This window comes from Lithobates pipiens, unplaced genomic scaffold (genome assembly GCF_037356315.1).
Source record: "Lithobates pipiens isolate NorthernLeopardFrog02 unplaced genomic scaffold, aLitPip1_a1.2 Scaffold_19, whole genome shotgun sequence".
Classification (NCBI taxonomy): domain Eukaryota; kingdom Metazoa; phylum Chordata; class Amphibia; order Anura; family Ranidae; genus Lithobates; species Lithobates pipiens.
Window position 1 is genome coordinate 594297677 of NW_027507764.1, and position 265370 is coordinate 594563046.

General features: G+C 48.4%; 2 protein-coding genes and 2 pseudogenes across 9 annotated transcripts; all 4 read left to right on the forward strand.

Moving 5' to 3' along the window:
• The first annotated feature begins 3777 nt into the window (after positions 1–3777).
• Positions 3778–3896, forward strand: LOC143999898 (5S ribosomal RNA; annotated as a pseudogene).
• Positions 3897–17449: 13553 nt separating this feature from the next.
• LOC143999671 (5S ribosomal RNA) lies at positions 17450–17568 on the forward strand (annotated as a pseudogene).
• A 6352-nt stretch (positions 17569–23920) lies between these two features.
• On the forward strand, positions 23921–63257 carry LOC143997807 (uncharacterized). The gene is made up of 6 exons (XM_077493620.1): positions 23921–24086; positions 29844–29945; positions 33483–33545; positions 56515–56625; positions 58990–59052; positions 63089–63257. The coding sequence occupies exons 1-6, from the start codon at positions 24021–24023 to the stop codon at positions 63101–63103; spliced, it is 420 nt and encodes a 139-aa protein (XP_077349746.1). The 5' UTR covers positions 23921–24020; the 3' UTR covers positions 63104–63257.
• A 12492-nt stretch (positions 63258–75749) lies between these two features.
• Positions 75750–225496, forward strand: LOC143997805 (uncharacterized). 8 transcript variants are annotated; one of them, XM_077493612.1, is made up of 24 exons: positions 75750–75918; positions 100972–101034; positions 104853–104930; positions 105475–105537; positions 109040–109153; positions 109902–109946; positions 112344–112448; positions 113198–113254; positions 125171–125272; positions 126024–126068; positions 128438–128551; positions 129276–129332; positions 145499–145612; positions 146362–146421; positions 147516–147629; positions 154493–154558; positions 164470–164583; positions 165334–165393; positions 177962–178075; positions 178830–178895; positions 203817–203930; positions 204665–204715; positions 224240–224356; positions 225108–225496. In XM_077493612.1, exons 1-24 carry the CDS (start codon positions 75823–75825, stop codon positions 225147–225149), a joined length of 1971 nt encoding a protein of 656 aa, XP_077349738.1. In that variant the 5' UTR covers positions 75750–75822; the 3' UTR covers positions 225150–225496. The 8 variants fall into 8 exon arrangements, with proteins under 8 accessions (XP_077349738.1, XP_077349739.1, XP_077349743.1 ...); XM_077493613.1 differs by lacking the exon at positions 100972–101034; XM_077493617.1 differs by lacking the exons at positions 145499–145612; positions 146362–146421.
• Positions 225497–265370: the final 39874 nt, after the last annotated feature.

Sequence of the window (265370 nt, forward strand, 5' to 3'; positions counted from 1 at the left end):
GTAAAAAAATGATGACGCCGGATAACCCTCTTGCCCAACGGTTGGCGGCTGGCTTGTCAGAACTCATAGCCCGCCAACTACTGCCATATAAACTGGTGGACTCGGAGGCCTTTCGCAAATTTGTGGCCATTGGAACACCACAATGGAAGGTCCCAGGAAGGAAGTATTTCTCAGAGAAGGGCATCCCAGAGCTATATGGCCATGTTCAGCGGCAAGTGAATGTATCTCTGGCACACAGTGTCGGTGCCAAGATACATCTGACCACAGACACGTGGTCTAGCAAACACGGGCAGGGAAGGTATATCAGTTTTACTGCCCACTGGGTGAACCTTCTGACGGCCGTCAAGCATGTAACCCGTGGCACCCGTGTAGATTTGGTTTTACCGCCACGGATTGCATGCAGGCCTGACTCTTCTTCTCCTCCTCCTACTCCATCCTCCTCCCTCTCCTCCTCAGCTGCCTCCTCCTTTTCCGCTGCTAGCGTCTCTTCCACTGCACCGCCCAAGCTCCCCAGAACCTATTCCACATGCCAGGTGAGACGTTGCCATGCCGTGCTGCGTCTGTTGTGCCTGGAAGCAAAGAGCCACACTGGCCCGGCACTCCTTTCAGCTTTGCGTTCACAGGCAGATGAGTGGCTAACACCGCTCAATTTGACAGTTGGTAAAGTGGTGTGTGACAACGGTGCCAATCTGCTTAGCGCATTGAAACAGGGCAAAATCACGCACGTGCCGTGCATGGCACACGTCTTAAACTTGGTCGTGCAGCGATTCCTTGTCAAATACCCTGGGGTCCAGGACATCTTGCGGCAGGCAAGGAAAATCTCGGCCCATTTCAGAAGATCTTACACGGCCATGGCTCGCCTTGCTGACATTCAGCGGCGACACCATCTGCCGGTCAGACGTCTTATTTGCGATTGCCCGACGCGATGGAACTCAACCTTCTATATGCTTGATAGGCTGCTCCAGCAGAAACGTGCAGTTAACGTCTACCTGTATGAACTCTGCGAAAGAAACGGTTCTGGGGAGCTGGGTTTTTTTTCACCGCGCCAGTGGCTGCTCATGCGCGACACATGCAGACTTCTGCGGCCATTTGAGGAGATCACCAAACTGGTCAGTCGCAGCCATGGCGCCATCAGTGACATGGTACCTTATGCCTTCTTTCTGGAGCGTGCATTGCGTCGTGTCATTGATCAGGCTGTGGAGGAGCAGGAGCGGGAAGATGAGGAAGTCGCAATGCTGGATGAATTCCCAGGGGGGGCTACTCTATCTGAGACAAGTCAACAACAGGAGTCTGATGAGGAGTCAGAGGAGGATGGTGCCGGGGCGGATGAGCAGGAGCAAGAAGAGCATGCTTTAAACCTTTCTGGGATCCCTGTTGTGCGAGGATGGGGAGAGGAGAATGAAGAGGACGACATTATCCTGGATGATGAGCAGGAGCCAGGCCACCACACCGCTTCCACTTTAGTGCAAATGGGGGCCTTCATGCTCCAGTGTTTTAATAGGGACCCCCGTATAAAAAGCATGAGGGTCAAGGACCAGTACTGGGTGGCAACGTACTTAGACCCCCGGTACAAACACAAAATGGCGGAAATGTTACCGCCGTCGCAGAGGGCTGTCAGAATGCAGCACTTCCAGGCCTTGCTTCGAGAAATGCTGCATTCTGCTTTTGCGTGCGCTGGCAGAGGAGCAATTCCCACTCCCAGAGAAGGATTTGCGGGTACCAATCCAACAGCGCCTGCAAGAAGAGGCCGGTTTGAAGATGTGTTGGTGACTTCGGATATGAGGTCATTCTTTCAGCCGACCCATCGACAGGTGTCATCCGGATCCAGCATCAGGGAACGCCTAGACCGTCAGGTGTCCGACTACATTGGGTTAACGGCCGATGTGGACGCTCTGAGGAGTGATGAACCCCTAGACTACTGGGTGGGCAGGCTTGACCTCTGGCCAGAGCTTGCCCAATTTGCAATCGAACTGTTGGCTTGCCCCTCATCCAGTGTCCTGTCCGAAAGGACGTTCAGCGCAGCAGGGGGGATTGTGACCGATAAGCGTACTCGCCTAGCTCACCACAGTGTTAACTACCTCACATTTCTAAAAATGAATGAGGCATGGATCTCGGAGGAATTCAACACATGTGATCAGTAGACCATGTATATGTCTATAAACAATTTTTGGAATCAAGCACACAGACCTTCTTAATTCATTTGGCTCACTTCCCTGACCCAAAAAAGCACACCGTACTATATGCCCCTACCCTCCTCTTTGAAGAGGTTGAGCGGTGTCATATTTCTACTGGGGCTGCTTATTATGAGGGGTTCCCACCATCCCTGTGCTGTGCTGACTTCCTCCTGGGTGTTCTTATTATGAGGGGCTCCCACCATCCCTGTGCTGTGCTGACTTCCTCCTGGGGGTTCTTATTATGAGGGGATCACACCATCCCTGTGCTGTGCTGACTTCCTCCTGGGGCTGCTTACGGTGCTGCTGTCAGCGCTGTATGTCACGGAGCTGCTGTCAGCGCTGTATGTCACGGAGCTGCTGTCAGCGCTGTATGTCACGGAGCTGCTGTCAGCGCTGTATGTCACGGAGCTGCTGTCAGCGCTGTATGTCACGGAGCTGCTGTCAGCGCTGTATGTCACGGAGCTGCTGTCAGCGCTGTATGTCACGGAGCTGCTGTCAGCGCTGTATGTCACGGAGCTGCTGTCAGCGCTGTATGTCACGGAGCTGCTGTCAGCGCTGTATGTCACGGAGCTGCTGTCAGCGCTGTATGTCACGGTGCTGCTGTCAGCGCTGTATGTCACGGAGCTGCTGTCAGCGCTGTATGTCACGGAGCTGCTGTCAGTGCTGTATGTCACGGAGCTGCTGTCAGCGCTGTATGTCACGGAGCTGCTGTCAGCGCTGTATGTCACGGAGCTGCTGTCAGCGCTGTATGTCACGGTGCTGCTGTCAGCGCTGTATGTCACGGAGCTGCTGTCAGCGCTGTATGTCACGGAGCTGCTGTCAGCGCTGTATGTCACGGAGCTGCTGTCAGCGCTGTATGTCACGGAGCTGCTGTCAGCGCTGTATGTCACGGAGCTGCTGTCAGCGCTGTATGTCACGGTGCTGATGTCAGTGCTCTGTATTACGGTGCTGCTGTCAGTGCTCTGTATCTCCTGCACCCTCTTGTTTGCCTACCCTGGTCCCTGACCTTCCCTCTCCTCCATTGCCTTCATTAGCTCCATAGTCCTGAATTGTCAGAACAATTTCCCAAATAAAAAAAAAATGCTTGTAGTTATCGATCCCAAATTCACCTCATACATGTATTATGCTATTGTCCAGGTGGTGGGACTACGTGCTACCCCCTAATAATTACCCCGTGGCCGCAAATTCGACCTAAAGGTTTGCGAAATTCGCCTCCCATTGAAGTCAATGGAGCCCGCGGCGAACGGTCGTTTTCGCGAACGTTTGTGTCCGTTCGCGTTTCGCGTTCGCGAAACGTCCCGTCGGAAGTTCGTCCATCACTACTCCAGATGACTCACGTTTCCACTGCAATCTCTGCCACAATAAAGGTAATACAGGGGTCCCACGTAGTCTGGGGGTCCCGTGCAGCTCTGATGGTGGCCCCCTTACCCCCTGGACGTCCGCGCTCCCATGCTAATGGGGGGGGTGTGGTTGCGAGCGTGCACGGCGCTGTACTGCGCAGGCGCCAGGCGGCAATTTTAAAAAGCCCAGAGCGCCAAGGGGCTGTAAGTGGAGACACAGGAGCTGTGGGCAGTAAACATCCTAAGGGATTGGATCCAGGCAAACCTACAGCCACATCACCCTGAATGCGCCTGATCTCGTCTGATCTCAGATACTAAGCAGGGTCAGGTCTGGTTAGTACCTGGATGGGAGACCGCCTGGGAATACCAGATGCCGTAGGCATTACGCAAGAGTTACAAACCGAGAATTTGCTGAAAGGCAAAACCTTTCTTCCTCTTCCATGGAAGGTTATTACGACAGATGCCAGCCTGACAGGCTGGGGAGCAGTGTTGGAGGAGACGTGCTCGCAGGGGAATGGTCTGCGATCAAGAAGCTATTGCCCATAAATGTCTTGGAGATCCGGGCAGTTTATATGGCTCTCATAAAGTGGTCTTCCAGACTACGGGGTCTCCCTGTTCGGGTTCAGTCCGACAATACCACAGCAGTGGCTTATATCAATCACCAGGGTGGCATCAGGAGTCTGGTGGCCCAAAAAGAGGTGAATCGCATACTTGTCTGGGCAGAAAAGCATGTTCCGTGTCTTTCTGCAGTCTTCATTCCAGGAGTGGAAAATTGGCAGGTGGATTTTCTGAGCCGCCAGCAGTTGTGCCCAGGAAGATGGGCTCTGCACCCCGACGTGTTTCGGAACATATGTCACAGGTGGGGTACTCCGGACGTAGATCTGTTTGCATCCAGGTTCAACAGAAAACTGGACAAATTCCTGTCAAGAACAAGAGATGCACTTGCTCAGGGGTCAGATGCTCTGACAGTTCCCTGGGATCAGTACAATCTGATCTATGCCTTCCCCCCGAGCCCGCTTCTGTCGCGGTTCCTGGGAAGAGTCAAGAGGGAAACAAAATCGGTTCTTTTGGTAGCCCCGGCTTGGCTCAGGCAACCGTGGTACGCAGAGATCATGAAGTTGGCAGTAGGCAGGCCATGGACCCTCCCTCTCCGGCCAGATCTGCTCTCACAGGGTCCAATCTACCATCCTGCTTTACACAGTCTGAATTTGACGGTTTGGCTGCTGAGACCCACATTCTGAGAGACCGTGGCCTTTCGGGGCCAGTCCTTTCTACTCTGGTCAATGCCAGAAAGCCGGCCTCCAGGCTTATTTATTACAAAATCTGGAGGGCATATGTTTCCTGGTGTGAACTCAGGGGATGGCATCCTAGAAAGTATGTCATTAGCAGGATCTTGGCCTTCCTCCAGTCAGGCCTAGAAATGAATTTGGCCATAAGCACTATCAAGGTGCTGATTTCGGCCCTGTCAGTATTTTTTCAGAAGCCACTTGCATCGCATTCCTTTTATCCAGGGGGCCATGCGGATAAGACCGCCAGTCAAACCTCCGGTATGCCCATGGGATCTGAATTTGGTTCTCTCGGCTTTGCAGGGGCAACCATTTGAACCTTTGCATCTGGCTTTATTAGTTCTTTTGACTAAAAAATTGGTTTTCTTGGTAGCCATTTCCATGGCTAGAAGAGTGTCAGAGCTAGCAGCTCTCTCCAGCAAGGAGCCGTATCTAATTATTCATAAGGACCGGGTGGTCATGCGTCCCAACAGGTCCTTTCTACCTAAGGTGGTTTCGGGATTCCATTTGAACCAAGACGTAATCCTACCATACTTTTTTCCGGACCCACAGTCCGCAGAAGAAGAATCTTTGCACACTTTGGATGTGGTTAGGGCAATCAGTATATATCTTCAGGCAACTGCTCAGATAAGGAAAACTGATTGCTTATTTATTTTGCCGGAAGGCCCTAGGAAGGGCCAGGCGGTGTCAAAATCCACTCTCTCAAGGTGGATCAGACAAGTTATTTCTCAGGCCTATAGTGTAAAGGGGAAGATTCCTCCTTTTCCAGTGAAAGCGCACTCAACGAGGGCTGTAAGTGCTTCTTGGGCAGTGCATCACCAGGCCTCCCTGGCTCAGATCTGTAAGGCTGCAACTTGGTCATCAGTCCACACATTCACCAGATTCTATCAGGTAGATGTCAGAGGGCAGGAGGATATCGCCTTCGGGCGCAGTGTACTGCAGGCTGCAGTTTAGGTCCTCCGGTCCCTGGCGGTCTATAATTATGATCTGTGTCTCCCTCCCCTCAATCTGAGCATTGCTTTGGGACATCCCACTATGTAATGAGCTCCTGCGTCCCGTGATGTATGATCAAGAAAATAGGATTTTTTTATACAGCTTACCTGTAAAATCCTTTTCTTGAGAGTACATCACGGGACACAGGGCTCCCGCCCCTCTTGGGTTTTACATGGTTTCTTATTGCCTTGCTACAAAACTGAGGTGCCTCCCATATGGGAGGGGTTATATAGGGGAGGAATTCTCCTTAATTGAGGGTTAACTAGTGTCCAATCACCAGAGGTGCCTATATAACCCACTATGTAATGAAGCTCCTGTGTCCCGTGATGTACTCTCAAGAAAAGGATTTTACAGGTAAGCTGTATGTAAAAATCCTATTATCTAATTTGCTAAAAAAAAACTGAAAATTCTGTAAAAAAAAATAAAAGTCTTTGTTTCTGTTAAAATTTAGAAAATTTGCACTTTTTATTCATACATTTTGGCCAAAATTTATACTGCTACATATTTTTGGTAAAAAAATAACCCAAATCATGGATATTATTTGGTCTTCGTGAGTTAGAGAGTCCACAAGCTGTGGTGCCAATCACTGAAAATTACACTTGAAGTACGGACCGGCCTATCTCATTTATTGAGACCCTAACAAGCCAGAAAAGTACAAATACCCCCCACATGACCCCTTTTTGGAAAGTAGACATTCCAAGGTATTTGGAAAGAGGCACGGCACGGTGAGGTTTTTGAAGTTGTCCTTTTTTTTCCCACAATTCTTTGCAAAATCAAGTTATTTTCTTGTTTTTCTTTTTTTTTTCCACAAAATTGTCATATTATCAGGTTATTTCTCACACACAGCATATGCATACCACAAATTACACCCCAAAATACATTCTGCTACTCCTCCGGAGTATGGCGATACCACGTGTGAGACTTTTACACACTGTGGCCACACACAGAGGACCAACATACAGGGAGTGCCAGCAGGCATTCTAGAGGCATACATTTTATCTAATTACACTTTGAGGCACTGTAGTAGCATGGATGCAAAGTGATGTGGCATAGATGAGCCATGGATGTGGCTGGGTGGGTATGGCTGGGTATGGCTGAGTATGGATGGCAGAGTATGGCAGGGTATTGCAGGGTGTGGCTGGAATGGGCACTGAGCAGCACTGTGGGCACTATGCATCCAGCCCACAGTGCTGCTGCAAACGATCTCTCCCCCTCTCCCCTCACACTGTACAGATCGGTACAGAGAGGGGAGGGATGAACCGGACGTGACACCGGTCTGTTGCTGTGATCGTACCGTCGTTTGGCAGAGCAATCACGTGGTAAACAGCTGCCATCAGCGGCCATTTACCGTGATGTGCTGGGTCTTCCAGACCCGATGGTCATGGATGTTTCCAGGTGCGCACCCCAGGGGGTGCAGTGGAGCAAGATTCTGTGAGGACATCCATGGACGCCCTCTCAGAATAAGCCGCCCTCGCTGTAGTCGTCTTTTGGCTATGGCCCGGTCGGCATGTGGTTAATGGCCTCCCAGTCTTAGTCCGTAGGGTTCAATATTGGTTTTGCCCACCCGTTGCAGCTATCACAGCTTCAACTCTTCTGGGAAGGCCATCCACAAGGTTTAGGAGTGGGAATGGGAATCGGAATGTTTGACCGTTCTTCCAGAAGCGCATTTGTGAGGTCAGGCATTGACCTCACAACCTCTGGAAATGACGCTGAGCACGTGCGCTCAACTTCTTTGGTGGACCATGGCGAGGCCTGTTCTGAGGGGAACCTGTCCTGTTATACCGCTGTATGGTCTTGGCCACTGTGCTGCAGCTCAGTTTCGGGGTCTTGGCAATCTTCTTATAGCATAGACCATCTTTATGTAGAGCAACAATTCTTTATTTCAAATCCTCAGAGAGTTCTTTGCCATGTTCAACTTCCAGTGACCAGTATGAGAGAGTGAGAGCGATAACATCAAATTTAACACGCCTGCTCCCCAGTCACACCTGAGACCTTGTAACACTAATGAGTCATGAAGTAACTGATACATACAACCTATTATCATCAGTTATGTATTACTTTGTCTAGTCCCTATAGATTAGTTAGTCTATCTATACTCTGAGCGCATGCTATCGTTAATATCACAATACTATAACAATTAGCTATGAAACCAAATACACGGTCTAGGATCAATCAAATCTCATTTATTTCCCAAGGAAATAAGAAAGCTTGCATAAGGTATCAATAGAAGTTACAAGAATACATAGCATACAATCAGAATACAATATAAGCAGTATACTTATCAGACCCTCGTGACTGGACCTCCTGATGGAATGAGAGGCAGCTCCCATTGATGAACCCCTTTTTGATAAACACACCTCAGCCACACCACACCCCATTGCCCACCCTCCTTTGCCTGTGGACCAATCAGCGTCTCTGGGGCGTTTCCTCCCTCAGGCTAAATATCTCTGACAGTCCTGCCATAATTGGCCTCTGGGGGGCAGTGTTTGCCCATGAATTGTAACTGCTCCGACTGGGTTCACATCTTGTGATTCGATCGCGGACGCCCTTCCCGCTCATTAGTTATCTTTTTGTCCTTACAGACAGACCGGCACCGTCATTGTCCTAAATCTCTTTGAAGCTCCGTGCACACCAGGTGGGCTGAATAGAACTCATTCTGCTATGCAGATTCTGTTTGGTGTCACATTCCTCTATACCTTTAAACATGTGGGACTGCAAATATCAATATGGCTCAGTTCGGTTGTACAGACAGATGTGTACAACTTTATATGTATAACATTAATTCATGTTCGATTCCAACATACGCCGCTTTGCGCCTAAAAGGCGCATACCACCCTCCTTTAGACACGGCTCCTATTGAACAGTCCATAACTGTCTTAACGTGTGTGGTTCCCCAACATGTGCTTCCGAACCAGTACCTGTGGCACAGTCCTTAGCTTGTGTAACGTGTGGTTGCTTTCAACGAGCGCTCCAGAGACATCTCTCATGGAACAGTACACAATTGTCTTACTGCGCTGTGCTTTCAACATGTGCAGAAACAGGTCCTATGGAGCAGTCCATAATTGTTTTACCATGTGATGTTTCCCAACACGTGCCGCTTTGCCACTGAGTGACACATCTCCACCATTCTTCAGCGACAGCTTCCATGTCACCATTCTGTATCTTCGGTATCTTCAGGACGGCAGTACAGGCAAGGGGTGTCCATTCATTCACCATTCACCAGCATACGTTCAGAGCAATATTTCATCCAGCTCTCAACTACCGAGTTCCGATGAGGGCCTTTCTTGCCCATATTACTAGCCTACACTAAACATAGGTCACACTCTACCACAGAAATAAATCAACTTATTACCATAATATATACATACATATGTGTCCCCCTCCAATTATGCACCCCGCTCCCAACCTCCTATAATCTCTTACTGTAAATATGGGTCGAGATTCGGCACACTTGCTCATAGCGGGGTTGCAGGGCTCTGACTTGGCAGCAAAGTCTCTAACTTGTACACAGAGAGCCTACCGTCAAATCGTCCCTCAACTTGCATAGACAATGGGAGACCCTTCCAGATAAATATCGCTTAACTACACATATAAATTTACAACAATGAGCAAACCCACACAATTCCACCCCTGTGCCTGGATTTCAGAGATCATGCTCATGGTATACCATGCACCTCTACCTATGGTCAGGTTCAAGGAATCCTCTAGTTCCATGACTAACACTACATCGGTATTCTTTAGGACAAAGAAACAAACTCGCCTATGTCCTAAATAATACCTGGGTGCCTCCTTCTCAGCAATGATCTCTTCATCCAGAACACAGAGAGAAATAACTTCCCAACATTACTCGTTCATCCCCACGTATTGACCTGGCCCACAAAGGACATCATGGTCATGCTTCCGACAGAGGGAAATATCAACCTGCCTCCAGCTTCCATCATCTCTGATCACATGTGTGATGTAGCCTCAAATGCAACAAGATAGAATCCCCAGTCAGTAAGCCCATTGATGCCACCAAATATACAGACCGAGTCTGCACTTCTGTGTATGGGAACATACAGCATAACACCTTTCACAATCCAAATTAGTACAGCCCATACAGGCATTCGACCACTACTTTGGATTAGTGTAAGCAACGTGTTTTGGCAAAATCTTACTGAGCGGTGATGCTAACTCATCAGGCCACTGCCCCTCATACAGAGACGGTACAATCAGCTTGATGTTGGCTGATACTTCCACCTGCCACAGAGTGCGCGCCCGAGCCAATGACAGGTTTCTGTCCTCTCTACCAACCTCTCAACATGGTTGACAAAACCCGGAGCCACTCTAACCTGGGTGTTTCTGTGACTTCATTGAATGTTATCAAGGACGCCACCAATCTCTCTGGGTAACAAAGTCATGCTCCTTGTCTGAAGCTATGGCTGTGAGTTTGTTCCTCAGGAGGCCGATGTCCACTCCATTAACAACACCCATCCCAGCTATTGTTCCCCTCCAATATAGTGCTGAATACATCCCTCCTCTTTCGGGTTACTCCTCAGAAATAAGCATCCTGCATGGACTTCATCGCATCTCTGGGAGTAAGTCACTGGTACAATGACCGCACTTGATTCAGTGTATACTCAGCACATATAGGGTGATAGGTTTCTATCAACCACAGTGAGATGTTGCAGCGCCATGTGGTGAAGTCATACGGTACCCTGGTAGCCAGCGTTTGTTCCCTTTATTTTAACGGAGCATGCTCCTGTGTGTATTCACTGGCATTATCTGTGCAGGGTTCCAACCTCTCAGGTGAGACACCAACCAGGCGTATCTTCCCCATGTCTAGTTCTGGTGTCCCGCATGTCCAGTAACCGAAAGCTTCTCTCTAGGACCGCTAGGATTGAGACACCACCCCTATGAGGATGTTTTCACCCCATTGATGTGTCACCTGGCACCCTTTAGTCTGGCCAACAGCTACCTTATTATGCATAAGTGCCAGCCTGCATCCTGGGTACCTGCACCATATTAACTCCGTTACATCAATACATGTCATGTGTTAAAACCTTCCTTTTTTCAATTCCTCCTTCCAACAAAAAACACATATTTTACATTTTCATGTTCTGACGGATTGGATGTGTCATATTCCTTCCCCAACCTCCAACCCATTGCACATGTATTAATAACATGTTTGCATTCATCAGGAGAGACTTCAGCAAAATATTTCACAAGTTCTGTTGTTTCAGATACAACACTCGCACCACATTGTCCATAAGAAAAAACAAGCATTAATCTGAATCTTTCAGTTTTTTTTTTTTCCTCTCCTGATGTTTATCAGAACAAATTTGCGGTGTGGTGTGGCACAGACAAACTGCCAACCAGATGATCATCTGTCATCCATGTTCCAGAAGCCTCTCCAATTCTCGCTCCACCAGGATTCTGGAAGTGAATAACAAGAGCAGTATCAAATTCTTATCCACAATATCTGCTCGCTTACCATGTTTACTTATAGTTCCCTCCCTGGAACCCAGGACCTTGGCTTGGCTTCTGCAACTTTGACCAAACTATCCCAACAACCATGACCTCTTTAGGCTGAACCCACTGTAAAATGGATCCCCATGGTATGATCAAAAATGTTTAAAACTGAACGTCAATGTTGCTTCTCAAAAGCTTCAAATTTTACAAGCTACAAAGACAATGCATTTATCTGTATCTTTACGATGTATGCACTACCCCCTTTTCAGGTGACTGGTTCTAACTGAGGGCATTGTCAATTACTCCCCTTTCAGGTGGATTAAACCTACTACTTTTTCCACCTGAACAAAATAAAGATAAAATAGACGACTAAACCAATATCAAACAAAAAATTTTGAGAAAAAAAATAAATAAAAACAAAATTAAAAAATAAATTAAAAAAATCTGGCCATGATCACACAAATAACATGACAAGACAACCACCATACAACAATGACAAACACTCAATTTTTAGTTAACATCCATGGACTTTCCTCCTGAGAAGAGTGCTCATTCCAATTTGAAATACAATTAGTTAATGGGGAAAACAAAACAAAAACAAAACAAAGCATATGTATCTCATCACAACATTGCAGCTTCATTTGTAACTCTTTAGTACTATTTATTTTTCATTGTTTGCAAACAATTACTAACTAATGAGCTCATGGTACCATGTGATAATCGATTATGCCTTTACAATAACCTAACCCCCGTTCTGCTATATTTTTCCCACTGCTGTTCTCACTTTGACAGACCTGCAAACAAATGCAAATGTCAGTATCCAAACCAGTTTAACTTCTTCCCTGGTCTCTGGAAAAGGAACACACAGACAGTGATTACACACAATTCTTATGTTAATCAGCAGTATTGGATATTACTCAGGAAAAGTTTACAAAGACTGAAAATAAGAGAAGAGTAAAGAAACACAAAAAAACAATACTCATAACAGAAACATCTTTTAACCACACACAAAAAAAAAAAAAACACAATACCAATTCAGAGGTTTATCCCTGAAGATACAAAAAAAAAAATGTATATCTATATCAAGGTCCTCTATTATATTCTGAACCTGAAACTCATCAAACCTTTTTCATAGCCGGGAAACATTGACCAGAATATTCTTACCATGCCTGCAGCTCACTAAGTTCTGCTAACATTGTTCCCCCCAGTGCTATATTTGAATAACCATGCGTCTACCTCCATTTTGATTTTACGCAACTGTCCTACATATTGCTTTTCAGTTTGTAGAACCCCCATTTGGGTCTTACATGGGAAATGGGTTTGATTACTATGGGTTCCATGCTTTGGATGGCTACCCCACCTGGCTGAATAACACACATAATGCCTTGGGGTCGGGTATGATCTCCTTTTGATATCATTATTCGCCGCCCGACAATATTTTGTGATGTGACCCCCCCTTTTACACAAAAAACATTTTAGCTCTGGTTTCCCTGCATAGGCCCTTCTTTGAGCATATGGCGCTGGAAACCCACATTGCTGGATAATATTACTGCGATTGGAATGAACAGGCTTTACACTTTCATCGTCTGAGGAGTCATCAGAAGTTTCAACTCCTGAATCAATTTCAAGTGCAGTTATCCCACCTTTATTTGCCTCTTCCACATTGATTCCCATCACAGTAATATCATTTGCAGTGATAATAGCATACGGGTTTTCTTCATGTTTCACTTCTAGCTTTTCTGTACACTGAGCATGTGCGGAGGGCACCTCCACCATTGCACACTTGGAGGATAACTCCATTATGGCTGCTTGTGCCTTAAGCATTGTGATCACCTGCAAATTATCAGCCTCCCTTTGATTCAAAGAGGCAATGCAACTTTCTCTTAATTTGCACGTTTGTTCTAATTCATCTAATCTCTGTTGCAATACACATTTCTCAGTCACTAATTGTTCAATCCGATTGCGGGCATCTGCATCAGCCTTTCCAATCCCCATCAATATATCTCTTACCTGTTCCATCACTTTTTCTCTTTCAGCAAACCATTTTAATTCTTTTTGTTCCGCAATTTCTTTCATTCTCATTAACAATGCATAAGGCATTGGCCATTCTCTGTTTCCTGCCTTTTTTTGACTTATTACTTATGAGATTGTTATGTGTATTACATTGTCTCAAAAGTTCCCCAAATTGGTGTGTTAAATGACTCTCTTGAGTAAGTTGAAATCTAATATCACCATGCTTGCTAATGAAACCTTCAATGGCTTCCATTGATATGCTAATTAGCCTACCCACACTAAAGTTGCTCAACCAGTTGCTTAGACAATAGACACAGACGAACAAATAGACAACCCCCACAAAGACACAGATACAGCTGTTTAAAAGCTAGCTTTCACCTATAGTCCAAAACTAAAAAAAATAAATAAAAAAAAAACAGATACGAACCATTTAAATCTACAGTGACTTGTGGTTCTACAGCTTACAAGACACAAGGCACACTCTTAATCAATGCCTTGGTCTTCTATTGGACCAGAGCTATTTCACTCTCACGTGGGTAGAAATAAAAACCTATATTTGCCCCACTTTTTTTCTTTTTCCTCAAAGATGTATGGTAATTCCTGTCAATCTCTAACCAACACTTTGCATTAGCAATATACTAAACAAACAGATACCAAGCACACACAAAGACACAGATAAAACCAAACATAAAAAAAAAAAAAAACGCAAAAGGAAAAAAAAAACCCCAAAAAAAACAAAAAAACAAATACAAATCCGTTTAACCACGAATTTCTTCAGGAGAACACACTCTTAATCAATGCTCTCCTCTCCAATTGCGGGCCATAGGGAATTTCTATTGGGACAGAGAGCTTTTTCACACTTTTCCACTTTTCCCTCAAAATTGTATGGTTTATCCTGTCAATCTGCGGTTATATCACATAACCAGGGATGATCAGTCCCTATCTCGCCAGTGTGCCAATTTGCCCTCTGGTTACAGATCTGCAGCAAACACAACAATAACGTACATATATATATATATATATATATATATATATATCAGTCACAGTTCTCACCAGGTGTTACGCGTCCGTTTCTACCGGTGAAATATCTCACAGAATTTTTCCTGCTCATCCAAGCGTGGTTTCAGAATTCGCGAGCCAGCGCCAATCTTGTCCACACTAGAGATGATTTTCAGTTCTGGGTGTCTGAGGATCTGTGCTTACAGGGACTCAGAAACAAAAATACATTAGATTTTTGTGGATTCTGTGTAAAAATACGTTTTACACGCCTTTCTGGGGTGCCAAATGAAGTAACTGATACATACAACCTATTATCATCGGTTATGTATTACTTTGTCTAGTCCCTATAGATTAGTTAGTCTATCTATACTCTGAGCGCATGCTATCGTTAATATCACAATACTATAACAATTAGCTATGAAACCAAATACACGGTCTAGGATCAATCAAATCTCATTTATTTCCCAAGGAAATAAGAACGCTTGCATAAGGTATCAATAGAAGTTACAAGAATACATAGCATACAATCAGAATACAATATAAGCAGTATACTTATCAGACCCTCGTGACTGGACCTCCTGATGGAATGAGAGGCAGCTCCCATTGATGAACCCCTTTTTGATAAACACACCTCAGCTACACCACACCCCATTGCCCACCCGCCTTTGCCTGTGGACCAATCAGCGTCTCTGGGGCGTCTCCTCCCTCAGGCTAAATATCTCTGACAGTCCTGCCATAATTGGCCTCTGGGGGGCAGTGTTTGCCCATGAATTGTAACTGCTCCAACTGGGTTCACATCTTGTGATTCGATCTCGGACGCCCTTCCCGCTCATTAGTTATCTTTTTGTCCTTACAGACAGACCGGCGCCGTCATTGTCCTAAATCTGTTTGAAGCTCCGTGCACACCAGGTGGGCTGAATAGAACTCATTCTGCTATGCAGATTCTGTTTGGTGCCACATTCCTCTATATCTTTAAACATGTGGGACTGAAAATATCAATATGGCTGAGTTTGGTTGTACAGACAGATGTGTAGAACTTTATATGCATAACATTAATTCATGTTCGATTCCAACAAGTCACATGACACAGGGGAGGGAAAATGGCTAATTAGGCCCAATTTAGACATTTTCACTTAGGGGTGTACTGACTTTTGTTGCCAGCGGTTTAGACATTAATGGCTGTGTGTTGAGTTATTTTGAGGGGACAGGAAATTTACACTGTTATACAAGCTGTACACTCACTACTTTACATTGTAGACAAGTGTCATTTCTTCAGTGTTGTCACATGACAAGAGAGAAGAAAAGATTTACATTTAAATGGGACTGAGGGGTGTACTTACTTTTGTGAGATACTGTATATCTGACAATTGATCACACCTAGTGTATTGATGTCCAATCTCATTTCTTAGGACCCTAAAATGGCAGGACAGTACAAGTACCCCCCCCCCCCCCTCCAAATGACCCCTTTTAGTAAAATTGACTATTCAAGGTATTTAGTAAGAGGCATGGTGAACTTTTTGCAGTTGTTTTTTTTTCCCCATAGTTCTTTGGAAAATGAAGGAATTAAATAAAATGTGTATTTCTTTTTTTACAAACTTGTCATTTTAACGTTATTTAAAGTTATTTCTTACACACGACACACGTACAATTACACCCTCAAACACATCTTCTACCCCTCCCGAATAAGGGGACCCCAAATGTGTGAGGCATTTTGACAGCCTAGATGCATAGAGGGGTCCACAATCCCAGGAGTACCTTTAGGCTTTCAATGAGCATAAATTACGCATCTAATTTCCTGAATACCTGTCATGTTTTTTGGAGGCCCTGGAACACCGGGACGGTAAAAACGCACCCACAAAATGACTCCATTTTGGAAACAAACACGCCATGGTTTTTTTCTTTGAGGCATAATGAGTCTTTTGAACATGTTATTTTTTTGCCACAGGTTTTTGAAAACTGTGGGAAGAAAATGAAAACCTAATTTCTTACACGTAATTTACACAAAGTCGTGACTTTATAAGATATTTCTAACATACAGCATGTGCATTCCAAGAATTACACCTCAAAATACATTCTGCTACTCCTCCTGAGTATAGTACATGTGTGAGATTTTTTTCACAGCCTCGCCACATACAGAGGACCAAAATGCATGAGCACCTTAGGGCATAAATGACACTTCTTGATCATACATCACAGGACACAGGAGCTTCATTACATAGTGGGTTATATAGGCACCTCTGGTGATTGGACACTGGTTAACCCTAATTAAGGAGAATTCCTCCCCTATATAACCCCTCCCATATGGGAGGCACCTCAGTTTTTTCGCCAGTGTCTATGGTGGTTGGTCACGTAAATCATGTGTTATGAAGAAAGCTCTGTGCAGGTCCCTGCGGGGGCCTAAGGGCTACAAGAAACCAGATCCATATCTCGGGCCGATATTTTGACTCCCAAGATGGTATGGTACCCGGGCCTCGTCATCCGAAGAAATGAGGTTTTGCCTGTAAGTCCTCTCCTATTGGAAGACTGGGCTCTGGGAAAACCAGACTTGGTGTACTATTTACATAGTGGCACGAAAGTTTCTGGCAGAGTCTTTTACAAGGCGCAGGAAGGAGGTTCTTCTGAGAAGGAACCCCAAAAAATCCTGAAGGTTAGCACAACTCTGCCCGCCGTCATGGGTGAATCCTGGAATCTGTCTGTTTTCAGCAATTCCTGCGGCGAGGACAGGTAAGGGAAGTTAATCCTATATAAATGTATATTATGGATTTCTTCATTGAGTAGTTGTATGTCTTACCTGGTTTCCACCACTAGAGGGAGTAAGAGCAGCCTGATGCATACTTACATGCCTTTCCGATACACACGCTCAGTGAAGCCTGGTTCCTCCAGATGACTCACGTCTCCACTGCAATCTCTGCCACAATAAAGGTAATACAGGGGTCCCACGTAGTATGGGGGTCCCGCGCAGCTCCGATGGTGGTTCCCTTACCCCCTGGACGTCCGGTGGTCCTCGTGCACATGCGCTAAGCGCGCTCCCGTGCTAATGGAGGGGGGGCGGGAGTGTGGTTGCGAACGTGCACGACGCTGTACTGCGCAGGCGCCAGGCGGCAATTTTAAAAAGCCCAGAGCGCCAGGGGGCTGTAAGTGGAGACACAGGAGCTGTGGGCAGTAAGCATCCTAAGGGATTGGATCCAGGCAAACCTACGGCCACATCACCCTGAATGCGCCTGATCTCGTCTGATCTCAGATGCTAAGCAGGGTCAGGTCTGGTTAGTACCTGGATGGGAGACCGCCTAGGAATACCTGATGCCGTAGGCATTACGCAAGAGTCTCGTCTGGTGGTTACAAAACGAGAATTTGCTGAAAGGCAAAACCTTTCTTCCTCTTCCATGGAAGATTATTACGACAGATGCCAGCCTGACAGGCTGGGGAGCAGTGTTGGAGGAGGGGAAATGGTCTGCGATCGAGTGGCTATTGCCCATAAATGTCTTGGAGATCCGGGCAGTTAATAGGGCTCTCATAAAGTGGTCTTACAGACTACGGGGTCTCCCTGTTCGGGTTCAGTCCGACAATACCACAGCAGTGGCTTATATCAATCACCAGGGCGGTACCAGGAGGCTGGTTGCACAAAAAGAGGTGAATCGCATACTTGCCTGGGCAGAAAAGCATGTTCCGTGTCTTTCTGCAGTCTTCATTCCAGGAGTGGAAAATTGGCAGGCGGATTTTCTGCCCAGGAGAATGAGCTCTGCACCCCGACGTGTTTCGGAACATATGTCGCAGGTGGGGCACTCCAGACGTGGATCTGTTTGCGTCCAGTTTCAACAGAAAACTGGACAAATTTGTGTCAAGAACAAGAGATGCACTTGCTCAGGGGTCAGATGCTCTGACAGTTCCCTGGTATCAGTACAATCTGATTTATGTCCCCCCCCCGTGCCCGCTTCTGTCGCCGTTCCTGGGAAGAATCAAGAGGGAAACAAAGTCGGTTCTTTTGGTGGCCCCGGCTTGGCCCAGGCGACCGTGGTACGCAGAGATCATGAAGCTGGCAGTAGGCAGGCCGTGGATCCTCCCTCTTCGGCCAGATCTGCTCTCACAGGGTCCAATTTACCATCCTGCTTTACACAGTCTGAATTTGACGGTTTGGCTGCTGAGACCCACATTCTGAGAGACCGTGGCCTTTCGGGGCCAGTCCTTTCTACTCCGGTCAATGCCAGAAAGCCGGCCTCCAGGCTTATTTATTACAAAATCTGGAGGGCATATGTTTCCTGGTGTGAACTCAGGAAATGGCATCCTAGAAAGTATGTCATTAGCAGGATCTTGGCCTTTCTCCAGTCAGGCCTAGAAATGAATTTGGCCATAAGCACTATCAAGGTGCAGATTTCGGCCCTGTCAGTGTTTTTCCAGAAGCCGCTTGCATCGCATTCCCTGGTGCGGGCTTTTATCCAGGGGGCCATGCGGATAAGACTGCCAGTCAAACCTCCGGTATGCCCATGGGTTCTGAATTTGGTTCTCTCGGCTTTGCAGGGGCAACCATTTGAACCTTTGCATCTGGCTTCATTAGTTCTTTTGACTAAAAAATAGTTTTTCTTGGTAGCCATTTCCACGGCTAGAAGAGTATCAGAGCTAGCAGCTCTCTCCAGCAAAGAGCCGTATCTACCGTATTTATCGGCGTATAACACGCACCCCAAGTTTAGGAGGGAAGTTTAAGGAAAAAAACTTTTAGGAGGTAAGATTAAGGAAAAAACCTTACAATTTAAATGCCCATCAATGTAGCCTTCCACTGTCCCCCTGCAGCCCTACACTGTCCCCCTGCAGCCCCACACTGTCCCCCTGCAGCCCCACACTGTCCCCCTGCAGCCCCACACTGTCCCCCTGCAGCCCCACACTGTCCCCCTGCAGCCCTACACTGTCCCCCTGCAGCCCCACACTGTCCCCCTGCAGCCCCACACTGTCCCCCTGCAGCCCCACACTGTCCCCCTGCAGCCCCACACTGTCCCCTGCAGCCCCACACTGTCCCCCTGCAGCCCCACACTGTCCCCCTGCAGCCCTACACTGTCCCCCTGCAGCCCCACACTGTCCCCCTGCAGCCCCACACTGTCCCCCTGCAGCCCTACACTGTCCCCCTGCAGCCCCACACTGTCCCCCTGCAGCCCCACACTGTCCCCCTGCAGCCCTACACTGTCCCCCTGCAGCCCCACACTGTCCCCCTGCAGCCCCACACTGTCCCCCTGCAGCCCCACACTGTCCCCCTGCAGCCCCACACTGTCCCCCTGCAGCCCTACACTGTCCCCCTGCAGCCCCACACTGTCCCCCTGCAGCCCCACACTGTCCCCCTGCAGCCCCACACTGTCCCCTGCAGCCCCACACTGTCCCCCTGCAGCCCCACACTGTCCCCCTGCAGCCCTACACTGTCCCCCTGCAGCCCCACACTGTCCCCCTGCAGCCCCACACTGTCCCCCTGCAGCCCTACACTGTCCCCCTGCAGCCCCACACTGTCCCCCTGCAGCCCCACACTGTCCCCCTGCAGCCCCACACTGTCCCCCTGCAGCCCTACACTGTCCCCCTGCAGCCCCACACTGTCCCCCTGCAGCCCCACACTGTCCCCCTGCAACCCTACACTGTCCCCCTGCAGCCCTACACTGTCCCCCTGCAGCCCTACACTGTCCCCCTGCAGCCCTACACTGTTCCCCTGCAGCCCCACACTGTCCCCCTGCAGCCCCACACTGTCCCCCTGCAGCCCCCACACTGTCCCCCTGCAGCCCCACACTGTCCCCCTGCAGCCCTACACTGTTCTCCTGCAGCCCCACACTGTCCCCCTGCAGCCCCACACTGTCCCCCTGCAGCCCCACACTGTCCCCCTGCAGCCCTACACTGTTTTCCTGCAGCCTTTCCCAAAATTGCAGCATGGTTAGTTTTAAATTTACCGCCGCCGCCGAGATCTTCAGCTCCTTCCGCCGCCGCCGAGAGCTTCGGCTCCTCCCGCCGCTGCCGTCGAGATCTTCGGCTCCTCCCGCCGCCGACATAGACCGAGCCGAGGGTACTCGGCTACTCGGCTCTGCTTGCAGTAACGCCCCCGTCCCGCCCCCTTGTCCTGGCTCCTGTGATGGACACAACACCGGGCCAATGGCGGGACGTAAAGGCTAGGAGGCGGGACTGGGCGTGACTGAGAGCGGAGCCGAGTACACAGTACACTCGGCTCCGCTCTGTAAATGTCGGCGGCGCTCCACAGACAGCGCAGATCGGCAGATCGGCGGGGGGATCGGCGTATAACTCGCCGATAAATACGGTAATTATTCATAAGGACCGGGTGGTCATGCGTCCCAACAGGTCCTTTCCACCTAAGGTGGTTTCGGGATTCCATTTGAATCAGGATGTAATCCTACCATCCTTTTTTCCGGACCCTCAGTCCATAGAGGAAGAATCTTTGCACACTTTGGATGTGGTTAGAGCAATCAGTATTTATCTTCAAGCAACTACTCAGATAAGAAAAACTGACTGTTTATTTATTCTGCCGGAAGGCCCTAGAAGGGGTCAGGCAGCGTCAAAGTCCACTCTCTCAAGGTGGATCAGACAGGTTATTCTCAGGCCTATAGCTTAAAGGGGAAGAGTCCTCCTTTTCAGGTGAAAGCGCACTCTACTAGGGCTGTCAGTGCTTCTTGGGCAGTGCATCACCAGGCCTCCCTGGCTCAGATCTGTAAGGCTGCGACTTGGTCATCAGTCCATACATTCACCAGATTCTATCAGGTGGATGTCAGAGGGCAAGAGGATATCGCCTTCGGGCGCAGTGTACTGCAGGCTGCAGTTTAGGTCCTCCGGTCCCTGGCGGTCCATGTTTATGATCTGTGTCTCCCTCCCCTCAATCTGAGCATTGCTATGGGACATCCCACTATGTAATGAAGCTCCTGTGTCCCGTGATGTATGATCAAGAAAATTGGATTTTTATATACAGCTTACCTGTAAAATCCTTTTCTTGAGAGTACATCACGGGACACAGGGCTCTCGCCCCTCTTGGGTTTTACGTGGTTTCTTATTGCTTTGCTACAAAACTGAGGTGCCTCCCATATGGGAGGGGTTATATAGGGGAGGAATTCTCCTTAATTGGGGTTAACCAGTGTCCAATCACCAGAGGTGCCTATATAACCCACTATGTAATGAGCTCCTGTGTCCCGTGATGCACTCTCAAGAAAAGGATTTTACAGGTAAGCTGTATATAAAAATCCAATTATCTAATTTGCTGACTGCCTAACGCATTTTTGGAGGCCCCAGAGCACCATAACAGTGGAAGCACCCAAAATAATGACCACATTTCGGACAGTAAACCCCCCCAGAATATTTTCTATGAGGCATAAGGAGTCCTTTGAACATGTAATGTATTTGCCACATGTTTTTTGAAAAAATGTGGAAAGAAAATTAAAACCAATTTTTTTTTTTACACAAGTTTGGCAATTTTTTTAAAGAGCATAGAAAGATTGACACCCCAAAATATATTTTGCCATTCCTCGTGACTGAGTATGGCAATCCACGGGTTTGAACTCTGAATCCGAAACACAGTGAGAGCTCCCTGCTACTCTCCTCTGTCATGCTGAAGATTCACTTGTGTAAAAAAAAAAAAAAATTGGACATGCCTGGCTCTGGTGACACCATACTACTGTGATGGTGACACTGGGGCAGAGGTGGCTGGTTAAGACATTGAGGAGGCTGCACTGGTGTGGTAGATTAGGACACTGAGGAGGCTGCACTGGAGTGGTAGATTAGGGCACTGAGGAGGCTGCACTGGAGTGGTAGATTAGGGCACTAAGGAGGCTGCACTGGCGTTACTGATTAGGGCACTGAAGAGGCTGCACTGGAGTGGTAGATTAGGGCACTGAAGAGGCTGCACTGGAGTGGTAGATTAGGGCACTGAGGAGGCTGCACTGGAGTGGTAGATTAGGGCACTAAGGAGGCTGCACTGGCGTGGCTGATTAGGGCACTGAGGAGGCTGCACTGGCGTGGTAGATTAGGGCACTGAGAAGGCTGCACTGGAGGGGTTGATTAGGACACTGAGGAGGCTGCACTGGCGTGACTGATTAGGACACTGAGGAGGCTGCACTAGCGTGACTGATTAGGACACTGAGGAGGCTGCACTGGCATGACTGATTAGGACACTGAGGAGGCTGCACTGGCGTGGCTGATTGGGACACTGAGGAGACTGCACTGGCGTGGCTGATTAGGACACTGAGGAGGCTGCACTGGAGTGGTAGATTAGGGCACTGAGGAGGCGGAACTGGCGTGGCTGATTAGGACACTGAGGAGGCTGCACTGGAGTGGTTGATTAGGACACTGAGGAGGCTGCACTGGTGTGGCTGATAAGGGCACTGAGGTGGCCGCACTGGAGTGGTAGATTAGGACACTGAGGAGGCTGTACTGGAGTGGTAGATTAGGACACTGAGGAGGCTGCACTGGAGTGGTTGATTAGGACACTGAGGAGGCTGCACTGGAGTGGTAGATTAGGGCACTGAGGAGGCTGCACTGGTGTGGCTGATTAGGGCACTGAGGAGGCTGCACTGGAGTGGATAATTAGGGCACTGAGAAGGCTGCACTGGCATGGCTGATTGGGACACTGAGGAGGCTGCACTGGCGTGGCTGATTAGGGCACTGAGGAGGCTGCACTGGAGTGGCTGATTAGGGCACTGAGGAGGCTGCACTGGAGTGGCTGATTAGGACACTGAGGAGGCTGCACTGGCGTGGCTGATTAGGACACTGAGGAGGCTGCACTGGCGTGACTGATTAGGGCACTGAGGAGGCTGCACTGGAGTGGTAGATTAGGGCACTGAGGAGGCTGCACTGGCATGATTGACACACTCAAGGGAACATGAATGATGATCAAAGTATCAATGAAGTTTGTGACTTCCGTCCAAAAGGCCTGGATCCTGGGACAGGACCAGAACATATGGTTGAAGTCGGCATCCTCTCTACCAAACTTCCAGCAGTTGGAGGAGGAGTTTGGGTAAATCTCGGATAGTCTTTGGGGTGATAAATAATCCCCGTGAATCAATTTAAATTGTATCAATTGATCTCTGATGGAGATAGATTGTAGAAAAGGGAACTCCCAGGCCTCTTCTGACTCCAGATCGGGGATCTCGCTCTTCCACTTGGAGAACAAATCCTCCAGACCAAAGTGGACTGAGGGTATTAAAGCTTTGTAAACGGTAGAGGTGGGTTCAGTGCCGGGACAAGGTCATCCAGCGCCCAGGGCAAAGATGCCAAACTGTGCCCCCCTTTCCCTTAGGGTTAGGGTCAGGGTGCCCCCTACCCCTGCAATAAACCATTGCGCCAGGGGCAGCCGCCCCCTCCTTCCCGCCCCTTGTGCTCCCGGCCCTGGGTGGGTTTGACCAGAGGGATACCCCATTGTGCGGATTCTAGGTTGGGCAGAAGGAGAAACGCTGGCATAGATTCAAACTGGGCAACAAAGGTGTGGCGAATTTGGAGATATCTAAAGAACTGGCGATGAGTAACCCCAAATTTCTTCTTAAAGGAATCAACGGGAAGAAGGGAACCACCAGCACTGATATGTTGAAGATGAAGACATTGTGAAAGTGGAATAGGGAAGGATGTTGCCTCATCTGTAGGTTTGGATCCTGCAGCCGGCCAGTCCCAATAAGGAAGGAAGGGGGAGGGGGAAGGTGGTATATAAGAAGTGCTCTCAGCACTGAGAGGTATACGGAGGGTGGGGGTCACACATCGGACGTCTTTCTGTCTTGTTGCTGTAGTGAGGATCGGGGTGCGGTGCAGTGATGAGGACTCTGCTGATCTTGGGGGGTCTCGTGGTCTGCGTTCTGCTGGTGGACGGAGGAGGAGAGGTGAGTTCCCGAGGGGTGGGGGTGGGTGGGGGTGTACGGTGTGAGGGCTCCACACATCCAGGAACATTCCATCCACATCATAAGACTTTCTATAGACACAGCTGTACTACCAGATATGTCCATATATATCAATTCATAGTTATTAGAGAGTAACAATGTTCTGCAGATCTATAGTGAGGACAATGTATCTATATGTATCTGTCATGTTTATATGATAACAGTTACAATGTGATTGCCCCAAGCATTCTCACTGCCGTCGCTAACAATTGCTGTAATCTGTGTAATGTGTGTATTTCTTATGATCATCAGCTGAGGCATTTCAGGAAAATACTGCATTGTGGCCACTAGAGGGAGCTGATTTATGATGTTGTTTTCCAGCAGATCTTCCAGTGTGTGGTCATTGACTGACTCTTGTGGGTGTAAGCCGTCTTCTCCAGGAGTTTAAAGCTGATTCTTTTACCTGTCCACTGTTAAATTACAACCACACTAATGTAATAGACTGAGGTGTTATGTACACCCCCCTCCCCCCCCCCCTCCAGTACGGTGCAGTCAGTTCTAAACATCTGGTGAAAGAACTCAGACCGCAGCGGGTCACTCGCTCTCCATCTCCTCCATTCAGTAAACATCTTAATTTAATTGAAGGCAAAGCGTTCTGTGATTGGAGGAGGGGAGATCGTAATGTTCTTCCACCCCCTCCTCCAACCACAGAGCGCATTGCATTCACTAAAAATAATGCAAGATGCTTACTGAATGGAGGAGTTGGAGTGCGAGTGACCCGCCGCTGTGATCTGAGTATTCTCCCCAACCCTCGGCACCAGACTGGATGACCAGACGGATCCAGAACCTTTAGGTACTCGGTACCCCGGGGGGAATATTAACATGAAGTTGGGGGTAAGTTGTGATTGCCTTACAAATTGATTGTAAGGTTTCTTCCTCTGGCGGTATTTGATGAATGGAAGGTGGAAGGAAAACGATACAAATAAATATGTGAAAAGTGTGGGGGGAGGGGCATTTGTATAGCGCCCCCCGGAGTCAATACTTTGTAGAACCCCCTTTCTCTACAAGTCTTTTTGGGGGTGTCTCTACCAGCTTTGCACATCTAGAGAGGACATTTCTGCCCATTCTTCTTCTTTGTAAAATATCTCAAGCTCTGTCAGATTGGATGGAGAGCGTCTGTGATCAGCAATTTTCAAGTCTTGCCACAGATTCTCAATGGGATTTAGGTCTGGACTGTGACTGGGCCATTCTAACACATGAATATGCTTTGATGTAAACCATTCCATTGTAGCTCTGGCTGGAGGTTTCGGGTCGTTGTCCTGCTGGAAGGAGAAATAAAATCCCAATAAAATACATTTATGTTTTTGGTTCTAACCTGACAAAATGTGGGGAATTTCAAGGGGGTATGAATACTTTTTCAAGGCACTGTATGTGATTGCAGCAATTGTTACAGTTTTATTGTAGTATTTGTGAAGTAGTTTCATGGATTGGATAGTTTTTTACTCTTCTTTAGATAGAGGGGGATGGGAGCACCGGGCTGTTCACTGCCAGCTGCGCATCCAGGGCCGGATTAACATAGGGGCTATTGGAGCTGCAGCTCCAGGCCCATTTGCCCAAAAAAAAAAAAAAAAAAAAGATTGACTTCAAGGATTGTAGCTTGGCGATCAGGAGTCACCCACATTTGGGGGGTATGTAGCTAAAGGCCCACTCCAGCACTGGTTAAAATCTGGGGCTGCTATCATCTATGGTTCCGGAGATACGGGGCTCCTTGTACAGCCTGTCAGAAGCTACATACAGAGCGGCAGTATAAATACAAGCTGGAACTCTCTGCAGCAGACGGAGAGGATGACATCACAGTGCTGATAATAATTATTTGTATATTACTTATGATAATTAACCCCTCGCCACCCAGGCCCATTCTGAGACTTCTCTCCTACATGTAAAAATCATCATTTCTTTTATGCTGGAAAATGACTCAGAACCCTCAAACATTATATATTGTTTTAGCAGAGACCCTGTGGAATAAAATGGTGATCTTTGCAACTTTTTATGTTACACAATATTTGCGCAGCAATTTTTCAAAGTTTTTTTTTTGGAAAGAAACTGTTTCATTCATAAAAAAAAACACTAAAGGACTATTTTTTGTTGTGTACTAAGCGATGCTTTACATTTTTTACAGGTTACATGCTTAGAGTTACAGAGGAGGTCTAGTGCTAGAATTATTGCTCTCGCTCTAATGATCTTGGCGTATGTAACCTGTGTGTATCTGGCTCTGATACTAACCAGTGCCTACCCAGGGACTGACTAGTATCTCTCCCCAGCCTGTCCCCACACACCCTCTCACCTACTGACCTGTGAATGGGGCGATCACTCCCGCAGTGTTATTGTGTTCTGCCAGTCAATACAATGATTAGTGCTGCTAACTATAGCTGGCAGCACTGATTGTTTTGGGGAAAACCTGACAGGCTGGTTGTACTCAAGTCGGTTAATAGGTTGACTTATGTAAAACCAGCCAGCCCATACATAGATCGACAATGGCTGGTCTCTGCTTAATTGGTGTCATTTTTTTAATCCATGTCTGGCCTGCTTAGCCACTACGCAGTCCCTAATCATCCTTCCACAAACCTTTACATTTTTCCTTCCCAGATTACTTCATCCTCCTCTCCTATACATAGTGCCCACTGTCATACCCTCCACACTTCTCTCCTATACATAGTGCCCACTGTCATACCCTCCACACTTCTCTCCTATACATAGTGCCCACTGTCATACCCTCCACACTTCTCTCCTATACATAGTGCCCACTGTCATACTCTCCACACTTCTCTCCTATACATAGTGCCCACTGTCATACTCTCCACACTTCTCTCCTATACATAGTGCCCACTGTCATACCCTCCACACTTCTCTCCTATACATAGTGCCCACTGTCATACTCTCCACACTTCTCTCCTATACATAGTGCCCACTGTCATACCCTCCACACTTCTCTCCTATACATAGTGCCCACTGTCATACTCTCCACACTTCTCTCCTATACATAGTGCCCACTGTCATACTCTCCACACTCCTCTCCTGTACATAGTGCCCACTGTCATACCCTCCACACTTCTCTCCTATACATAGTGCCCACTGTCATACCCTCCACACTTCTCTCCTATACATAGTGCCCACTGTCATACTCTCCACACTTCTCTCCTATACATAGTGCCCACTGTCATACCCTCCACACTCCTCTCCTGTACATAGTGCCCACTGTCATACCCTCCACACTCCTCTCCTATGCATAGTGCCCACTGTCATACTCTCCACACTTCTCTCCTATACATAATGCCCACCGTCATTCTCTCCACACTCCTCTCCTGTACATACTACGCAATGTCATACCCTCCACACTCCTCTCCTATACATAGTGCCCACTGTCATACCCTCCACACTTCTCTCCTATACATAGTGCCCACTTTCATACCTCCAACACTTCTCTCCTATACATAGTGCCCACTGTCGTACCCTCCACACTCCTCTCCTGTACATACTACGCACTGTCATACCCTCCACACTCTTCTCTTATACATAGTGCCCAATGTCATACCCTCTACACTCCTCTGCTGTGCATACTGCCCACTGTCATACCCCTCACACTCCTCTCCTGTACATAGTGCCCACTGTTAGACCCTCCACATTCCTCTCCCTCACCTGCACATACTTCCCACTTTTATACCATCCATACTCCTCTCCTATGCCTCTTACCCACAAAAACTCTTCTTTAAAATGATACTGAATATCCTCAATGTTACCAGCTCTAGAAGGGGCACTTTTGTCAGTTCAACTAAAGGAAATCTCCCAGTCCTCATATTTGTTCTGCCCCATTATTAGTACTTATTTCATTTTGTAATGACTATTGTGATGTATAGAGGAACACGGGGGGTGTCAGCTACTCTAAATATAAAGCGTCCCTGAAAATATGTTTGAAATGTTGACAACTATGGCCACAGGGTCAGTAGGGGCCCCATGAGAGGCTCCTGTGATATTAAATCGGTAGTAAACTTTTCTAACATTACTACTTTTTAGAGGCCCTGGGGTAGGTTATGCCATAATGTACAAGTATGCCCAGCATATTAGCACATTAGGGTACACTTACCTGTCAGACTGAGCCCTCCAGTGCTGTGCTGTGATCAGTCCGGCGGGGCCCGGGCACTTCCATCTTCACCCGGACTTCCTTCTGGGTTCTGTGCCTTCCGTCACTTGCCTTGGCCAGGCTGCGTTGATGTCATTCCCACACATGCCAATGTGCATCCTCTCTCTCCCATCCCCCCCCCTTTCTCTCTCATCCTCCCTCCCTTACCCCTCACACCTCCTTCATCCCCTTTCTCTCTCTCTTTCCCTCTTTAATTTAATTTGTTATAACAAAATATAGTTTGCACTTTTATTTATTTATTGTTTATAAAAGTCCCCAACAAAATCCTCAGCACCAGGCCCATGGTGTTCTTAATCTGGCCCCTTGGGCATCAAAACCTAAAGATCAGCAATGGGGGGATTTACTAAGACCGGAGCACACGGAATCTGGAGCAGTTGTACATAGTAACCAATCAGCTTCATGCTTCAGGTTTTTTCAGTTTAGCTTTTAAAATGAAAGCTAGAAGCTAATTTGTTGCTTCAGATTTTGGCTGCTCCAGTCTTAGTAGATTCACCTCATTATATCCATTGCACCCCGCAGTGGCGGCTGGTGCTCAAAATTTTTTTGGGGGGCGCAAACAAATGAAAAAATCTGGAAAAAAAAAAACATCAATTGCAGCCTCACTGTGCCATCAAACTGTGCCCATCAAATGCAGCCTCACTGTGCCATCAAACTGTGCCCATCAAATGCAGCCTCACTGTGCCTCAAATGCTGCCTCACTGTGCCATCAAACTGTGCCCATCAAATTCAGCCTCACTGTGCCATAAAACTGTGCCCATCAAATGCAGCCTCACTGTGCCATAAAACTGTGCCCATCAATTGCAGCCTCACTGTGCCTCAAATGCTGCCTCACTGTGCAATCAAACTGTGCCCATCAAATGCTGCCTCACTGTGCCATAAAACTGTGCCCATCAATTGCTGCCTCACTGTGCCATAAAACTGTGCCCATCAATTGCAGCCTCACTGTGCCATAAAACTGTGCCCATCAATTGCAGCCTCACTGTGCCTCAAATGCTCCCTCACTGTGCCATCAAACTGTACCCATCAAATGCTGCCTCACTGTGCCATAAAACTGTGCCCATCAAATGCTGCCTCACTGTGCCATCAAACTGTGACCATCAATTGCAGCCTCACTGTGCCCATCAAACTGTGCCCATAAAATGCAGCCTTACTGTGCCCATCAAATGCTGCCACTGTAATGATCAAATGCCACTGTAACCCCTCCCTCCCACTCACCGGCTCGGTGACGGTGGCGAGCGGTGGGACCTTGCAGCGGGTCCTGTGTCCTCCGTGCATCTCCTCCCCTCCTCCCGATAGGCATCCTGGATGCACCGCCACTGGCGCCCTGTCATTACTCACTATGACCCCGAACCCTCCCGTCCTGTCATCAGATCCATTCATCTATGTACGGTGATCACCGCGCCGCTCAGGTGACAGGGACCCAATTGGATATAAGATAATGATATATCTACAGAGGGGGGAGGGGTGGAGGGTTTGTTATGGTGCTTCCCATTGTAGAAGAAAAGCCGGTCCTGCCCGGTAATTGTCATCACCCAATGATAAATCTGTGTTTGATCCTGCAGAAGTCGATGGATTCCGGAGATCTGGCAGTCCCAGCAAGACTCAGCAAGAGGAACGTGAAAGAACTCCCGTGCTGCGGATTGCGAAGAGGGCCCTCTTGCAAGGTACGGGAATGGAGGGGACACTTTGGGGTCTATTTATAAAAGAATCTCCAGAACTATTCGCCCAGCACTACTCCATGTACATTCGTTGTGTACGAGGGATCCAGCGGGTGTGAGGATGGGAGAAATCGAATGTTCTTCAGGTGTTTTCTCTTTGGTACGAATGTTATTATGACCTCTGACTGGTGGTGATGATAATCCCCTAGACTGGTAATTAGGGATGAGCCAAACAACCCCCACCCCACCCCCCACCCCCCGGTTAGATTCGCTCCAGAACATGCGAACAGGCAAAAAATTCATTCCAACACGCGAACACCGTTAAAGTCTATGGGACACGAACATGAAAAATCGAAAATGCTCATTTTAAAGGCTAATATGCAAGTTATTGTCCTAAAAAGTGTTTGGGGGCCCGGCTCCTCCCCCAGGGGACATGGATCAATGCAAATCAAGTTTTAAAAAATACATTTTTTTTCAGGAGCAGTGATTTTATTAATGCTTAAAGTGAAACAATAAAAGTGTAACATTCCTTTAAATGTCGTAGATGGGAGGTGTCTATAGTAGGCCTGTAAAGGGGCGCATGTTTCCCGTGCTTAGAACTGTCCGAGAGCAAAATTACATTTCTAAAGGAAAAAAAGTCAAAAACTAAAACTACTCGCGGCTACAATGAATTGTCGGTCCCGGCAATACACATAAAAATTCATTGATAAAAACGGCATGGGGGTTTCCCCACAGGGGAACACCCGAAACAAAATTTAAAAAAAAATGCGTGGTGGCCTCCCCAAATTCCATACCAGGCCCTTCAGGTCTGGCATGGATATTAAGGGGAACCCCACACTTCTTCCTCTATCTTCCTATGCTTCTTCCTCCGGTCTTCTCTTCCTGCATCTTCTTCTGGCTTCTTCTTCTCCGCTTCGTCCTCCAGACGATCCGCCTCAATGGGAGTCTCCTGCTGTGTGACGCTTCTGTTCAGGTGACAGCTCTTATATAATGGAGGGCGGGGCCACCCAGTGACCCCGCCCCCCTCTGACACATGGGGACTTCCCTATGGCTTTCCCCGTGTTGTCAGAGGGGGCGGGGTCACCTGTCTACCTGAAGGGTCTGGAATGGATTTTGAGGGGGACCTCCAGACCATTTTTTTTAACATTTTGGTGTGGGGGTTCCCCTTAATATCCATATCAGACCTGAAGGGCCTGGTATGGAATTTGTTGGGACCCCCACGCATTTTTTTTTAAACTTTGGTTTGGGGTTCCCCTGTGGGAGAATCCCAATGCTGTTTTTATCAATGAACTTTATCTGTATTGCCGGGACCGGCAATTGATTATAGCCGGCACTAGCGCTATTACTTTTAAATGACTTTTTTTCCTTTAGAAATGTCATTTTTCACTCGGGCTTTTCTAAACACGGGAAACATGCGCCCCTTTACAGGCATCCTATAGACACCCCCCAGGTACAACATTTAAAGGAATATTACACTTTTAATGTTTCACTTTAAGCATTATTAAAATCACTGCTCTCGAAAAAACTGCTGTTTTTAAAACTTTTTTTGCATTGATCCATGTCCCCTGGGGCAGGAGCCGGGTCCCCAAACACTCCCCTGGAGCAGGACCCGGATTCCAAACACTTTTTATGATAATAACTTGCATATAAGCCTTTAAAATTAGCACTTTAGATTTCTCTCATAGACTTTTAAAGGGTGTTCCGCGGCTTTCGAATTTGCCGCGAACACCCAAAATTGTTCGCTATTCGACGAGCGGGCAAACAGCCAATGTTCAAGTCTAACTCATGTTTGACCCAAACATAAAGTCCATCCCTACTGGTAATAACGATGATGCTGATCCCATAGACTGGTGACGATGCTGATGATCCCATAGACTGGTGATGATGATGATGATGATCCCATAGACTGGTGACGATGCTGATGATCCCATAGACTGGTGATGATGATCCCATAGACTGGTGATGATGATCCCATAGACTGGTGATGATGATCCCATAGACTGGTGATGATGATGATGATCCCATAGACTGGTGATGATGATGATGATCCCATAGACTGGTGGTGATGCTGATGATCCCATAGACTGGTGATGATGATGATGATCCCATAGACTGGTGGTGATGCTGATGATCCCATAGACTGGTGATGATGATGATGATCCCATAGACTGGTGATGATGATCCCATAGACTGGTGATGATGATGATCCCATAGACTGGTGATGATGATGATCCCATAGACTGGTGATGATGCTGATGATCCCATAGACTGGTGATGATGATGATCCCATAGACTGGTGGTGATGATGATGATCCCATAGACTGGTAATGATGATCCCATAGACTGGTGATGATGATGATGATCCCATAGACTGGTGATGATGATGATGATCCCATAGACTGGTGATGATGCTGATGATCCCATAGACTGGTGATGATGCTGATGATCCCATAGACTGGTGATGATGATGATCCCATAGACTGGTGATGATGATGATCTCATAGACTGGTGATGATGCTGATGATCCCATAGACTGGTGATGATGATCCCATAGACTGGTGATGATGATGATCCCATAGACTGGTGGTGATGATGATGATCCCATAGACTGGTGATGATGATGATCCCATAGACTGGTGATGGTGATGATGATCCCATAGACTGGTGATGATGATCCCATAGACTGGTGATGATGATCCCATAGACTGGTGATGATGATGATGATCCCATAGACTGGTGATGATGATGATCCCATAGACTGGTGATGATGATGATGATCCCATAGACTGGTGATGATGATGATGATCCCATAGACTGCTGATGATGATGATGATCCCATAGACTGGTGATGATGATGGTGATCCCATAGACTGCTGATGATGATCCCATAGAATGTCTGGGATCATGGCTGTGGGGTCTTCTGCCGCCATCACACATCGGTCACTATACTAATACCGATCATTTCTTTACTCTCCTCAGCCCTGTCCGGGTTCAAATTCACCAGGTCGGGTAGGCAAGCAAAGTTAATTTTCACTGTGCCTTATCCAATGATGTCACCGCCTGTGATCAGGTAATCGAGGTTTCATGTGTTATTTCCGGGGGGGAGGGGGGGGGGACATTAGGAAATTCAGTGAAGAAACTGAACGTGATTTTTCTGGAGAAGAAACACTTTGTTGTGATCCAGAAAAGTATTTTTGTGGATGGAGGAATCTGTTCCTTTCTTTTTTTTTAATCGCCAGCTGGCCGATCAAAAAAAACACGACCGATCTTTGGGCATCTTTATTGGATTACAATTAGATAGATGAGCCCCAGGATAATAATCCCATAGACTGGTGATGGGGATAATAATCATATGGAATTATCATCATCAATCCATAAACAGTTGGTTAATTCTCCCAGAACGAATGTACATGAAGTCTCTCAGGACGAATATCTGTACACATTTTCTATAAATAGACCCGTCATGTCTGTGGGGTCGTCTGCCGCCATCTTCTGACCGATCCGTCACTTTACTAATACCGATCATCTCTTCCCTCTCTACAGTACTGTCCAGGAAAGGTTTCATTTTCCTGGCCTCCATCCCGTGGCATCTCCGCCGATGATCAGGTAATCGGGGGTTCTATGTGTTATTCCCGGAGGGGACATCAGCAAATTATGCCCCCTCCCCCACAGAGTGATATTTCATTGTATAGTAGACTGACCCCTTTATACATCCCTACCTACTACTTCCTGTACAACACTGTCAGTGAAATGTGGCCGTACGCAGAGCACACAGCCAAATCTCCTCTTTCTAATAAAAAATGAAATTTCCGTCTTAATGATATAATACTTCTTACCTTTCAACCCACTCATCCAAATGAACAGACATGACCATCCTTCTTACGTTCTCAAATCGGTCAGCATGACTGACCCCCCCTCACCCGAGCGTCTTCTTTTATTTACATATCAACAGGAAGCCACACCCTGGAGGGTTTGCCTCCAACAGCTAAACTCCTCCTACAAAGCTTGTGACCTCACAGCAGCAAACACAGGATGTGAATGACCATATAAGGACATGACCAAAGTAATACAATACAATGCAATACAATACAGAGGAAGGTGGTGTCTTCACAGACAGCCAATCAGACATTTGTTTTCCTTCAAAAGAACCAATCACAGACAGGTATACATTCAAATAGTCGATGATGCAAACCATACAAAACCAATGAATGATGACTACAATTCTGATAATAATCCTTAATATATATTGTTCCAGAGAACAATGTATACCTGGATTATTCTACACTTCCCTGTGGATGGAAGGTTATCCACAGATGTGCGCTGCCTATCCCCACATGTGGTGATCAGACACAGCAGAGACAATGAGCGTACATCCGCCCAGGGCCGCTGATAGAAATCATGGGGCCCCGTACAGCCTACCTGATGGGGCCCCCTTCAGCTCCACCCTGGCCCCCGCCCCTGGTCCCTCCTTCAGCCCCACCCCTGGCCACACCCATTGCCCCTCCCCAGAGCCCACCTTGAAACAAAGGCATGGTATGTATTGCAGAGTATTGGCGGAGTATGTATTGCAGAGTATTGGTAGTGTATTGGCAGGGTATTTATTGCAGAGTATTGGCAGGGTATTTATTGCAGAGTATTGGCAGGGTAAGTATTGCAGGGTATTGGCAGTGTATTGGCAGGGTATTTATTGCAGAGGATTGGCAGGGTATTTATTGCAGAGTATTGGCAGGGTAAGTATTGCAGGGTATTGGCAGGGTAAGTATTGCAGGGTATTGGCGGGGTAAGTATTGCAGAGTATTGGCGGGGTAAGTATTGCAGAGTATTGGCGGGGTAAGTATTGCAGAGTATTGGCGGGGTAAGTATTGCAGAGTATTGGTGGGGTAAGTATTGCAGAGTATTGGTGGGGTAAGTATTGCAGAGTATTGGCAGGGTATTGGCAGGGTAAGTATTGCAGAGTATTGGCGGGGTATGTATTGCAGAGAATTGGCAGGGTATGTATTGCAGTGTATTGGCAGGGTAAGTATTGCAGAGTATTGGCGGGCTATGTATTGCAGAGTACTGGCAGGGTATGTATTGCAGAGTATTGGCAGGGTATGTATTGCAGAGTATTGGCAGGGTATTCGCAGGGTAAGTATTGCAGAGTATTGGCAGGGTATTGGCAGGGTATGTATTGCAGAGTATTGGCAGGGTAAGTATTGCAGAGTATTGGCAGGGTAAGTATTGCAGAGTATTGGCAGGGTATGTATTGCAGAGTATTGGCAGGGTATTGGCAGGGTAAGTATTGCAGAGTATTGGCGGGGTATGTATTGCAGAGAATTGGCAGGGTATGTATTGCAGTGTATTGGCAGGGTAAGTATTGCAGAGTATTGGCGGGCTATGTATTGCAGAGTATTGGCAGGGTATGTATTGCAGAGTATTGGCAGGGTATTCGCAGGGTAAGTATTGCAGAGTATTGGCAGGGTATTAGCAGGGTATGTATTGCAGAGTATTGGCAGGGTAAGTATTGCAGAGTATTGGCAGGGTAAGTATTGCAGAGTATTGGCAGGGTATGTATTGCAGAGTATTGCCAGGGTATTGGCAGGGTATGTATTGCTGATGGCATACGATGATCGGTAGAGGAGATTAACTTTGCAGTTCAGGTTGCCCGGGCCCCCCTGCTGGTCAGGCCCGGTACAGCAGGGCCAGTTGTACTGTCCTATCAGCGGCCCTGCATCCGCCCACAACCAATCCTTGCAGAGCAAATATATCCCCTCAGACGATAGTCTGTACAGTGTACAGGGGCCCTTTCACTGGCGGACATACCCCCCACTCTGCAAACACCTCTTTCCAATCCCAAGAAGTTATCCACTACCTAACGGATCTCAACCAGCGTCAGTCTGCCCCAGTCAGCTCTTTTAGAGCAGGCTGGGGGAGAATGAACACAGGAGGACTCTTATGACAATACATATAATAATACATCTAAAATTTTCCACAACAGCTCCTCCTCTTTGTCATATGATCCCATGTGCCCCTCGATGAATTTCGATCTTCTTCTTACACCTGGCCTTACAGTCCATATGAGTCCAGAAAAAGGAAAAGACGTTTTGACATGTAGACTCTGTTCCTCAGGAGAGATGACACGGTGAGCTGTAATAGTCGCTGGTCGGTCTGGGATCCTCGGTGTCTTGTTTGTGGGTCGGGGCTTCTTGGGCGTCTCATTAAGGAAGATGGGCTCGTCTGCTCCGGCTCTGGTCACGCGTCCAATCAGGCAACAGGAGCACCTCATCACGCCATATAGAAGGAATAGAAAAAAAAAAAAACCAACACAAGTAAATATACCCCGACTTCCTTCAACTATGATCCGCTGCAAAAGGAAAAAAATGTAATCCCCAAAGATTCCCAGACCCTTAAGAGGATTCCAACCTTCACTATCTATAGCTCTGGCTTTGCCTTTTAGGTTTCTTAGCCTTATCCATATGAGTCTGAACTTTGTCACCAGTATCCCAGATCCAGGTGTAGCAATCTTTACTTATGAAATCCCGGGAACCACCCTTAGATTGTGGGAACCAGTGGCGGAATTACCAGGGTCGCAACAGTCGCAGTTGCGACTGGGCCCTGGAATTCCATCACTGTTGGGGGGGGGGGGTTGCTATCCACAGGGCTGTGAGTGGAGAGAGTGTCTCTCATGTAACAGCAGCACAGAGACACCGGGATTGACGTTTTATTTCCCCCTCGTCCGTCCTCTCTCGCACGGGACACAAGACACACAGCTGATCTGCTCCCCCTTCGGTCCCCCCTCCTCTCTCCGGAGTTATATTATTATTTTATATTATATTTTATATTTTTTATATTATTTTATATTTTTATATTACTTTTTATTACAATTTATTACAATTTATTACAATTTTATATTACTGGACTGCCTCTGAGCCGACTCTTTACCCCTCTGATCCTCTACAAACGCATTAGTCTTCTTTTCTCTTCAACTATTATTTCCCTGCTGATATTCTTGTTTGTTTCTATCTTGCTAACTATTCATTTTTTAACCTTTTTTTTTTTGTGTGTGTGTTAATATTTTTACACTTTTCCCATTTTTTAAAACATGCAAAAAAAAAAACATAAAAACATAAAAACATTATATTTAATTTGTAAATAAATTTGCGGGGCTTTGTACCAGAATCCCAATTTTGGTGTAATTTCAAACAGGACAAATTATAGAATAAAATGCGCACATTTTATCTGTGGTAACTCTATTTGTTTTTAACCACTTCACTTAAACACCTTCCTGCCCAGACCAATTTTGAGCTTTCAGCGCTGTCGCACTTTGAATGACAATTGCGCGGTCATGCTACACTGTACCCAAATTTTTTCCCACATATAGAGCTTTCTTTTGGTGGTATTTGATCACCTCTACGGTTTTTTATTTTTTGCGCTACAAATAAAAAAATACAGAAAATTTGGGGGAAAAAAAAAGTTTTTTTTTGTTTCAGTTTCAAAACTTTGTAAATAAGTACGTTTTCTCCTTCACTGATGGGCACTGATGGGGCTACACTGATGGGCACTAATGATGTGGCACCAATGAAGTGGCACTGATGAGGTGGCATTGATGGACACTGATATGTGGCACTGATAGGTGGCACTGATGGGCGACACAGATGGGCACTGATAGGTGGCACAAATTGGCATGGATGGGCGGCACAGATGGACATGGATAGGCGGCACAGATGGGCATGGATAGGCGGCACAGATAGGCATGGGTGGGCACTGATAGGCGGCACGGATGGGCACTGATAGGCGGCACAGGTGGGCACTGATAGGCGGCACAGGTGGGCACTGATAGGCGGCACAGGTGGGCACTGATAGGCGGCATTGTATTATGTTATACTGTACTAATGGATGCCAATCAGTGCCAAACAATAATGCATGCCAATCAGTGATGCCCATTGTGGGCACTGATTGGCATCCATTATGGGCACTGATTGGCATCCATTGCACTGACTGGCATCCCTGGTGGTCTAGGGAGGATTACCTTTTGCTGGGCATCCCTGGTGGTCTGGTGGCGTCCCTGGTGGTCCAGTGTGGGCATCCTCGGGGGGGGGGGGGGGGTCTGTGCTGATAATCGATCAGCACAGACCCCTCCTGTCAGAGGAGCAGCCGATCGGCTCTCCTCTATTCGTGTCTGACAGACGAGAGTGAGGGAAAGCCGATCACCGGCTCTTCCTATTTACACTGTGATCAGCCGTGATTGGACACGGCTGATCACGTGGTAAAGAGGTCGTAGTTGCCGGGTGTCAGGCTGACACCCCGCAACAACGATCGCCGCGATGTGCGCCCCCCGGGGGCGCGCAGCGGCTCATAATCCTGATCACGTCATATGACGTCCGATCAGGATTATGCAACCACTTTGCCACCGTCAATTGCCTATAGGGCGGGCGGCAAGTGGTTAAACAAACGCTGCTCAAAAAAGAAAAGACGTATTTTGTTTAGTTTTGCTACGTTTTATTGTGTGAGAATTGCAGAAAAACAAAACAAAATAAAACAGAATTGTTGCAAGGCAATATTATGAAATGAAAGTCTTGTTTGTCAAAAAAACAATATACAAAATATTACCAAAAGTATTGGGACGCCCGCCTTCACACACACATGAAATTTAATGACATCCCGGTCTTATGCCCTGTACACACGGTCAGAAATTCCAACGGAAAAGGTCAGATTGGATTATATTGTCAGAAAATCCGATGGTGTGTGGGCTCCATCTGACTTTTTCCATTGGAAAAATTCAGACGGAAAAAAATTTGAGAGCAGGATCTCAAATTTTCTGACAAAAAAATCAGTTCGGACTATTTCCGATCGTTTGTAGAGTATTCCGATCGGACAAAGTGCCGCGCATGCTCAGATCAAATTACAAGACCAAAGCTATTAGCTACTGGCCTGAACGTAGTCCCATCGTAACGAATGAACGTCATCACGTTCCGAACGATCGGATTTTCCGACAACTTTGTCCGAACGTGCAACACCAGTTTCGGACAAAATCCGTCAGAAAAAAAAAAATCAGACAGATTTTATGGTCGGAATTTCCAATCGTGTGTACAAGGAATTAGTCCGTAGGGTTCAATATTGAGTTGGCTCCGCCCTTTGCAGCTATAACAGCTTCACCTCTTCTGGGAAGGCCGTCCACAAGGTTTAGGAGGGTGTCTATGGGGATGTTTGACCATTCTTTCAGAAGAGCAGTTGTGAGGTCAGGCGCTGATGTTGGAGGTCTCCACTCTAATTCATCCCAAAGGTGTGCTATCAGGTTGAGGTCAGGACGCTGTGCAGGCCAGTCAAGTTACTCCACCCCAAACTCTCTCCTCCATGTCTTTATGGATCTTGCATTGTGCACTGGTCCAAATCATTTGGTGGAGGGGGGATTGTGGCATGGGGGTTGTTTTTCAGGGGTTTGGCTTTGCCCCTCATGGGTTGGGCTTGGCCCCTTAGTTCCAGTGAAGGGAACTCTTAAGGTGTCAGCATACCAAGACGTTTTGGACAATTTTATGTTCCCAACCTTTGTAGGAATAGTTTGGGGACATCCCCTTCCTGTTCCAACATGACTGAGCACCAGTGCACAAAGCAAAGTCTGAGGCCACACGGAACGGGTTTTGTGTCCACACCCGGCGGTGACGGGAAATCTTCTTGGCAATCTTCTTATAGCCTAGGCCATCTTTATGTAGAGCAACAATTATTTTTTTCAGATTCTCAGAGAGTTCTTTTCCATGAGGTGCCATGTTGAACTTCCAGTGACCAGTATGAGAGAGTGAGAGCGATAACACCAAATTTAACACACCTGCTCCCCATTCACACCTGAGACCTTGTGACACCAGGGAGGGAAAATGACTAATTGAGCCCAATTTGGAGATTTTCACTTATGTACACACAATCTGACTATCTGGCGGACTTAGTCTGCCGGACTTTGCAGGGAAGATCTGCCGGACTTTCCCGAGTGGACCTGCCCACATACGACTTTTCTGGTAGACTAGGTCCGGTTAACAAGCTGCCAGACTATGGCGGGAGTCTTTTGAAATGAACAGACTTGCCCACATACGGAGAAAAGTCCGTTCATTTTGAACGTGGCTCCAGGTAGACGGGACTAGTGGGAAGTCAATGTCGCCGCCTCCATTGCCCCATCATCTGGTATGGATTTAAGGGGGAAGCCCTACATCGAAAAACGGCATGGGGGTCCCCCAAAGTCCATAGCAGACCCTTATCTGAGCACGTAGCCCGGCTGGTCAAGAAAGGGGGTTGGGACGAGCGAGTGCTCCCCCTCCTGAGCCGTACGAGGCTGCGTGCCCTCAACATGGGGGGGTGCTTTGGGGAAGGGGGGCCCTGCAGCCCCCCACCCCAAAGCACCTTGTCCCCATGTTGATGAGGACAAGGGCCTCTTCCCGACAACCCTGGCCATTGGTCTGCGGGCGAGGGGCTTATCAGAATCCGGGTTCCCCCTTTAATAAGGGGGCCCCCAGATTCCGGGCCCCTACTCTATGTGAATGAGTATGGGGTACATGGAGGATGCTGGGACTGGGACATCATAAGGGGCGGAGTCACCTGGACATCACCTGGTGACCCCGCCCCTTGTCCCTATATAAGTCGCCACACAACGCATCCCCAGCATTACGGCCGGAGAGCTCATCGTGTCAACATCGGAAGAAGGAAAAAGAAGAGAAGAAGAAGCAGAGAGCGGCGACAGCGACAGAAGACCGGGCCAACGCTAGTAAAAGAGCTGGAAGAAGAAAGCGGAGGCCCGGCAAGTAGAACAGAAGAGCGGGACAAGACTCCCGGACGGTGGAGGCGATGAAGGAGAAAGTTGGGCTCCTCCGCTAGTAAAAGCGCTAGCAGAAGCTAGCGGAGGAGTCTGGCGAGAAGACACCATCAAGACAGAAGAAGACCCCCGGAGCTGTCTAATAAAGTATTTTAAAAACCTGTGTTGTGTTTTTTATTTATTACTTTGGGTAGCGGTACCATGTACCCCATACTCATTCACATAGGGTAGGGTGTCGGAATCTGGGGGCCCCCTTATTAAAGGGGGCTCCCAGATTCTGATAAGCCCCCACCCGTAGACCCTGACAACCAATGGCCAGGGTTGTCGGGAAGAGGCCCTTGTCCTCATCAACATGGGGAAAAGGTGCTTTGGGGGGGGCCGCATGGCCCCCCTTCCCCAAAGCACCCGCCCATGTTGAGGGCACGTGGCCTGGTACGACTCAGGAGGGGTGGGGGGGCGCTCGCTCTTCCCCACCCCCTTTCCTGACCGGCCAGGCTACGTGCTCGGATAAGGGTCTGATATTAACTTTGGGGGGGACCCCCACGCCGTTTTTTTCAGCGTAGGGCTTCCCCTTTAAATCCATACCGGGTGACGGGGCTAGCGAGGTGTCAATCTCACCGATGGAGGCGGCGACATTGACTTCCTTCGCTAGTCCCGTCTACCTGGAGTCACATTAAAAATGAATGGACTTTTCTCCGTGTGAGGGGAAGTCCGTTCATTTCAACAGTCCGGCGGACTAGCACACAGACGGGCGGATTGTCCGCCGGACTGCCGAGTCCGCCGGACAATTTTGAGTCCAAACTTCTTTCTAAGTCCGCCGGAGCCCCCACATGGGCGGATTGTCTGCCGGACTCTGGTCTGCCGGACCATGTCCGCCGGATAATCCGATTGTGTGTACGTGGCATTAGGGGTGTACTGACTTTTGTTGCCAGCGGTTTAGACATTAATGGCTGTGTGTTGAGTTATTTTGAGGGGACGGGAAATTGACACTGTTATACAAGCTGTACACTCACTACTTTACATTGTTTGTTTGTTTGTTTTTTTTGTTTGTTTTTTTATTAAACATTTTTATTGTTTTCCAAATAAGTTACAATACAATTTGAACAGATTTAAATACAAAAATATACACTTTTACCAAATTACAACTTATTTCCTTTCAACTATATATTCCTTTATCTATTCTAATACCCGAATATCCCCCCCCCCCCAACACCCTCCCCCTGCGTCTATCATTATTATTTGAATCCTTCATTCAGGGGTTATCGGCATACGCCCTCCTAGATCATATTCAATCCATTTCTTATTCTATATTTGCTATTCCTCCTGAAGCGTTCATTCTCTGCGGTCTCCACAACGTATAAAATCTTAACGCCGTTACCCTGTCTTGTTAGTTATTTTTTCTATCCATACTCATTTATTCATCGTGTTTACCCAATTTTGCGATGTAGGGGGATTCTGCGATTGCCAATTCTGCACAATTCGTTTTCTTGCTTGATATAGACCTCTTGCTAACATTGTTGATACGTTTATTGGGCCGATGTCTTTTTCAATATCACCCAATACACATACTCTGGGGTCTAATTCAAGAGTAACTCTAAAGGTAACATTGATGATTTCCAGTATCTGTGCCGTTTTGGGCATCTCCAGATCATATGTATAAGATCCCCCTGTGTCCCCGCACATCTAGGGCATCTGTCCTCTGAACAGCTTTCTAGGTGTGTAGTAGGCCCTATGTATTAAAAACAAATGGGAGACCTTTTGCGAGGGGGGAGAGACCGATACCACTGGTCCAAGTTCTAAAACCCTTGCCCATTGCTCTACTGGGAGTTCACCTGCATCCTCTTCCCATCTACTTTTATTCTTATTGGGCCTTTCCTCAGTGTTACATTTGTTCATTAATTGCGCATATACTATTGATATTAAACCTTTACCACCATCGGCCTTAACTACTTTTTGCAGAAAGGAGATATTACTCCTTTCAAAGGTATCATTATTAACCACTTGCCGCCCGCCCTATTACAAATTGATGGTGGCAAAGTGGTTTCATAATCCTGATCGGACGTCATATGACGTGATCAGGATTATGAGCCGACACCCGGCAACTACGATCTCGGTAAAGAGTCTCCGACGGAGACTCTTTACCACGTGATCAGCCGTGTCCAATCACGGCTGATCACAGTGTAAATAGGAAGGGCTGGTGATCGGCTTTTCCTCACTCGCGTCTGTCAGACATGAGTAGAGGAGAGCCGATCGGCTGATCCTCTGACAGGGGGGGGGCCTGTGCTGATCGATTATCAGCACAACCCCCCCGAGAATGCCCACACTGGACCACCAGGGATGCCACCAGACCACCAGGGATGCCCAGGATAAGGTATGCCACCCTAGACCACCAGGGATTCCAGTCAGTGCCACAATGGATGCCAATCAGTGCCCATAATGGATGCCAATCAGTGCCCACAATGGGCATCACTGATTGGCATGCATTATTGTTTGGCACTGATTGGCATCCATTAGTACAGTATATTATAATACAATGCCACCTATCAGTGCCCATCCATGCCACCTATCAGTGCCCATCCATGCCCACCTGTGCCGCCTACCCATGCCCACCTGTGCCGACTACCCATGCCCACCTGTGCCGACTACCCATGCCCACCTGTGCCGCATATCCATGCCCATCCATGCCGCCCATCCATGCCAGCTATCAGTGCCAATTTGTGCCACCTATCAGTGACCATCCGTGTTGCCCATCAGTGCCACCCATCAGTGCCGCCTATCAGTGCCCATCAGTGCCGCCTATCAGTGCCACATATCAGTGTCCATCAATGCCACCTCATCAGTGCCACTTCATTGGTGCCACCTCATCGGTGCCCATCAGTGCCGCCTTATCATTGCCCATCAGTGTATCCCCATCAGTGCCCATCAGTGAAGGAGAAAATGTACTTATTTACAAAGTTTTGAAACTGAAACAAAAAATAATAATTTTTTTTTTCAAAATTTTCAGTATTTTTTTATTTGTTTAGCAAAAAATAAAAACCGCAGAGGTGATCAAATACCACCAAAATAAAGCTCTATTTGTGGGAAAAAAATGATAAAAATTTCATTTGGGTACAGTGTAGCATGACCGCGCAATTGTCATTCAAAGTGCGACAGCGCTGAAAGCTCAAAATTGGTCTGGGCAGGAAGGTGTTTAAGTGCCCGGTATTGAAGTGGTTAAACTGCCTATCCAGAGCATGTCTAATCTGTAGGTAGGTATAAAATGACTTGTTTGATACCCCATATTCCTGTCTCAATTCTATATATGATTTTAAAGTATTACCCACATACAACTGATCCCCCCCCCCCCCCCCCCGGTTTAATCCATGGCTCTCCCAGTCTTTGTTTTTCTCTAACCTAGAAAGTTCTTGCAAATATTTGTTATTCCATATACTACTTTACATTTTGTAGACAAGTGTCTACATGAAAAGATAGAAGAAAAGATTTACAAACATGTGATGGGGTGTACTTACTTTTGTGAGATACTGTATATCTGACAATTGAGCACACCTGGTGTACCGATGGCCAATCTCATTTCTTAGGAACCTAAAATGGCAGGACAGTACAAGTACCCCCCCCCCCCCCCCCCCAAATGACCCCTTTTAGTAAAATTGGCTACTCGAGGTATTTAGTAAGAGGCATGGAGAACTTTTCGCAGTTGTATCTTTTTTCCCTCCATAGTTCTTAGGAAAATGAAGGAATTAAATAAAATGTGTATTTTGTTTTCACAAACTTGTCATTTTAAAAAGTTATTTCTCACACACGGCACACGTGCAATTACACCCCCAAACACACCTTCTACCCTTCCTGAATAAGGGGACACCAAATGTGTGGGACTTTTTGACAGCCTAGATGCATAGAGGGGTCCAAAATCCCAGGAGCACCTTTAGGCTTTCAAGGAGCATAAATTACGCATCTAATATCCTGATTACCTGTCACGTTTTAGGAGGCCCTGGAACACCGGGACGGTAAAAACGCACCCACAAAATGACCCCATTTTGGAAACAAACACTCCATGTTTTTTTTCTTTGAGGCATAATGAGTCTTTTGAACATGTATTTTTGAAAACTGTGGCAAGAAAATTAAAACATAATTTTTTTTTTTTTTTTTTACACAAAGTCGTGACTTTATAAAATATTTCTAACACACAGCATGTACATACCAAGAATTACACCTCAAAATACATTCTGCTACTCCTCCTGAGTATAGCGATACCACATGTGTGAGATTTTTTTTCTTTCACAGCCTGGCCACATACAGAGGACCAAAATGCATGAGCACCTTAGGGCATAAATGACATATCTATTTTTTTTTATTTAAAAAAACCCTATTGTATGTTACAATGGGTAAATGTTTTAAAGAAATAAAGCCTATCATTTTATTTTATGGTTTTTGCGTTGTGCATGGTGCCTAAAAAGTCCAGAAGCCCCCAATTGTTTTTTCTTTGTTTAGACAATTTGCTGACTGCCTATCACATTATTGGAGGCCCTAGAGCACCAGAACAGTGGAAGCACCCACAAAATGACCACATTTCAGGCAGTAAACACCCTAAAGTATTTTCTATGAGGCATAAGGAGTCTTTTGAACATGTCATTTTTTTGCCACAAGTTTTATGAAAAAATGTGGAAAGAAAATGAAAACATATATTTTTTTTTTACACAAGTTGGCCAATTTTTTAAAGACATTTCTAACAAACAGCATGTACATACCAAGAATGACACCCCAAAATATATTTTGCTACTCCTCATGACTGAGTATGGAAATCCACTCCGAATTAAAAACAGTGAGAGCTCCCTGCTGCTCTCCTCTGTAATGCTGAACATTCACTTGTGTAAAAAAAAAAAAATTGGACATGGCTGGCTCTGGTGACACCATACTACTGTGATGGTGACACTGGGGCACATGTGGCTGATTAAGACACTGAGGAGGCTGCACTGGCATGGCTGATTAGGGCACTGAGGAGGCTGCACTGGCATGGCTGATTAGGGCACTGAGGAGGCTGCACTGGCATGGCTGATTAGGGCACTGAGGAGGCTGCACTGGCGTGGCTGATTAGGACACTGAGGAGGCTGCACTGGTGTGGCTGATTAGGACATTGAGGAGGCTGCACTGGCGTGGCTGATTAGGACACTGAGGAGGCTGCACTGGCATGGCTGATTAGGGCACTGAAGAGGCTGCACTGGTATGGCTGATTAGGGCACTGAGGAGGCTGCACTGGCGTGGCTGATTAGGACACTGAGGAGGCTGCACTGGCGTGGCTGATTAGGGCACTGGGGAGGCTGCACTGGCATGGCTGATTAGGGCACTGAGGAGGCTGCACTGGCATGGCTGATTAGGGCACTGAGGAGGCTGCACTGGTGTGGCTGATTAGGACATTGAGGAGGCTGCACTGGCGTGGCTGATTAGGACACTGAGGAGGCTGAACTGGCATGGCTTATATGGGTGTTCTCTGTGTACCTTCAACACAGTATACACCGATTGTTATCGGCCGATTTAGCGTTCTTGCTCTTCTGTAATTGAGCTTTTAGCAATCTGCAGGAGTTTGTGGGTGTTGTCTGCATGCCCTGACCGCAGTATACACCATTATATCCACCTATATAGCTAGCTATATTGCTCTTCTGTAGGAGTTAGTTGGTGTTGTGTGCCTCCAGCACTGCACAGTATACACCGGTATCTACCCTTTAATTCCTGTTCTATAATAAAGGCATCTGCAGGAGTTAGTGGGTGTTGTGTGCCTCCAGCACAATATACACTACCGAATTGCTTGTGTTCTCATCTCCCTTCAGGCCATTACCATGCCTGGAAGGCCAACAAGGAGAGGCAGACAGGCGCGAGCCGATAAAAGAGGGCAAGCAGGCTCTGTGTCTAGAGACAACAGTGCTGGACGTGGACATGGTGCATCGTCATTATCAGCACGTGGCCATGGGACACGCTTGTCCTTATTTTCGGCAGTTGGAACGTGTTGAGCCGCATCATGCCGAAGACTTGGTAGAGTGGATGACCAAGCCCTCTTCATCCTCCTCATCCTCTCTCACCCAGGCTCAGGGTACTAGCAAAGCAGCTGCCAACGCATCGTCTTCCCTCCTCTCAATGTCATCATCAGTGACTCCCTAGACCCACCAGGTCCTCCTGAGGAGTCTCCTGAACTCTTTGAGCACAGTGTTGGGTACATGCTCCAGGAGGATGCCCAGTGTTTTGTAGGCTCTGATGATGATACTCAGCTAGAGGAAGGCAGTAGCGTGAGCGCAGAGAGAGGGGATGCTCAAGAAGGACAGCAATCTGGCAGTCATGTTCCACAAGCTGCAGCATACTGCCAGGTTTGCTCCAGTGATGAAGAGGGAGGGGATGATGAGGGCACTGACTCCACGTGGGTGCCTGGTAGGAGAGAGGAGGAGGAGGCACATGTCCAACGAGGCAGGATGCCCTCCGGGGGCCAGCTTAGGGGCAGCACACGGACTGAATCACACCGCAGAGCTCCGCCTGTGCAGGGCGCTGCCTCATCGCGTTATTCTAAAAGTTCTTTGGTGTGGGCCTTTTTTGAGACGAGTGCATCAGATCGCACCGCTGCTATTTGCAACATATGTCTCATGTGTATCTCACGTGGCCAAAACATCAGCCACTTGGGCACCACATGCTTGACCAGACATATGTTGACCTGCCATGCAGCTCGTTGGCAAGCGTACCTTAAAGACCCACACCAAAGAACAAAGCGGACCTCTCCTTGCTCCTCATCAGCTGGGATCTCCAACCCCACTAGACCTTCAGTCCTCTCTGAAACCTGCTCTGAGAGGAATGAAGGTGTAGAATTAGGTGTGTCACAGCCAAGTGCTTCCGGGAACTCTGCTAGCGGTACACCCACGTCCGATTATAGCAGGCAAATTTCCCTGCCCCAGCTGCTGGACCGCCGAAAGAAGTTCACTCCCAGCCATCCACATGCCCAGCGGTTGAATGCTAGCTTGGCTAAACGTCCATAACCTGATGGTGCAGCGGTTCTTGGGCCGGTACCCGGGCTTACAGGATGTCCTGAAGCAGGCCAGGAAAGTCTGTGTGCATTTCCGCCGATCATTTAATGCCTGTGCTCGGCTGGCTGAGCTCCAAAAGGAGTTGAACCTGCCCAAGAATCGCCTTATATGTGACATGCCCACCAGGTGGAACTCAACGTTGGCCATGTTGCAGTGGCTGCACACACAGCAGAGGGCCATCAATGAGTACCTGTGGGACTACGGCACCAGGACAGGGTCAGGGGAGCTTGGTTTTTTCTCACAACGCCAATGTGGGGCATGATCAGGGATGCATGCACTGTCCTGTCACCGTTTGAGGAGGCCACAAGGATGGTGAGCAGTGACAGTGCATGCATCAGTGACACTGTACCTCTTGTCCACCTGTTGGAGCATACGCTGCGTGGAATAATGGACAGGGCACTTGAGGCAGAACAGAGGCAGGAAGAGGAGGACTTCCTTGCCTCTCAAGGCCCTCTTTATCCAGACAGTGTTTCTGCTGTCCCACCCATCACACAGGAAGAGGACGAGGAGGAGGAGGAGGATGATTGTGTCAGCATGGAGGTGGAGGCTGGCACTCAGCATCAGCAGCAGCAGCAGTCTTGTAGGGATGATTTACAGTCCCAAGAAACCCGTGGACTTGTACGTGGCTGGGAGGAGGTAGCTGCGGATCATGTTGTCCTTAGTGACCCAGAGGACTCCGGAACGAATGCCTCAGCTAACCTACGCTGCATGGCCTCCCTGATCCTGCAAGGCCTGCGGAAGGATCCTCGTATTCTTCGGATCAAGGAGAGGAACCATTACTGGCTGGCCACTCTCCTTGATCCACAGTACAAGGGTAAGGTTGCCGACCTTATCTTGCCATCGCAGAGGGAGCAGAGGATGAGACATCTCCGGGAGGCCTTGTAGAAAGGTCTGTGCAACGTTTTCCCAGAGACTGGGAGGTTACAAACTCCTGGTCCTGGACAACGTGTTGCTGAGGCATCGGTCAGAAGGAGCGGTGGAGAAGGTGGCCGTCTGACTGATGCGTCCAGACAATTTTTTAGTCCGCAGCCCCAAGGTATGATCGGTTTCAGTAACCATCGCCAGCGTCCGATTTACATGGTGCAGGAATACCTAGGGGCAAGGTCAGACTTGGACACCTTTCCCATCGAAAATCCTCTGGCTTACTGGGTCTTGAGGATGGATCACTGGCCAGAGCTTGCACAGTATGCAATTGATCTACTGGCCTGTCCTGCATCCAGCGTTCTTTCAAAAATGCACCTTCAGTGCTGCTGGTGGCTTTGTTACCGATCACAGGGTGCGCCTGTCCACCGACTCGGTTGATCGACTGACCTTCATAAAGATGAATCAGTCTTGGATCACCCACAGCTACCAAGCACCTGAAGCTGATGTAACCGAATATTTTTTTTTTTTGGAAATTTCACATCCCTTCAAGACTGCCTATGCTGATGCTGAGTGACTGTCCTGTTATGTTGATTGTCTATCCTCTTCCTCCTCCGCTGATATCTTGGAAGAACATTTTTGGTTCTGGATGATGCCACCAGCCCAATTTTTCAGTCCCTGTTTAACAGGGGCATTTAATTACAATTTTTAATGCAATGCTTTGCAATAGGGCTCATTCCTGCACTACAACTAGAGTATATGGGAGAGGTTGCAGTGTCGTGGAACCAGCACCAGTGCCTAAGGCCCAATTTTTCTGCCCCTGTTTAACAGGGACATGTAATTACAATTCTTGATATAATATTTCACAGCAGGGCCCGTTCCTGTGCCCACCCATAGTAACGGTGAGGACTTATAGTGTTGTGGCACCAGCACCACAACCACCAAAGGTCAATTTTTCTACCACTGCTCAACAATGGCATGTAATTACAATTCTTGATATAATCGTTCACAGCAGGGCGCTCCAGCGCCCACCAAGAGTCACTTTGAGGGCTTACAGTGTTGTGGCAAAACCAACACCTTGTTCCGCCATTTCTGCAGAGCATATAGGGCAGGCCCCTACTTTCAAACATCCAACTTACAAACATCTCCTACTTGCAAACGGAAGGAGACAACAGCAAGTGAGATGAAAAAAGATGGACGGCAAAACAAATTATACAGGGGTGATAACCCTTCCCTATGTTTTCCTAAGCTTAAAAATAGATTTTTTGACTGGAGCTACACTTTAAAAATGTACCAGTTCAAAATTACAAACAGATTCTACTTAACACAACAAACCTACACAGTCCCTGTCTTGTTTGCACCGCCTGTATACTACTGTTCTGAGTATATAGAGCCTGGGGGCCACACGCATTTCCTCTTTTTAATATGGGTACGGGGTTCCCCTTAATATCCGTTCAAGACCCAAAGGGGCTGGTAATGGGCAGGGAGGGCTACCCATGCCATTTTTCTCAATGATTTTCATCCATATTGCAGGAACCAGATATAACATTAAAAACGCAAGCAGTTTTAAATGACTTTTTTTCCGTTAAATGTCATTTTGTGCAGGGACTGTTCTAAACACGGGAAACACGTGGCACTTCACAGGCATACTACAGACACCCCCCAGGCACCATATTTAAAGGAATATTTCCCTTTTTTTTTCACTTTAATCATCATTAAAATAAGTGCTCCCGAAGAAACGTCCATTTTTAAAAACATTTTAGGCACTGACCCATGTCCCCTGGGGCAGGAGCCAGGTCCCCAAACCCTTTTTAGGACAGTATCTTGCATATTAGCCATTAAAATTAGCACTTCTTATTTCGAACGTTCGAGTCCCATAGACTTCAATGGGGTTCTAAAGTTCGTACGAATTTGGGGTCCGTTCGAAAGTTCTGGTGCGAACCGAATCGGGCGGTGTTCGGCTCATCCCTAGCGATGAGTAACCCCAAATTTCTTCTTAAAGGAATAAACGGGAAGAAGGGAACCACCAGCACTGATATGTTCCAGTTTTTGATACCTCCAACAGCCCAGAAAATAATTGAATATTTTCAGTAAAAAAAACTGAAGATGAAGACATTGTGAAAGTGGAATAGGGAAGGATGTTGCCTCATCTGTAGGTTTGGATCCTGCAACCGGCCAGTCCCAATAAGGAAGGGGGAGGGGGGAGGTGGTATATAAGAAGTGCTCTCAGCACTGAGAGGTATACGGAGGGTGGGGGTCACACATCGGACGTCTTTCTGTCTTGTTGCTGTAGTGAGGATCGGGGTGCGGTGCAGTGATGAGGACTCTGCTGATCTTGGGGGGTCTCATGGTCTGCGTGCTGCTGGTGGACGGAGGAGGAGATGTGAGAACCTGGGGGGTGGGGGTGGGTGGGGGGTTATGGTGTGAGGGCTTCACACATCCAGGAACATTCCATCCACATCATAAGACCTTCTATAGACACAGCTGTACTACCAAATATGTCCATATATATCAATTCATAGTTATTACAGAGTAACAATGTTCTGCAGATCTATAGTGAGGACAATGTATCAATATGTATCTGTCATGTTTATATGATAACAGTTACAATGTGTTTGCCCCAAGCATTCGCACTGCCGTCGCTAACAATTGCTGTAACCTGTGTAATGTGTGTATTTCTTATGATCATCAGCTGAGACATTTCAGGAAAATACTGCATTGTGGCCACTAGAGGGAGCTGATTTATGATGTTGTTTTCCAGCAGATCTTCCAGTGTGTGGTCACTGACTGACTCTTGTGGGTGTAAGCCGTCTTCTCCAGGAGTTTAAAGCTGATTCTTTTACCTGTCCACTGTTAAATTACAACCGCACTAATGTAATAGACTGCGGTGTTATGTACACCCCCCCCCCCCCCCTCCAGTACGGTGCATTCAGTTCTAAACATCTTGTGAAAGAACTCAGACCGCAGCGGGTCACTCGCTCTCCAGCTCCTCTATTCGGTAAACATCTTAATTTAAGTGAAGGCAAGGTGTTCTGTGATTGGAGGAGGGGAGATCGTAATGTTCTTCCATCCCCTCCTCCAACCACAGAGCGCATTGTATTCACTAAAAATAATGCAAGATGCTTACTGAATGGAGGAGCTGGATTGCGACTGACCCGCCGCTGTGATCTGAGTATTCTTACCAACCCTCGGCACCAGACTGGATGACCAGACGGATCCAGAACCTTTAGCTACTAGGAACCCTGGGGGGCAATATTAACATGAAGTTGGGGGTAAGTTGTAATTGCCTTACAAATTGATTGTAAGGTTTCTTCCTCTGGCGGTATTTGATGATATTCATTGTGAAGTGGAAGGAAAATTATACAAATAAATATGTGAAAAGTGTGGGGGAGGGGCATTTGTATGGCGCCCCCCGGAGTCAATACTTTGTAGAACCCCCTTTCTCTACAAGTCTTTTTGGGGGTGTCTCTACCAGCTTTGCCCATCTAGAGAGGACATTTCTGCCCATTCTTCTTCTTTGTAAAATATCTCAAGCTCTGTCAGATTGGATGGAGAGCGTCTGTGATCAGCAATTTTCAAGTCTGGCCACAGATTCTCAATGGGATTTAGGTCTGGACTGTGACTGGGCCATTCTAACACATGAATATGCTTTGATGTAAACCATTCCATTGTAGCTCTGGCTGGATGTTTCGGGTCGTTGTCCTGCTGGAAGGGGAACCTCCGCCCCGGTCTCAAGTCTTTCCCAGACTCCATCAGGTTTTCTTCTAAGATTGTCCTGTATTTGTCTCCATCCATCTTCCCATCAACTCTGACCAGCTTCCCTGTCCCTGCTGAAGAAAACCATCCCCACCACATGATGCTGCCACCACCATGTCTCACGGTGGGGATGGTGTGTTCGGGGGATGGGCAGTGTTAGTTTCCCCCACACATAGCATTTTGCTTTTAGGCCATAAAGTAGAATTTTGGTCTCCTCTGACCAGATCACCTTCTTCCACATGTTTGCTGCCCCCCTCCCCCACATGGCTTCTCACAAACTACAAACAGGACTTCTTATGACTTTCTTTCCCCAATGTCTTTCTTCTTGTCACTCTTCCATAAAGGGCAGATTTGTGGAGAGACGACTAATAGTTGTCCTGTGGACAGATTCTCCCCCCTGAGCTGTGGATCTCTGCAGCTCCTCCAGAGTCACCATGGACCTCTTGGCTCTTCTCTGATGAATGCTCTCCTTGCCCGGCCCGGTCAGTTTAGGTGGACGGCCATGTCTTGGTAGGTTTGCGGTTGTGCCATACTCTTCCCATTTTCCGATGATGGATTGAACAGAACTCCGTGAGATGGTCAAAGCTTGGGAGATTTCTTTATAACCCAACCCTGCTTTATACTTCTCCACAACTTTATCCCTGACCTGTCTGGTGTGTTCCTTGGCCTTCATGATGCTGTTTGTTCACTAAGGTTCTCTAACAAACCTCTGAGGGCTTCACAGAACAGCTGTATTTATACTGAGATTAAATGACACACAGGTGGACTCTATTTACTAATTAGGTGACTTCTGAAGGCGATTGGTTCCACTAGATTATAGTTAGGGGTATCAGAGTAAAGGGGGCGCCATACAAATACCCCTCCCCCACACTTTTCACATATTTATTTGTATCATTTATCATTTTCCTTCCACTTCCCAATTATGTGACACTTTGTGTTGGTCCATCACATAAAATCCCAATAAAATACATTTATGTTTTTGGTTGTAACACGACAACATGTGGGGAATGTAAAGGGGTATGAATACTTTTTCAAGGCACTGTATGTGATTGCAGCAATTTTACAGTTTTATTGTATTATTTGTGAAGTAGTTTGATGGATTGGATAGTTTTTACTCTTCTTTAGATAGAGGGGGATGGGAGCGCCGGGCTGTTCACTGCCAGCTGTGCATCAAAACCTAAAGATCAGCAATGGGGGGATTTACTAAGACCGGAGCACACAGAATCTGAGGCAGTTGTACATAGTAACCAATCAGCTTCATGCTTCAGTTTTTTCAGTTTAGCTTTGAAAATGAAAGCTAGAAACTAATTTGTTGCTTCAGATTTTGGCTGCTCCAGTCTTAGTAGATTCACCTCAGTATATCCATTGCACCCCGCAGTGGCGGGTGGTGCTCCAAATTTTTGAGGGGGGCGCAAACAAATGAAAAAATCTGGAAAAAAAAACATCAATTGACGCCTCACTGTGCCCATCAAACTGTGCCCATCAAACTGTGCCCATCAAATGCAGCCTCACTGTGCCCATCAAATGCAGCCTCACTGTGCCATAAAACTGTGCCCATCAAATGCAGCCTCACTGTGCCATAAAACTGTGCCCATCAAATGCAGCCTCACCGTGCCATCAAACTGTGCCCATCAAATGCAGCCTCACCGTGCTATCAAACTGTGCCCATCAAATGCAGCCTCACTGTGCCATCAAACTGTGCCCATCAAATGCAGCCTCACTGTGCCATCAAACTGTGCCCATCAAATTCAGCCTCACTGTGCCCATCAAATGCAGCCTCACTGTGCCCATCAAATGCAGCCTCACTGTGCTATCAAACTGTGCCCATCAAATGCAGCCTCATTGTGCCCATCAAACTGCCCATCAAATGCAGCCTCACTGTGCCCATCAAATGCAGCCTCACTGTGCCATAAAACTGTGCCCATCAAATGCAGCCTCACCGTGCCATCAAACTGTGCCCATCAAATGCAGCCTCACCGTGCTATCAAACTGTGCCCATCAAATGCAGCCTCACTGTGCCATCAAACTGTGCCCATCAAATGCAGCCTCACTGTGCCATCAAACTGTGCCCATCAAATGCAGCCTCACTGTGCCCATCAAATGCTGCCTCACTGTGCCCATCAAACTGTGCCCATCAAATGCAGCCTCACCGTGCCATCAAACTGTGCCCATCAAATGCAGCCTCACTGTGCCATAAAACTGTGCCCATCAAATGCAGCCTCACCGTGCCATCAAACTGTGCCCATCAAATGCAGCCTCACCGTGCTATCAAACTGCCCATCAAATGCAGCCTCACTGTGCCATCAAACTGTGCCCATCAAATGCAGCCTCACTGTGCCCATCAAATGCAGCCTCACTGTGCCCATCAAATGCAGCCTCACTGTGCCATAAAACTGTGCCCATCAAATGCAGCCTCACCGTGCCATCAAACTGTGCCCATCAAATGCAGCCTCACCATGCTATCAAACTGCCCATCAAATGCAGCCTCACTGTGCCATCAAACTGTGCCCATCAAATGCAGCCTCACTGTGCCATCAAACTGTGCCCATCAAATGCAGCCTCACTGTGCCCATCAAATGCAGCCTCACTGTGCCCATCAAATGCAGCCTCACTGTGCCATCAAACTGTGCCCATCAAATGCAGCCTCATTGTGCCCATCAAATGCTGCCTCACTGTGCCATCAAACTGTGCCCATCAAATGCAGCCTCACCGTGCCATCAAACTGCCCATCAAATGCAGCCTCATTGTGCCCATCAAATGCAGCCTCACTGTGCCATCAAACTCTGCCCATCAAATGCAGCCTCACTGTGCCATCAAACTGTGCCCATCAAATTCAGCCTCACTGTGCCCATCAAACTGTGCCCATCAAATGCAGCCTCACTGTGCTCATCAAACGGTGCCCATCAAATGCAGCCTCACTGTGCTCATCAAACTGTGCCCATCAAATGCAGCCTCACCGTGCCATCAAACTGTGCCCATCAAATGCAGCCTCACTGTGCCATCAAACTGTGCCCATCAAATGCAGCCTCACTGTGCCCATCAAATGCAGCCTCACTGTGCCATCAAACTGTGCCCATCAAATGCAGCCTCATTGTGCCCATCAAATGCTGCCTCACCGTGCCATCAAACTGTGCCCATCAAATGCAGCCTCACCGTGCCATCAAACTGCCCATCAAATGCAGCCTCATTGTGCCCATCAAATGCCGCCTCACTGTGCCATCAAACTGTGCCCATCAAATGCAGCCTCACTGTGCCCATCAAACTGTGCCCATCAAATGCAGTCTCACTGTGCTCATCAAACTGTGCCCATCAAATGCAGCCTCACCGTGCCATCAAACTGTGCCCATCAAATGCAGCCTCACCATGCCATCAAACTGTGCCCATTTAATGCAGTCCACTGTGCCATCAAACTGTGCCCATTAAATGCAGCCTCACCGTGCCATCAAACTGCCCATCAAATGCAGCCTCACTGTACCATAAAACTGTGCCTATCAAATGCAGCCTCACTGTGCCATCAAACTGTGCCCATCAAATGCAGCCTCACTGTGCCCATCAAATGCAGCCTCACTGTGCCCATCAAATGCAGCCTCACTGTGCTATCAAACTGTGCCCATCAAATGCTGCCTCACTGTGCCCATCAAACTGTGCCCATCAAATGCAGCCTCACCGTGCCATCAAACTGTGCTCATCAAATGCAGGCTCACTGTGCCATCAAACTATGCCCATCAAATGCTGCCACTGTAATGATCAAATGCCACTGTGACCCCCCGCCCACTCGCTGTCTCGGTGATGGCGGCGAGCGGTGGGACCTTGCAGCGGCTCCTGTGTCCTCCGTGCATCTCCTCCCCTCCTCCCGATAGGCATCCTGGATGCACCGCCACTGGCGCCCTGTCATTACTCCCTATGACCCCGAGCCCTCCCGTCCTGTCATCAGATCCATCCATGTATGTACGGTGATCACCGCGCCGCGCAGGTGACAGGGACCTCATTGGATATAAGATAATGATATATCTACAGAGGGGGGAGGGGTGGAGGGTTTGTTATGGTGCTTCCCATTGTAGAAGAAAAGCCGGTCCTGCCCGGTAATTGTCATCACCCAATGATAAATCTGTGTTTGATCCTGCAGAAGTCGATGGATTCCGGAGATCTGGCAGTCCCGGCAAGACTCAGCAGGAGCCTAAAAGAGAAAACCGAAAACCTCCCGTGCTGCGGATGGCAAAGAAGGGACCATTGCAGGGTACGGGAATGGAGGGGACACTTTGGGGTCTATTTATAAAAGAATCTCCAGAACTCTTCACCCAGCACTACTCCATGTACATTCGTTGTGTACGAGGGATCCAGCGGGTGTGAGGATGGGGAAAATCGAATGTTCTTCAGGTGTTTTCTCATTGGTACGAATGTTATTATGACCATTGACTGGTGGTGATGATAATCCCATAGACTGGTAATTAGGGATGAGCCGAACACCCCCCCCGGTTAGATTCGCTCCAGAACATGCGAACATGCAAAAAATTCATTCCAACACGCGAGAACAACGTTAAAGTCTATGGGACAAGAACATGAAAAATCGAAAAATGCTAATTTTAAAGGCTTATATGCAAGTTATTGTCATAAAAAGTGTTTGGGGACCTGGCTCCTCCCCCAGGGGACATGGATCAATGCAAAAAAAAGTTTTAAAAAATAAAAAAAATTTTCGGGAGCAGTGATTTTATTAATGCTTAAAGTGAAACAATAAAAGTGTAATATTCCTTTAAATGTCGTACCTGGGGGGTGTCTATAGTATGCCTGTAGAGGGGCGCATGTTTCCCGTGTTTAGAACAGTCCGAGAGCAAAATGACATTTCTAAAGGAAAAAAAAGTCAAAAACTAAAACTACTCGCGGCTACAATGAATTGTCGGTCCCGGCAATACACATAAAAGTTCATTGATAAAAAAACGGCATGGGGATTTCCCCACAGGGGAACCCCCGAAACAAAAAAAACAAAAAATGCGTGGCGGCATCCCCAAATTCCATACCAGGCCCTTCAGGTCTGGTATGGATATTAAGGGGAACCCCCGCCAATTATTTTTTTTTAAATGGCGTGGGTTCCCCCCAAAAATCCATACCAGACCCTTATCCAAGCATGCAACCTGGCAGGCGGCAGGAAAAGAGGGGGGGGGTCGAGAGAGCACCCCCCTGAACCATACCAGACCACATGCCCGCAACATTGAGAGGGTGCTTTGGGGTAGCCCCCCCATGCTGATGGGAAGAAGGGCCTCATCCCTACAACCCTTGTCCGGTGGTTGTGGGGGGTCTGCGGGCGGGGGGGCTTATCAGAATCTACAAGCCCCCTTTTAACAAGGGGACCCCCAGATCCCACCCCCCCCCCCGTGTGAATTGGTAATGGGGTACAAATGTACCCCTACCATTTCACAAAAAAGTGTCAAAAATGTTTAAAAAAAACAATAGACGGATTTCGACAATTCCTTTAATAATTTCTTCTTCTTTCCCTGCTTCTTCTTCCATCTTCTTCTGGTGTTCTTTCTGTGTTCTTCTTCTTCCTCCATCTTGTTCGTCCCCCTCTTCTTCCTCTATCTTCCTATGCTTCTTCCTCCGGTCTTCTCGTCCGGCATCTTCTTCTGGTTTCTTCTTCTCCGCTTCGTCCTCCTCAGACGATCCGCCTCAATGGGAGTCTCCTGCTGTGTGACGCTTCTGTTCAGGTGACAGCTCTTATATAATGGAGGGAGCGGGGTCACTGGGTGGCCCCGCCCCCTCTGACACATGGGGACTTCCCTACGGCTGTTGTCAGAGGGGGCGGGGTCCACTGTTTACCTGAAGGGTCTGGTATGGATTTTGAGGGGGACCCCCACACCATTTTTTTTACATTTTGGCGTGGGGTTCCCCTTAATAGCCATACCAGACCTGAAGGGCCTGGGGGGGGGGACCCCCACGCATTTTTTTTTTTTTAAACTTTGGTTCCCCTGTGGGGGAATCCCATGCCATTTTTATCAATGAACTTTATCTGTATTGCCGGGACCGGCAATTGATTATAGCCGGCACTAGCGCTATTACTTTTAAATGACTTTTTTTCCTTTAGAAATGTCATTTTTCACTCGGACTGTTCTAAACACGGGAAACATGCGCCCCTTTACAGGCATCCTATAGACACCCCCCAGGTAGAAAATTTAAAGGAATATTACACTTTTATTGTTTCACTTCAAGCATTATTAAAGACGCTGCTCCCGAAAAAACAGCCTTTTTTAAAACTTTTTTTTGCATTGATCCATGTCCCCTGGGGCAGGGCCCGGGTCCCCAAACACTTTTTATGACAAGAATTTGCATATTAGCCTTTAAAATGATCACTTTTGATTTCTCTCATAGAGGGTGTTCCGCGGCTTTCAAATTTGCCGCAAATACATATCACAAATCATATGGAATTATCATCATCGATCCATCAACAGTTGGTTAATTCTCCCAGAACGAATGTACATGAAGTCTCTCAGGACGAATATCTGTACACATTTTCTATAAATAGACCCGTCATGTCTGTGGGGTCGTCTGCCGCCATCTTCTGACCGATCCGTCACTTTACTAATACCGATCATCTCTTCCCTCTCCACAGAACTGTCCAGGAAGGAATACATATTCCGGGTCTCCATCCCGTGACACCAGCGCCGGTGTTGAGGTAATCGGGGGTTCTATGTGTTATTCCCGGAGGGGACATCAGGAAATTCTGCCCCCTCCCCCTCAGAGTAATATTTCATTGTCTAGTAGACTGAATCCTTTATACAGCCCTACCTACTACTTCCTGTACAACATTGAGGGGGGAGTGACCCCTGGCAGGAGATGTCCCTTCACTTCCTGTCCCAGATCCTCAACAGGAAGTCACAGGATGTTGGAACTATGCGGTTGTCGTAGGACATGCCCTCCAAACCATTCAGTGATGTCCAAATCACGTATTTAACAATGTTTGCACGGTCAAAAAAAAATCCAGTTTTATAAATGAATGAATAAATCAGTGCCCCATCAGACTCCCCCCCATTACATCCAGGCCCCCATCAGACTCCCCGTTACATCCAGGCCCCCATCAGACTCCCCGTTACATCCAGGCCCCCATCAGACTCCCTCATTACATCCAGGTCCCCCATCAGACTCCCCCGTTAGATCCAGGTCCGCATCAGACTCCCCCTTTATATCCGGGCCCCCATTAGACTCCCCTGTTCCATCCAGGCCCTCATCAGACTCCCCCGTTCCATCCAGGCCCCCATCAGACTCCCCCGTTCCATCCAGGCCCCCATCAGACTCCCCCGTTCCATCCAGGCCCCCATCAGACTCCCCCGTTCCATCCAGGCCCCCGTCAGACTCCCCCGTTCCATCCAGGCCCCTGTCAGATTTCACCTTTACATCCAGGCCCCCATCAGACTCCCCTGTTACATCCAGGCCCCCATCAGACTCCCCCGTTCCATCCAGGCCCCTGTCAGATTTCACCTTTACATCCAGGCCCCCATCAGACTCCCCCGTTACATCCAGGCCCCCATCAGACTCCCCCGTTACATCCAGGCCCCCATCAGACTCCCCCGTTACATCCAGGCCCCCATCAGACTCCCCCGTTACATCCAGGCCCCCATCAGACTCCCCCGTTACATCCAGGCCCCCATCAGACTCCCCTCATTACATCGAGGCCCCCATCAGACTCCCCTCATTACATCCAGGCCCCCATCAGACTCCCCCATTACATCCAGGCCCCCATCAGACTCCCCGTTATATCTAGGTCCCCATCAGACTCCCCCGTTACATCCAGGTCCCCATCAGACTCCCCCGTTACATCCAGGCCCCCCATCAGGCTCCCCCCGTTACATCCAGGCCCCCCATCAGACTCCCCCCGTTACATCCAGGCCCTCATCAGACTCCCCCGTTACATCCAGGCCCCCATCAGACTCCCCATTACATCTAGGCCCCATCATACTCCCCCGTTACATCCAGGTCCCCATCAGACTCCCCCGTTACATCCAGGCCCCCCATCAGACTCCCCCTGTTACATCCAGGCCCCCCATCAGACTCCCCCTGTTACATCCAGGCCCCCCATCAGACTCCCCCGTTACATCCAGGCCCTCATCAGACTCCCTACCTACTACTTCCTGTACAACACTGAGGGGGGTGTGACCCCTGGCAGGAGATTTTCCTTCACTTCCTGTCCCAGATCCTCAACAGGAAGTCACAGGATGTTGGAACTATGCGGTTGTTGTAGGACACGCCCTCCAAACCACTCAGTGATGTCCAAATCACATATTTAACAATGTTTGCATGGTCAAAAAAAATCCAGTTTTATAAATGAATGAATAAAGTAGTGCCAAGAAATAACTTCAGGTTCTAAGATATCGGAGTCTCCCCCATTACACCCAAGCCCCCATCAAACTCTCTGTCACGTCCAGGTCCCCATCAGACTCCCCCCATTACATCCAGGCCCCCATCAGACTCCCTGTTACATCCAGGCCCCCATCAGACTCCCCGTTACATCCAGGCCCCCATCAAACTCACCCGTTACATCAAGGGCCCCATCAGACTCCAGGTTACATCCAAGCCCCCATCAGACTCCCCCGTTACATCCAAGCCCCCATCAGACTCCCCGTTACATCCAGGCCCCCCTCAGACTCCCCGTTACATCCAGGCTCCCATCAGACTCCCCGTTACATCCAGGCCCCCATCAGACTCCCCCGTTACATCCAGGCCCCCATCAGACTCCCCCGTTACACCCAGGCCCCCATCAGACTCCCCCGTTACATCCAGGCCCCCATCAGACTCCCCCGTTACACCCAGGCCTCCATCAGACTCCCCAGTTACATCCAAGCCCCCATCAGACTCCCCCCGTTACATCCAGGCCCCCATCAGACTCCCCCCGTTACATCCAGGCCCCCATCAGACTCCCCCGTTACATCCAGGCCCCCATCAGACTCCCCCGTTACATCCAGGCCCCCATCAGACTCCCCTGTTACATCCAAGCCCCCATCAGACTCCCCCCGTTACATCCAGGCCCCCATCAGACTCCCATGTTACATCCAGGCCCCCATCAGACTCCCCCGTTACACCCAGGCCCCATCAGACTCCCCCGTTACATCCAAGCCCCCATCAGACTCCCCCCGTTACATCCAGGCCCCCATCAGACTCCCCCGTTACATCCAGGCCCCCATCAGACTCTCCCGTTACATCCAGGCATCCATCAAACTCTCTGTTACATCCAGGCCCATATCAGATTCCCCCGTTACATCCAGGTCCGCATCAGACTCCCCCGTTACATCGAGGACCCCATCAGACTCCCCCCATTACATCGAGGACCCCATCAGACTCCCCTGTTACATCCAGGCTCCCATCAGACTCCCCCGTTACATCCAGGCTCCCATCAGACTCCCCCGTTACATCGAGGACCCCATCAGACTCCCGGTTACATCCAAGCCCCCATCAGACTCCCTCATTACATCCAGGCCCCCCATCAGACTCCCCGTTACATCCAGGCCCCCATCAGTCTCCCCCGTTACATCCAGGCCCCCATCTGACCCCCCTGGTTCCATCCAGGCCCCCATCAGACTCCCCCGTTCCATCCAGGCCCCATCAAACTCCCCGTTCCATCCAGGCTCCCCATCAGACTCCCCCGTTCCATCCAGGCCCCATCAAACTCCCCGTTCCATCCAGGCTCCCCATCAGACTCCCCCGTTACATCCAGGCCCCCATCAGACACCCCCGTTACATCCAGGCTCCCCATCAGACTCCCCCGTTACATCCAGGCCCCCATCAGACTCCCCCTTTCCATCCAGGCCCCCATCAGACTCCCCTGTTCCATCCAGGCCCCCATCCGACCCCCCCTGGTTCCATCCAGGCCCCATCAAACTCCCCGTTCCATCCAGGCCCCCATCAGACTCCCCCGTTACATCCAGGCCCCCATCCGACCCCCCCCGGTTCCATCCAGGCCCCCATCAGACTCCCCCGTTACATCCAGGCCCCCATCAGACTCCCCGTTCCATCCAGACCCCCATCAGACTCCCCCCGTTCCATCCAGGCCCCCATCAGACTCCCCCGGTTCCATCAAGGCCCCCATCAGACTCCCCCGTTAAATCGAGGACCCCATCAGACTCACCCTTTACATCCAGGCCCCCATCAGACTCCCCCGTTATATCTGGGTCCCCCATTACAGAAGTCTTTTACATATCTCACAATCAGACAATCCATTCTTTATTTCGTGAAATAAATTGATACGTAACTCATCTTGTCATTTTCTATCTCTTTCATATTATTATTGCAAATTGAGATGACGAAAAAGGAACTCCATTCACCGTGATGCTGGCCCCACCCCCCTCTCTGATGCCGCCATCTTTAAATATCCGAGGCCTGTGCAGATGTGTCACAAGGGCTTCAGGACCCGGCAGAGATCTCCACCGCATTGGCACATTCACCGCAACCTGAGACCCGGGACCCGCGATGTCTTTGTGCATGCGCAGGGGGCACCCCCACATGTGTGCAGATATGAGCCGCATGTCTCTGCCGGGTCCCGAAGCCCCCGCGGCACACCTGCGCCTGCATGGAAGGCAGAAGGGGCAGAAGTCAGAAATATATAGGAAATTTTTTTTTTTTTAATATAGTTGTGGGAGGGGGAGGAGCCAGATGCAAATAACTTCTCCTATTGGGTGAAGGTTCCGCTGTAGGTAACTTTCTTCTTCCTTTCCTACCAGGATTTGAAGCAGTGACTCCGCCCTCTCCAGGACGCTATGATCCTCTGATTGGCTCTCTTCATAGATCTGCAAAGCTCTTCAGGGACCGCCCGGGGAATGACGCGCTGGCTTATAACGCTTTACTAACATTTCTTTTATTACATAATAAAATTTGTATCTGATGAATACAGATCGGCGTTCGTTGTGTCTTTTCTATCTGCTCGGAGTTCAGAATGTTCTTTGACATAAATGTGAGATGTTTCCATGCAAATTATACAAAGAAAAGGAAATAACAGCACAAGGGACAGAATGGAATGAAGGTGATCAGATATCATCACATGAAGAATACATAAATTCACAGGCGGGGGGGGGGGGGGCATCTCCCGCTATTGTGCAGGTTGAATAATCATCTGTCGAGATGTGAGGGTCTATTCATTAAAGAATTCTCCAACGTCTCAAGCATTGGCACAGCTGTCACCAATATTTCCCTGTAATTTGCTCCATCTAGTGGCCATGAGGCGGCATTTTCCTGATTAGGGTATTTGAAGGAAAATACCGCAATATGGCCACTAGATGGAGCTGACGATCACAGAAGATAAATGTAGACTTCGATTTAGGGGAATAACTGAGATGACATCCTTTTAGGGTGTGATAAAAAAATTCTTGTAGGGTGAGATAAATCTTGTCAAATTATCACATTCTGTATTTGAAGTCTAATATGCCATGCAAACGTCTCGGCATTCACACAGCCGTCATAAACAATTCCAATAATGTGTCTAATATGTGTATTTCTTATAAGTGTCAGCCCCATCTAGTGGTCATAACGTGGATGTTTCCTGACTGGGGTATTTCAGGAAAATATGGCAACATGGTCACTAGATGGAGCTACTGATCATAGGAAATAAACGTATTAGGTACGTTATATATATATAGACCCCATTGTCTGTATGTGCCCTTAAGTGCCACCGAGGGAAAAGGAACGGTCTGGATACTGCCTCTTTATATGACACACCTCCATCCCTAATTACATATAGTACAACAAGCTCAGCCTGTGGGACTTTAACTACTTTCAGCCCCCGGACCATTTTGCTGGCCAAAGACCAGACCACTTTTTTGCGATTCGGCACTGTGTCGCTTTAACTGACAATTGCGCGGTTGTGCGACGTGGCTCCCAAACAAAATTGACGTCCTTTTTTCCCCACAAATAGAGCTTTCTTTTGGTGGTATTTGATCACCTCTGCGGTTTTTATTTTTTGCGCTATAAACAAAAATAGAGCGACAATTTTGAAAAAAAAAACGCATTATTTTTTACTTTTTGTCATAATAAATATCCCCCAAAAATATATAAAAAAAAAATGTTTTCCTCAGTTTAGGCCGATACGTATTCTTCTACATATTTTTAGTAAAAAAAAAAATCGCAATAAGCGATTATTGATTGGTTTGCGCAAAAGTTATAGCGTTTACAAAATAGGGGATAGTTTTATGGCATTTTTATTAATAATTTTTTTTTTCTAGTAATGGCGGCGATCAGCGATTTTTATTGTGACTGCGACATTGTGGGGGACACATCGGACATTTTTGACACATTTTTGGAACCATTGTCATTTATACAATAATCAGTGCTATATAAATGCAGTGATTCCTCTGCAAATGACCCTTGCAGTGAAGGGGTTAACCAGTGGGTGGCAGTGTAGGGGTTAAGTGTTCCTAGGGGCGTGTTACTAACTGTGGGGGGGGGGCTTTCTTATAGTGAACACTGATCTCTGTTCCAATCACATGGAACAGAGATCAGCGTCACTTGTTGCTGGGCAGAACGGGGAGATGCTGTTTACAATGGCATCTCCTAGTATAGCCGCCCCCCCCCCCCCCCCGTGAGACGATCGCGGGTATGCCTGCGGCGATCGAGTCAGCGGGACCCGCGACCGGACTCACGGGGGTCCCGACCACCATCGCAATGGCAGGGCGGCAAATTTAAAGGGACGTATAGGTACGCCCATTTGCCTGCCCGTGCCATTCTGCTGACGTACATCGGCGTGCGCTGGTCGGGAACCGGTTAAATGAGGTGCTCATAGAGGTCATAATCAGTAAATCGAGTTAATCTCAAGATTTATTGAAATTCCAAAAACATCATCATAAATGAGCATAAAAATAACATGAAGCATATAGCCTACAACCATAAACATGTTCGGTACAATGCTGGAAATACAAAATGTGCATACACATCTGTAAACTCGACGCGTTTCGCCAGCTCTGCCCGCTTCCTCAGGAGTTGATGCATGTGCAAGGTATCTATAAAATAAATATCAGTAAGATATAGCATTTAATGATGGTTATGGTTGGAGAAGAAGCGGGGGGCCTGTATAGGGGACCCCCATACTTACATTGTGGTCGGTCGGTCCCAAGGACTGATCCTCCAATGATAACAAAGAACGCTCCAACCCGGGAGCTGAAGGCGCGTGACCCGCAGCAGCCAACCGGAGGCCAGGTGGAGGGCGGACATGGCGAAGAAATAGGGTGAAAAAGAACGTTTCCCTTGATGTGCCCCATTGGCCATATATGTCATGACAGCTGTAACAGAAATATATATGTATCTAAGTCCATTGACGGTAACCACAATAATAATCTGCGAGTGTCGATATTTAGGAAACTATCAATGTTATGTGATGAGGTCCACCAAGGGTTATATAGTGTAGGAAGAAGAGAAGGAGATCATTGGCTTGGAAAGGACGTGATTGGTGAAAATCGATGTGACTGTCCTGTTGTAGGCCAATAAGAAAGAAGAGAATAAAGCCAGAGGAGCAGAAAGAAGTATCCTAATGCCGCGCGCACACGACCGCACTTTCCGGCAGACTAGGTCCGAAGGGATTAATCCGATCGTGTGTGGGCTAGTCCGATCGTTTAAAAAAAAATAAAAATCAGACGGACCTAGAAATAGAACATGTTTCAAATCTATCCGACGGGACAAAATCGGGAAAACCGTTCGTCTGTGTGCCGGTCCGACGGACAAAATACGACACAAGGGCAGCTATTGGCTACTGGCTATTGAACTTCCTTGTTTAGTCCCGTCTTACGTCATCACGTTCAAAACGACCGGACTTACGAATGGACTTAGCCCGTTCGTGTGTGGCCAAGTCCGTTCGTTCGGAAAGTCCGTGGGGAAGACCGTCAGACCTAGTCTGCCGGAAAGTCCGGTCATGTGTACGCGGTATTAGAGTAGACTTTGGTTTAGTGCAGGGGGTCTCCAAACTTTCTGAGAAAGGGCCGGACTATGGGCAGTGTAAGTAGAGAATGCCCGGCATCAATGTGGGTAAAGAATGCCCCATCATTAGTATTAGTGGGAGCAAAATTGCCCTATTGTTGGTATTAGGGGAAGAAATAGTGCCCCATCATCAGCATCAGTGGGAGCAATAGTGCCCCATCATTGGTATCAGTGGGAGCAATAGTGCCCCATCATTGGTAACAGTGGGAGGAATAGTGCCTCATCATTGGTAACAGTGGGAGCAATAGTGCCCCATCATTGGTAACAGTGGGAGGAATAGTGCCCCATCATTGGTAACAGTGGGAGGAATAGTGCCCCATAATTGGTGTCAGTGGGAGGAATAATACCCCATCATTGGTGTCAGTGGGAGGAATATTGCCCCATCATTGGCATCAGTGGGAGGAATAGTGCCCCATCATTGGTGTCAGTGGGAGGAATAATACCCCATCATTGGTGTCAGTGGGAGGAATATTGCCCCATCATTGGCATCAGTGGGAGGAATATTGCCCCATCATTGGCATCAGTGGGAGGAATAGTGTCCCATCATTGGTATCAGTGGGAGGAATAGTGCCCCATCATTGGCATCAGTGGGAGGAATAGTGCCCCATCATTGGTGTCAGTGGGAGGAATAGTGCCCCATCATTGGCATCAGTGGAATGAATAGTACCCCATCATCAGCATCAGTGGGAGGAATAGTTTCCCATCATTGGCATCAGTGTGAGGAATAGTGCCCCATCATTGGCATCAGTGGGAGGAATAGTGCCCCATCATTGGTGTCAGTGGGAGGAATAGTGCCCCATCATTGGCATCAGTGGAATGAATAGTACCCCATCATCAGCATCAGTGGGAGGAATAGTTTCCCATCATTGGTGTCAGTGGGAGGAATAGTGCCCCATCATTGGTGTCAGTGGGAGGAATAGTGCCCCATCATTGGTGTCAGTGGGAGGAATAGTGCCCCATCATTGGCATCAGTGGGAGGAATAATGCCCCATCATCAGCATCAGTGGGAGGAATAGTTTCCCATCATTGGTGTCAGTGGAAGGAACAGTGCCCCATCATTGGTGTCAGTGGGAGGAATAGTGCCCCATCATTGGTATCAGTGGGAGGAATAGTGCCCCATAATTGGTATCAGTGGGGAGGAACAGTGCCCCATCATTGGTATCAGTGGGAGGAACAGTGCCCCATCATTGGTGTCAGTGGGAGGAATAGTGCCCCATCATTGGTATCAGTGGGAGGAATAGTGCCCCATCATTGGTATCAGTGGGAGGAATAGTGCCCCATCATTGGTATCAGTGGGAGGAATAGTGCCCCATCATTGGTATCAGTGGGAGGAATGGTGCCCCATTGTTGGTGTCAGTGGGAGGAATAGTGCCGCATCATTGGTGTCAGTGGGAGGAATAGTGCCCCATAATTGGTATCAGTGGGAGGAACAGTGCCCCATCATTGGTGTCAGTGGGAGGAATAGTGCCCCATCATTGGTATCAGTGGGAGGAACAGTGCCCCATCATTGGTATCAGTGGGAGGAATAGTGCCCCATCATTGGTATCAGTGGGAGGAATAGTGCCCCATCATTGGTGTCAGTGGAAGGAACAGTGCCCCATCATTGGTATCAGTGGGAGGAATAGTGCCCCATCATTGGTGTCAGTGGAAGGAACAGTGCCCCATCATTGGTATCAGTGGGAGGAAAAGTGCCTCATCATTGGTATCAGTGGGAGGAATAGTGCCCCATCATTGGTATCAGTGGGAGGAATAGTGCCCCATCATTGGTATCAGTGGGAGGAATAGTGCCCCATCATTGGTGTCAGTGGAAGGAACAGTGCCCCATCATTGGTGTCAGTGGGAGGAATAGTGCCCCATCATTGGCATCAGTGGAATAAATAGTGCCCCATCATTGGCATCAGTGGGAGGAATGGTGCCCAATCATTGGCATCAGTGGGAGGAATAGTGCCCCATCATTGGTGTCAGTGGGAGAAATAGTGCCCCATCATTGGTATCAGTGGGAGGAATAGTGCCCCATCACTGGCATCAGTGGGAGGAATAGTGCCCCATCATTGGTGTCAGTGGGAGGAACAGTGCCCCATCATTGGTATCAGTGGGAGAAATAGTGCCCCATCATTGGTATCAGTGGGAGGAATAGTGCCCCATCACTGGCATCAGTGGGAGGAATAGTGCCCCATCATTGGTGTCAGTGGGAGGAACAGTGCCCCATCATTGGTATCAGTGGGAGGAACAGTGCCCCATCATTGGTATCAGTGGGAGAAATAGTGCCCCATCATTGGTATCAGTGGGAGGAATAGTGCCCCATCATTGGTATCAGTGGGAGGAATAGTGCCCCATCATTGGTGTCAGTGGGAGGAATAGTGCCCCATCATTGGTGTCAGTGGGAGTAATAGTTTCCCATCATTGGCATCAGTGGAAGGAACAGTGCCCCATCATTGGTATCAGTGGGAGGAACAGTGCCCCATCATTGGTATCAGTGGGAGAAATAGTGCCCCATCATTGGTATCAGTGGGAGGAATAGTGCCCCATCATTAGTATCAGTGGGAGGAATAGTGCCCCATCATTGGTGTCAGTGGGAGGAACAGTGCCCCATCATTGGTATCAGTGGGAGAAATAGTGCCCCATCATTGGTATCAGTGGGAGGAATAGTGCCCCATCATTGGTGTCAGTAGGAGGAATAGTGCCCCATCATTGGTATCAGTGGGAGAAATAGTGCCCCATCATTGGTATCAGTGGTAGAAATAGTGCCCTATCATCAGCATCAGTGGGAGGAATCGTGCCCCATCATTGGTGTCAGTGGGAGGAATAGTGCCTCATCATTAGTATCAGTGGGAGGAATAGTGCCCCATCATTGGTATCAGTGGGAGAAATAGTGCCCCATCATTGGTATCAGTGGGAGGAATAGTGCCCCATCATTGGTATCAGTGGGAGAAATAGTGCCCCATCATTGGTATCAGTGGTAGAAATAGTGCCCTATCATCAGCATCAGTGGGAGGAATCGTGCCCCATCATTAGTATCAGTGGGAGGAATAGTGTCCCCAAAGCTCCTTGGGGGCAGGGAGCAATGTGACTGCACATTATGTGGAGAGCTGTGCAAATTGTCAGTTCTATAGAAATTTCTGAAATAATTCTGTAGAGCTTCTCCCGTAGGAGCAGCAGGATTACTAATACTGATACTAATGATGGGGCACTATTCCTCCCACTTTTGCTACCCCTCAGGGGGGCTCTCAGAGAGCTCCATCCTCAGACAGCCCCCCTCCTCAGACAGCCCCCCTCCTCAGACAGCCCCCCTCCTCAGACAGCCCCCCTCCTCAGACAGCCCCCTCCTCAGACAGCCCCCTCCTCAGACAGCCCCCTCCTCAGACAGCTCCCTCCTCAGACAACCCCCCTCCTCAGACAGCCCCCTCCTCAGACAGCCCCCCTCCTCAGACAGCCCCCTCCTCAGACAGCCCCCCTCCTCAGACAGCCCCCCTCCTCAGACAGCCCCCCTCCTCAGACAGCCCCCCTCCTCAGACAGCCCCCTCCTCAGACAGCCCCTTCCTCAGACAGCTCCCTCCTCAGACAGCCCCCCTCCTCAGACAGCCCCCTCCTCAGACACATCCCTCCTCAGACAACCCCCTCCTCAGACAACCCCCTCCTTAGACAACCCCCCTCCTCAGACAACCCCCTCCTCAGACAGCCCCCCTCCTCAGACAACCCCCCTCCTCAGACAGCCCCCCTCCTCAGACAGCCCCCCTCCTCAGACAGCCCCCCTCCTCAGACAGCCCCCCTCCTCAGACAGCCCCCCTCCTCAGACAGCCCCTTCCTCAGACAGCCCCCTCCTCAGACAGCCCCCTCCTCAGACAGACCCCCTCCTCAGACAGCCCCTTCCTCAGACAGCCCCCTCCTCAGACAGCCCCCTCCTCAGACAGACCCCTCCTCAGACACATCCCTCCTCAGACAACCCCCTCCTCAGACAACCCCCTCCTTAGACAACCCCCCTCCTCAGACAACCCCCTCCTCAGACAACCCCCTCCTCAGACAGCCCCCCTCCTCAGACAACCCCCCTCCTCAGACAGCCCCCCTCCTCAGACAGCCCCCCTCCTCAGACAGCCCCCTCCTCAGACAGCTCCCTCCTCAGACAGCCCCCTCCTCAGACATTCAGACAGCCCCCTCCTCAGACATTCAGACAGCCCCCTCCTCAGACATTCAGACAGCCCCCTCCTCAGACAGCCCCCTCCTCAGACAGCCCCCCTCCTCAGACAGCTCCCTCCTCAGACAGCCCCCCTCCTCAGACAGCCCCCTCCTCAGACAGCCTCCCTCCTCAGACAGCCCCCTCCTCAGACAGCCCCCCTCCTCAGACAGCCCCCCTCCTCAGACAGCTCCCTCCTCAGACAGCTCCCTCCTCAGACAGCCCCCCTCCTCAGACAGCCCCCCTCCTCAGACAGCCCCCCTCCTCAGACAGCCCCCCTCCTCAGACAGCCCCCCTCCTCAGACAGCCCCCCTCCTCAGACAGCCCCCCCTCCTCAGACAGCCCCCTCCTCAGACAGCCCCCCTCCTCAGACAGCCCCCTCCTCAGACAGCCCTCTCCTCAGACAGCCCCCTCCTCAGACATTCAGACAGCCCCCTCCTCAGACAGCCCCCTCCTCAGACAGACCCCTCCTCAGACAGACCCCTCCTCAGACAGCTCCCTCCTCAGACAGCTCCCTCCTCAGACAGCTCCCTCCTCAGACAGCCCCCCTCCTCAGACAGCCCCCTCCTCAGACACATCCCTCCTCAGACAACCCCCTCCTCAGACAACCCCCTCCTTAGACAACCCCCCTCCTCAGACAACCCCCTCCTCAGACAGCCCCCCTCCTCAGACAACCCCCCTCCTCAGACAGCCCCCCTCCTCAGACAGCCCCCCTCCTCAGACAGCCCCCCTCCTCAGACAGCCCCCCTCCTCAGACAGCCCCCCTCCTCAGACAGCCCCCCTCCTCAGACAGCCCCTTCCTCAGACAGCCCCCTCCTCAGACAGCCCCCTCCTCAGACAGACCCCCTCCTCAGACAGCCCCTTCCTCAGACAGCCCCCTCCTCAGACAGCCCCCTCCTCAGACAGACCCCTCCTCAGACAGCCCCTTCCTCAGACAGCCCCTTCCTCAGACAGCCCCCTCCTCAGACAGCCCCCTCCTCAGACAGACCCCCTCCTCAGACAGCCCCTTCCTCAGACAGCCCCCTCCTCAGACAGCCCCCTCCTCAGACAGACCCCTCCTCAGACACATCCCTCCTCAGACAACCCCCTCCTCAGACAACCCCCTCCTTAGACAACCCCCCTCCTCAGACAACCCCCTCCTCAGACAACCCCCTCCTCAGACAGCCCCCCTCCTCAGACAACCCCCCTCCTCAGACAGCCCCCCTCCTCAGACAGCCCCCCTCCTCAGACAGCCCCCTCCTCAGACAGCTCCCTCCTCAGACAGCCCCCTCCTCAGACAGCTCCCTCCTCAGACAGCCCCCCTCCTCAGACAGCCCCCTCCTCAGACACATCCCTCCTCAGACAACCCCCTCCTCAGACAACCCCCTCCTTAGACAACCCCCCTCCTCAGACAACCCCCTCCTCAGACAGCCCCCCTCCTCAGACAACCCCCCTCCTCAGACAGCCCCCCTCCTCAGACAGCCCCCCTCCTCAGACAGCCCCCCTCCTCAGACAGCCCCCCTCCTCAGACAGCCCCCCTCCTCAGACAGCCCCCCCTCCTCAGACAGCCCCCTCCTCAGACAGCCCCCCTCCTCAGACAGCCCCCTCCTCAGACAGCCCTCTCCTCAGACAGCCCCCTCCTCAGACATTCAGACAGCCCCCTCCTCAGACAGCCCCCTCCTCAGACAGACCCCTCCTCAGACAGACCCCTCCTCAGACAGCTCCCTCCTCAGACAGCTCCCTCCTCAGACAGCTCCCTCCTCAGACAGCTCCCTCCTCAGACAGCCCCCCTCCTCAGACAGCCCCCTCCTCAGACACATCCCTCCTCAGACAACCCCCTCCTCAGACAACCCCCTCCTTAGACAACCCCCCTCCTCAGACAACCCCCTCCTCAGACAGCCCCCCTCCTCAGACAACCCCCCTCCTCAGACAGCCCCCCTCCTCAGACAGCCCCCCTCCTCAGACAGCCCCCCTCCTCAGACAGCCCCCCTCCTCAGACAGCCCCCCTCCTCAGACAGCCCCCCTCCTCAGACAGCCCCTTCCTCAGACAGCCCCCTCCTCAGACAGCCCCCTCCTCAGACAGACCCCCTCCTCAGACAGCCCCTTCCTCAGACAGCCCCCTCCTCAGACAGCCCCCTCCTCAGACAGACCCCTCCTCAGACAGCCCCTTCCTCAGACAGCCCCTTCCTCAGACAGCCCCCTCCTCAGACAGCCCCCTCCTCAGACAGACCCCCTCCTCAGACAGCCCCTTCCTCAGACAGCCCCCTCCTCAGACAGCCCCCTCCTCAGACAGACCCCTCCTCAGACACATCCCTCCTCAGACAACCCCCTCCTCAGACAACCCCCTCCTTAGACAACCCCCCTCCTCAGACAACCCCCTCCTCAGACAACCCCCTCCTCAGACAGCCCCCCTCCTCAGACAACCCCCCTCCTCAGACAGCCCCCCTCCTCAGACAACCCCCTCCTCAGACAGCCCCCCTCCTCAGACAACCCCCCTCCTCAGACAGCCCCCCTCCTCAGACAGCCCCCCTCCTCAGACAGCCCCCTCCTCAGACAGCTCCCTCCTCAGACAGCCCCCTCCTCAGACATTCAGACAGCCCCCTCCTCAGACATTCAGACAGCCCCCTCCTCAGACATTCAGACAGCCCCCTCCTCAGACAGCCCCCTCCTCAGACAGCCCCCCTCCTCAGACAGCTCCCTCCTCAGACAGCCCCCCTCCTCAGACAGCCCCCTCCTCAGACAGCCTCCCTCCTCAGACAGCCCCCTCCTCAGACAGCCCCCCTCCTCAGACAGCCCCCCTCCTCAGACAGCTCCCTCCTCAGACAGCTCCCTCCTCAGACAGCCCCCCTCCTCAGACAGCCCCCCTCCTCAGACAGCCCCCCTCCTCAGACAGCCCCCCTCCTCAGACAGCCCCCCTCCTCAGACAGCCCCCCCTCCTCAGACAGCCCCCTCCTCAGACAGCCCCCCTCCTCAGACAGCCCCCTCCTCAGACAGCCCTCTCCTCAGACAGCCCCCTCCTCAGACAGCCCCCTCCTCAGACAGACCCCTCCTCAGACAGACCCCTCCTCAGACAGCTCCCTCCTCAGACAGCTCCCTCCTCAGACAACCCCCTCCTCAGACAGCCCCCTCCTCAGACATTCAGACAGCCCCCTCCTCAGACATTCAGACAGCCCCCTCCTCAGACAGCCCCCTCCTCAGACAGCCCCCTCCTCAGACATTCAGACAGCCCCCTCCTCAGACAGACCCCTCCTCAGACAGCTCCCTCCTCAGACAGCCCCCCTCCTCAGACAGCCCCCCTCCTCAGACAACCCCCCTCCTCAGACAGCTCCCCTCCTCAGACAGCCCCCCTCCTCAGACAACCCCCCTCCTCAGACAGCTCCCCTCCTCAGACAGCTCCCTCCTCAGACAGCCCCCTCCTCAGACAGCCCTCCTCCTCAGACAGCCCTCCTCAGACAGCTCCCCTCCTCAGACAGCTCCCTCCTCAGACAGCCCCCTCCTCAGACAGCCCTCTCCTCAGACAGCCCCCTCCTCAGACAGCCCTCTCCTCAGACAGCCCCCCTCCTCAGACAGCCTCCTCCTCAGACAGCCCCCCTCCTCAGACAGCCCCCCTCCTCAGACAGACCCCTCCTCAGACAGCCCCCTCCTCAGACAGTCCCCTCCTCAGACAGCCCCCCTCCTCAGACAGCCCCCCTCCTCAGACAGCCCCCTCCTCAGACAGCCCCCCTCCTCAGACAGCCCCCCTCCTCAGACAGCCCCCCTCCTCAGACAGCCCCCCTCCTCAGTCAGCTCCCTCCTCAGACAGCCCCCTCCTCAGACAGCCCCCTCCTCAGACAGCCCCCCTCCTCAGACAGCCCCCCTCCTCAGACAGCCCCCTCCTCAGACAGCCCCCCTCCTCAGACAGCCCCCTCCTCAGACAGCCCCCCTCCTCAGACAGCCCCCCTCCTCAGACAGCCCCCTCCTCAGACAGCCCCCCTCCTCAGACAGCCCCCCTCCTCAGACAGCCCCCTCCTCAGACAGTCCCCTCCTCAGACAGCCTCCCTCCTCAGACAGCCCCCCTCCTCAGACAGCCCCCTCCTCAGACAGCCCCCCTCCTCAGACAGCCCCCCTCCTCAGACAGCCCCCCTCCTCAGTCAGCTCCCTTTAGCTCCTGGGTCTCAGCATTCAAGCCCTTCAGGTCGCCCACCTGAGGCATCACCAGCAGCTGCTTCCACCCAGGAGGGCAGCGTGCCTCCCAGGCTAGACTAATCAACTCTGGGAAAAGACCCCAAGCTCAGTGTGAATGTATTCAGTCTCCCAGCATGCCTTAGGAGCCTGCCTCTCTGGGATAGGCCAGGGCTGTATCAGTATCCACGCTGCCATCTGCATAGCTCCACACCTATCATCCAGAAACTTCTCAAGTTCTCCAGATGCAGAAGGAGCTACTTGACCGGAGCTGAACACGCTGAGCAGACCTGACTAGTAGATTGCGGCTTCAATGAATACAGTGAGGAGAATATGCTTTTACCTAACAAACCAATACAGCCAGTGTGGCAACTAATCGTACCTATCGAAGTACAACTATAGTGCCTTGAAAAAAGTATTCATACCCCTGATATTTTCCACAGCTCTATTTATACTGAGATTAAATGACACACAGGTGGACTCTATTTACTAATTAGGTGACTTCTGAAGGTAATTGGTTCCTCTAGATCAGTGATGGTGAACCTCGGCACCCCAGATGTTTTAGAACTACATTTCCCATGATGCTCATGCACTCTGCAGTGTAGTTGAGCATCATGGGAAATGTAGTTCCAAAACATCTGGGGTGCCAAGGTTCGCCATCACTGCTCTAGATTGTAGTTAGGGGTATCAGAGTAAAGGGGGCTGAATACAAATGCCCCTCCCCCTCCCCCCCACCACACTTTTCACATATTTATTTGTATCCTTTATCATTTTCCTTCCACTTCACAATAATGTGACACTTTGTGTTGGTCCATCACATAAAATCCCAATAAAATACATTTATGTTTTTGGTTGTAACATGACAAAAATGTGGAAATTCCAAAGGGGTATGAATACTTTTTCAAGGCACCTAGGAGGGTGCTACAATACATTTATAGATAATAATAATTTATCATCCGTAAAACGCAAAAGATGACGAGGTTGCAGTGGAATAGGGAAGGGTTCTGACTCATCTGTAGGTTTGGATCCCACAGCCGGCAAGTCCCAGCAGGAGGGGAGGGGGAGGGGAAAGGTGGTATATAAGAAGTGCGATGAGAACTGTCAAAATATTACGGAAGGTGGAGGTCACACATCGAACGTCTTTCTGTCGTGTTGCTGTAGTGAGGATCGGGGTGAAGGTCAGTGATGAGGACTCTGCTGATCTTGGGGGGCCTCGTGGTCTGCGTGCTGCTGGTGACCCCATCTAATGGCGATCGGACGGAGTGCCAGGATGGAGGAGAGGTGAGTTCCCGGGGTGAGGGGTGGGGGGGGGGGGGGGGGGTTGTATGATGTGGGGGTTCCAGGAACATTCCGCCCACATCATAGGACCTTCTATAGACACAACTAGAAATGTCCATATATATCAATTTATAGTTATCACCGAGCAATGTTCTGCAGATCTAGAATGAGGACAATGTATCAATACGTATCTGTCATAGTTACATAGCCCCCAACTGTCCCGGATTCCGAGGGACTGTCCCGGATTTCGAGGGACTGTCCCGGATTTCGAAGGACTGTCCCGGATTTCAAAGGACTGTGCCGGATTTGGAGCAATGTCCCTCTTTCCTCCTCATTTGTCCCTCATTTGTCCCTCATTTTGGTCTGATCTCTATAGTTGTATATAAAATGCACTTTTTATCTTTGCAAAAAGTCTTTCCCAGTGCTAAACCTTTCATTAAATTCTAAATTGCTGCATTTGTACATTTTAAAAGCCAATATAAAGGAATAGCAGTGCTAAAAAAAAAGCCCTTCTGGAATTGAGTAACCTTTTTTTTTTGGTTAATTCTCCTTTAAGGGGGCGTGTCCTATACCTACATACGTTTGTTAGTAGGTGTCCCTCATTCCCATCTCAACATGTTGGGAGGTTTGTAGTTAGTCAGGTTAACAAAAGACGCGAGTCCATCCAGTTTAACCATAACTAAGCAAAACAAATGATCCAATCCTATATACATTACACAATCCTATATACATTGCACAATCCTATATACATTACACAATCCTATATACATTGCACAATCCTATATACAGCACACAATCCTATATACATTACACAATCCTATATACATTGCACAATCCTATATACAGCACACCATCCTATATACATTACACAATCCTATATACATTGCACAATCCTATATACATTACACAATCCTATATACATTGCACAATCCTATATACAGCACACCATCCTATATACATTACACAATCCTATATACATTACACAATCCTATATACAGTACACAATCCTATATACAGTACACAATCCTATATACATTACACCATCCTATATACATTACACAATCCTATATACAGTACACCATCCTATATACATTACACCATCCTATATACATTACACAATCTTATATACATTACACCATCCTATATACATTACACCATCCTATATACAGCACACCATCCTATATACAGCACACCATCCTATATACATTACACAATCCTATATACATTACACCATCCTATATACATTACACAATCCTATATACATTACACCATCCTATATAGAGCACACAATCCTATATACAGCACACCATCCTACATACAGCACACCATCCTACATACAGCACACCATCCTATATACAGTACACCATCCTATATACAGCACACAATCCTATATACAGTACACAATCCTATATAGAGCACACCATCCTATATACAGCACACCATCCTATATACAGCACACCATCCTATATACAGTACACCATCCTATATACAGCACACCATCCTATATACAGCACACAATCCTATATACATTACACAATCCTATATACAGTACACCATCCTATATACATTACACAATCCTATATACAGCACACCATCCTATATACTAAGATATTTCCTGGATCAACTTTACCTACCTGGGCTTTTTTTTTCTCAGAGGAACTCACCCCCCCCCCTTGAGGTCCCACCCATAGGCGTGTGCACAGGGTGTGCTGGGTGTGCCTAGGCACACCCTAATTTGGGGAATCAATCTCCATTTTCCTCCTGCAACAGCTGAAATTCGGCTTCTGCTCCTCTCCCTCCCACCAGTATTCAGCTGCCAGAGGAGGACAATGTAGGGGATTGGTAAAGGTAATTTCTGCCCCCCCACCGCCCTTCCTGCCCCTGTTCTGCTTGTTTCTGCTCCCCTGGTTCCCCCCCCCCACACAGCTCTTCTGGCTTCCCCTCCTCCCCTCTTCCGCCAGCTGCTGTGGGGGATCGTTTTAGGATGGAGAGCGGGAAAGGGGGGCGGTAAATACGTCATTTATGGCCCCTTCCTTTTCTGAATGAACACAGTGAGTGATCAGTACTGACCATTCACTGTGTTCATTCATAACTGAAGCATAGTAAACTGTGGTGTTGTTGTGTGAATGAACAGGAAGCTGCTCAGCACAGAGCACCATTCATTCCCTGTCCAGTGCAGCGTGTGTGTTTGAGCTTTGGGGTGCACACCTACAATCACACCTATCTCCGCCCCCTAGTATTGCCCCTAGGACCTCCCCTTGTCTCCACCCCTACACTCCTCCTACCACTGCCCCCTTACTGAACAGGGAGCCAAGTATAATTTGGGGATTTACATCATTTTACAGAATTTGTTACTAAAAAGCAATACAGTAAAATGTACAAAACAATCAAAATATTCAGTTATCAGAGGCACTTCCACACATCCCCCATATCCAGCAAAGAGACACCCCCCCATATCCAGCAAAGAGACACCCCCATATCCAGCAAAGAGACATCCCCCATATCCAGCAAAGAGACATCCCCCATATCCAGCAAAGAGACACCCCCATATCCAGCAAAGAGACATCCCCATATCCAGCAAAGAGACATCCCCCATATCCAGCAAAGAGACATCCCCCATATCCAGCAAAGAGACACCCCCATATCCAGCAAAGAGACACCCCCCATATCCAGCAAAGAGACACCCCCCATATCCAGCAAAGAGACACCCCCCCATATCCAGCAAAGAGACATCCCCCATATCCAGCAAAGAGACACCCCCATATCCAGCAAAGAGACATCCCCCATATCCAGCAAAGAGACACTCCCCATATCCAGCAAAGAGACACCCCCATATCCAGCAAAGAGACACCCCCCATATCCAGCAAAGAGACACCCCCCATATCCAGCAAAGAGACATCCCCCATATCCAGCAAAGAGACATCCCCCATATCCAGCAAAGAGACATCCCCCATATCCAGCAAAGAGACACCCCCATATCCAGCAAAGAGACACCCCCATATCCAGCAAAGAGACACCCCCATATCCAGCAAAGAGACATCCCCCATATCCAGCAAAGAGACACCCCCCCATATCCAGCAAAGAGACACTCCCCATATCCAGCAAAGAGACACCCCCATATCCAGCAAAGAGACATCCCCCATATCCAGCAAAGAGACATCCCCCATATCCAGCAAAGAGACATCCCCCATATCCAGCAAAGAGACATCCCCCATATCCAGCAAAGAGACATCCCCCATATCCAGCAAAGAGACATCCCCCATATCCAGCAAAGAGACACCCCCCATATCCAGCAAAGAGACATCCCCCATATCCAGCAAAGAGACACCCCCATATCCAGCAAAGAGACACCCCCATATCCAGCAAAGAGACACCCCCCCATATCCAGCAAAGAGACACCCCCATATCCAGCAAAGAGACATCCCCCATATCCAGCAAAGAGACACCCCCCTTATCCAGCAAAGAGACATCCCCCCATATCCAGCAAAGAGGCATCCCCCATATCCAGCAAAGAGACATCCCCATATCCAGCAAAGAGACACCCCCCTTATCCAGCAAAGAGACACCCCCCTTATCCAGCAAAGAGACACCCCCCATATCCAGCAAAGAGACACCCCCCATATCCAGCAAAGAGACACCCCCCCATATCCAGCAAAGAGACATCCCCCATATCCAGCAAAGAGACACCCCCATATCCAGCAAAGAGACATCCCCCATATCCAGCAAAGAGACACCCCCCATATCCAGCAAAGAGACACTCCCCCATATCCAGCAAAGAGACACCCCCCCCATATCCAGCAAAGAGACACTCCCCCATATCCAGCAAAGAGACACCCCCCCCATATCCAGCAAAGAGACACCCCCCATATCCAGCAAAGAGACACCCCCCATATCCAGCAAAGAGACACCCCCATATCCAGCAAAGAGACACCCCCATATCCGGCAAAGAGACACCCCCATATCCGGCAAAGAGACACCCTCCCATATCCAGCAAAGAGACATCCCCCATATCCAGCAAAGAGACATCCCCCATATCCAGCAAAGAGACATCCCCCATATCCAGCAAAGAGACACCCCCCATATCCAGCAAAGAGACACCCCCCATATCCAGCAAAGAGACCCCCCCATATCCAGCAAAGAGACATCCCCCATATCCAGCAAAGAGACACCCCCCATATCCAGCAAAGAGACACTCCCCCATATCCAGCAAAGAGACACTCCCCCATATCCAGCAAAGAGACACTCCCCCATATCCAGCAAAGAGACACCCCCCATATCCAGCAAAGAGACACCCCCCCATATCCAGCAAAGAGACATCCCCCCATATCCAGCAAAGAGACATCCCCCCATATCCAGCAAAGAGACATCCCCCCATATCCAGCAAAGAGACATCCCCCATATCCAGCAAAGAGACATCCCCCATATCCAGCAAAGAGACATCCCCCATATCCAGCAAAGAGACACCCCCCATATCCAGCAAAGAGACATCCCCCATATCCAGCAAAGAGACACCCCCCCATATCCAGCAAAGAGACATCCCCCATATCCAGCAAAGAGACATCCCCCATATCCAGCAAAGAGACACCCCCCATATCCAGCAAAGAGACATCCCCCATATCCAGCAAAGAGACATCCCCCATATCCAGCAAAGAGACATCCCCCATATCCAGCAAAGAGACATCCCCCATATCCAGCAAAGAGACACCCCCCATATCCAGCAAAGAGACATCCCCCATATCCAGCAAACAGACGTCCACCATATCCCCTCATGTATTCATACATGGTGATCATATCCCCCCTTATGTATTTATACATTATTATTATTTTTATTATTATTATCATTAATAATAATAATTATAATATAATGATTTATATAGCACCGACAGTTTACGCAGAGCTTTACAACATTAGGGCAGACAGTATACTTACAATACAATTCAATACAGGGGAGAATCAGAGGGCCCTGCTCATTAGAGCTTACAATCTGTGATCTTATCCCCCTTCTGTATTTATACATGGAGATCATATCCCCCTTATGTATTTATACATGGAGATCATATCCCCCTTATGTATTTATACATGGAGATCATATCCCCCCTTTTGCATTTATACATTGAGATCATATCCCCCCTTATGTATTTATACATGGAGATCATATCCCCCTTATGTATATATACATGGAGATCATATCCCCCTTATGTATTTATACATGGAGATCATATCCCCCTTATGTATTTATACATGGAGATCATATCCCCCCTTATGTATTTATACATGGAGATCATATCCCCCTTATGTATATATACATGGAGATCATATCCCCCTTATGTATTTATACATGGAGATCATATCCCCCTTCTGTATTTATACATGGAGATCATATCCCCCCTTTTGTATTTATACATGGAGATCATATCCCCCTTATGTATTTATACATGGAGATCATATCCCCCTTATATATTTATACATGGAGATCATATCCCCCCTTATGTATTTATACATGGAGATCATACCCCCTTATGTATTTATACATGGAGATCATATCCCCCCTTTTGTATTTATACATGGAGATCATATCCCCATTATGTATTTATACATGGAGATCATACCCCCTTATGTATTTATACATGGTGATCATATCCCCTTATGTATTTATACATGGTGATCATATCTCACTTATGTATTTATACATGGAGATCATATCCCCCCTTATGTATTTATACATGGAGATCATATCCCCCGCTTATGTATTTATACATGGAGATCATATCCCCCCTTATGTATTTATACATGGAGATCATATCCCCCCTTATGTATTTATACATGGAGATCATACCCCCCCCTTATGTATTTATACATGGAGATCATATCCCCCCTTATGTATTTATACATGGAGATCATATCCCCCTTATATATTTATACATGGAGATCATATCCCCCTTATGTATTTATACATGGAGATCATATCCCCCCTTATGTATTTATACATGGAGATCATATCCCCCTTATGCATTTATACATGGAGATCATATCCCCCTTATTTATTTATACAATGTACCCCTACCAATTCACCTGTGAAAAAAATTTAAATAAAACACAACACACAAGGGTTAAAATAGTTTATTGCACAGCTCCGGGGGTCTTCTTCCGACTTCGGGGGTCTTGTCCCCCTCTTCGGTTCTTCTTGCCGGGCCACGGCGCCTTCTTCTAGCTCTTTTACAAGCGGTGGCCCGGTCTTCTGTCGCCGCCTTCTGTTCTCTTCTCTTCTTGAGGAAGAAGAGGGGGACAAGACCCCCGAAGTCGGAAGAAGAGGGCGGCGACGAAGAAGAAAGCCGGGCTCCTCCGCTAATAAAAGAGCTAGCAGAAGATAGCGGAGGAGTCCGGCGAGAAGACCCCCCAAGACGGAAGAAGACCCCCGGAGCTGTGCAATAAATTATTTTTAACCCTTGTGTAATGTTTTTTTTTTTTTACATTTTTTCACAGGTGAATTGGTAGGGGTATGATGTACCCCATACTCATTCACATAGGGTGGGGGGCCGGGATCCAGGGGCCACCTTATTAAAGGGGGCTCCCGGATTCCGATAATCCCCCCCGCCCGCAGACCCCGACAACCAACGGCCAGGGTTGTCGGGAAGAGGCCCTTGTGCTCATCAACATGGGGACAAGGTGCTTTGGGGTGGGGGGCCGCGCGGCCCCCCCTTCCCCAAGGCACCCCCCATGTTGAGGGCATGTGGCCTGGTATGGCTCAGGAGGGGGAGGCGCTCGCTTGTCCCCACCCCCTTTCCTGACCGGCCGGGTTGCGTGCTCGGATAAGGGTGTGATATGGACCTGGGGGGGGGGCCCCCACGCTGTTTTTTCGGCGTAGGGCTCCCCCTTTAACTCCATACCAGATGACGGGGCCAGCGACGTTTCCTTCGCTGGTCCTCAAAATGAGCGGACTTTCCTCCGTGCGGGAAAAGTCCATTCATTTCAAAAGTACGGCGGACTGGCACACACGGCCGGATTGTCCGCCGGACTGCGAGTCCGGCGGACATATTTTGGTGAAAAACTACTTTCTTAGTCCGCCGGACTTTTGGGTAAAAAAATGTCCGCCGGAGCCCACACACGGGCGGATTGTCTGGCGGACTCGAGTCCGCCGGACTTTTCCACCGGATTGTTTGATCGTGTGTATGTGGCATAATGGTCACTAGAGGGAGCTGACTTGTAATATTATTTTCTCTCTGATCCTTTTGTGTGCGGACATTTTACTGACTCTTGTGGGTGTGAGTCGTCTTCTCCTGGTGTTTAAAGCTGATAATGTGACTCATCCATTGTTAAAATACAACCACACTAATCGAGTGTGTCCCGTGTGTCCAGACGGCGGTGTTATGTGCAGCTCACCCCCCGTACAGAGCAGCAAGTTCTAAACATCGGAGAGCACTCAGATCACAGTGGATCACTCGCCCTCCAGATCCTCCATTCAGTAAAACATCTTATGCCGCGTACACACGGTCAAACTGTATGACGTACTTAGTCTGGCGGAAAGTTTCCGCCAGACTGTCTGTCCAACTTTCCGAACGGGCTACTTGCCCACACACTGCACTTTTTGAGCGGACTAATACGGCGTACTAAGTCCGCTGTACTATCCGCCCTACTTTTGAAATGAACGGACTCGCCCACACACGCAGAGGAAAGTCCGCTCATTTCGAGTGCGTCTCCAGGTAGGCGGGGCCCGCGAAGGAGACGTTGCTGGCCCCGCCGCCTGGTATGGACTTAAAGGGGAACCCCAACGCCGAAAAAAATCGGCGTGAGGGTCCCCCCCAAGTCCACAACAGACCCTTGTCTGAGCACGCTACCCGGCCGGCCAGGAAAGGGGGGCGAGCGAGCGCCCCCCCCCCCCCCTCCTGAGCCGTACCAGGCCACGTGCCCTCAACATGGGGGGGGTGCCTTGGGGAAGTGGGGGGCGCGCGGCCCCCCCACCCCAAAGCACCTTGTCCCCATGTTGATGAGGACAAGGGCCTCTTCCCGACAACCCTGGCCGTTGGTTGTCGGGGTCTGCGGGCGGGGGGCATGTGACCAACCCATGTGACATAAAGCCATGTGACACCGCCCCTTGTCCCTATATAAGTGGCCGCGCAGCGCGGCCCTGGCATTGTGGCCGGAGAGATCATCGAGTCAACATCTCCTGGAGAAGAAGAAGAAGAAGAAGAAGAACGGAAGGCGGCGGCGGCGACAGAAGACCGGGCCACCGCCTGTAAAAGAGCTATAAGAAGGCGCGGTGGCCCGGCAGAAGAACCGAAGAGGGGGACAAGACCCCCGAAGTCGGGAGAAGAGGCCGGCGGTGGGGAGGAAGAAAGCCGGACTCCTCCGCTAGCAAAAGAGCTACAAGAAGATAGCGGAGGAGTCCGGCGAGAAGACCCCCGAAGACGGAAGACCCCCGGAGCTGTGCAATAAAGTATTTTATCTCGTGTGTTGTACTTTTTATTTCACAGGTGAATGGGTAGGGGTACATTGTACCCCATACTCATTCACATAGGGTGGGGGGCCGGTATCCGGGGGCCCCCTTATTAAAGGGGGCTCCCGGATTCCGATAAGCCCCCCGCCCGCAGACCCCGACAACCATGGGCCAGGGTTGTCGGGAAGAGGCCCTTGTCCTCATCAACATGGGGACAAGGTGCGGCCCCCCCTTCCCCAAGGCACCCCCCCATGTTGAGGGCACGTGGCCTGGTACGGCTCTGGAGGGGGGGGCGCTCGCTCACCCCCCTTTCCTGGCCGGCCGGGTAGCGTGCTCGGACAAGGGTCTGTTGTGGACTTGGGGGGGACCCCCATGCCGATTTTTTTCGGCGTTGGGGTTCCCCTTTAAGTCCATACCAGGCGGTGGGGCCAGCGACGTCTCCTTCGCGGGCCCCGCCTACCTGGAGACGCGATCGAAATGAGCGGACTTTCCTCCGGGCGGGAAAAGTCCGCTCATTTCAAAAGTACGTCGGACTGGCATACACACGGGCAGATTGTCCGCTGAAATGCGAGTACGACGGACAGAATTTCGAAAAAAACGAAATTCTTAGTACGCCGGACTGCATGCTGAAAAAGTCCGCTGAAACCCACACATGAGCGGATTGTCCGCTGAAATGTGTTTCAACGGACTAAGTATGCCATACAGTCCGCTCGTGTGTACGCAGCATTAGATTATTTTCAGAAGTTGGTGATGATGATGATCCCATAGACTGATGATGGTGATCCCATAGACTGGTGATGATGATGGTGATCCCATAGACTGGTGATGATGATGATCCCATAGACTGGTGATGATGATGGTGATCCCATAGACTGGTGATGATGATGATCCCATAGACTGGTGATGATGATGATCCCATAGACTGGTGATGATGATGATCCCATACACTGGTGATGATGATGATCCCATAGACTGGTGATGATGATGGTGATCCCATAGACTGGTGATGATGATGATCCCATAGACTGGTGATGATGATGGTGATCCCATAGACTGGTGATGATGATGATCCCATAGACTGGTGATGATGATGATCCCATAGACTGGTGATGATGATGATGATCCCATAGACTGGTGATGATGATGATCCCATACACTGGTGATGATGATGATCCCATAGACTGGTGATGATGGTGATGATCCCATAGACTGGTGATGATGATGATCCCATAGACTGGTGATGATGATGATGATCCCATAGACTGGTGATGATGATGATGATCCCATAGACTGGTGATGATGATGATCCCATACACTGGTGATGATGATGATCCCATAGACTGGTGATGATGGTGATGATCCCATAGACTGGTGATGATGGTGATGATCCCATAGACTGGTGATGATGATGATCCCATAGACTGGTGATGATGGTGATGATCCCATAGACTGGTGATGATGATGATCCCACATAGACTGGTGATGATGATGATCCCACATAGACTGGTGATGATGATGATCCCACATAGACGGGTGATGATGATGACCCCACATAGACTGGTGATGATGATGATCCCATAGACTGGTGATGATGATGATCCCATAGACTGGTGATGATGATGATCCCATAGACTGGTGATGATGATGATCCCATAGACTGGTGATGATGATGATGATCCCATAGACTGGTGATGATGATCTCATTGACTGGTTATGATGATCCTATAGACTGGTGATGATGATGGTGATCCCATAGACTAGTGATGATGATGATGATGATCCCATAGACTGGTGATGATGATGAAGATCCCATAGACTGGTGATGATGATGATCCCACATAGACAGGTGATGATGATGATGATCCCATAGACTGATGATGATGATAATCCCATAGACTGATGATGATCCCATAGACTGGTGATGGTGATGATGATCTCATTGACTGGTTATGATGATCCCATAGACTGGTGATGATAATGGTGATCCCATAGACTAGTCATGATGATGATCCCACATAGACTGGTGATGATGATGATCCCACATAGACTGGTGATGATGATGGTGATCCCATAGACTGGTGATGATGATGATCCCACATAGACTGGTGATGATGATGGTGATCCCATAGACTGGTGATGATGATGATCCCACATAGACTGGTGATGATGATCCCACATAGACTGATGATGATGATGATCCCATAGACTGGTGATTATGATGATCCCATAGACTGGTGATGATGATGATGATGATGATCCCATAGACTGGTGATGATGATCTCATTGACTGGTTATGATGATCCCATAGACTGGTGATGATAATGGTGATCCCATAGACTAGTGATGATGATGATGATGATCCCATAGACTGGTGATGATGATGAAGATCCCATAGACTGGTGATGATGATGATCCCACATAGACTGGTGATGATGATGATGGTGATCCCATAGACTGATGATGATGATAATCCCATAGTCTGGTGATGATGATGATCCCATAGACTGCTGATGATGATGATCCCATAGACTGATGATGATCCGATAGACTGGTGATGATGGTGATGATCCCATAGACTGGTGATGATGATCTCATTGACTGGTTATGATGATTCCATAGACTGCTGATGATGATGATGATGATGATGATGATGATCCCATAGACTGGTGATGATGATGATGATGATCCCACATAGACTGGTGATGATGATGGTGATCCCATAGACTGGTGATGATGATGATCCCACATAGACTGGTGATGATGATGATCCCACATAGACTGGTGGTGATGATGATGATGATCTCTTTGACTGGTGATGATGATGATCCCATAGACTGGTGATGATGATGATCCCATAGACTGGTGATGGTGATGATGATGATGATGATCCCATAGACTGGTGATGATGATGATCCCATTGACTAGTGATGGTGATGATGATGATGATCCCATAGACTTGTGATGATGATGATGATCCCATAGACTGTTGATGGTGATGATGATGATGATCCCATAGACTGGTGATGATGATGATGATGATCCCATAGACTGGTGATGGTAATGATGATCCCATAAACTGGTGATGATGATCCCATAGACTGGTGATGATGATGATGATCCTATAGACTGGTGATGATGATGGTGATCCCATAGACTGGTGATGATGATGGTGATCCCATAGACTGGTGATGATGATGATGATGATCCCATAGACTGGTGATGGTGATGGTAATCCCATAGACTGGTGATGATGATGATCCCATAGACTGGTGATGATGATCCCATAGACTGGTGATGGTGATGATGATCCCATAGACTGGTGATGATGATCCCATAGACTGGTGATGATGATGATGATCCCATAGACTGGTGATGGTGATGACGATCCCATAGACTGGTGATGATGATCCCATAGACTGGTGATGATGATGATGATGATCCTATAGACTGGTGATGATGGTGATCCCCTAGACTGGTGATGATGATGATGATGATCCCATAGACTGGTGATGATGATGATGATGATGATCCCATAGACTGGTGATGATGGTGATCCCATAGACTGGTGATGATGATGATCCCATAGACTGGTGATGATGATGATCCCATAGACTGGTGATGATGGTAATCCCATAGACTGGTGATGAAGATTGACGAAAAAAACGAAATTCTTAGTACGCCGGACTGCATGCTGAAAAAGTCCGCTGAAACCCACACATGAGCGGATTGTCCGCTGAAATGTGTTTCAACGGACTAAGTATGCCATACAGTCCGCTCGTGTGTACGCAGCATTAGATTATTTTCAGAAGTTGGTGATGATGATGATCCCATAGACTGGTGATGATGATGATCCCATAGACTGGTGATGATGGTGATGATCCCATAGACTGGTGATGATGATCTCATTGACTGGTTATGATGATCCCATAGACTGGTGATGATGATGATCCCACATAGACTGGTGATGATGATGGTGATCCCATAGACTGGTGATGATGATGATCCCACATAGACTGGTGATGATGATGGTGATCCCATAGACTGGTGATGATGATGATCCCACATAGACTGGTGATGATGATCCCACATAGACTGGTGATGATGATCCCACATAGACTGATGATGATGATGATCCCATAGACTGGTGATGATGATGATCCCATAGACTGGTGATTATGATGATCCCATAGACTGGTGATTATGATGATCCCATAGACTGGTGATGATGATGATGATGATGATCCCATAGACTGGTGATGATGATCTCATTGACTGGTTATGATGATCCCATAGACTGGTGATGATAATGGTGATCCCATAGACTAGTGATGATGATGATGATGATCCCATAGACTGGTGATGATGGTGAAGATCCCATAGACTGGTGATGATGATGATCCCACATAGACTGGTGATGATGATGATGGTGATCCCATAGACTGATGATGATGATAATCCCATAGTCTGGTGATGATGATGATCCCATAGACTGCTGATGATGATGATCCCATAGACTGATGATGATCCCATAGACTGGTGATGATGGTGATGATCCCATAGACTGGTGATGATGATCTCATTGACTGGTTATGATGATGAAGATCCCATAGACTGCTGATGATGATGATCCCACATAGACTGGTGATGATGATGATGGTGATCCCATAGACTGATGATGATGATAATCCCATAGTCTGGTGATGATGATGATCCCATAGACTGCTGATGATGATGATCCCATAGACTGATGATGATCCCATAGACTGGTGATGATGGTGATGATCCCATAGACTGGTGATGATGATCTCATTGACTGGTTATGATGATTCCATAGACTGCTGCTGATGATGATGATGATGATCCCACATAGACTGGTGATGATGATGGTGATCCCATAGACTGGTGATGATGATGATCCCACATAGACTGGTGATGATGATGATCCCACATAGACTGGTGGTGATGATGATGATGATGATGATCTCTTTGACTGGTGATGATGATGATCCCATAGACTGGTGATGATGATGATGATCCCATAGACTGGTGATCCCATAGACTGGTGATGGTGATGATGATGATGATGATGATCCCATAGACTGGTGATGATGATGATCCCATTGACTGGTGATGGTGATGATGATGATGATCCCATAGACTTGTGATGATGATGATGATCCCATAGACTGTTGATGGTGATGATGATGATGATCCCATAGACTGGTGATGATGATGATGATGATCCCATAGACTGGTGATGGTAATGATGATCCCATAAACTGGTGATGATGATCCCATAGACTGGTGATGATGATGATGATGATCCTATAGACTGGTGATGATGATGGTGATCCCATAGACTGGTGATGATGATGGTGATCCCATAGACTTGTGATGATGATGATGATGATGATCCCATAGACTGGTGATGGTGATGGTAATCCCATAGACTGGTGATGATGATGATCCCATAGACTGGTGATGATGATCCCATAGACTGGTGATGGTGATGATGATCCCATAGACTGGTGATGATGATCCCATAGACTGGTGATGATGATGATGATCCCATAGACTGGTGATGGTGATGACGATCCCATAGACTGGTGATGATGATCCCATAGACTGGTGATGATGATGATCCTATAGACTGGTGATGATGGTGATCCCATAGACTGGTGATGATGATGATCCCATAGACTGGTGATGATGATGATGATGATCCCATAGACTGGTGATGATGATGATGATGATGATCCCATAGACTGGTGATGATGGTGATCCCATAGACTCGTGATGATGATGATCCCATAGACTGGTGATGATGGTGATCCCATAGACTGGTGATGAAGATGATCCCATAGACTGGTGATGATGATGATGATGATCCCATAGACTGGTGATGATGATGATGATGATCCCATAGACTGGTGATGATGATGATCCCATAGACTGGTGATGATGATGATGATGATCCCTTAGACTGGTGATGATGATGATGATCCCATACACTGGTGATGATGATGATGATCCCATAGACTGGTGATGATGATGATGATGATCCCATAGACTGGTGGTGATGATGATGATGATCCCATAGACTGGTGATGATGATCCCATAGACTGGTGATGGATGATGATGATCCCATAGACTGGTGATGGATGATGATAATCCCATAGACTGGTGATGATGATGATGATCCCATAGACTGGTGATGATGATGATGATCCCATAGACTGGTGATGATGATGATCCCATAGACTGGTGATGATGATGATGATCCCATAGACTGGTGATGATGATGATGATCCCATAGACTGGTGATGATGATCCCATAGACTGGTGATGATGATGATCCCACATAGACTGGTGATGATGATGATCCCATAGACTGGTGATGATGATGGTGATCCCATAGACTGGTGATGATGATGATCCCACATAGACTGGTGAAGATGATGGTGATCCCATAGACTGGTGATGATGATGATCCCACATAGACTGGTGATGATGATGATCCCACATAGACTGGTGATGATGATGGTGATCCCATGGACTGGTGATGATGATGATCCCACATAGACTGGTGATGATGATGATCCCACATAGACTGGTGATGATGGTGATGATGATGATCTCTTTGACTGGTGATGATGATGATCCCATAGACTGGTGATGATGATGATGATCCCATAGACTGGTGATACCATAGACTGGTGATGGTGATGATGATGATGATGATCCCATAGACTGGTGATGATGATGATCCCATAGACTGGTGATGGTGATGATGATGATGATGATCCCATAGACTGGTGATGATGATGATCCCATAGACTTGTGATGATGATGATGATGATTCCATAGACTGGTGATGGTTAGGGATGAGCCGAACACCCCCCGGTCCGGTTCGCACCAGAACTTTCGAACGGACCCCAAATTCGAACAAACTTTAGAACCCCATTGAAGTCTATGGGACTCGAACGTTCGAAATTAAAAGTGCTAATTTTAATTGCTAATATGCAAGATGCTGTCCTAAAAAGGGTTTGGGGACCTGGCTCCTGCCCCAGGGGACATGGGTCAATGCCTAAAATGTTTTTAAAAATGGCCGTTTTGGCGGGAGCACTGATTTTAATGACGATTAAAGTGAAAAAAAAGTGAAATATTCCTTTAAATATGGTGCCTGGGGGGTGTCTGTAGTATGCCTGTGAAGTGCCACGTGTTTCCCGTGTTTAGAACAGTCCCTGCACAAAATGACATTAAACGGAAATAACACCATTTAAAACTGCTTGCGGTTTTAATGTTATATCTGGTTCCTGCAATATGGTTGAAAATCATTGAGAAAAATGGCATGGGTAGCTCTCCCTGCCCATTACCAGCCTATTTGGGTCTTGTACGCATATTAAGGGGAACCATGTACCCATATTAAAAAAAGGAAATGCGTGTGGCCCCCAGGCCCTATATACTCAGAACAGCAGTAAACAGGCGGTGCAAACAAGACAGGGACTGTGTAGGTTTGTTGTGTTAAGTTGAATCTGTTTGTAATTTTCAACTGGTACATTTTTAAAGTGTAGCTCCAGTCAAAAAAACTATTTTTAAGCTTTTTGGAAAACATAGGGAAGGGTTATCACCCCTGTATAATTTGTTTTGCCGTCCGTCTTTTTTCATCTCACTTCCTGTTGTCTCCTTCCGTTTGCAAGTAGGAGATGTTTGTAAGTTGGATGTTTGAAAGTAGGGGCCTGCCCTATATGCTCTGCAGAAATGGCGGAACAAGGTGTTGGTTTTGCCACAACATTGTAAGCCCTCAAAGTGACTCTTGGTGGGCGCTGGAGCGCCCTGCTGTGAACGATTATATCAAGAATTGTAATTACATGCCATTGTTGAACAGTGGTCGAAAAATTGACCTTTGGTGGTTGTGGTGCTGGTGCCACAACACTATAAGTCCTCACCGTTACTCTGGGTGGGCACAGGAAGGGGCCCTCCTGTGAAATATTATATCAAGAACTGTAATTACATGTCCCTGTTAAACAGGGGCAGAAAAATTTGGCCTTAGGCACTGGTGCTGGTGCCACCACACTGCAACCTCTCCCATATACTCTAGTTTTATTGCAGGAATTAGCCCTGCTGCAAAGCATTGCATCAAAAATTGTACTTAAACGCCCCTGTTAAACAGGGGCAGAAAAATTGGGCTGATGGCATCACCCAGAACCAGAAATGTTCTTCCAACATATCAGCGGAGGAGGAAGAGGATAGACAATCAACATAACAGGACAGTCACTCAGCATCAGCATAGGCAGTCTTGAAGGGATGAGATATTTCATAACAAATTATTCTGTTACATCAGCTTCAGGTGCTTGGTAGCTGTGGGTGATCCAAGACTGATTCATCTTGATGAAGGTCAGTCGATCAACTGATTCGGTGGACAGGCACACCCTGTGATCGGTAACAAAGCCACCAGCAGCACTGAAGGTGCGTTCCGAAAGAACGCTGGATGCAGGACAGGCCAGTAGCTCAATTGCATACTGTGCAAGCTCTGGCCAGTGATCCATCCTCAAGACCCAGTAAGCCAGAGGATTTTCGGTGGGAAAGGTGTCCAAGTCTGACCTTGCCCCTAGGTATTCCTGCACCATGTAAATCAGACGCTGGCAATGGGTGCTGGAACCGATCATACCTTGGGGCTGCGGACTAAAAAATTGTCTGAAAGCATCAGTCAGACGGCCACCTTCTCCACCGCTCCTTCTGACCGATGCCTCAGCAACACGTTGTCCAGGACCAGGAGTTTGTAACCTCCCAGTCTCTGGGAACGCGTTGCACAGACCTTTCTGCAAGGCCTCCCGGAGATGTCTCATCCTCTGCTCCCTCTGCGATGGCAAGATAAGGTCGGCAACCTTACCCTTGTACCGTGGATCAAGGAGAGTGGCCAGCCAGTAATGGTCCCTTTCCTTGATCCGAAGAATACGAGGATCCTTCTGCAGGCTTTGCAGGATCAGGGAGGCCATGCAGCGTAGGTTAGCTGAGGCATTCGGTCCGGAGTCCTCTGGGTCACTAAGGACAACATGATCCGCAGCTACCTCCTCCCAGCCACGTACAAGTCCACGGGTTTCTTGGGACTGTAAATCATCCCTACAAAACTTCTGCTGCTGCTGATGCTGAGTGCCAGCCTCCACCTCCATGCTGACACAATCATCCTCCTCCTCCTCTTCCTCCTCCTCATCCTCTTCCTGTGTGATGGGTGGCACAGCAGGAACACTGTCTGGATAAAGGGGGCCTTGAGAGGCAAGGAAGTCCTCCTCTTCCTGCCTCTGTTCTGCCTCAAGTGCTCTGTCCATTATTCCACACAGCGTATGCTCCAAGAGGTGGACAAGAGGTACAGTGTCACTGATGCATGCACTGTCACTGCTCACCATCCTTGTGGCCTCCTCAAACGGTGACAGGACAGTGCATGTATCCCTGATCATGCCCCACTGGCGTGGTGAGAAAAAACCGAGCTCCCCTGACCCTGTCCTGGTGCCGTAGTCGCACAGGTACTCATTGATGGCCCTCTGCTGCGTGTGCAGCCGCTGCAGCATGGCCAACGTTGAGTTCCACCTGGTGGGCATGTCACATATAAGGTGATTCTTGGGCAGGTTCAACTCCTTTTGGAGCTCAGCCAGCCGAGCACAGGCATTAAATGATCGGCGGAAATGCACACAGACTTTCCTGGCCTGCTTCAGGACATCCTGTAAGCCGGGGTACCTGCCCAAGAACCACTGCACCACCAGGTTAAGGACGTGAGCTACACAGGGCACATGGGTCAGTTGTCCCTGTCGGAGGGCGGAGAGGAGGTTGGTGCCATTGTCACAAACCACCATTTCTGGCTTAAGCTGGCGTGGCGTCAACCACCTCTCGGCCTGCCCCTGCAGAGCTGACAAAACATCTGCCCCAGTGTGGCTCCTGTCCCCCAAACAAACCAGCGCAAGCACGGCATGGCATAGTTTTGCCTGCGTACTTGCATAGCCCCTGGAACGCCTACGAAGCACCGCTGGTTCTGAGGACAGAGCACTGGAAGAGGCCATGGAGGAAGAAGAAGAGGAGGGGGTGGAGGAGAGAGGTGTGTCACAACCAGTAGTAGCATTTTGGAGGCGTGGTGGCGGAACAACCTCCAACACTACTGCACCTTGTCCTGCATCCTTCCCAGCTGCCAGAAGAGTGACCCAATGGGCCGTGAAAGATAGATAACGTCCCTGTCCATGCCTGCTGGACCATGAGTCAGCGGTAATATGCACCTTACCACTGACCGACCTGTCCAGCGAGGCAAGGACATTGCCTTCCACATGCCGGTAGAGAGCCGGAATCGCCTTCCGTGAGAAAAAGTGGCGTTTGGGGACCTGCCACTGAGGAACCGCACATTGTACAAACTCACGGAAGGGGGCCGAGTCTACCAACTGAAAAGGCAGCAGTTGAAGTGCTAGCAATTTAGCCAAGCTAGCATTCAACCGCTGAGCATGTGGATGGCTGGGAGTGAACTTCTTCCGCTGGTCCAGCAGCTGGGGCAGGGACATTTGCCTGCTATAATCGGACGTGGGTGTACTGCTAGCAGAGTGCCCGGAAGCACTTGGCTGTGACACACCTCATTCTACACCTTCATTCCTGTCAGAGCAGGTTTCAGAGAGGACTGAAGGTCTAGTGGGGTTGGAGATGCCAGCTGATGATGAGCAAGGAGAGGTCCGCTTTGTTCTTTGGTGAGGGTCTTTGAGGTACGCTTGCCAACGAACTGCATGGCAGGTCAACATATGTCTGGTCAAGCATGTGGTGCCCAAGCGGCTGATGTTTTGGCCACGTGAGATACGCTTGAGACATATGTTGCAAATAGCAGCGGTGCGATCTGATGCACTCGTCTCAAAAAAGGCCCACACCAAAGAACTTTTAGAATAACGCGCAGAGGCAGCGCCCTGCACAGGCGGAGCTCTGCGGTGTGATTCAGTCGGTGTGCTGCCCCTAAGCTGGCCCCCGGAGGGCATCCTGCCTCGTTGGACATGTGCCTCCTCCTCCTCCTCCTCCTCTCTCCTTCCAGGCACCCACGTGGAGTCAGTGCCCTCATCATCCCCTCCCTCTTCATCGCTGTAGCAAACCTGGCAGTATGCTGCAGCTTGTGGAACATGACTGCCAGATTGCTGTCCTTCTTGAGCATCCCCTCTCTCTGCGCTCACGCTACTGCCTTCCTCTAGCTGAGTGTCATCATCAGAGCCCACAAAACACTGGGCATCCTCCTGGAGCATGTACCCAACACTGTGCTCAAAGAGTTCAGGAGACTCCTCAGGAGGACGTGGTGGGTCTAGGGAAGGAGTCACTGATGATGACATTGAGAGGAGGGAAGACGATGCGTTGGCAGCTGCTTTGCTACTACCCTGAGACTGGGTGAGAGAGGATGAGGAGGATGAAGAGGGCTTGGTCATCCACTCTACCAAGTCATTGGCATGTTGCGGCTCAACATGTCCAGCTGCCGAAAAGAAGGACAAGCATGTCCCATGGCCACGTGCTGATGACAATGCACCGCGTCCACGACCAGCACTGTTGTCTCTAGACACAGAGCCTGCTTGCCCTCTTTTATCGGCTCGCGCCTGTCTGCCTCTCCTTGCTGGCCTTCCAGACATGGTAATGGCCTGAAGGGAGATGGGTAAAAAAGCAGTTGGGTAGTTTATATTGTGCTAGAGGCACACAACACCCACTAACTCCTGCAGATGCCTTAATTATAGAACACCAGAGATAAAGGGGTATATACAGAAGTATACTTCCAATAACTCCTGCAGATGGCAAGTGGGCTCAAATAGAGAACAGCTATGTAGGTGGATATAGCGGTATGTACTGGGTACAGAGTACGCAGACAGCACGCACTATCTCCTAACACTACTGACTGCAAGCTCTATTATAAAAGATAGATCACTAGCTATATAGGTGAGGTGAATATAGCGGTGTATACTGCGGTCAGGGCACGCAGACAACAACCACTACACAACAGCAAGATCGAAAATCGGCCGAAAACGATCGGTGTGTACTGTGTTGAAGGTACACAGAACACCCACTGCTTCAGACGCCAACACACTACACAAGGCTGCCGCGCTGGCGGCCTTATATAGTGTGGGGCGTGCACTACACAGCCTGAGCTATGATTGGCCACAGGCAACCTGCCTGTGGCCAATCATGGCTCTCCTCGCTGCTGGCGCTGCGATTGGCCAAGCATGCGGGGTCACAGTGCATGCTTGGCCAATCATGAGCCAGCAATGCACTGCGCCATCGCAGTGCATTGTGGGCCGTGAGCGCCACACGAATTTGGCGCGAATGGACCAAAATGTTCGGACTTCGCCGAACGGACGAACAGCCGATGTTCGAGTCGAGCGTATGTTCGACTTGAACACGAAGCTCATCCCTAGTGATGGTGATGATGATGATGATCCCATAGACTGGTGATGATGATGATGATCCCATAGACTGGTGATGATGATCCCATAGACTGGTGATGATGATGGTGATCCCATAGACTGGTGATGATGATGATGATCCCATAGACTGGTGATGGTGATGGTAATCCCATAGACTGGTGATGATGATGATGATCCCATAGACTGGTGATGATGATGATGATGATCCCATAGACTGGTGATGATGATGATCCCATAGACTGGTAATGATGATGGTGATCCCATAGACTGGTGATGATGATGATGATGATGATCCCATAGACTGGTGATGATGATGATGATCCCATAGACTGGTGATGATGATCCCATAGACTGGTGATGATGATGATGATGATAATGATCCCATAGACTGGTGATGATGATCCCATAGACTGGTGATGGTGATCCCATAGACTGGTGATGATGATCCCATAGACTGGTGATGATGATGATGATCCCATAGACTGGTGATGGTGATGATGATGATGATGATCCCATAGACTGGTGATGATGATGATCCCATAGACTTGTGATGATGATGATGATCCCATAGACTGGTGATGGTGATGATCCCATAGACTGGTGATGATGATGATGATCCCATAGACTGGTGATGGTGATCCCATAGACTGGTGATGATGATGATGATCCCATAGACTGGTGATGATGATCCCATAGACTGGTGATGATGATGATGATCCCATAGACTGGTGATGGTGATCCCATAGACTGGTGATGATGATGATGGTGATCCCATAGACTGGTGATGATGATGATGATGATCCCATAGACTGGTGATGATGGTGATCCCATACACTGGTAATGGTGATGATGATGATCCCATAGACTGGTGATGATGATGATCCCATACACTGGTAATGGTGATGATGATGATGATGATGATGATCCCATAGACTGGTGATGATGATGATCCCATAGACTGGTGATGGTGATGATGATGATCCCATAGACTTGTGATGATGATGATGATCCCATAGACTGGTGATGATGATGATGATGATGATGATGATCCCATAGACTGGTGATGATGATGATGATACCATAGACTGGTGATGATGATGATCCCATAGACTGGTGATGATGATGATGATGATGATCCCATAGACTGGTGATGATGATGATGATCCCATAGACTGGTGATGATGATGATGATGATGATCCCATAGACTGGTGATGATGATGATGATGATCCCATAGACTGGGGATGATGATGATCCCATTGACTGGTGGTGATGATGATGATGATCCCATAGACTTGTGATGATGATGATGATCCCATAGACTTGTGATGATGATGATGATCCCATAGACTGGTGATGGTGATGATGATCCCATAGACTGGTGATGATGATGATGATCCCATAGACTGGTGATGGTGATGATGATCCCATAGACTGGTGGTGATGATGATCCCATAGACTGGTGATGGTGATGATGATCCCATAGACTGGTGATGATGATCCCATAGACTGGTGATGATGATGATCCTATAGACTGGTGATGATGATAATGATCCTATAGACTGGTGATGATGATGATGATGATCCCATAGACTGGTGATGATGATGATGATCCCATAGACTGGTGATGATGATGATGATGATCCCATAGACCGGTGATGATGGTGATCCCATAGACTGGTGATGATGATCCCATAGACTGGTGATGATGATGATGATGATGATCCCATAGACTGGGGATGATGATGATCCCATTGACTGGTGATGGTGATGATGATGATCCCATAGACTTGTGATGATGATGATCCCATAGACTGGTGATGATGATGATGATCCCATAGACTGGTGATGATGATGATGATCCCATAGACTAGTGATGGTGATGATGATCCCATAGACTGGTGATGATGATCCCATAGACTGGTGATGATGATCCCATAGACTGGTGATGATGATGATGATCCTATAGACTGGTGATGATGGTGATCCCGTAGACTGGTGATGATGATGGTGATCCCATAGTCTGGTGATGATGATGATGATGATGATCCCATAGACTGGTGATGATAGTGATCCCATAGACTGGTGATGGTGATGGTAATCCCATAGACTGGTGATGATGGTGATCCCATAGACTGGTGATGATGATGATGATGATCCCAAAGACTGGTGATGATGGTGATCCCATAGACTGGTGATGGTGATGATGATCCCATAGACTGGTGATGATGATGATCCCATAGACTGGTGATGATGATGATGATGATGATCCCATAGACTGGTGATGATGATGATGATCCCATAGACTGGTGATGATGATGATGATGATCCCATAGACTGGTGATGATGATGATCCCATAGACTGGTGATGATGATGATGATGATCCCATAGACTGGTGTTGATGATGATGATGATGATGATCCCATAGACTGGTGATGTTGATGATGATCCCATAGACTGGTGATGATGATGATGATCCCATAGACTGGTGATGATGATGATGATGATGATCCCATAGACTGGTGATGATGATGATGATCCCATAGACTGGTGATGATGATGATCCCATAGACTGGTGATGATGATGATGATGATCCCATAGACTGGGGATGATGATGATCCCATAGACTGGTGATGATGATGATGATCCCATAGACTGGGGATGGTGATAATAATCATATGGAATTATCATCATCAATCCATCAACAGTTGGTTAATTCTCACAGAACGAATGTACATGAAGTCTCTCAGGACGAATATCTGTACACATTTTCTATAAATAGGGTAAAAAATGTCCGCCGGAGCCCACACACGGGCGGATTGTCTGCGGACTCGAGTCCGCCAGACTTTTCCACCGGATTGTTTGATCGTGTGTATGTGGCATAATGGTCACTAGAGGGAGCTGACTTGTAATATTGTTTTCTATCTGATCCTTTTGTGTGCGGACATTTTACTGACTCTTGTGGGTGTGAGTCGTCTTCTCCTGGTGTTTAAAGCTGATAAGGTGACTCATCCATTGTTAAAATACAACCACACTAAGCGAGTGTGTCCCGTGTGTCCAGACGGCGGTGTTATGTGCAGCTCACCCCCCGTACAGAGCAGCAAGTTCTAAACATCTGATGCCGGTGAGAGCACTCAGACCACGGTGGATCACTCACCCTCCAGATCCTCCATCCAGTAAAACATCTTAGATTATTTTCAGATGTTGGTGATGATGATGATCCCATAGACTGATGATGATCCCATAGACTGGTGATGATGGTGATGATCCTATAGACTGGTGATGATGATGGAGATCCCATAGACTGGTGATGATGATCCCATAGACTGGTGATGATGATGATCCCACATAGACTGGTGATAATGATGATGATGATCTCTTTGACTGGTGATGATGATGATCCCATAAACTGGTGATCCCATAGACTGGTGATGGTGATGATGATGATGAGGATGATCCCATAGACTGGTGATGATGATCCCATAGACTGGTGATGATGATGATGATCCCATAGACTGGTGATGGTGATGATGATCCCATAGACTGGTGATGATGATGATGATCCCATAGACTGGTGATGATGATGATGATCCTATAGACTGGTGATGATGATGATCCTATAGACTGGTGATGATGATGATCCCATAGACTGGTGATGATGGTGATCCCATAGACTGGTGATGGTGATGATCCCATAGACTGGTGATGATGATGATGGTGATCCCATAGACTGGTGATGATGATGATCCCATAGACTGGTGATGATGATGATGATGATGATCCCATAGACTGGTGATGATGATGATGATGATGATCCCATAGACTGGTGATGATGATGATGATGAAGATTCCATAGACTGGTGATGATGATGTTGATGATGATCCCATAGACTGGTGGTGATGATGATGATCCCATAGACTGGTGATGATGATGATGATCCCATAGACTGGTGATGATGATGATGATGATGATGATGATCCCATAGACTGGGGATGATGATAATAATCATATGGAATTATCATCATCAATCCATCAACAGTTGGTTAATTCTCCCAGAACGAATGTACATGAAGTCTCTCAGGACGAATATCTGTACACATTTTCTATAAATAGACCTGTCATGTCTGTCGGGTCGTCTGCCGCCATCTTCTGACCGATCCGTCACTTTACTAATACCGATCATCTCTTCCCTCTCCACAGAACTGTTCAGGAAAAGATCCAATTTCCCGACTTCCATCCAATGACATCACCACCATTGATGAGGTAATCAGGGGTTCTATGTGTTATTTCTGGGGGTACATCAGGAAAATTCTGCCCCTCCCCCTCAGAGGGATATTTCATTGTCTAATAGAATGAATCCTTTATACATCCCTACCTACTACTTCCTGTACAACACTGAGGGGGGTGTGACCCCTGGCAGGAGATTTCCCTTCACTTCCTGTCCCATATTCTAGTATTATTTTCTATCTGATCCTTTTGTGTGTGGTCATTTACTGACTCTTGTGGGTGTGAGTCGTCTTCTCCTGGTGTTTAAAGCTGATAATGTGACCCATATATTGTTAAAATACAACCACACTAAGCGAGTGTGTCCCGTGTGTCCAGACGGCGGTGTTATGTGCAGCTCACCCCCCGTACAGAGCAGCAAGTTCTAAACATCGGAGAGCACTCAGACCACGGTGGATCACTCGCCCTCCAGCTTCTCCATTCAGTAAAACATCTTAGATTATTTTCAGCAAAGGCAAGGCGTTCTGTGATTGGAGTAGGGGAGATTGTGTTGTGCATCCACCCCCTCCTCCAATCACAGGGTGCCTTGCATGAAGTTGGGGGTAAGTTGCAATTGCCATACAAATTGATTGTAAGGTTTCTTCCACTGGAGGCATTCGATGATGTTGGGAGATCGAAGGATTAATCGTGAATGGAAAGGGGAGGCATTTTTTGGGGGGATTTAAAGTTGCCCAGATGGCAGCACCGACATCCTCCATTGAATTCAAATTCAATGTGTTGAGTCGGGAGGGTTTGTGATGTGATGCGACGGGGATTGCGGGGAAGAATTTTGCTCCGTCTATGGCCGGCCTTGCTCTCCTAACTTGTCACCATTAGTGATTGGCCGAACCCCCCCCCCCTCCGGTTTGTTTCCCACCAGAACTCCCAAACGGGAAAAAGTTCAGCCCGAGCCGCAAACTCTATTAAAGCCTATGGGACCTGAACATGAAAAATCAAAAGTCCCCATTTTGAAGGCTATATGTAAGTAATTGCCCATAAAAGGGGGATAGGTGCCCGGGTACTGCCCGGGGGGACATGTATCAATGCAAAACATGTTTTTAAAAGCAATTGTTTTTTCAGGAACAGTGATTTTAATAAATAATTCAGTAAAACAATGAAAATGAAAAAATCCTTTATCTATAGTGCCTGGGAGGTCCCCTTAGTCTGCCTGTAAAGTGGAACATCTCTACCATGTATAGAACCTGCTGCAGCAAAACTGACATTTCTAAAGAAAAATCTAATTTTAATTGACTCGTGGGTTGCAAGCCAATACAAAAAAAATAAAATCAGTGTGGGGGTCCCCCTTCCCAGTCCATGCCAGGCCCTTTTGGTCTGGTATGGATTTTAAGGGGAACCCCATGCCAACATTAAAAAAAATGGTGTGGGGTACCCCTAAAATCCCTACCAGACCCTTATCTGAGGATGCAGGTCAGGAAAGGGAGGGGACGAGCGAGCGTCCCTCCCCCATTCCTGAACCATACTAAGGCTACTTTCAAACTGAAGCACTGCTAAAACAGCGTTAAAGCACCGGTCGTTTTTGTGGCGACATTTTAGCAGTGCTTTTTGGGTGCTAGCGGCCCGTTTTTTTAGGTCTTGTGACAACTGGACCTTAAAAAAAATGAACAAAGACCCATTTTGCCGCGCTTTAAAAAGGCTTTTAATGCGCTTCTTGAAGTGCTGCCCATTCATTTCAATGGACAGGGGCGTTTTGGGAGTGGTATAAATAGCCCCAAAGATGCTGCTTGCAGGTCTTTTCCTACCGTCCCGCATGCACAGCGCCCCAGTGTGAAAGCACACATTGAAGTGAATGGGGAGGCAGTTTTCAGACGCTTTACAGGCTCTATTTCTAGCACTAAAACGCTTGAAAAACACCTTCCGTGTGAAAGGGGTCTTAGCCCTTGTACACACGGTCGGAGATTCCAACGGAATGTGTCCGATCGGACCGTTTTGTCGGATATTCCGACTGTGTGTGGTCTCCATCGGACTGTTTCTGTCGGAGTATCCGACGGACCAAGTTTTCCAACTTGTTGGTAAAATTTTCAGACAAAATACTCCGATCATGTGTAGAGAATTCCGATCGGACAAAGTGCCACGCATGCTCAGATCAAATTCCTACACCAAAGCTATTGGCTACTAGCCTGAACGTTGTCCCGTCGTAACGAATTAACGTAATCACGTCGGATTTTCCGACAACTTTGTCCGACCGTGTGTATGCAACCGTTTCGGACAAAATCCGACGGATTTGGTTGTCGGAATCTCCGACAGTGTGTACAAGGGCTTAGACTGGAGCAGACAGAATCTGGAGCCGCTCTGCATAGTAACCATTCAGTCTCTAACTTCAGCTTGTTCAGTTTAGCTTTACAAATGAAAGCCAGAAGTTGATTGGTTGTTCCAGATTTTGGTTGCTCCACTCTTAAGCCGCGTACACACGGGCGGACTGTCTGGCCTACTTAGTCCGCCGAAACACATTTCAGCGGACAGTCCGCTCGTGTGTGAGCTTCAGCAGACTTTTTCAGCGTGCAGTCCGGCGGACTAAGTATTTCGGAATTTCCGTAATACTGTCCGTCGGACTCGCATTTCGGCGGACAATCCGCCCGTGTGTCTGCCAGTCCGCCGTACTTTTGAAATGAGCGGACTTTTCCCGCCCGGAGAAAAGTCCGCTCATTTCGAGCGGGTATCCAGATAGGCGGGGCCCGCGAAGGAGAAGTCGCTGGCCCCGCCGCCTGGTATGGACTTAAAGGGGAACCCCAACGCAGAAAAAAATCGGCGTGGGGGTCCCCCCCCAAGTCCACAACAGACCCTTGTCCGAGCACGCTACACGGCCGGCCAGGAAAGTGGGGTGAGCGAGCGCCCCCCCCCTCCTGAGCCGTACCAGGCTGCGTGCCCTCAACATGGGGGGGTGCCTTGTCCCCATGTTGATGAGGACAAGGGCCTCTTCCCGACAACCCTGGCCGTTGGTTGTCGGGGTCTGCGGGCGGGGGGCTTATCGGAATCCGGGAGCCCCATTTAATAAGGGGGCCCCCGGATACCGGCCCCCCACCCTATGTGAATGAGTATGGGGTACAATGTACCCCTACCCATTCACCTGTAAAATAAAAGTACAAAAAAAAACACAACACACGAGATAAAATACTTTATTGCACAGCTCCGGGGGTCTTCCGTCTTCGGGGGTCTTCTCGCCGGACTCCTCCGCTATCTTCTTGTAGCTCTTTTGCTAGCGGAGGAGTCCGGCTTTCTTCCTCGCCGCCGGCCTCTTCTCCCGACTTCGGGGGTCTTGTCCCCCTCTTCGGTTCTTCTGCCAGGCCACCGCCTGTAAAAGAGCTATAAGAAGGCGCGGTGGCCCGGCAGAAGAAGAAAGCCGGACTCCTCCGCTAGCAAAAGAGCTACAAGAAGATAGCGGAGGAGTCCGGCGAGAAGACCCCCGAAGACGGAAGACCCCCGGAGCCGTGCAATAAAGTATTTTATCTCGTGTGTTGTGTTTTTTTTTTGTACTTTTATTTTACAGGTGAATGGGTAGGGGTACATTGTACCCCATACTCATTCACATAGGGTGGGGGGCCGGTATCCGGGGGCCCCCTTATTAAAGGGGGCTCCCGGATTCCGATAAGCCCCCCGCCCGCAGACCCCGACAGGAACATCATTCTATATAAAATAATGATCAACTATATGTATCCCTGGAGGGGGGGAGGGGATGGAGGTCTTGCTCTGTAATAAAATGCAATTTTCCTTTAAAAGTGTTGATTCCCATTGTAGATGAAAAGCCGGTCCTGCCCGGTCCTTGTCATCACCGAATGATAAATCTGTGTTTTATTCTGTAGAAGTCGATGGATTCCGAAGATCTGACAGTCCCAGCAGAACTCCCGTGCTGTGGATGGCCAATAAGGGGCCCTTGCCAGGTACGGGAATGGAGGGGACACTTTGGGGTCTCTTTATAAAAGAATCTCCAGAACTATTCGTCCAGCACTACTCCATGTACATTCGTTGTGTACGAGGGATCCAGCGGGTGTGAGGATGGGGAAAATCGATCTAGAAGCAGCAGAAAGAGTGAGAACTCTGGAGCTCCGCCAACTTTTCTTCCATAAAGTATTTTGTGGACGGAGGAATTTGGTCCTTTCTTTTTTTTTTAATCAGCCGGTTGGCCGATCAAAAAATAACACGACCGATCTTTGGCCATCTTTATTGGATTACAATTAGATAGATGAGCCCCAGGATAATAATCCCATAGACTGGTGATGGTGATAATAATCATATGGAATTATCATCATCAATCCATCAACAGTTGGTTAATTCTCCCAGAACGAATGTACATGAAGTCTCTCAGGACGAATATCTGTACACATTTTCTATAAATAGACCCGTCATGTCTGTCGGGTCGTCTGCCGCCATCTTCTGACAGATCCGTCACTTTACTAATACCGATCATCTCTTACCTCTTCTCAGCTCTGTTCAGGAAAAGATCCAATTTTCCGACTTCCATCCAATGACATCACCACCATAGATGAGGTAATCGGGGGTTCTATGTGTTATTCCCGGGGGAACATCAGGATATTCTGCCCCTCCCCCTCACAGTGATATTTCATTGTCTAATAGAATGACCCCTTTATACATCCCTGCCTACTACTTCCTGTACAACACTGAGGGGGGTGTGACCCCTGGCATGAGATTTCCCTTCACTTCCTGTCCCATATTCTAGTATTATTTTCTATCTGATCCTTTTGTGTGCGGTCATTTACTGACTCTTGTGGGTGTGAGCCGCCTTCTCCTGGTGTTTAAAGCTGATAAGGTGACCCATCCATTGTTAAAATACAACCACACTAAGCGAGTGTGTCCCGTGTGTCCAGACGGCAGTGTTATGTGCAGCTCACCCCCCGTACAGAGCAGCAAGTTCTAAACATCGGAGAGCACTCAGACCACGGTGGATCACTCGCCCTCCAGCTTCTCCATTCAGTAAAACATCTTAGATTATTTTCAGCAAAGGCAAGGCGTTCTGTGATTGGAGTAGGGGAGATTGTGTTGTGCGTCCACCCCCTCCTCCAATCACAGGGTGCCTTGCATGAAGTTGGGGGTAAGTTGCAATTGCCATACAAATTGATTGTAAGGTTTCTTCCACTGGAGGTATTCGAAAAATGTTGGGAGAGTGAAGGATTAATTGTGAATGGAAGGGGGGGCTTTTTTTGGGGGGATATAAAGTTGCCCAGATGGCAGCACAGACATCGCTCCTGAGGAAGTCATATTCAAATTCAATGTGTTGAGTCGGGAGGGTTTGTGATGTGATGCGATGGGGTTGCAGGGAAGAAGTTTGCTCTGTCTATGGCCGGCCTTACTCTCCTAACTTGTCACCATTAGTGATTGACTTTTACGCAGCCTGGCCACATACAGAGGCCCAATATTGAAATAGCACCTTCAGGCGTTCTAGGGGCATAAATTACACATTTCATTTCTCAACCACCTATTACAGTTTTGAAGGCCCTGAAGCACCAGAACAATGGAAATGCCCACAAAGTGACCCCATTTTGGAAAGCTAACACCCCAACGTATAATCTATGAGGCATAATGAGTCGTTTGAATGGTTCATTTTTTTTCCAGAATTTTTGGGAAAATGTGGAAAAAAAATGAAAACGCTTTTTTTTACGCAAAGTTGTCCATTTATAAGATATTTCCAACACATAGCATGTACATAGCAAAAATGACACCCCAAAATACGTTCTACTACTCCTCCTGAGTATAACGATACCAAATGTGTGAGACTTTTACACAGCCTGACCACATACAGAGGCCCAATATTGAAATAGCACCATCAGGCGTTCTAGGAGCATAAATTACACATCTTATTTCTCAACCACCTATTACAGTTTTGAAGGCCCTGGAGCACCAGGACAATGGAAATGCCCACAAAGTGACCCTATGTGGCACTGACGACACGTGACAATGACAGATGGCACTGGAGGCAGATGGCACTGGAGGCAGATGGGGCTGACAGATGGGGCTGACAGATGGGGCTGGCAGATGGGGCTGGCAGATGGGGCTGGCAGATGTCGCTGGCAGATGGGGCTGGGGCTGGCACTGGGGCTGGCACTGGCAGATGGTGCTGGCTATTTGCTCTGGCTAATTGCTCTGGCAAATGGGGCTGGCAGATGGCACTGCGGCTTGGAGAATGCACTGGCAGGTGGCACTGGCACTGGCGGCACTGGGGCTGACGGCACTGGGGCTGACGGATGGCACTGGCAGGTGGCACTGGCAGGTGGCACTGGCGCTGGCAGGTGGCACTGGCACTGGCAGGTGGCACTGGCACGTGGCACTGGCACGTGGCACTGGCGGCACTGGGGCTGGCGGCACTGGGACTGGCGGCACTGGGGCTGACGGATGGCACTGGCGCTGGCAGGTGGCACTGGCAGGTGGCAGGTGGCACTAGCAAGTGGCACTGGCGGCACTGGTGGTGGCAGGTGTCACTGGCAGGTGTCACTGGCGGCACTGGCACTGGGGCTGACGGATGGCACTGGCGCTGGCAGGTGGCACTGGTGCTGGCAGGTGGCACTGGCAGGTGGCACTGGCGGCACTGGCGGCACTGGGGCTGACGGCACTGGGGCTGACAGATGGCACTGGCGCTGGCAGGTGGCACTGGTGCTGGCAGGTGGCACTGGCAGGTGGCACTGGGGCTGACGGCACTGGCGGCACTGGGGCTAACGGCACTGGGGCTGACGGGCGGCACTGGGGCTGACGGGCGGCACTGGGGCTGGCAGGTGGCGCTGGCAGGTGGCACTGGCGCTGGCGGCACTGGCGCTGGCGGCACTGAGGCTGACGGCACTGGGGCTGACGGCAGGCACTGGCGCTGGCAGGTGGCACTGGCGGCACTGGCACTACTGGCAGATGGCACTGGGCTGACAGATGGCACTGGGCTGACAGATGGCACTGGCACTGGGGCTGACACTGGCACTGGCACTGGCACTGGCACTGGGGCTGACACTGGCACTGGGGCTGACACTGGCACTGGGGCTGACACACAGATCGCTCTCCCTCCTCACACGCTGTCTCTGTGTGAGGAGGGAGAGACACTGCAATGGGAGATGATCTCATATGTTTACATATGAGATCATCTCCCATTGGCAGCTGCGATCGCGCTGTGAACGGCTGCTTTGATTGGCCGTTCACGGCGATCTGTATTTGCCTGTCTCCGGGAGACACGGCGAATACAATACTTCCGCGATGCGCGCCCCCGGCGGCGCGCATTGCGGAAGTAAACACCAGGCCGTCCAGGGACGGCCAGGCGAAGGAACCCGCCCGCTCTAAGGCCGTCATTCGGCTATAGGGCGGGTGGGAGGAGGTTAATAAATAATACAACAAAACAATGAAAATAAAAAAATCCTTTAGCTATAGTGCCCGGGGAGTCCCCTTAGTCTTCCTGTAAAGTGGAACATCTCTACCATGTATAGAACCTGCTGCAGCAAAACTGACATTTCTAAAGAAAAATAAAATTACATTTAAATTGACTCGTGGTTGCAAGCCAATACAACAAAAAAATGAAAAAAATCAAACAGTGTGGGGATCCCCCTTCCCAGTCCATGTCAGGCACTTTTGGTCTGGTATGGATTCTAAGGGGAACCCCATGCCAAAATAAAAAAAGGATGTGGGGCCCCCTAAAATCCATACCAGACCCTTATCTGAGGATGCAGATCAGGAAAGGGAGGGGAGCGTCCCTCCCCCCTCCTGAACCATAATAAGGCTACTTTCACACTGAAGCACTGCTAAAACAGCGTTAAAGCGCCGGTCGTTTTTGCAGCGACATGTGTGTGCGGTGATCACCGTACCACGCAGGTGATGGGAACATCATTCTATATAAAATAACGATCAACTACATGTATCCCTGGAGGGGGGGAGGGGATGGAGGTCTCGTTCAGTAATAAAATGCAATTTTTCTTTAAAAGTGTTGATTCCCATTGTAGATGAAAAGCCGTTCCTGCCCGGTCCTTGTCATCACCGAATGATAAATCTGTGTTTTATTCTGTAGAAGTCGGTGGATTCCGGAGATCTGACAGTCGCAGCAGGACCCAGAGCGATCCCCATAATGGAGACCACCACAGAACTCCCGTGCTGCGAATGGCTAATAAAGCCCACTTGCAAGGTACGGGAATGGAGGTGACACTTTGGGGTCTATTTATAAAAGAATCTCCAGAACTATTCGCCCAGCACTACTCCATGTACATTCGTTGTGTACGAGGGATCCAGCGGGTGTGAGGATGGGAAAATCGAATGTTCTTCAGGTGTTTTCTCTTTGGGACGAATGTTCTTATGATTATTAATAATATAAATCAGCGGGCGCCGCCTCTCACCTGCAGATGGAATGAGCGCTAACAGATTATGAAATGTATATAAAAGTATTATGCATGGAATAAAAGTACGGAGAATTCAGAGAAGAAACTGAAGGTGATTTTTCTGGAGAAGAAACACTTTGTGATGATCCAGAAGCAGCAGAAAGAGTGAGAACTCTGGAGCTCCGCCCACTTTTATTCCATAAAGTATTTTGTGGATGGAGGAATCTGTTCCTTTCTTTTTTTTAATCAACCGGTTGGCCGATCAAAAAAAACACGACCGATCTTTGGCCATCTTTATTGGATTACAATTAGATAGATGAGCCCCAGGATAATAATCCCATAGACTGGTGATGGTGATAATAATCATATGGAATTATCATCATCAATCCATCAACAGTTGGTTAATTCTCCCAGAACGAATGTACATGAAGTCTCTCAGGACGAATATCTGTACACATTTTCTATAAATAGACCCGTCATGTCTGTGGGGTCGTCTGCCGCCATCTTCTGACCGATCCATCACTTTACTAATACCGATCATCTCTTCCCTCTCCACAGGTCTGTCCAGGAGGGTTTCCAGGAATAATTTCAGCCGATGATCAGGTAATCGGCGGGGGGGGGGAGACATCAGGAAATTCTGCCCCTCCCCCTCAGAGTGATATTTCATTGTCTAGTAGACTGACCCCTTTATACATCCCTACCTACTACTTCCTGTACAACACTGAGGGGGGTGTGACCCCTGGCAGGAGATTTCCCTTCACTTCCTGTCCCATATTGTAGTATTATTTTCTATCTGATCCTTTTGTGTGCGGTCATTTACTGACTCTTGTGGGTGTGAGTCGTCTTCTCCTGGTGTTTAAAGCTGATAAGGTGACTCATCCATTGTTAAAATACAACCACACTAAGCGAGTGTGTCCCGTGTGTCCAGACGGCGGTGTTATGTGCAACTCACCCCCCGTACAGAGCAGAAAGTTCTAAACATCGGAGAGCACTCAGACCACGGTGGATCACTCGCCCTCCAGCTTCTCCATTCAGTAAAACCTCTTGGATTATTTTCAGCAAAGGCAAGGCGTTCTGTGATTGGAGTAGGGGAGATTGTGTTGTGCGTCCACCCCCTCCTCCAATCACAGGGTGCCTTGCATGAAGTTGGGGGTAAGTTGCAATTGCCATACAAATTGATTGGAAGGTTTCTTCCACTGGAGGTATTCGGTGATGTTGGGAGATTGAAGGATTAATCGTAAATGGAAGGGGGGAATTTTTTGTGGGGATATAAAGTTGCCCAGATGGCAGCACAGACATCGCTCGCGAGGAAGTCAAATTCAAATTCAATGTGTTGAGTCGGGAGGGTTTGTGATGTGATGCGATGGGGTTGCAGGGAAGAAGTTTGCTCTGTCTATGGCCGGCCTTACTCTCCTAACTTGTCATCATTAGTGATTGGCCGAACCCCCCCCCCCCCCTCCCCAGTTCGGTTCTCACCAGAACTCCCAAACGGGAAAAAGTTCAGCCCAAGCAGCAAACCCTATTAAAGCCTATGGGACCTGAACATGAAAAATCAAAAGTACCCATTTTGAAGGCTATATGTAAGTAATTGCCCATAAAAGGGGGATAGGTGCCCGGGTACTGCCCCGCGGGACATGTTTCAATGCAAACATTTTTTTAAAAAACAATTGTTTTTTCAGGAGCAGTGATTTTAATAAATAATACAACAAAACAATGAAAATGAAAAAATCCTTTATCTATAGTGCCTGGGGAGTCCCCTTAGTCTGCCTGTAAAGTGGTGCATCTCTACCATGTATAGAACCTGCTGCAGCAAAACTGACATTTCTAAAGAAAAATAAAATTACATTTAAATTGACTCGTGGTTGCAAGCCAATACAACAAAAAAATGAAAAAAATCAGTGTGGGGGTCCCCCTTCCCAGTCCATGTCAGGCCCTTTTGGTCTGGTATGGATTCTAAGGGGAACCCCATGCCAAAATAAAAAAAAAGGATGTGGGGGCCCCCTTAAAATCCCTACCAGACCCTTATCCGAGGATGCAGGTCAGGAAAGGGAGGAGACGAGCAAGCGCCCCTCCCCCACCCTGAACCATACTAAGGCTACTTTCACACTGAAGCACTGCTAAAACAGCGTTAAAGCGCCGGTCATTTTTGTGGCGACATTTTAGCAGTGCTTTTTGGGTGCTAGCGGCCCGTTTTTTTAGGTCTTGTGACAACGGGACCTTAAAAAAAAAAACGAACAAAGACCCATTTTGCCGCGCTTTAAAAAAAGGCTTTTAATGCGCTTCTTGAAGTGCTGCCCATTCATTTCAATGGACAGGGGCGTTTTGGGAGTGCTATAAATAGCCCCAAAAATGCTGCTTGCAGGACTTTTCCTACCGTCCCGCATGCACACCTCCCCAGTGTGAAAGCACACATTGAAGTGAATGGGGAGGCAGTTTTCAGACGCTTTACAGGCTCTATTTCTAGCACTAAAACGCTTGAAAAACACCTTCCGTGTGAAAGGGGTCTTAGACTGGAGCAGACAGAATCTGGAGCCGCTCTGCATAGTAACCAATCAGCCTCTAACTTCAACTTGTTCAGTTTAGCTTTAAAGATGAAAGCCAGAAGTTGATTGGTTGTACCAGATTTTGGCTGCTCCACTCTTAGTAGATTTCCCCCAATGTGTCCATTGCGCCCCCTGGAGGCGGGTTCATGGGCCATACTGGAGGTGGGGTCTTGGCATACCGGTCATTACTTCTTATGACCCAGAGCCCTCCCGTCCTGTCTTCAGACCCGCCCATGTGTGTGTGGTGATCACCGTGCCATGCAGATGATGGGAACATCATTCTATATAAAATAATGATTGGCTATATGTATCCCTGGAGGGGGGGAGGGGATGGAGGTCTCGCTCTGTAATAAAATGCAATTTTCCTTTAAAAGTGTTGATTCCCATTGTAGATGAAAAGCCGGTCCTGCCCGGTCCTTGTCATCACCGAATGATAAATCTGTGTTTTATTCTGTAGAAGAAGTCGATGGATTCCGGTAATCTGACAGTCCCAGCAGAACCCAGCGAAGGGAACGTGGAGCAACTCCTGTGCTGCGGATGGCCAATAAAGCCCCCTTGCAAGGTACGGGAAAGGAGGGGACACTTTGGGGTCTATTTATAAAAGAATCTCCAGAACTATTCGCCCAGCACTACTCCATGTACATTCGTTGTGTACGAGGGATCCAGCGGGTGTGAGGATGGGGAAAATCGAATGTTCTTCAGGTGTTTTCTCTTTGGGACGAATGTTCTTATGATTATTAATAATATAAATCAGCGAGCGCCGCCTCTCCCCTGCAGATGGAATGAGCGCTAATAGATTATGAAATGTATATAAAAGTATTATGCATGGAATAAAAGTACGGAGAATTCAGAGAAGAAACTGAAGGTGATTTTTCTGGAGAAGAAACACTTTGTGATGATCCAGAAGCAGCAGAAAGAGTGAGAACTCTGGAGCTCCGCCCACTTTTCTTCCATAAAGTATTTTGTGGACGGAGAAATCTGTTCCTTTCTTTTTTTTAATCAACCGGTTGGCCGATCAAAAAAAACACGACCGATCTTTGGCCATCTTTATTGGATTACAATTAGATAGATGAGCCCCAGGATAATAATCCCATAGACTGGTGATGGTGATAATAATCATATGGAATTATCATCATCAATCCATCAACAGTTGGTTAATTCTCCCAGAACGAATGTACATGAAGTCTCTCAGGACGAATATCTGTACACATTTTCTATAAATAGACCCGTCATGTCTGTGGGGTCGTCTGCCGCCATCTTCTGACAGATCCGTCACTTTACTAATACTGATCATCTCTTCCCTCTTCTCAGCTCTGTTTAGGTCCATTTCCCAGGCTTCCATCCCATGACATCACCGCCGATGATGAGGTAATCGGGGGTTCTATGTGTTATTCCGGGGGGGGGGACATCAGGGAATTCTGCCCCTCCCCCTCAGAGTGATATTTCATTGTCTAGTAGACTGACCCCTTTATACACCCCTACCTACTACTTCCTGTACAACACTGACTACAGGCACTCCAAACTGTTCAGTGACGACCAAATCGGACAGGTTTTATTTTATTTGAGGAAAGAAAAAAGGAATGGGGGATATCTGTAGTATTTAACTCTCTATAGATATATACATGCTCACATACAGTATAGGTACATAAGGGCGCACACACGTACAGACATTGAATAATAGTCCCCTCTAAAGAAAATATCTATATATATGAAATGTATAACTTTAAAATATTAATAGGGTTATCACTAGATCATATCACTATTAATACTTACAAAATCAGATCCCGCCTCCCCCATAAGAAGAAACCTAGAGTATAATAAATACAGGGTTAAAAAGTTATATATGGTAATGTGTGGCTATTAGGATATAAAATATTTATGTCTATATAATAGTCAAAAATTTCAATGCCCTCGTTAAAGCCACTGGGCAAGAGGGCATCAAGGTTATAAATCCAGAACGTTTCTCTAGCACAACGTTTCTTGAAATGTTCAGCGACAGAGAGGTAACTGGGTATGTGTTAAATGACCCACACTTGTAGGCCATTGGTGGAATGTTGGTGGGCCTCTGAAAACGTCTTGGGACACTATGTGGGTCAGTCTCTCCTTCAATAAGTCTCCTATGGTCACCAAGCCTTCTCCTAAGGGCTCGTATAGTTCGGCCTACATAAATTAGGCCGCATGGACAGGTGAGCCCTAGGGATGAGCTTCGTGTTCGAGTCGAACATCGGCTGTTCGTCCGTTCGGAGAAGTCCGAACATTTTGGTCCGTTCACGCCAAATTCGTGTGGCGCTCACGGCCCACAATGCACTGCGATGGCGCAGTGCATTGCTGGCTCATGATTGGCCAAGCATGCACTGTGACCCCGCATGCTTGGCCAATCGCAGCGCCAGCAGCGAGGAGAGCCATGATTGGCCACAGGCAGGCTGTGTAGTGCACGCCCCACACTATATAAGGCCGCCAGCGCGGCGGCCTTGTGTAGTGTGTTGGTGTTTGAAGCAGTGGGTGTTCTGTGTACCTTCAACACAGTACACACCGATCGTTTTCGGCCGATTTTCAATCTTGCTGTTGTGTAGTGGTTGTTGTCTGCGTGCCCTGACCGCAGTATACACCGCTATATTCACCTCACCTATATAGCTAGTGATCTATCATTTATAATAGAGCTTGCAGTCAGTAGTGTTAGGAGAAGTGCGTGCTGTCTGCGTGCTGTGTACCCAGTACACACCGCTATATCCACCTACATAGCTCTTCTCTATTTGAGCCCACTTGCCATCTGCAGGAGTTATTGGAAGTTGTGTGTGCCTCCAGCACAGCACAGTATACATCTGTATATACCCCTTTATCTCTGGTGTTCTATAATAAAGGCATCTGCAGGAGTTAGTGGGTGTTGTGTGCCTCTAGCACAATATACACTACCCAACTGCTTTTTTACCCAACTCCCTTCAGGCCATTACCATGTCTGGAAGGCCAGCAAGGAGAGGCAGACAGGCGCGAGCCGATAAAAGAGGGCAAGCAGGCTCTGTGTCTAGAGACAACAGTGCTGGTCGTGGACGCGGTGCATTGTCATCAGCACGTGGCCATGGGACATGCTTGTCCTTCTTTTTGGCAGCTGGACATGTTGAACCGCAACATGCTAACGACTTGGTAGAGTGGATGACCAAGCCCTCTTCATCCTCCTCATCCTTTCTCACCCAGGCTCAGGGTACTAGCAAAGCAGCTGCCAACGCATCGTCTTCCCTCCTCTCAATGTCATCATCAGTGACTCCTTCCCTAGACCCACCACGTCCTCCTGAGGAGTCTCCTGAACTCTTTGAGCACAGTGTTGGGTACATGCTCCAGGAGGATGCCCAGTGTTTTGTGGGCTCTGATGATGACACTCAGCTAGAGGAAGGCAGTAGCGTGAGCGCAGAGAGAGGGGATGCTCAAGAAGGACAGCAATCTGGCAGTCATGTTCCACAAGCTGCAGCATACTGCCAGGTTTGCTACAGCGATGAAGAGGGAGGGGATGATGAGGGCACTGACTCCACGTGGGTGCCTGGAAGGAGGGAGGAGGAGGAGGAGGAGGCACATGTCCAACGAGGATGCCCTCCGGGGGCCAGCTTAGGGGCAGCACACCGACTGAATCACACCGCAGAGCTCCGCCTGTGCAGAGCGCTGCCTCTGTGCGTTATTCTAAAAGTTCTTTGGTGTGGGCCTTTTTTGAGACGAGTGCATCAGATCGCACCGCTGCCATTTGCAACATATGTCTCAAGCGTATCTCACGTGGCCAAAACATCAGCCGCTTGGGCACCACATGCTTGACCAGACATATGTTGACCTGCCATGCAGCTCGTTGGCAAGCGTACCTTTAAAGACCCACACCAAAGAACAAAGCGGACCTCTCCTTGCTCCTCATCAGCTGGCATCTCCAACCCCTCTAGACCTTCAGTCCTCTCTGAAACCTGCTCTGAGAGGAATGAAGGTGTAGAATTAGGTGTGTCACAGCCAAGTGCTTCCGGGCACTCTGCTAGCAGTACACCCACGTCCGATTATAGCAGGCAAATGTCCCTGCCCCAGCTGCTGGACCGGCGGAAGAAGTTTACTCCCAGCCATCCACATGCCCAGCGGTTGAATGCTAGTTTGGCTAAATTGCTAGCACTTCAACTGCTGCCTTTTCAGTTGGTAGACTCGGCCCCCTTCCGTGAGTTTGTACAATGTGCGGTTCCTCAGTGGCAGGTCCCCAAACGCCACTTTTTCTCACAGAAGGCGATTCCGGCTCTCTACCGGCATGTGGAAGGCAATGTCCTTGCCTCGCTGGACAGGGCGGTCAGCGGTAAGGTGCATATTACCGCTGACTCATGGTCCAGCAGGCATGGACAGGGACGTTACCTGTCTTTCACGGACCATTGGGTCACTCTTCTGGCTGCTGGGAAGGATGCAGGACAAGGTGCAGTAGTGTTGGAGGTTGTTCCGCCACCACGCCTCCAAAATGCTACTATTGGTTGTGACACACCTCTCTCCTCCACCCCCTCCTCTTCTTCTTCCTCCATGGCCTCTTCCAGTGCTCTGTCCTCAGAACCAGCGGTGCTTCGTAGGCGTTCCAGGGGCTACGCAAGTACGCAGGCAAAACGATGCCATGCCGTGCTTGCACTGGTTTGTTTGGGGGACAGGAGCCACACTGGGGCGGATGTTTTGTCAGCTCTGCAGGGGCAGGCCGAGAGGTGGTTGACGCCACGCCAGCTTAAGCCAGGAATGGTGGTTTGTGACAATGGCACCAACCTCCTCTCCGCCCTCCGACAGGGACAACTGACCCATGTGCCCTGTGTAGCTCACATCCTTAACCTGGTGGTGCAGCGGTTCTTGGGCAGGTACCTGGGCTTACAGGATGTCCTGAAGCAGGCCAGGAAAGTCTGTGTGCATTTCCGCCGATCATTTAATGCCTGTGCACGGCTGGCTGAGCTCCAAAAGGAGTTGAACCTGCCCAAGAACCGCCTTATATGTGACATGCCCACCAGGTGGAACTCAACATTGGCCATGCTGCAGCGGCTGCACACGCAGCAGAGGGCCATCAATGAGTACCTGTGCGACTACGGCACCAGGACAGGGTCAGGGGAGCTCGGTTTTTTCTCACCATGCCAGTGGGGCATGATCAGGGATGCATGCACTGTCCTGTCACCATTTGAGGAGGCCACAAGGATGGTGAGCAGTGACAGTGCATGCATCAGGGGCGTAACTATAGGGGGTGCAGCAGTCGCGACCGCAACCGGGCCCTGTGATGCAGGGGGCCCATGCAGCCCCCTCTACATATGGCCGGCAGCAGCATAGGCAGCTAGGCGTACCAGTGCACCATGCACACGGGTGGCTGGAGGTGGAGGGTGACTAGCAGAGCTCCATGCTCGACTATCCCCCCCGAGTCCGGCCCACTCTGCACTGCATACTTCTCCCGGGTAAACAAACTTTAAGCACACAGATGCAGTGCAGCCCTATGAGAGCCAGCTCCCGGAGGACACTGCAGGCTTGTCTGCCAGCCCTCCTCCTCCCCCGTCATACACAGATGATGAAAGGTCTTTTTGGGAGATATGCTGATCGCCCGTCCAGAACACTGGATGGAGCCCAGGCCAACATGGATGAGTGTGCGGCCTACAGCTTGGTCATGGTGAGTGAGAGGACCCCATCCCCCACACACCATTACATACCCCTCCATCTCCCCCTGGGGACAGGAACCCCTTCTCCCCTGGGGACAGGGACCCCTTCTCACCTGGGGGCAGTAACTTCATCTGCCCTGGAGAAAAGGACCTCATCTCTTCTGGGGACGGGGACCCCATCCTGCCTAGGGACAGTCCCCCAATGGGGCACCTAAAAAAATTAAATAATAAAAAAAACTACTGATACCAGTGGTGGAACTACAGGGTTCACAAAGGTCATACCTGTGACCACTCCCTGGAGTTCCACCGCAGGGCTCGGAGGGAAGGGCCCTGGCTGGGGTTCAGGGGGGCCCTTCATGGTTTCTTGCATCGGGGCCCTGAAGGTTCTAGTTACGCCACTGGCATGCATCAGTGACACTGTACCTCTTGTCCACCTCTTGGAGCATACGCTGCATGGAATAATGGACAGGGCACTTGAGGCAGAACAGAGGCAGGAAGAGGAGGACTTCCTTGCCTCTCAAGGCCCCCTTTATCCAGACAGTGTTCCTGCTGTGCCACCCATCACACAGGAAGAGGATGAGGAGGAGGAAGAGGAGGAGGAGGATGATTGTGTCAGCATGGAGGTGGAGGCTGGCACTCAGCATCAGCAGCAGCAGCAGCAGTCTTGTAGGGATGATTGACAGTCCCAAGAAACACGTGGACTTGTACGTGGCTGGGAGGAGGTAGCTGCGGATCATGTTGTCCTTAGTGACCCAGAGGACTCCGGACCGAATGCCTCAGCTAACCTACGCTGCATGGCCTCCCTGATCCTGCAAAGCCTGCGGAAGGATCCTCGTATTCTTCGGATCAAGAAGAGGGACCATCACTGGCTGGCCACTCTCCTTGATCCACGGTACAAGGGTAAGGTTGCCGACCTTATCTTGCCATCGCAGAGGGAGCAGAGGATGAGACATCTCCGGGAGGCCTTGCAGAAAGGTCTGTGCAACGCGTTCCCAGAGACTGGGAGGTTACAAACTCCTGGTCCTGGACAACGTGTTGCTGAGGCATCGGTCAGAAGGAGCGGTGGAGAAGGTGGCCGTCTGACTGATGCTTTCAGACAATTTTTTAGTCCGCAGCCCCAAGGTATGATCGGTTCCAGCACCCATCGCCAGCGTCTGATTTACATGGTGCAGGAATACCTAGGGGCAAGGTCAGACTTGGACACCTTTCCCACCGAAAATCCTCTGGCTTACTGGGTCTTGAGGATGGATCACTGGCCAGAGCTTGCACAGTATGCAATTGAGCTACTGGACTGTCCTGCATCCAGCGTTCTTTTGGAACGCACCTTCAGTGCTGCTGGTGGCTTTGTTACCGATCACAGGGTGCGCCTGTCCACCGAATCAGTTGATCGACTGACCTTCATCAAGATGAATCAGTCTTGGATCACCCACAGCTACCAAGCACCTGAAGCTGATGTAACAGAATATTTTTTTTTTGAAATATCACATCCCTTCAAGACTGCCTATGCTGATGCTGAGTGACTGTCCTGTTATGTTGATTGTCTATCCTCTTCCTCCTCCGCTGATATGTTGGAAGAACATTTCTGGTTCTGGTTGATGCCATCAGCCCAATTTTTCTGCCCCTGTTTAACAGGGGCGTTTAATTACAATTTTTGATGCAATGCTTTGCAGCAGGGCTAATTCCTGCAATCAAACAAGAGTATATGGGAGAGGTTGCAGTGTGGTGGCACCAGCACCAGTGCCTAAGGCCCAATTTTTCTGCCCCTGTTTAACAGGGGCGTTTAATTACAATTTTTGATTCAATGCTTTGCAGCAGGGCTAATTCCTGCAATAAAACTAGAGTATATGGCAGAGGTTGCAGTGTGGTGGCACCAGCACCAGTGCCTAAGGCCCAATTTTTCTGCCCCTGTTTAACAGGGACATGTAATTACAATTCTTGATATAATCATTCACAGCAGGGCGCTCCAGCGCCCACCAAGAGTCACTTTGAGGGCTTACAGTGTTGTGGCAAAACCAACACCTTGTTCCGCCGTTTCTGCAGAGCATATAGGGAAGGCCCCTACTTTCAAACATCCAACTTACAAACATCTCCTACTTGCAAACGGAAGGAGACAACAGCAAGTGAGATGAAAAAAGATGGACGACAAAACAAATTATACAGGGGTGATAACCCTTCCCTATGTTTTCCAAAAAGCTTAAAAATAGTTTTTTTGACTGGAGCTACACTTTAAAAATGTACCAGTTGAAAATGACAAACAGATTCAACTTAACACAACAAACCTACACAGTCCCTGTCTTGTTTGCACCGCCTGTATACTGCTGTTCTGAGTATATAGGGTCTGGGGGCCACACGCATTTCCTTTTTTTAATATGGGTACGGGGTTCCCCTTAATATGCATACAAGACCCAAAGGGGCTGGTAATGGGCAGGGAGGGCTACCCATGCCATTTTTCTCAATGATTTTCAACCATATTGCAGGAACCAGATATAACATTAAAACCGCAAGCAGTTTTAAATGGTGTTATTTCCGTTTAATGTCATTTTGTGCAGGGACTGTTCTAAACACGGGAAACACGGGGCACTTCACAGGCATACTACAGACACCCCCCAGGCACCATATTTAAAGGAATATTTCACTTTTTTTCACTTTAATCAGCATTAAAATCAGTGTTCCCGCCAAAACAGCCATTTTTAAAAACATTTTAGGCATTGACCCATGTCCCCTGGGGCAGGAGCCAGGTATTTTGATTTAGATCTTTTTGAAATATTTGCTTCTTCAGGGGATGTGTGGATATTTCAAAAAGATCTAAATCAAAATACAAAATGACATAGTAACAAAATGTTGTCATAAACATAATGAATAAAGGTACATGTGCAAACTTGAGAGGGGGAAAAAAAAAGGGAGCTTTTTTGCATTCTGCACCCACCTTTAGCCACTACAAAGATGATATTATAGGGAATTTGTCCACCTCAACAGTCACCCATAGCCATGCTGGATCACAGGGGGCTAAAAAAACGGCCAAGAACTATTGAATAATAAAGAATTGAAATAGTTTTTTTTTTAAAACTGTGTAAGTATAAATAAATAAGTAAAATAAAAGCATCCTTTTATTTTACTTATTTATTTATACTTACCCAGTTTAAAAAAAAAACTATTTCAATTCTTATGTTTATGACAACATTTTGTTACCATGTCATTTTGTACTTTGATTTAGATCTTTTTGAAATATCCACACATCCCCTGAAGAAGCAAATATCTCTGCGAAACATGTTGGGATAATGTGTGTTTAATGAAAACAACCACTGTATTGTACTGTCCACCGTTTCTTTTTATATTTCATTAATGTAATTGTTAATGAACTTTAAATATTTGTAATACAATTCTGTAACCTGTTCAATAATGTCTATTATGATCTAGTTAACGCACGCACCATTAAAATCCCTATTTCCCTTCCTAGTTTTTGATTTATGCTTCAATTCTCAGGGATGTGGTGCCTTACTTATTGGGTGTTTGCGATGTTGAACCACTAAAATGTTCTACTTTCAATAAATAGGTTTTGCGTTTCGTGCTGAAGGATTTTTGACCCTATCTGAGAAATTTGCAGGTCTTGCAAAGAGTCTTACCACACTGGTACATTCCTACCAGTGGTATGAGTACTGGCTTGGTAGACTGAACTATACTAGGTCTGATTTTGCTAGGATCAATTCTATTTTTTTAGGTTCGGCGCTCTCCGATAGCTCACTCTAGGATGTTCAGGGATGACAGTTCTAAGGTTGGGATCTTGTAAGAAGATGTCCCAATGTTTGGCCAGTATATTTTCCATCTTTTTAAACGGAAAGTGGAGTGTAGTGATGAATCGGACTGAGTGATCTTCAGGGTCTTTGTAGGAGGTTTGCCTTTGAGGTAGTAGTTGTATGCTTGATCTACAAGGTGCTCAGGATATTGTTTATCACTAAACTTTTTCTTTAATGGGGTACTCTGATCAATGTAGTCACTATCTCTTGTGTAATTCTGTCAAAAACATCAGAATTGTCCCTTAGGGATGTTGGCAATCCATTTCGGGTAATGGCAACTGTTGTGATGTAAGTACGAGTTTCTGGCAGTCAGTTTGATATCGTTTTTTGCAAGAATAGCAGTGGAATCCTCATCATGACCTAGTTCTAAATCTAGAAAGGCCAGGGTATTTTTATCAGTTACTGAAGTAAAAGACAGACCATACTGGTTGTCAGCAATTTAGAAAAGGATTGATAGAATCAGGTGTACTGTCCCAAATGACAATTATGTCATCTATATATCGCCCAAAGATAACAATATCAGCTGAAAAAGGATTATTTCGGAGGATATGATGATTCTTCCACAAACCTATTGCTAGGTTTGCGTATGAGGGGGCAAAATTAGCACCCATTGCCGTGCCCTGTAAATAAAAATCTCCATCGAAATTGAAATAGTTGTGTGTAAGACAGAAATGTGTAGCTTCTATAATAAAAGCGGCCTGTCGGGAATTGATCAATGGGCCTTGGGCTAAAAAGTGCTCCAAGACCATTAGACAAAAGGCGTGGGGGATGTATGTATACAAAGAGCTCACATCAAGTGAGAGCCATACGTAAGTCGGCTCCCACCTGTATGAAGACAGTAATTCCAAAAGATGTGTCCCATCCCTAATATAGGACTGCAGCTGATGCACTATGGGCTGTAAAAATTGGTCAATGTAAAGACTTAGCCCTGTGGTCACGCTATCCATTGAGGCCACAATGGGTCTGCCTGGGGGGGGGGGGGGGGGGTTATACGTTTTTGTGAACCTTAGGGAGGTGGTAAAAATATGGCACCTGATAGAAATCTTAACGTAAAAAAGATTTTTCCATTTTATTCATAATACCATCCTGTAATGCTGAAGTTACTAGAGAATCGACTTCTTCTTTAGAATAGAAATCGAGAGTAAGGTCTCTAGCAATTTTAATATACGTAGTGCCATCAGAAAGCAATCTCTTTGCTTCACACATGTAGTTGTCTTTGTTTTGTAGCAATATCCCTCCCCCCTTGTCTGCCAATTTATTGACTATGTCTTTTGTCCCCATCAAGAATTGCAGTGACTTTATTTCAGGTGGGGAGAGATTATTGGTTTTAGAGAGACTGGCACAGTTTGAGAAAATCTGCAAATACTTAATGAATAAAATAAAGAGTCCTACGCAAATCGTGCCACTGAAAAAATGGATGATAAATATAAATTATATGAAAAACAAGAGTCAATAAAAAATCATATAAATAGACACACCGATGAGTGAAGGTGTATGGTGAAAAACAAGGGGATCCATGAAGAAGTCACGTGGTATGACGTAACGCGTAGGGAGTGGCCGTAGGACAAACCGGAAGTAGCGTAAGACTGGCGGTACACGCCAGATCTCTATCTGTTTGAATTTCTTTTTTAAATGTGAGAGTCTATTGCTTTCTCTTAATAAACTTGTTTAGTTATTGAAACCACTACACGATTGGAGTCCCCTCTCTCTCCCTTCTCTCCTCCCCTCTGTGTTCTTTTTAAGTTTTATACCACGGAAATACAAGTCTACAGCTGCAGTATTACATACAAGAGGTGGAAATGGCCCTCTAGTGGCAGAAGTGTATACTACATGCTTAATCTACAATTCCTTGGTTATTGTACACAGAGAAGTAAATGAGAAGTTTTTTGGGGTTATCTTCATTTTGCCTGATTATTCCATCTTGAGGTGAGAGTTCTGAGAGCCTGGATTTATATATTTTGGAACATTGGGTCCCGTTCTTTCTCTTGTTTTTCACCATATATCTTCACTCATCGGTGTGTCTATTTATATGATTTTTTATTGACTCTTGTTTTTCATATAATTTATATTTCTCATCCATTTTTTCAGTGGCACGATTTGCGCAGGACTCTTTATTTTATTCATTTGATGCGATAGTTTGTGTTTACTATTTTTGTCCCGCTGCATTTTTGTATTATTTAGCAGCACTTGCACTTTCTTCACCCCACTGGTTGTTTTATTATATATTGATACATTTTCTATTTTTTATGTACTTAGATTTATTTCACGTTTAGCACTTAGTGGCACGAGGGTCCATTTTTCACATTCAAAATCTGCAAATACTACTCTGTAAAAGTAAAAACTCTCCAGGTAGGGGCCCTTGGCATGGGATGGGTAGAAAATAGACTTGGGCCCAAAGGATGTGTGTACTATAGGAGGTGAAGTAGCGGAATGTTGTGTAAAGAGACTCAATGGGTCTTTGTCAAATATTGAAGTATCCAATGTATTTATAGAATTTATATAGTGTCCAAAAGGAGCCGATCGTTGACCGTGAGAGATGGGGATGTAGGGAGTAGGGCAGTGGGCAACAGGTTCTTCTTATCTTTGAGGTAGTAATATCTTTTCAGTGTGAGGTTGTGTATGAATTTGTTGAGGGTTGGGTTGGGTTTATTTACATCAGGGTCCCCATCAAAGTCCCTCTTACACCAGGGTCTCCCTCAGAGTACCCCCTTACACCAGGGTCTCCCTCAGAGTCCCCCCTTACATCAGGGCCCCCATAAAAGTCCCCCCTTACATCAGAGTCCTTCCTTTACATCAGGGTCCCCATCAGAGTCCCACCTTACATTAGGCTCCTGATTAGAGTCCCCCCTGGAGCAGACAGAATCTGGAGCCACTCTGCATAGTGTTGTGGAAATTTTTATTAATGTATATTATCAGATGTCCCCCGGTGTCAGTTTTGCTGTAATACGCTCATGTGAGGGTATTCGCACATACAGACGTTGGTGGAAGACCATTGGCTGCGGAAACCTTCCCGTGGACGCGGCAGATCTGTTCACTCTTTCAGGGATGTTCGCATTATGCCTCACCAAGAGCCTGGCTACCACATGGTGATCGCATTAACGCTCCTAGCAAGCAGATCTGCATACATGGGAACCATAGCATAACCATACAAAATTATGGCCCACTAACCCTTTGGTAGAGCACGGCTCGCGTCAGTGGTAACGGTGGGAATGTGTACACGATCGTGTTCAGAGCCATGTAAGTAGTGTTCGAATTTTGAGACACTTTGTGTCTCAACAGGAAGCTGGCCGCATGGCTCTGCACGTGACCGTCTGCACACGTCACTACTGCAAGTCTATTTGAATATATACATGTGTGTGATTGGTTCTTTAGAAAGAATACAAGTGTCTGATTGGCTGATTCTGAAGCCACCACCTTCCTTTTGTTATTTATGTTTACAGTATAAATGAAAGCAGTAGAGCATTCTATGGAGGATCCTGCTAAGTTCAATGAGATACCAGCGTCTGTCTGTGTTACTTGGAGATATACAATGTGTCCATTGCGCCCCCTGGAGGCGGGTACATGGGCCATACTGGAGGCGGGGTCTTGGTATACCAGTCATTACTTCCTATGACCTCGAGCCCTCCCGTCCTGTCATCAGACCCGCCCATGTGTGTGCGGTGATCTCTGTGCCACGCAGGTGACAGGAACATCATTCTATATAAAATAACGATTGACTATATGTATCAGTGGGGGGGAGGGGATGGAGGTTTTGCTCTGTAATAAAATGCAGTTTTACTTTGAAATGTTGATTCCCAATTGTAGAAGAAAAGCCGGTCCTGCCCGCTCCTTGTCATCACCGAATGATAAATCTGTGTTTTATTCTGTAGAAGTCGATGGATTCCGGAGATCTGACAGTCCCAGCAGAACCCAGCGAGAGGAACGGGGAGCAACTCCCGTGCTGCGGATGGCCATTAAAGCCCCCTTGCAAGGTACGGGAATGGAGGGGACACTTTGGGGTCTATTTATAAAAGAATCTCCAGAACTATTCGCCCAGCACTACTCCATGTACATTCGTTGTGTACGAGGGATCCAGCGGGTGTGAGGATGGGGAAAATCGAATGTTCTTCAGGTGTTTTCTCTTTGGGACGAATGTTATTATGATTATTAATAATATAAGTCAGCGGGCGCCGCCTCTCACCTGCAGATGGAATGAGCGCTAATAGATTATGAAATGTATATAAAAGTATTATGCATGGAATAAAAGTACGGAGAATTCAGAGAAGAAACTGAAGGTGATTTCTCTGGAGAAGAAACACTTTGTGATGATCCAGAAGCAGCAGAAAGAGTGAGAACTCTGGAGCTCCGCCCACTTTTATTCCATAAAGTATTTTGTGGGCGGAGGAATCTGTTCCTTTCTTTTTTTTTTTATCAGCCGGTTGGCCGATCAAAAAAAACACGACCGATCTTTGGGCATCTTTATTGGATTACAATTAGATAGATGAGCCCCAGGATAATAATCCCATAGACTGGTGATGGTGATAATAATCATATGGAATGATCATCATCAATCCATCAACAGTTGGTTAATTCTCCCAGAACGAATGTACATGAAGTCTCTCAGGACGAATATCTGTACACATTTTCTATAAATAGACCCGTCATGTCTGTGGGGTCGTCTGCCGCCATCTTCTGACCGATCCGTCACTTTACTAATACCGATCATCTCTTCCCTCTCCACAGGTCTGTTCAGGAGGGCTTTCAAGAATAATTTCACCCGATGATCAGGTAATCGGGGGAGGGGGGGGGGGGACATCAGGAAATTCTGCCCCTCCCTCTGAGTGATATTTCATTGTCTAGTAGACTGACCCCTTTATACATCCCTACCTACTACTTCCTGTACAACACTGAGGGGGGTGTGACCCTGGCAGGAGATTTCCCTTCACTTCCTGTCCCATATTGTAATATTATTTTCTATCTGATCCTTTTGTGTGCGGTCATTTACTGACTCTTGTGGGTGTGAGTCGCCTTCTCCTGGTGTTTAAAGCTGATAATGTGACCCATCCATTGTTAAAATACAACCACACTAATCGAGTGTGTCCCGTGTGTCCAGACGGCGGTGTTATGTGCAACTCACCCCCCGTACAGAGCAGCAAGTTCTAAACATTGTACCCCATACTCATTTACATAGGGTGGGGGGCCGGGATTCAGGGGCCCCCTTATTAAAGGGGGCTCACGGATTCAGATAAGCCCCCCACCCGCAGACCCTGACAACCAACGGCCAGGGTTGTCGGGAAGAGGTCCTTGTCCTCATCAACATGGGGACAAGGTGCTTTGGGGTGGGGGGTCGCGCGGCCCCCCTTCCCCAAAGTACCCCCCCATGCTGAGGGCACGCGTTCTGGTACAGCTCAGGAAGGGGGGGGCTCGCTCGTCCCCACCCCCTTTCCTGACCGGCCGGGTTGCGTGCTCGGATAAGGGTCTGATATGGACCTGGGGGGGACCCCCACGCAGTTTTTTCGGTGTAGGGCTTCCCCTTTAAGTCCATACCAGGTGATGGGGCCAGCGACGCATCCTTCGCTCATCCCAGCTACCTGGAGCCGCGCTCAAAATGAACTGACTTTTCTCCGTGCGGGAAAAGTCCATTAATTTCAAAAGTTCGGTGGACTAGCACACACACGGCCGTATTGTCCGCCAGACTGCGAGTCTAGCGGACATATTATGGTGCAAAGCTACTTTCTTAGTCCGCCGGACTTTTGGGTAAAAAAAAAGTCTGCCGGAGCCCACACACGGGGGGAATGTCCGGCAGACTTTTCAACCGGATTGTTTGATCGTGTGTACGCGGCATTAGTCTGCATGTAAAGTGGAACATCTCTACCATGTATAGAACCTGCTGCAGCAAAACTGACATTTCTAAAGAAAAATAAGATTACATTTAAATTGACTCGTGGATGCAAGCCAATACAAAAAAAAACTGTGTGGGGGGTCCCCCTTCCCAGTTTCCCAGTCCATGCCAGGCCCTTTTGGTTTGGTATGGATTTTAAGGGGAACCCCATACCAAAATAAAAAAATGATGTGGGGTCCCCCCTAAAATCCATACCAGACCCTTATCTGAGGATGCAGGTCAGGAAAGGGAGGGGACGAGTGAGCGCCCCTCCTGAACCATACTAAGGCTACTTTCACACTGAGGCCCATTCATTTCAATGCGCAGGGGCGTTTTGGGTAAAGAGATGGGGTTACCACTGCTCCAGGTAGGTCTGATGAAACAAAAAGGTTTTTCCTCCAGGAAATGAAGAGCCCCAGGTGCCGGCTAATGCATATAGCAAATCAAGGTGAGTAGAAAATTCTGGACAGCCACACGCCAAATGAAATTTATCATGCCTTTATTAGAACATCAGGATCACACTGTACATGTCACAGCAAAGTAATATAGAACCAAAAACAGCTGACGCGTTTCACACTAAACATGGTGCTTACTCATAGCTGATGGGCGTTTTGGGAACACTATTTATAGCGCTCCCAAGCAACCCCAAAGATCCTGTTTGCAAGACCTTTCCTACCGTCCCGGAAGCGCACCGCCCCAGTGTGAAAGCACACATTGAAGTCAATGGGGAGGCAGTTTTCAGATGCTTTACAGGCGTTATTTCTAGCACTAAAACGCTTGAAAAACACCTTCAGTGTGAAAGGGGTCTTAGACTGGAGCAGACAGAATCCGGAGCCGCTCTGTATAGTAACCAATCAGCCTCTAACTTCAGCTTGTTCAGTTTAGCTTTAATAAGGAAAGCTAAAAGTTGATTGGTTGTTACGGATTTTGGCTGCTCTACTCCATTGCGCCCCCTGGAGGTGGGTACATGGGCCATACTGGAGGCGGGGTCTTGGCATCCCCGTCACTACTTCCTATGACCCAGAGCCCTCCCGTCCTGTCATCAGACCCGCCCATGTGTGTGCTGTGATCACCGTGCCACCCAGGTGACAGGAACATCACTCTATATAAAATAACGATCAACTATATGTATCCCTGGAGGGGGGGAGTGGATAGAGGTCTTGCTCTAATAAAATTTAATTTTGGTTTGAAAGTGTTGATTCCCATTGTAGAAGAAAAGCCGGTCCTGCCCGGTCCTTGTCATCACCGAATGATAAATCTGTGTTTTATTCTGTAGAAGTCGATGGATTCCGGTAATCTGACAGTCCCAGCAGAACCCAGCAAGATCCCCATAATGGAGACCACCACAGAACTCCCGTGCTGCAGATGGCCAAGAAGGGTCCCTTGCCAGGTACGGGAATGGAGGTGACACTTTGGGGTCTATTTATAAAAGAATCTCCAGAACTATTCGCCCAGCACTACTCCATGTACATTCGTTGTGTACGAGGGATCCAGCGGGTGTGAGGATGGGGAAAATCGAATGTTCTTCAGGTGTTTTCTCTTTGGGACGAATGTTCTTATGATTGTTAATAATATAAGTCAGCGGGCGCCGCCTCTCACCTGCAGATGGAATGAGCGCTAATAGATTATGAAATGTATATAAAAGTATTATGCATGGAATAAAAGTACGGAGAATTCAGTGAAGAAACTGAACGTAATTTCTCTGGAGAAGAAACACTTTGTGATGATCCAGAAGCAGCAGAAAGAGTGAGAACTCTGGAGCTCCGCCCACTTTTATTCCAAGTATTTTGTGGGCGGAGGAATCTGTTCCTTTCTTTTTTTTAATCAGCTTGTTGGCCGATCAAAAAAAACACGACCGATCTTTGGGCATCTTCATTGAATTACAATTAGATAGATGAGCCCCAGGATAATAATCCCATAGACTGGTGATGGTGATAATAATCATATGGAATTATCATCATCAATCCATCAACAGTTGGTTAATTCTCCCAGAACGAATGTACATGAAGTCTCTCAGGACGAATATCTGTACACATTTTCTATAAATAGACCCGTCATGTCTGTGGGGTCGTCTGCCGCCATCTTCTGACCGATCATCTCTTCCCTCTCCTCAGGTCTGTTCGGGTCCATTTCCCAGGCTTCCATCCCATGACATCACCGCCGATGATGAGGTAATCGGGGGTTCTATGTGTTATTCCCGGGGGGGGGGGGGGCATCAGAAAATTCTGCCCCTCCCCCTCAGAGTGATATTTTATTATCTAGTAGACTGTCCCCTTCATACATCCCTACCTACTACTTCCTGTACAACACTGACTACAGGCACTCCAAACTGTTCAGTGACGTCCAAATCGGACAGGTTTTATTTTATATGAGGAAAGAAAAAAGGAATGGGGGTTATCTGTAGTATTTAACTCTCTATAGATATATACATGCTCACATACAGTATAGGTACATAAGGGCGCACACCTACAGACATTTAATAATAGTCCCCACTAAAAAAATAAATCTATATATATGAAATGTATAACTTTAAAATATGAATAGGGTTATCACTAGATCATATCACTATTAATACTTACAAAATCAGATCCCGCCTCCCCCATAATAAGAAACCTAGAGTAAAATAAATACAGGGTTAAAAAGTTATATATGGTAATGTGTGGCTATTAGGATATAAAATATTTATCTCTATTTAATAGTCAAAAATGTCAATGTACTTGTTAAAGCCACTGGGCGAGAGGGCATCAAGGTTATAAATCCAGAACGTTTCTCTAGCACAAAGTTTCTTGAAATGTTCAGCAACAGAGAGGTAACTGGGTATGTGTTAAATGACCCACACTTGTAGGCCATTGGTGGAATGTTGGTGGGCCTCTGAAAACGTCTTGGGACACTATGTGGGTAAGTCCCTCCTTCAATGAGTCTCCTATGCTCACCAAGCCTTCTCCTATAGGACTCGTATAGTTCGGCCTACATAAATTAGGCCGCATGGACAGGTGAGCCCATACACCACGGAGTCTAATGAGCAGTTGTAGAAATCTTTCAATAAATAGGTTTTGCCTTTCGTGCTGAAGGATTTTTGACCCTATCTGAGAAATTTGCAGGTCTTGCAAAGAGTCTTATGACACTGGTACATTCCTACCAGTGGTATGAGTACTGGCTTGGTAGACTGAACTATACTAGGTGTGATTTTGCTAGGATCAATTCTAACTTTTACTTTCAGCGCTCTGCGATAGCTCACTCTAGGATGTTCAGGGATGACAGTTCTAAAGTTGGGATCTTGTAATAAGATGTCCCAATGTTTGGCCAGTATATTTTCCATCTTTTTAAACGGAAAGTGGAGTGTAGTGATGAATCGGACTGAGTGATCTTCAGGGTCTTTTTAGGAGGTTTGCCTTTGAGGTAGTAGTTGTATGCTTGATCTACAAGGTGCTCAGGATATTGTTTATCACTTTAATGGGGTACTCTGATCGATGTAGTCACTATCTCTTGTGCAATTCTGTCAAAAACATCAGAATTGTCCCTTAGGGATGTTGGCAATCCATTTCGGGTAATGGCAACTGTTGTGATGCAAGTACGAGTTTCCGACAGTCGGTTTGATATCATTTTTTGCAAGAATAGTAGTGGAATCCTCATCATCATGACCTAGTTCTAAATCTAGAAAGGCCAGGGTATTTTTTATCAGTTACTGAAGTAAAAGACAGACCATACTGGTTGTCAGCAATTTAGAAAAGGATTGATAGAATCAGGTGTACTGCCCCAAATGACAATTATGTCATCTATATATCGCCCAAAGATAACAATATTAGCCGAAAAAGGATTATTTCGGAGGATATGATGATTCTTCCACAAACCCATTGCTAGGTTTGCGTATGAGGGGGCAAAATTAGCACCCATTGCTGTGCCCTGTAAATAAAAATCTCCATCGAAATTGAAATAGTTGTGTGTTTGACAGAAATGTGTAGCTTCTATAATAAAAGAGGCCTGTTGGGAATTGATCAATGGTTCTTGGGCTAAAAAGTGCTCCAAGACCATTAGGCAAAAGGCATGGGGGATGTATGTATACAAAGAGCTCACATCAAGTGAGAGCCATACGTAAGTCGGCTCCCACCTGTATGAAGACAGTAATTCCAAAAGATGTGTCCCATCCCTAATATAGGACTGCAGCTGATGCACTATGGGCTGTAAAAATTGGTCAATGTAAAGACTTAGCCCTGTGGTCACGCTATCCATTGAGGCCACAATGGGTCTGCCTGGGGGGGGGGGGGGGGGGGTTATACGTTTTTGTGAACCTTAGGGAGGTGGTAAAAATATGGCACCTGATAGAAATCTTAACGTAAAAAAGATTTTTCCATTTTATTCATAATACCATCCTGTAATGCTGAAGTTACTAGAGAATCGACTTCTTCTTTAGAATAGAAAGAGAGTAAGGTCTCTAGCAATTTTCATATACGTAGTGCCATCAGAAAGCAATCTCTTTGCTTCACACATGTAGTTGTCTTTGTTTTGTAGCACTATCCCTCCACCCTTGTCTGCCAATTTAATGACTATGTCTTTTGCCCCCATCAAGAATTGCAGTGACTTTATTTCAGGTGGGGAGAGATTATTGGTTTTAGAGAGACTGGCACAGTTTGAGAAAATCTGCAAATACTTAATGAATAAAATAAAGAGTCCTGCGCAAATCGTGCCACTGAAAAAATGGATGATAAATATAAATTATATGAAAAACAAGAGTCAATAAAAAATCATATAAATAGACACACCGATGAGTGAAGGTATATGGTGAAAAACAAGAGAAAGAACGGGACCCAATGTTCCAAAATATATAAATCCAGGCTCTCAGAACTCTCACCTCAAGATGGAATAATCAGGCAAAATGAAGATAACCCCAAAAAACTTCTCCTTTACTTCTCTGTGTACAATAACCAAGGAATTGTAGATTAAGCATGTAGTATACACTTCTGCCACTAGAGGGCCATTTCCACCTCTTGTATGTAATACTGCAGCTGTAGACTTGTATTTCCGTGGTATAAAACTTAAAAAGAACACAGAGGGGAGGAGAGAAGGGAGAGAGAGAGGGGACTCCAATCGTGTAGTGGTTTCAATAACTAAACAAGTTTATTAAGAGAAAGCAATAGACTCTCACATTTAAAAAAGAAATTCAAACAGATAGAGATCTGGCGTGTACCGCCAATCTTACGCTACTTCCGGTTTGTCCTACGGCCACTCCCTACGCGTTACGTCATACCACGTGACTTCTTCATGGATCCCCATCCCCATTATTCTGCCTAGCAACAAGTGTAATTTTTCGTAATGTCCCAGCTCCTTAGTCTTTCCTGCAGTGGCTAATGTGTAATACGGTCAACAAGCTGGGTTAGATAATCTGGTCAGCAACTATTATACTAATGTAGCGCCGGCTCCTGAAGAGCAGGCACTATATGTTTTGAAAGTTAATGTTACATCTGAACTGCAGTTTGGTTTGGGTATGATTGTTCCAAATTTGGATCTCAGCATCAGTCTGACTGGACTATAGGATGTTCAGCCTGGCCATAGGGGGTACTGTCCCTTTTGGCAGGCGTGCAACCATAGTCTGGTTGGGTGCTTTAAGGTTGCTTTCTCTCGGAGCCCGCCCAGTGGGAGTGTGACTCTTGTTGTGCTTTCTGGGAGAGGCTATTTAAGATGCAGATGTCACGTGGTTCGGGGGGTTCCGTTCCAGAAGTATGTTCTGACTCCATGGTCCTGGTCCTCCTGACCAGCCCCCAGGAAGGCTACGGCCTGGGGTGCAGATCCACCCGACTTTGTCTCGGGGCTGGCTAGCAAGGCCACCTGCTGATTTAACCCCCAATCCGGCTCTGGACTCACAGTTCCGAGAGGATCTCAAACGTATGTTGACAACCGTAAAGGAACAGTGCCCCTTCCCTGCCCCAACACCAGTCTCAGTTACCAGAAGGGGCACCGGTGATGTATGTCGCTTTTACCCCATCACAAGCAGCGACCTTAGTGACAAGTTTGCCTGACCCAGAGAAACAGCCTATGCCCTTCTACCGCAGGATAGTGCAGATACAAGAAACTTACTCAGCTGCCTGAAGAGACTTACTCAGCCTATGCCAAATTAAAGCAGGACATGTTTTTTGGCCAGTCATGCAGACGGCCTTCAATGATGCCTGCCTGACAAGTAAAGTCCTGCATCACCAGAGGTGGGGTTCTCAATGTTTAAAACAAGTCTTTCTCCGTCATCACTACACCCTGACTTCCAGATGGACATACATTTAATGAGGGGCTTCCCCATGTGATCTTTCCTTTTTAAGGCGCTCTGTGGTTGATACCCCCAGCCTGCTCCAGTACTCCATCCCACTGATTCCCAATAGTCACAGTTTTGTCCCCAAAAATCATCCATTATACATATGTATATCTGATCTGAGTTGATCGCCATGCAAGCCCGCTTTGCCCAACCTGGTCCATACCTGTTACAGGGGCCTAAGTCAGGAAAGTACAAATACCCCCCCAAATGACCCCTTTTTAGAAAGTAGACATTCCAAGGTATTAAGTAAATAGCATGGTGAGTTTTTTTAAGTTGTAATTTTTTTCCCACAATCCTTTGCAAAATGAAGATTTTTAGTTTTTTTACAAAATTGTCATATTATCAGGTTATTTCTCATACACAGCATATGCACATAACAAATTACACCCCAAAATACATTCTGCTACTCTTTACGAGTATGGCAAATTGCAATACCACATGTGTGAGACTTTTACATAGCCTGGCCACATACAGAGGACCAACATTGAAGTGGCACCTTCAGACTTTCTACGAGCAAAAATGACACTTCTCATTTCTCAACCACCTATTACACTTTTGAAGGTCCTGGTGCACCAGGACAATGGAATTGCCCACAAAATGACCCCATTTTGGAAAGCAAACACCCCAACGTATATATTCTATGAGGCATGGGCTGCAAATAGGTACCCGAGTACTCTGATGGGCTGGAGACAGGTACTCAGGTACTCTGATGGGCTGGTGACTAGGAACGAGCCGAACATCCCCCAGTTCGGTTCGCATCAGAACTTTTGAACGGACCGCAAATTCGTACGAACTTTAGAACCCCATTGAAGTCTATGGGACTCGAACGTTCGAAATAAAAAGTGCTCATTTTAATGGCTAATATGCAAGTTACTGTCCTAAAAAGGGTTTGGGGACCTGGCTCCTGCCCCAGGGGACATGGGTCAATGCCTAAAATGTTTTTAAAAATGGCCGTTTTGGCGGGAGCACTGATTTTAAAGAAGATTAAAGTAAAAAAAAAGTGAAATATTCCTTTAAATATGGTGCCTGGGGGGTGTCTATAGTATGCCTGTGAAGTGGCACGTGTTTCCCGTGTTTAGAACAGTCCCTGCACAAAATGACATTTAACTGAAAAAAAAGTCATTTAAAACTGCTCGCGGTTTTAATGTAATATCTGGTTCCGGCAATATGGATGAAAATCATTGAGAAAAATGGCATGGGTACCTCCCCCCCGCCCATTACCAGCCCCTTTGGGTCTTGTACAGATATTAAGGGGAACCCCGTACCCATATTAAAAAAAGGAAATACGTGTGGCCCCCAGGCCCTATATACTCAGAACAGCAGTATACAGGCAGTGCAAACAAGACAGGGACTGTGTAGGTTTGTTGTGTTAAGTAGAATCTGTTTGTAATTTTGAACTGGTACATTTTTAAAGTGTAGCTCAAGTCAAAAAATGTATTTTTAAGCTTTTTGGAAAACATAGGGAAGGGTTATCACCCCTGTATAATTTGTTTTGCCGTCTGTCTTTTTTCATCTCACTTCCTGTTGTCTCCTTCCGTTTGCAAGTAGCAGACGTTTGTAAGTTGGATGTTTGAAAGTAGGGGCCTGCCCTATATACTCTGCAGAAATGGGGGCCTAAGGTGTTGGTGTTGCCACAACATTGTAAGCCCTCAAAGTGACTCTTGGTGGGCGCTGGAGCGCCCTGCTGTGAACGATTATATCAAGAATTGTAATTACATGCCATTGTTGAACAGTGGTAGAAAAATTGGGCCTTTGGTGGTTGTGGTGCTGGGGCCACAACACTATAAGTCCTCACAGTTACTCTCGGTGGGCACAGGAACGGGCCCTGCTGTGAAATATTATATCAAGAATTGTAATTACATGGCCCTGTTAAACAGGGGCTGAAAAATTGAGCCTTAGGCACTGGTGCTGGTGCCACGACACTGCAACCTCTCCCATATACTCTAGTTGTAGTGCAGGAATGAGCCCTGCTGCAAAGCATTGCATCAAAAATTGTAATTAAATGCCCCTGTTAAACAGAGGCTTAAAAATTGGACGGGTGGCATCACCCAGAACCAAAAATGTTCTTCCAAGATATCAGCGGAGGAGGAAGAGGATAGGCAATCAACATAACAAAAAGAAATAAGGTGAAAACTGCGCTAAGGTAAGTGAACAATATATACCAAATAACTTTCAAATTACTGAAATCAGCTGCGGCTCAGCTGTATCACATATTACAGAAAAACAATTAGAGAAAATATATATATAGAGCCGCGCTAAGAGCACTCTAACAGATTAAAGTGACGGTATGAAAACAATATAAAGGCAGTGTTATTCTACCCCCAGCCAATGGGGAAATAAGCAATATAGATGTTCTTCCCAGCCACACCCTTAAGTGGGCAGGTCACAATTTAGTGTGCAAAAATTATATAAATCATATATCAGGTGATCACATCTAAAAACACCTGTGAACTAAAAATTCTCCAAATAAACACAAAATATTGAACAAATGAAAAAAAGAGGCCAGTCCTTAAAGGATTAGATACAAGCAAAGTCCTCTATGCACAAAAAGTGTTCAATCCACCACCATGTATCTGAAGTCACTTCTTACCGGAACTTCATGATCCCCCACTACAGAGGATCACAGTGAGCATGTAAATATAAGGTTGTCCCCCACTCCAAATGAATCCTTTCTGTTCACCTTTACATCGTCCTCTCCATATACGAATGGATGGATACTTCTCACAAATTAGGAAGGCTCAAAAGCGTACACCAATGAAAAAGAAAAAGGGCTCCAATAGTGTAAAAACCCTTTATTAAAAAACTTTAAGACTATAAAATAATGCCGCGTACACACGATCAAACAAGCGGGTGGAAAAGTCTGGCAAACTCAAGTCCGCCAGACAATCCCCCCGTGTGTAGCCTCCGGCATATTTTTTGACCCGAAAGTACGGCGGACTTAGAAAGAAGTTTTACACTCCAATCTTCCCGCCGGACTCGCATTTCGGCGGACAATCTGGCCGTGTGTATGCCAGTCCGCCGTACTTTTGAAATGAGCGGACTTTTCCCGTCCGGAGAAAAGTCCACTCATTTCGAGCGGGTCTGCATGTAGACGGGGCCCGCGAAGGAGACGCCGCTGGCCCCGCCACCTGGTATGGACTTAAAGGGGAACCCCAACCCCGAAAAAAATCGGCGTGGGGGTCCCCCCAAAGTCCACAACAGACCCTTGTCCGAGCACGCTACCCGGCCGGCCAGGAAAGGAGGGGCGAGCGAGCGCCCCCCCCCCCCTCCTGAGCCGTACCAGGCCGCGCGCCCTCAACATGGGGGTGCCTTGGGGAAGGGGGGGCCGCGCGGCCCCCCACCCCAAAGTGCCTTGTCCCCATGTTGATGAGGACAAGGGCCTCTTCCCGATAACCCTGGCCATTGGTTGTCGGGGTCTGCGGGCGGGGGGCTTATTGGAATCCGGGAGCCCCCTTTAATAAGGGGGCCCCCGGATACCGGCCCCCCCACCCTATGTGAATGAGTATGGGGTACAATGTACCCCTACCCATTCACCTGTCAAATAAAGTACAAAAAAAAAACACAACACACAAGATAAAATAATTTATTGCACAGCTCCGGGGGTCTTCCGTCTTCGGGGGTCTTCTCGCCGGACTCCTCCGCTATCTTCTTGTAGCTCTTTTACTAGCAGAGGAGCCCGGCATTCTTCTTCGTCGCCGCGGCCTCTTCTTCCGACTTCGGGGGTCTTGTCCCCCTCTTCGGTTCTTCTGCCGGGCCACCGCGCCTTCTTCTAGCTCTTTTACAGGCGGTGGCCCGGTCTTCTATCGCCGCCGCTGTCGCCGCCGCCTTCCGTTCTTCTGTTCTTCTCTTCTTCTTCAGATGTTGCCTTGCCGAGTCCTCCACTCACAATGACAGGGACCAGGCACGCGGCGACTTATATAGGGACAAGGGGCGGGGTCTTCGGTGGATGTCACATGGGTTCATGTCACATGGCGACAGTCCCAGCATCCTCCAGGACTGTGACATCATAAGGGGGCGGGGGTCACCATGTGACATCAACCCATGTGACATGAACCCAAGGTGCTTTGGGGTGGGGGGGCCGCGCGCCCCCCCCTTCCCCAAGGCACCCCCCATGTTGAGGGCACACGGCCTGGTACGGCTCAGGAGGGGGGGGGTGTTCGCTCGCCCCTCCTTTCCTGGCCGGCCGGGTAGCGTGCTCGGACAAGGGTCCGTTGTGGACTTTGGGGGGACCCCCACGCCAATTTTTTTCTGCGTTGGGGTTCCCTTTAAGTCCATACCAGGCGGCGGGGCCAGCAGTGTCTCCTTCGCGGGCCCCGCCTACCTGGAGACGCGCTCCAAATGAGCAGACTTTCCTCCGCGTGTGTGGGCGAGTCCGTTCATTTCAAAAGTAGGGCGGATAGTACGGCGGACTTAGTACACCGTATTAGTCCGCTGAAAAAGTGCCGTGTGTGGGCAAGTAGCCTGTTCGGAAAGTCAGACGGACAGTCTGGCAGGAAGTCCGCCAGACTAAGTACGTCGGACAAACGGCTACGTGTGTACGCGGCTTAACACTTACAATATCATTGAAGTTTCAAAGCCTTAAATCCGTCGCGCCGGCCGGACGCACACGGACAAACCCGTCCTGCCTGGACACTGAACACGAGGTGATGTTTAGCGTGACGCTCATCCCTACGCGTTTCGCAACAAAATGCAATTTGGCCAATCACAGCGCCGGCAGCGAGGAGAGCCATGATTGGCCACAGGCAGGATGCCTGTGGCCAATCATAGCTCAAGCTGTGTAGTACACGCCCCACACTATATAAGGCCACCAGCGTGGTGGCCTTGTGTAGTGTGTTGGCGTCTGTAGGAGTTAGTGGGTGTTCTCTGTGTACCTTCAACACAGTACACACCGTTCGTTATCGGCCGATTTAGCGTTCTTGCTCTTCTGTAATTGAGCTTTTAGCAATCTGCAGGAGTTTGTGGGTGCTGTCTGCGTGCCCTGAGCGCAGTATAAACCATTATATCCACCTATATAGCTAGCTATATTGCTCTTCTCTAATAGAGCTTCCAGTTAGTTGTAGGAGATTGTGCATGTTGTCTGCGTGCCCTGACCGCACTATACACCATTATATCCACCTATATAGCTAGCTATATTGCTCTTCTGTAATAGAGCTTCCAGTCAGTTGTAGGAGATTGTGTGTGTGTGTTGTCTGCGTGCCCTGACTGCACTATACACCATTATATCCACCTATATAGCTAGCTATATTGCTCTTCTGTAATAGAGCTTGCAGTCAGTTGTAGGAGATTGTGCGTGTTGTCTGCGTGCCCTGACCGCAGTATACACCATTATATCCACCTATATAGCTAGCTATATTGCTCTTCTGTAATAGAGCTTTGAGTCAGCTGTAAGGGATTGTGGGTGTTGTCTGTCTGCCCTGACCGCAGTATACACCATTATCCACCTATATAGCTCTTCTCTAATTGAGCCATCTGCCATCTTCAGGAGTTAGTTGGTGTTGTGTGCCTCCAGCACAGCACAGTATACACCAGTAGCTACCCTTTAATTCCTGTTCTATAATAAAGGCACCTGCAGGAGTTAGCGGGTGTTCTGTGCCTCCAGCATAATATACACTACCCAATTGCTGGTTTTCCCATCTCCCTTCAGGCCATTACCATGTCTGGAAGGCCAACAAGGAGAGGCAGACAGGCACGAGCCGATAAAAGAGGGCAAGCAGGCTCTGTGTCTAGAGACAACAGTGCTGGTCGTGGACACGGTGCATTGTCATCAGCACGTGGCCATGGGACACGCTTGTCCTTATTTTCGGCAGCTGGACGCGTTGAGCCGCATCATGCCGAAGACTTGGTAGAGTGGATGACCAAGCCCTCTTCATCCTCCTCATCCTCTCTCACCCAGGCTCAGGGTACTAGCAAAGCAGCTGCCAACGCATCCTCTTTCCTCGTCTCAATGTCATCATCAGTGACTCCTTCCCTAGACCCACCACGTCCTCCTGAGGAGTCCCCTGAACTCTTCGAGCACAGTGTTGGGTACATTCTCCAGGAGGATGCCCAGTGTTTTGTAGGCTCTGATGATGATACTCAGCTAGAGGAAGGCAGTAGCGTGAGCAAAGAGAGAGGGGATGCTCAAGAAGGACAGCAATCTGGCAGTCATGTTCCACAAGCTGTAGCATACTGCCAGGTTTGCTCCAGCGATGAAGAGGGAGGGGATGATGAGGGCACTGACTCCACGTGGGTGCCTGGTAGGAGAGAGGAGGAGGAGGCACATGTCCAAAGAGGCAGGATGCCCTCCGGGGGCCAACTTAGGGGCAGCACACCGACTGAATCACACCGCAGAGCTCCACCTGTGCAGGGCGCTGCTTCTGTGCGTTATTCTAAAAGTTCTTTGGTGTGGGCCTTTTTTGAGACGAGTGCATCAGATCGCAACGCTGCTATTTGCAACATATGTCTCAAGCGTATCTCGCGTGGCCAAAACATCAGCCGCTTGGGCACTACATGCTTGACCAGACATATATGTTGACCTACCATGCAGCTCGTTGGCAAGCTTACCTCAAAGACCCACACCAAAGAACAAAGCGGACCTCTCCTTGCTCCTCATCAGCTGGCATCTCCAACCCCACTAGACCTTCAGTCCTCTCTGAAACCTGCACTGAGAAGAATGAAGGTGTAGAATTAGGTGTGTTACAGCCAAGTACTTGCGGGCACTCTGCGATTCCGGATCTCTACCGGCATGTGGAAGGCAATGTCCTTGCCTCGCTGGACAGGGCAGTCAGTGGTAAGGTGCATATTACCGCTGACTCACGGTCCAGCAGGCATGGATAGGGACATTACCTATCTTTCACGGCCCATTGGGTCACTCTTCTGGCAGCTGGGAAGGATGCAGGACAAGGTGCAGTAGTGTTGGAGGTTGTTCCCCCACCACGCCTCCAAAATGCTACTACTGGTTGTGACACACCTCTCTTCTCCACCCCCTCCTCTTCTTCCTCCTCCATGGACTCTTCCAGTGCTCTGTCCTCGGAACCAGATGTGCTCCGTAGGCGTTCAAGGGGCTACGCAAGTACGCAGGCAAAAAGATGCCATGCCGTGCTTGCGCTGGTTTGTTTGGGGGACAAGAGCCACACTGGGGCAGATATTTTGTCAGCTCTGCAGGGGCAGGCCAAAAAGTGGTTGACGCCACGCCAGCTTAAGCCAGGAATGGTGGTTTGCGACATTGGCACCAACCTCCTCTCCGCCCTTCGACAGGGACAACTGACCCATATGCCCTGTGTGGCTCACGTCCTTAACCTGGTGGTGCAGCGGTTCTTGGGCAGGTACCCGGGCTTACAGGATGTCCTGAGGAAGGCCAGGAAAGTCTGTGTGCATTTCCGCCAATCATTTAATGCTAGTGCTCGGCTGGCTGAGCTCCAAAAGGAGTTGAACCTGCCCAAGAACCGCCTTTTATGTGACATGCCTACCAGGTGGAACTCAAGGTTGGCCATGCTGCAGCGGCTACACACACCGCAGTGGGGCCATCAATGAGTACCTGTGCGACTACGGCACCAGGACAGGGTCAGGGGAGCTCGGTTTTTTCTCACCATGCCAGTGGGGCATGATCAGGGATGCATGCACTGACCTGTCACCGTTTTAGGAGGCCACAAGGATGGTGAGCAGTGACAGTGCATGCATCAGTGACACTGTACCTCTTGTCCACCTGTTGGAGCATACGCTGCGTGGAATAATGGACAGGGCACTTGAGGCCAAACAGAGGCAGGAAGAGGAGAACTTCCTTGCCTCTCAAGGCCCCCTTTACCCAGACAGTGTTCCTGCTGTCCCACCCATCACACAGGAAGAGGAGGAGGAGTAGGATGATTGTGTCAGCATGGAGGTGGAGCCTGGCACTCAGCATCGGCAGCAGCAGTCTTTTACGGATGATTTACAGTCCCAAGAAACACGTGGACCTCTACGTGACTGGGAGGAGGTGGCTGCGGATCATGTTGTCCTTAGTGACCCAGAGGAGTCCGGACTGAATGCCTCAGCTAACCTATGCTGCATGGCCTCCCTGATCCTGCAAAGCCTGCAGAAGGATCCTTGTATTCTTCGGATCAAGGAGAGGGACCATTACTGGCTGGCCACTCTCCTTGATCCATGGTACAAGGGTAAGGTTGTGGACCTTATCTTGCCATCGCAGAGGGAGCAGAGGATGAGACATCTCCGGGAGGCCTTGCAGAAAGGTCTGTGCAATACGTTCCCAGAGACTGGAAGGTTACAAACTCCTGGTCCTGGACAACGTGTTGCTGAGGCTTTGGTTAATCACAGAAGGAGCTGTGGAGAAGGTGGCCATCTGACCGATGCGTTCAGACAATTTTTTTAAGGTTGAACATATTTTTTATTAACACAAAATCAGTGCAAATAAGGTGTACAAAATGACAGTACGTTTCGAAAATGCACAAACAGTGGGGTACAGATGTAAAAGCATATAAAAAAACTGCGAGAATAACAAAACTGATTAATACCAGTTGAAACGGAAATAAGCAGACAATTTTTTTAGTCCGCAGCCCCAAGGTATGATCGGTTCCAGCAACCATCGCCACGTCTGATTTACAAGGTGCAGGAATACCTAGGGGCAAGGTCAGACTTGGACACCTTTCCCACCGAAAATCCTCTGGCTTACTGGGTCTTGAGGATGAATCACTGGCCAGAGCTTGCACAGTATGCAATTGAGCTACTGGCCTGTCCTGCATCCAACGTTCTTTCGGAACGCACCTTCAGTGCTGCTGGGGGCTTTGTTACCGATCACAGGGTGCGCCTGTCCACCGAATCAGTTGATCGACTGACCTTCATCAAGATGAATCAGTCTTGGATCACCCACAGCTACCAAGCACCTGAAGCTGATGTAACAGAATAATTTTTTTTCAGATCCCTTCAAGACTGCCTATGCTGATGCTGAGTGACTGTCCTGTTATGTTGACTGACTATCCTCTTCCTCCTCAATGATCCCACTGATATCTTGGAAGAATATTTTTGGTTCTGGGTGATGACTCCAGCCCAATTTTGCAGCCCCTGTTTAACAGGGGCGTGTAATTACAATTTTTGATGCAATGCTTTGCAGCAGGGCTCATTCCTACACTCCAAATAGAGTATATGGGAGAGGTTGCAGTGTCGTGGCACCAGCACTAGTGCCTAAGGCTAAATTTTTCAGCCCCTGCATCCACCGAGAGTAACTGTGAGGACTTATAGTGTTGTGGCACCAGCACCACCACCACAACCACCAAAGGTAAATTTTTCTACCACTGTTCAACAATGGCATGTAATTACAATTCTTGATATAATCGTTCACAGCAGGGCACTCCAGCGCCCACCAAGAGTCACTTTGAGGGCTTACAATGTTGTGGCAACACCAACACCTTGTTCCGCCATTTCTGCAGAGCATATAGGGTAGGCCCCTACTTTCAAACATCCAACTTACAAATGTCTCCTACTTGCAAATGGAAGGAGACAACAGGAAGTGAGATGAAAAAAGACGGATGGCAAAAAATGTAATACAGGGCTGATAACCCTTCCCTATGTTTTCCAAAAAGCTTAAAAATAGATTTTTTTGACTGGAGCTACACTTTAAAAATGTACCAGTTCAAAATTACAAACAAATTCTACTTAACAACAAACCTACACAGTCCCTGTCTTGTTTGCACCGCCTGTATACTGCTGTTCTGAGTATATAGGGCCTGGGGCCCCACGTCTTTCCTTTTTTTAATATAGGTACGGGGTTCCCCTTAATATCTGTACAAGACCCAAAGGGGCTGGTAATGGGCAGGGGGGGCTACCCATGCCATTTTTTTCAATGATTTTTATCCGTATTGCCGGAACCAGATATAACATTAAAACCGCAAGCAGTTTTAAATGACTTTTTTCCCGTTTAAATGTCATTTTGTGCAGGGACTGTTCTAAACACGGGAAACATGTGGCACTTCACAGGCATACTACAGACACCCCCCAGGCACCATATTTAAAGGAATATTTCACTTTTTTTTTTCACTTTTATCGTCATTAAAATCAGTGCTCCCGAAAAAATTGCAGTTTTTAAAACTTTTTTGCATTGACCCATGTCCCCTGGGGCAGGAGCCAGGTCCCCAAACCCTTTTTAGGACAATATCTTGCATATTACCCATTAAAATTATCACTTTTTATTTCGAACGTTCGAGTCCCACGGACTTCAATGGGGTTCTATAGTTCACACGAATTTTCGGTCAGTTCGAAAGTTCTGGTGTGTACCGAACCAGGGGGTGTTCGGCTCATCCCTAGTCATTAGTGTTTGGCCGAACACACCCCCCGGTTCGGTTCCCACCAGAACTCCCAAATGGGGAAAAAGTCAATCCCGAGCCGCAAACTCTATTAAAGTCTGAGACCTGAACATGAAAATTCAAAAGTCCCCATTTGAAAGTTATATGCAAGTAATTAGCCATAAAAGGGGGATAGGTGCCCAGGTACTGCCCTGGGGAACATGTATCAATGCAAATTTTTTTTTTAAAACTATTTTTTTTTTTTTTGAGGTGCAGTGATTTTAATAAATAATACAGTAAAACAATGAAAATTAAAACTTCCTTTATAGTGCCTGGGGAGTCCCCTTAGTCTGCCTGTAAAGTGGCGCATCTCTACCATGTATAGAACCTGCTGCAGCAAAACTGACATTTCTAAAGAAAAATAAAATTTACATTTAAATTGACTCGTGGGTTGCAAGCCAAATAATGAAAGGGCCCTTTTGGTCTGGTATGGATTTTAAGGGTAACCCTCATGCAAAAATTTTAAAAAATGGTGTGTGGGGCCCCCTAAAATCCATACCAGCCCCTTATCTGAGCATGCAGGTCAGGAAAGGGAGGGGACGAGCGAGCGCCCCTCCCCCACCCTGAACCATACTAAGGCTACTGTCACACTAAAGTGCCGCTAAAACTGCGCTAAAGTGCTGGTCGTTTTTGCGGTGCTTTAGCTGAATTTTAGCAGCGCTTTTGGGGCACTAGCAGGCAGTTGTTTTTTTTTAGGTCACATGACAATTGTACCTTAACCACTTAAGGACTGTCAAAAATGTGTCAAAAATTTCCAATGTGTCCGCCATAATGTCGCAGTCAAAATAAAAACCGCAGAGGTGATCAAATACCACCAAAAGAAAGCTCTATTTGTGGGAAAAAAAGGACACCAATTTTGTTTGGGAACCACGTCGCACGATCGCGCAATTGTCTGTTAAAGCGACGCAGTGCCGAATCGCAAAAAGGGGCCTGGTCCTTTGGTTGCAAATTGTTCCGGGTCTTAAGTGGTTAAAAAAAAACAAAGACCCATTTTACGTAGCTTTCCAATCGCTATTAAGGCGCTTTCGAAGCGCTGCCCATTCATTTCAATGGGCAGGGGCATTTTGGGAATGCTATTTATAGCGCTCCCAAGATGCCCCAAAGATCCTGTTTGCAAGACCTTTCCTACCGTCCCGGAAGCGCACCGCCCCAGTGTGAAAGCACACATTGAAGTGAATGGGGAGGCAGTTTTCAGACGCTTTACAGGCGCTATTTCTAGCGCTAAAATGCTTGAAAAATGCCTTCAGTGTGAAAGGGGTCTTAGACTGGAGCAGACAGAATCTGGAGCCGCTCTGCATAGTAACCAATCAGCCTCTAACTTCAACTTGTTCAGTTTAGCTTTAAAAATGAAAGCTAGAAGTTGATTGGTTGTTCCAGATTTTGGCTGCTCCACTCTTAGTAGATTTCCCTGGAGGCGGGTACATGGGCCATATTGGAGGCGGGGTCTTGGCATACCGGTCATTACTTCCTATGACCCCGAGCCCCCCGTCCTGTCATCAGACCCGCCCATGTGTGTGCGGTGATCACCGTGCCACGCAGGTGACAGGAACATCATTCTATATAAAATAACGATCAACTATATGTATCCCTGTAGAGGGGGAGGGGATGGAGGTCTCGCTCTGTAATAAAATGCAGTTTTGCTTTGAAAGTGATTCCCATTGTAGAAGAAAAGCCGGTCCTGCCCGGTCCTTGTCATCACCGAGTGATAAATCTGTGTTTTATTCTGTAGAAGTTGATGGATTCCGGTAATCTGACAGTCCCAGCAGAACCCAGCGAGATCCCCATAATGGAGACCACCACAGAACTCCCGTGCTGCGGATGGCCAAGAAGGGAGCCTTGCCAGGTACGGGAATGGAGGGGACACTTTGGGGTCTATTTATAAAAGAATCTCCAGAACTATTCGCCCAGCACTACTCCATGTACATTCGTTGTGTACGAGGGATCCAGCGGGTGTGAGGATGGGGAAAATCGAATGTTCTTCAGGTGTTTTCTCTTTGGGACGAATGTTCTTATGATTATTAATAATATAAATCAGCGGGCGCCGCCTCTCCCCTGCAGATGGAATGAGCGCTAATAGATTATGAAATGTATATAAAAGTATTATGCATGGAATAAAAGTACAGAGAATTCAGTGAAGAAACTGAAGGTGATTTTTCTGGAGAAGAAACACTTTGTGATGATCCAGAAGCAGCAGAAAGAGTGAGAACTCTGGAGCTCCGCCCACTTTTATTCCATAAAGTATTTTGTGGACGGAGGAATCTGTTACTTTCTTTTTTTTAATCAGCCGGTTGGCCGATCAAAAATAACACGGCCGATCTTTGGCCATCTTTATTGGATTACAATTATATAGATGAGCCCCAGGATAATAATCCCATAGACTGGTGATGGTGATAATAATCATATGGAATTATCATCATCAATCCATCAACAGTTGGTTAATTCTCCCAGAACGAATGTACATGAAGTCTCTCAGGACGAATATCTGTACACATTTTCTATAAATAGACCCGTCATGTCTGTGGGGTCGTCTGCCGCCATCTTCTGACAGATCTGTCACTTTACTAATACTGATCATTTTTTCCCTATCCTCAGAACTGTAGAAGAGGAGGTTCAGGAATAAGTTCATTCGATGACATCACCACCCATGATGAGGTAATTGGGGGTTCTATGTATTATTCCTGGGGGGGGGGACATCAGGAAATTTTGCCCCTCCCCCTCAGAGTGATATTTCATTGTCTAGTAGACTGACCCCTTTATACATCCCTACCTACTACTTCTTGTACAACACTGAGAGGGGTGTGACCCCTGGCAGGAGATTTCCCTTCACTTCCTGTCCCAGATTCCCAACAGGAAGTCACAGGATGTCGGGAATATTGCGATTGTCATAGGACACGCCCTCCAATCCATTCAGTGATGTCCAAATCGTGTATTTACCAAAAATTACCAGACGGAAAAAATCCTCAACAGAGTCCACCCCTACATCAATGAGCCCATCAGAGTCCCCGTCAGAGTCCCACCTTTTATTAGGCTCCTGATTAGAGTCCCCCCTGGAGCAGACAGAATCTGGAGCCGCTCTGTATAGTGTTGTGGAAATTTTTATTAACGTATGTTGTCAGATGTCCCCCGGTGTCAGTTTTGCTGTAATGCGCTCATGTGAGGGTATTCGCACATACAGACGTTGGTGGAAGACCATTGGCTGTGGAAACCTTCCCGTGGACGCGGCAGATCTGTTCGCTCTTTCAGGGATATTGGTTTATGCCTCACCAAGAGACTGACCACCTCATGGTGATCGCATTAACGCTCCTAGCAAGCAGATCTGCATACATGGGAACCATAGCATAACCATACAAAATAATTATAGTTGTTCCAGACTTTGGCTGCTGCACTCGTAGTAGATTTCCCTCAATATGTCTATTGCGCCCCCCTGGAGGCGGGTACATGGGCCATACTGGAGGCGGGGTCTAGGCATACTGGTCATTACTTCTTATGACCCTGAGCCCCACCCCCCGTCCTGTCATCAGACCCGCCCATGTGTGTGCGGTGATCGCCGTGCAGGTGACAGGAACATCATTCTATATAAAATAACGATCGACTATATGTATCCCTGGAGGGGGGGGAGGGGATGGAGGTCTTGCTCTGTAATAAAATGCAGTTTTGCTTTAAAAGTGATTCCCATTGTAGAAGAAAAGCCGGTTCTGCCCGGTCCTTGTCATCACCCAATGATAAATCTGTGTTTTATTCTGTAGAAGTCGATGGATTCCGGAGATCTGACAGTCCCAGCAGAACCCAGCGAGATCCCCATAATGGAGACCACCAAAGAACTCCCGTGCTGCCGATGGCCATTAAGGCCCCCTTGCAAGGTACGGGAATGGAGGGGACACTTTGGGGTCTATTTTTAAAAGAATCTCCAGAACTATTTGCCCAGCACTACTCCATGTACATTCGTTGTGTACGAGGGATCCAGCGGGTGTGAGGATGGGGAAAATCGAATGTTCTTCAGGTGTTTTCTCTTTGGGACGAATGTTCTTATGATTATTAATATAAATCAGCGGGCGCCGCCTCTCACCTGCAGATGGAATGAGCGCTAATAGATTATGAAATGTATATATTATTATTATACACGATTTATATAGCACCAACAGCAGCGCTTTACAATGTATGGGGGGGAACAACACAATTACAGTACAGTTCAATACAAAAGGTACAGGAGGGCCCGGCTGTAGAGCTTACATTCTAAAGGGAGGGGGTGGTGGAACAAAAGGTAATAGTTGCAGAGAATGATATGATGGGGGGCGGCTCAGGGACAGTTATTAGGTGGGTGTGGGATCGACTTCCCTGAATAAATGAGTTTTCAGGGATGTCCTAAAGGTGGACAGGGGAGGGGCTGATCGGACAGACTGGGGCAGGGAGTTCCAGAGGATGGGAGAGGCTCTGGAGAAGTCCTGAAGGCGAGCATGAGAGGAGGTAACAAGGGAGTTAGAGAGCAGGAGGTCCTGGGAGGAGCGGAGGGGACAATTTGGGCGATATCTGCAGATGACGTTGGTGATGTAGATGGGGGGGGCGATGTTGTGGATGGCTTTGTATGTTATGGTTAGCATTAGGCATGAGCCAAACACGCCCCCCGGTTCGGTTCACACCAGAACCTGCGAACGGACCGAAAATTCGTTTTGAATTTTAGAACCCCATTAAAGTCTATGGGATTCTAACGTTTGAAATCAAAAGTGCTAATTTTAAAGGCTAATATGCAAGATATTGTCCTAAAAAGGGTTTGGAGACCCGGCTCCTGCCCCAGGGGACATGGGTCAATGCAAAAAAAGTTTTAAAAACTGCAGTTTTTTTCGGGAGCACTGATTTTAATGACGCTTAAAGTGAAAAAAAAAGTGAAATATTCCTTTAAATATGGTGCCTGGGGGGTGTCTGTAGTATGCCTGTGAAGTGCCACGTGTTTCCCGTGTTTAGAACAGTCCCTGCACAAAATGACATTTAACGGAAAAAAAGTCATTTAAAACTGCTTGCGGTTTTAATGTTATATCTGGTTCCTGCAATATGGTTGAAAATCATTGAGAAAAATGGCATGGGTAGCCCTCCCTGCCCATTACCAGCCCCTTTGGGTCTTGTACGCATATTAAGGGGAACCCCGTACCCATATTAAAAAAAGGAAATGCGTGTGGCCCCCGGGCCCTATATACTCAGAACAGCAGTATACAGGCGGTGCAAACAAGACAGGGACTGTGTAGGTTTGTTGTGTTAAGTAGAATCTGTTTGTAATTTTGAACTGGTACATTTTTAAAGTGTAGCTCCAGTCAAAAAAACTATTTTTAAGCTTTTTGGAAACCATAGGGAAGGGTTATCACCCCTGTATAATTTTTTTGTCCATCCGTCTTTTTTCATCTTGGGCCCTGCTGTGAAATTTTTTTATCAAGAATTGTAATTACATGCACCTGTTAAACAGGGACTGAAAAATTGGACCTTAGGCACTGGTGCCACAACACTGCAACTCCTCCTCCTCCTCCTGTGTGATGGGTGGGACAGCAGGAACACTGTCTGGATAAAGGGGGCCTTGAGAGGCAAGGAAGTCCTCCAACAGGTGGACAAGAGTTACAGTGTCACTGATGCATGCACTGTCACTGCTCACCATCCTTGTGGCCTCCTCAAACGGTGATAGGAGAGTGCATGCATCCCTGATCATAGGCCACTGGCATGGGGAAAAAAAACGAGCTCCCCTGACCCTGTCCTGGTGCCGTAGTCGCACAGGTACTCATTGATGGCCCTCTGCTGCATGTGCAGCTGCTGCAGCATGGCCAACGTTGAGTTCCACCTGGTGGGCATGTCACATATAAGGTGATTCTTGGGCAGGCTCAATTCCTTTTGGAGCTCAGCCAGCCGAGCACAGGCATTATATGACCGTTGGAAATGCACACAGACTTTCCTGTCCTGCCTCAGGACATCCTGTAAGCCCGGGTACCTGCCCAAGAACCGCTGCACCACCAAGTTAAGGACGTGAGCCACACAGGGCACATGGGTCAGTTGTCCCTGTCGAAGGGCGGAGAAGAGGTTGGTGCCATTGTCGCAAACCACCAATCCTGGCTTAAGCTGGCGTGGCGTCAACCACCTCTCGGCCTGCCCCTGCAGAGCTGACAAAATATCTGCCCCAGTGTGGCTCCTGTCCCCCAAACAAACCAGCGCAAGCACGGCATGACATCTTTTTGCCTGTGTACTTGCATAGCCCCTTGAACGCCTACGGAGCACCGCTGGTTCCAAGGACAAAGCACATGAAGAGACCATGGAGGAAGAAGAAGAGGAGGGGGTGGAGGAGAGAGGTGTGTCACAACCTCCAACACTACTGCACCTTGTCCTGCATCCTTCCCAGCTGCCAGAAGAGTGACCCAATGGGCCGTGAAAGACAGGTAACATCCCTGTCCATGCCTGCTGGACCATGAGTTAGCGGTAATATGCACCTTACCTCTGACCGCCCTGTCCAGCGAGGCAAGGACATTGACTTCCACATGCCGGTAGAGAGCCGCAATCGCCTTCCATGAGAAAAACTGCCACTGAGGAACCACACATTGCGCAAAATCACGGAAGGGGGCAGAGTCTACCAACTGAAAAGGCAGCAGTTGAAGTGCTAGCAATTTAGCCAAGCTAGCATTCAACCGCTGGGCATGTGGATGGCTGGGAGTGAACTTCTTTTGATGGTCCAGCAGCTGGGGCAGAGAAATTTGCCTGCTACAATCGGACGTCGGTGTACTGCTAGCAGAGTGCTCGCAAGCACTTGGCTGTGACACACCTAATTCTACACCTTCATTCCTCTCAGAGCAGGTTTCAGAGGACTGAAGGTCTAGTGGGGTTGAAGATCCCAGCTGATGAGGAGCAAGGAGAGGGCCGCTTTGTTCTTTGGTGTGGGTCTTTGAGGTACGCTTGCCAACGAACTGCATGGCAGGTCAGCATATGTCTGGTCAAGCAGGTGGTGCCCAAGCGGCTGATGTTTTGGCCATGCAAGATACGCTTGAGAAATATGTTGCAAATAGCAGCGGTGCGATCTGATGCATTCGTCTCAAAAATGCCCACACCAAAGAACTTTTGGAATAACACGCAGAGGCAGTGTCCTGCACAGGCGGAGCTCTGCGGTGTGATTCAGTCGGTGTGCTGCCCTTAAGCTGGCCCCCGGAGGGCATCCTGCCTCGTTGGAGATGTGCCTTCTCCTCTCTCCTATCAGGCACCCACGTGGAGTCAGTGACCTCATCATCCCCTACCTCCTCATCACTGGAGCAAACCTGGCAGTATGCTGCAGCTTGTGGAACATGACTGCCAGATTGCTGTCCTTCTTGGGCATCCCCTCTCTCTGCGCTCACGCTACTGCCTTCCTCTAGCTGGGTATCATCATCAGAGCCTTCAAAACGCTGAGCATCCTCCTGGAACATGTACCCAACACTGTGCTCAAACAGTTTGGGGGACTCCTCAGGAGGACGTGGTGGGTCTAGCGAAGGAGTGACTGATGCCATTGAGACGAGGGAAGAGGCCGCATTGGCAGCTGCTTTGCCAGTACCCTGAGCCTGGGTGAGAGAGGATGAGGAGGATCAGGAGGGCTTGGTCATCCACTCTACCAAGTCTTCGGCATGTTGCGGCTCAACACGTCCATCTGCTGAAAATAAGGACAAGCGTGTCCCATGGCCACGTGCTGATGACGATGCACTGCGTCCATGGCCAGCACTGTTGTCTCTAGACGCAGAGCCTGCTTGCCCCCTTTTATTGGCTTGTGACTGTCTGTCTCTCCTTGTTGACCTTCCAGACATACTAATGGCCTGCAGGGAGATGAGAACACCAGCAATTGGGGTAACTTTAGGTGCACACTGAGCAGATGACACAGTACACCGACTGTAATCACTGTAGCTGCCTGCCTGTGGTATAGGATCTGAAGAACACCAGCAATTGGGGTAGCTTTAGGTGCACACTGTGCAGATGACAAATACACCAACTATAATTACTGGAGCTGCCTGCAGTATAGGATCAGCAGAATCCCAGCAATTGGGGTACCTTTAGGTGCACACTGTGCAGATGACACAGTACACCGAATGTAATTACTGGAGCTGCCTGTGGTATATGATCAGCATAATACCAGCAATTGGGGTAGCTTTAGGTGCACACTGTGCAGATGACACACTACACAGACTGTAATTACTGCAGCTGCCTGACTGTGGTATAAAGTTCTGGTTTCACCAAACAGGTCGAACGTGCGTTCGACACGAACACCCAGCTCATCCCTAGTTAGCATTTTGAATTTTACACGGTGGGGTAGGGGAAGCCAGTGAAGGGATTGGCAGAGAAGGGCGTAGTCACGGATTGATTAGTGAAGTGTATTAGTCTAGCAGCAGCATTCATAATAGCCTGAAGGGGGAGGAGCCTGCTTAAGGGTAGGCCATTAACCGGTTCCCGACCAGTGCACGCCGATGTACGTCGGCAGAATGGCACGGGCAGGCATATTGGCGTGCAGGTACGTCCAATCTTCAATGCCACCCTGCCATAGCGAGCGCGCCGCCGGCGGCACGCTCTCGTGCCGGTCGGGACCCCCGTGAGTCCGGTCGCGAGTCCCGCGGACTTGATCGCCGCGGGCATACCCGCGATTGTCTCACGGGATGGCTGAATGGAGAAATGCCGTGTAAACAGCAATTCTCCATTCTGCCTAGCAACTAGTGACGCTGATCTCTGCTCCATGTGATTGGAGCAGAGATCAGTGTTCACTAAATGAAAGCCCAACCCCCCACAGTTAGCAACACACCCCTTGCTAGCGACACTTAACCCCTACACTGCCACCCACTGGTTAACCCCTTCACTGCCAGTGTCATTTACACAAGAATCACTGCATTTATATAGCAGTGATTACTGTAGAAATGACAATGGTCCCAAAAATGTGTCAAAAATGTCCGATGTGTCCGCCATAATGTCGCAGTCACAATAAAAATCGCTGATCGCCGCCATTACTAGTAAAAAAATAAATAATAAAAAAATTATTAATAAAAATGCCATAAAACTATCCCTATTTTGTAAACGCTATAACTTTTGCGCAAACCAATCAATAACCGCTTATTGCGATTTTTTTATTTACCAAAAATATGTAGAAGAATACGTATCGGCCTAAACTGAGGTAAAAAAAATGTTTTTTTATATATTTTTGAGGGATATTTATTATAACAAAAAGTAAAAAATAATGCGCTTTTTTCAAAATTGTCGCTCTATTTTTGTTTATAGCGCAAAAAATAAAAACCGCAGGGGTGATCAAATACCACCAAAAGAAAGCTCTATTTGTGGGAAAAAAAGGACGTCAATTTTGTTTGGGAGCCACGTCGCACGATCGCGCAATTGTCAGTTAAAGTGACGCAGTGCCGAATCGCAAAAAGGGGTCTGGTCTCTGACCAGCAAAATGGTCCGGTCTGTAAGTGGTTAAGGAGAGAGTTGCAGTAGTCCAGGCAGGAAATAATCAAGGAGTGAATGAGTTGTGTTATTAGTCAGGAAGGGTGGAATTCTGGAGATATTGCGGAGGTGAAGGCGGCAGGATTTAGCCAGTGATTGGATATGGGGGCTGAAGGAGAGGTCAGAGTCAAGGATTACACCCAGGAGGACCCTGTCATGTGTAGAGGGACCAATGGTTGTGTTGTTGATATTAATGGTGAAGTCACAGGGAGGGGATTGTGAAGGAGGAAATATAAGAAGCTCCGTTTTAGAAAGATTGAGTTGGAGGAAGTGGTGTGACCTCCATACTGATATGTCATTCAGTAAGTTGGAGATCAGTGAGGAGATGGAGGGGTGAGTTGAGAAGTGGAGAGATAGATCTGGGTGTCGTCGGCATAGAGAAGGTATTGGAAGCCATGGGAGGTTATCAGCTGGCCCAGGGAAGAGGTATAGAGCGAGAATAGGAGCGGCCCAAGGACAGAACCTTGGGGTACACCAACAGAAAGAGGAAGGGGAGCGGAGGAGATGGAGTTGTAAGTGACACTGAAAGTGACGCTGAGATAGGTAGGAGGAGAACCAGGATAAAGCAGAATCACGGAGGCCAAGGGAGTGGAGTTTGCTGAGGAGGAGCAGGTGGTCAACTGTGTCAAAGGCAGCAGAGAGGTCTAAAAGTATGAGTATGGAGTAGTGGCCGTTGGTTTTAGCATTTAGTAGGTCATTGGCGAGTTTTAGTAGGGCAGTATTAATAAAAATAATAAATAAATTAATAAAAATAAATATTAGTATATAAAAGTATTTTGCATGGAATAAAAGTACGGAGAATTCTGTGAAGAAACTGAAGGTGATTTTTCTGGAGAAGAAACACTTTGTGATGATCCAGAAGCAGCAGAAAGAGTGAGAACTCTGGAGCTCCGCCCACTTTTATTCCATAAAGTATTTTGTGGGCGGAGGAATCTGTTCCTTTCTTTTTTTAATCAGCCGGTTGGCCGATCAAAAAAGCATGACCGATCTTTGGGCATCTTCATTGGATTACAATTAGATGAGCCACAGGATAATAATCCCATAGACTGGTGATGGTGATAATAATCATATGGAATTATCATCATCAATCCATCAACAGTTGGTTAATTCTCCCAGAACGAATGTACATGAAGTCTCTCAGGACGAATATCTGTACACATTTTCTATAAATAGACATGTCTGTGGGGTCGTCTGCTGCCATCTTCTGAATGGTCCGTCACTTTACTAATACCGATCATCTCTTCCGTCTCCACAGCGCTGTCCAGGAACGGGTGGTCCATTTGAAGGGTCTCTATCCCATAACATCAACGCCGATGATGAGGTAATTGGGGGTTCTATGTATTATTCCCGGGGGGGGGGGGGGGGGGTAAATCAGGAAATTCTGCCCCCTCCCCCTCAGAGTGATATTTCATTGTATAGTAGACTGACGCCTTTATACATCCCTATCTACTACTTCCTGTACAACACTAAGGGGAGTGTGATTTCCCTTCACTTCCTGTCCCAGATCTACAACAGGAAGTCACAGGATGCCGGAAATATGTGTTTGTCGTAGGACAAGCCCTCCAAACTGTTCAGTGACGTCCAAATCGGACAGGTTTTATTTTATTTGAGGAAGGAAAAAAGGAATGGGGGTTATCTGTAGTAATTAACTCTCTATAGATATATACATGCTCACATACATGTGGACCCATGTACAGTATAGGTACATAAGGGCACACACATACAGACATTTAATAATAGTCCCCACTAAAATATATATATATATATATATATATATATATGAAATGTATAACTTTAAAATATTAACCTCCCTGGCGGGATGAATTTTTCAGATTTTAGGTGCTGAAAGCGGTACAATTATTTTGCATGAAAATTTGGTGTTTTATATTGTAGTCCTGTAATTCTTAGAAATAACTCACTTAAATCTGTCCAAACCAGAGTCTAGTAGACATCCTGGGTATGATAAAGTTTGAAAAATGAAATCATAAATTATAATATAATAAATAACTATAAATAATTATACCAAATAATAATATAACAATAATAAAAATTATTCAATAATGTAATCAAAACAAAAACACAGAAATTTGCTCAGTTGCAGAATTGTCGCTGTCATTACTTGTCAGTATTTGATGAGGGATCTCCCCACAAATCGTTATCCCTCAATTCTGCGAGTGATTCCAATTTATTATCGCTGTTTTCCAGCTGGTCTAAAACCATTTTTGATGTAAAGGGACGGTTTTTGGTTGCTATGGACAATCTCCGGTTTCCAGGCATAAAGAACAGTTTTTATATTATAAAACTGCATGCAGGACACTGGACAGAACACGAGGGACGTAGGGGATGTGAAATGATTCCATACAGCGATGTAATCTGTAAGATCACATTATACTGTATGCATACTGTGTGTTTTACTTTTTGAATTTGGCGCCGTTCTCCGTCCTCGTACGTCGCAACACTCGCAGGGAACGGAGCCCGGCTCCGTGATAGATCGAGTGGAGGATGAGCCGCTCGTACATCGCTGGATCCAGGTGACAAGATAAGTAACCTCTTCATGGATCCAGCGATGCGATTCCGAGTCTGGCTGGGGGTTACCGCTAATGGTTCAAAATTTTCACCCCGAGCCAAACTCGGGAATACCTCCAGGGGGGTTAATAGGGATATCACTAGATCATATCACTATTAATACTTACAAAATCAGATCCCGCCTCCCCCATAATAAGAAACCTAGAGTATAATAAATACAGGGTTAAAAAGTTATATATGGTAATGTGTGGCTATTAGGATATAAAATATTTGTCTATATAATAGTAGAAAATTTCAATGCCCTCGTTAATACCACTGGGCAAGAGGGCATCAAGGTTATAAATCCAGAACGTTTCTCTAGCACAAAGTTTCTTGAAATGTTCAGCGACAGAGAGGTAACTGGGTATCAGTTAAATGACCCACACTTGTAGGCCATTGGTGGAATGTTGGTGGGCCTCTGAAAATGTCTTGGGACACTATGTGGGTCAGTCCCTCCTTCAATGAGTCTCCTATGGTCACCAAGCCTTCTCCTAAGGGCTCGTATAGTTCGGCCTACATAAATTAGGCCACATGGACAGGTGAGCCCATACACCACGGAGTCTGATGAGCAGTTGTAGAAATCTTTCAATAAATAGGTTTTGCCTTTCGTGCTGAAGAATTTTTGACCATGTCTGAGAAATTTGCAGGTCTTGCAAAGAGTCTTACGACACTGGAACATTCCTACCAGTAGTATGAGTACTGGCTTGGTAGACTGAACTATACTATGTCTGATTTTGCTAGGATCAATTCTATTTTTTAGGCTCAGCGCTCTCCGATAGCTCACTCTAGGATGTTCGGGGATGACAGTTTTAAGGTTGGGATCTTGTAATAAGATGTCCCAATATTTGGCCAGTATATTTTCCATTTTTTTAAACTGAAAGTGGAATGTAGTGGTGAATCGGACCGAGTGATCTTCAGGTTCACGGGTCTTTTTAGGAGGCTTGATCTACAAGGTGCTCAGGATATTGTTTATCACTAGGGATGAGCTTGGTGTTAGAGTCAAACGCATGTTCGACTCGAACACCGGCTGTTCGCCCGTTCGGCGAAAGCCAGAAATCTGTGGGCAGTTCGCGCCAAATTCATGTGGTGATCACGGCGCACAATGCACTGCGCCATCGCAGTGCATTGCTGGCTGATGATTGGCCAAGCATACACTGTGACCCCGCATGCAGCGCCACCAGCGAGGAGAGCCATAATTGCCTGTGGCCAATTATAGCTCAGGGGATTTAGTACACACCCCACACTATATAAGGTAGCCAGCGCGGCGGCCTTGTGTAGTGTTCCGGTGTCTGCAGGAGTTAGTGGGTGTTGTGTGCCTCCAGCGCAGTATACACCTGTATCTACCCTTTATTGCTGGAGTTCTCTAATACAGCCATCTGCAGGAGTTAGTGGGTGTTGTGTGCCTCCAGCACAGCACAATATACACCTGTATCTACCCTTTATTGCTGAAGTTCTCTAATACAGCCATCTGCAGGAGTTAGTGGGTGTTGTGTGCTTCCAGCGCAGTATACACCTGTATCTACCCTTTATTGCTGTTGTTCACTAATACAGCCATCTGCAGGAGTTAGTGGGTGTTGTTTTCCTCCAGCACAGCACAGTATACACCTGTATCTACCCTTTATTGCTGGTGTTCTATAATAAAGGCATCTTCAGGAGTTAGTGGGTGTTGTGTGCCTCCAGCACAGCACAGTATACACCTGTATCTACCCTTTATTGCTGGTGTTCTATAATAAAGGTATCTGCAGGAGTTAGTGGGTGTTGTGTGCCTCTAGCACAGCACAATATACACCTGTATCTACCCTTTATTGCTGGAGTTCTCTAATACAGCCATCTGCAGGAGTTAGTGGGTGTTGTGTGCTTCCAGCGCAGTATACACCTGTATCTACCCTTTATTGCTGTTGTTCACTAATACAGCCATCTGCAGGAGTTAGTGGGTGTTGTTTGCCTCCAGCACAGCACAGTATACACCTGTATCTACCCTTTATTGCTGGTGTTCTATAATAAAGGCATCTGCAGGAGTTAGTGGGTGTTTTGTGCCTCCAGCACAGCACAGTATACACCTGTATCTACCCTTTATTGCTGGTGTTCTATAATAAAGGCATCTGCAGGAGTTAGTGGGTGTTTTGTTCCTCCAGCACAGCACAGTATACACCGGTATCTACCGTTTATTGCTGGTGTTCTATAATAAAGGCATCTGCAGGCGTTAGTGGGCATTGTGTGCCTCCAGCACAGTATACACTACCCAATTGCTGGTTTTCCCATCTCCCTGCAAGCCATTACTATGTCTGGAAGGCCAACAAGGACAGGCAGACAGTCAAGAGCCAATAAAAGAGGGCAAGCAGGCTCTGTGTCTAGAGACAACAGTGCTGGTCGTGGACGCGGTGCATCATCATCAGCACGGGGCCATGGGACACGCTTGTCCTTATTTTCGGCAGCTGGACATGTTGAGCTGCATCATGCCAAAGACTTGGTAGAGTGGATGACCAAGCCCTCTTCATCCTCCTCATCCTCTCTCACCCAGGCTCAGGGTACTAGCAAAGCAGCTGCCAACGCATCCTCTTCCCTCGTCTCAATGTCATCATCAGTCACTCCTTCGCTAGACCCACCATGTCCTCCTGAGTAGTCCCCCGAACTGTTTGAGCACAGTGTTGGGTACATGCTCCAGGAGGATGCCCAGTGTTTTGAAGGCTCTGATGATGATACTCAGCTAGAGGAAGGCAGTAGCGTGAGCGCAGAGAGAGGGGATGCTCAAGAAGGACAGCAATCTGGCAGTCATGTTCCACCAGCTGCAGCATACTGCCAGATTTGCTCCAGAGATGAAGAGGGAGGGGATGATGAGGTCACTGACTCCACGTGGGTGCCTGATAGGAGGGAGGAGGAGGAGGCACATCTCCAACGAGGCAGGATGGCCTCCGGGGGCCAGATTAGGGGCAGCACACCCACTGAATCGCACCGCAGAGCTCCGCTTGTGCAGGGCGCTGCCTCTGCGCGTTATTCCAAAAGTTCTTTGGTGTGGGCCTTTTTTGAGACGAGGGCAACAGATCGCACCGCTGCTATTTGCAACATATGTCTTAAGTGTATCTCGCGTGGCCAAAACATCAGCCGCTTGGGCACCACATGCTTGACCAGACATATGTTGACCTGCCATGCAGCTCGTTGGCAAGCGTACCTTAAAGACCCACACCAAAGAACAAAGCGGACCTCTCCTTGCTCCTCATCAGCTGGGATCTCCAACCCCACTATACCTTCAGTCCTCTCTGAAACCTGCACTGAGAGGAATGAAGGTGTAGAATTAGGTGTGTCATAGCCAAGTGCTTCCGGGCACTCTGCTAGCGGTACACCCACGTCCGATTATAGCAGGCAAATGTCCCTGCCCCAGCTGCTGGACCGTCAAAAGAAGTTCACTCCCAGCCATCCACATGCCCAGTGGTTGAATGGTAGCTTGGCTAAATTGCTAGCACAACTGCTGCCTTTTCAGTTGCTAGACTGAGTTTGTGCAATGTGCGGTTCTTCCGTGGCAGGTCCCCAAACGTCACTTTTTCTCATGGAAGGCAATTCCGGCTCTCTACCGGCATGTGGAAGGCAATGTCCTTGCCTCGCTGGACAAGGGTGGTCAGCGGTAATGTGCATATTAACGCTGACTCATGATCCAGTAGGCATGGACAGGAAAGTTACCTATCTTTCACGGCCCATTGGGACACTCTTCTGGCAGCTGGGAAGGATGCAGGACAAGGTGCAGTAGTGTTGGAGGTTGTTCTGCCACCACGCCTCCAAAATGCTACTACTGGTTGTGACACACCTCTCTCCTCCACCCCCTCCTCTTCTTCTTCCTCCATGGCCTCTTCCAGTGCTCTGTCTTCGGAACCAGTGGTGCTCCGTAGGCGTTCAAGGGGCTATGCAAGTACGCAGGCAAAAAGATGCCATGCCGTGCTTGCGCTGGTTTGTTTGGGGGACAGGAGCCACACTGGGGAAGATTTTGGCAGCTCTGCAGGGGCAGGCCGAGAGGTGGTTGATGCCATGCCAGCTTTAGCCAGGAATGGTGGTTTGCGCCAATGGCACCAACCTCCTCTCCGCCCTCCGACAGGGACAACTGACCCATGTGCCCTGTGTGGGTCACGTCCTTAACCTGGTCGTGCAGAGGTTCTTGGGCAGGTATCCGGGCTTACAGGATGTCCTGAAGCAGGCCAGGAAAGTCTGTGTGCATTTCCGCCGATCATTTAATGCCTGTGCTCGGCTGGCTGATCTCCAAAAGGAGTTGAACCTGCCCAAGAACCGCCTTATATCTGACATGCGCACCAGGTGGAACTCAAGGTTGGCCATGCTGCAGCGGCTGCACATGCAGCAGAGGGACATCAATGAGTACCTGTGCGACTACGGCACCAGGACAGGGTCAGGGGAGCTCTGTTTTTTCTCACTACGCCAGTGAGGCATGATCAGGGATGCATGCACTGTCCTGTCACCGTTTGAGGAGGCCACAAGCATGGTGAGCAGTGACAGTGCATGCATCAGTGACACTGTACCTCCTGTCCACCTGTTGGAGCATACGCTGTGTGGAATAATGGACAGGGCAATTGAGGCAGAACAGAGGCAGGAAGAGGAGGACTTCCTTGCCTCTCAAGGCCCCCTTTATCCAGACAGTGTTCCTGCTGTCCCACCAATCACACAGGAAGAGGACGAGGAGGAGGAGGAGGATGATTGTGTCAGCATGGAGGTGGAGCCTGGCACTCAGCATCAAAAGCAGCAGCAGCAGTCTTTTAGGGAGGATTTACAGTCCCAAGAAACCCGTGGACTTCTACGTGGCTGGGAAGAGGTGGCTGCGGATCATGTTGTCCTTAGTGACCCAGAGGACTCCGGACCGAATGCCTCAGCTAACCTACGCTGCATGGCCTCCCTGATCCTGCAAAGCCTGCGGAAGGATCCTTGTATTCTTCGGATCAAGGAGAGTGACCATTACTGGCTGGCCACTCTCCTTGATCCACGGTACAAGGGTAAGGTTGCAGGCCTTATCTTTCCGTCAAAGAGGGAGCAGAGGATGAGACATCTCCGGGAGGCCTTGCAGAAACATAATGCGTTCCCAGAGACTGGTAGGTTACAAACTCCTGGTCCTGGACAACGTGTTGCTGAGGCTTCTGTCAGTCACAGAAGGAGCGGTGGAGAAGGTGGCCGCCTGACCGATGCGCTCAGACAATTTTTTAGTCCGCAGCCCCAAGGTATGATCGGTTCCAGCAACCATCGCCACGTCTGATTTACATGGTGCAGGAATACCTAGGGGCAAGGTCAGACTTGGACACCTTTCCCAACGAAAATCCTCTGGCTTACTGGGTCTTGAGGATGAATCAGTGGCCAGAGCTTGCACAGTATGCAATTGAGCTACTGGCCTGTCCTGCATCCAGTGTTCTTTCGGAACGCACCTTCAGTGCTGCTGGTGGCTTTTTAACCGATCACAGGGTGCGCCTGTCCACCGACTCGGTTGATTGACTGACCTTCATAAAGATGAATCAGTCTTGGATCACCCACAGCTACCAAGCACCTGAAGCTGATGTAACCGAATATTTTTTTTGAAATGTCACATCCCTTCAAGACTGCCTATGCTGATGCTGAGTGACTGTCCTGTTATGTTGACTGACTATCCTCTTCCTCCTCAATGATCCCACTGATATCTTGGAAGAACATTTTTGGTTCTGGGTGATGCCACCAGCCCAATTTTTCAGTCCCTGTTTAACAGGGGCGTGTAATTACAATTTTTGATGCAATGCTTTGCAGCAGGGCTCATTCCTGCACTCCAAATAGAGTATATGGGAGAGGTTGCCGTGTCGTGGCACCAGCACCAGTGCCCAAGGCTCAATTTTTCAGCCCCTGCACCCACCGAGAGTAACTGTGAGGACTTATAGTGTTGTGGCATCAGCATCACCACCACAACCACCAAAGATCAATTTTTCTACCACTGTTCAACAATGGCATGTAATTACAATTCTTGATATAATCGTTCACAGCAGGGCACTCCAGCGCCCACCAAGAGTCACTTTGAGGGCTTATAGTGTTGTAGCAACACCAACACCTTGTTCTGCCATTTCTGCAGAGCATATAGGGCAGGCCGCTACTTTCAAGCATCCAACTTACAAACGTCTCCTACTTGCAAACGGAAGGAGACAACAGCAAGTGAGATGAAAAAAGATGGACGACAAAACAAATTATACAGGGCTGATAACCCTTCCCTATGTTTTCCAAAAAGCTTAAAAATAGATTTTTTTGACTGGAGCTACACTTTAAAAATGTACCAGTTCAAAATTACAAACAAATTCTACTTAACAACAAACCTACACAGTCCCTGTCTTGTTTGCACCGCCTGTATACTGCTGTTCTGAGTATATAGGGCCTGGGGGCCCCACGCCTTTCCTTTTTTTAATATGGGTACGGGGTTCCCCTTAATATCCGTACAAGACCCAAAGGGGCTGGTAATGGGCAGGGGGGGCTACCCATGCCATTTTTTTCAATGATTTTCATCCGTATTGCCGGAACCAGATATTACATTAAAACCGCAAGCAGTTTTAAATGACTTTTATTTCCGTTAAATGCCATTTTGTGCAGGGACTTCCAAACACGGGAAACACGTGGCACTTCACAGGCATAGTATAGACACCCTCCAGGCACCATATTTTAAGTAATATTTCACTTTTTTTCACTTTAATCATCATTAAAATCGGTGCTGGCGAAAAAACTGCCGTTTTTAAAACTTTTTTTGCATTGACCCATGTCCCCTGGGGCAGGAGCCAGGTCCCCAAACCCTTTTTAGCACAATATCTTGCATATTAGCCATTAAAATTATCACTTTTTCTTTCGAATGTTCGAGTTCAATGGGGTTCTATAGTTCACACGAATTTTCGGTCGGTTCGAAAGTTCTGGTGGGGAAAAAGTCAAGCCCGAGCCGCAAACTCTATTAAAGTCTGAGACCTGAACATGAAAACTCAAAAGTCCCCATTTGAAGGTTATATGCAAGTAACTGGCCATAAAAGGGGGATAGGTGCCCGGGTACTGCCCTGGGGAACATGTATCAATGCAAAAAAAATTTTTAAAAACCTATTTTTTTTTTTTGAGGAGCAGTGATTTTAATAAATAATACAGTAAAACAATGAAAATGAAAACTTCCTTTATAGTGCCTGGGGAGTCCCCTTAGTCTTCCTGTAAAGTGGCGCATCTCAACCATGTATAGAACCTGCTGCAGCAAAACTGACATTTCTAAAGAAAAATAAAATTTACATTTAAATTGACTCGTGGGTTGCAAGCCAAAAAATGGAAAAAAAAAAAAGTGTAGGGGTCCCCCTTCCCAGTCCATGCCAGGCCCTTTTGGTCTGGTATGGATTTTAAGGTTAACCCTCATGCAAAAATTAAAAAAAAAAAATGGTGTGGGGGGGGCCCCCCTAAAATCCATACCAAACCCTTATCCGAGCATGCAGGTCAGGAAAGGGAGGGGACGAGTGAGCGCCCCTCCCCCACCCTGAACCATACTAAGGCTACTTTCACACTGAAGTGCCGCTAAAACTGCGCTAAAGTGCTGGTCGTTTTTGCGGTGCTTTAGTTGAATTTTAGCAGTGCTTTTGGGGCACTAGCAGGCTGTTTTTTGTTTTTTTTTTAGGTCACATGACAATTGTACCTTAACCACTTAAGGACTGCCAAAAATGTGTCAAAAATGTCCAATGTGTCCGCCATAATGTCACAGTCAAAATAAAAACCGCAGAGATGATCAAACACCACCAAAAGAAAGCTCTATTTGTGGGAAAAAAAGGACACCAATTTTGTTTGGGAGCCACGTCGCACGACCGCGCAATTGTCTGTTAAAGCGACGCAGTGCCGAATCGCAAAAAGGGGCTTGGTCCTTTGGTTGCAAATTGTTCCGGGTCTTAAGTGGTTAAAAAAAAACAAAGACCCATTTTACGTAGCTTTCCAATCGCTATTAAGGCGCTTTGGAAGTGCTGCCCATTCATTTCAATGGGCAGGGGCATTTTGGGAATGCTATTTATAGCGCTCCCAAGATGCCCCAAAGATCCTGTTTGCAAGACCTTTCCTACCGTCCCGGAAGCGCACCGCCCCAGTGTGAAAGCACACATTGAAGTGAATGGGGAGGCAGTTTTCAGACGCTTTACAGGCGCTATTTCTAGTGCTAAAATGCTTGAAAAATGCCTTCAGTGTGAAAGGGGTCTTAGGACTGGAGCAGACAGAATCTGGAGCCGCTCTGCATAGTAACCAATCAGCCTCTAACTTCAACTTGTTCAGTTTAGCTTTAAAGATGAAAGCTAGAAGTTGATTGGTTGTTCCAGATTTTGGCTGCTCCACTCTTAGTAGATTTCCCTGGAGGCGGGTTCATGGGCCATACTGGAGGTGGGGTCTTGGCATACCGGTCATTACTTCCTATGACCCCGAGCCCCCCGTCCTCTCATCAGACCCGCCCATGTGTGTGCGGTGATCACCGTGCCACGCAGGTGACAGGAACATCTTTCTATATAAAATGACGATCAACTATATGTATCCCTGGAGGGGGGGAGGGGATGGAGGTCTCGCTCTGTAATAAAATGCAGTTTTGCTTTGAAAGTGATTCCCATTGTAGAAGAAAAGCCGGTCCTGCCCGGTCCTTGTCATCACCCAATGATAAATCTGTGTTTTATTCTGTAGAAGTCGATGGATTCCGGTAATCTGACAGTCCCAGCAGAACCCAGCAAGATCCCCATAATGGAGACCACCACAGAACTCCCGTGCTGCGGATGGCCAAGAAGGGAGCCTTGCCAGGTATGGGAATGGAGGGGACACTTTGGGGTCTATTTATAAAAGAATCTCCAGAACTATTTGCCCAGCACTACTCCATGTACATTCGTTGTGTACGAGGGATCCAGCGGGTGTGAGGAGGGGGGAAAATCGAATGTTCTTCAGGTGTTTTCTCTTTGGGACGAATATTCTTATGATTATTAATAATATAAATCAGCGGGCGCCGCCTCTCACCTGCAGATGGAATGAGCGCTAATAGATTATGAAATGTATATAAAAGTATTTTGCATGGAATAAAAGTACGGAGAATTCAGAGAAGAAACTGAAGGTGATTTTTCTGGAGAAGAAACACTTTGTGATGATCCAGAAGCAGCAGAAAGAGTGAGAACTCTGGAGCTCCGCCCACTTTTATTCCATAAAGTATTTTGTGGGCGGAGGAATCTGTTCCTTTCATTTTTTTAATCAGCTGGTTGGCCGATCAAAAAAAACACGACCGATCTTTGGGCATCTTCATTGGATTACAATTAGATAGATGAGCCCCAGGATAATAATCCCATAGACTGGTGATGGTGATAATAATCATATGGAATTATCATCATCAATCCATCAACAGTTGGTTAATTCTCCCAGAACGAATGTACATGAAGTCTCTCAGGACGAATATCTGTACACATTTTCTATAAATAGACCCGTCATGTCTGTGGGGTTGTCTGCCGCCATCTTCTGACCGATCCGCCACTTTGCTAATACTGATCATCTCTTCCCTCTCCTCAGGTCTGTAGAAGAGGAGGTTCAGGAATAAGTTCATTCGATGACATCACCGCCCATGATGAGGTAATCGGGGGTTCTATGTGTTATTCCCGGGGGGGGGGGGGGTACATCAGGAAATTCTGCCCCTCCCCCTCAGAGTGATATTTCATTGTCTAGTAGACTGACCCCTTTATACATCCCTACCTACTACTTCCTGTACAACACTGAGGGGGGTGTGACCCCTGGCAGGAGATTTCCCTTCACTTCCTGTCCCAGATCCCCAACAGGAAGTCACAGGATGTCGGGAATATTGCGGTTGTCATAGGACACGCCCTCCAAACCGTTCAGTGATGTCCAAATCGTGTATTTACCAAAAATGACCAGACGGAAAAGATGCAGTTTTATAAATGAATCAAAACAATGAAATGAATAAATAACTTCAAGTAATAACATTGTAGAAGCCCCCATCACACCAGAGTCCCCCCCCCCCCCCCCAAGCAGACAGAATCTGGAGCCGCGCTGCATAGTAACCAATCGGCCTCTAGCTTCAGTTTGTTCAGTTTAGCTGTAAAGATGAAAGCTAGAAGTTGATTGGTTGTTCCAGATTTTGGCTGCTCCACTCTTAGTAGATTCCCCTCTGTGTGTCCATTGCGCCCCCTTGGAAGTGGGTACAGAAGCCATACTGGAGGCGGGGTCTTGGCATACTGGTCATTACTCCCTATGACCCCGAGCCCCACCCCCCTGTCCTGTCATCAGACCCGCCCACCCGATCACCGTGCCGCGCAGGTGACAGGGACATCATTCTATATAAAAAACCCGCCCCGCTAGCGGCTGAATAGCACCGCTAAGATGGAGGTAAAGCGGCGATAAAAATTTGTGTTTTACCGCCGCTGATTCTGTGAGTTGCACAGGGCCAGCAAGTGTCCGGGGCTGTAATGCGGCATCCTTAGTCACCTGGTCTTCTTCCATGTGTGAGTTTTAATGTTAGTATGGCTGCCTCAGCAAGAACCTGGAAGGCTGAAAACAGCCAATCAAATGAACTTGGCGCTCGATTGGTTTACCTGCCGAAGTAAAAACAAACTTCTGGCCCCTCAAATGGAACCAAAAGCTCTCTATATCTCTACTATCTATATAAATAGGGGACAGGAGAGTGTGGTGGGGGAGGAGAGCACTGGGGGGGGGGGGGGGGCAGGGAGCACAAGGTGAACTGGGGGGGCAGTAAAATAAGTTGGATAGGAGGATCGGCAGGGGGGGGGGCTACATATAGAGGAAATGAGCTTTCTATATTCCTCCATGCAGTCGCTGAATACTTGATTCTCCTCCTCTCACTCCTGCAAGCATTCAGCGGCTGCATGGAGGAATATAGAAAGCTCATTTCCTCTATATGCGGCCCCTTGTCCCCCCCCCCCCCCCCCATCGATCCTCCTATCCAGGCTCTGTGGCACACAGGGTGGGCTGTACAGGTCGGCATCTCCTCCTCTGGATCACAGAGCTGACGGTGGCTGGCTCTGTGTTTGGCGGCCGTGCTGTAACACAGTCCCCCCCCCCCCCAGTCAGGCTCGTGTGATAGGCGGAATGTTGATTCTATCTACTATCACACAAGCCGGTCTGGGGGGGGGGGGGGGGGACTGTGTTACAGCGCGGCGGCCAAACACAGAGCCAGACAGCACTGTGATCCACAAGAGAGGGCAGAGCAATGCAGCCGCAACTAAAAGAGGCCCAAGGGCAGGCGGCCTACCGGGAAATCTCCCGGTATCCAGGTAGGAAAGTCCAGCCCTGGTTCCTGTCCCCAATGGAGGAGGGTGTCCCTGTCCTCCGGGGGAGAAAAGGGTGTCCCCTACCTCCGGGGGAGAAAAGGGTGTCCCCTACCTCCGGGGGAGAAAAGGGTGTCCCCTACCTCCGGAAGAGAAAAGGGTGTCCTTGTCCTCCGGGGGAGAAAAGGGTGTCCCCTACCTCCGGGGGAGAAAAGGGTGTCCCCTACCTCCGGAAGAGAAAAGGGTGTCCCTGTCCTCCGGAAGAGAAAAGGGTGTTCCTGTCCTCCGGAAGAGAAAAGGGTGTCCCTGTCCTCCGGGAGAGAAAAGGGTGTCCCTGTCCTCCGGGGGAGAAAAGGGTGCCCCCTACCTCCTCCCTCTCCTCCTCCAACCACCCAAGGAACAGCTCTTGCAATTTTGGCCAACCTTGGGGCCATCTCCTTTTCCTTCAAACAGCCAGGGGCCCCCTCCTTCTCTGCCAACCACCCAGGTGTCCTCTCCTTCTCCTCCAGCCACCCAGGGGCCCTCTTCTTCACTAAATGGCCATCTGGGGCAACTTCATCTTCTTCTCCAACCACCAAGGTGCTCTCTCCTTCTCCACCAGCCACCCAGGGGCCCTCTCCTTCTCCTCCAGCCACCCAGGGGCCCTCTTCTTCACTAAATGGCCAACTGGGGCCCTCTTCTTCTCCAACCACCAAGGTGCTCTCTCCTTCTCCTCCAGCTACCCAGTGGCACTCTCCTTCTCCTCCAGCTACCCAGTGGCACTCTCCTTCTCCTCCAGCTACCCAGGGGCGCTCTCCTTCTCCTCCAGATACCCAGGGGTGCTCTCCTTCTCCCACATCCACCCAGGAGCTCTCTCCTTCTCCCACATCCACCCAGGAGCTCTCTCCTTCTCCCACATCCACCCAGGAGCTCTCTCCTTCTCCCACATCCACCCAGGAGCCCTCTCCTTCTCCCACATCCACCCAGGAGCTCTCTCCTTCTCCCACATCCACCCAGGAGCTCTCTCCTTCTCCCACATCCACCCAGGAGCTCTCTCCTTCTCCCACATCCACCCAGGAGCTCTCTCCTTCTCCCACATCCACCCAGGAGCTCTCTCCTTCTCCCACATCCACCCAGGAGCTCTCTCCTTCTCCCACATCCACCCAGGAGCTCTCTCCTTCTCCCACATCCACCCAGGAGCTCTCTCCTTCTCCCACATCCACCCAGGAGCACTCTCCTTCTCCCACATCCACCCAGGAGCTCTCTCCTTCTCCCACATCCACTCAGGAGCTCTCTCCTTCTCCCACATCCACCCAGGAGCTCTCTCCTTCTCCCACATCCACCCAGGAGCCCTCTCCTTCTCCCACATCCACCCAGGAGCCCTCTCCTTCTCCCGCGTCCACCCAGGAGCCCTCTCCTTCTCCCGCGTCCACCCAGGAGCCCTCTCCTTCTCCCACATCCACCCAGGAGCCCTCTCCTTCTCCCACGTCCACACAGGGGCCCTCTCCTTCTCCCGCGTCCACTCAGGAGCCCTCTCCTTCTCCCACGTCCACCCAGGGGCCCTCTCCTTCTCCCGCGTCCACTCAGGAGCCCTCTCCTTCTCCCACGTCCACTCAGGAGCCCTCTCCTTCTCCCACGTCCACTCAGGAGCCCTCTCCTTCTCCCACGTCCACCCAGGGGTCCTATCCTCCTCCCTAAGCTGCTCTGCCCTCGGGGGGACCTGGTACCCACCGCCCTGGGATGCCATGATGATGGTGCACAAATCTCCAGTGTGAGGGCTACATGTAAACTCGCACTCAGCTTCTTTGGCCCCTGATTGGAGGAAAAGCAGCAGAGGTCGATCCAGCCCCCAGAACTTGACAGAGATCAAAGACCAGTGGTGGCCCATGGCTGCATTTGACGGGCACAAGTGGCTGCATATGGTGGGCACAGTGACTGCATTTGACTGGCACAAGTGGCTGCATATGATGGGGCACAGTGGCTGCATATGATGGGGAACAGTGGCTGCATATTATGGGGCACAGTGGCTGCATTTGATTGGCACAAGTGGCTGCATATGATGGGGCACAGTGGCTGCATATGATGGGGCACAGTGGCTGCATATGATGGGACACAGTGGCTACATATGATGGGGCACAGTGGCTGCATTTGATTGGCACAAGTGGCTGCATATGGTGGGGCACAGTGGCTGCATATGATGGGGCACAGTGGCTGCATATGATGGGGCACAGTGGCTGCATATGATGGGGCACAGTGGCTGCATATGATGGGGCACAGTGGCTGCATATGATGGGGCACAGTGGCTGCATATGATGGGGCACAGTGGCTGCATTTGATTGGCACAAGTGGCTGCATATGGTGGGGCACAGTGGCTGCATATGATGGGGCACAGTGGCTGCATATGATGGGGCACAGTGGCTGCATATGATGGGGCACAGTGGCTGCATATGATGGGCCACAGTGGCTGCATATGATGGGCCACAGTGGCTGCATATGATGGGCCACAGTGGCTGCATATTATGGGCCACAGTGGCTGCATTTGATTGGCACAAGTGGCTGCATATGATGGGGCACAGTGGCTGCATTTGACTGGCACAAGTGGCTGCATTTGACTGGCACAAGTGGCTGCATATGATGGGGCACAGTTAGGGTTGCCACCTGTCCAGGATTCACCCGGACAGTTCGGGTTTGGAACCATGCGTCCAGGTTTCAGACTACCTGAAACCCGGACACATTATTCAGACTGGACCATGGCTTCCCAGCAGGGTTACTGGCTGCAGTTATCTAAGCAGAGAGTGCCAGTTACACCCTCTTTCACACTGCCTAAAGCCAACACTCCCTCCCCCCCCCCCCCAAATACACACACAGACAGGAGAGGAGAGAGGGCTTGATCTGTACCTCTTACTCTCTTAATTAGAAGTCCAGCAGCCTCAGATACATCTGGATGAGAGATGCTGACTGCCAAGGGGTGAGTGAGCTCACCATCCATAGCTGTCTATGATTGAAGTCTCCCCCCCCTTCTCTCTCCTTCCTCTGAGAATCAGGGTTCTCAGAGCACCCCTTACATCAGAGTTCCCCTTTACACCAAAGGGCACAGTGTTCCCCCTTACATCAAAGTCCTCTCCGTACATCAGCGTTCTTAGTGTTCCCCCTTAAATCAGGGTTCCCAGAGCATCCTTTATGTCAGAGTCCCCAGAGTTCTCCCTTGCATCAGAGTCTGCAGAGTCCCACCCTTACAGTGAAAAGGAACTCTGCGAGTTCAGATGTAAAAGGGGAACTCTGTAGACTCTGAAGGAAAGGGAAACTCTTGTTATTAATGTCATATGGTTAGAAAAAGCAATAGCAAAATATATGTATAGTTTATACTATAAAAAAAAATTGCAGTGCGCCGACAAAGTGTTCGGGTTTGACTTGAAGAAAAGGTGGCAACCCTAGGCACAGTGGCTGCAATTAATTGGCACAAGTGGCTGCATATGATGGGGCACAGTGGCTGCAATTAATTGGCACAAGTGGCTGCATTTGACTGGCACAAGTGGCTGCATATGATGGGGCACAGTGGCTGCAATTAATTGGCACAAGTGGCTGCATTTGACTGGCACAAGTGGCTGCATATGATGGGGCACAGTGGCTGCATATTGTTATACCTGAAGGGTTTCACGTGTACTGCCACTTTAAGGCTGGTTCCACCCAGGAATGATGCCAAGGGTCAAGGGGTATAGTAGCCATCTTGGACACATGTAAGCAGCCCAATAAGATGTACTGTCCTGAGAAGCATGTTGCAGTGTACAGTGAGTACTGGAAATAAACTTCCATTGTTCCAGACCAGAGTCTTGTGTCTCTCACAACACAGAGGATATAACAGTGGCGACGAGGATGGGATTTACAAAGTGTCTATCAGTCTGAGAGAGAGACAAAGACATTGTGGATTGTTACCTGGATAAAAGCAATCACAGATCCCAGCAGGAAAATGTCATTGATCGGGACATTAAGTGAATTTGATGGAGAACAGACATCCTGGAGTTCCTGGGTGGAGAGACTGGAACAGTATTTCAGTGCAAATGGCATCCCAGGTGAAAGGCGAGTAGCAGTATTTGTGACAGTGGTCGGTGCTCAGACATATGACACTCTAAGGGATCTCCTTTCCCCTGTAAAACCAGCAACTAAGACATTGGCAGAGCTCCTGACACTGTTAGAGGGTCACTTCCAGCCTAAACCACTAGAGATTGCAGAAAGATTTCGTTTTTATCAGAGGCAGCAGCAGCCAGGTGAAGAAATGAAAGCTTATGTGCTCGCCCTTCGCAGACTAGCCTCTACCTGTTCTTTTGGGGAGTACCTACCTACTGCACTGAGAGATAAGTTTGTCATGGGACTGAATTGTGACTCTAGCCAAAAGAGACTGTTAACAGAGAAAGACCTTACCCTTGCAAAGGCAATTGAGATAGCTTCAATGATGGAAATGGCTGTGAAAGATACAGAGGAATTGAACTCTCAGGGCAGAAGGGAAGAGGTGAAACAGGAAGTTTTCAGAACAGCAGTCCAGCCCACAGTTGCAAACTGGAAATACAGACCTCCACCAAGCCGGGGGTCAGCTTGCTACCGTTGTGGGAATACAGACCTCCACCAAGCCGGGGGTCAGCTTGCTACCGTTGTGGGAATACAGACCTCCACCAAACCGGGAGTCAGCTTGCTACCGTTGTGGGAATACAGACCTCCACCAAGCCGGGAGTCAGCTTGCTACCGTTGTGGGAATACAGACCTCCACCAAACCGGGAGTCAGCTTGCTACCGTTGTGGGAATACAGACCTCCACCAAGCCGGGAGTCAGCTTGCTACCGTTGTGGGAATACAGACCTCCACCAAGCCGGGAGTCAGCTTGCTACCGTTGTGGGAATACAGACCTCCACCAAGCCGGGAGTCAGCTTGCTACCGTTGTGGGAATACAGACCTCCACCAAGCCGGGGGTCAGCTTGCTACCATTGTGGGAATACAGACCTCCACCAAGCCGGGGGTCAGCTTGCTACCGTTGTGGGAATACAGACCTCCACCAAGCCGGGGGTTAGCTTGCTACCGTTGTGGGAATACAGACCTCCACCAAGCCGGGAGTCAGCTTGCTACCGTTGTGGGAATACAGACCTCCACCAAGCCGGGAGTCAGCTTGCTACCGTTGTGGGAATACAGACCTCCACCAAGCCGGGGGTTAGCTTGCTACCGTTGTGGGAATACAGACCTCCACCAAGCCGGGAGTCAGCTTGCTACCGTTGTGGGAATACAGACCTCCACCAAGCTGGGAGTCAGCTTGCTACCGTTGTGGGAATACAGACCTCCACCAAGCCGGGGGTCAGCTTGCTACCATTGTGGGAATACAGACCTCCACCAAGCCGGGGGTCAGCTTGCTACCGTTGTGGGAATACAGACCTCCACCAAGCCGGGGGTTAGCTTGCTACCGTTGTGGGAATACAGACCATGATCACAAAGTCTGCAGGTTTAAGGATCAGACCTGTCATAATTGTGGTAAAACAGGACATCTGAAACGAGTTTGCCGGAGCAAGAAGGTGCGAGATAAACAACCACTGAACCCCAAGACAAAGACCTATATGGTGGGACGATATACATCATCATCTGAGTCGGAGGATGAGGAAGTGCTCCACAGTTTAGACATACATCATATGCATTCAGCACCCTCTGCAATGACTGTAGAGGTAACCATTGAGGGAAAGAAACTAAAGATGGATGTAGACACAGGAGCAGCAGTTTCCGTTATCACTCAGAAACAATGGAGACAACTTCAGACCCGAACAACTGTCCGCCCAACGCCAATCAAACTGCAGACATACTCAAAGCAGATACTCCACCCACTGGGTTATGCAAAAGTGCAGGTATTGTACAAGGGTCAGACAAAGAGACTGCCATTATATATACTAGAGAATGGGGGACCCCCTCTCTTTGGGAGAGACTGGATTGCTCACTTTGGTATGCCAGACATCACCATAAATCCCTGTAACACTGTGACAATTCCATTAGGAGATAATGAGGGATGGGTGGTGTCCCTGTTGCAGCGGTTCCCAAAGATCTTTGATGACCAGTTGGAGAAAATAAAGCATGACTGTGTGAGACTCAAGCTGAAACCCAACGCCCAGCCGAAGTTCTTCAAAGCTCGCACAGTACCTTTCGCACTCCGAGCAGGAGTGGAAGCAGAACTAAGTCGGCTGGAGGAACAAGGTGTCATCTCAAAGGTAGAGCACAGCGAGTGGGCATCACCTGTTGTACCAGTGAAGAAAGCGAATGGGGACTTGCGCATTTGTGGCGATTTCCGCATGGCACTGAACTCCCAACTGGAAATAGACCAGTACCCTCTACCCAGAGTAGATGACATTTTTGCCTCTCTTGCAGGGGGTCAAAAGTTCACCAAGCTTGATCTCAAACAAGCATATTTACAGTTTGAGGTCCATCCTTCTTCCCGCAAGTTTCTGACCATCAACACCCACAAGGGACTGTATGAGTACAATCGGATGGTGTTTGGTGTAGCCTCTGCCCCAGCCATTTGGCAACGGAAGATGGATGAGATTTTGGCGGACATTCCTTTCACTCAGTGCCTGTTAGATGACATGCTCATCACGGGACGGACGGACCAGGAACACAAGCAAAATGTGGAGCTTGTGTTGGAAAGACTCCAAGAGCAGGGTCTGAAAGTGAACTTAGCAAAATGCCAATTCATGGTGCCAAAATTGGAGTTTTGTGGCCACCTTGTGAATGCAGACGGTATACACACCACAGAAGCCAAGGTTGATGCTTTAGTCAAAGCTCCTGCCCCAACCAATGTCCAGCAGCTGCGATCATACCTTGGCTTGCTGAACTATTACCACAAATTTCTGCCAGATCTGGCACACACCTTGTTTCCGTTGAACAAGCTTTTGGAGAAACACTCCAGATGGGACTGGTCGGTCGCATGCCAACGCGCTTTTGAAGTCTTTAGGTGGAAGCTGTTGGCGTCACGCATGCTTGTTCACTATGACCTCCAGAAGCCTCTGACCTTGGCTTGTGATGCCTCACCCTATGGTCTGGGGGCTGTACTGTCTCACATCTTACCAGATGGGTCAGAAAAACCAGTGGCATTTGCCTCCAGGTCTTTGACAAAAGCAGAAAGCAATTACTCACACATTGACAAAGAGGCTCTTGCGCTGATATGGGCAATTAAGAAGTTTCATCTTTACCTGTATGGTAGGGAATTCACCATACTGACAGACCATAAACCACTCCTTCAGATCTTTAGCCCTGACAAAGGCATCTCTCAGACTACTGCGGCCCGCCTCCAACGCTATGCCCTGTTCTTGGGAGCGTACAGTTAATAAATCCAGTATCGCGGTCATGATGCCAATGCTAATGCGGACGCAATGTCCCGACTGACAGGGAGGTCAATGGACTCCTCTCCACCGGTCAAGAGTTGTGGTTACACCAGCCTGTCCTTCTTGTCTTCTGGGGAGATAGCAGCCCATACAGCCAAGGATACCTTTCTGAAAACAATACTCTCCTGGGTACGGTCCGGTTGGCCTGCAACCGTCACACAGGATTATGAACCTTATTTCCGTAGGCATATGGAATTAACTGTGGCTGGCAACTGTGTTTTATGGGGAGACCGAGTGATCATTCCACAGACCCTCCGGAGACACATTCTGGACTTGCTACATACTGGTCATCCCGGGGGCACACGTATGAAACAAAAGGCCCGAGGCTATGTGTGGTGGCCAAAGTTAGACTCAGATATCACAACATATCTGAATGCTTGTGCTGGATGTGCACAAACTGCAAGAGACCCTCCTCGAGGGTGCGTCCAGCCCTGGACCTGGCCCACGGTTCCTTGGTTTTGCCTACACTTGGACTTTGCAAGTCCGATCAGAGGACACACCTTCTTGATCATAGTGGACGCCCATTCAAAGTGGCCTGAGGTCATTCCTGTTACTCAGCCAACAACTAAGGCAACAGTTTCCATACTGTTACATCTCGCTGCTACATTTGGATACCCCAGAGAAATCTTCACAGACAACGGTGCACAATTCACCAGTCAGGAGTTTCAGCGTTTCTTGACTGCCCACAACATCAAACACAAGTTGACCGCACCTTACCACCCAGCTACAAATGGTCAAGCAGAGCGGTTTGTGCAGACTTTTAAACGCTATTTCAAAGCTACAGTGGCTACAAGTAAACAGCAGTCCCTGTCACCCCAGCAGCTGGACTCCTTCCTTTCTGCTTACAGAAACACACCACATGCAACCACCGGGAAAACTCCAGCAGAACTCCTTCTGGGTCGGCAGCCATGGACTGTTTTGGACATGCTCTGCCCTCAAACAGTCCAGGAACATGTACTGCAGTCCAAAGACAAGATGGTCAAACACCATGAGATCCCCCGATTCACAGCCCAACAAAAGGTATGGGCCCGATCTTATGGGGCTTCCAACACCCGTTGGCTTCCTGCTGTCATTGCAGAGACTTTGGGACCCAAGATGTATAGGGTCTGCCTGGAAGATGGTTCCATTTGCAGAAGACATGCGGACCAACTGCGTCCTCGTTTTCAACTGCATGAATCCCCGACGCCGGCTGAACCACCAGTGTTGCAAGGAACTGCTCCCAGCAGATCAGAATGCATGGGAACTGATGATTGGGGAGACTCTGAACTTTTGAACTCAGCTCCAACAGAGCCCTCCTGCCCTGGTCCGGAGGTTGGTTCACCCACTGAGCTGGGGGATCCCTTCTTGGCACCGCCGGTGCCCATTCCGACCGACCCTGTTTCCTCCGATCCCGAGTCGATGGGTGCCCGCCCTCAACGACACTGTCGCCCTCCTGACCGGTTTCAGCTTCAAGACCGGTTACGAGACTTTTGACGGGGCCGCCGAAAGTGATCCAATGACATTGTATCGCCGCAACTGTCCCTGGAATCTTGCTCACACATTTGGATGCAGGAAAAGTCCTGTGCATTTCCTGTGTTTGGAGGACTGTTATTGGACAGTTATTAGTTAATGTTTTGTGCCTTTTCTCGTTTTTTTTTTTTTTAGTTTTTTTTTAGGGATGGATGGAAGGTGTTATACCTGAAGGGTTCCACATGTACTGCCACTTTAAGGCTGGCTCCACCCAGGAGTGATGCCAAGGGTCAAGGGGTATAGTAGCCATCTTGGAACACATGTAAGCAGCATAATAACATGTACTGTCCTGAGATGCATGTTGCAGTGTACACTGAGTACTGAAATAAACATCCATTGTTCCAGACCAGAGTCTTGTGTCTCTCACAACACAGAAGATATAACACATATGATGGGGCACAGTGGCTGCATATGATGGGGCACAGTGGCTGCATATGATGGGGCACAGTGGCTGCATTTGACTGGCACAAGTGGCTGCATATGATTGGGGCACAGTGGCTGCATTTGATTGGCACACGTGGCTGCATTTGATTGGGCACAGTGGCTGCATATGGTGGGGCACAGTGGCTGCATGTGATGGGCCACAGTGGCTGCATGTGATGGGCCACAGTGGCTGCATGTGATGGGCCACAGTGGCTGCATATGATGGGCCACAGTGGCTGCATTTAATTGGCACAAGTGGCTGAATTTGATTGGCACAAGTGGCTGCATATGATGGGGCACAGTAGCTGCATATGATGGGCACAGTGGCTGCATATGATGGGCACAGTGGCTGCATATGATGGGCACAGTAGCTGCATATGATGGGCACAGTGGCTGCATATGATGGGCACAGTGGCTGCATATGATGGGCACAGTGGCTGCATATGATGGGGCACAGTGGCTGCATATGGTGGGGCACAGTGGCTGCATATGATGGGGCACAGTAGCTGCATATGATGGGCACAGTGGAGCTCTGTTTTTCCTCTACCTCCTTATACACACACACACAGTGCTATTATGCACGGGGCCCGCCCCCCTTCTCCAGAGCAGGCTAGGGGTGGGCCTGGAGGCAGTGCTGCCGATCATGTAATTAAGCTACTCGCACTGCCTCCGCCCACCCGCTCAAGTCTATAATTTTCCTTGACTGAAATCAGCGCCTGCGCATGCGCGGTAGAGCTGAGGTGAAGCCGTGCATGCGCAGTAGAGCCTCACGATCAGCTGTGTTGTGACGTAGCCACACCGGAAGTGACGCGGTCGAGGTTCTGCATAAGTCGATGAATTTTTTAACCACACCAGGAATATGCGGTTGTCGTAGGACACGCCCTCCAAACCGCTCAGTGACGTCCAAATCGTGTATTCACCAAAAGTTACCAGCTGGAAAAAATCCAGTTTTATAAATGAATCAAAACAATGAAATTAATAAACAACTTCAAGTAATAAAACTTTAGAAGCCCCCATCACACCGATGTCAGTTTTGCTGTAATGCGCTCATGTGAGGGTATTCGCACATACAGATGTCGGTGGAAAACCATTGGCTGCGGAAACCTTCCCGTGGACGCAGCAGATCTGTTCGCCCTTTCAGGGGTGTTCATTTATGCCTCACCAAGAGACTGGCTACCTCATGGCAATTGCAAGCAAGCAGATCTGCATACATGGGAACCATAGCATAACCATACAAAAATGATGGCCCACGGAGCCATGATAGAGTACGGCTCACGTCATTGGTAGTGGTGGGAATGTAGATTCCCTGCAATGTGTCCATTGCGCCCCCTGGAGGCGGGTGCATGGGTCATCAGACCTGCCCATGTGTGTGTGGCGATCACCGTGCCACGCAGGTGACAGGAACATCATTCTATAAAAAATAACGATCGACTATATGCATCCCTGGAGGGGGAGGGGATGGAGGTCTTGCTCTGTAATAAAATGCAGTTTTACTTTGAAAGTGTTGATTCCCATTGTAGAAGAAAAGCCGGTCCTGCCCGATCCTTGTCATCACCGAATGATAAATCTGTGTTTTATTCTGTAGAAGTCGATGGATTCCGGAGATCTGACAGTCCCAGCAGAACCCAGGGAGATCCTCATAATGGAGACCACCACAAAACTCCCGTGCTGCAGATGGCCAAGAAGGGTCCCTTGCGAGGTACGGGAATGGAGGTGACACTTTGGGGTCTATTTATAAAAGAATCTCCAGAACTATTCGCCCAGCACTACTCCATGTACATTCGTTGTGTACGAGGGATCCAGCGGGTGTGAGGATGGGGAAAATCGAATGTTCTTCAGGTGTTTTCTCTTTGGGACGAATGTTCTTATGATTATTAATAATATAAATCAGCGGGCGCCGCCTCTCACCTGCAGATGGAATGAGCGCTAATAGATTATGAAATGTATATAAAAGTATTATGCATGGAATAAAAGTACGGAGAATTCAGTGAAGAAACTGAAGGTGATTTTTCTGGAGAAGAAACACTTTGTGATGATCCAGAAGCAGCAGGAAGAGTGAGAACTCTGGAGCTCCGCCCACTTTTATTCCATAAAGTATTTTTGTGGACGGAGGAATCTGTTCCTTTCTTTTTTTTTTTTGATCAGCCGGTTGGCCGATCAAAAAAAACACGACCGATCTTTGGCCATCTTTATTGGATTACAATTAGATAGATGAGCCCCAGGATAATAATCCCATAGACTGGTGATGGTGATAATAATCATATGGAATTATCATCATCAATCCATCAACAGTTGGTTAATTCTCCCAGAACGAATGTACATGAAGTCTCTCAGGACGAATATCTGTACACATTTTCTATAAATAGACCCGTCATGTCTGTGGGGTCGTCTGCCGCCATCTTCTGACCGATCCGTCACTTTACTAATACCGATCATCTCTTCCCTCTCCTCAGGTCTGTTATGGATGGGGTGGTCCATTTCCCATGCCTCCATCCCATGACATCACCGCCGATGATGAGGTAATCGGGGGTTCTATGTGTTATTCCGGGGGGGGGGGGACATCAGGAAATTCTGCCCCTCCCCCTCAGAGTGATATTTTATTATCTAGTAGACTGTCCCCTTTATACATCCCTACCTACTACTTCCTGTACAACACTGACTACAAGCACTCCAAACTGTTCAGTGACGACCAAACCGGACGGGTTTTATTTTATTTGAGGAAGGAAAAAAGGAATGGGGGATATCTGTAATATTTAACTCTCTATAGATATATACACGCTCACATACAGTATAGGTACATAAGGGCAGACACGTACAGACATTTAATAATAGTCCCCTCTAAAAAAAATATATAAATATATGAAATGTATAACTTTTAAAATATGAATAGGGTTATCACTAGATCATATCACTATTAATACTTAAAAAATCAGATCCCGCCTCCCCCATAATAAGAAACCTAGAGTAAAATAAATACAGGGTTAAAAAGTTATATATGGTAATGTGTGGCTATTAGGATATAAAATATTTATCTCTATATAATAGTCAAAAATGTCAATGTACTTGTTAAAGCCACTGGGCAAGAGGGCATCAAGGTTATAAATCCAGAACGTTTCTCTAGCACAAAGTTTCTTGAAATGTTCAGCAACAGAGAGGGAACTGGGTATGTGTTAAATGACCCACACTTGTAGGCCATTGGTGGAATGTTGGTGGGCCTCTGAGAATGTCTTGGGACACTATGTGGGTCAGTCCCTCCTTCAATGAGTCTCCTATGGTCACCAAGCCTTCTCCTAAGGGCTCGTATAGTTCGGCCTACATAAATTAGGCCACATGGACGGGTGAGCCCATACACCACGGAGTCTGATGAGCAGTTGTAGAAATCTTTCAATAAATAGAAACTAGGAAGGGAAATTCGGATTTTAACGGTGCAGGCTTTAACTAGATCATAATAGACATTATTGAACAGGTTACAAAATTGTACAAATATTTATTTCGTTCAAAATTAAAATTCATTAACAATTACTTTAATGACATATAAAAACAAACGGTGGACGGTACAATACAGTGGTTGTTCTCATTAAACACACATTATCCCAACATGTTTCGCAGAGATATTTGCTTCTTCGGGGGATGTGTGGATATTTCAAAAAGATCTAAATCAAAATACAAAATGACATAGTAACAAAATGTTGTCATAAACATAATGAATAAAGGTACATGTGCAAACTTGAGAGGGAAAAAGAAAAAAAAAAAAAAGGACCTTTTTTGCATTCTGGACCCACCTTTAGCTACTACAAAGATGATATTATAGGGAATTTGTCCACCTCAACAGTCACCCATAGCCATGCTGGATCACAGGGGGCTAAAAAACGGCCAAGAACTATTGAATAATAAAGAATTGAAATCGTTTTTAAAAAAACTGGGTAAGTATAAATAAATAAGAAAAATAAAAGCAACCTTTTATTTTACTTATTTATTTATACTTACCCAGTTTAAAAAAAAAAACGATTTCAATTCTTATATTTATGACAACATTTTGTTACCATGTCATTTTGTATTTTGATATATATATATATAGTGTGTCCAAAAGGAGCCGAGGAGTAGGGCAGTGGGCAACAGGTTCTTCTTATCTTTGAGGTAGTAATATCTTTTCAGTGTGAGGTTGCTTATGAACTTGTTGAGATCTTTAACCACTTGAGACCCGCGCTATAGTCAATTGACGGCTACAGCGCGGATCTCCTTTTCCGGGACGACGTCTATTGACGTCGTCCCGTGTACGAGCGGCCGGCGCGCTCCCTGAGGGGCGCGCGCGGCGCGCTCTGTGATCGGCGAGTCCATGAGACTTGCCTGATCACCGATCCGTGCAAGGGGTCGATCCCGACCCCTTATCACGTGATCAGCTGTCAGCCAATGACAGCTGATCATGTGATATAACGGAGCCGGTAATCGGCTATTATTCCTCCTCGCGCTCACCGGCGGCCGTGATCGGGACATCAGTCCCGATCACGGCCAGCCCTGCTAGTGCCCACCTGCCCCCTGCCAGTGCCCACCTGCCCCCTGCAGTGCCACATGTATTAAAAGTAAGTGCCCCCCGTCAGTGCCACCCAGCAGTGCCCACAGTGCCACCCAGCAGTGCCCACAGTGCCACCCAGCAGTGCCACCCACAGTGCCACCCAGCAGTGCCACCCAGCAGTGCCCACAATCTGCCTCCAAGGTGCTGCACCCCAGTGCCACATATCCGTGCCCACCAGTGTCATCTACCAGTGCCCAGCAGTGCCACCTATCAGAGCCACCTATCAGTGCCACCTATCAGTGCCCATCAGTCCCATCTATCAGTGGTACCCATCCGTGCCACCCATCCGTTCCACCCATCTGTGCCATCTTATATGTGCCCATCTTTGCCCATCAGTGCCGCCTTATCTGTGCCCATCGGTGCCACCTTATCTGTGCCTATTAGTGCCGCCTTAACTATGCCTATCAGTGCCCACCAGTGCAGCTTATCAGTGCCCACCAATGCAGCCTATCAGTGCCCATCAATGCAGCCTATTAGTGCCCACCAGTGCAGCCTATCAGTGCCCACCAGTGCAGCCTATCAGTGCCGCCTCATCAGCGCACTTCAATGAAGGAGAAAAATGACCTGTTTGCAAAATTTTATAACAAACTATTAAACATGATTTTTTTTTTTTTGCATCTTTTTTTGTTTGTTTAGCAAAAAATAAAACTCCGAGCTGTAACTAAATACCACCAAAAGAAAGCTCTATTTGTGGGAAAAAAATGATAAAAATGTCATTTGGGTACAGTGTTGTATGACCGCGTAATTGTCATTCAAAGTGCATCAGCGCTGAAAGCTGAAAATTGGTCTGGGACTGAGGGGGGTTTAAGTGCCCAGTAAGCAAGTGGTTAAAAAGTAAAAATGGGTTGAGTTTATTTACATCAGAGTCCCCATCAGAGTCCCCCCTTACACCAGGGTCCCCATCAGAATCCCCCCTTGCACCAGGGTCCCCATCAGAATCCCCCCTTACACCAGGGTCCCCATCAAAGTCCCCTCTTACACCAGGGTCCCCATCAGAGTCCCCCTTACATCAGAGTCCTTCTTTTACCTCAGAGTCCCGATTAGAGTCCCGCCTTACCTCAGGGTCCCGATTAGAGTCCCACCTTACATTAGGGTCCTGATTAGAGTCCCCCCTTGGAGCAGACAGAATCTGGAGCCGCTCTGCATAGTGTTGTGGACATTTTTATTAATGTATATTATCAGATGTCCCCCGGAGCCAGTTTTGCTGTAATACGCTCATGTGAGGGTATTCGCACATACAGACGTTGGTGGAAGACCATTGGCTGCGGAAACCTTCCCGTGGACGCGGCAGATCTGTTTGCTCTTTCTGGGATGTTCGATTTATGCCTCACCAAGAGACTGGCCACCTCATGGTGATCGCATTAACGCTCCTAGCAAGCAGATCTGCATACATGGGAACCATAGCATAACCATATAAATATTATGGCCCACTGAGCCATGATAGAGTATGGTTCACGTCATTGGTAGCGGTGGGAATGTGCACACGATCGTGTCCAGAGCTATGTAAGTAGTGTTCAAATTGTGAGACACTTTGTGTCTCACAATAAGCTGACCGCATGGCTCTGCACACGTCACTACTGGAATTCTATTTGAATATATACATGTGTGTGATTGGTTCTTTAGAAAGAATACAAGTGCTAGCATGAGTATTCTGCCTAGCAACAAGTGTAATTTTTCTACCTTAGTCTTTCTTGCAGTGGCTAATGTGTAATACGGTCAACGAGCTGGGTAAAGCCCCGTACACACTATCAGATTGTCTGCTGAGTTTTTCCTTCAGTTTTACCAAAACCATGTAGTAGAAGGGCCGGCCTGATTGCATACACATTGAAACTCCTGAGGTTTGACCTCATATTATATGGTTTTGGTAAATCTGAAGGAAAAACTCAGCAGACAATCTGATAGTGTGTACAGTGCTTTAGATAATCTGGCCAGCAACTATTATACTAATGTAGCGCCGGCTCCTGAAGAGCAGGCACTATATGTTTTGAAAATTAATGTTACACCTGAACTGCAGTTTGGTTTGGGTATGGTTGTTCCAAATTTGGATCTCAGCATCAGTCTGACTGGACTATAGGATGTTCAGCCTGGCCATAGGGGGTACTGTCCCTTTTGGCAGGCGTGCAACCATAGTCTGGTTGGGTGCTTTAACCACTTTCAGACCGGACCATTTTGCTGGTAAATGACCAGAGGTCTTTTTACACTTTGGCACTGCGCTGCTTTAACTGGTAATTGCGCGGTCATGCAATGTTGTACCCAAACAAAATTTGCGTCCTTTTCTTCCCACAAATAGAGCTTTCTTTTGATGGTATTTGATTGCCTCTGCGATTTTTATTTTTTGCGATATAAACGTAAAAAGACTGCAAATTTTGAAAAAAAATGATATTTTCTACTTTTTGTTATTAGAAAAATCCAATAAACTCAATTTTAGTCATACATTTAGGCCAAAATGTATTCAGCCACATGTCTTTGGTAAAAAAAAAGTCAATAATTGTATATTTATTGGTTTGCGCAAAAGTTGTCACATCTACAAACTAAGGTACGTTTTCTGGAATTTACGCAGCTTTTAGTTTACGACTGCCTATCTCATTTCTTGAGGTGCTAAAATGGCAGGGCAGTACAAAACCCCCCCAAATGACCCCATTTTGGAAAGTAGACCCCCTAAGGAAATTGATAAGAGGCATGTTGAGCCCATTGAATATTTTATTTTTTTGCCTCAAGCGATTGAATAATGACAAAAAAAAAAATTTTTTTTTTTTTTACACAAAGTTGTCACTAAATGATATATTGCTCACACATGCTATGGGCGTATGTGAAATGACACCCCAAAATAAATTCTGCTGCTTCTCCTGAGTACGGGGATACCACATATGTGGGACTTTTTGGGAGCCTAGCCGTGTACGGGGCCCCGAAAACCAAGCACCGCCTTCAGGCTTTCTAAGGGCGTAAATTTTTGAGTTCACTTCTCACTACCTATTACAGTTTTGAAGGCCATAAAATGCCAAGATGGCACAAAACCCCCACAAATGACCCCATTTTAGAAAGTAGACACCCCAAGCTATTTGCTGAGAGGCATGTTGAGTTCATGAAATATTTTATATTTTGCCACAAGTTGCGGGAAAATTACAAACAAGCACCGCCTTCAGGCTTTCTAAGGGCGTTACAGTTTTGAAGGCCATAAAATGCCAAGATGGCACAAACCCCCCCCAAATGACCCCATTTTGGAAAGTAAACACCCCTAAATTTAGGGGTACACTAGTGAGACTAGGTAATAAATGGCGGGTGCCCTGAAACTATAAAAAAATAACTAACCAACCAGCGTCACCTGTAACAGTTATATGGTGATCACTGGTGAAAGGGTTAACTAGGGGGCAATTAGGGGGCTTTATGCGGTAGTATATGGGGGTCCCTGGCGCTATAAAAAGCTGCAGCGAACCTAAATACCTACCTGCCTAACTAGCGTCACCTGTGACACTAATACGGCGATCAGAAAAACGATCGCTTATTAGGCTGGGTTCACACTGGAGCGATGCGGGAACGCCACGAATGCGCGGCGGGTTCCCGCATCGCATGCCTCCCGGCGGCAGTTCACACTGCCCTATGCGAACTGCTGGGAGTGTCAGTGAAATGTTACTGACACCCCCAGATCAGTTCGCATATCGCAGTGCGATCTGCAAACTCGGATCGCATGGTGTGAACACCCATGCGATCCGATTCTGCTGCGGGCCAAAAAAAGGGTCCCGTGCGAATTTGCGGCGGGTGCGGCGGGTGCGGCGAATGGCTGAACTCGAATCGCACAGAGATCGGATGTGATTTGCACTGCAGTGCGGTGCGAATCACATCCGTTCTCATAAACCGCTGCAATGTGAACCCAGCCTTAGTGACACTGGCGACGGGGGGTGATCACGGGGTTAAACCTTTATTGGGGGGGTTAGGGGGGTACCTTAGAACTAAAGGGGGCTAACCCTAACTGCCCTAACAGTTATTAGTCACAAATGACACCCGCCGGGTGATCAGGGGGTTAAACCTTTATTAGGTAATAAATGGCGGGTGCCCTGAAACTATAAAAAAATAACTAACCAACCAGCGTCACCTGTAACAGTTATATGGTGATCACTGGTGAAAGGGTTAACTAGGGGGCAATCAGGGGGCTTTATGCGGTAGTATATGGGGGTCCCTGGCGCTATAAAAAGCTGCGGCGAACCTAAATACCTACCTGCCTAACTAGCGTCACCTGTGACACTAATACGGCGATCAGAAAAATGATCGCTTATTAGGCTGGGTTCACACTGGAGCGATGCGGGAACGCCACGAATGCGCAGGGGGTTCCCGCATCACATGCCTCCCGGCGGCAGTTCACACTGCCCTATGCGAACTGCTGGGAGTGTCAGTGAAATGTTACTGACACCCCCAGATCAGTTCGCATATCGCAGTGCGATCTGCAAACTCGGATCGCATGGTGTGAACACCCATGCGATCCGATTCTGCTGCGGGCCAAAAAAAGGGTCCCGTGCGAATTTGCGGCGGGTGCGGCGGGTGTGGCGGGTGCGGCGGGTGCGGCGAATGGCTGAACTCGAATCGCACAGAGATCGGATGTGATTTGCACTGCAGTGCGGTGCGAATCACATTCGTTCTCATAAACCGCTGCAATGTGAACCCAGCCTTAGTGACACTGGCGACGGGGGGTGATCACGGGGTTAAACCTTTATTGGGGGGGTTAGGGGGGTACATTAGAACTAAAGGGGGCTAACTCTAACTGCCCTAACAGTTATTACAGTCACAAATGACACCAATGCAAAAAAAAAAAAAAAAAAAAAAAAAATGACATTGGTGTCACTGTGACTGGGGGGCAGGGGTAATTGGGGGGGTGATCGGGGGGTAAAGGGGGGGTGTGAGTGTGCCTGGCATGTTCTACTGTGTGTGTGAGTGTTGGTGCAACTTACTGATCCTCTCTCCTCCGTGTCGGAACGAAAAATACCGACACGGAGGAGAGAATACATCACTTCCTCTCCTGTGTTTACATTACAGGAGAGGAAGTGATGTCACCGGGGATTTCTATTCGTCGGGAGCGATCGCGAGGGGGTGGCCATGAATGAATGGCCGTCCCCTCGTCCGGGATCGCTCCCGTACGAATACCGACCGCCGCAGGCACCGGGCGGGGGCCCGATCGGGCCCCCGACCCGCGGGAGGCAAGGGACGTACATGTATGTCCTTATGCCTGCCCGTGCCATTGTACCGACGTACATCGGCGTGCGGCGGTCGGCAACTGGTTAAGGTTGCTTTCTCTCGGAGCCCGCCCAGTGGGAGTGTGACTCTTGTTGTGCTTTCTGGGAGAGGCTATTTAAGATGCAGATGTCACGTGGTTCGGGGGGTTCCGTTCCAGAAGTATGTTCTGACTCCATGGTCCTGGTCCTCCTGACCAGCCCCCAGGAAGGCTACGGCCTGGGGTGCAAATCCACCCGACTTTGTCTCGGGGCTGGCTAGCAAGGCCACCTGCTGATTTAACCCCCAATCCGGCTCTGGACTCACAGTTCCGAGAGGATCTCAAACGTATGCTGACAACCGTAAAGGAACAGTGCCCCTTCCCTGCCCCAACACCAGTCTCAGTTACCAGAAGGGGCACCGGTGATGTATGTCGCTTTTACCCCATCACAAGCAGCGACCTTAGTGACAAGTTTGCCTGACCCAGAGAAACAGCCTATGCCCTTCTACCGCAGGATAGTGCAGATACAAGAAACTTACTCAGCTGCCTGAAGAGACTTACTCAGCCTATGCCAAATTAAAGCAGGACATGTTTTTTGGCCAGTCATGCAGACGGCCTTCAATGATGCCTGCCTGACAAGTAAAGTCCTGCATCACCAGAGGTGGGGTTCTCAATGTTTAAAACAAGTCTTTCTCCGTCATCACGACACCCTGACTTCCAGATGGACATACATTTAATGAGGGGCTTCCCCATGTGATCTTTCCTTTTTAAGGCGCTCTGTGGTTGATACCCCCAGCCTGCTCCAGTACTCCATCCCACTGATTCCCAATAGTCACAGTTTTGTCCCCAAAAATCATCCATTATACATATGTATATCTGATCTGAGTTGATCGCCATGCAAGCCCGCTTTGCCCAACCTGGTCCATACCTGTTACAGGGGCCTAAGTCAGGAAAGTACAAATACCCCCCCAAATGACCCCTTTTTAGAAAGTAGACATTCCAAGGTATTAAGTAAATAGCATGGTGAGTTTTTTTAAGTTGTAATTTTTTTCCCACAATCCTTTGCAAAATGAAGATTTTTTTTTTTTTTCAAAATTGTCATATTATCAGGTTATTTCTCATACACAGCATATGCACATAACAAATTACACCCCAAAATACATTCTGCTACTCTTCACGAGTATGGCAAATTGCAATACCACATGTGTGAGACTTTTACATAGCCTGGCCACATACAGAGGACCAACATTGAAGTGGCACCTTCAGACTTTCTACGAGCAAAAATGACACTTCTCATTTCTCAACCACCTATTACACTTTTGAAGGTCCTGGTGCACCAGGACAATGGAATTGCCCACAAAATGACCCCATTTTGGAAAGCAAACACCCCAACGTATATATTCTATGAGGCATGGGCTGCAAATAGGTACCCGAGTACTCTGATGGGCTGGAGACAGGTACTCAGGTACTCTGATGGGCTGGTGACTAGGAACGAGCCGAACATCCCCCAGTTCGGTTCGCATCAGAACTTTTGAACGGACCGCAAATTCGTACGAACTTTAGAACCCCATTGAAGTCTATGGGACTCGAACGTTCGAAATAAAAAGTGCTCATTTTAATGGCTAATATGCAAGTTACTGTCCTAAAAAGGGTTTGGGGACCTGGCTCCTGCCCCAGGGGACATGGGTCAATGCCTAAAATGTTTTTAAAAATTGCCGTTTTGGCGGGAGCACTGATTTTAAAGAAGATTAAAGTAAAAAAAAAGTGAAATATTCCTTTAAATATCATGCCTGGGGGGTGTCTGTAGTATGCCTGTGAAGTGGCACGCGTTTCCCGTGTTTAGAACAGTCCCTGCACAAAATGACATTTAACTGAAAAAAAAGTCATTTAAAACTGCTCGCGGTTTTAATGTAATATCTGGTTCCGGTAATATGGATGAAAATCATTGAGAAAAATGGCATGGGTACCTCCCCCCCGCCCATTACCAGCCCCTTTGGGTCTTGTACGCATATTAAGGGGAACCCTGTACCCATATTAAAAAAAGGAAATGCGTGTGGCCCCCAGGCTCTATATACTCACAACAGCAGTATACAGGCGGTGCAAACAAGACAGGGACTGTGTAGGTTTGTTGTGTTAAGTTGAATCTGTTTGTAATTTTGAACTGGTACATTTTTAAAGTGTAGCTCCAGTCAAAAAATTTATTTTTAAGCTTTTTGGAAAACATAGGGAAGGGTTATCACCCCTGTATAATTTGTTTTGCTGTCCGTCTTTTTTCATCTCACTTCCTGTTGTCTCCTTCCGTTTGCAAGTAGCAGACGTTTGTAAGTTGGATGTTTGAAAGTAGGGGCCTGCCCTATATACTCTGCAGAAATGGGGGCCTAAGGTGTTGGTGTTGCCACAACATTGTAAGCCCTCAAAGTGACTCTTGGTGGGCGTTGGAGCGCCCTGCTGTGAACGATTATATCAAGAATTGTAATTACATGCCATTGTTGAACAGTGGTAGAAAAATTGGGCCTTTGGTGGTTGTGGTGCTGGTGCTGGGGCCACAACACTATAAGTCCTCACAGTTACTCTCGGTGGGCACAGGAACAGGCCCTGCTGTGAAATATTATATCAAGAATTGTAATTACATGGCCCTGTTAAACAGGGGCTGAAAAATTGAGCCTTAGGCACTGCTTGCTGGTGCCACGACACTGCAACCTCTCCCATATACTCTAGTTGTAGTGCAGGAATGAGCCCTGCTGCAAAGCATTGCATCAAAAATTGTAATTAAATGCCCCTGTTAAACAGAGGCTTAAAAATTGGACGGGTGGCATCACCCAGAACCAAAAATGTTCTTCCAAGATATCAGCGGAGGAGGAAGAGGATAGGCAATCAACATAACAAAAAGAAATAAGGTGAAAACTGCGCTAAGGTAAGTGAACAATATGTACCAAATAACTTTCAAATTACTGAAATCAGCTGCGGCTCAGCTGTATCACATATTACAGAAAAACAATTAGAGAAAATATATATATATAGAGCCGCGCTAAGTGCACTCTAACAGATTAAAGTGACGGTATGAAAACAATATAAAGACAGTGTTATTCTACCCCCAGCCAATGGGGAAATAAGAAATATAGATGTTCTTCCCAGCCACACCCTTAAGTGGGCAGGTCACAATTTAGTGTGCAAAAATTATATAAATCACATATCAGGTGATCACATCTAAAAACACCTGTGAACTAAAAATTCTCCAAATAAACACAAAATATTGAACAAATTAAAAAAAGAGGCCAGTCCTTAAAGGATTAGATACAAGCAAAGTCCTCTATGCACAAAAAGTGTTCAATCCACCACCATGTATCTGAAGTCACTTCTTACCGGAACTTCATGATCCCCCACTACAGAGGATCACAGTGAGCATGTAAATATAAGGTTGTCCCCCACTCCAAATGAATCCTTTCTGTTCACCTTTACATCGTCCTCTCCATATACGAATGGATGGATGCGTTTTTCATAGGATACTTCCCACAAATTTGGAAGGCTCAAAAGCGTACACCATGGAAAAAGAAAAAGGGCTCCAATAGTGTAAAAACCCTTTATTAAAAAACTTTAAGACTATAAAATAATGCCGCGTACACACGATCAAACAAGCGGGTGGAAAAGTCCGGCAAACTCAAGTCCGCGGACTTAGAAAGAAGTTTTGCACTCCAATCTTCCCGCCGGACTCGCATTTCGGAGGACAATCCGGCCGTACTTTTGAAATGAGCGGACTTTTCCCGCCCGGAGAAAAGTCCGCTCATTTTGAGCGGGTCTGCATGTAGGCGGGGCCCGCGAAGGAGACGCCACTGGCCCCGCCACCTGGTATGGACTTAAAGGGGAACCCCAACGCCGAAAAAAATCGGCGTGGGGGTCCCCCCAAAGTCCACAACAGACCCTTGTCCGAGCACGCTACCCGGCCGGCCAGGGAAGGAGGGGCGAGCGAGCGCCCCCCCCCTCCTGAGCCGTACCAGGCCGCGTGCCCTCAACATGGGGGTGCCTTGGGGAAGGGGGGGCCGCGCGGCCCCCTCACCCCAAAGCGCCTTGTCCCCATGTTGATGAGGACAAGGGCCTCTTCCCGACAACCCTGGCCGTTGGTTGTCGGGGTCTGCGGGCGGGGGGCTTATCGGAATCCAGGAGCCCCCTTTAATAAGGGGGCCCCCGGATATCGGCCCCCCACTCTATGTGAATGAGTATGGGGTACAATGTACCCCTACCCATTCACCTGTCAAATAAAGTACAAAAAAAAACACAACACACAAGATAAAATAATTTATTGCACAGCTCCGGGGGTCTTCCGTCTTCGGGGGTCTTCTCGCCGGACTCCTCCGCTATCTTCTTGTAGCTCTTTTACTAGCGGAGGAGCCCGGCATTCTTCTTCGTCGCCGCGGCCTCTTCTTCCGACTTCGGGGGTCTTGTCCCCCTCTTCGGTTCTTCTGCCGGGCCACCGCGCCTTCTTCTAGCTCTTTTACAGGCGGTGGCCCGGTCTTCTATCGCCGCCGCTGTCGCCGCCGCCTTCCGTTCTTCTGTTCTTCTCTTCTTCTTCAGATGTTGCCTCACCGAGTCCTCCGCTCACAATGATGGGGACCGGGCACGCGGCGACTTATATAGGGACAAGGGGCGGGGTCTTCGGTGGATGTCACATGGGTTCATGTCACATGGCGACAGTCCCAGCATCCTCCAGGACTGTGACATCGTAAGGGGGCGGGGTCACCATGTGACATCAACCCATGTGACATGAACCCAAGGTGCTTTGGGGTGGGGGGGCCGCGCGGCCCCCCCTTCCCCAAGGCACCCCCCATGTTGAGGGCACGCGGCCTGGTACGGCTCAGTAGGGGGGGGGCGTTCGCTCGCCCCTCCTTTCCTGGCCGGCTGGGTAGCGTGCTCGGACAAAGGTCTGTTGTGGACTTTGGGGGGACCCCCACGCCGATTTTTTTTTTCTGCGTTGGGGTTCCCTTTAAGTCCATACCAGGCGGCGGGGCCGGCGGCGTCTCCTTCGCGGGCCCCGCCTACCTGGAGACGCGCTCGAAATGAGCAGACTTTCCTCCGCGTGTGTGGGCGAGTCCGTTCATTTCAAAAGTAGGGCGGATAGTACGGCGGACTTAGTACGCCGTATTAGTCCGCTGAAAAAGTGCCGTGTGTGGGCAAGTAGCCCGTTCGGAAAGTCCGATGGACAGTCTGGCGGGAAGTCCGCCAGACTAAGTACGTCGGACAAACGGCTACGTGTGTACGCGGCTTAACACTTACAATATCATTGAAGTTTCAAAGCCTTAAATCCGTCGCGCCGGCCGGACGCACACAGACAAACCCATCCTGCCTGGACACTGAACACGAGGTGATGTTTAGCGTGACGCTCAGCCCTACGCGTTTCATAACAAAATGCAATTTGGCCAATCACAGCGCCGGCAGTGAGGAGAGCCATGATTGGCCACAGGCAGGATGCCTGTGGCCAATCATAGCTCAAGCTGTGTAGTACACGCCCCACACTATATAAGGCCACCAGCGTGGCGGCCTTGTGTAGTGTGTTGGCGTCTGTAGGAGTTAGTGGGTGTTCTCTGTGTACCTTCAACACAGTACACACCGTTCGTTATCGGCCGATTTAGCGTTCTTGCTCTTCTGTAATTGAGCTTTTAGCAATCTGCAGGAGTTTGTGGGTGCTGTCTGTGTGCCCTGAGTGCAGTATAAACCATTATATCCACCTATATAGCTAGCTATATTGCTCTTCTGTAATAGAGCTTGCAGTCAGTTGTAGGAGATTGTGCGTGTTGTCTGCGTGCCCTGACCGCAGTATACACCATTATATCCACCTATATAGCTAGCTATATTGCTCTTCTCTAATAGAGCTTGCAGTCAGTTGTAGGAGATTGTGCGTGTTGTCTGCGTGCCCTGACTGCACTATACACCATTATATATATCCACCTATATAGCTAGCTATGTTGCTCTTCTGTAATAGAGCTTCCAGTTAGTTGTAGGAGATTGTGCATGTTGTCTGCGTGCCCTGACCGCACTATACACCATTATATCCACCTATATAGCTAGCTATATTGCTCTTCTGTAATAGAGCTTCCAGTCAGTTGTAGGAGATTGTGTGTGTTGTCTGCGTGCCCTGACTGCACTATACACCATTATATCCACCTATATAGCTAGCTATATTGCTCTTCTGTAATAGAGCTTGCAGTCAGTTGTAGGAGATTGTGCGTGTTGTCTGCGTGCCCTGACCGCAGTATACACCATTATATCCACCTATATAGCTAGCTATATTGCTCTTCTGTAATAGAGCTTTGAGTCAGCTGTAAGGGATTGTGGGTGTTGTCTGTCTGCCCTGACCACAGTATACACCATTATCCACCTATATAGCTCTTCTCTAATTGAGCCATCTGCCATCTTCAGGAGTTAGTTGGTGTTGTGTGCCTCCAGCACAGCACAGTATACACCAGTAGCTACCCTTTAATTCCTGTTCTATAATAAAGGCACCTGCAGGAGTTAGCGGGTGTTGTGTGCCTCCAGCATAATATACACTACCCAATTGCTGGTTTTCCCATCTCCCTTCAGGCCATTACCATGTCTGGAAGGCCAACAAGGAGAGGCAGACAGGCACGAGCCGATAAAAGAGGGCAAGCAGGCTCTGTGTCTAGAGACAACAGTGCTGGTCGTGGACACGGTGCATCGTCATCATCAGCACGTGGCCATGGGACACGCTTGTCCTTATTTTCGGCAGCTGGACGTGTTGAGCCGCATCATGCCGAAGACTTGGTAGAGTGGATGACCAAGCCCTCTTCATCCTCCTCATCCTCTCACACCCAGGCTCAGGGTACTAGCAAAGCAGCTGCCAACGCATCCTCTTCCCTCGTCTCAATGTCATCAACAGTGACTCCTTCCCTAGACCCACCACGTCCTCCTGAGGAGTCTCCTGAACTCTTTGAGCACAGTGTTGGGTACATGCTCCAGGAGGATGCCCAGTGTTTTGTAGGCTCTGATGATGATACTCAGCTAGAGGAAGGCAGTAGCGTGAGCGCAGAGAGAGGGGATGCTCAAGAAGGACAGCAATCTGGCAGTCATGTTCCACAAGCTGCAGCATACTGCCAGGTTTGCTCCAGCGATGAAGAGGGAGGGGAGGATGAGGGCACTGACTCCATGTGGGTGCCTGGTAGGAGAGAGGAGGAGGAGGCACATGTCCAACGAGGCAGGATGCCCTCCGGGGGCCAGCTTAGGGGCAGCACACCGACTGAATCACACCGCAGAGCTTCGCCTGTGCAGGGCGCTGCCTCTGTGCGTTATTCTAAAAGTTCTTTGGTGTGGGCCTTTTTTGAGACGAGTGCATCAGATCGCACCGCTGCTATTTGCAACATATGTCTCAAGCGTATCTCACGTGGTCAAAACATCAGCCGCTTGGGCACCACATGCTTGACCAGACATATGTTGACCTGCCATGCAGCTCGTTGGCAAGCTTACCTCAAAGACCCACACCAAAGAACAAAGCGGACCTCTCCTTGCTCCTCATCAGCTGGGATCTCCAACCCCACTAGACCTTCAGTCCTCTCTGAAACCTGCACTGAGAAGAATGAAGGTGTAGAATTAGGTGTGTTACAGCCAAGTACTTGCGGGCACTCTGCGATTCCGGATCTCTACCGGCATGTGGAAGGCAATGTCCTTGCCTCGCTGGACAGGGCAGTCAGTGGTAAGGTGCATATTACCGCTGACTCACGGTCCAGCAGGCATGGATAGGGACATTACCTATCTTTCACGGCCCATTGGGTCACTCTTCTGGCAGCTGGGAAGGATGCAGGACAAGGTGCAGTAGTGTTGGAGGTTGTTCCCCCACCACGCCTCCAAAATGCTACTACTGGTTGTGACACACCTCTCCTCTCCACCCCCTCCTCTTCTTCCTCCTCCATGGACTCTTCCAGTGCTCTGTCCTCGGAACCAGATGTGCTCCGTAGGCGTTCAAGGGGCTACGCAAGTACGCAGGTAAAAAGATGCCATGCCGTGCTTGCGCTGGTTTGTTTGGGGGACAAGAGCCACACTGGGGCAGATATTTTGTCAGCTCTGCAGGGGCAGGCCGAAAAGTGGTTGACGCCACGCCAGCTTAAGCCAGGAATGGTGGTTTGCGACATTGGCACCAACCTCCTCTCCGCCCTCCGACAGGGACAACTGACCCATGTGCCCTGTGTGGCTCACATCCTTAACCTGGTGGTGCAGCGGTTCTTGGGCAGGTACCCGGGCTTACAGGATGTCCTGAGGAAGGCCAGGAAAGTCTGTGTGCATTTCCGCCAATCATTTAATGCCAGTGCTCGGCTGGCTGAGCTCCAAAAGGAGTTAAACCTGCCCAAGAACCGCCTTTTATGTGACATGCCTACCAGGTGGAACTCAAGGTTGGCCATGCTGCAGCGGCTAAACACACAGCAGAGGGCCATCAATGAGTACCTGTGCGACTACGGCACCAGGACAGGGTCAGGGGAGCTCGGTTTTTTCTCACCATGCCAGTGGGGCATGATCAGGGATGCATGCACTGACCTGTCACCGTTTTAGGAGGCCACAAGGATGGTGAGCAGTGACAGTGCATGCATCAGTGACACTGTACCTCTTGTCCACCTGTTGGAGCATACGCTGCGTGGAATAATGGACAGGGCACTTGAGGCCAAACAGAGGCAGGAAGAGGAGAACTTCCTTGCCTCTCAAGGCCCCCTTTACCCAGACAGTGTTCCTGCTGTCCCACCCATCACACAGGAAGAGGAGGAGGAGTAGGATGATTGTGTCAGCATGGAGGTGGAGCCTGGCACTGAGCATCGGCAGCAGCAGTCTTTTACGAATGATTTACAGTCCCAAGAAACCCGTGGACCTCTACGTGACTGGGAGGAGGTGGCTGCGGATCATGTTGTCCTTAGTGACCCAGAGGAGTCCGGACTGAATGCCTCAGCTAACCTATGCTGCATGGCCTCCCTGATCCTGCAAAGCCTGCAGAAGGATCCTTGTATTCTTCGGATCAAGGAGAGGGACCATTACTGGCTGGCCACTCATCCTTGATCCATGGTACAAGGGTAAGGTTGCGGACCTCATCTTGCCATCGCAGAGGGAGCAGAGGATGAGACTAGTGATGGCCGAACGGTTCGCCCGGCGGTCGTTTCGCGGCGAATTTCGGACGTTCGCGGTCCACTCGTTCGCTCGACTATTGGCGTCGTTCGCCCCGGCGGACTTACGTGTTTAATGTGTAAAAGAACTTTGACCTATGATGACACATCCATCATGGGGTACAGGACAGCCAATTGAGACATGACAGCACATGGACACTTGGACATTCCCCCTAACCTATAAATACACCCAATCCGGTGGCCATTTTACATTCTTTCTTCTGTCACTATAGGGAAAGGTTGCTGTGTGGAGTAGGGAGAGATAAATCGCTAGCTATTTGGTACACAAAAGTTCTTTTCAGGACTGGTATAGGTGTTAGGTGTATATAGGTTTGCTGTGCTACTGATTCTTGCAGCAGCCTGAGTGTCTTTTGTCAGTTTAGAGAAAGGGACAGGACAGTGTGTGCTGCAGGGAGAGTCAGTTTAGTCATCATCATCATCATCATCATCATCATTAGCTGTTACTATCAGGTCCACAAAAGAGCTATTCCAGTAACCAGTAATCGTTCCAGTCTCCTCTTTTTTGCCAGTTTGTATAGGGACAGGAAGGAAGCAGTGTGTCAGGCAGTGAGGGTCAGTTTAAAGAGTTGCTGTTACTATTAGTTCCACAAAGGTTCTTTTCAGGACTGGTATCAGTGGTATGGTAATAGGCTTGTACACGTATAATATTCTTTCTTCCAAATATAGAAAGAATATTATACTTGACTGCTGCCCTTCTGCTGCAGTCTGCTAATCATTCACAACTCACTTGTTCCACAAAGCTCTTTATCAGGATTGTTAACTTGGTCTGTCTAGGGTGCTACAGTACATAGGGTTGAGTGAGGTACAGTCTGCTGTTCTGTAAGGACTGTTATCGGTCCACAATAGATAGGGTTGAGGTGCACCACTGCTGACCGCTGCCCTATACTGCAGCAGTCCTTCATTGGTATAGGGACTGATGTAAAGTCTTCTAATCAGTCACACACAACCTGCTTGGTCCACAAAAGTTCTTATAAGGACTGGTAACCTGGTCTAGGGTGCTACAGTACATAGGGTTGAGTGAGGTACAGTCTGCTGTTCTGTAAGGACCGGTATCGGTCCACAATAGCTAGGGTTGAGGTGCACCACTGCTGACCGCTGCCCTATACTGCAGCAGTCCTTCATTGGTATAGGGACTGAAGTACAGTCTGCTAATCACTAACACACAACCTGCTTGGTCCACAAAAGTTCTTATAAGGACTGGTAACTTGGTCTAGGGTGCTACAGTACATAGGGTTGAGTGAGGTACAGTCTGCTGTTCTATAAGGACTGTTATCAGTTCACAATACATAGGGTTGAGGTGCACTACTGCTGACCGTTGCCCTATACTGCAGCAGTCCTTCATTGGTATAGGGACTGACGTACAGTCTGCTAATCACTAACACACAACCTGCTTGGTCCACAAAAGTGTATATATGCCCCTACCCTCCTCTTTGAAGAGGTTGAGCGGTGTCATATTTCTACTGGGGCTGCTTATGAGGGGATCACACCATCCCTGTGCTGTGCTGACTTCCTCCTGGGGGTTCTTATTATGAGGGGATCACACCATGCCTGTGCTGTGCTGACTTACTCCTGGGGGTTCTTATTATGAGGGGATCACACCATCCCTGTGCTGTGCTGAGTTTCTCCTGGGCCTGCTTATTATGAGGGGATCACACCATCCCTGTGCTGTGCTGACTTACTCCTGGGGCTGCTTACGGTGCTGCTGTCAGTGCTGTATATCACGGTGCTGGTGTGAGTGCTTAATGTCACGGTGCTGCTGTCAGTGCTGTATATCACGGTGCTGATGTCAGTGCTTAATGTCACGCTTCTGATGTCAGTGCTCTCTATCACGGTGCTGCTGTCAGTGCTGTATATCACAGTGCTGATGTCAGTGCTGTATGTCACGCTTCTGATGTCAGTGCCCTCTATCACGGTGCTGCTGTCAGTGCTGTATATCACGGTGCTGATGTCAGTGCTTAATGTCACGCTTCTGATGTCAGTGCTCTCTATCACGGTGTTGCTGTCAATGCTGTATATCACGGTGCTGCTGTTAATGCTTTATGTCACGCTGCTGATGTCAGTGCCCTCTATCACGGTGCTGTTGTCAGATGCCTCTATCACGGTGCATGTGTCATTGCTGTATGTCACGCTGCTGGTGATCATCTCCTGCACCCTCTTCTTTGCCTACCCTGGTCCCTGACCTTCCGTCTCCTCCATTGCCTTCATGCGCTCCACAGTCCTGAATTGTCAGAACAATTTCCCATATAAAAAAAGAATGCTTGTAGTTATCGATCCCAAATTCACCTCATACATGTGTTATGTCATTGGCCATGTGGGGGGACTATGTTTGCCCAGCTAATAATTATCTTGTGGCTGCAAATTTGACCTAAAGGTTTGCTAACTTCGCCTCCCATTGAAGTCAATGGGGCCCGCCACAAAAGTTCGGTTTCGCGAACGGTCGGCCTCGTTCGCGGTCCGCGTTCGCGAAACGTCCCGTTGGAAGTTCCTCCATCACTAGATGAGACATCTCCGGGAGGCCTTGCAGAAAGGTCTGTGCAATACGTTCCCAGAGACTGGAAGGTTACAAACTCCTGGTCCTGGACAACGTGTTGCTGAGGCTTCGGTTAATCACAGAAGGAGCCGTGGAGAAGGTGGCCATCTGACCGATTCGTTCAGACAATTTTTTTAGTCCGCAGCCCCAAGGTATGATCGGTTCCAGCAACCATCGCCACGTCTGATTTACATGGTGCAGGAATACCTAGGGGCAAGGTCAGACTTGGACACCTTTCCCACCGAAAATCCTCTGGCTTACTGGGTCTTGAGGATGGATCACTGGCCAGAGCTTGCACAGTATGCAATTGAGCTACTGGCCTGTCCTGCATCCAGCGTTCTTTCGGAACGCACCTTCAGTGCTGCTGGTGGCTTTGTAACCGATCACAGGGTGCGCCTGTCCACCGACCCGGTTGATCGACTGACCTTCATAAAGATGAATCAGTCTTGGATCACCACCAGCTACCAAGCACCTGAAGCTGATGTAACCAAATAATTTTTTTGAAATGTCACATCCCTTTAAGACTGCCTATGCTGATGCTGAGTGACTGTCCTGTTATGTTGACTGACTATCCTCTTCCTCCTCAATGATCCCACTGATATCTTGGAAGAACATTTTTGGTTCTGGGTGATGCCACCAGCCCAATTTTTCAGCCCCTGTTTAACAGGGGCGTGTAATTACAATTTTTGATGCAATGCTTTGCAGCAGGGCTCATTCCTGCACTCCAAATAGAGTATATGGGAGAGGTTGCAGTGTCGTGGCACCAGCACTAGTGCCTAAGGCTAAATTTTTCAGCCCCTGCATCCACCGAGAGTAACTGTGAGGACTTATAGTGTTGTGGCACCACCACCACAACCACCAAAGGTCAATTTTTCTACCACTGTTCAACAATGGCATGTAATTACAATTCTTGATATAATTGTTCACAGCAGAGCGCTCCAGCGCCCACCAAGAGTCACTTTGAGGGCTTACAATGTTGTGGCAACACCAACACCTTGTTCCGCCATTTCTGCAGAGCATATAGGGCAGGCCCCTACTTTCAAACATCCAACTTACAAATGTCTCCTACTTGCAAACGGAAGGAGACAACAGGAAGTGAGATGAAAAAAGACGGATGGCAAAAAATGTAATACAGGGGTGATAACCCTTCCCTATGTTTTCCAAAAAGCTTAAAAATAGATTTTTTTGACTGGAGCTACACTTTAAAAATGTACCAGTTCAAAATTACAAACAAATTCTACTTAACAACAAACCTACACAGTCCCTGTCTTGTTTGCACCGCCTGTATACTGGTGTTCTGAGTATATAGGGCCTGGGGGCCACACGCCTTTCCTTTTTTTAATATAGGTACGGGGTTCCCCTTAATATCTGTACAAGACCCAAAGGGGCTGGTAATGGGCAGGGGGGCTACCCATGCCATTTTTTTCAATGATTTTCATCCGTATTGCCGGAACCAGATATTACATTAAAACTGCAAGCAGTTTTAAATGACTTTTTTCCTGTTAAATGTCATTTTGTGCAGGGACTGTTCTAAACACGGGAAACATGTGGCACTTCACAGGCATACTACAGACATCCCCCAGGCACCATATTTAAAGGAATATTTCACTTTTTTTTCACTTTAATCGTCATTAAAATCGGTGCTCCCGAAAAAATTGCAGTTTTTAAAACTTTTTTGCATTGACCCATGTCCCCTGGGGCAGGAGCCAGGTCCCCAAACCCTTTTTAGGACAATATCTTGCATATTACCCATTAAAATTATCACTTTTTATTTCGAACGTTCGAGTCCCACGGACTTCAATGGGGTTCTATAGTTCACACGAATTTTCGGTCAGTTCGAAAGTTCTGGTGTGTACCGAACCAGGGGGTGTTCGGCTCATCCCTAGTCATTAGTGATTGGCCGAACACACCCCCCGGTTCGGTTCCCACCAGAACTCCCAAATGGGTAAAAAGTCCAGCCCGAGCCGCAAACTCTATTAAAGTCTGAGACCTGAATATGAAAATTCAAAAGTCCCCATTTGAAAGTTATATGCAAGTAATTAGCCATAAAAGTGGGATAGGTGCCCGGGTACTGCCCTGGGGAACATGTATCAATGCAAATTTTTTTTTTAAAACTATTTTTTTTTTGAGGAGCAGTGATTTTAATAAATAATACAGTAAAACAATGACAATTAAAACTTCCTTTATAGTGCCTGGAGAGTCCCCTTAGTCTGCCTGTAAAGTGTAACATCTCTACCATGTATAGAACCTGCTGCAGCAAAACTGACATTTCTAAAGAAAAATAAAATTTACATTTAAATTGACTCGTGGGTTGCAAGCCAAATAATGAAAAGGCCCTTTTGGTCTAGTATGGATTTTAAGGGTAACCCTCATGCAAAAATTAAAAAAAAAAAATGGTGTGGGGGGGCCCCCTAAAATCCATACCAAACCCTTATCCGAGCATGCAGGTCAGGAAAGGGAGGGGACGAGCGAGCGCCCCTCCCCCACCCTGAACCATACTTAGGCCGCGTACACACGCGGGGACTGTCTGCCGAAACTAAGTTCGTCAAACAGTCCGCTCAAACTTTTGAATGAACGAACACGCCCACACGGCACTTTTTGAGCGGACAAATACGGCAAACTTTGTTCGTCGTACTAAGTCCGCGCAACTTTTGAAATGAACGGACTCGCCCACACACGAGGCAACAGTCCGCTCATTTCGAGCGCGTGTACAGGTAGGCGGGGCCCGCGACGGAGACGTCGCGGGCTCCGCCGCCTGGAATGTACTTAAAGGGGAACCCCAACGCCGAAAAAAATCGGCGTGGGGGTCCCCCCAAAGTCCACAACAGACCCTTGTCCGAGCACGCTACCCGGCCGGCCAGGAAAGGGGGGCGAGCGAGCGCGCCCCCCCTCCCGAGCCGTACCAGGCCGCGTGCCCTCAACATGGGGGGTGCCTTGGGGAAGGGGGGCCGCGCGGCCCCCCCACCCCAAAGCACCTTGTCCCCATGTTGATGAGAACAAGGGCCTCTTCCCGACAACCCTGGCCGTTGGTTGTCGGGGTCTGCGGGCGGGGGGCTTATCGGAATCCGGGAGCCCCCTTTAATAAGGGGGCCCCCGGATACCGGCCCCCCACCCTATGTGAATGAGTATGGGGTACAATGTACCCCTACCCATTCACCTGTAAAATAAAAGTACCCAAAAAAAAAAACACAACACACGAGATAAAATATTTTATTGCACAGCTCCGGGGGTCTTCCGTCTTCGGGGGTCTTCTCGCCGGACTCCTCCGCTATCTTCTTGTAGCTCTTTTGCTAGCGGAGGAGTCCGGCTTTCTTCCTCCCCGCCGCCGGCCTCTTCTCCCGACTTCGGGGGTCTTGTCCCCCTCTTCGGTTCTTCTGCCGGGCCACCGCGCCTTCTTATAGCTCTTTTGCAGGCGGTGGCCCGGTCTTCTGTCGCCGCTGTCGCCTTCCGTTCTTCTTCTTGTTCTTCTTCTTCTTCTTCTTCTCCAGATGTTGACACGTCGTTCTCTCCGGCCGGAATGCCAGAGCCGCGCTGTGCGGCCACTTATATAGTGACAATGGGGCGGTGTCACATGGTATATGTCACATGGGTTGGTCACATGGTGACCCCGCCCCCTTACGATGTCATAGTCCCCATGTGACATCAACCCATGTGACCAACCCATGTGACATATACCATGTGACACCGCCCCATTGTCACTATATAAGTGGCCGCACAGCGCGGCTCTGGCATTCCGGCCGGAGAGAGCGACGTGTCAACATCTCCTGGAGAAGAAGAAGAAGAAGAACAAGAAGAAGAACAAGAAGAAGAACGGAAGGCGACAGCGGCGACAGAAGACCGGGCCACCGCCTGTAAAAGAGCTATAAGAAGGCGCGGTGGCCCGGCAGAAGAACCGAAGAGGGGGACAAGACCCCCGAAGTCGGGAGAAGAGGCCGGCGGCGGGGAGGAAGAAAGCCGGACTCCTCCGCTAGCAAAAGAGCTACAAGAAGATAGCGGAGGAGTCCGGCGAGAAGACCCCCGAAGACGGAAGACCCCCGGAGCTGTGCAATAAAATATTTTATCTCGTGTGTTGTGTTTTTTTTTTTGGGTACTTTTATTTTACAGGTGAATGGGTAGGGGTACATTGTACCCCATACTCATTCACATAGGGTGGGGGGCCGGTATCCGGGGGCCCCCTTATTAAAGGGGGCTCCCGGATTCCGATAAGCCCCCCGCCCGCAGACCCCGACAACCAACGGCCAGGGTTGCCGGGAAGAGGCCCTTGTCCTCATCAACATGGGGACAAGGTGCTTTGGGGTGGGGGGGCCGCGCGGCCCCCCCTTCCCCAAGGCACCCCCCATGTTGAGGGCACGCGGCCTGGTACGGCTCGGGAGGGGGCGCTCTCGCTCGCCCCCCTTTCCTGGCCGGCCGGGTAGCGTGCTCGGACAAGGGTCTGTTGTGGACTTTGGGGGGACCCCCACGCCGATTTTTTTCGGCGTTGGGATTCCCCTTTAAGTCCATACCAGGCGGCGGGGCCCGCGACGTCTCCTTCGCGGGCCCCGCCTACCTGGAGACGCGCTCGAAATGAGCAGACTTTCCTCCGAGCGGGAACAGTTTGCTCATTTCGAAAGTGGCCTACACACGGGCGGACTGTCCGCTCAAACCAAGTTTCAGCGGACAGTTTTTCGGAATTTCCGAAAAACTTTGTTCGTCAAACTGTCCGCTGAAACTGTCCGCTGAAGCCCCACACACGAGCGGACTGTCCGCTGAAACACTGTTCAGCGGACAAAGTTGAGCGAACAGTCCGCCCGTGTGTACGCGGCCTAAGGCTACTTTCACACTGAAGTGCCGCTAAAACTGCGCTAAAGTGCTGGTCGTTTTTGCAGTGCTTTAGCTGAATTTTAACAGCGCTTTTGGGGCACTAGCAGGCTGTTTTTTGTTTTTTTTAGGTCACATGACAATTGTACCTTAACCACTTAAGGACTGCCAAAAATGTGTCAAAAATGTCCAATGTGCCCGCCATAATGTCGCAGTCAAAATAAAAACCGCAGAGGTGATCAAATACCACCAAAAGAAAGCTCTATTTGTGGGAAAAAAAGGACACCAATTTTGTTTGGGAGCCACGTCGCACGACCGCGCAATTGTCTGTTAAAGCGATGCAGTGCAGAATCGCAAAAAGGGGCCTGGTCCTTTGGTTGCAAATTGTTCCGGGGCTTAAGTGGTTAAAAAAAAAAAACAAAGACCCATTTTACGGAGCATTCAAACCGCTATTAAGGTGCTTTCGAAGCGCTGCCCATTCATTTCAATGGGCAGGGGCATTTTGGGAATGTTATTTATAGCGCTCCCAAGATGCCCCAAAGATCCTGTTTGCAAGACCTTTCCTACCATCCCGGAAGCGCACCGCCCCGGTGTGAAAGCACACATTGAAGTGAATGGGGAGGCAGTTTTCAGACGCTTTACAGGCTCTATTTCTAGCGCTAAAATGCTTGAAAAATGCCTTCAGTGTGAAAGGGGTCTTAGACTGGAGCAGACAGAATCTGGAGCCGCTCTGCATAGTAACCAATCAGCCTCTAACTTCAACTTGTTCAGTTTAGCTTTAAAAATGAAAGCTAGAAGTTGATTGGTTGTTCCAGATTTTGGCTGCTCCACTCTTAGTAGATTTCCCTGGAGGCGGGTACATGGGCCATATTGGAGGCGGGGTCTTGGCATACTGGTCATTACTTCCTATGACCCCAAGCCCCCCGTCCTGTCATCAGACCCGCCCATGTGTGTGTGGTGATCACCGTGCCACGCAGGTGACAGGAACATCATTCTATATAAAATAACGATCAACTATATGTATCCCTGGAGGGGGGGAGGGGATGGAGGTCTCGCTCTGTAATAAAATGCAGTTTTGCTTTGAAAGTGTTGATTCCCATTGTAGAAGAAAAGCCGGTCCTGCCCGGTCCTTGTCATCACCCAATGATAAATCTGTGTTTTATTCTGTAGAAGTCGATGGATTCCGGAGATCTGACAGTCGCAGCAGGACCCAGAGCGATCCCCATAATGGAGACCACAACAGAACTCCCGTGCTGCGGATGGCCAATAATTAAGAATTGCAAGGTACGGGAATGGAGGGGACACTTTAGGGGTCTATTTATAAAAGAATCTCGAGAACTATTCGCCCAGCACTACTCCATGTACATTCGTTGTGTACGAGGGATCCAGCGGGTGTGAGGATGGGGAAAAAATCGAATGTTCTTCAGGTGTTTTCTCTTTGGGACGAATATTCTTATGATTATTAATAATATAAATCAGCGGGCGCCGCCTCTCACCTGCAGATGGAATGAGCGCTAATAGATTATGAAATGTATATAAAAGTATTATGCATGGAATAAAAGTACGGAGAATTCAGAGAAGAAACTGAAGGTGATTTTTCTGGAGAAGAAACACTTTGTGATGATCCAGAAGCAGCAGAAAGAGTGAGAACTCTGGAGCTCCGCCCACTTTTATTCCATAAAGTATTTTTGCGGACGGAGGAATCTGTTCCTTTCATTTTTTTTTTGTTTATCAGCCGGTTGGCCGTTCAAAAAAAAAAAAACACGACCGATCTTTGGCCATCTTTATTGGATTACAATTAGATAGATGAGCCCCAGGATAATAATCATGGAATTATCATCATCAATCCATCAACAGTTGGTTAATTCTCCCAGAACGAATGTACATGAAGTCTCTCAGGACGAATATCTGTACACATTTTCTATAAATAGACCCGTCATGTCTGTGGGGTTGTCTGCCGCCATCTTCTGACCGATCTGTCACTTTACTAATACTGATCATCTCTTCCCTCTCCACAGAAATGTCCAGGAATAGATTCACCAATTGATGAGAAACCCGGCAATCTTGAGGTAATCGGGGGTTCTATGTGTAATTCCCGGGGGAATCAGGAAATTCTGCCCCTCCCCCTCAGAGGGATATTTCATTGTCTAGTAGACTGACCCCTTTATACATCCCTACCTACTACTTCCTGTACAACACTGAGCGGGGTGTGACCCTGGCAGGAGATTTCCCTTCACTTCCTGTCCCATATTCTAGTATTATTTTCTATCTGATCCATTTGTGTGCGGTCATTTACTGACTCATGTGGGTGTGAGTCGTCTTCTCCTGGTGTTTAAAGCTGATAATGTTAAAATACAACCACACTAAGCGAGTGTGTCCCGTGTGTCCAGACGGCGGTGTTATGTGCAACTCACCCCCCGTACAGAGCAGCAAGTTCTAAACATCGGAGAGCACTCAGACCACGGTGGATCACTCGCCCTCCAGCTCCTCCATTCAGTGAAACATCGTGAGTAATTTTCAGCAAAGGCAAGGCGTTCTGTGATTGGAGTAGGGGAGATTGTGTTGTGCGTCCACCCCTCCTCCAATCACAGGGTGCCTTGCATGAAGTTGGAGGTAAGTTGCAATTGCCATACAAATTGATTGTAAGGTTTCTTCCACTGAAGGTATTCGGTGATGTTGGGAGATTGAAGGATTAATTGTGAATGGAATGGGGGGCATTTTTTGGGGGGGATATAAAGTTAGCCAGATGGCAGCACAGACATCGCTCCCGAGGAAGTCATATTCAAATTCAATGTGGTGAGTGGGGGCGATTTGTGATGTGATGCAACGGGGATTGCGGGGAAGAAGTTTGCTCCGTCTATGGCCGGCCTTACTCTCCTAACTTGTCACCATTAGTGATTGGCCGAACCCCCCCCCCCCCCTCCTCCGGTTTGTTTCCCACCAGTACTCCCAAACTGGAAAAAGTTCTGCCCGAGCCGCAAACCCTATTAAAGTCTATGGGACCTGAACATGAAAAATCAAAAGTCCCCATTTTGAAGGTTATATGTAAGTAATTGCCCATAAAAGGGGGATAGGTGCCCGGGTACTGCCCGGGGGGACAAGTATAAATGCAATTTTTTTTTTAAAAACAATTGTCTTTTCAGGAGCAGTGATTTTAATAAATAATACAACAAAACAATGACAATGAAAAAATCCTTTAGCTATAGTGCCTGGGAGGTCCCCTTATGCCGCGTACACACGATCAGACTATCCGGCGGACTTAGTCTGGCGGACAAACCGCCGTAAAGTCCGCCGGACTGTCCAAACGAGCGGACCTGCCCACACACGTGACTTTTGCGGCGGACTATCCACCGTACTTTTGAAATGAACGGACTTGCCCACACACACGTAGGAAAGTCCGTTCATTTTGAGCACGGCTCCAGGTAGCCGGGACCAGTGAAGGAAGCGTCGCTGGCCCTGTCACCTGGTATGGACTTAAAGGGTAAGCCCTACGCCGAGAAAACGGTCCCCCCCCTAGGTCCATATCAGACCCTTATCCGAACAAGCAACCCGGCCGTTCAGGAAAGGGGGTGGGGACAAGTGAGCGGCCACCCTCCTGAGCCATACCAGGCCGCATGCCCTGAACATGGGGTAGGGGTACATTGTACCACAAGTTGTGGATTGTCCACTTGTCACGTCACTTGCCACCTGTCATGTCACTTGCCACAAGTTGTGGATTGTCCTCTTGCAATTGCAATTGTTTAAAATATTTTTTTTAATGGTTTTTCATCATTTGCCATTTTTGAGATTTTTAATGTAAAAAAAAGGTCACCTTTAAAAACGCTTATAAACTAAAACGTTTTGCGTTGGCAAGTGAAATGGCAGGTGGTAAGTGACGTGGCAAGTGGACAATCCACAACTTGTGGCAAGTGGCAAGTGACGTGGCAAGTGGACAATCCACAACTTGTGGCAGGTGAAGTGGCAAGTGACATGCAAGTGGACAATCCACAACTTGTGGCAGGTGACGTGGCAGGTGACGTGGCAAGTGGACAATCTACAACTTGTGGCAAGTGACATGGCAGGTGGTAAGTGACATGGCAAGTGGACAATCCACAACTTGTGGCAGGTGACGTGGCAGGTGACGTGGCAAGTGACGTGGCAAGTGACGTGGCAAGTGGACAATCCACAACTTGTGGCAAGTGACATGGCAGGTGGAAAGTGACGTGGAAAAGTGACGTGGCAGGTGAAGTGGCAAGTGACATGGCAAGTGGACAATCCACAACTTGTGTCAGGTAACGTGGCAAGTGGACAATCCACAACTTGTGGCAGGTGACATGGCAGGTGATGTGGCAAGTGACGTGACAAGTGGACAATCCAAAACTTGTGGCAGGTGTCGTGGCAGGTGATGTGGCAAGTGACGTGACAAGTGGACAATCCACAACTTGTGTCAGGTGACGTGGCAAGTGACCTGGCAGGTGACGTGGCAAGTGGACAATCCACAACTTGTGGCAGGTGACGTGGCAAGTGACGTGGCAAGGGATCAATCCACAACTTGTGGCAAGTGACGTGGCAAGTGGACAATCCACAACTTGTGGCAAGTGACATGGCAGGTGGCAAGTGATGTGGCAAGTGACGTGGCAGGTGAAGTGGCAAGTGACATGGCAAGTGGACAATCCACGACTTGTGTCAGGTGACGTGGCAAGTGGACAATCCACAACTTGTGGCAGGTGATGTGGCAAGTGGACAATCCACAACTTGTGGCAGGTGATGTGGCAGGTGAAGTGGCAAGTGACGTGGCAAGTGACAATCCACAACTTGTGGCAAGTGACGTGGCAGGTGATGTGGCAAGTGGAGAATCCACAACTTGTGGCAGGTGACATGGCAGTTGACATGGCAAGTGATGTGACAAGTGGACAATCCACAACTTGTGGCAGGTAACGTGGCAAGTGACGTGGCAAGTGGACAATCCATAACTTGTGGCATGGCAGGTGACGTGGCAAGTGGACAATCCACATTTTGTGGCAGGTGATGTGGCAAGTGACGTGGCAGGTGGACAATCCACAACTTGTGGCAGGTGATGTGGCAGGTGACGTGGCAAGTAACAATCCACAACTTGTGGCAAGTGACGTGGCAGGTGACGTGGTAAGTGACATGGCAAGTGGACAATCCACAACTTGTGGCAGGTGACGTAGCAGGTGACGTGACAAGTGGACAATCCACAACTTGTGGCAGGTGATGTGGCAGGTGATGTGGCAGGTGATGTGGCAAGTGACGTGGCAAGTGGACAACCCACAACTTGTGGCAGGTGCCGCATTTTGCGTTGGCAAGTGACATGGCAGGTGGTAAGTATCGTGGCAAGTGGACAATCCTCAACTTGTGGCAGGTGGCAAGTGACGTGGCAAGTGGACAATCCACAACTTGTGGCAAGTGACGTGGCAGGTGAAGTGGCAAGTGACGTGACAAGTGGACAATCCACAACTTGTGTCAGGTGACGTGGCAAGTGACCTGGCAGGTGACGTGGCAAGTGGACAATCCACAACTTGTGGCAGGTGACGTGGCAAGTGACGTGGCAAGTGATCAATCCACAACTTGTGGCAAGTGACGTGGCAAGTGGACAATCCACAACTTGTGGCAAGTGACATGGCAGGTGGCAAGTGATGTGGCAAGTGACGTGGCAGGTGAAGTGGCAAGTGACATGGCAAGTGGACAATCCACGACTTGTGTCAGGTGACGTGGCAAGTGGACAATCCACAACTTGTGGCAGGTGATGTGGCAAGTGGACAATCCACAACTTGTGGCAGGTGATGTGGCAGGTGAAGTGGCAAGTGACGTGGCAAGTGACAATCCACAACTTGTGGCAAGTGACGTGGCAGGTGATGTGGCAAGTGGAGAATCCACAACTTGTGGCAGGTGACATGGCAGTTGACATGGCAAGTGATGTGACAAGTGGACAATCCACAACTTGTGGCAGGTAACGTGGCAAGTGACGTGGCAAGTGGACAATCCATAACTTGTGGCATGGCAGGTGACGTGGCAAGTGGACAATCCACATTTTGTGGCAGGTGATGTGGCAAGTGACGTGGCAGGTGGACAATCCACAACTTGTGGCAGGTGATGTGGCAGGTGACGTGGCAAGTAACAATCCACAACTTGTGGCAAGTGACGTGGCAGGTGACGTGGTAAGTGACATGGCAAGTGGACAATCCACAACTTGTGGCAGGTGACGTAGCAGGTGACGTGACAAGTGGACAATCCACAACTTGTGGCAGGTGATGTGGCAGGTGATGTGGCAAGTGACGTGGCAAGTGGACAACCCACAACTTGTGGCAGGTGCCGCATTTTGCGTTGGCAAGTGACATGGCAGGTGGTAAGTATCGTGGCAAGTGGACAATCCTCAACTTGTGGCAGGTGGCAAGTGACGTGGCAAGTGGACAATCCACAACTTGTGGCAAGTGACGTGGCAGGTGAAGTGGCAAGTGACGTGCAAGTGGACAATCCACAACTTGTGGCAGGTGACCTAGCAGGTGACGTGGCAAGTGACATGGCAAGTGGACAATCCACAACTTGTGGCAGGTCATGTGGCAAGTGGACAATCCACAACTTGTGGCAGGTGATGTGGCAAGTGACGTGGCAAGTGGACAATCCACAACTTGTGGAAAGTGACATGGCAGGTGGCAAGTGACGTGGCAAGTGATGTGGCAGGTGAAGTGGCAAGTGACATGGCAAGTGGACAATCCACAACTTGTGGCAGGTGATGTGGGAAGTGACGTGGCAAGTGACAATCCACAACTTGTGGCAAGTGACGTGGCAGGTGACGTGGTAAGTGACATGGCAAGTGGACAATCCACAACTTGTGGCAGGTGATGTGGCAGGTGACGTGACAAGTGGACAATCCACAACTTGTGGCAGGTGATGTGGCAGGTGATGTGGCAAGTGATGTGGCAAGTGGACAACCCACAACTTGTGGCAGGTGCCGCGTTTTGCGTTGGCAAGTGACATGGCAGGTGGTAAGTAACGTGGCAAGTGAACAATCCACAACTTGTGGCAGGTGGCAAGTGACGTGGCAAGTGGACAATCCTCAACTTGTGGCAGGTGACGTGGCAGGTGACCTAGCAGGTGACGTGACAAGTGGACAATCCACAACTTGTGGCAGGTAACGTGGCAAGTGAGGTGGCAAGTGGACAATCCATAACTTGTGACATGGCAGGTGACGTGGCAAGTGGACAATCCACAACTTGTGGCAGGTGACGTGGCAAGTGACGTGGCAAGTGGACAATCCACAACTTGTGGCAGGTGACGTGGCAAGTGACGTGGTAAGTAGACAATCCACAACTTGTGGAAAGTGACATGGCAGGTGGCAAGTGACGTGGCAAGTGGTGTGGCAGGTGAAGTGGCAAGTGACATGGCAAGTGGACAATCCACAACTTGTGGCAGGTGATGTGGCAGGTGAGATGGCAAGTGACGTGGCAAGTGACAATCCACAACTTGTGGCAAGTGACGTGGCAGGTGACGATGTAAGTGACACGGCAAGTGGACAATCCACAACTTGTGGCAGGTGATGTGACAAATGGACAATCCACAACTTGTGGCAGGTGATGTGGCAGGTGATGTGGCAAGTGACGTGGCAAGTGGACAACCCACAACTTGTGGCAGGTGCCGCGTTTTGCATTGGCAAGTGACATGGCAGGTGGTAAGTAACGTGGCAAGTGGACAATCCACAACTTGTGGCAGGTAGCAAGTGACGTGCAAGTGGGCAATCCACAACTTGTGGCAGGTGACGTGGCAAGTGGACAATCCACAACTTGTGGCAAGTGACATGGCAGGTGGCAAGTGACATGACAAGTGGGCAATCCACAACTTGTGGCAGGTGATGTGGCAGGTGACGTGTCAAGTGACCTGGCAGGTGACGTGGCAAGTGGACAATCCACAACTTGTGACATGGCAGGTGACGTGGCAAGTGGACAATCCACAACTTATGGCAGGTGACGTGGCAAGTGACGTGGCAAGTGGACAATCCACAACTTGTGGCAGGTGACGTGGCAAGTGACGTGGCAAGTGGACAATCCACAACTTGTGGAAAGTGACATGGCAGGTGGCAAGTGACGTGGCAAGTGATGTGGCAGGTGAAGTGGCAAGTGACATGGCAAGTGGACAATCCACAACTTGTGGCAGGTGATGTGGCAGGTGAGGTGGCAAGTGACGTGGCAAGTGACAATCCACAACTTGTGGCAAGTGACGTGGCAGGTGACGTGGTAAGTGACATGGCAAGTGGACAATCCACAACTTGTGGCAGGTGATGTGGCAGGTGACGTGACAAGTGGACAATCCACAACTTGTGGCAGGTGATGTGGCAAGTGATGTGGCAAGTGGACAACCCACAACTTGTGGCAGGTGCCGCGTTTTGCGTTGGCAAGTGACATGGCAGGTGGTAAGTAACGTGGCAAGTGAACAATCCACAACTTGTGGCAGGTGGCAAGTGACGTGGCAAGTGGACAATCCACAACTTGTGGCAGGTGACGTGGCAGGTGACCTAGCAGGTGACGTGACAAGTGGACAATAAACAACTTGTGGCAGGTAACGTGGCAAGTGAGGTGGCAAGTGGACAATCCATAACTTGTGACATGGCAGGTGACGTGGCAAGTGGACAATCCACAACTTGTGGCAGGTGACGTGGCAAGTGACGTGGCAAGTGGACAATCCACAACTTGTGGCAGGTGACGTGGAAAGTGACGTGGTAAGTAGACAATCCACAACTTGTGGAAAGTGACATGGCAGGTGGCAAGTGACGTGGCAAGTGGTGTGGCAGGTGAAGTGGCAAGTGACATGGCAAGTGGACAATCCACAACTTGTGGCAGGTGAGGTGGCAAGTGACGTGGCAAGTGACGTGGCAAGTGACGTGGCAAGTGACAATCCACAACTTGTGGCAAGTGACGTGGCAGGTGACGATGTAAGTGACAAGGCAAGTGGACAATCCACAACTTGTGGCAGGTGACGTGGCAGGTGATGTGACAAGTGGACAATCCACAACTTGTGGCAGGTGATGTGGCAGGTGATGTGGCAGGTGATGTGGCAAGTGATGTGGCAAGTGGACAACCCACAACTTGTGGCAGGTGCCGCATTTTGCATTGGCAAGTGACATGGCAGGTGGTAAGTAACGTGGCAAGTGGACAATCCACAACTTGTGGCAGGTAGCAAGTGACGTGCAAGTGGGCAATCCACAACTTGTGGCAGGTGACGTGGCAAGTGGACAATCCACAACTTGTGGCAGGTGACATGGCAGGTGGCAAGTGACATGACAAGTGGACAATCCACAACTTGTGGCAGGTGATGTGGCAGTTGACGTGTCAAGTGACCTGGCAGGTGACGTGGCAAGTGGACAATCCACAACTTGTGACATGGCAGGTGACGTGGCAAGTGGACAATCCACAACTTGTGGCAGGTGACGTGGCAAGTGACGTGGCAAGTGGACAATCCACAACTTGTGGCAGGTGACGTGGCAAGTGACGTGGCAAGTGGACAATCCACAACTTGTGGAAAGTGACATGGCAGGTGGCAAGTGATGTGGCAGGTGAAGTGGCAAGTGACATGGCAAGTGGACAATCCACAACTTGTGGCAGGTGATGTGGCAGGTGACGTGGCAAGTGACGTGGCAAGTGACGTGGCAAGTGACAATCCACAACTTGTGGCAAGTGATGTGGCAGGTGACGATGTAAGTGACACGGCAAGTGGACAATCCACAACTTGTGGCAGGTAACGTGGCAAGTGACGTGGCAAGTGGACAATCCATAACTGGTGACATGGCAGGTGATGTGGCAAGTGGACAATCCACAACTTGTGGCAGGTGATGTGGCAAGTGACGTGGCAGGTGGACAATCCACAACTTGTGGCAGGTGACGTGGCAAGTAACAATCCACAACTTGTGGCAGGTGACGTGGTAAGTGACATGGCAAGTGGACAATCCACAACTTGTGGCAGGTGACGTAGCAGGTGACGTGACAAATGGACAATCCACAACTTGTGGCAGGTGATGTGGCAGGTGATGTGGCAAGTGATGTGGCAAGTGGACAACCCACAACTTGTGGCAGGTGCCGCGTTTTGCGTTGGCAAGTGACATGGCAGGTGATAAGTATCGTGGCAAGTGGACAATCCTCAACTTGTGGCAGGTGGCAAGTGACGTGGCAAGTGGACAATCCACAACTTGTGGCAAGTGACGTGGCAGGTGAAGTGGCAAGTGACGTGCAAGTGGACAATCCACAACTTGTGGCAGGTGACCTAGCAGGTGACGTGGCAAGTGACATGGCAAGTGGACAATCCACAACTTGTGGCAGGTCATGTGGCAAGTGGACAATCCACAACTTGTGGCAGGTGACGTGGCAAGTGACGTGGAAAGTGACATGGCAAGTGGCAAGTGACGTGGCAAGTGATGTGGCAGGTGAAGTGGCAAGTGACATGGCAAGTGGACAATCCACAACTTGTGGCAAGTGACGTGGCAAGTGACAATCTACAACTTGTGGCAAGTGACGTGGCAGGTGACGTGGTAAGTGACATGGCAAGTGGACAATCCACAACTTGTGGCAGGTGATGTGGCAGGTGACGTGACAAGTGGACAATCCACAACTTGTGGCAGGTGATGTGGCAGGTGATGTGGCAAGTGACGTGGTAAGTGGACAACCCACAACTTGTGGCAGGTGCCGCATTTTGCGTTGGCAAGTGACATGGCAGGTGGTAAGTAACGTGGCAAGTGGACAATCCACAACTTGTGGCAGGTGGCAAGTGACAGGGCAAGTGGACAATCCCCAACTTGTGGCAGGTGACGTGGCAAGTGATGTGGCAAGTGGACAATCCACAACTTGTGGCAGGTGATGTGGCAAGTGACATGGCAAGTGGACAATCCACAACTTGTGGAAAGTGACATGGCAGGTGGCAAGTGACGTGGCAAGTGATGTGGCAGGTGAAGTGGCAAGTGACATGGCAAGTGGACAATCCACAACTTGTGGCAGGTGATGTGGCAGGTGAGGTGGCAAGTGACGTGGCAAGTGACGTGGCAAGTGACAATCCACAACTTGTGGCAAGTGACGTGGCAGGTGACGATGTAAGTGACACGGCAAGTGGACAATCCACAACTTGTGGCAGGTGATGTGGCAAGTGACGTGGCAAGTGGACAACCCACAACTTGTGGCAGGTGCCGCGTTTTGCATTGGCAAGTGACATGGCAGGTTGTAAGTAACGTGGCAAGTGGACAATCCACAACTTGTGGCAGGTGGCAAGTGACGTGCAAGTGGGCAATCCACAACTTGTGGCAGGTGACGTGGCAAGTGGACAATCCACAACTTGTGGCAAGTGACATGGCAGGTGGCAAGTGACATGACAAGTGGACAATCCACAACTTGTGGCAGGTGACGTGGCAAGTGAAGTGGCAAGTGAAGTAGCAAGTGGACAATCCACAACTTGTGGCAGGTGACGTGGCAAGTGACGTGGCAAGTGGACTATCCACAACTTGTGGCAGGTGACTTGGCAAGTGACGTGGCAAGTGTACAATCCACAACTTGTGGCAAGTGACATGGCAAGTGGACAATCCACTAACTTGTGGCAAGTGACATGGCAGGTGGCAAGTGACGTGGCAATTGACGTGCCAGGTGAAGTGGCAAGTGACTTGGCAAGTGGACAATCCACAACTTGTGTCAGGTGACGTGGCAAGTGGACAATCCACAACTTGTGGCAGGTGACGTGGCAAGTGGACAATCCACAACTTGTGGCAGGTGATGTGGCAGGTGACGTGGCAAGTGACGTGGCAAGTGAAAATCCACAACTTGTGGCAAGTGACGTGTCAGGTGACGTGGCAAGTGGAGAATTCACAACTTGTGGCAGGTGACATGGCAAGTGACGTGACAAGTGGACAATCCACAACTTGTGGCAGGTAACGTGGCAAGTGACGTGGCAAGTGGACAATCCATAACTTGTGACATGGCAGGTGACGTGGCAAGTGGACAATCCACAACTTGTGGCAGGTGATGTGGCAAGTGACGTGGAAAGTGACATGGCAAGTGGCAAGTGACGTGGCAAGTGATGTGGCAGGTGAAGTGGCAAGTGACATGGCAAGTGGACAATCCACAACTTGTGGCAGGTGATGTGGCAAGTGACGTGGCAAGTGACAATCCACAACTTGTGGCAAGTGACGTGGCAGGTGACGTGGTAAGTGACATGGCAAGCAAATAAGAACACAGTGCTATAAAAAGCTAGGAGGGTGCTGCTCACCCCAAGTCGATACAAATAGAACTAGTTCCCCCACAAGCGGGGTTTTTAGGCAGCAAGAGACAGTAATAGAAGCCAATAGAAGTAGTATAAAAGGTATTTTAATAATAATAATTGGTAAAAACAAACATGAGCTTCACCTGAACACTTAGATAACAGACAAAATCATGTATATAAAGTACATATACCTTTCCTTTTCCCCCACCCTCGGATCTTCTTCCCCTTCACGAGCACAACCTCCTTTTTTTTTCTTTTTTTTTTTTGTCCTCTTGAAGATCCCGGGTGGGTGCTTAGGGGGTACCTGGCTAGTCTCGGCTTTTTGATATTGCTTAAAAAATTTTTATTATTTAAAAAAAATTTTTTTTAAATATAACAACTTTTTTCCTTCCGTTGAGAATATGTCTCTCTTCCCTCGAAACCTCCAACGGTCCTTTGCCGAGTTACAGAGGGGAGGAGAGGATAATGTGTCTGCCCCCTGATCTGACTCCCCGGCAAGGGCAGGAGGGGTTTCTGCCTGTATTTTACGGACAAGCCTCTCCATTGGTTCCCCCTCCCCCCTTGTGGAGGGATGGTGGACACATATTCCCTTGCCGGTGGCATCCTCGGACACTTCCGGGCGCATACCTCGGGCGCGCCCGCTCGTTTGGGCGAACGTGCGTGATATATACTTCGCGCGCGTCCGTTCGATCGAGCGGACGTGCGCGACGTTGTGACGCCACGTTTTTGCGACGGAAGTGACGAAATTTCGGGGCCTGTTTCCGGCCTTCCAGGACGCCGGGGCGGCCACACGAGGCTGATCCTATTCAGGCAGCCAACACGTTTGGATACGCCGACCGATTGGTGGGCGTTTGCACCTGCAGCCAATCTCCAGGCTTTATATACGAACCTTCACTCATAGGAGGTGTATATTCATCCAGGAGGAAAGAAACCTGTACCCGTGGTTAGGTAAGCACTTATTTCCCCTTTGTACTTGACCTATATTTGGTGATATACTGCACCAAAACAAGCCCTTTTTACTGGCTGTTTAATATGAGGACTGATCCAAACTAATTTACAGATCGGACTTCAGGAAATACGGTGTAGGGACTGCGCCAGTTACCACTTGTGGATTAACGCCTAAGTCGCCGTCCCTCATCTTTACCTTCTGGAACAGTTTCCTATTAGGTCTTACAATTCAGGTAATAATCTCACCACTTGCCTGGCTATTCCAATGACGCTAACACACCGGTGTGGTATTTTCTTACACACCACGTTTACACACTTTTCTTATATGTATATATCATTATGCACTTGACACTCTTATTGATCATGTCCCTTACCACTGTCACCTAGTTTAGCGCACTTTGTTTTTGCACACGTTCACATGTGGTGTCTTCTTGTTTGTTTGTTATATGACCCACATATATTATTATTCATTCATGTTCTCACTTTTTCACTATTCCTTAGTGCACTCTTTCTTTTCCTGTTTAAGCGCATACTCACACCGTTTTCACACAGCCCACTTCCCATCACTTTTATTCTTCTTTTTTCTTTTTTTCCCTACTTTCTTTTCTCCCGTCCCCCCTTTTTCTGCGTATCAGTGCTCACACATTGACACACATTTGCACACCTACTCATCCCAGGCTATTTTTTCCTTCGTTCCCCTCTTTCTTAGGTTCCTTGGACTCCCAGGCGTGGTTCCCTTTCCCCCCCTCTTCTTTCTCTCTTTGTTCGGGTTTTAGAAAGCATGCCATATGGACACTTGGACAATTGGGGGTGAAAATATGTATATGTATATGTGTACATGTGCACAACCTTTGGCATACATAACGGGGATATGATATCACTATCCCCATATTATGTATGCACTCCATGTCTCCAACACTAAATAAACCTTGCTTTCAATTAGTTAATTAATTAATTTTTTGCCATTGTTGGGATCTTGCTGCAGGTGTGACCCGCCATATCTTCGGTGTACCCTTACTCGTACCTACCCCCCCGGATTTTTCTCTTCTGGGGGGCAAGGCAATAGTGTGACCTCCCGTGAGTCACGTCAGTGGGTGTGTGACGCTGCCTCTTCTTCCATCTGGCATCTTGGCAATACATACGGACCAGGTACCACTCAAGATGTGTAAAGGAAATTGAGACATTGCCTTATGGGAGAACCTTTTCTTCTGAAGCACTACAATCCATCTTACCTACCTGGAAGTACACTATTGGGTAAACCATTTTTAAATTGATATTGGGTATCCCTAATATGTATAACACCGGATTTATTTATTCAGTGTAATCTTGTTTTTCTTTTAACAGACCACCATCTCTGAAGAAGACCCCCTTTTGGGTCGAAACGCGTTAGCTTTATGCTCTCACTGCTATCTACTCATACAGTGTAACATAATTGTGTCTGTTATTTTACTTCCATGTGACATTATATGTACTTTATATACATGATTTTGTCTGTTATCTAAGTGTTCAGGTGAAGCTCATGTTTGTTTTTACCAATTATTATTATTAAAATACCTTTTATACTACTTCTATTGGCTTCTATTACTGTCTCTTGCTGCCTAAAAACCCCGCTTGTGGGGGAACTAGTTCTATTTGTAGTGACATGGCAAGTGGACAATCCACAACTTGTGGCAGGTGATGTGGCAGGTGACGTGACAAGTGGACAATCCACAACTTGTGGCAGGTGATGTGGCAGGTGATGTGGCAAGTGACGTGGCAAGTGGACAACCCACAACTTGTGGCAGGTGCCGCATTTTGAGTTGGCAAGTGACATGGCAGGTGGTAAGTAACGTGGCAAGTGGACAATCCACAACTTGTGGCAGGTGGCAAGTGACATGGCAAGTGGACAATCCCCAACTTGTGGCAGGTGACGTGGCAAGTGATGTGGCAAGTGGACAATCCACAACTTGTGGCAGGTGACGTGGCAAGTGACATGGCAAGTGGACAATCCACAACTTGTGGAAAGTGACATGGCAGGGGGCAAGTGACGTGGCAAGTGATGTGGCAGGTGAAGTGGCAAGTGACATGGCAAGTGGACAATCCACAACTTGTGGCAGGTGAGGTGGCAAGTGATGTGGCAAGTGACGTGGCAAGTGACAATCCACAACTTGTGGCAAGTGACGTGGCAGGTGACGATGTAAGTGACACGGCAAGTGGACAATCCACAACTTGTGGCAGGTGACGTGGCAGGTGATGTGACAAGTGGACAATCCACAACTTGTGGCAGGTGATGTGGCAAGTGACGTGGCAAGTGGACAACCCACAACTTGTGGCAGGTGCCGCGTTTTGCATTGGCAAGTGACATGGCAGGTTGTAAGTAACGTGGCAAGTGGACAATCCACAACTTGTGGCAGGTGGCAAGTGACGTGCAAGTGGGCAATCCACAACTTGTGGCAGGTGACGTGGCAAGTGGACAATCCACAACTTGTGGCAAGTGACATGGCAGGTGGCAAGTGACATGACAAGTGGACAATCCACAACTTGTGGCAGGTGATGTGGCAGGTGACGTGTCAAGTGACCTGGCAGGTGACGTGGCAAGTGGACAATCCACAACTTGTGGCAGGTGACGTGGCAAGTGAAGTGGCAAGTGAAGTAGCAAGTGGACAATCCACAACTTGTGGCAGGTGACGTGGCAAGTGACGTGGCAAGTGGACTATCCACAACTTGTGGCAGGTGACTTGGCAAGTGACATGGCAAGTGGACAATCCACTAACTTGTGGCAAGTGACATGGCAGGTGGCAAGTGACGTGGCAATTGACGTGCCAGGTGAAGTGGCAAGTGACTTGGCAAGTGGACAATCCACAACTTGTGTCAGGTGACGTGGCAAGTGGACAATCCACAACTTGTGGCAGGTGACGTGGCAAGTGGACAATCCACAACTTGTGGCAGGTGATGTGGCAGGTGACGTGGCAAGTGACGTGGCAAGTGACGTGGCAAGTGACGTGTCAGGTGACGTGGCAAGTGGAGAATTCACAACTTGTGGCAGGTGACATGGCAAGTGACGTGACAAGTGGACAATCCACAACTTGTGGCAGGTAACGTGGCAAGTGACGTGGCAAGTGGACAATCCATAACTTGTGACATCGCAGGTGACGTGGCAAGTGGACAATCCACAACTTGTGGCAGGTGATGTGGCAAGTGACGTGGCAAGTGGACAATCCACAACTTGTGGCAGGTGATGTGGCAGGTGACGTGACAAGTGACATGGCAAGTGACAATCTACAACTTGTGGCAAGTGACGTGGCAGGTGACGTGGTAAGTGACATGGCAAGTGGACAATCCACAACTTGTGGCAGGTGACGTGGCAGGTGACGTGACAAGTGGACAATCCACAACTTGTGGCAGGTGACATGGCAGGTGACATGGCAAGTGACGTGACAAGTGGACAATCCACAACTTGTGGCAGGTAACGTGGCAAGTGACGTGGCAAGTGGACAATCCAGAACTTGTGACATGGCAGGTGACGTGGCAAGTGGACAATCCACAACTTGTGGCAGGTGACGTGGCAAGTGACGTGGCAAGTGGACAATCCACAACTTGTGGCAGGTGACGTGGCAAGTGACGTGGCAAGTGGACAATCCACAACTTGTGGAAAGTGACATGGCAGGTGGCAAGTGACGTGGCAAGAGATGTGGCAGGTGAAGTGGCAAGTGACATGGCAAGTGGACAATCCACAACTTGTGGCAGGTGATGTGGCAGGTGAGGTGGCAAGTGACGTGGCAAGTGACAATCCACAACTTGTGGCAGGTGACGATGTAAGTGACACGGCAAGTGGACAATCCACAACTTGTGGCAGGTGATGTGGCAGGTGATGTGACAAGTGGACAATCCACAACTTGTGGCAGGTGATGTGGCAGGTGATGTGGCAAGTGGACAACCCACAACTTGTGGCAAGTGACATGGCAGGTGGCAAGTGACATGACAAGTGGACAATCCACAACTTGTGGCAGGTGATGTGGCAGGTGATGTGGCAGGTGACGTGTCAAGTGACCTGGCAGGTGACGTGGCAAGTGGACAGTCCACAACTTGTAACATGGCAGGTGACGTGGCAAGTGGACAATCCACAACTTGTGGCAGGTGACGTGGCAAGTGACGTGGCAAGTGGACAATCCACAACTTGTGGCAGGTGACGTGGCAAGTGACGTGGCAAGTGGACAATCCACAACTTGTGGAAAGTGACATGGCAGGTGGCAAGTGACGTGGCAAGTGATGTGGCAGGTGAAGTGGCAAGTGACATGGCAAGTGGACAATCCACAACTTGTGGCAGGTGATGTGGCAGGTGAGGTGGCAAGTGACATGGCAAGTGACGTGGCAAGTGACAATCCACAACTTGTGGCAAGTGACGTGGCAGGTGACGATGTAAGTGACACGGCAAGTGGACAATCCACAACTTGTGGCAGGTGACGTGGCAGGTGATGTGACAAGTGGACAATCCACAACTTGTGGCAGGTGATGTGGCAGGTGATGTGGCAAGTGACGTGGCAAGTGGACAACCCACAACTTGTGGCAGGTGCCGCGTTTTGCATTGGCAAGTGACATGGCAGGTGGTAAGTAACGTGGCAAGTGGACAATCCACAACTTGTGGCAGGTGGCAAGTGACGTGCAAGTGGGCAATCCACAACTTGTGGCAGGTGACGTGGCAAGTGGACAATCCACAACTTGTGGCAAGTGACATGGCAGGTGGCAAGTGACATGACAAGTGGACAATCCACAACTTGTGGCAGGTGATGTGGCAGGTGACGTGGCAAGTGGACAATCCACAACTTGTGGCAGGTGACGTGGCAAGTGACGTGGCAAGTGACGTGGCAAGTGGACAATCCACAACTTGTGGCAAGTGACGTGGCAAGTGAAGTGGCAAGTGAAGTAGCAAGTGGACAATCCACAACTTGTGGCAGGTGACGTGGCAAGTGACGTGGCAAGTGGACTATCCACAACTTGTGGCAGGTGACTTGGCAAGTGACGTGGCAAGTGTACAATGCACAACTTGTGGCAAGTGACATGGCAAGTGGACAATCCACAACTTGTGGCAAGTGACATGGCAGGTGGCAAGTGAAGTGGCAATTGACGTTGCAGGTGAAGTGGCAAGTGACTTGGCAAGTGGACAATCCACAACTTGTGTCAGGTGACGTGGCAAGTGGACAATCCACAACTTGTGGCAGGTGACGTGGCAAGTGGACAATCCACAACTTGTGGCAGGTGATGTGGCAGGTGACGTGGCAAGTGACATGGCAAGTGACAATCCACAACTTGTGGCAAGTGACGTGTCAGGTGACGTGGCAAGTGGAGAATTCACAATTTGTGGCAGGTGACATGGCAGGTGACATGGCAAGTGACGTGACAAGTGGACAATCCACAACTTGTGGCAGGTAACGTGCCAAGTGACGTGGCATGTGGACAATCCATAACTTGTGGCAGGTGATGTGGCAAGTGACGTGGCAAGTGGACAATACACAACTTGTGGCAGGTGATGTGGCAGGTGACGTGGCAAGTGACATGGCAAGTGACAATCTACAACTTGTGGCAAGTGACGTGGCAGGTGACGTGGTAAGTGACATGGCAAGTGGACAATACACAACTTGTGGCAGGTGACGTGGCAGGTGATGTGACAAGTGGACAATCCACAACTTGTGGCAGGTGATGTGGCAGGTGATGTGGCAAGTGACGTGGCAAGTGTACAACCCACAACTTGTGGCAGGTGCCGCGTTTTGCATTGGCAAGTGACATGGCAGGTAGTAAGTAACGTGGCAAGTGGACAATCCACAACTTGTGGCAGGTGGCAAGTGACGTGGCAAGTGGACAATCCACAACTTGTGGCAAGTGACGTGGCAGGTGAAGTGGCAAGTGACGTGCAAGTGGACAATCCACAACTTGTGGCAGGTGACGTGGCAGGTGACCTAGCAGGTGACGTGGCAAGTGACATGGCAAGTGGACAATCCACAACTTGTGGCAGGTGACGTGGCAAGTGACGTGGCAAGTGGACAATCCACAACTTGTGGCAAGTGACATGGCAGGTGGCAAGTGACGTGGCAAGTGATGTGGCAGGTGAAGTGGCAAGTGACATGGCAAGTGGACAATCCACAACTTGTGGCAGGTGAGGTGGCAAGTGACGTGGCAAGTGACAATCCACAACTTGTGGCAAGTGACGTGGCAGGTGACGTGGTAAGTAACATGGCAAGTGGACAATCCACAACTTGTGGCAGGTGATGTGGCAGGTGACGTGACAAGTGGAAAATCCACAATTTGGGGCAGGTAATGTGGCAGGTGATGTGGCAAGTGGCGGGGCAAGTGGACAACCCACAACTTGTGGCAGGTGCCGCGTTTTTCGTTGGCAAGTGACATGGCAGGTGGTAAGTGACGTGGCAAGTGGACAATCCACAACTTGTGGCAGGTGGCAAGTGACGTGGCATTTGGACAATCCACAACTTGTGGCAAGTGACATGGCAGGTGACGTGGCAAGTGACGTGGCAAGTGGACAATCCACAACTTGTGGAAGGTGACGTGGCAGGTGATGTGGCAAGTGAACAATCCACAACTTGTGGCAGGTGACGTGGCAGGTGACGTGGCAAGTGGTCAATCTACAACTTGTGGCAAGTGACATGGCAGGTGGTAAGTGACGTGACAAGTGGACAATCCACAACTTGTGGCAAGTGACATGGCAGGTGACGTGACAAGTGATGTGGCAAGTGGACAATCCACAACTTGTGGCAGGTGACGTGGCAGGTGATGTGGCAAGTGACGTGACAAGTGGACAATCCACAACTTGTGGTAGGTGACGTGGCAGGTAACGTGGCAAGTGACGTGACAAGTGGACAATCCACAACTTGTGGCAGGTGACGTGGCAAGTGGACAATCCACAACTTGTGGCTAGTGACGTGGCAAGTGACATGGCAAGTGGAAAACCCACAACTTGTGGCAGGTGACGTGGCAAGTGGACAATCCACAACTTGTGGCAAGTGACATGGCAGGTGGCAAGTGACATGGCAAGTGGACAATCCACAACTTGTGGCAGGTGACATGGCAGGTGACATGGCAGGTGACATGTCAAGTGACCTGACAGGTGACGTGGCAAGTGGACAATCCACAACTTGTGGCAGGTGACGTGGCAAGTGAAATGGCAAGTGAAGTAGCAAGTGGACAATCCACAACTTGTGGCAGGTGATGTGGCAAGTGACCTGGAAGGTGACGTGGCAAGTGGACAATCCACAACTTGTGGCAGGTGACGTGGCAAGTGACGTGGCAAGTGACGTGGCAAGTGGACAATCCACAACTTGTGGCAGGTGACGTGGCAAGTGGACAATCCACAACTTGTGGCAAGTGACATGGCAGGTGGCAAGTGACGTGGCAAGTGACATGGCAAGTGGACAATCCAAAACTTGTGTCAGGTGGCGTGGCAAGTGGACAATCCACAACTTGTGGTTGGTGATGTGGCAGGTGACGTGGCAAGTGACGTGGCAGGTGACGTGACAAGTGACGTGGCAGGTGACGTGGCAAGTGACATGGCAAGTGGACAATCCACAACTTGTGGCAGGTGACATGGCAGGTGGCAAGTGACGTAGCAAGTGGACAATCCACAACTTGTGGTAAGTGATGTGGCAGGTGACGTGGCAAGTGGACAATCCACACATTCTGTCAGTGGGCCCTGAGGACAGGGTTGATGACCACTGGTCTAAACCATTTACAATATATCTATATTAATAAAATTGTTAAACTCATATCAGAAATTAATAGTCAAGTGATAATCTCAATATCACACCCTAATTCTAATATATATCCACAGATATATTTCCTTAAAGGAGGACGTTTTACTTGATTTCCCTTTTTTTTAAATGCACTGTTTCCACTACCAAAAGATATTCAATTTGTGTAATACACGGTTAAATGTAACCTTCATTTTACCTTGTTTGGAAAACAGATTCAACAATATTTGTGATCACATTGTTTATCATTAGATTAATTAACCCGGCACATTTTGTTATAAATATTTTGTCTAAAAAAAACAGTAATTGGCACATGGTGTCCTTCCAGCTCATCACCGACCTCTCATCCCCCGCTACATTCTTTCATGAAAGAGCAAAAAAGGGGGTCACATCTGCATACATGACACACACAAGACATAGAACTAAAGGTCCCAGCATTCACACACATACACCAATATATCTCTCTAAAATCGCTTACATTTTCCCCATTTCTACACAACACATGCATATCATTCTCTCACTTTCTTTTAACGCTCTTAAATATTTCCCTGCTTTAAACCCCTGCAGAATACAATTATGTATAGAACTTACACATTTCCTTTGATTCCCATTGTAGAAGAAAAGCCGGTCCTGCCCGATCCTTGTCATCACCAAATGATAAATCTGTGTTTTATTCTGTAGAAGGACTCAATGGATTCCGGAGATCTGACAGTCCCAGCAGAACCCAGCGAGATCCCCATAATGGAGACCACCAAAAAACTTCCGTGCTGCAGATGGCCAAGAAGGGTCCCTTGCAAGGTACGGGAATGGAGGTGACACTTTGGGGTCTATTTATAAAAGAATCTCCAGAACTATTCGCCCAGCACTACTCCATGTACATTCGTTGTGTACGAGGGATCCAGCAGGTGTGAGGATGGGAAAAAAATCGAATGTTCTTCAGGTGTTTTCTCATTGGGACGAATGTTCTTATGATTATTAATAATATAAGTCAGCGGGCGCCGCCTCTCACCTGCAGATGGAATGAGCGCTAATAGATTATGAAATGTATATGAAAGTATTATGCATGGAATAAAAGTACGGAGAATTCAGAGAAGAAACTGAAGGTGATTTTTCTGGAGAAGAAACACTTTGTGATGATCCAGAAGCAGCAGAAAGAGTGAGAACTCTGGAGCTCCGCCCACTTTTATTCCATAAAGTATTTTGTGGACGGAGGAATCTGTTCCTTTCTTCTTTTTAATCAGCCGGTTGGCCGATCAAAAAAAACACGACCGATCTTTGGCCATCTTTATTGGATTACAATTATATAGATGAGCCCCAGGATAATAATCCCATAGACTGGTGATGGTGATGATAATCATATGGAATTATCATCATCAATCCATCAACAGTTGGTTAATTCTCCCAGAACGAATGTACATGAAGTCTCTCAGGACGAATATCTGTACACATTTTCTATAAATAGACCCGTCATGTCTGTGGGGTCGTCTGCCGCCATCTTCTGACCGATCCGCCACTTTACTAATACCGATCATTTCTTTCCTCTCCTCAGGTCTGTCCACGATGGGGTCCAGATATTGATGATGAGAGATAACATCACCGCCCATGATGAGGTAATCGGGGGTTCTATGCGTTATTCCGGGGGGGGGGGGGGGCATCAGGAAATTCTGCCCCCTCCCCCTCGGAGTGATATTTCATAGTCTAGTAGACTGACCCCTTTATACATCCCTACCTACTACTTCCTGTACAACACTGAGGGGGGTGTGACCCCTGGCAGAAGAATTTCCCTTCACTTCCTGTCCCAGATCTGCAACAGGAAGTCACAGGAATATTGCGGTTGTCGTAGGACACGCCCTCCCCTTACAGAAGTCTTCTACTTATGTCACCAATCGGACAATCGATTTATTTCTTTTGTATAATAAATTGATACGTAAGCCATCAGTTGTGACTCTCTCTTGTCATTTTGTATCTCTTTCATATTATTATTTTACAATGCGATGAAAAAAGGAACTCCAGTTGCCGTAATGCTGGCCCCACCCCCCTCTCTGATGTCACCATCTTTAAATATTCTTTTAATATAATTGTGGGAGGGGGAGGGGCCAGGTGAAAATAACTCCTCCTATTGGGTGGAGGTCCGCTGTAGATAACCTTCTTCCACAGCTAGTGAGGGAAGTGTACTGGTGAGTTTTCCTTCACGGGGGGGGGGAGGGGAGGCTGGGCTGTGTCAGTGTTTACTGAGCCATGATCACAAAATGCATTGCACCATGTGTTTACAGCTTTTCAGATACCCTACAAATCTGCTGCCACCCTGAGTCACTCCATATCCAGTATTAAGGTAAAGTTTTTTTTCCTTTAACCGGTTCCCGACCAGCGCACGCCGATGTACACCGGCAGAATGGCACGAGCAGGCAAATGGGCGTACCTGTACGTCCCTTTAAATTTGCCGCCCTGCCATCGGGAGCGCGCCGTGCTGGTCGGGACCCCCCCATGAGTCCGGTCGTGGGACCCGCGGACTCGATCACCGCGGGCATACCCGCGATCGTCTCACGGGGGCGGCCGAATGAAGAAATGCCGTTGTAAATAGCATCTCCCTGTTCTGCCTAGCAACTAGTGACGCTGATCTCTGCTCCATGTGATTGGAGCAGAGATCAGTGTTCACTAAATGAAAGCCCAGCCCCCCCAACAGTTAGTAACACGCCCCTAGGAACACTTAACCCCTACACTGCCACCCACTGGTTAACCCCTTCACTGCCGGCGTCATTTACACAGGAATCACTGCATTTATATAGCACTGATTGCTGTATAAATTACAACGTTCCCAAAAATGTGTCAAAAATGTCCGATGTGTCCATCATAACGTATCAGTCACAATAAAAATCGCTGATCGCCGCCATTACTAGTAAAAAAAAAAATTATTAATAAAAATGCCATAAAACCATCCCCTATTTTGTAAACGCTATAACTTTTGCGCAAACCAATCAATAATCGCTTATTACGATTATTTTGTTTTTTTTACCAAAAATATGTAGAAGAATACGTATCGGCCTAAACTGAGGGAAAAAAATGATTATTTTTTTTATTTTTATTTTTTAATGAATCTAGTGTTTTGTTTTTTGATTAGCTAATTAATCCTTTGGATAACCTTGAGAGTATCGTATTGTAGAGTATTGTATTGTAGAGTATTGTATTGTATTATAGAGGCGGGCAGTGTATTGTAGAGTATTGGCGGGCAGTGTATTGTAGAGTATTGGCGAGTAGTGTATTGTAGAGTATTGGCGGGCAGTGTATTGGCGGGCAGTGTATTGTACTGCATTGGCTGGCAGAGTATTGTATTGGCTGGCAGAGTATTGGCTGGCAGAGTATTGCATTGGCTGGCAGAGTATTGCATTGGCTGGCAGAGTATTGCATTGGCTGGCAGAGTATTGTATGGCAGAATATTGCATTGGCTGGCAGAGTATTGTATGGCAGAGTATTGCATTGGCTGGCAGAGTATTAGCGGGCAGAGTATTGGCGGGCAGAGTATTGGCGGGCAGAGTATTGGCGGACAGAGTATTGGCGGACAGAGTATTGGCGGACAGAGTATTGCATTGGCGGGCAGAGTATTGGCGGTCAGAGTATTGGCGGTCAGAGTATTGGCGGACAGAGTATTGGCGGACAGAGTATTGGCGAACAGAGTATTGCATTGGCTGGCAGAGTATTGGCGGGCAGAGTATTGCATTGGCTGGCAGAGTATTGTATGGCAGAGTATTGTATTGGCTGGCAGAGTATTGGCTGGTAGAGTATTGGCGGGCAGAGTATTGGCGGGCAGAGTATTGGCGGGCAGAGTATTGGCGGACAGAGTATTGGCGGACAGAGTATTGGCGGACAGAGTATTGCATTGGCTGGCAGAGTATTGGCGGGCAGAGTATTGGCGGACAGAGTATTGGCGGACAGAGTATTGGCGAACAGAGTATTGCATTGGCTGGCAGAGTATTGCATTGGCTGGCAGAGTATTGCATTGGCTGGCAGAGTATTGCATTGGCTGGCAGAGTATTGGAGGGCAGAGTATCGGGCTGGGTATGGAGGGATGGCTGCTTCCATCCGACCTCTCCCCTCCACTGCACAGATCAGTACAGAGAGGGGAGAGAGAAACCGGCGTCATGTCATGACGCCGGTTTGTTTACAAGTGATCGCTCTGTCGGAGCGATCACATTGTAAACGCCTGGGTGTAGAAAGATGGCCGCCGCTTCGGAGCTAGGCCGAAGCCGCGGCCTCTCCTAAGGCCGAGACCGCGGAGCGCTCCGCGGATCGCGGCATGTGCGCTCAGATTACGGATCAGTGACGATCCGTTGCACCCCTAGGGATGGCGGCACGGAGGGGGAGAAGAGAGGGGGACAGCAGCACGGAGGGGGAGAAGAGAGGGGGACGGCAGCACGGAGGGGGAGGAGAGAGGGTGACGGCGGCACGGAGGGCAGCGGTAAATACTAAGCATTGCCCCCACTGTGACGCATCGACGACCTGCACGCACGTCGACGTATTTTCTTAGTTGACGTAGTCGATTACGTCGACGCGTCGTGGCAGCTCTAGTATGCAGGCGGTCGCAGTACCTCCGGGACTAAGCCTAGAGCCAAGAACGCATCGAAGCAGAAGCGAGACGCATCACCAGGGCTTGAAATATCTTTAGGAGATTCTTCAGACTCTGATGAACCGTTGGAATATTTGTTCGACTTCCAACTCGTAGACCCTTACATTGTAGCAGTGAAGGAGGCCATAGACTGGGAACAAGACACTCAGCCTCCGGAAAAAATTAAAAGATATTTGCCTAACTGGAAAAGGCAAGGGGCAACCTTCTCGTTCATGACGGAGATCCGCGAATTATGCCATGAGGAATGGGGAAAGCCAGAAGGGAAGGCGAACGTACAAAATCGCTTTTTAAGATTATACCCATTTAACACCCCAGATGCTGCTTTTTGGGAGTCACCTCCAGGGGTAGATGTGGCCCTGCAGTGCCTAGCAAGGCAGGTGCCTCTGCCATTTCAGAATTCTACAACCTTCAGAGACCCAATGGACAGACGCACAGACACAGATCTAAAGAAGATCTATTTAACTGCTGGAGCAGCTTGTCGCCCGGCCGTAGCCCTAACTTCAATCTCCAGGGCGCTGAAGGGCTGGGTCACAAATGTGGAGACGGCCCTGAAGTCTGACGTAGAGACGGCCAGAATGACTTCAGCAATGGAGGAACTTTATCTCTCAGCCGCCTTTTTGGCAGAAGCCTCTATACACCTAGTAAAACTGCTTGCAAGAATTATGATGTTTTCAGTAACGGCAAAAAGGGCCCTATGGTTACGCCATTGGGTGGCAGACAGTACCTCGAAACAGGCACTTTGTAACATTCCATACAAGGGCAAGATGCTTTTCGGAGACACCCTGGAGGAAGCTATTTAATGAGCTACTGGAGGGAAGTCGGGTCTGCTACCACAGAGACACAAAAGGAGACAGCAAACCGCTCAGTCAGGCCAATCAGAGTTCAGAAGGTCGCAGGAGGCCAGGTCATATAGACCAGGCCGAGAATATACAAGACCCCAATGGAGAGGCTCACAAAGCTCCTTTCTTCGGAACGTGAAGGCTAAGGCCGCTCAGACCGCTAAGAAACCGGAGAAGTCCTTTTGACTGGTTGACCACCCATCACCCCCAGATGGGTGCCAGGTTGGCATCCTTTTGGAAGGTATGGGCGGAGAAGGTCAAGGACCAATGGGTCCAGAAAACGGTCAAGCGAGGGTACAAGATAATGTTTCGAGAAAAACCACCGGACATCTTTGTCCAGACAGAATGGCCACAAGATCAGAAGAAACGAAGGTGCTTGCAAGAATATGTGACCGAATTACTTCAGAAAGAGGCAATCTCGCCGGTTCCTGTAAAGCAGCAGGGAACAGGGGTTTACTCCCCAATTTTTTTGGTGCCCAAAGCATCCGGAGATCTCAGACCAGTCTTAGCCCTTGTACACACGGTCGGAGTTTCCGACGGAATGTGTCCGATCGGACCGTTTTGTCGGATATTCTGACTGTGTGTGGTCTCCATCGGACTGTTTCCGTCGGAGTATCTGACGGACCAAGTTTTCCAACATGTTGGTAAAGTTTTCCGACAAAATGCTCCGATCGGACATACTCCGATCATGTGTAGAGAATTCCGATCGGACAAAGTGCCACGCATGCTCAGATCAAATTCCTACACCAAAGCTATTGGCTACTAGCCTGAACGCAGTCCCGTCGTAACGAAATAACATCATCACGTCGGATTTTCCGACAACTTTGTCAGACCGTGTGTATGCAACAGTTTCGGACAAAATCCGACGGACAAAATCCGACTGACAAAATCCGACGGGCAGAATCCGACGGGCAGAATCCGACGGATGTGATTGTCGGAATCTCCGACCGTGTGTACAAGGGCTAAGACTTAAGATCTCTAAACCACTACATCGATCCCAAGACATTTAAGATGGAATCAATATTTACAATTATATCAATTCTGCAACCAGGGGACTGGCTAATATCAGTCGATTTAGCAGATGCCTACCTTCATGTCCCAATCAACAGGAATCACGAAAGATACCTGAGATTCATGGTAGGGGAAGATCATTTCCAGTTCAAATGTCTTCCCTTAGGAATCAGCACAGCACCTTGAGTCTTTTCCAAGATCTTGCTAGCTACTACCATCACTGTTATACCTTTGAGGGGCATAAAAATTTTCCACTACTTAGATGACATCTTGGTAGTGGCCCGTGCAAGCGAAGAGTTAACAGCACAAGGCGAAGGGGTGCTGAAAATTCTATCCGAATTCACTGGATTATCAACAAGCAGAAGATTTTCTCCCAAGAGATGGAGTACCTAACGTTTGTTTTCAACACAAGCAAAGAGCAGGTCTCGCTACCACATCCCAAGATAGCTGAGCTAGTAGCCTGTGTGAACAGCATGATGGAGTCCTCGTCACTGTTGGGGAGGGACTGTATGACGTTTCTGGGAATGTTTACCGCAGCCACCCTAGCTGTTCCCTGGGGGCAAGATTCCATACAAGGGCATTCCAAACGTCATTTCTGAACTAGTGGGATGGCATATCACTCCACCAAAAAATATTCATACCAAGATGGATCCGCCAGGGCTTGGCGTGGTGGATAGTGCCAGGAACTCTGTCGCGGGGCATGCCTCTCGGCCCCGGAGATTGGATCTAAATAACCTCGGATGCCAGTCTCCAGGGCTGGGGTGCTCACTGCCTCGGCAGACGGGTTCAAGGCAAATGGAGCAGGATGGAGACCAGACACCAGGGGTGGACTGACAGCTCATGGGGCCCCCGGGCAGTAGGACATTATGGGGCCCCCAGGCAATCCAAGATTATGGGACCACACAGTATACACACACACAGTATACAATTACACAGTATACACATACATGTACACACAGTATACACAGACATGTTTCTATTGCCTGAGAAGGTACTGGAGAGGTGGGGCAGCTATAATCTCAGGATTTTTAGACCAAAAGGATGTCGGTAAGGGACATTTCAGAGACAGATGTGAAAAAAATACAGATTTTTATATACTGTCGCTGGTTTTACTGAGGCTGGTAACCCTGGCTCGGGGCCCTCAGGCAGTGCCCGAGTAGCCCAATGGTCAGTCCGCCCCTGCCAGACACTCCAACCTTTTGGAGTTACAAGCAAGATACCTAGCCCCACTGGCATTCGAGAACCTGATTCAGGGAGCTCGGGTCAAGCTTATGTTGGACAACCAGACGGTGGTCGCTCATATAACCAATCAGGGAGGAACCAAGAGCTTGCCGCTGCTGCAGTTGGCAACCGAGATATTCGCCGGGGCCGAGGCACATGTGGAAGCCTTGATGGCAGCCTACATTTCGGGCAGTCAAAATTATATAGCAGACCATCTGAGTCGGGATTTCCCCAACAAAAACGAGTGGGCACTCAATAAGGACTATCTGAAAACAATCTTTTACAGGTGAGGTACACCCTCGGTAGATCTGATGGCGACCCCAGGGAATGCACAGGTACCCCAGTTTGTGCCAACATTCCACTGCAACGAAGCGCTAGCTCAAGATGCCTTCTCAATCCCGTGGGAATTTCCCCTAGTCTACGTTTTCCCAGCGGTACGACTGATAATGAAAACCCTATTAAAAATTGCGAGGGAGAACGTCCATGCAATTGCAATCCTACCCTTCTGGCCACGAAGGCCATGGTTCCCACTGTTCCTGCAGATGGCGGCAGTTCCCCCAATATGGCTGCCGCTGAAGAGGGACCTTCTACAGTAAGACCAATGGTGTCACCCCAACCCAGGCAGATTGCAACTGACAGCATGGCTGTTGAATCAGCCAGACTGCAGTCTCAGGGCATCTCAGAGGAGGTAATCTCGACACTATTGAAGTCAAGAAGGGCCACAACCAATGCCACATACACCAGGATTTGGAGAAAAATTACAGCATTCGCTTTACAACAAAATTTCTCCCCATTGTCCGCAAACATTGTGCAGGTGCTGGAGTTTTTACAGTCAGCTTTAACCACTAGAGATCCGCGCTATAGCCGAATGACGGCTACAGCGCGGACCTCCTTTGCCGGGACTACGTCTATTGACGTCGTCCTGTGCACGAGCGGCCTGCCAGCCCCCTTAGGGGCGCGCTCTGTGATTAGCGAGTCTATGAGACTCACCTGATCACGGATCGGAGCAGGGGGTCGATCCCGACCCCTTACCACGTGATCAGCTGTCAGTCAATGAAAGCTGATCATGTGATACAACGGAGCCGGTAATCGGCTATTTTTCCTCCTCGCGCTGTCAGCTGTCAGAAAAAAAAGAGCCAATCACTGGCGGCCGTGATCGGGACAGCAGTCCCGATCACGGCCAGCTTACCAGTGCCCACCTCAGTAATTAAAAAGTGCCCCCCATCAGTGCCACCCATCAGTGCCCACAGTGCCACCCATCAGTGCCCACAATCTGCCTCAACAACGGTGCTGCACCCTAGTGCCACATATCCGTGCCCATCAGTGTCATCTACCAGTGCCCATCAGTGCCACCCATCAATGCCCAGCAGTGCCACCTATCAGAGCCACCTATCAGTGCCCATCAGTCCCATCTATCAGTGGTACCTATCAGTGCCCCTTAGTACCACCCATCCGTGCCATCTTATCTGTTCCCATCTTTGCCCATCAGTACTGCCTTATCTGTGCCCATCGGTGCCACCTTATCTGTGCCTATTAGTGCCGCCTTAACTATGCCTATCAGTGCCCACCAGTGCAGCCTATCAGTGCCCACCAGTGCCGCCTCATCAGCGCATTTCAATGAAGGAGAAAAATTACCTGTTTGCAAATTTTTATAACAAACTATTAAACATGATTTTTTTATTTTTATTTTTTTGCATCTTTTTTTGTTTGTTTAGCAAAAAATAAAACTCCCAGCTGTAATTAAATACAACCAAAAGAAAGCTCTATTTGTGGGGAAAAAATGATAAAAATTTCATTTGGGTACAGTGTTGTATGACCGCGTAATTGTCATTCAAAGTGCATCAGCGCTGAAAGCTGAAAATTTATCTGGGCAGGAAGGGGGTTTAAGTGCCCAGTAAGCAAGTGGTTAAGTACGGGCTTAGCATACAACACCATAAAGGTGCCGGTGTCAGCCTAGTCTTGCTTCACAGGCCACAAATGGGCAGACGAGCCGCTAATAAAGCCATTTCTTAGAGCGGCCATAAGAATAAGACCACCAAGGAAGTCCCTGATCCCAGCTTGGGACTTGGGCGCAGTGCTAAAAGCTTTGCTCCAACATCCATTCCTGCCCGCGGAGACATGCCCACTATGGTTCCCGACAGTCAAGCTGATTTTCCTCACAGCCGTAACGCCAGCAAGGAGAGTTTCAGAGCTGGCAGCTCTATCTTGCAAAGATCCCCTTTGCATCATTCTCCCGGACAAAGTGATCGTAAGGCCCTCGCCAGCCTTAACCCCTAAGGTGGTTTCCAAGTTCCATGTAAATTGGGAGGCGGTCCTGCCCAGCTTCACCCAACCGCCGAGACAAGCTGGTACTGAGAGACTGGAGGAAAGGGTTAACCCATTGTGTGCTGACGTGAGGGCAGGCCAGGAAAGGAAAATTACAGTAAGTATTGGTAACGATTTTTCCGTTATTATGTAATAACATTTGTATCTGATGAATACGGATCGGCGTTCGTTGTGTCCTTTCTATCGGTCGCGGAATATTTATAAGCTTCTCTTTATGAGCAGATCATTCGGTGCGCTGATAATAAGCGCGGTCGCAGCTCTCGTGTATAATGCCGGGGGAAGCGCGCTTCTATATCTCCAAGTAACACAGACAGATGCTGGGACCACGTTGGGTTTAGTAGAATCCTCCCTAGCGGGATCGGCTCTCTTTATTTATACCGTAAAACACGAATAACAAAAAGAAGGCGGTGGCTTCAGAATCAGCCAATCAGACACTTGTATTCTTTCAAAAGAACCAATTACACACATGTATATATTCAAATAGAATTCCAGTAGTGACGTGTGCAGACGGTAGTGTGCAGAGCCAAGCGGCCGGCTTCGGGTTGGCGGGCGGCTCTCCTTTCCTTTCCTGTCCTGTGTCATGGCTCTGGCTGCATGGAGTGTCTGCTATCTACTACTCTACTGTGATGGGCGTGTGTCGCACACTACGGCTGAGCTCCAGGAGGAGGTCACGTCACCTGAAGTCTGGTCAGGTAGGTCAGTGCATGTCAGTGTATGACAGGTAGGTCAGTGTGCGTCAGGTAGGTCAATGCGCTTCAGGTAGGTCAGTGTGCGTCAGGTAGGTCAATGCGCATCAGGTAGGTCAGTGTGTGTCAGGTAGGTCAGTGTGAATCAAGTAGGTCAGTGTATGTCAGGTAGGTCAGTATGTGTCAGGTAGGTCAGTGTGTGTTAGGTAGGTCAGTGCACGTCAGGTAGGTCAGTGCTCATCAGATAGGTCAGTGTATGTCAGGTAGGTCAGTGTGCGTCAGGTAGGTCAATGCGCATCAGGTAGGTCAGTGTGTGTCAGGTAGGTCAGTGTGAATCAAGTAGGTCAGGGCATGTCAGGTAGGTCAGTGTGCGTCAGGTAGGTCAACGTGTGTTAGGTAGGTCAGTGCACGTCAGGTAGGTCGGTGCGTGTAAGGTAGGTCCGTGCACGTCAGGTAGGTTGGTGCTCATCAGATAGGTCAATGTATGTCAGGTAGGTCAGTGCGCTTCAGTGACTACAACACATCACTGACAACCACCATAAAGGGGCATACTTTATTGGCCATCCCCTAAGAGGGCACACATCATTCACCACCACCATAAAAAGGAAAATTGCATTGACCACCACCATAAAAGGGCACACATCCCTGACTACCACCTTAAGAGGGCACACATCACTGACCACCACCATAAAAGGGCACACATCACTGACCACCACCATAAAAGGGCACACATCACTGACCACCACCATAAGAAGGCACATATCACTGACCACCACCATAAAGGAGCACACATCATTGTCCACCATCATAAGGGGGCACACATTATTAACTACCATCATAAAGGGGCACACATCACTGACCCCCATCATAGGGGACACACATCAGTGATCACTGACCACCCCCATAAAGGAGACACATCACTGACCCCCAGCATAAAAGGGTACTCCGATTCCTGACCACTTATACCTGCAAGCTGTTCTGTGCATTACATAGTCCTGACCCCGGCACTCTGACCTCTGCACTCTGACCCCGGCACTCTGACCTCTGCACTCTGACCCCAGCACTCTAACCTCTGCACTCTGACCCCGGCACTCTAACCTCTGCACTCTGACCTCTGCACTCTTTATGTCACATCCTCAAAATTTTTGGGTGTTTGTGTCCTGATATGTTGAGGCCTTATGTAATGTGAAGGTCATTATGTCAGGTTTTAATTCCAAATTTCACTTTTGTCCTTTATTTTGTAAAAAAAAAAAAATGAAAAGCTCCAATAGCAATTAAATACCACCAAACGTAAACTCTCTCTGTCGCAATAACAGATATAAAATAAATTTGGGTACAATGTTGGATGACAGAGTCATTGTCAGTCCCACTATCACAGTACTGAAAACTAAAAAAATGTCCTGGACAGGAAGGGGGTGGAGTTGCTAGGGGGGGCCAGGGGGTGCGGCTGCACACTGTGTGTCCTCTCCAGCTGCCACCCGGGCATTCTGTGTGAAGATGAAGAAGAAGAAGAACACCGAAGGAAGACCAGAAGAAAGAAGAATTGCAAAGAAGAAGAATTTAATAAAGGACTTGTCAAAAACTCTCTTGTCTTTTTAACCACCTGGCGAGGGTTGTGGGGATGAGGCCCTTCTCCCCATCAACATGGGGACATGGTGCTTTGAGGGGCTACCTCAAAGCACCCTCCCAATGTTGAGGGCATGTGGCCTGGTATGGTTCAGGAGGGAGGGGCACTCTCTCGTCCCCCCTCTTTTCTTGCGGCCTGCCAGGTTGTGTGATCGGATAAGGGTCTGGTATGGATTTTTGGGGGGACCCCATGCCATTTAAAAAAAAAAAATTGGTGTGGGGTTCCCCTTAAAATCCATACCAGACCTGAAGGGCCTGGTATGGAATTTAGGGGGACCCCCCACACCATTGTTTTTAAAATTTTTGTTTGGGGTTCCACTGTGGGGAAATCCCCATGCCTTTTTTATCAATGAACTTTTATGTGTATTGCCGGGACCGACAATTCATTTAAATGACTTTTTTTTCCTTTAGAAATGTCATTTTGCTGTCAGACGGTTCAAAGCACGGGAAACATGCGCCCCTTTACAGGCATACTATAGACACCCCCCAGGTACGACATTTAAAGGAATATTACACTTTTATTGGTTCACTTTAAGCATTATTAAAATCACTGCTTCTGAAAAAACTGGCATTTCTTTTTAATTTTTTAGCATTGATACATGTCCCCTGGGGCAGGACCCAGGTCCCCAAACACTCCCCTGGGGCAGGACCCAGGTCCCCAAACACTCCCCTGGGGCAGGACCCAGGTCCCCAAACACTCCCCTGGGGCAGGACCCGGCTCCCCAAACACTGCCCTGCAGCAGGGCCGGGTCCCCAAACACTCTCCTGCGGCAGGGCCGGGTCCCCAAACACTCTCCTGGGGGAGGACCCGGGTCCCCAAACACTCCCCTGGGGCAGGACCCCGCTCCCCAAACACTCCCCTGGGGCAGGACCCGGGTCCCCAAACACTCCCCTCGGGCAGGACCCGGGTCCCCAAACACTCCCCTGGGGCAGGACCCGGGTCCCCAAACACTCCCCTGGGACAGCACCCGGGTCCCCAAACACTCCCCTGGGACAGCACCCGGGTCCCCAAACACTACCCTGGGGGAGGACCCGGGTCCCCAAACACTCCCCTGGGGCAGGACCCGGGTCCCCAAACACTCGCCCTGAGCCTTATGCCGTGTGCCATTACAAGTCCAAAGGGCCTGTAGCAAGCCTTGTCCGGCACGAGCCGTTCCACCAATCATCGGCTTTGGGTGGAGAACTTTGGTGGCCATTTCCATTGGGTCATTGTGACCAGGACCTCAATAAAGCAATATTTCATCTCTTCTATTGTGATTTGGAGTATACTGTGTGCGTGTGATATAATACACGAGGTCGCTGCGCCCTTTCTGTGCTTGTTATCACAATGACCGGTTTTGTCTTGGCCCTGCAGACCAGCAACACCTCATCGGTATGAATTTTCAATCTGAAATATTATAATGCACTAGATTTCCAAAAGTATTGGGACGCCTGCCTTTACACACACATGACCCCCTCATCCATGTCTTTACAGACCTTGCTTTGTGCACTGGTGTGCAGTCATGTTGGAACAGGAAGGGGCCGCCCCCCAAACTGTTCCCACAAAGCTGGGAGCACGAAATTGTCCAAAATGTCTTGGTATGCCGACGCCTTAAGCGTTCCCTTCACCAGAACTTCCCTCCACCATATGACTGGCAACAGGGAGAAATCCGGGCAGAATCTGTGTGTTGTGTTTACAAACACACAGACCTCTGTGCTGTGATTGCCCATATCCGATCAGCAGGTACACTGCCAAAAAAATGATTGGCTGAAACCTGCTGACAAAGTCGCGCTGCGTGAGACCGCCGCACAGATCAGCAAGGGGCGTGTGCGCCTCTAAACCAGGAAGTACGGGGCGCGCCGTGGGGCCTAGGGGAGCCGCCCACCAGCAGTAAAAGTACTGCTGGTGGTCGGCAAGCGGTTGAAGATTAGGCTGACGGGGCTTGTATCTCCTTCTTCTGATTAACGAAATCCCCCCGAAGCAGCAATCCTTCACAGTCCGTGTCCTTCACAGCTCCAAAAAGACCCCACATGGATGGATAGAAACAGACTCACAAACCACGGGCCATTGGCTGCTCTCTTTCTAACCATCTCACAAAGCTCAGCAAGGCTTATAGTGATCTCTCCTTCCAGCTCAGCAAGTAGGCTCCGCCACTACATGTTTCGTCCTGCGTGGTCTTTGTCAAGAGGATATACTTGAGGTGTGAGCGCTGTATTTGTGGGAGATAAATGGTTTTCACTTTTTTAAACATATTGATATCTTAGATCACAGCTATTGGTGCCACTCAGTGCCGGGACCAGGTCATCTAGAGCCCGGGGCGAACATGCCCGATTGCCCCCCCTCCTCCCAGTACAAATCATCCCACCTGATCCCAGTATAATTCCCCCCCCCCCCATTTTTCTCCCCACATTCCCTCATTAAAAATCCCCCACAAGAATAATTTCTCCCTTCTAGCATAAATCCTCTACCCCTCAAATTTCCCCTCTGAGCACAAATCTCCACCTACCCCGCCCCCCCCCCCCCCCCCCCGCTCCCAGCACAAATTTCCCTCCCCAATCCCCCATCCTAGTACAAATTCCTCCAATTAAAGCATTCCCCTCCTAGCACAAATTTCCCCACTCATCAGTACTAGCACTACCCCCTCCCCCACCCAAAATAAAAATTCCCCTCCTAGCACAAACCCTCCATATCCCAGATTCCCCCCTCCTAGCACAAGCCCTCTTCTTCCATCCCCCCCCCCCCCAACATAAATCTCCTCAAATCATCACTCCTCAAATTTCCCCTCCTAGAACAATTCTTACCCCCTGCTACCCCCCAAATTCCCCCTTCCAACACAAATCTCCCCTCAATCTCCTTGTAGTGTCCCCCCACCTCACATGATACCCCAGTGCAGTGGTGGCTGGTGGGCTTTTCTTCTGGATGGGCGGCAAACAACCAGCACTATCTCCCCCGGTGGCGCGGCTCTGATGTACCCTTCCTGCACCAGGGGTCAGTCAGCACCCCCCCCCCCCCCCCCGAGGTCCAGCACCTTCTAGCAGCGGGCTGTGTCCTCTTCTCCTCTCCTGCTGTGTTCTCCTCACCTCCTATGTCCTCCTCTCCTCTTCTCATCCTCTCCTCTCCTGCTGTGTCCTCACCTCTCTTGCTGTGCCCTCCCCACCTCCTGTGTCCTCCTCCTTTCCTGTCTCCTCCTCTTCTCTCCTCATCCTCTCCTCTCCTGCTGTGTCCTCTCCTCCCCTGCTGTGTCCTCCTCTCCTCTCCTGCTGTGTCCTCCTCTCCTCTCCTGCGGTGTCCTCCTCTCCTGCTGTGTCCTCCTTAACTCTCCTGCTGTTTCCTCCTCTCCTGCTGTGTCCTCCTTTCCTGCTGTGTCCTCCTCACCTCTCCTGCTGTGTCCTCCTTTCCTGCTGTGTCCTCCTCTACTCTCCTGCTGTGTCCTCCTCTCCTCTCCTGCTGTGTCCTCCTTTCTTGCTGTGTCCTCCTCTCCTCTCCTGCTGTGTCCTCCTCTCCTCCTGTGTCTTCCTCTCCTCTCCTGTTGTGTCCTCCTCTCCTCCTGTGTCTTCCTCTCCTCTCCTGCTGTGTCCTCCTGTGTCCTCCTCTCCTCCTGAGTCTTCCTCTCCTCTCCTGCTGTGTCCTCCTCTCCTCCTGTGTCTTCCTCTCCTCTCCTCTCCTGTTGTGTCCTCCTCTCCTCCTGTGTCTTCCTCTCCTCTCCTGCTGTGTCCTCCTGTGTCCTCCTCTCCTCCTGAGTCTTCCTCTCCTCTCCTGCTGTGTCCTCCTCTCCTCCTGTGTCCTCCTCACCTCTCCTGTTGTGTCCTCCTCTCCTCCTGTGTTCTCCTTTCCTGCTGTGTCCTCCTCTTCTCCTGTGTCCTCCTCTCCTCTCCTCCTGAGTCTTCCTCTCCTCTCCTCCTGTGTTCTCCTTTCATGCTGTGTCCTCCTCTCCTCCTGTGTCCTCCTCTCCTCTCCTCCTGAGTCTTCCTCTCCTCTCATCCTGTGTCCTCCTCTCCTCCTGTGTCCACCGTGCAACGGCAGGTACGGCTCCAGAGTGTCTCCTCTTCCACAGTGCTGGGTATCCAATGGGATTGCCTGGTGCTTTAGCCGATCGGTAAACAGGTCTCACTGACCTGTCTCCTGAGTGGCGGGGAGTAACTGTAGTGTGAAAATAGTGAGAATGCATTTGCTATGGTCACACGATTGGGTGGGATCGGGGGGCAGAGAGTGCACCCTATTAGGAAGTCTATTAGAGCCCCCACCCCAACGCTTTCATAGAAATTCATGTGCCTGGCGTCCTGAAAGGGGCACATGGATGGGGGGGCGGCAGAGGTGTTTTGGGTGTGGGGTCCTGAAAGAGGCCCGGCACATGAATAGGGGGGCGGCGGAGGTGTTGGGGGGTGGGGTCCTGAAAGGGGCCGGGCACATCCATAAGGAGGGCGGAGGTGTTGGGGGGTGTGGGGTCCTGAAAGGGGCCGGGCACATGGATAAGGAGGGCGGAGGTGTTGGGGGGTGTGGGGACCTGAAAGGGGCCGGGCACATGGATAAGGAGGGCGGAGGTGTTGGGGGGTGTGGGGTCCTGAAAGGGGCCGGGCACATCCATAAGGAGGGCGGAGGTGTTGAGGGGTGTGGGGTCCTGAAAGGGGCCGGGCACATCCATAAGGAGGGCGGAGGTGTTGGGGGGTGTGGGGTCCTGAAAGGGGCCGGGCACATGGAAAAGGAGGGCGGAGGTGTTGGGGGGTGTGGGGTCCTGAAAGGGGCCGGGCACATGGAAAAGGAGGGCGGAGGTGTTGGGGGGTGTGGGGTCCTGAAAGGGGCCGGGCACATCCATAAGGAGGGCGGAGGTGTTGGGGGGTGGGGACCTGAAAGGGGCCGGGCACATCCATAAGGAGGGCGGAGGTGTTGGGGGGTGGGGACCTGAAAGGGGCCGGGCACATGGTTAAGGAGGGCGGAGGTGTTGGGGGGTGGGGACCTGAAAGGGGCCGGGCACATGGTTAAGGAGGGCGGAGGTGTTGGGGGGGTGGCGTGAGTTACACTATAACCCCTCCTCCCCCCCCCCCGTCCGGAGGTCTGAGCTCCGCTTTATTAAAGCTCTTTGCACCCCCCCCCCCATATAATCCAGTAGAAGGTCCATTGAGATCCATATTCCTCCATTGTATCCGGTATTCACAGACATTGTCGGGGGGCCCTGAACCGGGAACCCCAGACAAGCCAGACCTGCAAATTGTCCAGAATGGGGGATGGGCCCAGGGAGCGTCGTACATCGGGGTGTTTCATACATCCGATCTCCATCTTATATAATCCAATAAAATAAAAGTACTCCTAATCATCCATCAATTTCTGCCTCTACCATCCCCCCCCCACCATTGTGATAAAAAAAGTATTCTTCACAATGCGGTAATAATTCTTATCAGAGACAAATGTCCATAGAAATAAAACACAAAAGTCACGGTAGAATAGGGGAGGATTTGGGAAATGGGTGGGGGAAGGGGAGTATTAGGGAAATGGGCGGGGGAGGGGAGGGGAGGGGGAAGGGGGTATATAAGAAGTGCTCTCAGCACTGAGAGGTATACGGAGGGTGGGGGGTCACACATCGAACGTCTTTCTGTCGTGTTGCTGTAGTGAGGATTGGGGTGAGGGTCAGTGATGAGGACTCTGCTGATCTTGGGGGGTCTCGTGGTCTGCGTTCTGCTGGTGACCCCATCTAATGGTGACCCAGAGGAGGAAGTGGTGAGTTCCCAGGACAGAGTACGGGGGGAGGGGCTGTATGTATCAATATGTATCTCTCATGTATATATAATAAATACAATGTTACAGGTTTATATAATATAATGATTCTAAATATCGGAGCCCGGCGGGGCAGTCAGTGTGTGAATGAGAGACGGCGGATGATGGGAGTGATGGTTCTCCTTCTGAGAAAGTCCATTCAATTCAATATAAACATAAAAAAAAGTTTTATTTATTAAAAATACTAAACCAGTTACAAATATTAGTCAGTTATATTATTCTATGTATTTAGAAACTTGTGCAGATCTTTGTTTAGCGATGAAATTGGTCCTTGTTTTTTTACAATGACTTTAAAATGCGAAATTCTATACAATGTTCACTATATCACCCCTCCTCCCCCCCACTGTATGTGATCATATCCCCCCTTATGTATTTATACATGGAGATCATATCCCCCCCCCCCCACTGTATGTGATCATATCCCCCCTTATGTATTTATACATGGAGATCATATCCCCCCTTATGTATTTATACATGGAGATCATATCCCCCCTTATGTATTTATACATGGAGATCGGAGATCATATCCCCCCCTTATGTATTTATACATGGAGATTATATCCCCCTTATGTATTTAAACATGGAGATCATATCCCCCCCTTATGTATTTATACATGGAGATCATATCCCCCCATTATGTATTTATACATGGAGATCATATCCCCCTTATGTATTTAAACATGGAGATCATATCCCCCCCTTATGTATTTATACATGGAGATCATATCCCCCCATTATGTATTTATACATGGAGATCATATCCCCCTTATGTATTTATACATGGAGATCATATCCCCCCATTATGTATTTATACATGGAGATCATATCCCCCCTTATGTATTTATACATGGAGATCATATCCCCCTTATGTATTTATACATGGAGATCATATCCCCCCATTATGTATTTATACATGGAGATCATATCCCCCCCTTATGTATTTATAAATGGAGATCATATCCCCCCTTATGTATTTATACATGAAGATCATATCCCCCTTATGTATTTATACATGGTGATCATATCCCCCCTTATGTATTTATACATGGAGATCAGAGATCATATCCCCCCTTATGTATTTATACATGGAGATCATATCCCCCCTTATGTATTTATACATGATGATCATATCCCCCCCTTATGTATTTATACATGGAGATCAGAGATCATATCCCCCCCTTATGTATTTAAACATGGAGATCATATCCCCCCCCTTATGTATTTATAAATGGAGATCATATCCCCCCCTTATGTATTTATACATGGAGATCATATCCCCCCCTTATGTATTTAAACATGGAGATCATATCCCCCCCTTATGTATTTATACATGGAGATCATATCCCCCCTTATATATTTATACATGAAGATCATATCCCCCTTATGTATTTATACATGAAGATCATATCCCCCCCTTATGTATTTATACATGGAGATCATATCCCCCTTATGTATTTATACATGGAGATCATATCCCCCCCTTATGTATTTAAACATGGAGATCATATCCCCCCCTTATGTATTTATACATGGAGATCATATCCCCCCTTATATATTTATACATGAAGATCATATCCCCCTTATGTATTTATACATGAAGATCATATCCCCCCCTTATGTATTTATACATGGTGATCATATCCCCCCCTTATGTATTTATACATGGTGATCATATCCCCCCTTATGTATTTATACATGGTGATCATATCCCCCCTTATGTATTTATACATGGAGATCATATCCCCCCCTTATGTATTTATACATGGAGATCACATCCCCCCTTATGTATTTATACATGGAGATCATATCCCCCCTTATGTATTTATACATGGTGATCATATCCCCCTTATGTATTTATACATGGAGATCACATCCCCCCTTATGTATTTATACATGGTGATCATATCCCCCTTATGTATTTATACATGGTGATCATATCCCCCCTTATGTATTTATACATGGTGATCATATCCCCCTTATGTATTTATACATGGTGATCATATCCCCCTTATGTATTTATACATGGTGATCATATCCCCCTTATGTATTTATACATGGAGATCATATCCCCCCCTTATGTATTTATACATGGAGATCATATCCCCCCTTATGTATTTATACATGGAGATCATATCCCCCTTATGTATTTATACATGGAGATCATATCCCCCCCTTATATATTTATACATGGTGATCATATCCCCCTTATGTATTTATACATGGTGATCATATCCCCCTTATGTATTTATACATTAAGATCATATCCCCCCCTTATGTATGTATACATGGAGATCATATCCCCCCTTATGTATTTATACATGGAGATCATATCCCCCTTATGTATTTATACATGGAGATCATATCCCCCCCTTATATATTTATACATGGAGATCATATCCCCCCTTATGTATTTATACATGAAGATCATATCCCCCTTATGTATTTATACATGGAGATCATATCCCCCCCTTATGTATTTATACATGGAGATCATATCCCCCTTATGTATTTATACATGGTGATCATATCCCCCCCTTATGTATTTATACATGGAGATCATATCCCCCTTATGTATTTATACATGGTGATCATATCCCCCCCTTATGTATTTATACATGGAGATCATATCCCCCCCTTATGTATTTATACATGGAGATCATATCCCCCTTATGTATTTATACATGGAGATCATATCCCCCCCTTATATATTTATACATGGAGATCATATCCCCCCTTATGTATTTATACATGGAGATCATATCCCCCTTATGTATTTATACATGGTGATCATATCCCCTTATGTATTTATACATGGAGATCATATCCCTCCTTATGTATTTATACATGGAGATCATATCCCCCTTATGTATTTATACATGATGATCATATCCCCCCCTTATGTATTTATACATGGTGATCATATCCCCCTGACGTGGACATTTCTCTATACGTTACAAACAATAAGTAATAAAGCTCCCTTTCACCTTTTGGTGTGATGGATTTTAGTACATTCCTATTCCCGTGTAAATCAGACATAACCACCGTCCTCACATCCTCGGCTCCACCGACAGCCAGACTTGTTCCTGCAGAGCCTGTGTTGTCTATTTATAATAGTAATCACAATAGAGATCGATGGCTTCGCAATCGGCCAATCAAGCACAGGCATTCCTTCAAACAGGAGTCATACAAATATCAGCCAATGCACAATGACTAGGGGAGTGTATGGGCGTGTCTGGACAAGAGAATAAGTGAAGGCGGGCCGCGTGGTGGCGTAACCGGGTGACCCCGCCCCCTCTGACACACAGGGACTTTCAAATGGCTTCCCTGTGGCATCAGAGGGGGGCGGGGCCACCCAGGTATGTAAATGGATGGCCCCACCCGCTCTGACGCCACGGGTAAGGGTTGTAGGGATGAGGATCATATCCCCCTCATGTACTGTACAATATGTACAAAAATGGGGAACACTGGAGATGAAGGAACCAGATGGGAAGAGGGAACCAGTACTGGGATCAGGTAGAAGGGGAGCAGAAAAGGCGGCAGGGTACAGAATGCAGGGAAAGAGCAAGATCAGGAGCAGGATAAACAGCACAGAGTATCTGGCTCGCAAAGCATTGATGCAAAAGGCACTAGTATGGGAGAAACTAAATACCCTCCCAGCAGCCAGCATCAGGTGGACACTGATTACTAGAAACTCCTGGGAGACACCTGCTGGTAGACACCAGAACTGCAACCTCCAGTGCTGGGAAGCACAGTGCTCCAGGTCCTGACAGGTATGTAATATTTTTATATTGTGATCTTCTACATCAGGGGTCTCCAAACGGTGGCCCGGGGGGGGGGGGGCAGATGCAGGCTCTTTACCTGTCTTTATCTGGCCCTTGGGGCACTATTCATCCCATTGATATGAGGCACTATTCTGCCCACTGAAATCCACCACGGGGCACTATTTCTCCCACTAACACCAACAATTGGGAACTATTCCTTTCCCACCGGCTACAGTCTGACCCCTCCTAAAGTCTGAACTGGACAGTAAACTGGCCCTTTGTTTAAAAAGATTGGAGACTCTCCTTTTCCATATGAAACTTCCATCCCTCAATGATACGATTCCTAAAGAAGCCACCAAAATGCCCATGGAGGTACATCAAACCATCAACAAAAGTTATACAGAAAAAACAAACAAACTCTTGACTGAAATATTTCTTGCTGGTTGCCAAGTAGTATATGACTAGGGATGGCCGAACTGTTCGCCCAGCGGTCGGTTCGCGGCAAATTTTGCATGTTCGCGATTCGCCCGGTCGGCGGACTATTGCCACTGTTCGCCCGGCTGACATATGTGTTTACAGTGTGAAAGAACTTTGACCCATGATGACACATCCGTCATGGGGTACAGGACAGCCAATTGAGACATTTCATTGGACATTCCCCCTACCTTATACTGTAAATAGACCTGATCTGGCGGCCATTTTACATTCTGTCTTTTGTCAGTGTAGGGAGGGACAGGATGCTGTGTGGAGCAGGGACAGTCAGTTTAATCATTAGCTATTACTATTAGGTCCACAAAGGTCCTTTTAAGGACTGGTATAGGTGTACAGTATATAGGGTTGTAAACGTATAATATACTTTCTTCCAAATATAGAAAGAATATTATACTTGATTGCTGCCCTATTCTGCAGCAGTCTTTTATCAGTGTAGGTCCACAAAGGTCCTTGTAAGGACTGGTATAGGTGTACAATATATAGGGTGCTGGTGCAGGGCTGTGCTGCAGATTACTGCCCTATTCTACAGCAGTCCTTTATCAGTGTAGGGACTGAGGGACAGTCTGCAAATCACTAGCTACTCGGTCCACAAAGGTCCTTGTAAGGACTGGTATAGGTGTACAATTTATAGGGTGCTGGTGCAGGGCTGTGCTGCAGATTACTGCCCTATTCTGCAGCAGTCTTTTATCAGTGTAGGTCCACAAAGGTCCTTGTAAGGACTGGTATAGGTGTACAATATATAGGGTGCTGGTGCAGGGCTGTGCTGCAGATTACTGCCCTATTCTGCAGCAGTCCTTTATCAGTATAGGGACTGAGGGACAGTCTGCAAATCACTAGCTACTAGGTCCACAAAGGTCCTTGTAAGGACTGGAATAGGTGTACAATATATAGAGTGCTGGTGCAGGGCTGTGCTGGTGTCAGTGCTCTCTATCGCGGTGCTGGTGTCAGTGCACTCTATCGCGGTGCTGGTGTCAGTGCACTCTATCGCGGTGCTGGTGTCAGTGCACACTATCGCAGTGCTGGTGTCAGTGCACTCTATCGTGGTGCTGGTGTCAGTGCTCTATATCACGGTGCTGGTGTCAGTGCTCTATATCACGGTGCTGGTGTCAGTGCTCTATATCACGGTGCTGGTGTCAGTGTACTCTATCATGGTACTGGTGTCAGTGCTCTCTATCATGGTGCTGGTGATCATCTCCTGCACCCTCTTCATAGTCTACCCTGACCTTTCCTCTCCTCCATTGCCTTCATGCACTCCTGAGTCCTGAATTGTCAAAATTTCACAGATAAAAAAAGAATGATTGTAGTTGTCGATCCCAGATTCACTTCATACATGTGTTATGTCAGTGGCCATGTGGTGGGACTATGTGTGCACAGCTAGTAATTAATTATTTTGTGGCTGAAAATATGACCTGGAGGTTTTTAAAGTTTGCCTGCCTTTGAAGTCAATGGGGTTCGTGAACTTCCGGCCACGTTCGCGAAACGTCCTGTCGGAAGTTCGTCCATCTCTATATATGACTATTGGAAAGAAGTTCTATTTAGGATAAGCTCAGACAAAGTGTTAGCTCTAAAATCTGTGTGCAGAAAAGCAAGCGATAGAAAAGTTTCTTATTTTGAGTCATTGTGCTGAGATTTATGTGTGTCTGCGGCTCAGTATTGAAGCACATTATGTGGCTGTGAGGACTCTGGCATATGTGTGCAGTGTATAAAGCAAAAATTTACGCTTCGATTTAACCATGACCTCTAATGCCGCGTAATTTCCGACAGCAAAAGTCAGACGGGAGCTTTTCATCGTATATTCCGATCGTGTTGTAGGCCCCATCTGACTTTTTACTTCGAAAATTCTGACCGACCTAGAAAGAGAACATTTTCTAAATTTTTCCGAAGCAACCAATTCCTATCGGGGTAAAACCGCTCGTCTGAATGCTTTTCTGACGTACCAAAAATGATGCATGCTCTGAAGCAAATACGAGGCGGAGGCTATTGGCTGCTGGCTATTGAACTTCCTTTTTCTAGTCCCGTCGTACATGCTGTACGTCACCGCGTTCTTGGCGGTCGGACTTTGGTGTGACCGCGTGTATGCAAGACAGCTTGAGCGGAATTCCGTCGGAGAAACCTTCAGAGATTTTTCCGACGAAAAAAAAAAACGCTTGTGTGTACGCGGCATTAGTCCCTCCCACTGCTAGTGCAATGTAGCCACGCCCACCATTTTCCACAGCATTTCACTTCTCTGGGTGTCCAAGGGTGACCCCAAATTTTTCTCCATCCTAGCAACGCCTTTGCTTACCTCAAAACAACTGTATAAATGGACCCTAACCCTTTCCTGGCTTCATCCAAAACCAAAAGTCTAAACATAGATATAACGGTGGGGTGCCATTTTACTTCGGAGATCCCCATTGTCTCCCGCCGGCCCATCTCTCTGACCTATGCAGTCCCGTCCTCACATCTGTGTGTGGCAATTACTGTGCCGGGGAGTCCAGGTAGGAAACAAAACCAGACATGTACTGCCCATCGGGACTACTGGGAGTTTCCCGATGGGCCGATGGCTCAGTGGGCCACTCTAATGTAAGGGGGCTGCTGATGGGACACTCTGATGTAAGGGGGTGGTGATGGGACACTCTGATGTAAGGGGGTGGTGATGGAACACTCTGATGTAAGGGGGCGGTGATGGGACACTCTGATGTAAGGGGGCTGGTGATGGGACACTCTGATGTAAGGGGGCTGGTGATGGGACACTCTGATGTAAGGGGGCCGGTGATGGGACACTCTGATTTAACGGGGCCGGTGATGGGACACTCTGATGTAAGGGGGGTGCTGATGGGACACTCTGATGTAAGGGGGTGGTGATGGGACACTCTGATGTAAGGGGACTGGTGATGGGACACTCTGATGTAAGGGGGCTGGTGATGGGACACTCTGATGTAAGGGGACTGGTGATGGGACACTCTGATGTAAGGGGACTGGTGATGGGACACTCTGATGTAAGGGGGCCGGTGATGGGACACTCTGATTTAACGGGGCCGGTGATGGGACACTCTGATGTAAGGAGGGTGCTGATGGGACACTCTGATGTAAGGGGGTGGTGATGGGACACTCTGATGTAAGGGGACTGGTGATGGGACACTCTGATGTAAGGGGGCTGGTGATGGGACACTCTCATGTAAGGGGGCTGGTGATGGGACACTCTGATGTAAGGGGGCTGGTGATGGGACACTCTGATGTAAGGGGGGTGCTGATGGGACACTCTGATGTAAGGGGGGTGCTGATGGGACACTCTGATGTAAGGGGGGTGCTGATGGGACACTCTGATGTAAGGGGGCTGGTGATGGGACAGTCTGATGTAAGGGGGCCGGTCTGGATGAAGTCCAGGGCCAAATTTCTGTCCCAGTCCAGCCCTGAACAAAACCATAATTTGAACTAAATTATTATAGGAAGGGTCTTCAAAAAGTTTTCACTTTTTTTTTTTATATATATACTGTATATATATATATATATATATAAAATAGAGTTAAAAAAAGTGTGGAAAAGGTTTGAAGAACCCTTGTATATATTATATATACTGTATATGGCCGTGGAAGCTGTAGGGGGAGGGTTTGTTGGAAGAGCAAATACATCTTTTTATATAAAACTGGAGTTGTGACTCCCATTGTGAATTGTTATGTATCATCGCCGACAAATAATTCTGTGTTCGATTCTGTAGAAGCGGGGGGCATCTGGACACCGAACTCTCCCGCTGCAAAGACTCGCTAAGAGGGAAAGCCTCGCCAAACCTTGTTGTCCATGCTGGGGCAGATGGCCAAAGGGCTGCAAGGTATGGTATTGGAGCTTACACTTTATTTGTGTCTTATAGCTGCAAAGTCTGAAGGCCAACTTCCGACAGGTCGACTTAATCCAACCAAATCATCTATAAACCCGATCTCTTCTCTCTCCTCAGAGCTGCCCTTCCATATGTCCTTGAATAATAGCCCATCAGCCACGAAGACGTCACATATCAATAGGTAATCCGGATATCACAAATATATTCTTATTCCCAGGAAATCGGGACATTTTTACCAATGCTCCACCTCACAATGCTCCATATTTTGGTGGACGCCAGACTGTTAGACCCCCTAACCGCAGATAAACGCTTCTGATTGGTGTCTGATTGGTGAACCTCGGCTTGTCCAAGGGCTCTCACTTTGGGATACTTTTTACATATATTACCAGCTGATGGATATTTCCGATCCTGGCACATTGTGCCTGAATTCCTGGTTTTGGCCGGCTCTTCTATTCCCTCTCAACACTGTCTGTGCCGGTGCTGGGCCAAGTGGTAGGCATAAGATGTGGCCACCTTGGGCATTTCAGTAAGTACAAAAATGGCCGGACCTTTGTGCACCCCCATAACGGCTCATGGGGGGGGGGGGCACACTTTGGCCTTTTTGCCCTGAATGCTAAAGGACCTTGGAATTGATTCACACCCTCCACCATGCAGCCCTCTCCGCTACTGCCTTGCCACTACCCGTGGATGATTTTACGCAGTTCATCAAAGAACTGTCACGTGGAGAAACATATTGAGCACTGAGGTCCTCCGTGATACACGGTGGGTCCCTCAGGTAGCACAAGTCACAGCCAACTAGCCTGCCAAACCCCTGCCGGTCTCCTAGTGGCTGCCAGCTACTATATTGCCAATCTTCCAGTCTGCAGCTACCAACCAGCACTGTACAGCCTTTGGCACAACCGGTTGAGATGCTCAGAGTTCTCTGTAAAGAGAAGCTACACTTACCAACCAGAGAGATGGAGCTGTGAAAGCTCTTGGGAGCCCAGAGGACCACAAGAAGGGCCAGTGCAATGGACCTGCCTTGTTTAGTGCCCCTCCATGACTTGCACTGCCCTTATGGCTCCTAATGTAGGGTGGGGCATATATATGACTCATTGTAATTCCCTCTTAGGCCACTAGATGTCCCCATAGTCATAAGTCAGAGGAGGCTCAGAAACTATTAGGGTAAATGCCAGCCTGCCCCATGAAAGACGGGGGGCACCTTGGGAAGTCCACCTTAGATATAGTGCTGACGAGAAGATGCTAGAAAGATTTGTAATTGACAAAGTGTTCCCGAGTTTTCTCTGCAGGTGGACCAAACTGGAAGAACGTGAAGGCAATATATTCTTTGTATCTGCAAAAGGGAACAGTTCATGTGCATCCCTTCCATGTGAATGGGGCAGAAAATGTAATGTTGTTCTGTTATTTCCCGGGGCTTGTTGAATTTTTTTCATTGATTTGAAATGGAAAACTAACAGCATTTGGCCAAAAGATGGTACTAAGCATCTTAGGAAATTTCTGAGATACTTACTACATTTGGCCACTAGATGGCTCTACGTTTAATAGGAAATTCCTGTGGTACTTAGCACTATCTAGTGGCCAAATGCGGTATTATACTTTTTAAATGAATGAAAAACATTCATCCAGCAGAGGAAAAAGCCTGATAACATTTGTTTTTTGCCTCACTCTCACAGAACAAATGTACCTTACATTAGGATTCACCATCAGATTCACTCCTTACATAAGGGTCCCCATCAGAGCCCCCCTTACATCAGAGTCCCCATCAGAGCCCCCCTTACATCAGGGTCCCCATCAGAGCCCCCCTTACATCAGGGTCCCCATCAGACTACTCCTTACATTAGGGTCCCCATTATAGCCCCACTTACATAAAGATCCCCATCAGACTCCTTCTAACATCAGGGTCCTCATCATTTTCATATTACATTAGGAAACCATCAGAGCCCCCCTTAAATCAGGGTCCCAATAAGAGCCCCCCCCTTACATAATGATCTCCATCAGACTTCTCTTTACATCGAGGTCCCCATAAGTCCCCATTACATCAGGGGCCCCATCAAATTCCCCCTTCTATCAGGGTCCAATCAGAGTCCTCCCTTACAACAGGGTTCCTTTTAGAGTCCTCCCTTACATGAGGGTCCCCTTTAGTGTCCTCCCTTACATCAGGGTCCCCGTCAGAGCCCCCCTTACATCAGTCTACCCATCAGACTCCTCCTTACATCAGGGTCCCCATCATTCCCATATTACATCAGGGGCCCCATCAAAGTCCCCCTTCCATCAGGGTCCAATCAGAGTCCTCCCTTACAACAGGGTCCCCTTTAGAGTCCTCCCTTACATCAGGGTCCCTGTCAGAGCCCCCTTACATCAGCATCCCCATCAGACTCCTCCTTACATCAGGTTCCCCATCATTCCCATATTACATCATGGGCCTCGTCAAAGCCTCCTTCACCCTAGGTTCCCAATCAGAGCCCATTGGGGTCCCCTTTAGAGCCCATATAAGGATCTCCATCAGACTCCTCCTTACATCAGGGTCCCCATCAGTCCCCCATTACATCATGAGCCCCATCAGTGCCCCCCTTACATTAGGTTCCCCATCAAACCCCCCTTACATTAGGTTCCCCATCAGAGCCCCCTTACATTAGGGTCCCCATCAGAGCCCCCTTACATAAGGGTCCCCATCAGAGCCCCCTTATATTAGGGTCCCCATCAGAGCCCCCTTACATTAGGGTCCCCATCAGAGCCCCCTTACATTAGGGTCCCCATCAGAGCCCCCTTACATTAGGGTCCCCATCAGAGCCCCCCTTTCATTAGGGTCCCTATCAGAGCCCCCCTTACATTAGGATCCCTATCAGAGCCCCCCTTACATTAGGATCCCTATCAGAGCCCCCCTTACATTAGGGTCCCCATCAGAGCCCCCCTTACATAAGGATCTCCATCACAGTACCTCCTTCATCAAGGTCCCCATTAGTCCCCCATTAAATCAGGATCACCATCAGTCTCCCCTTACATCTGGGTCCCCATCAGAGTCTCTCCTTACATCAGGGTCCCATCAGAATTCCTATAACAATCAGAGTCCCCATCAGAGTTTTCCCCTATGTCTCCCTTACACCAGACTCTCTATCGGAGTCCCCTGTATGTCCTACCTAGCCCCCCTTACATCAGCGTCCCTCCTTGTGTCAAGGTCCCCATCAGAGTCCCCCCTTATGTGAAGGTCCCCATCAGAGACCCCCTTACATCCGACTCCTCATCAGAATCCCCCTTACGTCAGAATCCCCATCAGAGTCCCACCTACATCAGACTCCCATCAATGACCCCCTGATATCAGGATCCCACTTATATCACCAGACTGCCCCCTGGGAAACCCATACTGGGGGGAGGGGGGGGAGATTGTGGATGTTGGGGAGAAATTGAGACCCTGTGATGACCTGAAGACCCGTGTGAGCAGGCACAGCCAGTCTTGCAGTGGGCCGTAGGTTAGATACCCTTGGTCATGTGTCCATTGAGAAGGACCACCTAATCTGCCCCCCTAGAGGGGCTGTTTTTATTTTTGAATGAAGTGCTCCTAAACGGAATATCTCTGGGAATCTCCGAGGTCCCTGATCCACACAAAGCAGCCTCACCGGTCCAATAATAGGTGTAAGAACCCGAACGTAACCAGACATCAGCACCTTGCAGAGTACAGCAGGGCTGGAGTGTGGGAGGAAGAAGCCGCGTAAGAAGCCAATCCGTTCTTGTGCTCACAGGAAGCATCAGTGGCGGTTGGTGGTATTTTATTTTTGTGGGGGGGGGGGGGGGGCAGTCTGAGGCACTGCTAGAGAACATCTTGGGGTTTGTGGTAGACCTGATTGACGCCATCATGGTGTCCTGACATGTAGTATGGACCTCAGTATCCCTGGTGACTCTCTCTATGACATTTTGTATCTCCTAATCAGTTCCATTGATGACACAAAGTAACCTTTCTTCTTTCCTTCCTACCAGGTGTTCATGTCGTCACTCATCAGGTACGATCGCTATTGACCGACCACTACATGGACGTCTCAGGATACTTTATATAAAAGGTCCTTCACCCCTCACACCGGCCCTCCCCTCCCGTGGACCCCATCTATCCACCTGAATATTCCGCCATCATTTTGCCATTACTTACTGTATAATACTGAAGTAAGACATCGATTGTTCTTCTTTTTGGCAACATTGTCTTGTAGAATTATTTTTCAGTTCTATGTAAATTACAGCTAAAATTATTTTAAATTATTTTTGTTTCCCGGTGAAGTTTCTGGCACAAAAGCGTGGGGGGCGGAGTTATGTACAAATAAAAAAAGGCAATTAAAAAAATAGTTTGTGTGTTTTTTTTTTTTTTATGTAATCCCACAAATACAAAGAAAGAAAAGCTGAAAATATTTTACATATGAGCAGTAAAAGATGAGCAGAAAATAAACCAGATATCTTATCCTATTATTATTATTATTATTTATTTTTTTCAATTTATTATTATTATTATTATTATTATTATTATTTATTTTTTTTCAATTTATTATTATTATTATTATTATTATTTATTTTTTTCAAATTATTATTATTATTATTATTTATTTTTTTCAATTTATTATTATTTACGAAATATGAGATATTACATTTCAAGAAAACATATAAGTGGTGTTTGCGACAAACAACAGTCATATATGTAATATTATAATAAACACAACATGACTTGTGAGTACACAAGGAACAATGAAGTAATATAATAACATAAATGGACGGGGCCGTGTATTGTAAGATCTTGGAGGAGAACCTTCTTCCCTCACCCAGAACACTGAAGATGGGCCATGGATGGGTCTTCCAGCATGACAATGACCCAAAACATACCGCCAAGGCAACAAAGGAGTGGAACAAGAAGAAGCAAATTATGTTCTCGGAGTGGCCTAGCCAGTCTCCAGACCTTAATCCTATAGAAAATTTATGGAGGGAGCTGAAATTTCGAGTTGCCAAGAGGAAGCCAAGAAACCTCAATGCGGTGAAGAATTTTGATCTCGTCTGACCACAGAACTTTCTCCCAATTTTTCTCTGAATCGTTTAGATGTTCATTGGCATCTTGAGGAGGGGGACTCGGTGTGTTTGGAGATAGAAAAATGTTGACTATGACCCTAAGAAACCCCATCCCTACAGCTTTGGGGCTGTTTCTCTGCTAAAGGCCAACTTTGCCGCATTCAGGGGCCATGTATTGTAAGATCTTGGAGGAGAACCTTCTTCCCTCAGCCAGAACACTGAAGATGGGTCATGGATGGGTCTTCCAGCAGGACAATGACCCAAAACATACCGCCAAGGCAACAAAGGAGGGGCTCAAGAAGAAGCAAATTAAGTTTTCGGAGGCCTTAATCCTATAGAAAATTTATGGAGGAAGCTGAAATTTCGAGTTGCCAAGAGGAAGCCAAGAAACCTCAATGGAGTGAAGAATTTTGGTCTCGTCTGACCACAGAACTTTCTCCCAATTTTTCTCGGAATCATTTAGATGTTCATTGGCATTAGACATGTGTGATTCGTTTCGTACGAATCTCAAATTCGTACGAATTTCCAAAAATTCGTACGTTCGGGAGGATCCGAAATACGAATTGCCGTGCGTCCGAATTCTGTACGGAATACGAACTTTTGTTTACGAATTCCGGATTTCGGACAATGACTCGGTGCCCGTTCACACTGCCGCGACTTGTCAGGCAACTTGTTCACCTGACAAGTCGCGCTCCATTCTGTACTATGGAACCGTTCTAATAGGAGCAACTCAAGTCGCTCCGACTGAACTTTTGTTTACGAATTCCGGATTCCGGACGATGACTCGGTGCCCGTTCACACTACCGCGACTTGTCAGATAGAGTGATCTGACACCAGCACCGTGACATAACACATGTATGAGGTGCCCCAGGAGGATGTAAGTTTTTACGAAACGCGTCGGGCTGTTTGTGCTGATACCACCACGCTTAGAATATTCCCTAGCACGGGTGTATATTTGTTCTTAATTTTAACAGTTTTTTTATGCATACTTTTTATTTGTTAGAATCGGACCTATTCTGTCATACCTTTGGTCTGCTGTGTATTTATATTTTTTTATTAATAAAATTGTCGACTGCTTAGCGGTACGTTCACGATCGGAGTCCTTCTTTGTTTTCCCCTTCCCCACGCTCGTGGCCGGGAGGCCCGAGTGTTTTGTGTTTCACCACAGGTTTGCGCACTGAAAAACCTTGACATCCGACGATGTCTTCAGGCAACTTACATTGACTTCTATCACAGAAGTCTTCTGAAAGTCATAATAAGCATAATGAGCAATGTTTTTGCCTTTAAACTCATCGTAAAGAACGAACGAACGACAATTCGTATTTCGTACGAAACAGAACGGAATTTCGGACACGAAATACAAAGTACGAATTAATTTTATTACGAATCGAAACGGAACAGAACGGAACTAATTTATTGACGGCGCCCATGTCTAATTGCCATCTTGAGGAGGGGGACTCGCTGTGATTGGAGATAGAAAAATGTTGACTATGACCCTAAGAAACCCCCATCTCTACAGCTTTGGGGCTGTTCCTCTGATAAAGGTACAGGCCAACTTTCAGGGGCCGTGTATTGTAAGATCTTGGAGGAGAACCTTCTTCCATCAGCCAGAACACTGAAGATGGGTCATGGATGGGTCTTCCAGCAGGACAATGACCCAAAACATATCACCAAGGCAACAAAGGAGTAGCTCAAGAAGAAGCAAATTAAGTTTTCGGGGGGGGGGCCTAGCCAGTCTCCAGGCCTTAATCCTATAGAAAATTTATGGAGGGAGCTGAAACTTCGAGTTGCCGAGAGGAAGCCAAGAAACCTCAATGCAGTGTACACACGACAGCAAAGGTCCGACGGAACGAATCTGCTGGACAATTCGACCGTGTGTGGGCTTCATCGGACCTTTGCTGTCGAAAAATCAGACGGACTTTAGATTTAGAACATGTTTCAAATCTTTCCGACGGACTCGAGTCCGGTCGAAAAATCAGTTCGTCTGTATGCTGGTCCGCCGGACGAAAACCGACGCTAGGGCAGCTATTGGCTACCGGCTATGAACTTCCTTATTCCAGTCCGGTCGTACGTCATCACGGTCGAATATGTCAGACTTTGGTGTGATTGTGTGTGGCCAAGTCCGTTCATTCGGAAAGTCCGTCGGAACTCGGCTGAAAAGTCAGTCGGGAAGACCATCGGACCTCGTCTGCCAGAAAGTCCGGTCGTGTGTACACGGCATAAGAGTTTAGAGAAGATCTGTAGAGAAGAGAGGACCAAAATCCCTCCTGAGATGTGGGAACCTCATCACCACCTACAAGAAACGTCTGATCTCTGTGATCGCCAACAAGGGTTTCTCCACCAACTACTAAGTCATTGTTTTGCTTGGGGATCAAATACTTATTTTACTCCATTTATAACATTTGTATTGTGTTTTTTCTGGATTTTTGGTTGACATTCTGTCTCCATCATATAAAATACACCTCTGATAAAAATTATAGACCCTTCATTTCTTTGTAAGTGGGCAAATCTTACACAATCTGCAGGGGAGACGATCCTTATTTCCTCCCCACTGTAAGTGTCCAATGATGTACACCGATTTTTTCGTTAAGGGCTCCCCGAATAGGTGGGAGAAAAGTTGGTCAGGATTTGAATGTAATCTTCAGAACGTGAGAAGTCCTTCCAGTTGGACCATATATTATGAGATTTAACGAATGCACCTTTTATGAAACTAGTAAGATTTTCCATCTGTTCTATATCATGAACTTGACTGAACCATTGTCTTATCATGGGGGGTGAAGAGGATTTCCAAAGAGATGGGACGCAGGATCGGGCTGTGGTAACCAAATTAGTAATGATCATATTTTTGTATTTTTTTCTTATTAAGGTGTAAAAGGAAAAAAAAAAAAACTGGGATCTTTGGATGATCACTAAACCTTTGAGTAATTATATGAACTTGAGTCCAAAAATCACGAAGGTATGGTCCAGAAAACTAGACATGTGCAATTCGTTTCATTACGAATTTTTTTTCAACAAAATTCGTTAGTTCGCAAATATTTGAATTAACGAAAAAAACAGTTTGGTGAATTTTTCTGAAAATGTGTCAATTCGGAAATTCGATAATCCAAAAAGTAAAAAATCCAAAGATTTGAAAATAAGAATGAAAATCCGAAAACTCAAAAGGACGAAAATCCAAAAATTCAAAAACCCCAAATAATAACTAACTAGCTAACAATAATAACTATTACTAACTATTAAATTAGAGGTATAAGAATTTTCTTTGAAATTTGAAAATTACAGGTATAGGAATTTTCTTTGAAATTTGTCTGTTAGTGAACGTAACGAATATGAATTTATCCAAAGTTACGAATTATCTGAAATAACAAATGCAGTGTCTAAATTAAATGAAAGTAATTAATTAATAATAATTAATAATAATAATAATAATAACCTTTTTATTATTATTAATTTGTTACGTAAATATTTAAATATTTGAATTAACGAAAAAACCCGTTTGGTGAATTTTTCTGAAAATGTGTCAATTCGGAAATTCGATAATCCAAAAAGTAAAAATTCCAAAGATTTGAAAATAAGAATGAAAATCCAAAAACTCAAAAGGACGAAAATCCAAAAATTCAAAAACCCCAAATAATAACTAACTAGCTAACAATAATAACTATTACTAACTATTAAATTAGAGGTATAGGAATTTTCTTTGAAATTTGGCTGTTAGTGAACGTAACGAATACAATTTTTTCCAAAATAACGAACGCCGCATCTAAATGAAATTAAAGTAATAAATTAATAATAATTTTTAATAATAATAATAAAAACGTTTTATTATTATTATTATTAATTAGTATTAAATTCATTCATTCAGAAATATTTAAATTAAGGAAAAACCCGTTTAGCGAATTTTTCTGAAAATGTGTCAATTCGAAAATCCGAAAATCCAAAAATTCGAAAATCCAATCATTCGAAAATAAGAATGAAAACTTGAAAACTCAAAAGACTGAAAATCCAAAAATTTGAAAACCCGAAATAATAACTAACTAGCTAACAATAATAACTATTACTAACTATTAAATTACAGGTATTGGAATTTTCTTGTGAACGTAACAAATACGAATTTTTCCAAAATAACGAACGCCGCATCTAGCATTAGCAAATTTTTCGGAAAATGTGTCAATCCAAAAATTTGAAAACCCGAAAAATAATAACTAACTCGCTAACAATAATAACTATTACTAACTATTAAATTATAGGTATAGGAATTTTCTTTGAAATTTGGCTGTTAGTGAATGTAACGAATACGAATTTATCCAAAGTTACGAATTATCTGAAATAACAAATGCCGCATCTAAATGAAATGAAAGTAATGAATTAATAATAATTATTAATAATAATAATAATAATAATAATAATAAAAACCTTTTTATTATTATTAATTTGTTACGTTCCATTCATTTAGATGCGGCATTCATTATTTCGGATAATTCGTATTCGTTACGTTCATAAACAGTCAAATTTGAAAGGAAATTTCAATACCTATAATTTAATAGTTAGTTATAATTAGTTGGTTAGTTATTATTTTCGGATTTCCAAATTTTCCAACTTTCAAATTCGAAAATGAGAAAATCCGAAAATAATAACTAACTTTAATTTAATAATTAAATTATAGGTATTGAAATTTCCTTTCAAATTTGTCTGTTTATGAACGTAACAAATACGAATTTTATGAATTTATATATTTACGAATACCGCATCTAAACGAATGGAGCACAACAAATCCGAATTTTTCCGAAGTTACTAATTTATTCGAAATACATTTCAATCATAATGAAAGACCTGAAAAAAATAAATAAAAATAAAAAAGAAACGAATGGGATGAAAAGGAAACAAACACATTTTTCGGCGGTGCACGTCTACAGAAAACATAATAAATCCGCCTGAGGATTGTCTCATCGCCAACAGGAATGGGAAATAAGAGGATAAATTGAGTGTAATAATTTCGGGGTACGATACCGGCGAGGACGTCATTTCTATCCGGATTCCTGGTGATGATCACTTAGAGGAACGAGCTGATAATAAGAATTATTTTAGAAACACCTTGAGGCGTAATTTCAATATTCAGATCTTGTTGCCATTTATTTATAAATCCTGGAACTTGTATTCCATCGGAAAGTCCGAGTTTATATGAGGTTGGAAGGACAAACCCTTTTCATAGGTTGGAAGAGAACATGGAAATGAGTTGGCAGATGGCAGGGGCATAACTAGAAATCAAAACACTGGGCATCCTCCTGGAGCATGTACCCAACACTGTGCTCAAAGAGTTCGGGGGACTCCTCAGGAGGACGTGGTGGGTCTAGGGAAGGAGTCACTGATGATGACATTGAGAGGAGGGAAGACGATGCCTTGGCAGCTGCTTTGCCAGTACTTTTCACTTTAATCGTTATTAAAATCGGTGCTCCCGAAAGAAAGGATTGTTTTTAAAACTTTGTTTTGCATTGACCCATGTCCCCTGGGGCAGGACCCGGGTCCCCAAACCCTTTTTAGGACAATATCTTGCATATTAGCCTTTAAAATTCGCACTTTTAATTTCTCACGTTCGAGTCCCATAGACTTCAATGGGGTTCTAAGGTTTGCACAAACTATCGGTCCATCCGCAAGTTCTGGTGTGAACCGAACCGGGGGGGTGTTTGGCTCATCCCTACTCATCACCTCCTCCCATGCTCGCCTCCAGGAGTTTTCCAGAGCCTCTCCCATCCTATGGAACTTCCTACCCCAATCTGTTCGATTATCTCCTACTCTATTAGCTTTTAGACAATCCCTGAAAACCCTTTTCTTCAGAGAAGCCTACCCTCCCCCACCTAACAACTGTATGTCTATTTTCTCTAACAGCTCATCCCCCGCAGCTATTGCCTTTTGTATCCCTTGACCCTCCCTTCTAGATTGTAAGCTCTCAGGATCAGGGCACTTTGATCCCTCCTGTATTAAATTGTATTGTAACTGCACTGTCTGCCCTCATGTTGTAAAGCGCTGAGTAAACTGTTGGCGCCATATAAATCCTGTATAATAATAATAATAATGTAAGTGAATGGAGTCGGTTGATGTCATTGGCTGCTAAGGATTCAGCAGTGCCTGCACCTACTATCACCCCTAGCAACCCTCAACTCAGCAGTGCCTGCATCCGCTGTCACCCCTAGCAACCCTCAACTCAGCAGTGCCTGCACCCGCTGTCACCCCTAGCAACCCTCAACTCAGCAGTGCATGCACCTACTGTCACCCCTAGCAACCCTCAACTCAGCAGTGCTTGCAACCGCTGTCACCCCTAGCAACCCTCAACTCAGCAGTGCCTGCACCCGCTGTCACCCCTAGCAACCCTCAACTCAGCAGGGCCTGCACCCGCTGTCACCCCTAGCAACCCTCAACTCAGCAGTGCCTGCATCCGCTGTCACCCCTAGCAACCCTCAACTCAGCAGTGCCTGCACCCGCTGTCACCCCTAGCAACCCTCAACTCAGCAGTGCATGCACCTACTGTCACCCCTAGCAACCCTCAACTCAGCAGTGCCTGCACCCGCTGTCACCCCTAGCAACCCTCAACTCAGCAGTGCCTGCACCCGCTGTCACCCCTAGCAACCCTCAACTCAGCAGGGCCTGCACCCGCTGTCACCCCTAGCAACCCTCAACTCAGCAGTGCCTGCAACCGCTGTCACCCCTAGCAACCCTCAACTCAGCAGTGCATGCACCTACTGTCACCCCTAGCAACCCTCAACTCAGCAGTGCATGCACCTACTGTCACCCCTAGCAACCCTCAACTCAGCAGTGCATGCATCTGCTGTCACCCCTAGCAACACTCAAGTCAGCAGTGCCTGCATTCGCTGTCATCCCTAGCAACCCTCAACTCAGCAGTGCCTGCATCCGCTGTCACCCTTAGCAACCCTCAACTCAGCAGTGCCTGCACCCGCTGTCACCCCTAGCAACCCTTAACTCAGCAGTGCCTGCAACCGCTGTCACCCCTAGCAACCCTCAACTCAGCAGTGCCTGCATCCGCTGTCACCCCTAGCAACCCTCAACTCAGCAGTGCCTGCACCCGCTGTCACCCCTAGCAACCCTCAACTCAGCAGTGCCTGCACCCGCTGTCACCCCTAGCAACCCTCAACTCAGCAGTGCCTGCACCCGCTGTCACCCCTAGCAACCCTCAACTCAGCAGTGCATGCACCTACTGTCACCCCTAGCAACCCTCAACTCAGCAGTGCATGCACCTACTGTCACCCCTAGCAACCCTCAACTCAGCAGTGCATGCATCTGCTGTCACCCCTAGCAACACTCAACTCAGCAGTGCCTGCATTCGCTGTCACCCCTAGCAACCCTCAACTCAGCAGTGCCTGCATCCGCTGTCACCCTTAGCAACCCTCAACTCAGCAGTGCCTGCACCCGCTGTCACCCCTAGCAACCCTTAACTCAGCAGTGCCTGCACCCGCTGTCACCCCTAGCAACCCTCAACTCAGCAGTGCCTGCACCCACTGTCACCCCTAGCAACCCTCAACTCAGCAGTGCCTGCACCCGCTGTCACCCCTAGCAACCCTCAACTCAGCAGTGCCTGCATCCACTGTCACCCCTAGCAACCCTCAACAGTGGGAATCTGTCATGTATAATAGTGGAAGTCATCCTGCTACTATACACGGCATTCGGCTCCCACCAAACGGGTAAATGTTCAGGTGTTCAGACTGAACCTTAAAGTGGAGCTCCACCCATTCCTGTTCGGGTTCATTGAAAGTCAGCCGCTACAAAAAGTGTATCTTCTGACTCTTAATAAACAGCTCCGCAGCCGGGTGAGACCTGCGCATGCGCGAGTCGTGCTGCACATTCTGAACGGCCAGGGAAATCTTCTGGAAGCTGTGATGTGTCCCAGAAGATTGCAAGGGGGGGGGGGGGGGCAGGAGAACTTCCGCTCAGTACTGAGCGGAGGTAGGAGCTGGGTACCTGTCAAAACTAGATACCCGCTTTCCCCTCCCCCCCCCCAAAAAAAATAATGACATGCCAAATGTGGCGTGTCAGGGGGTCAGGAGTGCTTAAAGCGGAAGTGACCCTTTTGGGTGGAACTCCGCTTTAAGGCGGACTTTTAGTTAAAAAGTTATTTGTATATGACCTGTCTCCCCCCCTCCGAGCCCTTCTGGGTTGTATGATGATGTCAGTGTGTCTCCGCCCACTCAATGCACTTCACGGCAGTTGACTTCTTCAGGAGTGGGGTACACGCTCCCGTCGTCCTCGCCAATACAAGCCCATAGCAAACCCTGGCCTAACAATATGATATCGCAGTACCCTAATTTGTCCACTAGATGTCATGTTACACTAAAACAATTCCAGCAATAGCCTAAAAAAATAAAAAAAACGATTATTTATTGATATTATAAAGGATTTATATTGCATCAACAGTGTGCGTAGTGCTTTACAACATACCATACAATTCTATACATGAGGAATCAGAGGGCCCTGATCCTGAGAGCTTACAATCTAAAAGGGAGGGTCGAGTGATACAGAATTCAACTTAAAGCCCAACTCCACATTTAATGTCCTTTTAAATAGTTTATTTGGCCAGTTCTTATTGGAGGGACATTAAACGTGGAAATTGGGCTTTAATGTCACATACACAAGACTATCACATCCTCTACATCTTTTTGAAGGTACACATACAGCAGGGGCCCCCCACCGCGAATTGTCCGGCCTGCGCATATGTTCTCCGCTGTCCTCTTCATTGGACGTCGGCGAGCGGCTGGTATCACAGGGCTGGATGGGGGCGGGAACCGCTGAAGTTAAAGTGGAGTTCCACCAAAAAAAATAATTTTTTTTCATTAATGTGCATGAAATAAATAAAATAAAAAAAACATTTGGAGAAATTTTTTTATTTTTTTACTCACCTCTTAATGCCTGTTGCTAGGGGGTCCCTTGTAATCTGCCCCCTTATTCACCTTGGCTCCTGACGTCACTTCCCTCGGTGTCGGAAGGGAGATCAGCTCCGCCCCCTTCCTCTAGGCAATCACCTGGGACACGTCACTGGTCCCAGATGATTGCGTGGCCAGTCACGGGGCGTGGCACGGCTGGCGCATGTGCAGTGCGTGCCCAGCTGTGGAGCCACAGCCGGGTGCCCACAGTGTCAATGCCATTGCTGTCGAGCGGAGGGAGAGACGAGCGGGGCTTTGACCCCCCCACACTATGGGGGCAGAGGACAGGGGACACTATGGGGGTAGAGAACAGGGGACACTATGGGGGCAGAGGACAGAGAACACTATGGGGGCAGAGGACAGAGGACACTATGGGGGCAGAGGACAGGGGACACTATGGGGGCAGAGGACAGAGGACACTATGGGGGCAGAGGACAGGGGACACTATGGGAGTAGAGGACAGGGGATACTATGGGGGCAGAGGACAGGGGACGCTATGGGAGTAGAGGACAGGGGACACTATGGGGGCAGAGGACAGAGGACATTATGGGGGCAGAGGACAGGGGACACTATGGGGGCAGAGGACAGGGGACACTATGGGGGCAGAGGACAGGGGACACTATGGGGGCAGAGGAAACTATGGGGACAGGGGACACTATGGGGGCAGAGGACAGGGGACACTATGGGAGCAGAGGACAGAGGGCACTATGGGAGCAGAGGACAGGGGACACTATGGGGGCAGAGGACAGGGGACACTATGGGGGCAGAGGACAGGGGACACTATGGGGGCAGAGGACAGGGGACACTATGGGGCAGAGGAAAGAGGACACTATGGGAGCAGAGGACAGGGGACACTATGGGGGCAGAGGACAGGGGACACTATGGGGGTAGAGGACAGGGGACACTATGGGGGTAGAGGACAGGGGACACTATGGGGGCAGAGGACAGGGGTCACTATGGGGGCAGAGGACAGGGGACACTATGGGGGTAGAGGACAGGTGACACTATGGGGGCAGAGGACAGAGGACACTATGGGGGCAGAGGACAGGGGACACTGTGGGGGCAGAGGACAGAGGACACTGTGGGGGCAGAGGACAGAGGACACTGTGGGGGCAGAGGACAGGGGACACTGTGGGGGCAGAGGACAGGGGACACTGTGGGGGCAGAGGACAGGGGACACTGTGGGGGCAGAGGACAGAGGTCACTGTAGGGGCAGAGGACAGAGGTCACTGTAGGGGCAGAGGACAGGGGACACTATGGGGGCAGAGGACAGGCGGCACTATGGGGGCAGAGGACAGAGGGCACTATGGGGGAAGAGGACACTATGGGGGAAGAGGACACTATGGGGGCAGAGGACGGAGGACACTATAGGGACAGAGGTCACTATATGGACAGAAGACACTATGGGGCAGAGGACAGAGGTCACTATGGGGGCAGAGGACAGGGGACACTATGGGGACAGGGGACACTATGGGGGTAGAGAAATGGGGACACTATGGGGACAGAGGACACTATGAGAGCAGAGGACAGGGGACACTATGGGGCAGAGGAAAGAGGACACTATGGGGGCAGAGGACAGGGGACACTATGGGGGCAGAGGACAGGGGACACTATGGGGGCAGAGGAAAGAGGACACTATGGGGGTAGAGGACAGGGGACACTATGGGGGCAGAGGACAGGGGACACTATGGGGGCAGAGGAAAGAG

Coding starts and splice junctions, on each gene's coding strand:
- LOC143997805 (XM_077493612.1), top strand. CDS start 75,823: ATGAGGACTCTGCTGATCTTGGGGGGCCTCGTGGTCTGCGTGCTGCTG. Junction 101,035..104,852: donor ACATCACCACCATTGATGAG/GTAATCAGGGGT, acceptor TTTATTCTGTAG/AAGTCGATGGATTCCGAAGA. Junction 147,630..154,492: donor CATTAAGGCCCCCTTGCAAG/GTACGGGAATGG, acceptor CCGTCTCCACAG/CGCTGTCCAGGAACGGGTGG.
- LOC143997807 (XM_077493620.1), top strand. CDS start 24,021: ATGAGGACTCTGCTGATCTTGGGGGGTCTCGTGGTCTGCGTTCTGCTG. Junction 33,546..56,514: donor GCATCTCCGCCGATGATCAG/GTAATCGGGGGT, acceptor TTGATCCTGCAG/AAGTCGATGGATTCCGGAGA. Junction 56,626..58,989: donor AAAGAAGGGACCATTGCAGG/GTACGGGAATGG, acceptor CCCTCTCCACAG/AACTGTCCAGGAAGGAATAC.